This window comes from Anolis carolinensis, unplaced genomic scaffold, assembly GCF_035594765.1.
Source record: "Anolis carolinensis isolate JA03-04 unplaced genomic scaffold, rAnoCar3.1.pri scaffold_12, whole genome shotgun sequence".
NCBI classification, from domain to species: Eukaryota; Metazoa; Chordata; class Lepidosauria; order Squamata; family Dactyloidae; genus Anolis; species Anolis carolinensis.
In genome coordinates this window covers 14870237-15087217 of record NW_026943823.1, presented here as the reverse complement: position 1 = coordinate 15087217, position 216981 = coordinate 14870237, and the positions used below count along the sequence as shown (strand labels likewise).

At 45.5% G+C, this 216981-nt stretch overlaps 5 protein-coding genes across 9 annotated transcripts; 2 read left to right on the top strand and 3 right to left on the bottom strand.

The window, feature by feature from the left end:
- The first annotated feature begins 15806 nt into the window (after positions 1–15806).
- clcn5 (chloride voltage-gated channel 5) lies at positions 15807–51326 on the top strand. Of its 3 annotated transcripts, none has more exons than XM_008121642.3 (13): positions 15807–15956; positions 30397–30545; positions 33801–33952; positions 36577–36676; positions 36807–36997; positions 38136–38258; positions 39232–39438; positions 40539–40619; positions 42970–43512; positions 44794–44980; positions 45517–45915; positions 48242–48458; positions 50953–51326. In XM_008121642.3, the coding sequence occupies exons 2-13, from the start codon at positions 30410–30412 to the stop codon at positions 51041–51043; spliced, it is 2427 nt and encodes an 808-aa protein (XP_008119849.1). In that variant the 5' UTR covers positions 15807–15956; positions 30397–30409; the 3' UTR covers positions 51044–51326. The 3 variants fall into 3 exon arrangements, with proteins under 3 accessions (XP_008119849.1, XP_062820068.1, XP_008119850.1); XM_062963998.1 differs by lacking the exon at positions 15807–15956 and adding an exon at positions 28977–29318; XM_008121643.3 differs by lacking the exons at positions 15807–15956; positions 30397–30545 and adding an exon at positions 33147–33306.
- Positions 50560–66376, bottom strand: LOC100562710 (tumor necrosis factor ligand superfamily member 10). Its single transcript, XM_062963999.1, has 5 exons — positions 66080–66376; positions 59162–59308; positions 56507–56543; positions 55650–55754; positions 50560–54120 (listed from the first exon to the last, which is right to left on the bottom strand). Exons 1-5 carry the CDS (start codon positions 66287–66289, stop codon positions 53678–53680), a joined length of 942 nt encoding a protein of 313 aa, XP_062820069.1. The 5' UTR covers positions 66290–66376; the 3' UTR covers positions 50560–53677.
- An 8624-nt stretch (positions 66377–75000) lies between these two features.
- Positions 75001–91767, top strand: ccnb3 (cyclin B3). Its single transcript, XM_003228113.3, has 12 exons — positions 75001–75108; positions 78260–78393; positions 79353–79436; positions 79583–79707; positions 81662–81779; positions 82522–82620; positions 83190–83282; positions 84401–84538; positions 85177–85332; positions 88134–88283; positions 89579–89709; positions 91469–91767. The coding sequence occupies exons 2-12, from the start codon at positions 78304–78306 to the stop codon at positions 91536–91538; spliced, it is 1254 nt and encodes a 417-aa protein (XP_003228161.1). The 5' UTR covers positions 75001–75108; positions 78260–78303; the 3' UTR covers positions 91539–91767.
- A 4392-nt stretch (positions 91768–96159) lies between these two features.
- Positions 96160–161093, bottom strand: LOC100562316 (diacylglycerol kinase delta). The gene is made up of 29 exons (XM_062963997.1): positions 160761–161093; positions 134294–134404; positions 132770–132850; positions 131338–131442; positions 130991–131123; positions 129521–129627; positions 128904–129029; positions 128619–128721; positions 126509–126671; positions 126191–126299; positions 123815–123954; positions 121728–121809; positions 121498–121589; positions 120614–120713; positions 120191–120443; positions 119220–119321; positions 118169–118268; positions 115762–115869; positions 111948–112044; positions 111473–111580; positions 109997–110110; positions 108216–108350; positions 106552–106718; positions 105258–105378; positions 103477–103572; positions 103125–103244; positions 101097–101214; positions 100024–100154; positions 96160–96571 (listed from the first exon to the last, which is right to left on the bottom strand). The coding sequence occupies exons 1-29, from the start codon at positions 160950–160952 to the stop codon at positions 96497–96499; spliced, it is 3489 nt and encodes a 1162-aa protein (XP_062820067.1). The 5' UTR covers positions 160953–161093; the 3' UTR covers positions 96160–96496.
- A 7462-nt stretch (positions 161094–168555) lies between these two features.
- Positions 168556–213116, bottom strand: shroom4 (shroom family member 4). 3 transcript variants are annotated; one of them, XM_062963996.1, is made up of 11 exons: positions 212910–213116; positions 207662–207813; positions 197902–198033; positions 190723–192856; positions 189451–189512; positions 186529–187170; positions 184846–184967; positions 181080–181359; positions 177143–177311; positions 173673–173945; positions 168556–172139 (listed from the first exon to the last, which is right to left on the bottom strand). In XM_062963996.1, exons 2-11 carry the CDS (start codon positions 207775–207777, stop codon positions 171867–171869), a joined length of 4203 nt encoding a protein of 1400 aa, XP_062820066.1. In that variant the 5' UTR covers positions 207778–207813; positions 212910–213116; the 3' UTR covers positions 168556–171866. The 3 variants fall into 3 exon arrangements, with proteins under 3 accessions (XP_062820066.1, XP_062820064.1, XP_062820063.1); XM_062963994.1 differs by lacking the exon at positions 212910–213116 and adding an exon at positions 210593–210795; XM_062963993.1 differs by lacking the exons at positions 207662–207813; positions 212910–213116 and adding an exon at positions 201568–202015.
- Positions 213117–216981: the final 3865 nt, after the last annotated feature.

The following is a 216981-nucleotide window of genomic DNA, read 5'->3' as shown; positions in this document are numbered from 1 at the left end:
GAGGCCAAACCATTCCGTTTCTGGCTCAGGCTCAGCTCTGCAAATCCATTGAGGAAACCACACTCTCTCAGCCTCAAGAGAAAAGCTATGGGCAATCCCCTTTGAGTGACAAACACAGACAAGAAAACAATATTATTATTACGCTAATATTTAAAGTAAAGGTAAAGGGTTTCCCCTGACATTATGTCTAGACATGTCTGACTGTGGGGATTAGTACTCATCTCCATTTCTAAGACAAAGAGCCAGCGTTGTCCATAGACACCTCCAAGGTCATGTGGCTGGCATGACTGCATGGAGCGCTGTTACTTTGCCACCGGAGTGGTACCTATTGATCCACTCACATTTGCATGTTTTCGAACTGCTAGGTTGGCAGAAACTGGGGCTAACAGTGGGAGCTCACCCTGCTCCCCGGATTCAAACCACAGACCTCTCGGTCAGCAAGTTCAGCAGCTCAGCACTTTAATCTGCTGCACCACCAGGGCACCTAAATGTCTATTTTATAGTGGATCATTGCTCAAGGTAAAGGTAAAGGTTTTCCCCTGACGTTAAGTCCAGTCATGTCCGACTCTGGGGGTTGGTCCTCATCTCCGTTTCTAAGCCGAAGAGCCGGCGTTGTCCGTAGACACCTCCAAGGTCATGTGGCCACTGGCATGACTGCATGGAGCACCATTACTTTCCCGCCGGAGCGGTACCTATTGATCTACTCACATTGGCATGTTTTCGAACTGCTAGGTTGGCAGAAGCTGGGGCTAACAGCGGGAGCTCCCCCTGCTCCCCGGATTAGAACCACAGACCTTTCAGTCAGCAAGTTCAGCAGCTCAGTGCTTTAACCTGCTGCACCACCAGGGGCTCCTAAATGTTTATTTTATAGTGGATAATTGCCCAAAAACATTTGTTAACCCCAGAGAAGTTGGCTTCCCATTATTTGCTTCCCTTCCCTTAAATCTGCTGCCTCCAAATCCCTGCCCTTTTGGGTCTGAAAATAAATCCTCATTTTGGGCCCTAAGCCATTGTGGGCATGCCGGAAGCCATGGCTACTGAGAGGACAACATGTGCTGGTTGTTCCATATGGAACACCATGAAAGCCAACTCAACCATCATCATTATTCCCATCATAGCCTCTAAGCCTTTTGTGGTTTTGGGCTCCTTGCCTGAGTGTCTTTCTTTGCTGTCTGCTTCTCAGTTGCTGTTTTACTTTGCAACTCGTTGCATCAGGAAAGAATGTGCAAAATTTAAGAAAAATGAAGTTAAAATATTTTTTTTTAAAGCACAGCGACAAGATTAACAATTGCAAATATCTGGAAAGGAAAAAGACTCCCAACCCCCGAAGCATGGATAATAAGAATACTGGATATATAGTAGAGTCTCACTTATCCAAGCTAAACGGGCCGGCAGAAGCTTGGATAAACGAATATCTTGGATAATAAGGAGGGATTAAGAAAAAGGCTATTAAACATCAAATTGGGTTATGATTTTACAAATTAAGCACCAAAACATCATGTTAGACAACAAATTTGACAGAAAAAGTAGTTCGATACGCAGTAATGCTATGTAATAATTACTGTATTTACGAATTTAGCACCAAAATATCACAATATATTGAAAATATTGACTACAAAAATGGCTTGGATAATCCAGAAGCTTGGATAAGCGAGGCATGGATAAGTGAGACTCTACTGTAGTACAAATGGACAAATTAACACAAAAAAATAAGAGAAGGGAAAAATAAAACAGACTGGACAAACTTTACAAAATTTCTTACAAAAAGAAGAATGGATTTGATGATAGACCTGTCTAATATATAAAGCAGATTAAACGCAATACATAAAGACACAATTAACGAAAGAGACAACTTCGAAGCCAAGATGGGAAGTATAATCCGATTTTTTTCTATTTTTTTAAATCTCTGTTTCTATGTTTACTTTTCCTCTTGATACTTTCCCACTTTTCTATTGATATATTGTTCTACTACTTTCAATGTATCATACTTCACTATAAAAAGAAAATAAAAATTATTCACACCAAAAAAAGGTTGCTGGTAGTTTCTGTTTCTTTGTTTTTCTTCCCTTTCAAAGTCAGAGCAACAATGAGGACTGAAAGTGACAATGAGACATGATTTTGTCACATTTCCCCAGGAATTTACAGCTGATGAATCAACCATCACAGAAGTTCAAAGAGGGTGGCCCTTCTAAAAGCAGAAATCCGTGGCTAAAAGCATTCTAGACTGGTGGCTATTCGACACTCAAACACAAGATGCCTGTCTTCTGAACCTGTGCCTACACTGTGGAATTAATGCAGTTTGGTGCCACTTTAACGGCATGGAATTTGGAGACCTGCAGTTTGGAAGGTGCGAGCACTCTTTGGCCTGGTAAGACTACAGCTCCCATGATTCTATATCATTGAGCTATGGCAGTAAAAGTGGTACCAAACTGCATTGAAATCCACAAACTGCATTATAATCTACCCTCGGAGAGCCCATTCCAGCCTCTAACAACTCTTATCATATTATTATTAGTATTATTAGTATTGCAATATCTTTGTTGGAGATGAAAAGCAGCTCACAACACTGAAAAACAAGGCCGTTTAAAATCTTCAACATGTAAATATGGGAATAGAATTAAACGCACAAATTGGTTGTATGTATGGCTCCTGCCAACCTAGCAGTTCGAAAACATGCCAATGTGAGTAGATCAAAAGGTACCGCTCTGGCTGGAAGGTAACGGCACTCCATGCAGTCATGCTGACCACATGACCTTGGAGGTGTCTATGGACGATGCCGGCTATTCGGCTTAGAAATGGAGATGAGCACCAACCCCCAGAGTCAGTCATGACTGGACTTAACGTCAGGGGAAAACCTTTACCTTTATGGAGTTATGTCTTTTTAAAATAACTGGACATGAGAGAAGTCTCCCCGCGGTAGTCCCCTGAGCAACATCTTTGTAGACAGCTGATTCTCTCACACCAGAAGCGACTTGCAGCATGCAACCAAACAAACAAAACAACAGACCTTTTCAGAACCAACTATGACAATAATCTCAATCAACATCAAAGGCATGTCAACTGCCAAAGAACGGCTGTGCCGAGATAAGAAATGTGATGTGCTGTGTGTCCAAGAAACACACAGGGATAAACAACAGAAATGACCAAAAGTCCAAGGAATGATCTTAGTGGCGGAAAGACCACATGCTCAGTATGGAAGCACTGTCTTTGTCAAACCAGGCCTCCAAGTCAGCAGTGCTCATAATGTAGGGACAATAAGCCAGAAAAATAGTAAACTATTGTCTATGTAGCTTTGCCTCTACATATGCCCCTCCCTTCTTGGGGGCTGGTGCCTTTCTCCAGAAAGTTCCAAGACCAAAAGTTAGCTTGAAATCAACAAGTGAGGTCACAGGTATCACTTATGCCAAGTAGGTGTGGTAGGTGAGGAAGATCCTCAGCCATTGGTCAATTTTAGATGAGCCGGGATGTAAATTCTTTGTTTGCTACGCACATGTTGCGACGGCCATTTGCATAGTACGGACCCATTAGAGTGGGTGCCTACGGCTGTTTGCCTTATCATCAGCTATGATAACAATAAAAGGCTTGTTTTATTGCTCTCCTGGAATTTTCTCCTTTACTTTCCCTCCGGGCTAGTCTCCAACAATAACACTGAAGAAAATAATAGAGAGGTTATAACAGGAGAGCTTAATAACATCACAATTATCATTAGGTACAAATGAAGATTCCTGTTTCTCCTCTCCTAAGAACTTTGATAGGCACCGAAGGGTGGTAGTAATTGGTGACTTTAACAGCCATAGCCATGTATGGGGCTAGGCTCAGGAGAATAAAAATGGAGCAGCCATCCTCTCATGGGCTCAATTGCATAAACCATTGCTTATTCATGATAGTCAGCTCCCACCATGCTACAACAATGGGAGATGGCACCAAGGATATGACCCCAATCTCCTATTTGTGAGCGACAGCATTGTTCAGCAATGCACTAAATCACTGGGACCACCTATACCAAACACACAGCATTGGCTGGTAGTATGCCAACTGTTCTCAACTGTAAGGCCTTACTGAGGTAAGTTCAATTTTAGGGGCCCCTGATGGCACAGTGTGTTAAAGCGCTGAGCTGCTGAACTTGCGGACCAAAAGGTCCCAGGTTCAAATCCCGGGAGAAGGGTGGGATATAAATATTGTAATAAATAAATAAATAAATGAGCGCCCGCTGTTAGCCCCAGCTCCTGTCAACCTAGCAGTTCGAAAATATGCCAATGTGAGTAGATCAATAGGTACTGCTCCGGCGGGAAGGTAACAGTGCTCCATGCAGTCATGCCGGCCACATGACCTTGGAGGTGTCTACAGATAACGCCGGCTCTTAGGCTTAGAAATAAGATGAGCACCTATACTTATGCATGGGATTTAAAGGAAAATTGGCTAAAATCGTTCCACAGGTGGTATATTACACCAAAAAAGCTAGGGGAAATGTACAAGGGAACTCAAAGCACCTGTTGGAAATGTAAAAGTCATATCGGATTGTATTATCATGTCTGGTGGACATGTACTGAAACAAGAAAATATTGGCAGATGATACACGCAGAGTCTCAAAAAATGTTACGAAAAAACTTTCCGCTGAAACCAGAATACTATTTACTAAGATTGACAGATTCAGAAGCAAACCTTAATTTAAATGAAGATAAACTATTTATGTATATCAGCATGGCAGCAAGGATTATATATGTGAAACATTGGAAATTACAAGATATTCCGACTAAGGAAGAATGGCAAGAAAAAATTGAAGATATCAGAGACATGGATGAATTAACGTTTCTACTAAGAGCACACAAAGGACACTCAATAAATAAGACTGACCGGAATTTATTTAGAGAGTATATGGTCAATTAGTAAAAAGTAACCTTTGACAGTGTGAAATTAATCAGATGATATTAGCACAACCAGGACTAAAATAATTACAATTCAAATCAATAGGCCCCCATAATGGAATGGAATGGAAGAATGGAAGTACAAATTATGTTTTATGTTTCTAGTTGTTGTGATGTTTTTTTTCTTTTTTCTTCTACCCCTCCCCCCTTTCCTCTCAGATTTTATGTAAAATGTTTTGTTGTAATTTGTGTTGTCAGAAACCTTAATAAAAATTATTTTTTAAAAAAGAAAGAAATAAGATGAGCACCAACCCCAGAGTCGGTCACGACTGGACTTAACGTCAGGGGAAACCTTTACCTTTACTAAGTTCGATTTTAATGAAGATTCAACTTCAGAAAGGCAGATTGGTCTAATTTCTCAGACATGTTAGATGACAAGATCGTATCTGTCGCCCCAAACTCTGAGGAATAGAAGTGCTTTATCGAAAGGGTAAATAACTGGATTCCAATTGGAGCAGAGGAAAGCTAGCTTGTCTTGTCCTTTAGTGTCCCGTCCTTCAGAGGTCTCTGGGTGGGATGTCTACGTGACACTCCCTTCAAATGAAGATGGTTCCAAAACTCCTTCTTTTAGCCCACCAATGTCCTCCAAATGGCGCAACGGAGTGAGTCGCGTTGTTTGTGGAGGATGACTCTCTCTTCCGTGTCACTTGACTGAGTCACAGCTCAAAATAGCTCCGACGCTGGGGCTGATGCAAACTCCTCCAAAGGCAAAGGTTTATCTAGGAGGGGGGTTGGCAAGCCTTCCTTTGGGGCTGAGGTTACTCCTTCTTGCCCAAGGCCTCTTTGCCTTGACCTGACAGGGTTGTGTTATTGAGAAATCGGACCCCCAAACAATATGATTTATGGCAGGGGTCCTCAAACTTTTTAAGTGGAGGGCCGGTTCACAGTCCCTCAGACTGTTAGGGGGCCAGACTAGGATGAAATAGTCCAGAATTAGGATTGTTGTTGTTGTGTGCCTTCAAGTTGTTTCAGACTTAGGTCAACCCTAAGTCTAAAGTTTAGGACAGGGGTCAGGTCAAGGACCTTGGAGGGCCATAGTTTGGGGACCCCTGATCTAGATGATCTCATAAGACAATAGGTAAGCAAAGAGACCTCCAAAGACCATCTAGATGGTCTCATAAGACCATAAGTAAGGAAAGAGACCCTCAAAGGCCATCTAGATGATCTCATCAGGCCATCAGAAGACCATAGATAAGGAAAGAGACCCCCAAGAGCCATCTAGACGGTCTCATAAGGCCATATCTAAGCAAAGAGACTTTCAAAGACCATCTAGATGATCTCATAAGACCATAGGTAAGCAAAGACCAGAGAGACTTAGGTAACCCTAAGTCTAAAGTTTAGGACAGGGGCCAGGTAAATGGCCTTGGGGGGCCGCATCTGGCCCACGGGCCTTAGTTTATAGGGTTGTTGTATGTCTTTCAGGTTGTGTGGCCATGTTCCAGAAGTATTCTCCCCTGACGTTTCACCCACATCTATGGCAGGCATCCTCAGAGGTTGTGAGGTATGGATAAACTAAGTAAGGAAAGGAAAGAATATATATCTGTGTAGAGTCCAGGATGTGGCAAGAGTCCTTTGTCACTGGGAAGCCAGCATTAATGTTTCAGTTAATCACCCTAATTAGCATTGGAAAGGTTTTTGTCTCTTGCCTGGGGGCATCCTTTGTTCAGTCCTCAGCCCTCAGAGTGTTGGTTCCCATCTACTGTTTTGATTTTAGAGTTTTGTAATACTGGTAGCCAGATTTTGTTCATTTTCATGGTTTCCTCCTTTCTGTTGAAGTTGTCCACATGCTTGTGGATTTCAATGGCTTCTCTGTGTAGTCTGACATAATAGTTGTTGGAATGGTCCAGCATTTCTGTGTTCTCAAATAATATACTGTGTCCAGGCTGGTTCAGCCTTCGACAACACGATATGATTTATATCACATATAGGAATTGTAAGAAGTGGATCCACTGGAACATAGGTAAAGGTAACGGCACTCCATGCAGTCATGCCGGCCACATGACCTTGGAGGTGTCTACGGACAACGCCGGCTCTTTGACTTAGAAATGGAGATGAGCACCAACCCCCAGAGTCGGTCACGACTGGAATTAACATCAGGGGAAAACCTTTACCTTACTAATGTTGTCGACCGCGTTTTAGGGGATCGGGCCCTTAAAGAGAGACCCGACCCGGTCCTGAGGGAACGGACCTTGGCGAAGCCAAAAGGAGAATATAAGCCGCAATACAACCTGAAGCCTGAAATGAAGAAGGTTCGCCAAAGTTGAAGGAAAATCCGCCAAGGAGTCTTTATTGAGCAATTCAGCTGAAAAGGACGCTAATAGCGATCATTCAATCTACTAGCGTATCATATGTTTCAAATAAAGCCATATTTATACAATATTTCGGTCTGACAGCCCTTTGAATTTCCCGCCCCGCTCCCCCGCCCATCTGATCGCGGATAGGCTGGGAGGTTGAACGAGGCGGGCTTTCGTTTCCCGCCTCGCTCTGCTGGCCCAATGGGGAGCCGCTTTTTTGTCCCCACTCGGGCCAATCAGGGAGGAGGAGGCGGGAGCTATTGAAACAATGAAGTGACCGGACAGGAAATATCAGATTAATCCTGGCCCGGCCGATTTCTAAAGGAATTAATGGCACCCATCAAGGATGTCCGGGGTCCTGTCACGTTCACAGGTTTTAGATATGCCTTGGGGTGACAGGGGGAAGTAAAGAAGGGTGGTGATGAGCCGTCATTGACGGGCCCCACAGGGTGCCTTCCTGAGGCGTCCTGGCCTGGGATATGACAATGTTTACCTTGGGGTCGAATCACCTTTAGGAATTTGGTGACTCAAGCCCTATATTGTCCATGCGATCGGAATGAGATTGGATTAAACTGTGGCAGATTATCCTTTTGTTTTTGGGAAGGGAGGTCTGGATCATGGGGGCTAGAGTTCACGTTGGGGTCATAATATTTCCCATTTGATTTCATGATTTGACAATTATATGGGATAGAGTGAAAATTAAAATAAAGTTGGAACATAAACCCTGCTGGGAAAAATACATATTTTCCGGGGATCCCAAAGAGTACAAATACATATAGGCAGATAGATAGATTTCAAGGAAATAAAGGAGAATCCATAAAGGTGGGTGACATTGCATAAAGGGGAATCATGAATGATATAAACAATTGAAAACATTTGATAAGAACGAAGTTCACAACATCTGGGGAACCCAATATGGAAATTCATAAGAGTGGAGTTCTAGCAGCATGATTTCACACTTCATGAAGTTAGCCCAACGATTAGAAATTCATACAACAGTGGGTCATGAGGGTGTCCAGGTACATAAGAAGGGGCACATGTGGGTTATAGTCTTTGGGAGTATAAGATTTCATAAGTCCAGGGATAGGTCTGGGGAAGAGTGTTCTTCTCCTTCATAAAATTATGAAAGTATGAATGAAACGTGGAGGGCACCCGTCCAGGCGCCCCCTGGCAGCTGTAGAGAGGGTAAGAGTTCTTGGAGAACTATGTTTCCCCAGCGAGAGAGCGATCCCCCCATCCCCAGTTCACAGAAATGGGCTAGGGATCTCTTCCGCGGGGAGAGGAAAGTCCGGGATAAGGCAGCAGTTTGGCTTGAAAGGAGCAGTCGGTCCCGTTTGACAGTCAGCTGTTGAGGTGCCGAGAACTGGACCGATTCTGGTTCCGCTGGTTGTCTTCGAGTCAGGAGCCTTAGAAAGGGTTAGGACTAAAAGAGGAGCGTTCTAGGGGTAATTTTGATAGAGATATGAGCCAATTTGTATCGTCCGCCATATTAATCTATGGCGGAGAAACCTCAGCCGGAGTTAAAGGGACGAGAGAGAGAGAGAAATTGCATGCAAAGGAAGGAGTCTGAGAAAGATACAAAGTAACCAGATAGAGAGTGTTACTGTTAAAATGAATGCTACTTTTACTGGGGGATTTGTTACATAGTTCAGGGAAGGGGAAAGTGAAGAAAAAAAGATCTTTTTAATAATAGTCTGCTGCGGTCCCGTCCCGTTCCTTTGGCGAGTGATCTGCGGAACTCTCCGCTGCGCTTTCAATTCAACTTGAGAGCCGGGGTGACGGTCATCACTAAGAAGTGGCTCCACTGGAAATACAGCAGCCATAACCCTTCCTCAACCTGCTCCACCAAAGCCTCTTGTGTTTGGCCAGTAGGCCGAGTAATTGTTGCTTCTGGACTGGGCTCTAGTTCAGCCGCTGACCCTTCACCCACGGTATCCTTGACTGGGAGCTCCCAAGCCCCTGTTGACGAAACCTTCACATATCTCTATGTTAGCCATTCATGGATTTGCCACTGCCATTCTTATTCTTGTGCCTGCTTCTCATATCCCTTGCCTTAATTCATAAACTCCATGGGTTCATTCATGTACTTTAAGTACTAGCTTTTCCTGAGAATAAAGACCGCTGTTTTTGCCTTCACAGTCGCCTGTGCTTCTTTCGACCTTCTGGCTGCTTATCACTCCAGGTGTTTGAACCCTGCGATTTAGGGGAGCTGAAATCACACAATTGGATATGTCTTCATTGAAGAGTGAATGCACTTTGACACTATTTTATACCGCGATGGCTCAGTGCTGGGAATTGTAGTTTTGCAGGCTTCACTTGTGACTGCTACAATTTCCGTCGCTTGGGGCACAGCAGTTAAAATTAGTGCCAAACGTTTATCCGTTTGCCTTTTTGAGCAAGCAGCTTCCCCTCTCTGTCCCAGAAAGCAGAAGAGAAGTCATGGCTATTCAGGGAGTGTGCGTGTGTGTTGTGGCTGTTGCGCCTTCCCCACTTTTCTTCTTTCACTTTGGGTCAGTTGTCACATAGTGCCTTCGAAGGGAAAACCCACTCTGGAATCCCCAAACCTTCATTTTGCAACCGAAACAGAGCCCCGTGTCCATTTCCTTCTAAGAGATCTATTTCCAGACATCAAGAGCAGCTGCTGGGGACTTCCAAGTCAAAACAGAAGTCAGTGAATCCATTCCGGGTTTTAGTCCAACCTTACAAAGTACTGTCCAAGCTGGTTAACCTTGGAGTTATCAAAGGATGCTTCCCCTGACGTTGAGAGACAATCTATGCATTTCTGATTCTGTCCACCGGAGGGAGACAGCAGTGTGTGTGTGTGTGTGTGTGTGTGTGTGTATGTGTTTGTATATATCTATATATATAAAAGAGTGATGGAATCAGGGCACCAGACAAAGCAACAAAACTACAGACCCCCCAACCTCGAAATTTGACAACACAACCCATCATCCACAGCTCTAGGTTGATAAACAAAAAGAAAAGATAAATAAAGTCCTAATTAGAGGGAGAGGAATAATTGTTTTTCAGGAAACAATCAGGGCCAGCTAACACCTCCCAAGAAAGTATTCCCATCACCAAAGTCTGGCAAATCCTCTGTTTTCTGAGGGCCACAGACAGTAGAAGCACATAAAATATCACAAACAACACCACTCTGAAAACAAGGGAATTCCAGACAGAAAACAATCCGGGCCAGCTAACACCTCCCAACAAAAAATTCACTCAGAGAGGAAACAGCCAGGCTTTAAAGCTGCAAGGCCATTACATGCTAATCATTTTCCTTAATTGCAGCATTCATACTTGCCTCCAATAGACAAAAAAAAAAATCAGAAATATTGTATATTCACCACCTTTAGGAAATAATATCCCCTGATGGCGCAGCATGTTAAAATGCTGAGCTGCTGAACTTCTGGACCAAAAGGCCGCAGGTTTGAATTGGGGGACCGGAGAGAGCCTCCACTATTAGCCCCAGCTTCTGCCAACCCAGAAGTTCGAAAACATGCAAATGAGAGTAGATGTATAGGTACTGCTCCGTCGGGAAGGTAACGGCACTCCATGCAGTCATGCCACATGACCTTGGAGGAGTCTACGGACAATGCCAGTTCTTCGGCTTACAAATGGAGATGAGCACCAGCCACCAGAGTCAGACACGACTGGACTTAATGTCAGGGGAAAACCTTTACCCTTTACCTTAACTACCACCAATTCCTCAAGACTTTATTTCCCATACCACCATACTTCGCCACAGCAAAGCTAGTATATATATATATATATATATATATATATATATATATAGAGAGAGAGAGAGAGAGAGAGAGAGAGAGAGAGAGAGAGAGAGAAATGTATGAAAGGGTGCCCAATGCCAATTGCAGTTCTGATTCTTTCCACTGGAGGGAAACTAAGGTTTATTTCAGTGATTAAAGGGGTGTCATACCACATTAATTCTGTTGATTTAGAGAAAGATATAACACAGTAACACTTGGTCCTCTTGCAGCACATTTATTATCCTTTCCAAGGGGAAATGTTTGTATATATTGTTTTATAGCCTACTTAAAGCCAGTATAAACAGCAACACTTTCTTGTTTTGTTTTATGGCATTCCCAATTCAAGCTTGAGACTTTGCTTTTTGAGTAACTTTCCAACCAGGCCAACTAGTGATGATAAGACATGCAATGAATAAAAATAGAGACTAATAGATTGTAAAGAGGAGTATCTCAATGGGATGCAAAGCAAGCAGTTAATTATCTGAACAGCTCTTGAGGCGTTCTTTTGTGAGACTGTTGCAAATTTTACTCTTGAGATTAAGTAACTCTTAATGATGCTTTCCTTTTGATCTGTGACTTCCTCTTGTTGTATATGCCTGAGTTGCAATCAGAGCCTGCCCTAGGTAATTTTCAAGTGTAAGAGAACACAATTTTGCCGCCCCCCCCCAACCAATCACTGAAAAATAAAAGTGTTGGATAAGCGAAAATGTTGGATAATAAGGAGGGATTAAGGAAAAGCCTATTAAACATCAAATTACATTATGATTTTACAAATTAAGTACCAAAACATCATGTTTTACAACAAATCAACAGAAAAAGCAGTTCAATACATGGTAATATTATATAGGAATTACTATATTTGCGAATTTAGCCCCAACATTGAACTGGGATAAAGGGCAGTGTGGACTCAGATAACTCAGTTCAAAGCAGATATTGTGGGTTATTCTGCTTTGATATTCTGGGTTATATGGCTGTGTGGAAGAGTCCTGAGGGTCCTTCCACACAGCCATATAACCCAGAATATCAAGGCAGATAATCCACATTATCTGCTTTGAACTGGATTACAGTAGAGTCTCACTTATCCAAGCTCCGCTTATCCAAGGTTCTGTATTATCCAATGCAGTATGCCTTTTAATAGTCAGTTTTTGAAAATAGTCAATTTTTCAATAAATTGCGAAATTTTGGTGCTAAATTCATAAATACAGTAATTATTACATAACATTATCATGTACGGAACTGCTTTTTCTATCAATTTATTGTAAAGCATTATGTTTTGGTGCTTAATTTGTAAAATCATAACATAATTTGATGTTTAATAGGCTGTTTCTTAATCCCTCCTTATTATCCAACATTTTCGCTTATCCAATGTTCTGCCGGCCCGTTTATAATAATAATAATAATAATTTTATTTTTGTACCCCGCCACCATCTCCCCAGAGGGACTCGGGGCGGCTTACAGATATAAAACCAACATACAATAATATCAAATACAAAAACACACAAATAAATTTAAAAGGCATTAAAATCACAGTCACATAAAATAATCACAATCACATAAAACACTTTATGTTGGATAAGTGAGACTCTACTGTATATTGAAGTGTGGACTCAGATAACCCTGATCAAGGCAGATATTGTGGGTTATTCTGCTTTGATATTCTGGGTTATATTATAAAGAACACCACCCAGAAAACAGAAGAATTCCAGACAGGAAACAATCAGGGCCAGCTAACACCTCCCAACAAAGGATTTCCCCAGGCAGAAAACAAAACAAAAAAGAAGCTGCTCATAGAGCACTTGGAGGTGGCTCAACTGCGCCCCCAACAGGATGGCGCTTTCAACAGCTGCGTAGTTTGTCTACCGGTTGAACCACCCTGGTTGTAATTTTGTTGTTGTATGCCAATAAAGGTGGTATGAATAAGATCCATTGTTGGTGCTTTTATTAGATAGAGATAGATAGAGATTGTTGGGGCATTGCTGCTTCCCCATTGACTCAATGTCTGTCCCAACTCGAACTCAGTGCCCAGAGCCTCAGCCTCCTTCCTGACCCCTGAGTGTTTCACTTTCAGATGACCCTGCTCTGATTTCATAATATTCACTCTCAAAAAGCAGCCTGGAAGGTGACGACATTCTGCCATGATGAGAGCAAAGGCAGCCAGGAAGTTACAAAACATCCCAGACACAGGCGACTTGCTGGGAAGGGAAAGATCTGTCCCCCATCTGGAGGCAGTGGCAGAGAGTTCCACCGGTTAACGGGTTCGCCCCTGGGACACTGCATAGGTTAGGGTAGGCAGCCTCATCTGTCAGCCTCTAACAAGATGGTTTCATGCGCCCAGTTTCATTGCCATTGGGTGTAGATTTAATGCAGTTTGAAACCACTTTAACTACTGTCCTTCAGGGCAATGGCACCAGGGGAGTTGTAATTTTACAAGGTTTCTAGCCTTTGTCGCTAATAATAATAATAATAATAATAATAATAATAATAATAGCCCCCTTGAATCCTCTTGGGGACAAAGGCAGGTATAAATAAATAGTTATTATTTTTCTCATGTCCCTGTATGGAGATGGAGCTGATAGGAGCTCATACGCGCTCTCCCTGGGTTGGATTCGAACCGGCAACCTACAGGTCAGCAACTCAACCTTCAAGTCATCAGTCCTGCCAGCATAAGGATTGGGCAACATCCTTGCAGACGGCCAATTCTCTCACACCAGAAGTAATGTTTTGATATGTTATGGTCATTATAATTATTTTTAAAAATAGTGTCTGGAGCAACTTGAGAAACTGCAAGTAGCTTCTGATGTGAGAGAAATGGCCATCTGCAAGGATGTTGCCCAGCAGACGCCTGGATGTTTAGATGTTTTTACCATCCTTTTGGGAAGCGTCTCTCATGTCCCCACATGGGGAGCTAGAGCTGACAGAAGGAGCTCACCCACTCTCCACAGATTCGAACTGCTGACCTGTTGTGTCAGCAGTCCTGCGAGCATAAGGGTTTAACCCACTGCGCCACCTATCAATACATTTATTAACCTTAATGTATAATGCATATTGCATTGTATATGTTTATGTTTATTATGGCATTGAGTTATTGCCAATTTGGAAGCCGCTATGAGTCTCCTTCGGCGTTGAGACAGAGCGAGGTAAAAATACAGTAAATAATTAAATAAAATATATGAAAACCTATTTTTTTTGAAATACATATGTATTTTAAAAATACAGTAGAATCTCACTTATTATTTATTTATTTATTTATTTAATACATTTATATCCCGCCCTTCTCACCCCGAAAGATTCAGAGCGGCTTACAAATTAAATTTACATACATTTATATTATTAGCATAGCACAATACTGGCAATAAAGTAGTATATTGTACTATATAAATATATTATAATATTATTAGTAATATTACATTTAATATATAATATATAATTAATATTATTATATTGTATTATTAGTATTATATTGTATTATAAATGGGCCGGCAGAATGTTGGATAAGCGAATATGTTGGATAATAAGGAGGGATTAAGGAAATGCCTATTAAGCATCAAATTAGGTTATGATTTTACAAATTAAGCACCAAAACTTCATGTTATACAACACATTTGACAGAAAAAGTAGTTCAATACGCAGTAATGCTATGCAGTAATTACTGTATTTACGAATTTAGCACCAAAATATCATTATGTATTTTGAAAACATTGACTACAAAAATACATTGGATAATCCAGAACGTTGGATAAGCAAGTGTTGGATAACTTAGTGTTTTAACTTAGTGTTCATGTGGCCCGCCCTTGTTTTATTGTTCTCTTGATTCTACGTTGTAATGTATATTATTATTTATTGTATTGTTCAATGTGTTATGATGTGTTGTTCTTTTATATTCTGTTATATTGTATTGTTCTGGGCATGGCTCCATGTAAGCCTCCCGAGTCCCCATTGAGGAGATGGTGGCGGGGTATAAATAAAGTTTATTATTATTATTATTATTATTGACACAACGACGTTGTATGACACAGCAAACAAGATAGGTATGCTGGATTTCGTTTCACAAAATCACAAGTCGAACACTTCCCAAGTGTCTAGGACTGTGTGATGTATTTTCGGATGATGCGTGCAGATCCCAGTAAGGTGGCCTTTTGCAGTTGGCAGATCGTAATTTTGTCAATGTCTATTGTTTCCAAATGCTGGCTGAGATCTTTTGGCACGGCACCCAGTGTGCCCATCACCACCGGGATCACCTGCACTGGTTTCTGCCAGAGTCTTTGAAGTTCAATCTTGAGGTCCTCATAGCGGCTGATTTTATTATTATTATTATTATTATTATTATTATTATTATTATTATTATTATTATTATTATTATTATTATTATTATTATTATTATTGGATAAGTGAGACTCTACTGTATACACAGAACAAAGAAAAATACAGTAAACACAAGAATTTAAAATGCAGGTGGAATTCCCACTTCGACCACTAGAGGGAGCCGCAGTACTGCCAATGCTTGTAGTGGCGCTAGGGGCGCACGGTCCATTCCATATGCTGGTTGGTAGGGGGTGTTGGGAGTTGTAATACAGTACTACTAACCTTTTGGACTCCCCTTTAGTCTCTTTATGTAGTATTATTACACATATATATATTTCTATTGCCTCCGCTACAGACGGATCCCCCGCCCAACCCCGGTCTTAAAAGGCACAGAGGCAGGAAAACGCCAAGAGGAGGGAAAAGCACGTGGGCGTGCCCGAGAGAAAGATGGCGCCGCTTTGCCCTCAGTGGCGTACTGCGCCGGCGCAAGAACCGCACGCACGCGCAGAACGGCGGGCGAAGCCTCCGCCTCGCATTTCCTCCCGGCGGCGGCGGTTTCACGTGACGCGGGGACGTCTGCATGGCGCCGCCCTCGACTCGCAGGTGCCCTCCCTCCCGTTGAGGAAGAAGCGGAGAGGACCCCCCCCACCCCTTATTTATCCGCCTTGCAGGTAAGGCCAATTTGGATTCCTGGGCAGGGACTACAACTCCCATAATCCCCAGAAGTAGAAGGATAGGAAAGGGTCTCAGACTTTATTTGGTCCCTCCCTTGTCCAGCCCTCCAGTTGACAGCGACTCCTAAACTCTGTTTTTTTTGGACTACAACTCCCAGAATCCTCACCTGCCTTGGCCATAGAGGGCATTGGGAGTTGTAGTCCACACATGGTATTGTTTAGGACAGGTGTGGGCCAACTTAGGCCCTCCAGGTGTTTTGGACTTCAACTCCCACCATTCCTAACAGCCTCAGGCCCCTTCCTTTTCCCCCTCAGCCGCTTAAGCGGCTGAGGGGGAAAAGGAAGGGGCCTGAGGCTGTTAGGAATGGTGGGAGTTGAAGTCCAAAACACCTGGAGGGCCCAAGTTTGCCCATGTCTGGTTTAGGAGAAAGTGGGAAGCCTTGGCTTTTGAGTGCTATAACTGGAGGTCAGCTGTGACCAGCAGTGCTGTGGAATTTGAAGTGGCACAAATGGAGCCAATCCTGACCGGGACCGCCTTCCACCTGGAAACTGATATACTCACTATGGAAGAATATGGGGGTGTTATCGAGCCATGTGGATGTGATTCCTATTTTTCTGGACCTGGAAAAAAAAGAGCCCAAGGGATTCTGTAACTTCAGCTTTACGACTTGTCAAGTGTTTATTTTTTGCCGTGCTTTGTTTTGATGGGCCTCAAGATTTGTTTGCATAGCGGCCCAGAGTCAATACAAGGCTGCATCGTTCCTGCCTGAGCTTTATAAGTATCCGAAGGGTGCCATAAACGCCTTCGGTCGAGATCCGGAACCAGACAGAAGCGCAGCGCTTTCTTCAGCCGCCTTTGTGTTCCTCCAAAGGCAGAGTTGGAAGGGACCCCAAGGGCCATCCAGCCCAACCTGCTTCTTTCTACCAGGCGGGCGGGTAAAGGTTTCCCCTGACTTTAAGTCCAGTCGTATCCGACTCTGGGGGTTGGTGCTCATCTCCATTTCTAAGCCGGAGAGCCGGCGTTGTCCGTAGACACCTCCAAGGTCATGTGACTGGCATAACTGCATGGAGCGCTGTTACCTTTCTGCCGGAGCAGTACCTATTGATCTACTCACATTTGTATGTTTTCGAACTGCTAGGTTGGCAGAAGCTAGAGCTTTCAGTGGGTGCTCACTCCGCTCCCCAGAACTTTCGGTCTGCAATTTCAGCAGCTCAGCGCTTTAACACACTGCGCCACTGGGGGCGGGTGGGAGGACACTGTTAAAGCCTTCCTGACAGATGGTCATCCAGCCTCTATTTCAAACCTTCAGAGAAGGAGGAGACTCCACCAAAATCCTGTCTGCAGTCAGGTAGATTCCAGATGTTTTGGATTGTATCTCTCATCCATTTGGCTGTATGTCCAGGGAATGCCACCTAATACATCTGGAGGGCAGAAGGACCATTTATATGTAACAGACTACCCTCTTTGGGAGAGATAGTTGCATAGAGATAGTCTTTCTCTGGCTCCGCTGGTGCCTTCTGGATGAGCAAGGGTCTTCATTTGGAGAAGAGAAGGTTGAGAGGGCGTTTTTTGTTTGTTTGTTTGTTTCTGTGTCAGGAGCAACTTGAGTTGCTTCTGGAGTGAGAGAATTGGCCATCTGCAAGGATGTTGCCCAGGGGATGCCCAGATGTTTTGATGTTTTTACCATCCTTGTGGGAGCCTTCTCTCATGTCCCCACATGGAGCTGGAGCTGATAGAGGGAGCTCATCCGCACTCTCTCCATGTGGGATTCGAACCTGGCAGCTTTTAGGTCAGCAACCCAACCTTCAAGTCACAAGGCTTTAGTCCACTACGCCATTGGGGGCTCCGAGAGGGCATGAAAACCATGTTTAAATATCTGAAAGGATGTCCCATTGAGAAGGAGCTTATCTTCTGCTGCTGCAGAGACTGGGACACAATGGAGCCAGACGGCAGGAAAAAAAAGATTCCACTTCAATCTCCTGACAGCACTATGCAACATGATTTTTGATCCTGGGTTAAAAATGTAATTTCCTAGTTGGATCTATCATAAAAACATGGCAAAAGTTCATTAAACTGCAAAAACTTTATTTTTGTGGAACATCCTGCCTCGTTTGTGGCAGCTTCCAAAGAAGGGGCCTCCACCACAGTCTGGGGGAGAGAGTTCCACTGCCGAACAGCCCTCACAGTGAGGAAGTTCTTCCTGATGTTCAGGTGGAATCTCCTTTCCTGTAGTTTGAAGCCATTGTTCCATTGTGTCCTAGTCTGCAGGGCAGCAGAAAACAAGCTTGCTCCCTCCTCCCTATTACTTCCCTTCACGTATTTGTACATGGCTATCATGTCTCCTCTCAGCCTTCTCTTCTGCAGGCTAAACATGCCCAGCTCTTTAAGCCGCTCCTCATAGGGCTTGTTCTCCAGACCCTTAATCATTTTAGTCGCCCTCCTCTGGACGCTTTCCAGCTTGTCAACATCTCCCTTCATCTGCGGTGCCCAAAATTGGACACGGTATTCCAGGTGTGGTCTGACCAAGGCAGAATAGAGGAGCAGCATGACTTCCCTGGATCTAGACGCTATTCCCCTATTGATGCAAGCCAATGGGATTCTGGCCTGCATCAATAGGGGTATAGCATCTAGATCCAGGGAAGTCATGCTGCTCCTCTATAAGCCTAGTTTTGATTAAGGGTCTGGAGAACAAGCCCTATGAGGAGCGGCTTAAAGAGCTGGGCATGTTTAGCCTGCAGAAGAGAAGGCTGAGAGGAGACATGATAGCCATGTACAAATACATGAAGGGAAGTCATAGGGAGGAGGGAGCAAGCTTGTTTTCTGCTGCCCTGCAGACTAGGACACGGAACAATGGCTTCAAACTACAGGAAAGGAGATTCCACCTGAACATCAGGAAGAACTTCCTCACTGGGAGGGCTGTTCGGCAGTGGAACTCTCTCCCCAGACTGTGGTGGAGGCTCCTTCTTTGGAAGCTTTTAAGCAGAGGCTGGATGGCCATCTGTCGGGGGTGCTTTGAATGCGATTTCCTGCTTCTTAGCGGGGGGTTGGACTGGATGGCCCATGAGGTCTCTTCCAACTCTACTATTCTATGATTCTATGATTCTAGCCGCAAAAACGAAGTTTCTGGAGTAGAACAGCTAGTTTCTAAGTAAGGACCGCACAATTAAGCAGGAAATAACACTTTCAAGACAGGAACAGATTTTTTTTCAAATTTTGTTGCAATCAAAGAAGATGTTGCCTTGGAAGTCTTTTTCTCTGGAGGTTTTTAAGCAGAGTCTGGATGGCCGTTTGTCAAGAGGGCTTGGATTGTGCCTTCCTTTATTGCAGGAGGAGGTTGGACTGGATGGCCCTTGGGGGTCTCTTCCAACTCTGTGATTCTGACAACTGAAGGCATTTTGCCTATTTTTACAATGGGAGGAAATCCCCCCCCCCCCATCTAAACAGCTCCACCTCTATTGTGCCATCATCTTACCCAATATATGGGGCAATCTTTACCCAACAGAAGTGGGCAGCCTCCAGTAGGCCCATCCTTGTTTTGTTGGCAGTGTCCCCCACTGAGAGTCCCCCTTCCTTGCTTCCAGCAAATTTCCCTACTTCTTTTCCCTCCTGACACTGATTTCCTTGGCACCACTTCCCTTAAGATGCAGGGCATCTCAAAGGAGGAGGAACACGTTACGTGTCGCTTGTGCCAAGATGAAACCTGCCTGGGCTCCTTGGCATCTTGTTTACTGGCTTGGGATCTGGGCTGGGATCCCAAACCGACGTTCGGAACTCATGCGCCACGGCCTCCTTGGCTTCCAGAGGCAGTACACTTCGAGTTGGCCCACGAGGACATACCTTTCTTTGGAAGACAAGACTTCCCAGTTTATAGATTTGGGGAGAAGAGGGTCAGAGGTTTAAAAAATATTTTTACACCTTCTGTGACATTGTCGAAGGCTTTCATGGCCGGGATCACAGGGTTGTTGTATCTTTTCCAGGCTGTATGGCCATGTTCTAGAAGTATTCTCTCCTGACGTTTCGCCCACATCTATGGCAGGCATCCTCAGAGGCCATACAGCCCGGAAAACATACAACAACCCTTCTGTGACATGTTCGGATTTGGGAGCCTTATAGAAAAAAGTGACTATGTGGAAGCATGAGCTTTTTACCAGTCTCCATGTGTAAATGGAAAGCGGTATCAAGACTTCTATAGAGGCAGAAAGTGCTAATTATATGATTAACATTGCCCATTATCTAAAATGTTAGTAACGACACAAACAAGTTGGCACACGCATCATGATAAGCCACTGTGATCCAATTAGCATTTGGAATTCACTGCCATCGGATGCTGAAGTTGACTGACGACTGAAGGAAAAAAGGCCTCAGGTTGTCCATTGCTCACAGTGGCCGCATTATTGGCTAATGGTAGTCAAGCCCGGGAGAAGGAGCCATTACAGGTCGCCTGTGGACCTTGCTCCTGGCTACTGGGGAGGCATTAAATGGTGCAAAAGTGAATCTTTGGGGTCTTTCTGCATATCGTCAAGGGCCTTTTCAGCGTTAACAACCATTATGGTGCAGGTAGAGGGCAGTTTGGAGCCCGTGGTGGCGCAGTGGATTAAATCACGGAGTTGCTGAACTTGCTGACTGAAAGGCTAGCCGTTCGAATCTGGGAAGCGGCGTGAGCTCCCGCTGATAGCCCCAGCTTCTGCCAATCTAGCAGTTCAAAAACATACAAATGTGAGTAGATCAATAGGTACCACTCCATCAGGAAGGCAATGGCACTCCATGCAGTCATGCTGGCCACATGATCTTGGAGGTGTCTATGGACTACCCAGCTCTTCGTCTTAGAAATGGAGATAAGCACCAACCTCCAGAGTCGGACACAACTAGACTTGATGTCAGGGGAAAACCTTTACCTTTACCTAGAGGGCGTAGAGCCTTTTCGATCTATGCTCCAATTCTGTGGAACTCATTGCCTCCATATGTTAGAGCAGTGTCGGAGTTGCGACCTTTTGTAAAAGCGCTCAAGACTTGGCTGTTTGGTTGTGCATTTAAGTAAATCAGATCTAATTTGCCAAATAGTCACTGTTGAATGTTTTTAGGTTGAATGTTTTTATGTTGAATGTTTTTATATTGTGGAATGATATTTTAAATTTTAAGTCGCTCAGAGCACTCTGGTGGAGAGCGACTAATTAAGAAATAAAGTGAGGTGAAGTGAAGTGAAGTTCAGGAACATTTTGTTAAAAAAAACCCAACAAAGTTGTTTTTCTTCTTGCTCCCCTAATAGCAGATGACCCCAGGGCTTTAGCTTACTCAGCAGATCAGAAAGGAAGGAGCACAGAGTGACCACAGCAAATTTCAGAGGAAAACCAGCTGAAAAACATAGTCATTGGCCTCCCTCTTTCTGCTTCGTTTTTTTCAGCCATTTCTCTGGAAAAGAGCTCTTCCCAGCTGCTGAAACACTTTGGCCGTTCTTTGAGTCAGTGGGTTGCTGTGAGTTTTTTGGGCTGTATGGCCATGTTCCAGAAGCATTCTCTCCTGACGTTTCGTTGACGTCTATAGCAGGCATCCTCAGAGGTTGTGAGATCAGTTGGAAACTAGGCAAGTGGGGTTTATATATCTGTGGACTGTGTCCACAAAAGAACTCCTGTCTGCTTGAGGCATTGTGAATGTCACAATTGGTCACCTTGATTAGCATTGAAAAGCCTTGCAGCCTCAAGACCTGGCTGATTCCTGCCTGGGGGAATCTTTTGTTGGGAGGTGTTAAGCTGCCCTGATTCTTTCATGTCTGGAATTCCCCTGTTTTCTGAGTGCTGTTCTTTATTTGCTGTCCTGATTTTGGAGTTTTTTTTTAATACTGGTAGTCAGATTTTGTTCATTTTCATGGTTTCCTCCTTTCTGTTGAAATTGTCCACATGCTTGTGGATTTTAATGGCTCCTCTGTGTAGTCTGACATGGTGGCTCAGCATTTTTGTGTTCTCATATAATATGCTATGTCCAGATTAGACATAGCCTTCGACAACACATCTTTGAGTCTCCTTTTGGAGAGAAAAAGCAGGGTATAAATACACCTCGTAATAATAATGATAATCTGAAGACTCTCAGGATTTGTGCGAATGCTCACATTACATTACATCTGTGCCTTGGCGCTTTTGCATATGTCCCAAGCATTCCTTGCCCATATTACTTTTGCCATGATGTTTGTAATTTTTGCCCCAGAATACAGGCTGAGGTGGAAAGGGCTTGTCTGTGGCTAGGATGATGACTTGGGACCATTATTGCATTTCCTTCTTCCTCTCCTTAATTTTTTGGCAGTGTGGATTTAGTGGGACCTAAATAGAAGTGTTGTTGTGAGTTGAATTCCCATTGCAATAGCAGTGACAGCTGAGACTTTTTGGTGGCCTGGATGAGAGAAGGAAGGAAGTGGCCCTGTGACGTTCATGCGGATCTTTGCTCTCGGGAACACTTTCTTAGGACATCTCCCCACTTATGTTTTGGCCATGAGAGGAAAGGTTTGGTGGCCACAACATTTCATTTTGCATATTCCTTGATGGAGGGAGTCCCATTTGCCTATAACCATCCACTTAAGGGGAGGGAGATTCTGGAATTTTTGACTTTTCTCTTAGTTAGCATCCCTGGCTCATGCACCTTGCTCTGGAGGTGTTATACATACTACAATTTACAGCAGTTTGATACCTCTTCAACTTACATCGTATGGAAGCATGAAGTTTGTAGTTTGGCCGGGGATTTAGAACACTAACAAAATGTGACATTTTGTTCTGATCCTGGTTTGAAAGTGTTATTTCCTATTTAGTGGTGCGGTGCTGACTTTGAAAGTAGTTGTTCTACTCCAGAAACTTCTTCATTTATGTGGCTGCCACAAACTAGGTTGAATTGGTTGAGATTCTGTGAGATATTCATTGAAAAACTATAGCAAAATGTGCTATAGCCGAATGTCCCACAAAAACAAAGTTTTTGCAGTTTAATAAATCTTTCTCGTGTTTTTATGATAGAACCAATTAGGAAATGACACTTATAATCCAGGAACAAAAATCATGTTACATAGTGGAAATTATTGGGGTGCTAAAAGATAAAGGTAAAGGTTTCCCCTGACGTTAAGTCCAGTCATGTCTGACTCTGGGGGTTGGTGCTCATCTGCATTTCTAAGCCGAAGAGCCGGCGTTGTCCATAGACACCTCCAAGATCATGTGGCCGGCATGACTGCATGGAGCGCCGTTACCTTCCTGCCAGAGCGGTACCTATTGATCTACTCACATTGGCATGTTTTTGAACTGCTAGATTGGCAGAAGCTGGAGCAACAGCGGGTGCTCACTCCGCTCCCGGGATTTGAACCTGGGACCTTTCGGTCTGCAAGTTCAGCAGCTCAGTGCTTTAACACACTTCGCCACTGGGGCTACTAAGGGAGAAAACTGCCTCTGCCACAGAAGGAAAGAGCTTTTCCTTCCTCTACGCCAGCTTCCTGGCAGCTCTCTCAATTGGCTTTGGGTTTAAGCAGAAGTGTGGCTGGGCCTCTCAATCTCTGCATAATCCTGCTTAGAAGTTACAGTTGCCCTAGTATCTTGGGTTCTATGAAGTGCTTGCCACCGGGGTCTCACCCTCCCAGCTGAGGCTCTTCAGCAGTTGGGCCTTGTGACTCCCCACTTGTCTAGCTACAGATTTCTGGTGGCTTTGGGTCAATGTTTTGCTGCAAAAATTGAAGGGTCACCGGAAGGGAATGCCAAGAGTTTGGCACAAATGAGGCCGCTGTATTAATGCGACAGGAAAGCAGCCAGGACCAAGGCTCCGACACAAAACACCTTAAGCCCTTTGAGCCCTTTGTGTGGCATGCCCAGTGGCCCCTCCAAAGGGCTGCCTTCCAACTCCCCTCAGTTCCCCTTTTTCCTCTTGCCAGGGGTCCCAGAAATCAAAGTAACCTGTAGCCTCTCTAGATTTCATTCATCCTCTTTGAGAAACACGCACTCTCCTGCGTAAACGAACACACAGCCGGTACGTCTTATGAGCTGCCATAAAAGTCAGCTAACATGCTTCAAGATCTGGAGGAAAGAGCTCTGAAGGGAAAAAAAAAATGAGACAGGTGGAATGGGCTCTTCCCTTTTGGGAAACGAGTACAAGTACGTAGAATGGCGAAACGGTTTAACGGAATATTAGAAGGCTCTTTCTCAGTGTCAAATAGCAAGGTTGGTAATGGAGTAGGAAATGTTTTCCTTTGCACTGCCATCACAGGAGTCCATCACTAAGCACACTCTCTCAGCCTCAGAAGGAGGCAGACTCCCTCCAGGCCAGTCTTGCCAGGGTAGTTTTGCCTTGGGATCCCAGGTGTCAGAGACTTCTTGAAGGCACACAACACACAGATCCTAGGATAAAGTCAGCATACATTGGACTAGAAGTCCCACAACAACTATGAATATGAAGGGATGTTTGGTAGAGCTCAGCCCAGAAGTGAAGATGACTTTTTTTCGTGTCAGGAGAGACTTGAAAACTGCAAGTTGCTTCTGGTGAGAGAGAATTGGCCATCTGCAGAGACGTTGTCCAGGGGACTCCCAGATGTTTTACCATCCTGTGGGAGGTTTCTCTCATGTCCCCTCATGGGGAGCTGGAGATGACAGATGGGAGCTTACCCCACTCCCTGGATTCAAACCGGGAAGATGACTAAGCTGAGGCTATTGTACTTTGAACCTATCATGAGGTGATGCGACTCACTGGAACAGATGATAGCATTTGGAAAAGGAGGAAGATCACATTACAGATCGAGGAAGCAATGGATGCCTTTGCAAGACCTGAGCAGGACTGTTGATGAGAGAAGGGCTTGGGTGTCCCTCATAAGGTGGCCACAGGTCACAGATGACAGTTGACAACAAAGCAAAGTTGTTAGGCTGGGAATCAGCAGGAAACACGCTGAGGTTGGTAATTTCCATGGCTTCTGTGAAATATTTCCATTCTTGCACACATCCCTTAAGAATGCACCTGAGAAGCGTAGAGTGAGACATTCCAGTTTTTCTTGTTCGAAATTCTTCAAGAGAAGATTGCTTGGTCATTACGGCGTTCACTTCAAGTAAATACATCCAGAGTTCCTTCTCAAACATTTCCTCCCAGTTTTACTTAATAAACATGGAAGTCTCCAGTTTGGACTGACCTTAGACTTCAGAGAGGTCTCCTCCTTGTCCCAGGAAAGGCAGGAAATACCCCTCCCGCAAATGCTTGGGACATTTGGCAAACATCAACCTTGATGTACTTTGTTGGTCGTGTTTATTTTTGACCGTTGGGCCTTCCTGTTGAGAATTGCCCTGGATAGTGGATACGGTTCATGTGGGCTTTATCTTGTGCTTCCTACCTTTCAGAGTGCTTCCTACCTTCTTGTGCTTCCTATCTTTGTGCTCAGCAGTTCTGCCATGTAATTCTGGGTAGTTTGGATATGTGGACACACTTTTTTTGTCTCTTTCTTTACGTGGACCAAAAGTGATCAAAGTTTGGACTGGGATGTCCGATGGAAAGGAGGCTCTGCATGCCTTCTGATGAAGGATCCTTGGGTTTCGTGGTCTTGAAATGTCGGAGTGGGAGTCATGGGGCCTTGCCTTTGCTCCAGACAATGCTCCCATAGACAATGGAGAGTTCCGCCAGAAGCGTGCCTTGGCACAATGGTCGTGCGCAGAACAAAGTGTCCTTTAACCATGGATCGCAGCCGGTGTTGAGGAAGGCGAGCCAAAGAGAATCAGGCAGGCGGAAAGGGCAGTCATATAGCCGCGTCTGCTGTTATCTGTGCTCAGGAAGGGAACTACATGTAAGCCTTTCAGGTGTCTGTCCAAATTGGAAATGAATGTTGAGTCAAGTCTTGCAACCCGACTCGCAGCTTTGGAGGCCTGGCATTAGGAGAAACCCTTGGCGACGAAGTGGCAGAGCGAGAGTCAACAGAGATGGATTCATCCATTCATGGAAAAGATTTCTTTCCTTGCGTTCCATACTGGGTCTTACTTGACTTCCTCTGTCACCTCCCTGCGTTTAAAATAAAAGTCAGGTTTTTGGCTCATTTCCTTCCCCTCTAAGCTTTTCTTGTTTACTCCAGAGGCTGGAGATGTGTTTCTGTCTTATCCCGATTGAAATGCGCTCATTCCTGGAGAATTACAGGGCAGCCTTAATCTGTCAGTGTGTTGTGTTCTGTGTTATGCAGCAGGCAATAGTTCACCCCTGTTTTTTTCCTCTGTGGGATCATCATCATAGGCTATCACTTGTGGCCAAGTAAGGGAAGTGGATGAGGAACTACACAAAGGAACATTAGCTTCTTGCATAGGTAAAGGTAAAGGTTTCCCCTGACGTTAAGTACAGTTATGTCCAACTCTGGGAGTTGGTGCTCATCTCCATTTCTAAGCCGAAGAGCCAGCATTGTCCGTAGACACCTCCAAGGTCATGTGGCTGGCATGACTGCATGGAGCGCCGTTACCTTCCCGCTGGAGCGGTACCTATTGATCTACTCACATTTGCATGTTTTCGAACTACTAGGTTGGCAGAAGCTGGAGCTAACAGCGGGCGCTCACTCCGCTCCCCGGGTTTGAACCTGGGACCTTTCGGTCTGCAAGTTCAGAAGCTCAGCGCTTTAACACACTGAGCCAACGGAGGCTCCACCTTATTGCATGGGATGCCTAATAAGGAACATTAAGTGTGATTGATTTAGATCTACCACATCTATTTAATTACTCACCTTTTTGGCTAGTTATAATAAGTTTGTGTTGATGTGTTTATTTACTGTTTTGTTTTGTTTATTATGGTATTGAATGTTTGCCATCTTTTGTTGGAAACCACCCTGAGTCCCCTGGGGAGATAGGGTGGGTTATAAATAATTTATTATTATTATTATTATTATTATTATTATTATTGACACAACGACGTTGTATGACACAGCAAACAAGATAGATATGCTGGATTTCGTTTCACAAAACCACAAGTCGAACACTTCCCAAGTGTCTAGGACTGTGTGATGTATTTTCGGATGATGCGTGCAGATCCCAGCAGGGTGGCCTTTTGCAGTTGGCAGATCGTGATTTTGTCAATGTCTATTGTTTCCAAATGCCGGCTGAGATCTTTTGGCACGGCACCCAGTGTGCCCATCACTACCGGGACCACCTGCACTGGTTTCTGCCAGAGTCTTTGAAGTTCAATCTTGAGGTCCTGATAGCGGCTGAGTTTTTCCTGTTGTTTTTCGTCAATGCGACTGTCACCTGGGATGGCGACATCAATGATCCAAACCTTGTTCTTTTCCACAACTGTGATGTCTGGTGTGTTGTGTTCCAGAACTTTGTCAGTCTGGATTCGGAAGTCCCACAGTATCTTTGCGTGTTCATTTTCCACAACCTTTGCAGGTTTGTGATCCCACCAGTTCTTTACTGCAGGGAGGTGGTACTTGAGGCATAAGTTCCAATGAATCATTTGGGCCACAGAGTTGTGCCTCTGTTTGTAGTCTGTCTGTGCAATTTTCTTACAGCAGCTGAGGATATGATCAATTATTATTATTATTATTATTAATCATGCCGCTTCATGTGCACAGCACTGTGTGAGGGTGGCACATGGCATGTGGCAATAAATGTACTTTCAGAACACAGTTGTAAATTCAACAGAAATGCTAAAGAGAACTACTCAGTGTGCTTTCAGAACACAGTTGTAAATTCAACAGAAATGCTAAAGAGAACTACTCAGTGTGCTTTCAGAACACAGTTGTAAATTCAACAGCAATGCTAAAGAGAACTACTAAGTATCTGCAATATCCAGAATTGTGGGCCAGATTCCTGCATAGCATGATATCACTTCAGGGGCGAAATGAGGTTCCCGAAGGAGAAGGCTGTTGTCGTTCTTCAGCAGCCAAGTCATCATCCGGTGACATAGAAGCCAGTGTGAATCAGCCTCGTTTTTAAGAACCGCTTTACTGCTTTCTGGAATCTGGCTCAGCCACTTGCTTCAAGTCCAGTGGAAGAAGATAGAGAGTGACGCCTGGCGGCCATGAAAGAAAGAAAACCACATCCAAGGGCTCTTGACAGCAAGCTCTGGACGGAGCCTGTTTGGCCCCTCTGCTGTCAAAAAGCAGTGCCCTGAACACTATGAAAAGGCACATGTAGCCTATGGAAACATTTAGCTTCTCTTTGAAGTGGTTGCCTCTTTGTATGTGTTTAGAGTCACCTACTCACTGTGTTTGGAGAATGTGAGTCAGATGAGGGTTCACTCACTGCATTGCACAAACATGGAACAATACGTCTTCAAAATATAATGAAGCTGCAGATCCAACTCCTGCAGCTGAAGCCTTTTGCGTCTGCCTTGTTGCCATTGTAACGGCAGGAATGCAGCCTGTTCCTCACCTGGAATAAGTCAGTCTTGGAGGCATGCAGTGGTCATCCGGCTCCGGGCCGGTTTTAGCCCCGGCCTTGGGGCCCACCTGTTGTGACCAGAGAGGCTCGGCCAAAGCTGAGTGTTATGTCCAGCTACAATGGGACTGCTGAGTCAATGGGAATTTAGTAAATTAGTAATTGATGTCATTGATCCATTGGGCTCAATCTTGTGGCTGTGTTCCTTTCTGACTTAGGACAACCCTCAGGTTAATATATCACAGCAAGATGCATTTAAAGGGAGTTGTCATTGCCTTCTTATGAGGCTGTGAGAGTATGACCTGCCCTGGGGGGATGCATTTGCAGGCTCTTGAGTGCAATGGACATCTTCATGTTTTTTGTGAGCATAGAGAGAAACAGTTGCTGATTTGTTTTCCTCCTGATTCTGGACCTTTGCAGTTGCTACAGAGCCACTTTCCCTGTTTTCTTAAGGCTTCCTGACAGGAGAAAAATCCTGCCTGGTCCAAAGAAATGCTTGCCAAGTTCCCATGCCTCATTCTTTGTGACCTCACTTAAACTTCTCCTGGACTGTTTCAGAACTTCAGAGCTGTTTCCTGATCCTTGTGTGCATTGCGTCCATCACACTTTGAAAATCCTCCCATGTGGCCTTCCTCTCTGAGCTCATTTTAACTGCTTGGGAGAGGGGGATGGAATACTATTCTGTGATCTGTTATTTCAAGATGCTGACCAGTGACTCTTTAGAAAGCCCTCCTCCACCTTGGCTTTGGTTTAAATGGCTCTTATTCACAGAATTGTGAATAAACATGTCTATTTCTGTTGTAGATCAGGAACCAGAGGCTGATGGTTGAACTGATGATTTAGAGAGGATTGTGAGCTTTCCTGTGGATGATTTAGAGAGGATTGTGAGCTTTTCTGTGGTACAAAGTGATGGGCCCTCAAGTCCGGGAAATAATGGTTCTCTTTGTGAGAAAATCGGCTTGGAAAGTACAGGGCCTCAAGGGCATTCAGGAGAGTCAGAAGTCCCAACAGCAGGTAAGGAATTGTGTGAAGAGCTGAGTGATAAGGAGGGTTCCCCTGGAAACCCATCTGCAGCTATGGAGATCGAAAAAAGTATTTGTTTACAAATCAGAGCCGAAAATAGATTGCGTCATTCAGAGAGATTACGTGGGAAAGTTGGGAAAGAATTTCACGGGAAACAGAATTATTTCATGGGTGTCTATTAAGCAGCAAGTTGTTTATCTTAAGGTCAGTTCAGGCAACACTGTGTTAGAATGAGAAGCTAAGCCTGAGTCAAGTTTTGATTTTGGATTTAATATATTCTGAAAATTTTCTATGTTCCTGTTCATGTATTCCTGTTCAAGTCTTACTAGTTATATCTTCCTGATTGTGGACTTCAGTTGTATCTGTGATTCCTGGCTGTTCCTAGATTTTGCCACCTTTGGAACTTTATGAGACATTTGGATTATTGTTTAATTCTCACCTTTTGCTAAACCTTTTTGGATTATATATCTTCCTTTCTTATTCCTGATTTTTATATGCCTTTTATATGTTTGTTTTTTTACAATAAACTGTTTGCTTATATTCCTGGACTCTGGTACAGTAGTCATTGTTGTTTACAGGCCTGGAGTGCAGCAATTTCCCCCCAAAGCCGAGTCAGAACCTTCTGAGATTCTGGGATTAGGATCTTAAAACGAAATGGGAACAAAAGGGGCTGCTGTGGTTTTTAGTTTTGAATATGTTTAATGGATTTTAACTGATTTTTTAAAATACCAATGATATTTAATTCTGTTTTAATGTTTATATATTTGTAGATTTTTTTAAGTATTGAAATTCTTTTAATGTAAGCCTCTGAGTCTCCTTGTGGGGAGAAAAAGCAGGGTATAAATAAACATAATAAGAATAATAACAACAAACCCCCAAATTCTCCTGGTGCCCAGAGACAGGCTTTCATGTCTTTGTCTGGCTTTTTATTAAAGGGAGCCCTGGTTGGCTCTGCCCTCCCTCAATATTGACTTTGAAGGTCTAGGGTGGCCATGCATGTGTTGTTGTTGTTGTTGTTGCTGTTGTTGTTGTTGTTGCTTATTTCATTGCATCTGCCTATATTTTTCAGGTCTCTCCAGGCCATGGAAAGCAAGGGCTTCCGCCGCGGGAGTTTCCAGAGCAGCACCAGCGATGAAGACCTGGTGGAGGTCGGCGGAGGAACGCTGGACTTCTCCATCGCAGATGATGTCCCTCCTTTGGACCGGGAGATGGCCGAAGGTAAGGCTGACAGAGCCAGACAGGGAGCCTTGCTTTGCCCTGCAGGTGGAGTCCTTGTTCTGCCGCTTGGCTTATTATCAGGCAGAAGGAGCAGAGTGCACCTGAAAATTGACCCAAGATCCAGACGAAGTGAAAACATTAATATCAAGACTGCCGTTTATTTTCTGAGCCCAATTCAAGGTGCAGGTTATCACCTACAAAGCCCTTAACGGTTTGGGATCCACCTACCTTAGAGACCGCATCTCCCCCTATGAACCCACACGATCTCTTCGCTCGTCGGGGGAGGCCCTCCTCTCGCTTCCTTCACCCTCGCAGTCGCGGTGGGTGGGGACAAGGGAGAGGGCCTTCTCCGTCGTGGCCCCCCGGCTTTGGAACTTGCTCCCCAGGGAGATCAGGCAGGCCCCCATCCTCCTCTCCTTTCAGAGGAGCCTGAAAACCTGGCTCTTCCAAAAGGCCTTTGATGATTGACCTTTGTAGGTTCGACCTATTTGCCTACTTAGTATAGACCCATAGGTATGCCTTCTCAGTATTATACTTAGCACTTTAATGACTACGTCAGTTGGGCAACTACCCCTGCCTGATGACTGACATTTTTTGCACTTTGGCCCAGATCTGTGATTTTAACCCATGTTTTTAACACCTTATTTTGTATGTTGACCTTTTATGACCGTTTTTATCGATATTGTTGTTTTATTGTTGAGTGATTTGCTTTATTGTTTTGCTTGCTTTTATATTGTTGTGTTTGGGCATGGCCCCATGTAAGCCGCCCCGAGTCCCTTCGGGGAGATGGGGCGGGGTATAAGAATAAAGTTGTTGTTGTTGTTATTATTATTATTATTATTATTATTATTAAGACAGATTCTGCTGGATTTAGAGGAACTGAGCACAGTACTTTGCCCTAAGGCAGTGGTTCTCAACCTGTGGGTCCCCATATGTTTTGGCCTTCAACTCCCAGAAATCCTAACAGCTGGTAAACTGGCTGGGATTTCTAGGAGTTGTAGGCCAAAACACCTGAGGACCCATAGGTTGAGAACCACTGCCCTAAGGGGTCTTCTTGGTCCTGGCTTATTCCAGTCACTCTGCAACGTTAGGCATCAATTTACCATGCTGTGTGCCTTTAAGACTTAGAGGACTCTAAACAGGAGGAAGACTTGCTTTGGCCAGACAGGAAAAAGATTTCCTCTACCAATCATCATCATCATCATCATCATCATCATCATTTGTTACCCACCTATCCGTGTGGCTCAGGATGGGGTACAACATGGTGATAACAGTGAGATAAAAACATAACACGATTAAAATATCAAACATCAAAACATCCGGGCGTCCCCTGGGCAACGTCCTTGCAGACAGCCAATTCTCTCACTCCAGAAGCAACTCTGGTTGCTCCTGACACGAATATATATATATATATATATATATATATATATATATATATATATAACAAATATATACAGGTGCAATGCAGATTAAAATGCACCAATAAAATGCCTTTTAAAATCCACAAGTTTGAATGAATTGTGTTGGTGTGATGGAAGAGATGAGTCTTAAGTTGTGCCTTAAAAACTGACAGCCGATTTAGGCATCGCATTTCTCTTCCTTTGGCAGGCCGCTCCTGAGGCTGAAGGGCACTCAGGTTGGTGCCAGCAGTCAAAACCAGCACCTTGAATTGGGCCTGGAAAGGATTTGGCAGCCAGTGTAGGTGCTTTAGCAGGGGACGGTATGCTCCCTGGATCCAGCACCTGTTAATAACCTTGCTGCAGATCTCTGAACTAATTGAAGTTTCTGGACACTCTTCAGGGCCAGCCCCATGCAGAGCCCATTACAGTAGTCTAAGTGAGACCCCCCCCCCCCGAAAGTGCTACCCTGTTTCCCTGAAAATAAGACATCCCCAGAAAATAAGACCTAGTAGAGGTTTTGCTGAATTGCTAAATATAAGGCCTCCCCTGAAAGTAAGACCTAGCAAAGTTTTTGTTTGGAAGCATGCAGGATCGGTAAATGTACATACCATAGATGGTTGTACATGGAAATAAAGGTAGTAACAAGAAATAATAATAATAATATAATAATAACTTTATTCTTGTATCCCACCTCCATCTCCCAGAAGGGACTCAGGGCAGCTTACAGACAAGCCCAACAACAACATACATTTACATACAAATAGAAATTTAAAACAGTAATTTAAAAACAGTCTAGCAATAAAATATAATATAGAAATTCTTGAAAGGGTTCACAGTTTGGTTACACTGGTTTGTGATGACAACCACTGTACAGTAGATAATACATTTTCATTTTTTTAAAAATTCAACCATAAATTTGAATTCTTCTTTGTGGAAAAATAAGACATCCCCTGAAAAAAGACCTAGCGCATCTTTGTGAGCAAAAATTAATATGAGACACTGTCTTATTTTCGGGGAAACAGGGTAAGAAGCAACTCCACAGCCATTCGTCCCCCGGCTCACCTCTGCTCCTCCTCTCCCCTTGGCAGCTAGGGCTGCTAAAAATGATTAACCTGGCCCATTGTTGCTTTCCTGTGGAGAAAACGACTTTGCTCCCTCCTCTCCTCTCCTCTTTGGGAACTTTGCATTCCTTCCTTCTGGGGAGTTTCTCCAGGAGAGCCTCCTGTCCCTGGGCTGCTTCCGCCTGCCTTGTCTGCCTTGGAGGAAGGGGCAGGTGGGGTTTTGGGGGCTCCAAATGGAGAAGCAGGATCCCAGCCCCTCCTGTGGCCCCAAGGCTGCTGCGAACGGAGCGTCCCTCCCAGGTCTGTGACCCTCTGCCTTAGAACCGATTTGGATCAAGAGAGAGCAAGGTTCTTGCTCTTTGGCCCCTCTTGACCCAATCTGTTGCAGGAATTTGCTTGCAAATGGGGAGGAGGCTCTAAAAACCAGCACTTGGGAGCTGAGTGGTTTGTGTTGTCTGCTTTTTCCCGGCCACCCTTTTGGAGTGGGGCATTGCCTGGCAGCAAAGAAGAGCGGGGAATGGTCTTATTTGTGCCAGGCCCCCAGACCTTATCATCAGGAGAAAACAGGACGATTTACATCCTGAGGGGTCTAAGAAGGAAAAGCAGGCCAAGAGGGAAGAGGCGAAGCAACTGAACATCAAGCTAATGCTAACCCTGGGGAAAGGGAGCATGAATTCTCCCGTCGTGCCCTGCTTTTAGGGGTCTTCTGAGGTGGGAAGCCAGTCTAGTTCTTGAGGCCCTCACTTGAGATGCCCCACTGAAACCACCAATGCTTTTCTTTACCTTCCTTGCAGGTTTCTCTTCCTACAATGGAGGTGGGATGAACGGAGCTAGCAAGATGATGGATTTCCTAGAGGAGCCGGTCCCAGGCGTGGGGACCTATGAGGACTTCAACACCATCGACTGGGTGCGAGAGAAGTCTCGCGACCGAGACCGGCACCGAGAGGTGAGCCGGAGGGCAAGGCGGGCGGAGGCAGAAACATCTCAGGACCCCAACGTAGGAACCAGGGCCATTCTCGGTCATGGAATCATACGAGGGCTATCCAGAAAGTAGGTTACGTTTTGGATTTTAAAAAGGACAAAGTATAGGATAAATAATTTACCATATGCAGCTGAAAGGCACATTCCAATACTACAATCTCATGTAATCCCCACTGAAATCTAGGCACATTTCATATACATAAATGAGTTTGAAAAGGTCTGCCCCAGTAAATTTGCCGCCTCTCTCCTCCGTTTCCAACAATGGGGGCGTGGCTGGCAGCGCAGCGTTTTGGCTACTCTGCAGGAAGGGAGAAGGGGGAAGAGCTGAGGACACAATCAGGGAATTTACTGGAGCAGTACTTTTCAAACTCATTTATCTATATGAAACGTGCCTAAATTTCAACAGGGATTATATGAGATTGTAGTATTGGAATGTGTCTTTCAGCTGCATATGGTAAATGATTTATCCTATACTTCATCCTTTTAAAAATCCAAAACGTAACCTACTTTCTGGATAGCCCTCGTAGAATCCTAGAGTTGGAAGAGATCTTTAAAGGCCATCCAGTCCACCCCCCACTTCTGAGTCCCCTCGGGGAGATAGAGCAGAATATAAATAAAGTACCCGTATATACTCGAGTATAAGCTGATAATAATAATAATTATTATTATTTTATTTTTATACCCCGCCCCATCTCCCCGAAGGGACTCGGGGCGGCTTACATGGGGCCAAGCCCGGACATCAACAATATAAAAACAGAGCAATAAAACAGATCCATCAACAATAAAAACAAGTCATAAAAATCACATAGAATATATACTGATAAAATCTTGGATTAGATCCAAAGAAACTGGGCCGAAAGTGCAAGTTTCGACCCGAATATAAGCCGAGGCACCTAATTTTACCACAAAAAACTGGGAAAACATTGACTCCAGTATAAGCCGAGGGTGTTACATTTCAGAAATAAAAATAGATACCAGTAAAATTACATTAATTGAGGCATCAGTAGGTTAAATGTTTTTGAATATTTGCATCAAGCTCAAATTTAAGATAAGACTGTCCAACTCTGATCAAATCATTATTCTCATCTTCTTCAATGTAAATGTGCATATGTATCCTTTTAATAATAATAGAGTAAAATAATACATGTAAAAATAATAATGATAAATACAAGAAAATAATACATGTGATAATAGAGTAAAATAATAAATGCAATAATAATAATAATAAGATCAGAGCTGCAATAAATCACTCTGACCATGAGGTCATGAGTTCGAGGCCAGCCCGTGGCGGGGTGAGCACCTGTCAATTAAAAATAAAAAATAGCCCCTGCTCATTGCTGACCTAGCAACCCAAAAGATAGTTGCATCTATCAAGTAGGAAATAAGGTACCACTTATAAAATTGGGGAGGCAAGTTTAACTAATTAACAACGTTGGAATGAGGAAGTGCCATCAGAGTGGATGATGAAGCAGCTGCTCCCCCTGTGGCCAGAATCGAACATCCCCTCAGGAGAAGGTTAAATTGCCTCTGCGTCTATCTGTCTGTTGTCTCTGTCTCGGTTCGATGTGTTTATGGGCATTGAATGTTTGCCCTATATGTACATAATGTGATCTGCCCTGAGTCCCCTTCGGGGTGAGAAGGGCGGAATATAAATACTGTAAATTTAAATTTAAATTTAAGCCGAAGAGCCGGCGTTGTCCGTAGACACCTCCAAGGTAATGTGGCCGGCATGACTGCATGGAACGCTGTTACCTTCCCGCCGGAGCAGTACCTATTGATCTACTCACATTTGCATATTTTCGAACTGCTAGGTTGGCAGAAGCTGGAGCTAACAGCGGGTGCTCACTCCGCACCACGGATTTGAACCTGGGACCTTTCGGTCTGCAAGTTCAGCAGCTCAGTGCTTTAACACACTGAGCCACCGGAGGCTCCATTCTCAAGTATAAGCTGACCTAAATATAAGCCAACCAGGATCCTCACCCGAGTATAAGCCGAGGGGGGCTTTTTCAGTCTCAAAAAAAGGGCTGAAAAACTATAGAATCATAGAATAGTAGAGTTGGAAGAGACCTCATGGGCCATCAAGTCCAACCCCCCGCTAAGAAGCAGGAAATCGCATTCATAGCACCCCTGACAGATGGCAATCCAGCCTCTGCTTAAAAGCCTCCAAAGAAGGAGCCTCCACCACAGCCCGGGGGAGAGAGTTCCACTGCCGAACAGCCCTCACAGTGAGGAAGTTCTTCCTGATGTTCAGGTGGAATCTCCTTTCCTGTAGTTTGAAGCCATTGTTCCATGTCCTAGTAGTCTTCAGGGCAGCAGAAAACAAGCTTGCTCCCTCCTCCCTATGACTTCCCCTCACATATTTGTACATGGCTATCATGTCTCCTCTCAGCCTTCTCTTCTGCAAGCTAAACATGCCCAGCTCTTTAAGCCGCTCCTCATAGGGCTTGTTCTCCAGACCCTTAATCAAAACTAGGCTTATACTTGAGTATATACAGTATATTATTATTATTATTATTATTATTATTATTATTATTATTATTATTATTATTAACCCCATGAGCCTCCCTGCTTTCTTCCACTTGCACCCAGATCACCAGCAGAAGCAAGGAGTCCACCTGGGCCCTGATCCACAGCGTGAGCGACGCCTTCTCTGGCTGGCTGCTGATGCTGCTAATAGGACTGTCAGCAGGTGAGTAGGAAAAGAAGGGAAAGAGAGGAGAGGCCCTGTTTGGGCCCCAGCCCTGTTGGTGGGTCTGTTTGGGTTGGGTCGCAAAGGGATCCTGTCTCCCACTGCTGAGGGTCCCTCTTTGTCAGCGCAGGGGCCCTGGCCGGCCTGATTGACATCTCTGCCCACTGGATGACCGACCTGAAGGAAGGCGTGTGCCTGAACCGTTTCTGGTACAACCACGAACATTGCTGCTGGAACTCAACCAAGGTCACCTTCCAGAACCGGGACAAATGCCCTGAATGGAGGACCTGGGCCCAGCTCCTGACCGGCCGAGAAGAAGGGGTGAGTGCAGGATCCTTCTATCTTTGTATTCATGCGGCCCGCCCTTGTTATTACTGTTTCTTTGACTTGTGTTGTAATGTATATTATTACTTATTGTATTGTTTAATTGCTCTATGATATGTTGTTTTTATATTTTGTTATATTGTTTTGCTTTGGGCATGGCCCCATGTAAGCCGCCCCGAGTCCCCATTGGGGAGATGGTGGCGGGGTATAAATAAAGTTTTATTATTATTATTATTATTATTACATGTGGTGGAATTGCAAATGGGCAAAAGAATATTGGAAGAAAATGCATGAAAATATTCAACAGATTTTAGGTGTTAATTTTCAGAAACATCTGGAAATTTACTTATTGAATATCTTTAAACTGCCCCCCGGATCAAATGAAGAGAAGATTTTAACATTCTTATCAACAGCGGCCAGGATTGTCTACGCTAGATACTGGAAACAAGATAAGATACCTACGATAGAAGAATGGCTAGTCAAAATACTAGAAATAAAAAATATGGATAGATTAACTTTTTGATAGCCAAACACCAAGGAAGACCGAGGAAAGAAACCGATTGGAGAAAATTAGAAAAATATTTTAAAAATATTTAAAAATATTTAAAATCTAAAAAAATCAACTAAAAGAAAAGAAAATTAAGAAGATTGAAAGAAGAAGGGAAAACTAAGCCACTTCTCTCCAGCAATATATATTGAAGACTGAGAAGACTGATACAAATTACTGAGAAAAGAATGTGGAACTGTATTAAGGATTTGTACAGAATGTAAAGGAAAATGATATACAACCAATGGGAATGTCCTGGAAGTACCACCCCCGTAACCTTTTTCCAACCCTGAATCTCCCCTCCTTTACTCACCCCACCATCCCCCCCCCCTGTTTCCCTTCCTCAATCCTAACCCCTTTTACCCCCAAATGTTTTTATGTATACCAAAATTTAAATAAAGATTATTTTATAAAAAAAGAAGAAGGGGTGAGTGCAGACCCCGTGGGAGGTGGGAGGAGGAGGCACTTGGCACATGCAGCCCTCCCCTCCAACAGGCTGCAACGACTCTCGGCTCACCTTTGGGCGAATGGGCAGGCCTTCCGAGGCATCATCACAAGGACTGACATGTCCACTCTTTCTCCATTTAGGGAGCAGTGGCTTACATCCTCAACTACTTCCTCTACGTCCTCTGGGCGCTACTCTTCTCTCTCCTGGCCGTGCTGCTTGTCCGGGGCTTTGCACCTTACGCCTGTGGCTCGGGGATCCCAGAGGTAAGGCTATAAGAACAACAACAACACTATGTAACACAATTTTTGTTCCTGGGTTATAAATGTCATTCCCTAATTGGTTCTATCATAAAAACATGGGGAAAGTATATTAAATTGCAAAAAAGCTTTGTTTTCGCAGTAAATCCTGCTATAGTACATATAGAACAACTACTTTTAAAGGAAGGACCGCAGAATTAAACAAGAAATAACACTTTCAAACCTTGGACAGTCTAATTTTTTTCGTGTCAGGAACGATTTGAGAAACTGCAATTCGCTTCTGGAGTGAGAGAATTGGCCATCTGCAAGGACGTTGCCCAGGGGACGCGCAGATGTTTTGATGTTTTTACCATCCTTGTGGGAGGCTTCTCTCATGTCCCCGCATGGAGCTGGAGCTGATAGAGGGAGCTCATCCGCGCTCTCTCACATCTGTGGCAGGCATCCTTAGAAGTTGGGAGGTCTGTTGGAAACTAGGCAATCTATGGAATATCCAGGGTACAAAAAATAACTCTTGTCTGTTTGAACCAAGTGTAAATGTTGCAATTGGCCAGTTTGATTAGCATTGAATGGCCTTGCAGCTACAAAGCCTGGGGAATCATTTGTTGGGAGGTGCTAGCTGGCTCTGATTGTTTTCTGTCTGGGATTCCCATGTTTTTTAGTGTTTCTGGGATTCGAACCTAGCAGCTTGCAGATCAGCAGCCCAACCTTCAAATCACAAGGCTTTAACCCACTACTCCACTGGGGGCTCCATAATTAAAACATGTAAACATTGTAATCATTTTGTAAATATACATACATATTAAATGTAGTTCTTTAAAAGATTCATATCAAAATGTATTTCTAGAAAATACATTTTAAAATATACAGAACAGAGAATAAACACAAGACATGAGAAACGTGTCTGTGGGGCCTCCCATTCCTACTCCCTGCTTGTACCCGATTCCTGCCTTGACCTTCCTCTTTCTCCCCCTCCTTTTAGATCAAGACCATTCTGAGTGGTTTCATCATCCGGGGCTACCTGGGCAAGTGGACGCTGGTCATCAAGACGGTCACGCTGGTGCTGGCCGTCTCCTCGGGGCTGAGCCTGGGCAAGGAGGGGCCCTTGGTCCATGTTGCCTGCTGCTGCGGGAACATCCTCTGCCACCTCTTCACCAAGTACCGCAAGAATGAGGCCAAGCGCCGAGAGGTGAGACCCGGTGCCCTCCGAATGGCGGTGCCTTTGCCATCCTTGTGGTGCAGGTTCGAAGCGCTAGGAGCCATTTGCAAAGCACTTGGCCTTATTATTATTATTATTTATTACAATATTTATATCCCGCCCTTCTCACCCAACAGGGGACTCAGGGCGGCTTACAATAAAACACATATATAAAAATTGTATAATACACTATAAATCAGTTAAAAATTATTAAATTACATTGGACATTCATAAAACACATAAAATACAGATGGCCGTGTTCAAGTTTAAAAGACCGGGTCTGTCAATTGAGTTCCAGCGTACATAATAATAATTAGCACTGCTAATTGTTATTCGGAAGCCTGGCCCCAAAACCAAGTTTTAACTTTCCTACGGAAGGATAGGAGAGAGTGACCCTGCCTGACTTCACTGGGGAGGGCGTTCCATAGGCAGGGAGCCACTACTGAAAAGGCCCTGTTTCTCGTCCCCGCCAGCCGCACCTGTGAGGCTGACGGGACCGTGAGCAGGGCCTCATCTGATGATCTTAAGCTTCGAGGTGGGTCGTAGCGGGGGACACGTTCAGACAGATAAGCTGGGCTGGAACCATTTAGAGCTTTATAAATTAAAGCCAGCACCTTGAATTGTGCTTGGTAGCTCCAGTTATTAACCTGGCAGCCTCCTATTGGACTAATTGAAGCTTCCAAGCAGTCTTCAAAGGCAGCCCCATGTAGAGTGCATTGCAGTAGTCTAAACGGGATGTAACGAGAGCGTGGACCACTGTGGCCAAGTCTGGCTTCCCAAGGCTGGCACACAAGTTTTAATTGTGCGAAGGTTCCCCTAGCCACCGCTGAGACCTGGGGTTCCAGGCTCAACGATGAGTCTAGAATCACCCCCAGAATGTGAACCTGCGCCTTCAGGGGGAGTGTGACCCCATCCAGCACAGGCTGTAACCCTATTCCCTGTTCGGCCTTCTGACTGACCAGGAGGACCTCTGTCTTGTCTGGATTCAATTTCAATTTGTTGGCCCTCATCCAGTCCAACACAGCGGCCAAGCACCGGTTCAGGACCTGAACAGCCTGACCCCCAGGTGACCCCTCCCTTTATCCTTCCAGGTCTTATCGGCGGCGGCTGCTGCAGGGGTCTCTGTGGCCTTTGGGGCTCCCATTGGAGGGGTCCTCTTTAGCCTGGAAGAGGTAAGTAATGGTCACTCTGCTGGGTCCTTGCTTTGATCAGCCTGGCCTTCGTTGGGGCTGCTGCTTGGAGCATTGTTATGAAGACTCTCTGTTTACCAGAACCCAAGCAACCCATAGCTTTCAAGCAACCGACAAAAAATATCAAAAAAGGAATTCTGCATTCACAAAGCTGTTTTTATAATATAGTAAAACTGTGTGACATTAAGATACGTTTGTCTTTACTTGTCTCAATTTGCTTTTAATGACTGCATTTCAAAATTAATGTCAATATAGAAATTATCATATGGGGTATAGTATTAGTTAGGCCTATTTTTAATTGTCAGGAGTAGTAGCCATTTAAGCACCTGCCATTCCCCTGAGTTGCCTTGAGTTCACTGAGAGTCTCTGAAAGTCTTAAATGGCTACTACTCCTGGCAATTGAGGGGTGGGTAAGATAATGTTGTTATTGTTAGAATAGAATCATAGAATTGGAAGAGACTCCAAGGGCCGTCTAGTCCAACCTCTGACCATGCAGGAAAAACATAACACTATGTAACAAAATTTTCAAAATTTTCTGTTCCTGGTGTTATTCCTGTTTAATTGTGCAGTACTTACTTTAAAAGTAGTTGTTATGCTCCAGAAACATTGTTTTTCTGGCTATGCCATTTTTAACCATTTGTGCAGACTGCAAAAACAAAGTTTTATCCAGTTTAATAAACCTTTCCCATATTTTATGATAGAACCAATTAGGAAATGGCATTTATATGCGATTTCCTGCTTCTTAGCGGGGGGTTGGACTAGATGGCCCTTGAGGTCTCTTCCAACTCTACTATTCTATGATTCTATTCTATGATTCTATAAAACAGGAACAAAAATCCTGTCATTTAATGTAATCAAAGCCCTTCCTACAAATGGCCATCCAGCCTCTGTTTAAAAGGAAGGAGCTTCCACTGGACTCCGAGGCAGAGAGTTCCCCTATTGGACAGTTCTTACTGTCAGGAAGTTCTAAATTCAGTGAAATGTCCTTTCCTGGAATTTGAATTTATTGTTCTAAGTCCTAGTCTCCAGGGCCGCAAAAAACAAGCCTGCTTCCTCTTCCTTATGACATCCCTTCAGGTATTGAAACATGGCTCTCATGTCCCCTCTCAACCTTCTCTCCTGCCTTTTGAGTGATTTAATCTAATGCAAGAACCGGTTCTTGTTATTCAGTAACTTGGCAGCTGAGCCAAATCCAAATCCAAAGGGAAGCTTGCCTATACCCTGTGGAATAGAGGAGAGGGGTGTCATTACACTACGTAACATGATTTTTGTTCCTAGGTTATAAATGTAGTTTCCTAATTGGTTCTATCAGAAAAACATGGGAAAAGTTTATTAAACTGTTGTGGGAAGGACATCCTGCTATAACACATTTTGCTATAGTTTTTCAATGAATATCTCCAAGAGTCTCAACCTAGTTTGTGACAGCCACAAAAACGAAGTTTCTGGAGTAGAACAATTATTTACAAAGTAAGTGCCACACAATTAAACAGAAAATAACACTTTCATAGAATCATAGAATAGTAGAGTTGGAAGAGATTTCATGGGCCATCCAGTCCAACCCCATTCTGCCAAGAAGCAGGAAATCACATTCAAAGTACCCCCGACAGATGGCCATCCAGCCTCTACTTAAAAGCCTCCAAAGAAGGAGCCTCCACCACAGTCCGGGGCAGAGAGTTCCACTGCCGAACAACTCTCACAGTGAGAAAGTTCTTCCTGATGTTCAGGTGGAAACTCCTTTCCTGTAGTTTGAAGCCATTGTTTCATTGCGTCCTAGTCTGCAGGGCAGCAGAAAACAAGCTTGCTCCCTCCTCCCTATGACTTCCCCTCACATATTTGTACATGGCTATCACATCTCCTCTCAGCCTTCTCTTCTGCAGGCTAAACATGCCCAGTTCTTTAAGGCGCTCCTCATAGGGCTTGTTCTCCAGACCCTTGATCATTTTAGTTGTCTTCCTCTGGATGCTTTCCAGCTTGTCAACATCTCCCTTCAATTGTGGTGCCCAGAATTGGACACAGTATTCCAGGTGTGGTCTGACCAAGGCAGAATAGAGGGCGAGCATGACTTCCCTGGATCTAGACACTAGACTCCTATTTATGCAGGCCAGAATCCCATTGGCTTTTTTAGCAGCCGCATCACATTGTTGGCTCATGTCTAACTCGTTGTCCACGAGGACTCCAAGGTCTTTTTCGCACCAGTTCCTTCAAACCAGGAACAGAATTTTTTTCACCTTTTGTTACATAATATTATCCAGAGTTCTCTGATTTGGGTGCCCCGCATGACATGAGACTGAGCCATGCCCCATGTCTCCTCCTCCTCTCCTCCTTCTCCCAGGTGAGCTACTACTTCCCCCTGAAGACCCTGTGGCGCTCCTTCTTCGCTGCCTTGGTGGCTGCTTTCACCCTGCGCTCCATCAACCCCTTCGGCAACAGCCGCCTGGTGCTCTTCTACGTGGAGTTCCACACGCCGTGGCACCTCCTGGAGCTGGTACCCTTTGTGCTGCTCGGGATCTTTGGGGGCCTCTGGGGAGCCTTCTTCATACGCAGCAACATTGCCTGGTGCCGCCGGCGCAAGACCACGCGCCTGGGCCGCTTCCCTGTAACGGAGGTGATGGCGGTCACGGCCCTGACGGCCCTGCTGGCCTTCCCCAACGAATACACCCGCATGAGCACCAGTGAGCTCATCTCTGAGCTCTTCAATGACTGCAGCCTTCTGGATGCCTCCCAGCTCTGCGACTACAGCAACGACTACAACAGCACCAAGGGCGGCAGCCTGCCCAACCGGGCCGCTGGCAGTGGGGTCCGCACCGCCATGTGGAAGCTGGCCCTGGCCCTGCTCCTCAAGGCCTCCATCACCATCTTCACCTTTGGCATGAAGGTCAGTTGGAGGCACACCGAAAGGGATGGGCCTTTGGGGCCACCGTGGGGGCATGGAGGGGGGTAATGGTGAAAGTGCTGGGATAATGAGGAAAGTGCCAGTCCAGTTTTGTAAAATCTGTCTTCTGTGGCTGCTCCTCTTTTTTAATCTTCTTTTTTTATTTGTTTTTATTAATTTATCAATCCAAATGTACAAGCTCACATTTTCCTCATTCTACAATATCTCAAACACATCACATTGCATACAATCCGACAGCAAAAAAAAAAAAAAATCAAGGACATCCCCAAGCATATTTCCCATCAGTCTTTTAACTTTTCCATTACAACTTCACTATACATCTCTCCACTACACACCCTTCATCTACCTATACATATTTTATTTTCAAGATTATTATTATTAATTTATAATTCAAAATGTATAAGTATACATTCTTTCCTCATTTTACAGTATCCCATACATATCACATTGTATGCAATCCAACGATAAAGAAAAATCAGAATCCAACATCTTTATGCATATTTCTTATCAGTTTTAGACTTTTCCATTACAACTTTACTACATATCTCTCTACTACATCCTTTTATCTACTTATACATGTTTTATTTGTTGTTATTATTATCGTTATTATTGTTATACCTTTTCCCCCCTCTTCCCTTCCCCTTTTTAACCTTCAACTCCTTCCCTTTCCCCTTCCTCTTCCTTCTCCTCCTCTTCCTTCTCCTCCTCGTTCCCCCTTCCCTGCCTCCTCCTCCTCCTCCTCCTCCTCCTCTCTGTCCTACATTTTCTCTTTTTCCTCCTTGTCCTTCTTTTTCCTCCTCTTTCTCTCTCCTTCTCTTCCTCCTCCTATTTCTTGTTGGGCGAGTGTGCTTATTAAGAAAAGACCTTCCCCATAAATGCCCCAGAGTAACTTATTAGCAGCAGCGTGACCCAGCAGCAGTGGCCAAAAGTGATAAAAAGAGCAAAAACACACAAACCAATGTTATCTCTTCCTTTGGAAGCTTTTCTTTGTAGCAAAATAATATTGTTGGAAGGGATGGAAGGAGCTGGAAGGGATCATAGAACCATAGAGTTGGAAAAGACCCCAAAGGCCATCCAGTTCACCTCTTCTGCCAAGCAGGACATCACAATGAAAACATCCCCAACGGATAGCCATCCATCCTAAGGGTCATTTAGGCCAACTCCCTGGAGGCTAGGATTGCAGGCAGGGTTGCTGGCTGAGGTCCTTCTCTACCTTGCTTTTTGTGGAGCTTTTGTGTACTAGATGTGTGGGTTCCCTTCCAGGTGCCGTCGGGACTCTTCATTCCCAGCATGGCGGTGGGGGCCATTGCGGGGCGGCTCCTAGGGGTCGGCGTGGAGCAGCTGGCCTACTTCCACCACGACTGGGGCATCTTCAAGGGCTGGTGCAGCCCCGGCGCCGACTGCATCACCCCCGGCCTCTATGCCATGGTTGGGGCGGCTGCCTGTCTAGGTAAATGTAGGACTCTTGCTGCACGCGGATGTGTCTTGGGTGCCAGTGTGTCTCAGGCTTGAAAGCCAGGGCAGCCATAGAAAAGACCTCAAAGACGTGACTAGCATACAGGCTTTGGGAGAAGTATCAACCAGCCAAGGGTTTCTTCAACCTTTCCACTCATTACACTTTTATGTGACCCCAGGTATATAGATATATAAAATGGGTATAAAACCCAAACATTTACTGTTAGCGTTGTCAAGGCCTAAAGCAAGTACTAGCTGACATTCAGAAGCTTTTTAATGTTGCCAAAATTTTTGAGACCCCATTTGGTGTCAAAACTCCCAGTTTCAGAAGCCCTGATTCAGTTCATACACTGAGGTCTTCTGGGGGATGTCTGTTTCCATTGGCCCATGCCAGGCAACTGACTTCTTTACACCAAAGCAGGTGGTTTTCCCTTTTGCTGACCAGTTCCCTGGATCCTTTAATGAAGCAGGAGCTAAGTAATCCATAGGGAGTGCCCTGCAGCATCACATGTGTGTACCCGTGTCTTTCAGGTGGCGTGACTCGCATGACAGTCTCCCTGGTGGTCATCATGTTTGAGCTGACGGGGGGCCTGGAGTACATCGTGCCCCTGATGGCCGCTGCCATGACCAGCAAGTGGGTAGCAGATGCTATTGGCCGGGAGGGCATCTACGACGCCCACATCCGCTTGAACGGCTACCCGTTCCTGGAGGCCAAGGAGGAGTTTTCCCACAAGACGCTGGCCATGGACGTCATGCGCCCCCGCCGCAGCGACCCGCCCCTGACCGTCCTCACCCAGGACAGCATGGCTGTGGAGGACGCCGAAGCCCTGGTTGCAGAGACCACCTACAGCGGATACCCGGTGGTAGTCTCACGCGAGTCCCAGCGCCTGGTGGGCTTTGTCCTCCGCAGGGACCTCATCATCTCCATCGGTGAGTCTTGGAGAGAGAGGTGTCATCCCTTCCTCTGGATGTCACTTCAGAAAGATGGTGGGCTGTCCTCTTTCACCAGGGAGGTTCACTAGATTTTCTATATGGGAGGGGGATGGATAGGATGGAGAGGATTGGGATGGATCACTTTTGGAGGCCTCTTTGGTCCCAAGGAGGCTCTAGTGCGTTTCCTTGTGAAGATAAAAAGTGGGGTACCAAGAAACATAATAATAATAATAATAATAATAATAATAATAATAATAATAATAATAATAATAATTATTTTGACATCCATTGGGCTACGGAATCAAAATAATAATAATAATAATAATAATAATAATAATAATAATAATTATTATTATTATTATTATTATTATTATTATTATTATTATTATTATTATTATGTTTCTTGGTACCCCACTGAAAGTCTTTGACAATACATTATTATTATTAACATAACGACGTTGTATGGCACAGCAAACAAGATAGATATGCTGGATTTCGTTTCGCAAAACCACAAGTCGAACACTTCCCAAGTGTCTAGGACTGTGTGATGTATTTTCTGATGATGTGTGCAGATCCCAGTAGGGTGGCCTTTTGCAGTTGGCAGATGGTGATTTTGTCAATGTCTATTGTTTCCAAATGCCGGCTGAGATCTTTTGGCACAGCACCCAGTGTGCCCATCACCACCGGGACCACCTGTACTGGTTTCTGCCAGAGTCTTTGTTATTATTATTATTATTATTATTATTATTATTATTATTATTATTGACACAATGACATTGTATGGCACAGCAAACAAGATAGATATGCTGGATTTCGATTTTGTGATATGAAATCCAGCATATCTATCTTGTTTGCTGTGCCATACAATGTTGTATCAATAATAATAATAATGTATTGTCAAAGACTTTCACAGACGGAATCACTGGGGTGTTGTGTGGTTTCCAGGCTGTATGACCGTGTTCTAGCAGCATTTTCTTGTGACGTTTTGCCTGAATCTCTGGCTGTCACAGAGTACCCTCTGAAGATGCCAGCCACACAACATCCCAGACAACACCACCACCACCACTACATTACACAATTTTTGTTCCTGGGTTATAAATGTCATATAGCAGCAGATTTTGCTATAGTTTTTTTTAGTGAATATCTAATAAGAGTTCTCAACCAATTCAACATAGTTTGTAGCAGTTACAAAAATGAGGTTTCTGGAGTATAACAACTACTTTCAAAGTATGTACTGCACAATTTGCACTTTCAAATCAGGGAATCTTGTTACATAGTGTAATAATAGTGTACGTGTGTCAAACTCAAGGCCCACAGTCGGAATCCCACTCTCCATGCCACTTCATGTGGCCCTCCAGATGCTGGGCTCCAACTCCTGTATTCCTCATCATTAGACATCGTGACTAAAGCTGATGGGAGTTGGGATGCAGGCACACCTCGGGGACTGCTGTTTGTTCTGTTCAGTCAGGAGAGGGGTCTGGATCAAGATACGAGGTTTGCAAGTAGGATGCCTGCCTCCAAAATGCCCTTCCACCATTCCTTGGAGTCAGAGCCACAAGGGCTGTTGGGTTGCAGTTCCCATTATCTCCTGTGCACATGGTGCATAATCAAAAGTGATGGGGTTTCTCATTCAATGACATCTGGGGACCCAAACTGGGTAAAAACTAAAGTGCACCAACCACTAAGTAAAATAAATTATAGTTGGCTGTCTGTATTCATGGATTCTCCATCCACAGCCCTTGGAAGGCAACCATAAAGCTGACGTGGCCCTCAATGTAAATGAGCTTGATGCTCCTGTCCTAGTAGAGCATTTCTGAGGCATGGAAGGGTTCTTGTCATGTTTTGGGGGCTCTCCTTACCCACTTTTTCAGTGAGAGACTCTTTTATTTACAACAGGAAATGATCTGAAATCATTCCTTCTTTCCTTCCTTCCTTCCTGTTTTTTTTTTTTATAGTCCTCCTGGCCTTGGGGTCTGGGGCAGCTATTCAGCAGTTAGGATTGGCACAACAACTCATGGCCTTTCTTCAGCAGGGAATGATATGGGTCCAACGGCCAGTGTCCAATTGCTTCTCAATGGGTACATCAACGCTGTCGAAATAATGTGGTTTGACTTTGACTCTAGTGCAACTGCTATGGCTCAGTGCTAAGATTTCCCTGGAGTTGTAGCTTCTCCTCCTAGAGAGTCCTCATGTCTCACTAAATGATACCCCCCAGATGTCAAATTGCATTACTTGTATAGTTTAGATGCACCAAGGTCACACCCTTGGACGTCTCCTCTATCTCAAGGGCCATTACAGTCACTTCTCTCTCCATTTCCCCCAGAAACCGCCCGGAAGAAGCAGGACGGGATCGTGAGCACCTCCATCATTTACTTCACAGACCACTCCCCGCCGCTGCCCCCCAGCTCACCCTCCAGCCTCAAGCTCCGCAACATCCTGGACCTCAGCCCCTTCACAGTCACAGATCAGACGCCCATGGAGATCGTGGTGGACATCTTCCGGAAGCTGGGCCTGCGCCAGGTCCTGGTCACGCACAACGGGTGAGGAAGGGCCACCCTCCTATGCCACGCTTGCCCTGCAACAGCCAGGGATTAAGCTCTCTGCTTGCCCATTATGGAAGTCTTACTGTAAATCCCAGCTTCCTTACGGCTGTGGGAATGTGGCCTCCAGGTGGTGATCATGCTTCCTTCACCCTCCAAATAACACCTCTGCTAGTTTTGTTTTTTTCATGTCAAGAGTGACTTGAGAAACTGCAAGTCCCTTCTGGTGTGAGACAATTGGCCGCAAGGATGTTGCCCAGAGGATGCCCAGGTGTTTTTGATGTTTTACTATCCTTGTGTGAGGTTTCTCTCATGTCCCCGCATGTGGAGCTGGGGCTGACAGAGGGAGCTCACTCGCTCTCACTGGATTTGAAAGGCTGACCTGTCAGTCAGCAGACCTGCCGGCACAAGGGTTTAACCCACTGCGCCACCAGGGCTCCTTTTTGGATATAGTGATATATATTGATATCTATCTTCTATCTATTGAATATTTATTTATTTATTTTTCAAACGTATATGCCGCCACTCCCCTAGGGCTCGGGGCGGCTTACAAGAACCGGCTAAAATCAACAATTTAAAAACATCTTTAAAAACGTCTTAAAAACATCCTAAAAGCACCTTTTAAAACATCAATAACAGAACTCAAAAGCCGTAACAGGCTGTCCCCAAGTTACAAGCATGACTTACAAACACTCCTAGTTAGGAAGAGGACTGAGACAACAGGAAGTGAGAGAAGTGCCGTCCTCCCACCTCGGAAGGGAAATTCACTCCTGGAAGAGTTATTATGAGGGGAAAAGGGTCTCTACTGAAGCTATATCTCCAATACTTGTTTCCACAACAAGCCAACATTTTCAAAATCAAATTCTCACAGGGACAGAAAGTGAGGTGAAATCTTCTGAACTGGGGCATAGACAGCAAAGGAAACACCACAAGGGTATTCACCCTTCCCTATGTGATCCAAAACTTATATATATAACCATATGTGTGTGTGTGTGTTATATATATGTGTGTTACACTCAAAAAAATGTCCCTGATTTGACAAACAAAGTTGTTTTACATACAAATTCAACTTAAGAACAAACCTACAGGACCTTCCTAGTTCATAACCTGGGGACTGCCTATATATAGATATGTTGGTGGCCTAACAGCTACCAATTCAGAGTGGCATCCTCTACAACAGTGGTTCCCAACCTGTTGTCCATGGATCACCAGTGGACCCCAAGACCTAAAATATAGTCCATGGCCCCACTGTTACACCACTGCAACAAGAGTGACTGATCTTGTAAAACCCTCTTATAGTGCCGAGGCAACGGTGATGTTGGGAGAGGAGAGGCGGACTACCCACGAAAGGTCGCGACAAGCCTCCCGACTGCTGCTTCTCCTCTTCTCTCCCCGAGCAGAGCTGTTCCATGTGGCGCCTGGAAGTGGGGGGCGCCTTGGTGTCTTTGTTTTTAGTCCTGTTCCTGGGGTTATTTGGGGTGCCGATTCAGAAAATTACACTGGATAGACCACATCAGCTCTAGATGATTAAATATGGTTTTCTGTGGGCGAGCAGATTTTTTTTTCATGTCAGGAGCAACCGGAGTTGCTTCTGGAGTGAGAGAATTGGCCGTCTGCAAGGACATTGTCCAGGGGACGTCCGGATGTTTTGATGTTTTTATCATCCTTGTGGGAGGTTTCTCTCATGTCCCCGCATGGAGCTGGAGCTGATAGAGGGAGCTCATCCACACTCTCCCCAGGTGGGATTCGAACCTGGCAGCTTTCAGGTCAGCAACCCAACCTTCAAGTCACTTAGTCCACTATGCCATCTGGGGGCTCCGGCGAGCAGATGACGACTACTGGATGGCCTGTTCTGTATCAGAAGCTAGAGCTGATGTGGTCTATCTAATGCAGTTTTCTGCATCAGCACCCCAAATAACCAAATTGAATGTAAAGTTGACCAAAAATGGATTTGTAACCTTTTTGGTACTAATTTTGGAGTGGTCCCTGGTCAAAAAAAGGTTGGGAACCACTGCTCTACAACCTGCACTTTGGAGAGCAATAGTAAGCATTAACAGCATTCTGTTCTGGACAAAAGGACACAAAGAAACAGACAAAGCAATTAACAGGCAATAATGAAGAATACATTGTATTTACAAATGATACATAACAACATAGTGTTGCCAAATACAGCAGCTGATCACAGAATTACAGCTAAACTCGATTAGGATGTCTGGCGGCGACTGCGGTTTCTTCTGCCACTTCTTTTGATGGTTTTTAAATAGTTTAGTTATGATTCCTCCCTGCTGCACATTTAATTTCTTTTCTGGATCTCTTCTGTTGATGAGGCAAAAAATCTTGGGAGCCGTAGTTCTGAGGAAGGGTCTCATTTCACAAAGGGCACAAAATGCTGAACAATTATTCCTTCTGGCAAAAAGAAGGGAAGACATAGCTTGAAGTGGACTACATTTGGGGGAATGGATCTCCTGCATTAACTCCTTTTCTCTCTTTCTAGGAAGCTGCTGGGGATCATTACCAAAAAAGATGTCTTGAAGCACATTGCACAAATGGCCAACCAGGACCCAGACTCCATCCTCTTCAACTGAACGGGGCCACAAAGCACAGGCCTGGACTCCTCAAGGCTTGGACTCCAGAGACTTGTTTCTCTTGGCTGAGAATCCGGAGCGGCCTTTACAGCGTTTTCCATCTGGAGCTAATGATAATCATGTTTGTTTTTTTTCTACAAGATAACGGATTGCACTATATAATCTGTGGGAAATTAATCTTCTCTTTAGAAGAAAAAGACCTTTATTATATCGTTCTTTTGGAAGTTGGATTGGGAAAGAGTCCACGAAGGAGTAAAAGAAGTGGTATAAGTTGAATAATTTATTCATGTTGCTTTGCTGCCAATTCCTCAAAATCTTGAAGGAAGGGAAGGGGGCAGTTATCCTTCCCGGAAACTGCAGAAATCTCGGCAGGGCTTTCGACTGCATTCCTTTCTGCTGAAGCCGCTCCTCTCGCAACATGCAAATTGCTCACTGGGATGACCTTTGGGTTGTTGTTTTTTTAAAGATCACTATTTAAACGCTCTACAAGTGCATTTAAGATCTTGCTTTACTGCTTTGTGAATGAGAGGAGTCCTTTCCAAGACCATTTTGACTTCCGCTCCTAACCAGAATGACTTCTCTGTGCCAGCGGCTAGCAGATCCTTGGCAGATTAAGCCTACTTAGCTTTACCCAGAGGAACCGCAGCCGGCCGCATCCCTCCAGCATAGAACATATTCTAGATCTCTATAAAATAACCATTCTCCACCTGGGATCCAGAGAGAGCAAAATTCTTGCTTTTTGGTTCCTCTCAACCCAACCTGAGATTGCTTTTCATCGTCTTTTCCGATTTTCTGCAAGAATTCCCTTGCAAATGGGGAGGAGGCTGTGGAAATCAGCACTTGGGAGCTGAGTAGTCTGCACTGCTGTGAGTTTTCCAGGCTGTATGGCCATGTTTCAAAAGCATTCTCTCATGACATTTCGCCCACATCTATGGCAGGCATCCTCAGAGGTTATGAGGTCTGTTGGAAGTTAGGCAAGTGGGGTCTATCTATCTGTCTGTTTGTGGAATAATGTACAGGGTGGGAGAGAGAACTCTTGTTGGTTGGAGACAAGTGTGAATGTTGCAAATAGACAGCTTGATTAGTACTGAATAGCCTTGAAGCTTCAAAGCCTGGCTGCTTCCTGCCTGGGGGACATCCTTTGTTGGGAGGTGTTAGCTGGCTCTGATTGTTTCCTGTCTGGAATTTCTTTGTTTCTGAGTGTTGTTCTTTATTCACTGTCCTGATCCTAGAGTGTTTTAATACTGGTAGCCAGATTTAGTTCATTTTCATGGTTTCCTCCTTTCTGTTGAAGAAAAGACAAGGCAAGAGTTCTTTCTCCCACCCTGGACATTCCACAGATATATAGACCCCACTTGCCTAGTTTTCGATAGACTTGACAACCTCTGAAGGTGCCTCCTATAGAAGTGGGTGAAATATCAGGAGAGAATGCTTCTGGAACTTGGCCATACAGCCTGGAAAACTCACAGCAACCCAGTGTCTTTCCCTTTGCCAGAAGCCCCCAGCTGCTGTGGCTGCCTCATCTTCCCTGACTGACCATATTTACAAGGGAGCTTCTCTTTCCTCCTCCTTGGACTCCCTTCTGACCCTCCAAAACCCCAAAGAGAAAGGTGAAGGGAACCGTCCCCTGTGCTTCCGTCTCCCAGAGCTCTGGCAAGCCAAGGCGGTTTCACCCAAGATGATGTGCAAACCTGAAAGGCCGGTCAGAGCTGCACACAGCCGGGGGGGGGGGGGGGGAGGCAGAAAAAGGGCAGGTCCAGGCCCCCCTTCTCTTGCCTGCAGGCTGTACAAACAGGTGCCACACTGACCTACATTTCTGGCCAAGCCAACCTTTCTTGTCTCACCAATTCACCTGAACACAACACAGTCATACTGAAGGGAGGCTATTTTGCAAGACCTGGCTTTTTGTTTCCCCTAAGGTTATTAGCCGGCTCTTCAGCTTAGAAATGGAGATGAGCACCAATCCCCAGAGTCGAACATGACTGGACTTAACATCAGGGGAAACTTTTACCTTTACTTAAGGTTATTAGTGGTAAAAGCCTGTCGAAAAATAATAATTCCTGGCTTAGCAGAAGGGGTTATGTCTCTGGCAGATAACAAACACGGAATAGGGAGGGCAGGTGTCCTGATCTGTGTCCAAAAGCTTGAAGGGAAACTGGCCAGGAAAGGCTCAGCTTTGGTTTTCCATTGCACCACTTGGTCCCTGCCCTGCATTGCCGTCTTTTGCCTGCCTTTCTCTTAACTGGTTTTGGTGAGGGAGAGCTCCCTTCCCACTGGCAAATGATGGGCAGAAAACTAGCCTGAACCAGGCTGAGCATTGTATGGAATGGAGTCCACTGCAAGTCCCACCACATTGACAAGACGGTGCGGTGCTCCCTTCCCTCCTCAGCCTTTTCTTAAGGGAAAGGAGTTTGGATTTCTAGTCCTCAAGGGCCCCAATTCTGGAAGGAGCCCACATTGCGGCTGCTAACAAAAGGAGAAAGCTGAATTGCAGGGTCCCACACACAACTCCAGTGGCCTCAAGTGTCTCCTGCTGTTTCCAAGTAGGTCCATCTGGCCTAATGGTGATATCAAAAGACAAAAGCAGTGTCGATTTCCAAGAGGTCCTCCCGGTGGGAAAACACTCCACCAGTGTTACCCATCCAGCCGGAAGGCCCCAAAATAGCTGCCAGCCTCATCACCATCATTGATGTCCAGCGTTGAGACAGAGACGAAGAGCCTGTCCCCGGCCCGGAGGTCGAAGAGGCCACCCTGGTAGAGAGCGTGGAGGCCATAGGTGGCATCCTTGGCCCAGCACTTAGTGCCCACCCCTTTCAGCAGCAGCGCATTCTGCCTGGAGCTGTCCTGCAGGTGGACACACTGCACCAGCTGGTGGCCCAAGGCCTGAGCCCCGGAGCCCTCCGTCGGGTAGCGGAAGTAGACCTGTGTGTAGACGTAGTACTTGCCCGGCTGGCGGATGAGCAGCTGGCCACCCTGGTAGCTGACGTTCTGGAGGTGGGCATGCATGGTCTGGTCAGCCCAGTGGCCAATGGGGTGCCGGCAGGACTGCGGCAGCTGCCCAAACTTTGCCAGAGCCTCTGTAAGGGGGGGGGGGGAGAGAGAGAAACAGAAATTAGGGCTTCGACATGGAGCCAAGTTTGATGTAATTAATAACAACAACAACAACAACAACAACCTTATTTATATCCCACCACCATGTCCCCAAAGGGACTCGGTGAGACTTACAAAGGCACTCCAGGGTGAATATATAATATACAGCAAGTAAAAAACAGTACATATGTATAAAATAAGTCACATAAAGTTATAACAGTTCTTGTCAACACATACAACACAAAATCAAAATAATACAATTTAAAAACATCAGTAAATAAAACTAGCTGCCATCAACTCACAAAGTGCCAAGTGTCAACTTCATATGGGCCCATTCAGCCTACTCGAGGTCAAAAGCCTGTTTGAACATCCATGTTTCAGGCTGGAATGGAAGGACTGAAGGGTGGGGGCTAATCTAATCCCTTTTGGGAGGGTATTCCAGAGCCAGGGAGCCACCACAGAGAAGGCCCTCTCTCTTGTCCCCACCAACTGTGCTTGGAACGGTGGTGGGATTGAGAGAAGGGACTCTTCTGTTGATCTGAAATCCCACACTAGTTCGCAGGAGATGTGGTCACAAAGATAGGTTGGTCCCGAAGTGTATAGGCCTTGAATTGAACACGGAAACTTATCAGAAGCCAGTGGAGCTGCTTCAACAAAGGTGTGGTATGAACCCTGTAGCTAGCTGTAGTTAGTAATCTGGCAGCCGACCTTTGCACTAGCTGCAGTTTCTGAAGTGACTTCAAGGACAGCCCCACGTAGAGTGCACTACAATAGCCCATTCTGGATGTAACTAAGGTGTGGACCACTGGCCAAGTCCGGCTTTTCAAGGTACGGCCGTGCATCTCCATGTCATGGGTCAAAAATGCAGTGAAAGGCCTGCTCTGAGAAAAAGAGTGATAAATCTGGCATGGCTTTTGGGGAAGGGAAACCAAAAATCTCTAGGAGGAGCGGCTGTGGATATTCAGCCTGGAGAAAAGGAGGCCAAGAAAACGGGATCCCAGTGAGGAGGAAGGGATGAGGTTGGTTTTTGCTGCTTCAGTCAATAGGCCACAATGAAGTCATGGATTTAAACTGCAGAAGAGATCCTCCTGAATGGTTAGAGCCCTCCAAGTGTGAAATGTGCTGCTTCTGGAAAGAAACTTCTGGAGTTTCTTTCCATTTCTGCAGGCTGGCTGGTTGATTGAATCTCCCTGCCTGGTCAAAAGAGGTTGGATTAGATGGCCCTTGAGGGTCTCTTTCAACTCTGAATGTATGAGATCTAGAAGCGGGACTGGGAAGCAGCAAGATCCTGATGCTGTTGAACTAGCATTACACAGCAGACTTTTAGCCACTGATTCCCTCCCATTATATGGGGCACTGGTAATGGATCCTGGAAGGATATTTCCACTCAGCCAAAGGCCTGCTTTCCATGACAGGGGCAGACCCTCTGGATCGATCCCTTGGGCTTCCTGCTCCATCAGCTCCCTCTCTCCTGCTCCCAAGGAGCCCTTGCAGAGATCTCCTTCCTCTCGCCTACCTGGCTGGACGGGGCTCAGCCGTCGGAGCGTGAGGTGCGCTGAAGGCCTCCCTCCCAACGGTTGGCTGGTCAGCGGCTGGTCGGAGGAGAGCTTCTCTGTGGTTCCTGCAACCAGAAGGAAAGGTCAGCATTGCGCCAAGCCTTTGGGGAAGCCCTGTCTTTGGGGAAGGCTGCCAACCTTCTGCTTTTTGAGATCACGGTCTCTTCTGACCAGAGGGGACATTGCTGCCCACTTTTTAATACTTTGAAGAAACTGACCTGCATCGCTTATGATCTGCCCTGTGAATATGTTTTATGCCCACATCTATTCAACCCATAACATGGGATGCTCTCTTGCTCCCTGGTTTATTTATTTTATTTATTTATTTCCAACATTTATATCCCGCCCTTCTCACCCGAAGGGACTCAGGGCGGCGTACAAAATTGGCAACAATTCGATGCCTACGCATAATTGAAACAGCAATGAAAATCCAATTAAAACAATATAAAAATATAAAACATATGATTAAAATCCATTCATCCAAAATCCTCGTGCTGTAGCCATAAATCAGTCCGGGTCGTCTTTATCATTTAATCTTCAAAAGTCTGGGCACAAAGCCATGTTTTCAGGGCTTTTCTAAAACTCAAAAGGGTTGGGGCTTGCCGTATTTCTCTGGGGAGGGTGTGCCACAGCCGGGGAGCCACCACCGAGAAGGCCCTGTCCCTTGTACCCACCAGCCGCGCTTGTGAGAGCAGGGCCTCACCAGATGACCTTAGGGATCTTCCTGGCTCATAGGAGGAGATACGTTCGGACAAGTAGATTGGGCCAGAACTGTTTAGGGCTTTATAGGCTTTATAGGTTCCTGCCCCAGACTCACCTGCCTGAGCACTCTTCTGGATAACGTCCTCCGTCACCTGAAACAGGAGTTTGGGGGGAAAGCAATGAATACAGAGTGTGAGGCATTTTCCTGGGATATTAATATATCTACTGTTCCCCCTTCCTTGCCCTCCCCAAGGGTCCGGTTACAATTGGAAATGGGGGTGCTACCGTGTTTCCCTGAAAATAAGACAGTGTCTTATATTGATTTTTGCTCCCAAAGATGCTCTAGGTCTTATTTTCAGGGGATGTCTTATTTTTCCATGAAGAAGAATTCACATTTATTGTTGAACAAAAAAAGGAACATTTATTATATACTGTACAGTAGTTGTCATCACAAATCAGCATAACCAGACAAACTGTGAATCCTATCAAGAATTTCTTGTTACTACCATTATTTCCATGTACAACACTCTATGGTACGTACATCTACCAATCCTGCATGCTCTGGTGTTCTGTTCGGCAGGCATGCTTACAAACAAAAACTTTGCTAGGTCTTACTTTCGGGGGAGGCCTTATATTTAGCAATTCAGCAAAACCTCTACTAGATCTTATTTTCTGGGGACATCTTATTTTAGGGGAAACAGGGTATGCAGCTTTTAAAAATGCATTTGCCTCTGCTGCAACCAGGAAGACTTTGGAGGGCAGAAGCAGGGACCTGGGTAGAGGAAGAATAAATCCGCTTGCATTCGGGGCAAACCGGGTTCTTGCTCAGAAAGCTTCAGCACCAGATTTGTGGCATGGAGCACGATGCTTTGGGCCATCTTTCTGCTGGAGCCTCCTCCTTGCCCACTCCCTTAGTGGCTCATGTGTTGACTTCTTATCCCTGGTGTTCATGGGCTTCTCCTATTACATTTTGTTAAAAGTGAAGGAAGGGCCCTGCCTGAAACCCTGATGAATAGTGACCGCTGCCCATCAGAACTAGCAGTGTCAGAAATATTAAAAATTAACTAGGTATTTTTACTTACAAAAATGTGAATCGAGCACTGTAAGGGTTAAATAAGCTAGCATCACCCTGAGGAGAGTGAGTAGGGCAAAGCCTGTTAGAGTTAGTGGGCCAAAGCTAGCGTTGTCCTGAGGAGAGAGAGAACGCCTCAGTGTTAGTCAGCCTCTGTGAGAGAAGCCTCTGTATGAGGCAGGCCTCTGTGTGAGAGGGTCCCAGTGTGAGAAAGCCTGGTGTGATAACCCCCAGGTTGAAGGCCTCATGTATGAAGCCTGTGAGAGCAGGCTCTGTGAGAGCGAAGCTGTTTATCTACATGAGAAAGAAGCCCAGCATGGAAGCAAAGAAGGAAGTTAAAGAACTTTGTGTTATGGAAATTTAATTTTTGCAAATAGTTCAACCATATTATTTTGCTATAAAGAAAAGCCTCCTAAGGAAGATATAACATGGTCTGTGTCTTTTTGTTCTTTTTATCACTTTTGGCTACTGGTGCTGAGTCACGCTGCTGCTAATAAGTTACTCTGCTATACATTTATGGGGAGGGTCTTTTGTTAATAAGCCCGCTTGCCCAACAAACAGCACTATGGTGGGAGGGATGAGTCCTGTGTGCTAGCGTTGTGGTTTATGGTATGCTCATATGTGGTGTGAATGTCCAAAAGTAACAGCTTTTTGGCAAAACAATATTGAAGAAAATGAAAAAAAACTATTTACATTATCACTTCAAGTGAACATGGATTTGATGCTAATGGGATTTATAGGTAACAACAAGGTCAAAATAAAATTTCAGGAATTATTTAAAGCTATGATTTTAGCAGGGCAAGCAGTGCTAGCAAGGGGTTGGAAAGATGGGGAAAATGTACTATGGAAAACTGGAATAACTACTTTTACGATCAAGTACAATCCACATGACCTTGGAGGTGTCTACGGACAACGCCAACTCTTCGGCTTAGAAATGGAGATGAGCACCAACCCCCAGAGTCGGTCACGACTGGACTTAATGTCAGGGGAAAACCTTTACCTTTACCTACAATCTGATATTATACTTGTAGCATGTCTAACTCGGGATGCTACGCGTGAATGTAAAACAAACAGAACGAAAGATAAATGAATAGTTAGTATGGAATGGATAAAAAGCAGCAAAGCCCATTTGAAAATTGTACAGAAATTAAGGAAACTCTGCTCATGGATAAAGACATAGAAAAGGGATGTACAATCTGTTGTCGAAGGCTTTCATGGCCGGGATCACAGGGTTGTTGTATGTTTTTTGGGCTGTGTGGCCATGTTCTAGAAGCATTCTCTCCTGACGTTTCGCCCACATCTATGGCAGGCATCCTCAGAGGTTGTGAGGATGCCTGCCATAGATGTGGGCGAAACGTCAGGAGAGAATGCTTCTGGAACATGGCCACACAGCCCGAAAGACATACAACAAAAAAGGATGTAGTCTGGGTGATGGGTGGAGGGGGAAATAACAAAACAAAAAAGGACTGGCAGCACTATTCTATATGGGCATCAAGGCTTGCAGCTTAATGTATTGATATGCAAAGTCAGCATTTGGGAAAGGCACCCGTCTTCTGGACAGACAAAGAAGCTGCCAGTGCTGATGGCGAAATGCTTGTAAGGGGCAAAGGGGGTCCCTGGGTGGGAGTCTGCCCATCTCCCACAAAGCCCTCCCCTCTTGTGTCTGGGCAGCAGAGGAAGGGAGTGCCCAAGGCTCACCCCAGTAACATAATTCTTGATGCTGCTGGCCATCTTCAGGCAGGACTGGTTGCCCACCAGCTCCTCCCAGTTGGAGAGATCCTGGAGCCGGTTGAGCAACACAAGGCACCGCAACTCCTCCGAAGTGCCTTGGGCCTCGGCCTTGAGCTGTGGAAAGAAACAGAGAAGGGAGAATAAATCGCTGGGGAGCCAAACATCCTAACGGAGACTGAGGTTGCAAGCAATGCCTCTTGGAGGGCACCAGAGATAGCTTTATTACTTGCTTAAGGAAAGATTTAGGAAAGGCACTTACTGCTCCCCTCCCCAATGCAAAAGTGCCAAGATTCCTGAGTGCAAATTCTACACAAGGCCGTTCCCAGTGGGCATATAGGAATCTAACACTATGTAACTTCGCAAGGGGGTTGTGCAATCCCTTCCATAAAAACTCACTCCTGAGTCAAGAGTTTGGCAAGAGTTCGGTGTGTTGTCTCCACATTGAAAAAGGGTCTCTTGTTTATTGCGTACTTAAAGCAGCCCAGGCTAAATCCAGATGGGGTTTGCATGTATGTAAGCAAAAGGTCCCAGGTTCAAATCCCGGGAGCGGAATGAGCGCCCGCTGTTAGCCCCAGCTCCTGCCAATCTAGCAGTTCGAAAACATGCCAATGTGAGTAGATCAATAGGTACCACTCCGGCGGGAAGGTAACAGCGCTCCATGCAGTCATGCCGGCCACATGACCTTGGAGGTGTCTATGGGCAACACTGGCTCTTTGGCTTAGAAATGGAGATGAGCACCAACCCCCAGAGTCGGTCACGACTGGACTTAACGTTAGGGGAAACCTTTACCTAAGCAACTAAGCCCTTTCCCCAGACACGGCAACAGCTGCACAAGGCCGGCTGCCCAGCCTCCTTCCCAAAGGCCACCAAAGCTGGGAAGGGAGGAAGAAGAAGCCAAAAGGCAACCCAAGGGGAGCGGATCCGTCCCTTTCTGAGAGGCAGCAAAATGCCTCAAAGGCTGACTCACTCGCTCCAACCAGATGGCCTGTTGTTGCTTTTCAGCAGTCAGTCACCAAGGAACTGGGTCAGCTGTTGGGGAACGAGTGTAAACACACCAAACGATACACACAACGGGACACGCCAAGGGCAGCCACGCACTGGCCGGCTACTCTCCAGAGATGCTGATTCAGCATATTGTCTGCAAAGCCAAGGCAGCCTTCCTGCACAGTGTCGGCCCCCTCCCCACCATCCACCAGCAAAATAGTGGCCATCCACATGTCCACGGCATTTGGCACGTGGGCCAACCAGCCCCTCTTCCCACTTGTAGCTGATTATGTGAAAAATGCCTTAGAGGAGGCAAAAACTGATCTCTGGTTTCTGACGGCTGCTGAACCCCTCTGATTGTTTACCCCTCCAACCACCAGGCAAAGCTGTCTCATTGTGCTTCCACTGACGTGCATGACCTTAAATGATCTCCAATGTTATCTCCTGGCTGCTTTCTCCCAGTTTGACCTCCTGCCAAGGAAAGACAGGGATGTGTTTCCAAACTGGAGAAACAAAACAAACTGTGTTGCCTTCCCCCTTTTGCCAAAATGGGGACTGGAGCGAACATTCCTGAAGCCACAGGCCTTTGGGGTCCCATTTCTGAGAGGCCAGGCCTTTCCTCGCCTACGAGACCAATCCCATTTCTTCTCCTGGTGCCGAGGTCTCAGTACATTGATGCTTACATGCGGTTTTATGCCTTTTTAGTTGGACTTATCACCATGACATGGACTTTGCCTTTTTGCCTTCTGGCCAACATGGCTCTCTCTGCCTTTGAAAACAACACACACACACACACACATATAGAGAGCCCAGCATCCTGCTATCGACATACACAAATGTTAACTCCACTTTACACATGTCTGCACCTCTTTGTGGTCACTGTGGAAGTCAGTAATCCCTTCCAACCTTTATGACAACCCCAAAGCCTTCGGGGACTCAAATATTTTACTGCAACAGCTCTCCCGAAGCAGGTATTGTGGTGGGGAGAGAATGCAATGTATTGGATTCACAGGTTGCTGTGAGTTTTCCAGGCTGTATGGCCATGTTCCAGAAGCATTCTCTCCTGACATTTTGCCCACACCTATGGCAGACAACCTCAGAAGTTGTGAGGTCTATTGGAAACTAAGCAAGTGAGGTTTATATCTGCTTGAGGCAACGGTGAATGTTGCAACTGACCACCTTGATTAGCACTGAATGGCCTTGCAGCTTCAAAGCCTGGCTGCTTCCTGCCTGGGAGAATCCTTTGTTGAGAGGTGTTAGCTGGCCCTGATTGTTTCCTGTTTGGTATTCCCCTATTTTTGAGTGTTGTTCTTTATTTACTAGGATTTTTTTAAATACTGGTAGCCAGATTTTGTTCATTTTCATGGTTTCCTGTTGAAATTGTCCACATGCTTGTGGATTACAATGGCTTCTCTGTGTAGTCTAACATGGTGGTTGTTAGAGCGGTCCAGCATTTCTGGACCATGTTTGGTGCTACCTCATGGCTAGGTACAAAGTGCCAGCTTCTCTTGCTGAGATCCGTTAGAGATTGTTATTATTGTTGATTATTATATTTATTGTTAGCCTACTTTTCTCTCTTGACAAGGAACCAAAGTGGGTTGTCTGTCCAAAGGTGTCACCTGTCCGCATTGTGTTTTTTCCCCCTCCTCCCCATCAAGGAGAATGGCCCTTTGGGGAGCTGCCGCAGCAAAACTATAAACCCCGGGGCAGGGTGAAACTATGAGGAGCCAGAGGGGAGCTCCCAATTGTGGCATTCTCCAATTGCTCTGAGCAACACAGAATATCAGCTACAAGTGGTCTCCATAGTCAGGATGGGGGCCACTTGGGCTATAAAAAGAAGCCTTGATTCTGCAAGGAAAGCATTGAAGACCCCCCCTCCCCAGCGTTGACCATATCTGCTCTGGATGGCATGCACATTTCAGCTTTGGATTCAGGTTCTTGCAGCCCTAGAAACATGGGTCACTGCGTGAGAAACGAAACCCAAATGAGCTGGGAAGCTCTTTGGGAAGCAATACTACAATGCCCCACCCATCCTTCCTCAGACGCAAAACAAACACGCAAACACACAGCCAGACCTGTTGCCTTCTATCAAAACATGCCACTGGGTGATAAAGAGGCACGAACAGCCAGGAAAGACCTCAATGCAACCAAAACTTGGGAGTAGAGAAAATATCCTCCTCCTTCCCCAACTACAACTCTGATTGTTCCTCTGGACTGGCTCTGCGGAAAGAAGCTTGAGAAGGCTGCATTATGCTCATCGGCCTCCAAAGTGGTTCTGTTTTTGAAGTGACCTCCAAAAGATGAAACGGCACCTGGCCTTCAGGAGTTTGCCAGTCTTTACAAACAGAAGCCTGGCATTCTCAACATTACCGTAGCCAGAAAACAAACTTTCCAAACACGCACCTCCATGCTTTGCCTCTTGGTTTCGATTATCCCTGCAGTTGCAGAGAGACATTGACCCTTGTAGCCTTTAGAAAAAGGTGACCAAAAGGCGAAAACAGGAGGGGAGCGGCCCAGAAAACTCTGCCAGCTTTCTCTTTCTGGCGGCGAAATGGGCAAGAGCCGTGCTCATAAACAACGCATGGGGTGGTTTTATGAAGCCACCAGGAAACAGGCTTCCCAGAAGTGGTTACTTATTGCATAAAAAGGTGCAAAAGAGATACAGCGACCAACTGAGAGACTGCTGGGCAGTTTTTTCTACTTCTTGAAGGGGCTTTTTTTTTTTTTTTTGTAATCGGCGCACATCTGCTGCAAATGGAGAAAATTCCCTCCTCTCCAAATCCCTCTCCTATGCAAAGGGACTCTGATTTGGGCTGGCCTTGGATGGAAACAGAACTGGGCTTGGAAGAAAGGGACCCCACCCCACACACACACACACTTTTCCATACAAACCCAAACAGGCCCTGCTCCTTCCATCCACTAAATGGATGGGAGATCATGCTGGACATTTCTCGCCTGTATCTTCCCAATGAAGCTGGACAACCTGAAGTGCTGCTCTGTGGCAACACACCACATCACATACCCTGCAGGAAAAGCACATTCGAATCACCCCTGACAGGTGGCCTTCCAGCCTCCAAGGAAGGTGCCTCCACTGGACTCTGAGGCAGAGAGTTCCACTGCTGAACAGCTCTTCTTACAATCAGGAAGTTCTTCCTCATGTTCTGGTGGAATCTCCTTTCATGTAATTTCAACCCACTGTTTTGAGTCCTATTTTCCAGTGCAGCAGAAAACAAGCCTGCTCCCTCTTCTTTATGAGATCCTTTCACATATTTATACATGGCTCTTATGTCTCCTCTCAACCTTCTCTTCTGTAGGCTAACCATACCCAACTCTCTAAACCAGGGGGCCCCAAACTTTTAAAACAGTGGGCCAGTTCACGATCCTTCAGACCATTGGAGGGCCGGACTTTAGTCGGCCACCAAGCAATAATAATTAATAACAATTAATAATAATAATAACAACAATAATAATAACAAAGAGGGTTGGGAGAGACCCGTAGGGCCATTGAGTCCAATCCCCTTCTGCCTTTGTGCACTGAAAGCACAAGCAAAGCACCCCTGACAGATGGCCACCCAGTCTCAATGTTAATAATAATAATAATAATAATAAAGAGGGTTGGAAGAGACCCCTTGGGCCATTTAGTCCAACCCCCTTCTGCCTTTGTGGACCAAAAGCACAAGCAAAGCATCCCTGACAGATGGCCACCCAGCCTCAATGTTAATAATAATAATAAATAATAATAATAAATAATAATAAATAATAATAATAAGGGTTGTAAGAGAAGAAGAGACCCTTTGAGTCATTTAGCCCAACCCACTTCTGCCCTGGTGCCGTGAGGGTCGGATAAATAGCTTCGATGGGCTGCATCCGGCCCCCAGGCCTTAGTTTGGGGACCCCTGCTCTAAACTGTTCCTTATAGGGCATAATCTTCTTTGAGATGATTCTCATAGGGATTATTCATGGTCTCCAGAACTTTGACTGGTTTAGTTTCTCTCCTCTAGACACCTTTCAGATTAGAGTCAATATCTCTTTTAAGTTGTGGTGCACATATTTCTACACAGAAGAGTGAAGAGTTCAGACCAAAGCAGAATGAAGGGGCGCCATAACTTCCCTCAACCTAGACAGACTAATTCAACCAGAGAAGTCAGCCATAGCAAAGCACCTGATGAACCAACCTGGACACAGCGTATTATTTGAGAACACAGAAATGCTGGACCATTCAAACAACCACCAAGTCAGATTACACAGAGAAGCCATTGAAATCTACAAGCATGTGGACACAATTTCAACAAAAAGGAGGAAACAATGAAAATCAACAAAATCTGCTTACCAGTATTAAAAATACCCCTCTAAATCAGGACAGTAAATAAAGAACAACACTCAGAAAACAGGGGAATTCCAGAAGTGAAACTATCAGGGCCAGCTAACACCTCCCAACTAAGGATTCCACCAGACAGGAAGCATCCAGGCTTTGAAGCTGCAAGGCCATTCAATGCTAATCAAGATAGGCAATTGTAACATTCACACTTGCCTCCAACAGACAAGAGTTCTTCCTCTCACCCCGGGCGTTCCACAAATATTGTAAAAACCACTTGCCTAGTTTCCAATATACCTCACAACATCTGAGGATGCCTGCCATAGATGTGGCAAAACATCAGGAGATAATGCTTCTGGAGCATGGCTGGAAAGCCCGGAAAACTCAAGCAATCCGGTTCAGGTTTGTTCTTCTCCCATAGATGAAAGGGAGGCCCAAAGGTGTCAAAGGTTTGCCCCGAGGGGCCACTAGGCACACTTCCCTTCGGCCTGCCATCCATTTGTCCCTTATCTCTGCCAGCTTTGCTTCACTGCTGGCCTCACAATCTGATATTTGCAAGTCCTCCAAGACTTCAGGTGAGAGAAAGGCAGCATCCTGCTATCAGATCCTGGCCCTCCCTTGAGCTGCTTCTCAGCACGTCCTCCATGGATCCCTTCTCAAGGAAAAAGCAGTGGTTAAGAGGGCCAGCGGAGATTGTATTATCTTAGACTTTTAAGGAACAATTGATTAAAAACTGTGTTGTCCAAGGCTTTCATGGCCGGAATCACTGGGTTGTGGTGAGTTTTCCGGGCTTTATGGCCAAGTTCCAGAAGCATTGTCTCCTGACGTTTTGCCCACATCTTTAGCAGGCATCCTCAGAGGTTTTGAGGTCTGTTGAACACTAGGGAAGTGATGTTTATATATCTGTGGAATGTCCAGGGTGGAAGAAAGATCTCTTGTCTGTTGGAGGAAAGTGTTAATGTTTCAATTAATTACCTTGATTAGCATTGAAAAACCTTGCAGCTTCAAAGCCTGGCTGATTCCTGCCTGAGGAATCCTTTGTTGGAAGGCATTAGCCAGCCCTGATTGTTTCCTTTCTAGTATCCCCCCATTTTCCGAGTATTGTTCTTTATTTACTGTCCTGATTTTAGATTTTTTTTTAAAATACTAGTAGCCAGATTTTGTTCATTTTCATGGTTTTCTTCTCTCTGTTGAAATTGCCCACATGCTTCTTCTGGGTTTCAATGGCTTCTCTGTGTAGTCTGACGTGGCAGGGAGCAGGCAGACTGTGAAGCTGCAAGGCTATTCAATGCTAATCATGGTGGTCAACTGCAACATTCACACTTGCCTCAATCAGGCATATATAAACCCTACTTGCCTAGTTTCCAACAGACCTCACAACCTCTGAGGATGCCTGCCATAGATGTGATCAAAACGCCTGAAACCTCTTTTGTTTTCCCGGGAAAGGGCTCCGACGGTTAGGAAAACTCCGGGCCCGGTTTGCTTTCGCTTTGGGCGCCTTTCCTTGGGACCTTTGTGTGGGAGAGACAGAGCCCCCGCCCTTCTTGAGGAATTTAAAGGGGAAGCGACCCCTTTTTGGAGCTGACCTTTCCGAGGGCGACGGTGAAGTAGACGAAGAGGCCCGAGGCGGCGGCCACCTGGAGGGCCAGCAGGGCCAGCGCAGCCACCGCCAGCCAGCCTCCGCCGCCACGCCGCTTCGGCACGGGAGCCCCGCCCGGAAGCATCATCGCCGCCGCAGAGTCCGCCGAGTCCGAGCGGAAGTAGGGCTGGGGGCCCGGAGCCGAGGCGGGAGACATGGCCGAAGGGAGAAGGAACGGAGCGAGAACTGCGGAGGGACGGCGAGCCAGTGCTGCCTTGGGCTCTGCGGAGAGACACGCCCCCTTCGGAGGGACACGCCCACTAAGCGGGAAGGGGGCGTGGCCAAGGCAGGAGTCAACAAAGGCCCAGAGGCGCCACGTGGAGAGAGGGAGGGAGGGAGGAAGAGAGGGGCGTGGCCAAGAAGAGGAGGAGGGGGAGGGGGAGGAGAAGAGGAGCAGGGGAAAAACAATGGGATTCTGGCCTGCATCAATAGTGTTGTGTATTGTGGATGAGTGAGGAAGAGCTGAGGAGCCTTATTTTATACAAGCCTAGGAGAAATTCAGAACTGTTAGAAATATTTATGTTGAATTCAGTAATTTTTCCCTTTCATTGAATATACTGCGTAATTATTTCTTAGCCCCATTCTCCCAGTTTAGTCCATACAGTCAGCCCTCAGTATCCCTGTTGTTTTCAACCATGGATCCCATCTCAAAAATGTTTGGGAGAAGTGGGGTGGAGTTGCAAAAAGCAAACCTTGATTTGGCACATGCCAAGCACAGTGCCAATTTACAGGTATACCATGCTGTAGCCTCCCAACATTTTACAGGTGCACAGGTTCACTCCAGCATATGGTTTGAGTAGTTTGCCATTTTATGTAAGGGAACGATTTTACATTCTTAACTTGAGCATCCATGGATTTGGTATCTAATAATAATAATAATAATAATAACTTATTTTTATACCCCGCCCCATCTCCCCGAAGGGACTCGGGGCGGCTTACATGGGGCCTTGCCCGATAAAACAATCAAATATCGAAACACAGCAATTATAGTGTGATTTGTATTATGTTGCCTATGTTTTGTCCTATGTTGTTTGGGCCTCTGCCCCATGTAAGCCGCCCCGAGTCCCCATGGGGAGATGGTGGCGGGGTATAAATAAAATTTTATTATTATTATTATCACCAAAGTGAAAGAAGAAAGTGCAAAAGCCGGGTTGCAGTTAAACGTCAAGAAAACCAAGATCATGGCAACTACACCTATTGATAACTGGCAAATAGAGGGAGAAAATTTGGAGGCAGTGAAAGACTTTATATTTCTAGGCGTGAAGATCACTGCAGCCAGGAAATCAGAAGATGTTTCCTTCTTGGGAGGAGAGCAATGGCCAACCTTGACAAAATAGTGAAGAGCAGAGACATCACACTGGCAACCAAGGTCCCCATAGTCAAAGCAATGGTATTCCCTATAGTAACCTATGGATGCGAGAGCTGGACCATAAGGAAGGCTGAGCGAAGGAAGAGAAACACTTTTGAACTCTGGTGCTGGAGGAGAATCCTGAGAGTGCCTTGGACCTTGGCAAGAAGATCCAACCAGTCCATCCTCCAGGAAATAATGCCCAATGGCTGCTCCCTGGAGGGAAGGATATTAGAGGCAAAGCTGAAGTATTTTGGCCACATCATGAGGAGACAGGAAAGCTTGGAAAAGATCACGATGCTGGGGAAAATGGAAGGAAAACATAGAACAATAGACAAGACAAACATGGCTCCGAGTGGGCCTCGAACTCATGACCTCCTGGTCAGAGTGATTCATTGCAGTGATTCATTGCAGCTGCTCTCCAGCCTGCGCCACAGCCCTTGAATTTGAATTTCCAAAGCTGAATTAGTTCAAAATTTGTGAGAAAATACTGTTAATGCTTGAGAGGATGCCTGTCATAGATGTGGGTGAAACATCAGGAGAGAATGCTTCTGGAACATGGCCATACAGCTTGGAAAACTCACAGCAACCCAGTGAATCTGGCCATGAAAGCCTTTGAAAACACACTGTAATGCTTGGTAAGGTGAAAGGCAACAGGAGAAGAGGAGACTGCATTACAAGTGAATGGACTTCGTGGAGGAGGCCCTGGCTGATTCTGAAAGACCTGAGAAGGTGACCTGGATGCCTCTATCCATAGGGTCACCATAAGTCAAAGCCAGTTAACAACCACAAAGTCATTCTCATATTCAATACAGTCGAGATCCTGTCCCTTTCTCCTCATTCAGAAACTGCATGCTGCATGCATCGACCACTTTTGGGGACACTTTTCCAAGCTCAGACTAAATAACCAAGTATCATGAGTCCATTGCATGCTGGCCAAGATGCTGGCATGAATACCATGCCTGAAGAGACTCTCTGAAGAGAGCAACTGAGGTCCCGTTGGGGCTCTTCCCCCGAGTCACGCACCCTGCTTTTGTAAAGCCCGACCGCAAGGCCTTTCTGCTGATTCAGGCAAAGCTGGGCCTTCTTGTCTAGGAGACCAGGGCAGAGAGCCAAACATCTGGAGTGGGGCTCTTTTCCGGCTTGCAAAAGAAGGAGGAGCAATGTGGCTTCTGCGGCAACACATATCACTCTTTTTGGAGATGGGGTTGCAAGAAAGAAAGAGAACAGTGCATTCATTTGTCACTTAATGGGGCAGCAGCATTTTGATGGATCTCTGTTGTGATGGGTTTCCAGGTGTTCAGCATCAGAGGCGTAGCTATCAGAAGGTTGCGACTCCAATTAAAAATCTGCATGCCCTCATTTAATTTCCCTTTGGTACTCGCAAAGAGTACTCCCTGTGGCACAGTGCATTAAAGCTCTGAGCTGCTGAACTTGCAGACCGAAAGGTTCCAGGTTCAAATCCCAGGAGCAGAATGAGCGCCCGCTTTTAGCCCCAGCTCCTGCCAACCTAGCAGTTTGAAAACATGCAAATGTGAGTAGATCAATAGGTAAGCGGGAAGGTAACGGCGCTCCATGCAGTCATGCTGGCCACATGACCTTGGAGGTGTCTATGGACAACGCCGGTTTTTCGGCTTAGAAATAGAGATGAGCACCAACTCCCAGAGTCAGTCACGACTGGACTTAACGTCAGGGGAAACCTTTACCTTTACCTAACTCGCATGAGTGAGGGACTGCACCTTCACGTTGCTTGTTTGTTTACAGTGATGCCATTAATTTTGTATGGTTTTCTTAGGCTGGGAAGGTGTTTTTTTGTTTTTTTTTTGCAGTCCTTTCCTCTGAAATATCGCTTAATCCCCTGCCAGTCTCCCATCCAAGTCCTCACCTGGGCTGACCCTGCTTAGTAGTTTCATCACAGGCTGGATGGCCATCTGTCGGGCGGGGGGTGGGGGGCTTTGATTGTGCCTGGCAGAAGGAGGTTGGCTGGATGACCTCTGGAGTTTCTTCCAACTATGGTTTTCTATGTTTTTATGGTGGCTCAGTGCATTAAAGTGCTGAGCTGCTGAACTTGCGGACCGAAAGGTCCCAGGTTCAAATCCGGGGAGTAGAGTGAGCGCCCGCTGTTAGCTCCAGTTTCTGCCAACCTAGCAGTTCAAAAACATGCAAATGTGAGTAGACCAATAGATACCGCTCCAGCGGGAAGGTAATGGCGTTCCATGCAGTCATGCTGGCCACATGACCTTGGAGGTGTCTATGGACAATGCTGGCTCTTCGGCTTAGAAATGGAGATGAGCACCAACCCCCAGAGTCGGACACGACTGGACTTAATGTCAGGGGAAAACCTTTACCTTTACCTATGCATTGTTAGAAAATTTGGGGGGAAATTGGAGAGGGGGTTTTAATTAGAGAGAATACTTTTTGGAGACACACCTTGCTGCCAAAGCATAAAGGAATCCCTGGCAGAGAAACACACTTTGTGTTTGCTCGGCTTGTCTCGACTCGCTTCCGTCCCATTGATCTGAACATCCAGAAACTAAGAAATTTTTGTTGTTGTTGGGTTGTGGAGGGCTAAGATTTTCATTTTTTAAAACCCATTTTAGATTACAGCTCCCAGCCTGTTCACTGCTCATACTGGTTGGGAGATTCTGGGAGTAATAGTCCAAAAAAGTGTAGTATTCCTCAAATGAATGGTTATTTTTCTCCTATTGGGAACAATTCCATATCAAACTCCTCAAAGTCCTAGGAAACATGGAGGCGATTTTATAAAAAGAAACCCTCCTCATGCAGTTAATGGGAAGGTCCAGGGACTCAATGGGATCCTCTTCCGAGCTCTAAATGGCCCATAGAGAACCAGACTCCTAAATGTTGTTGTTGTTGTTGTTATTTGATACACAAGATTAGTACACAGCAAACAAGATCACAATGCTGGCTGTTGTATTGGATCACATGTTGGACACTTCCCAAGTGTCTAGAACTATGTGATGTATTAGCGAATAATGCATGCAGATCCGAGCGGAGTGGCCTTTTGCAGCTGACAGATGGTAATTTTGTCAGCGCCAATGGTTTTTAAGTGCAGGCCAAGGTCTATATTGTTGTATTTATTATTATTGTTGTATTTATTATTATTATTGACACAACAACATAATATGACACAGCAAACAAGATAGATATGCTGGATTTCATTTTACAAAATCACAAGTTGAACACTTCCCAAGCGTTTAGGACTGTGTGATGTATTTTTGGATGATGCATGCAGATCCCAGTAAGGTGGCCTTTTGCAGTTGACAGATTGTAATTTTGTCAATGTTTATTGTTTCCAAATGCCAGCTGAGATCTTTTGGCACGGCACTCAGTGTGCCGGTCACCACTGGGACCACCTTGACTGGCTTGTGCCAGAGTCTTTGCAGTTTGATCTTTAAATCCTCATTATTGTGTCAGCTTTTCCAGTTATTTCTCTTCAATCCTGCTATTGCCTGGAATTGCAACATTGACGATCCTTGTTGTTGTTGTTGTTTTCCTTTGTTGCATTTCTATGACATCTTTCTCCCAAGGCTGTGTTTGGCCTGCTGGGTTTAGGAGAAGCGATGTAAGCTTATTCTCTCCAAGATTCAGGTCTCTTTCACTTGGATATATCACTGTAGCAGGATCCATCCTGTGGAATCCTGGGATTTGGAGTTTTAGTGCAGCACAGTTTTCAGACATGGAAACCTAAGTTCTCTCAAACCAGACGCATTGGACCTGGCGCCTTCCTCCTTGCCAAGGAGACCTTCCAAGGCAACCTGGCCCAAGGTGCCTCTGATCGTTGGCTCCCAATCTATTCTAGCCTTGCTCTTGCCTCACAGGAATCTTATCAGGGTTTTATGACTGCCTTGGGTTTCAGTCCCATCTGAATGCCCAAACAAGTTGCTCTGCTTCAAGCTAGGATGGCTAGCAGATGGAGCTGGTAACCAGAAGGGGCAGACAGGGACCCGTTTGGGATTTTGACCTGCATAAATAGGAGTATATGCTCCCCCTCTATTCTGCCTTGGTCAGACTACACCTGGAATCACACTGTGTCCAATTCTGGGCATCGCAATTGAAGGGAGATGTTGACAAGCTGGAAAGCGTCCAGAGAAGGGCAACTAAAATGATCAAGGGTCTGAAGAACAAGCCCTATGAGGAGCGGCTTAAAGAACTAGGCATGTTTAGCCTGCAGAAGAGAAGGCTGAGAGGAGACATGATAACCATGTACAAATACATGAGGGAAAGTCATAGGGAGGAGGGAGCACGATTGTTTTCTGCTGCCCTGCAGACTAGGACACGGAGCAATGTCTTCAAACTACAGGAAAGGAGATTCCACCTGAACTTCAGGAAGAACTTCCTGACTGTGAGAGCTGTTCAGCAGTGGAACTCTCTGCCCCGGACTGTGGTGGAGGCTCCTCCTTTGGAGGCTTTTAAGCAGAGGCTGGATGGCCATCTGTCGGGGGTGCTTTGAATGCGATTTCCTGCTTCTTGGCAGAATGGGGTTGGACTGGATGGCCCATGAGGTCTCTTCCAACTCTACCATTCTATGATTCTATGATTCTACCTCCTGAGAACAATGGGATGCGGCTGAATATGGGGCCCTAGGAAAGGAAGGCAGAGGCCAAACACGTGGCAGTCTGGGTCTGGTTGCCCAATGTGGACAGCTGGACTTCCTCTCCGCAGGGCAGATGGGCAGGAAGAAGGGCTCTCTGGTGACTCAGACACCACACCGAAGGAGGCCGGTTTCTGCTGATCCAGCCAGAAGCAAAGCAATGCATTCCCATTACAGCTAAGGACCAGGGCTGGGTGGGAAAAGGAAGGAGCCTGAGGCTGTTAGGAATTGTGGGAGTTGAAATCCAAAACACCCGGAGAGCCGAAATTTGCCCATGCCTGGTCTACACTGCAGAACTGATGCAGTTTGACACCACTTTAACTTCCTATGGGCTCAATGCCATGGATCAAACTACAGGAAAGGAGATTCCACCTGAACATCAGGAAGAACTTCCTGACTGTGAGGGCTGTTCAGCAGTGGAACTCTCTCCCCCGGGCTGTGGTGGAGGCTCCTTCTTTGGAGGCTTTTAAACAGAGGCTGGATGGCCATCTGTCAAGGGTGCTTTGAATGCGATTTCCTGCTTCTTAGCGGGGGGGTTGGACTGGATGGCCCATGAGATCTCTTCCAACTCTACTATTCTATGATTCTATGAATGCCATGGAGTTGCAGTTCCGCAAGGCCTTTCGCCTTCAACAACAGACAGCAACTCCATAGCATTCTGTCGGATGGAGCAATAGGAAGCCACAGTGGTATCAAACTGCATTGGTTCTGCAGAGCCGGTCCAACAATGAGGCGAATTAAGCGGTCGCTTGGGGTGCAAAACATACGGGGGCGCAGTCAAGACTGCTTTTTCTGTTGATTTCTTGTAAAACATGATGTTTTGGTGCTTAATTTGTAAAATCTTAAAGTAATTTGATGTAATTTGATGCTTTTTCTTAATTACTCCTTATTATCCAACATTTTCGCTTTTATTTTTCAGTGATTGGGTTTTTTTGGGGGGGGCAAAATTCAGTTTGCCTATACAGTAGTCTCTCACTTATCCAACATTCTGGATTATCCAACACAGTTTTGTAGTCAATGTTTTCAATACATCGTGATATTTTGGTGCTAAATTCATAAATACAGTAATTACTACATAGCATTACTGCGTATTGAACTACTTTTTCTGTCAAATTTGTTGTATAACATGATGTTTTGATGCTTAATCATAACCTAATTTGATGTTTAATAGGCCTCTACTTAATCTCTCCTTATTATCCAACATATTCGCTTATCCAACATTCTGCCGGCCCGTTTATGTTGGATAAGTGAGACTCTACTGTACTTGAAAAATACCTAGGACCGGCTCTGAGTGTAAGTGGACTTTTGACCCAGAAAGCGAGGGCTGCCCTGCCTTTGCAAGACCTGAGCAAAGCCACTTGAACATCTCTTCATTAAAAGGGCTGCTATCATTCCAAGTTGAAGCAAGAACGTATTTGCTCATTTCCCTTCTGTTTTGCCGCATTTTCCGGGGCTTGTTTGGCCTCCGAAGGCTTGTGGCCCCAACCTGTCTGCACTTCCTTGGTTTGATTTGAAAACATTTCCATCCCAAGGGAAGGAAGACTCTCCAAACAAAGGGCGACCTCCCTATTTCTCTTCAAAAAGGCAATTCCTAATCTAGGAAATAAATCAGATTAAAAAAGAGGTCATTACGCCCCGTGTAAATCTATCAAAAAGGTGGAAGGAAGGGTGGCTTCTGGACTCAAAACATTATTTTTGTTTGACCTGAGGAATCTATCAGCAAAGGAAGCCAAGTGCCATTGTTTATAATAACAATTTAGAACTTTGTTTTGGAATGAATAGAACCGAAAGGCAGCAATGCCCTTTCCCCTTGTTTGGAAAATCTGAAGTATCTTTTATTTATTCAATTACAGTAGAGTCTCGCTTATCCAACGTAAATGGGCCGGCAGAACGTTGGATAAGCGAATATGTTGGATAACAAGGAGAAATTAAGGAAAAGCCTATTAAACATTAAATTAGGTTATGATTTTACAAATTAAGCACCAAAACATCATGTCATACAACAAATTTGATAGAATAAGTAGTTCAATACACAGTAATGCTATGTAGTAATTACTGTATTTATGAATTTAACACCAAAATATCACGATATATTGAAAACATTGACAACAAAAATGTGTCGGATAATCCAGAACATTGGATAAGTGAGACTCTACTGAATAATCTGGGTTGCTGTGAGTTTTCCATGCCCCAGAAGCATTTTCATTTCTAACTTACCTCACAACCTCTGAGGATGCCTGCCATAAATGTTGGAGAAACGTCAGGGGAGAATGCTTCTGGAACATGGACAGACAGCCTGGAAAACTCAGTGCAACCCAGTGATTTCAGCCATGAAAGCCTTTGACAACACAATTATATTCTATCCCTCTTTTGGATGCAATCAGTATGCTTTGGAAAGGGAAAAGCAGTAGCATTTCAGAATCATAGCATTGAAAGGGGCACCCAAAGGCCATCTAGTCCAACCCTATTATGGATGCCATAATGGAAAACATCCTGACAGATGGCCATCCTGCCAAAAGTTGGGGAGAAATCTCTTATTGTCAAAAAAAAAAAGAACTTGTTGCGTGTAAAAAGTGACTAGATCTCTAATACTGTGGCAAAAAAGGGCTACTTTTCTGACCTCTGTCGCTTTTGTTAGGAAGTCTCATGGGACTCAATGCTCTCTATGTTCAAAAACACGCCCTGAGCTGTCAGTCATGCAAGTACGCTGTCCCTTTAAGGCGTTACCACGCCCCGTTCTTCAGAAGGCCAATCAGGAGTGGCAGGCCAAAACATGAGCCCACCTACTCCTAACACAGCCGGTTGGCCACGCCCCTTCCCGGGCTACCTCCGCTCCCCATTGGCTGCAGGGACCGGTTTTTAAATAATCCCCACAACGGCCTCCTTTGCTGCTCTGTGATTGGCTGCCGCGGGGCCAATCCAAGGCCGTCCTCCGTCAAGGTTGCAATTTTCAAATCCGCACTTTGTGCTGCAGAGGAAGGAAGACAGGAAGGAAGAGATTCCTCCGATCCAGGTAGTTTTAGTTTCCCCAATGCCTTCCCCTGACTCCGAGCAGGTTGCCGCACGTGTGAATGCACCGTTGCGTGTTGATTTTCCAATCTGGGGATGAAGGGAGGGGGAGCTTTCTACGCTGCGGAATTCATGCAGCTTGACCATGCTTTAACTGCCGTGGCTCAGGCCTCAGGCATTGGCAGAGAAGACGGAAGACCTTGCAAAACTATAGTTTCCAAGATTCATTGAGCCCTGACAGTTAAAGTGGTGTCAAACCGCATTAATTCCATAGTGTAGATGTACCCAATGTCTCTGGATTTGGGGTACTGAGCATTTACAATGTTCTAACTACAATAATAATAATAATAATAGTCTTCTGGGCCTAATGGGGGTTCTTCTGCCTCACTCTGCTTAAACGCTTAATGTACTTTGAGGAATCTAAATAATTTTTCCCCATTTTAATTGAGCTGTTCGAAGCTTACATTGAGTTTCAGCTGTCTGCAAGGTCCCATGGTGTAAAGCAATATGCAGAAATCAATGATAATATTCCCACATGGTGTTTTAGCTTTTGTTTCATGTATTTTAACATGTGTGTGTTATAATGTGTTATTTTACGTGTGTATTTCAACTATGTTCTGCCTTGCCTCAAGCTGTAAGGAGAGGCGAGTACGGTAAAGGTAAAGATTTCCCCTGATGTTAAGTCCAGTCATGTCTGACTCTGGGGGTTGGGCTCATCTCCATTTCTAAGCCGAAGAGCCGGCATTGTCCGTAGACACCTCCAAGGTCATGTGGCCGGCATGACTGCATGAAGTGCCGTTGCCTTCCTGCCAGAGCAGTACCTATTGATCTACTCACATTGGCATGTTTTTGAACTGCTAGGTTGGCAGAAGCTGGAGCTAACAGCGGATGTTCACTCCGCTCCCGGGATTTGAACCTGGAACCTTTCGGTCTGCAAGTTCAGCAGCTCAGTGCTTTAACACACTTTGCCACCGGGCTCCCTAAATAATAATAATAATAATATTTCAACCCTTATAAATATTATATTATTGATTATATTCTATTACTAGTTTGGGTACCCAGCGGTGCCCGGGTTATTTGAAAAAGGCATTGTCTGTTTTGGGGTATTCGGAAATATCATTTAGTTAATTAGTAAAACTATTTATTAGGAAAAAGGCAGCCTTTGGTTTTGTTTTTTATGAATGCTCCCATTAGAAAATACATAACGATGTGGGTAAACTACAGTTCCCAGAATCATGGGTCAATCCTCCCCAAAACAGGCTTCTATGCACAGCTGGCCATGTTGGGTCGGCATGCCAAGTTTGGTCCAGATTCAGTGGTCTCTGGATAAGGGTGAACTACAACTCCCATATGCAATTTTGGGCATCCCAATTTTGGGCACCACAGTTGAAGGGAGATGTTGACAAGCTGGAAAGCGTCCAGAGGAGGGCGACTAAAATGATTAAGGGTCTGGAGAACAAGCCCTATGAGGAGCGGCTTAAAGAGCTGGGCATGTTTAGCCTGCAGAAGAGAAGGCTGAGAGGAGACATGATAGCCATGTACAAATACGTGAAGGGAAGTCATAGGGAGGAGGGAGCAAGCTTGTTTTCTGCTGCCCTGCAGACTAGGACATGGAACAATGGCTTCAAACTACAGGAAAGGAGATTCCACCTGAACATCAGGAAGAACTTCCTCACTGTGAGAGCTGTTCGACAGTGGAACTCTCTCCCCGGGGCCGTGGTGGAGGCTCCTTCTTTGGAGGCTTTTAAGCAGAGGCTGGATTGCCATCTGTCGGGGGTGCTTTGAATGCGATTTCCTGCTTCTTAGCAGGGGGTTGGACTGGATGGCCCATGTGGTCTCTTCCAACTCTACTATTCTATGATTCTATGCCAGGAACAACCACTTCCAAACCCTGCCTGTATGCAGAGTTGGCCATGTTGGGTCTGTGTGCCAAGTGTGGTCCAGATCCGTCTTCAGCTAGATTCAGTGCTCTCTGGGGTGAACCACAACTCACAGATTTCAAGGTCTATTACCCCAAAGTCAACCAGTATGCAAAGCTGTCAAGATAGATTATGTGTATAGATAGATAGAATATACATTATATATTATAAATATTATACTATATTGTTGTATTTATTATTATTATTCACACAACAACATAGTATGGCACAGCAAACAAGATAGATATGCTGGATTTCATTTTACAAAATCACAAGTTGAACACTTCCCAAGCGTTTAGGACTGTGTGATGTATTTTTGGATGATGCACGCAGATCCCAGTAAGGTGGCCTTTTGCAGTTGGCAGATCGTAATTTTGTCAATGTTTATTGTTTCCAAATGCTGGCTGAGATCTTTTGGCACGGCACACAGTGTGCCCATCACCACCGGGACCACCTGCACTGGTTTCTGCCAGAGTCTTTGCAGTTCGATCTTGAGGTCCTGATAGCGGCTGACTTTTTCTTGTTGTTTTTCATCAATGCGACTGTCACCTGGTATCGCGACAGCAATAATCCAAACCTTTTTCTTTTCCGCAACTGTGATGTCTGGTGTGTTGTGTTACAGAACTTTGTCAGTCTGGATTCGAAAGTCCCACAGTATCCAGTATCTTTGCATGCTCATTTTCCAATACTTTTGCAGGTTTGTGATCCCACCAGTTCTTTACTGCTGGGAGTGGTACTTGTGGCATAAATTCCAATGAATCATTTGGGCCACAATGTTGTGCCTCTGTTTGTAGTCTGTCTGTGTAATTTTCTTACAGCAACTGAGGGTATGATCAATGGTTTCGTCAGCTTCCTTGCACAGTCTGCATTTTGGGTCATCAGCTGATTTTTCGATCTTGGCCTTGATTGCCTTTGTCCTGATGGCTTGCTCCTGGGCTGCAAGGATCAGGCCTTCTGTCTCCTTCAGTGTCCCATTCGTGAGCCAGAGCCAGGTCTTCTCCTTATCAGCTTTTCCTTCAATTTTGTCAAGGAACTTTCCATGCAATGCTTTGTTGTGCCTGCTGTCAGCTCTAGTTTGTAGTGCAGTTTTCTTGTCCTGATTCTTTGTCTGTTGTGCTTTGAGGAGTTTCTGATTTTGGACTTCAATCAAAGCAGGTTCTTCACTTTGCATTATTATTATTATTATTATTATTATTATTATTATTATTATTATTATTATTATTATTATTATTTCAGCTCTTCCTGCATCTTTGCCAGTTTAGACGCAAGAGGCCCGGAGGATGCCCCTGCCTCCCAGCTCCAAAACTGTCGCCATCAGGCAACCCTGGCCAGGCAGATCCATGGCAGTGGAGGAGGCCCAGGCCGAGAAGGTGGGTCTCAGTATTTATCTTGCCCCAAATATTGCCAGCTAATATTGTCCAGGACACAAAGTCTGTGTCCTTTCAGGGGAACAGGGCACATCTACTCTAATGCAGCTTGACACCAGAGCATTGACCATGGTAATGTTCAGGGCAATGGAATCCTGGAAGCCTTTTGCTTTCTCTTGGTGCCCAAGCAAAGCCTTCAAACCAGGGGAAGAAAAAATGCCTTTTGAAGTTCCGTTGTTTCCCACCTGCGTTTCCTACCTGCGTGGGTAAATCTACACTGTGGAATGAATGCAGTTAGGCACCACTTTTAACAATGACATCTCCATGCTATGGAATCACAGTTGTCATTTGGGGAGGCTCCAAGATTATAAATCTCTTATTTATTTATGTCAGTTTATAATTTACTGAGTTGTTCTTGATTCGTTTATTGATTTGTTTACATATTACTGTTGGCATTGAATGTTTGCCATTGTGTATTTTGTTGTGAGCCGCCCCGAGTTCCTTCGGGGAGATAGGACCGGCTATAAATAAAGTTTCATTTCATTTCATAATGAGTCTCCTTTGCGGAGAGAAAAATAGGGCATAAATAAAAATAACAACAATAATAATAGGCAGAGAAGGGTTCTAAAACTGCAACTCCTAGGATCCCACTGCGTTGAGCCATGGTAGTTAAAATGGGGCCAAACTGCATTCATTCCACTGTGTGGATGCACCCCATGTCACCCTTTGCCCATGGGGTGGGCAACATGCAGCTGGCATGCAGCTCTCAACCTTTTCTGCACTGGGGGTTCCTGTTTTCTGCTCCACAGAGGAGAAGAAACGGACATTCAGTTTTGAAGGAATGCATCCCTCTCTGTTTCATGATAGGTCAGCCTCTGTGTGGATTCAGAGGAGGCCCTGTTTGGGGTCAAGAATCCCCTTCCCTATTGACTCTCCTTCTCCTGCATCCCTTTCTCTTTCAGGGAGAGGCTTTGCAGGTCAAGCGGTCCCCCTCTTCACCCCAAGGAGCCCCCAAGAAGCGCTCTGCCTTTGGGGATCTCACCAACGTAAGTATAGGCTCCTTTTTCATGGGCAAAATGGACTAAATATCCTCCTCTTCCTTGGGTCCAGTTTGTCTCACCCCTGAACCCACTGGCACCTCCAAGTGGAGTCTTTCCTACCTTCCCAAACCTTTGGGCCCTTTCCCTTGCAGGCCCACAAGACTCAGCACTTTGTCGGGAAGAAGGAGGAGGCGGTGGTCAAAGGGGCCACCAAGAAGGCGGCATCAAAAGGAAGCAGGGTGGCCCTCTCCAAGAACAAAGAGATCAACATTAAAAAGTAAGGAAAGGGCTGCATTTCTGGGGTCACTTATTAGTACAGCTTTTAAAGCAGGCTTGTGAAATAATGGTGCCAAGGGGAGAGGCCACCTGGGGATATTGGGAGGCAGGGGCTGGGCTTTGGGGGCATCAAGGTTCCAAATTGTTTTCCCTCAAGAGCAAAGAGCCGAAAAAACAGCCCTTGGGCAAGTTGGATTGGTGCCTGAAGCAGCTTTATTGATATACTAGCTGTGCCCGGCCACGCATTGCTGTGGCGAACTATGGTGGTATGGGAAATAAAGTATTGAGGAATTGATGGTAGTTAAGGTAAAGGGTAAAGGTTTTCCCCTGACATTAAGTCCATTATAAATGGGTTATATAGCTGTGTGGAAGGGCCCTGAGTCTACACTGCCATATTATCCAGTTAAAATCAGATAATCTGTATTGTATAGGCAGTGTGGAAGAGGCCTAAGTGAGGCCTAACTCTGCCTGTCCCCTGGGCTGAGTGGGTTGCTAGGAGACCAAGTGGGCAGAGCTTAGCCTTCTAACTGGCAGCAATTGGATAAAAACCTCTCCCTCTAATTAGGACTTTATTTTTCTTTTCTTTTTGTTGTATGAACGTAGAGGCATGGATGAGGGGTTGTGCTGCCAAATTTAGTGTTTCTGGAATGTGTAGTTTTGTTGTTTTGTCCTAGGCCGAAATTTCATTACCCTTTTATATATATAGATTTCTTGATTGGATTGGTATCTGACATTTTTCCCAAAGTGGCTTACAATATAAATTAGAACATCCGTCTAAGAAGAAGTTTAAAGAGCTGAGTCTGTTTAGTATCCAGAAAAAAAGGTTGAGAGGAGACATGATCAGCATGTTTAAATATCTGAAGGGATGTCATAAGGAAGAGGGAGCAGGCTTCCTTTCTGCAAAAAGCGCTGGCCATCCACGAGAAGATGGAAGCGGAGAGCTGTGATATTAATGCCAATAACAAAATCCAAATTTAAAATTTACTATGGACAAGCCACTAGTTTTACTTACCCTTGCCCCCGCTTAAACCTTACCTTAAGGGAATAATTAATTTTAATTTTAATCTTTTTATTCTGTATTTGCACAACTACCTAGGAGTGGGTTGGTAGGTTAGTAGGCCGGGATGCTTTGTATCTATACATGGTTTTACATGGTTTTACTGTATGTATGGGTAAGTGTGTACGTTTTGTATGTTTCACATGTTTTGATATGGTCAAAATTGACTAATCAATAAAGAGTTTTTTAAAATAATAATAATAATGTCTTTATATCCTGCTTTTCTCCCTCACGGGACCAAAAGCAGCCTACAACATATTAAAATCAAGTAAACAATAATCCAAATACATAAATAAAAAGTATAAAACATTATAAAATAAACAGTTTAAAATAACAATAATGTACATTCACATTCTTGTGGCATCATGTCAGATCATATTGCACTTTGTTTCAGTCCATAAACATTATGGTGCTTCTTATAATTTCAGCTTAGTTTCCTTCACTAAAGTCTTGTCTAAACAGGAAAGTTTTAAATTGCTTCTTGAAAGAAGGAAGAACTTCCTGACTGTAAGAAGTGTGGTTCCACAGTGGAACTCTTTGCCTCGGAGTCCAGTGGAGGCTCCTTTTGATGCTTTTAAACAGAGGCTGGATGGCCATCTGTCGGGGGGGGGGGGGGAGGCTTTGATGGTGTCTCCCTGTGTGGGTGGCCCCTGGGGTCCTTTCCAGCTCTATTATTTTAAAGTAATATGGAGTACAAAAGTTGTTAAAAGCATTATGTCAAATTAAAATGCTACATTTACAATATTAATGCAGGACAAAAACACTCAGAAAACATATTGCGTATCAAAACTTGAGACATTTTGATGCCTGGGAGAAGAAGCTAATAACGTGCCATTTACAGACACACGTGTCCTTCTTGTGTGTCCTCCATCCTCCAATCTGCTCTTTCTTCCTCCAGGTCCCAGAACAGAGTTCCTTCTGAAGAGGCACCAGCCGCTAAGTCAGATCCTGTGGCCAAGCAGGATCCAGTGGAGAAGGAGGATCCCTGTCGAACAGTGGAGGAGCCAGTGGAACCGGTATTATTATTATTATTATTATTATTATTATTATTATTATTATTATTATTTTATTATGACACAGCAAACAAGATAGATATGCTGGATTTCATATCACAAAATCACAAGTCGAACACTTCCCAAGTGTCTAGGACTGTGTGATGTATTTTCGGATGATGCACGCAGATCCCAGCAGGGTGGCCTTTTGCAGTTGGCAGATCGTAATTTTGTCAATGTCTATTGTTTCCAAATGCCGACTGAGATCTTTTGGCACGGCACCCAATGTGCCCATCACCACTGGGACCACCTGCACTGGTTTCTGCCAGAGTCTTTGAAGTTCAATCTTGAGGTCCTGGTAGTGGCTGAGTTTTTCCTGTTGTTTTTCATCAATGCGACTGTCACCTGGGATGGCAACAATGATCCAAACCTTTTTCTTTTCCACAACTGTGATGTCTGGTGTATTATTATTATTATTATTATTATTATTATTATTATTATTATTACATTTATTTATATTCTGCTTTTTTCCACAAGGAGACTCAAAGCAGTATGGAGGGATCTGCCCTCTTCTCTGCATAATGTGGTGGGGATGGTAGCCATGTTTGCCCTTTTCCTGTGGATCCTTGGTTGTCGGGTGTCCTATCAAGTCCGTGCCTTTGCTTTTGGCCTGGCACACCCTTCTTTGGGTTATCGTCTGTGGCCTTTTGCCGTCAGTCTCATCACTGAGGCCACTCCTTTCTCTAATTTCAACAATCTTTTGCAGGTGCCCCCTGTTGAGGACATCGACAAGGGACATCTGGATGACCCTTATGCCAACGCCGAATATGCCAAGGATATCTTTGTTCACATGCGGGAGCGGGAGGTAGCTTTGCTCACTCTGCCAGGGGGGGCCTAAGAAACACTGTTCTAAGTCCAGGGGAGCGCCTTGGGCAAACCATCAGCACAAGCCATGCTCAGAAAGGCTGCAGAGAGTTAGAAATCCCAGCCTTGAAGACCAACTGAGGTTTTCCTTTGATGCTGGAAGCCTGCGATTCTTGCCTCTTGACCTTCTGGATGTTGATGGGCCTCCCATTGCCAAAATCTATACTGGCTTAGGCTGAAATGCTCATTCTTCTAAAGGGAAATATTTCGTAATTGTTTCCAAGATTCACATTGAAAAGGAGGAGGGAGGGTGTTGTGTCTCCTGCTTCCCATTTCCCAGACTGTATTGCTAGCTCTGTTTCTTTTCCAAAACTCTGCCTTAGGGGGCAGATGAATTGCAAGGATGACTGGAATAACCTGGGTCCCCAAAGACATCCACCCCTTGCATGCCTTTTTTGCCGCCCCCCCCCCCCCCCCAAGGGGCTGAGTTGTTTCCCTCTTGGGTTCTGGATACTGCCATAAGGAGCAGCACTGCCTCATTGTGCCCCTTTTCGCCATCTTCTTTGTCAGGAGAAATTCCTGCTTCCGGACTACATGAAGGACCAGCCGGACATCAGCACCGACATGAGGGCCATCTTGGTGGACTGGATGGTGGAGGTGCAGGTGGGTCCCAGTCATCCTTTCTGGCAGTGTGTTGTCAAAGGCTTTCATAGCCGGAATCACTGGGTTGCTGTGGGTTTTCCGGACTGTATGGCCATCTTCCAGAAGCATTCTTTCCTAACGTTTTTTCCTGCATCTGTGGCAGGCATCCTCAGAGGTTGTGACTTGTAAGGTTTGTTGGAAGCTAGGCAAGTAGTGTTTATATACCTGTGAGATGATGTCAGGGTGGGAGAAAGAACTCTTGTCTGTTTGAGGCAAGTGTATGTTGCAGATGGCCACCTTGATTATAGAATCATAGAGTTTATATATCTGTATTTAATACCAGTATTTTAAAACTCTAAAATCAGGACAGGTAAATAGAGAACACCACTCAGAAAACAGAATTTCAGACATGACTCAATCAGGGCCAGCTAACACCTCCCAACAAAGAATTCCCCCAGCAGTAGGCAGCCAAACCTTGAAGCTGAAAGGATATTCAGTGTTAATCAAGGTGGCCAATTGCAACATTCACACTTGCCTCAAACAGACAAGAGTTCTTTCTCTCATTCTGAACATTTTCCCACAGGGATATAAACCCCATTTTTCTAGCTTCTGACAGACCTCACAACCTCTGAGGATGCCTGCTATAGATGTGGACGAAATGTCAGGAGAGAAAGCTTCTGGAACATGGCCATGCAGCCCGGAAAACTCACTGCTACCTTCCCAAAATTAGGGTGTGCATTAGATTCACATAATATAGCAATCTTAGTGCTGAGCCAAAGCAAAAGGGGAAGCTGAGTCAGGAGCATTTGGAGCTCCTTTTTTGAGAGATGCCATCTCTAATTTACTATGGCTCAAACCTACAGCAACCCACTTTCTGGCAGTGTTTGTGGACCCATAGCTATGCAAGCTGGCTTTTTTGGGGCCAAAGGTGCCCCTTCCCTTGCCCTCCTAGTCAAGATAGGAGCTTACACCGTTGCCCTTTGCTTCTGCTAGAACTAAAGTGCTCCAGCAGCTTGCCAGGGCCTTCCCGTCCTTTGGCTTTATGGAGGGTGCATTGTTGCATTATGATTCCAAATGACAGCCAAGGGGGCGACAACAACAACAACAAAAGTTCTTATTTGCCACGGTCCCTTCTGCAGGAGAACTTTGAGCTCACCCACGAGACGCTTTACCTGGCTGTCAAGCTGATGGATCACTATCTGGTGAAGGTACCTGTCATGCGGGACCGGCTGCAGCTCATTGGTTCCACCGCCATCCTCATCGCCTCCAAGTTCGAGGTGAGAGCCGGGCCCTCCTTCCCACCCTATGCCTTGCTCATGGGCCACGGTGGGAGAATCCGGAGCTTGCCATGTTTTCCTCCATTTCATTGGTGTGCTGTACCACGGATGCTCAACGTGACCTCACATGACCTGGTTCTTTTGGCCTCCAGAGCATAGACTTAATCTCTTAAGGTTTTTCTCTGTGTCCCCTTCAATTCCACGGATGGCATTTTTCTGCATTTGCGGATGGCGGTTTCAGGTTCCTAAGCTCTGAGGTTGAACTCTTTCCCACCCTTTGAGCAATCAAAACAAGGTTTTGACCGAGTGACATTCTGATTTCAGAGAGGTTCTTTTGCGGGGGAAGCACAAAAGGGCCAGGGACAAATTGCCACCACCATGTTTTAATTTTGAGTTCATGCTGTTCCTAACTAAACCTTGGGAGAGACACGGTGCTGGGAAGGCAGAGACACAACAAAACCCGGGGAACCGTCAAAGGACTGTGTCATGGGTGAGGTTGGGGCCAGTGGTTTGGAACCCCAAAGGGTCAGACAGTTTGGGGGCATCCTGGGACTCTGCCATTGGGTCTGCTGTTTCCTGCCTCTCGATGGCTGCTTGATAGAGCTGTGGCGGCTGACATCTTTTTACCCTCCTCACAGGAGCGCTGTCCTCCCTGCGTGGATGATTTCCTCTACATTTGCGACGACGCTTACAAGAGAGAGGAGCTTCTGACCACGGAGGTGAGCATCCTGCAGACGCTGCAGTTCGACATCAACATCCCCATCGCATACCGATTCCTCCGGCGCTTTGCCAAGGTGAGTTATGACGGCAGCAGAGGCCCAACCAAGAAGCGAGAAATTGGGGTGGTTGTGTCGCCTGGATTACACTGTGTGACAAAATTTGAAAACATTTCTGTTCCTGATTTGAAAGTGTTATTTCCTGGTTAATTGTGTGATCCTTACTTTGAAAGTTGTTATTATCCTCCAGAAACCTGATTTTTGTGGCTGCCACAAACTAGGTTGGACTCTATGAGAGATTCATTGAAAAACTTATAGCAAAATGTGCTGCAGGTTGTTCACTTCTTCACTTCACTTCATTTATTAATTAGTCGCTCTCCACCAGAGTGCTCCGAGCGACTTACAATTTAAGATATCATTCCACAATATAAAAACATTCAACATAAAAACATTCAACAGTGACTATTTGGCAAATTAGATCTGATTTACTTAAATGCACCACCAAACAGTCAAGTCTTGAGCGCTTTTACAAAAGGTCGCAACCCCCGACATTGCTCTAACATATGGAGGCAATGAGTTCCACAGAATTGGAGCATAGATCGAAAAGGCTCTACGCCTTGTGGCTTCCAGGTGTACCTTCCTAGGGCCCAGTACGTATAGGAGATTTTCCTGGGAGGATCGAGGTGACCACTGATGGAAAAAAAGGAATGGGGCGGGCCCTAAGATATAATGGTCCTTGGCCATTTCGAGCTTTAAATGTCAGGATCAGTATTTTGTAAGAGATCCGATGTTCTATTGGTATCCAATGTTCTATTGGTGGCCCGGGGCTGTGGCGCAGACGGGAGAGCAATGAGTCACTGACCAGGAGGTCATAAGTTCGAGGGCTGCTCGGAGCTATGTTTGTTTATCTTTGTCCTGTGTTAAAAAGGCATTGAATATTTGCCTAATATGTGTAATGTGATCCGCCCTGAGTCCCCTTCGGGGTGAGAAGGGCGGAATATAAATGATGTAAATAAATAAATAAATAAATGTGGTTGTTTATTTATTTATTTTATTTATTTACAGCATTTATATTCCGCCCTTCTCATCCCAAAGGGCGGATCACATTACACATATAGGCAAACATTCAATGCCTTTTAACATAGAACAAAGACAGGACAAACATAGGCTCCGAGCGGGCCTCGAACTCATGACCTCCTGGTCAGAGTGATTCATTGCAGTGATTCATTGCAGCTGCTCTCCAGCCTGCGCCACAGCCCGAGTTGTTTCAGAATCGGTGTAATATGGGATCTTATAGAAGATCCCGCTAGCAGCCTGGCCACCGCATTTTGGACCATTTGGATCTTCTGGGTTTTTGTCTTCGGAAGGCTGGCGTATAAAGCGTTACAATAATCCAATCTAGTGGTGACTGTTGCATGGATTACCGTTGCCAATGCTTCTGTTGAAAGGTAGGATGCCAATTTCCTTCAGAGCCGGCCCTAGGTATTTTTCAAGTGTAGGCAAAAAGAATTTTGGCGCCCCCCCCCCCCAAACCAATAACTGAAAAATAAAAGCGTTGGATAAGCGAAAATGTTGGATAATAAGGAAGGATTAAGGAAAAGCCTATTAAACATCAAATTACATTATGATTTTACAAATTAAGCACCAAAACATCATATTTTACAACAAATCAATAGAAAAAGCAGTTCAATACATGGTAATGTTATGTAAGAATTACTATACAGTAGAGTCTCATTTATCCAACACTCGCTTATCCAACGTTCTGGATTATCCAACACATTTTTGTAGTCAATGTTTTCAATATATCATGATATTTTGGTGCTAAATTCATAAATACAGTAATTACTACATAGCATTACTGCGTATTGAACAACTTTTCCTGCCAAATTTGTTGTCTAACATGATGTTTTGGTGCTTCATTTGTAAAATCATAACCTAATTTGATGTTTAATAGGCTTTTCCTTGATGCCTCCTTATTATCCAACATATTCACTTATCCAACATTCTGCCGGCCCGTTTATGTTGGATAAGTGAGACTCTACAGTATTTGCAAATTTAGCACTAAATATTGATCAGGGATATAGGGCAGTGTGGACTTAGATAACCCAGATAGCCCTCAGTATTAAAAAAAACTCTAAAATCAGGACAATAAATAAAGAACAACACTCTGAAAACAGAAGAAATCCAGACAGTAAACAATCAGGGACAGCTAACACCTCCTAAAAAAAGATTCTCCCAGGCAAAAAGAAGCCAGGCCTTGAAGCCACAGGGCCATTAAATGCTAATCAAGGTGATTAATTACAACATTCACACCTGCTTCAAAGAAGAGTTCTTTCTCCCACCCTGGACCTTCTACAGATATATAAACCCCACATACCTAGCTTCCAAGTTCCCACAGACCTCACAATCTCTGAAGGCCCCAAAGGTGGGCTCACGTGGTGCAAAGGTGGGTCTGTGCCAGCCGGAAGGCCCAGCGTGGGCACCGGGAGGTCCGAAGGAGAAGGAGGCGGAGAGTGGCGCCCTCCTCCCAGGACTATGGCGCCCCCGGGGTGATGGCGCCACAGGCAAGTGCCTAGTTTGCCTTATGGTTGGACCGCCTCTGATTTCCTTGCCTGGCGAAGATGAAAAAAGGCCTGCTTACTTATGGCAGTGATCTGGGCGTCCATCGTCAGGATGTTCCTTCAGCCAAAACAAGTTTTTGCAGTTTAATATACTTTTTTCATGTTTTTATGATAGAACCAATTAGGAAATGACATTTATAACCCAGGAACAAAAATCATGTGACATAGTGTTATGCAGCGAGTGCGAGGGAATGGCCGGGTGCCGCCGGAGCCTCTCCTGAGTCCGTCTCTGTGCCCCTTCCTTCCCTCCATCTGCAGTGCGCCCATGCCTCCATGGAGACGCTGACCCTGGCCCGCTTCCTCTGTGAGCTGACCCTGCAGGACTACAACTTTGTCAATGAGAGGGCATCCTGCTTGGCCGCCAGCTGCCTCCTGCTGGCCCTCAAGATGAAGAAGCTGGGCGGCTGGGTGAGTGCCTGGACTCTGAGTGCCCTGGGCCTTGTTTGGGTCAGGGATCAATGGGACAATGTGCCTCATTGGGTTATATCCTACAAACCTCTTGGAGCTGCATCCGATACCTCAAGTGGCAATCCCATGGGGGTCCCATTGTGGCCATGCAACGACTCTCCTCTCCCAGGGCAGTTCTCCAGGAAGCTCTTACCATCTAAGAGCCGACTGAATGGCCACCTCTAGTTGGGGCTGAAGAGATGTGGAGCCACCAAATGTAAAGAGCTAAGAACGACTGAGGTTCTTTCAGGCAGGGGGGAATCCTTTAGAATCCCACCGCTTATACCAATTGCGGAGATGTGGAGATGGATGATGGTTTTTTTATTAATTAATTATATATATTTTATATATATCTATATCCACTGCCACCAATATAAATATGTTTTATTTAAACGCTGCCACCTGAGGTAAAAATGTTTATAATGCGGCCACCAGATGACAAGGGGATCATCAGTTCTTGCCACCACTATAGGAATACGTAGCCACTGGCTACTTAGAGATGAGACTTTTATTTTTCTTTCTTCTTGTTGTTTATTCTTGATGTGTGTATGTATGACAGAGACTAAGATGTTTGAAGGAACAATAGCATTTATTTAGGCACAAGCTTAATAGTTACAATTTCTCACTTAGAGGCACTTTCCTTAACAATTGCAATAACAGAATGAGGTGTTTCAAACTTTTAAATTCCACTTCAGTCACAGAATATCTGTTCCTAGTCAGGAACAGCAAACTTATTTTAAACTGACTCAAATCCAACCTTTGAGCCACCCTGATTCTCCAACTGAGAATCAGTCTTCCCTGTAATTCATCCGATTACAGACTACCTTAAAATAAGTCACCAAACTTATTTTATCCCTGATCCCCTAACTTAGGATCAGCCTTTCCTGAGCTTCAACAGAGCCCACACTTCCCTGTGGTTCGCTGACCACAGACACACTGACTGACTCAAAATGACCAATTGAGTCTCCCTTGATCCCTTCAACCAGGATCAATCTTCTCTGTAATTCCCCCGATTACAGACTGACTGACTGACTAAGTGTCCCTCCAAATTCTACTCTCTTCAGCTAACCCAGTTGGCTCCGCCCCCTTCTCCATGACAACCAACTCATGGTGCAGAGTAACTGAAATATTAACCCTTTTTAAAACACAGTTAAACATGACTTTTAAAATGCAGTTAAACATGACATATGTAAATAAAAAAATCACACTTCATTACAGGGGCTAAAAGGTAGCCGCTTCTATCTCCTCTCTTGCAGAGCCCAACACTAGAATATTACAGTGGCTACAAAGTGGAGGAGCTGTGCTTACTGGTCAAGAAGTTGAATTTCCTGCTGACCTATAATCACGACCAAAGACTCAAGGCTGTCCGGAGCAAGTACTCTCACCGGTGAGGCCTGGCGTATGAGTGCGTGTAGCGAGCGATAGCATGTGTGCGCACTTTCCTTTTTTTGGGTTTTCTTGGGCATTACTGTGTCCTCAAATAATATGCTGCGTCCAGGTTGGTTCATCAAGTGCTCTACTATGGCTGACTTCTCTGGCTGAGTTAGTCTGCAGAGCCTTTCATGTTCCTTGATTTGTGTCTGGGCAATGCTGCTGCATTTGGTGGTCCCTATGTAGACTTGTCCACATCTGCATGATATACGGTAGACTCCTGCAGAGGTGAGAGGATCCCTCTTGCCCTTTGCTGAACCTAGCATTTGTTGGATTTTCTTAGTGGGTCTGTAGATAGTTTGTAGATTGTGTTTCTTCATCAGCTTCTTCCAGGAGAGAATGCTTCTGGAACATGGCCAGACAGCCCGGACAACTCACAGCAACCCAGTGTTTCCAGCCACGAAAGCTTTCGCAACACATTAAACTCTGGGTGCCTGGGAGTGTGCCAGAGCCCCTTCCCTTTCATCTTCCACCCTAGCCAGGAGCCTGCTTTGTTTGTGCCAACTTTTTTGCCTCCATATGATCTGACATGATGCGTATGAATGCATATTATTGTCGTTTCAAATTGTTTTTTTCTTATTCCTGATGTATTTGGATTGTTGCTTACATGATTTTAATATGTTGTAAGCTGCTTTGGGTCTCATAAGGGAGAAAAGTGGGACATAAACAAAGATATTATTATTATTATTAGGTAAAGAGGTAAAGGTTTTCCCCTGATGTTAAGTCCAGTCGTGTCCGACCCTGGAAGTTGGTGCTCATCTCCATTTCTAAGCCGAAGAGCCAGCATTGTCCATAGACACCTCCAAGGTCATGTGGCCGGCATGACTGTATGGAGCACCTTTACCATGTTGTTATTATTTCAATCATAACAAGATTAGTCCACAGCAGACACTCTGCTGGCTGTTGTATTGGATCACATGTCGGACACTTCCCAAGTGTCTAGGACTGTGTGATGTATCAGCGAATAATGCATGCAGATCCCAGTCAGGTGGCCTTCTGCAGCTGGCAGATGGTAATTTTGTCAGTGCCTATTGTGTTTAAGTGCAGGCCAAGGTCTTTAGGCACTGCACCCAGAGTGTCATTCACCACTGGGACCACCTCGATTGGCTTGTGCCAGAGTTTTGCAATACGATCTTTAAATCCTCATATCATGTCAGCTTTTCCAGTTGTTTCTCTTCAATCCTGCTGTCACTTGGGATTGCAACATCGACAATCCATACTTTGTTTTTTAACACAATCGTGTTAAAAAACACATTATTATTATTATATTGTATGACACAGCAAACAAGATAGATATGCTGGATTTCGTATCACAAAATCACAAGTCGAACACTTCCCAAGTGTCTAGGACTATGTGATTTATTTTCAGATGATACGTGCAGATCCCAGTAGGGTGGCCTTTTGCAGTTGACAGATTGTAATTTTGTCAATGTCTATTGGTTCCAAATGCCAGCTGAGATCTTTTGGCATGGCACCCAGTGTGCCCATCACCACCGGGACCACCTGCACTGGTTTCTGCCAGAGTCTTTGAAGTTCAATCTTGAGGTCCTGATAGTGGCTGAGTTTTTCCTGTTGTTTTTCGTCAATGCGACTGTCACCTGTGATGGCAACATCAATGATCCAAACCTTTTTCTTTTCCACAGCTGTGATGTCTGGTGTGTTGTGTTCCAGAACTTTGTTGTTATTATGATTATTATTATTGCCTTTCTTTATAGGGTCTTCTTTGAGGTGGCCAAGATGGCCCCCATGGACATGTTGGAGCTGGAGGAAGCACTGAAGAGCTAAGTCTGGCAAAGAAGAGGAGCCAGAGTGTACATACTCTTGTAAATAGACGCCTGCTCTTAGCCTCTGAGGCCTGTATATTATTTCTGTTGCTTTTTATATATATTTTTAAAAAGTTGCATTAGAGGGAGGGAGGGGAGAAGAAGATAAAAAGAAATGTAAACATTCAATGCTTTAAAGGGGAAATTGTTTGGAGTCATAGGAAAGCTGTCAATAAAATAAAATAAAAGTGCTCCTTGTTGTCATAAGTGGGGTGCAGGAGAGCAACAGGCCCTCCATGGGATCCTGGCCAACACAGACGGAGAAAAGAGGCAAAGAGACTCAGTTGTTTGGTGATCAGGTTTATTAATCCTTTGCAGCATTTGACTTCTGCAAGTTAAGGTTTCAGTGGGCCCCATTGTGGGCGAGACGTCGGCACCCCGTTTCCAGAATCGTGACAGACCTGCCCTCCACCCAGATCCCAATGGATTGCTCCTTGAATATCTTTGGAGTCAGACAGGTTTGGAGTCAGACAGAATGGGTTTAGCACAGGCATGGGTAAACTTTGGTCCTCCAGGTGTTTTGGACGTCAACTCCCGCAATTCCTAACAGCCTCAGGCCCTTTCCTTTTCCCCCTCAGCCGCTTAAGCGGCTGAGGGGGAAAAGGAAGGGGCCTGAGGCTGTTAGGAATTGCGGGAGTTGACGTCCAAAACACCTGGAGGGCCAAAGTTTGCCCATGCCTGATTTAGCATGTTCTATGGGTAGAAGGACTGTGTTTGCTGGCTAAACAGCTACTCAACGGGCCAGTAGTCCTTGCTTCCCATCCTCACACCTGCCTTTCATGCATCTGTTACATAAAAAGGGGGTCACGATTGCTAGAGGGGAAAAGAGTGGGTCCTTGGGGCCAACTGCAAAAAATTTGGGAAGAAGGGTCGGAGTAAAGCCTACTGGTAGCAGGAAAGGGTAGGATAAGCACAGAGATTGGGATCGTCCCTGAAACCGTAAGAAAAAAATATGTTCCCAAGGGTTTAACTGTCAAGCACCCACTATTGGAATAATAACAAAGTATTTAATATAATTAAACCATATATTACGTACACTAAATGACTGTAAATTCCAGATAAGCAGTTAGAAATCACCAACTGTTGCATTCACAGTATGATACAAAGTAGTACAACTGCAAATGGATTTACAGTAGAGTCTCACTTATGCAACATAAACGGGCCGACAGAACGTTGGATAAGCGAATATGTTGGATAATAAGGAAAAGCCTATTAAACATCAAATTAGGTTATGATTTTACAAATGAAGGATCAAAACATCATGTTTAACAACAAATTTGACAGAAAAAGTAGTTCAATACGCAGTAATGCTATGTAGTAATTACTGTATTTACAAATTTAGCATTAAAATATCATGATATATTGAAAACATTGACTACAAAAATGTGTTGGATAATCCAGAACGTTGGTTAAGCGAGTGTTGGATAAGTGAGACTCTACTGTATTTATTTTACGTAATACAGTAGAGTCTCACTTATCCAACACTCGCTTATCCAACGTTATGGATTATCCAATGCATTTTTGTAGTCAATGTTTTCAATATATCGTGATATTTTGGTGCTAAATTCGTAAATACAGTAATTACAACATGACATTACTGCGTATTGAACTACTTTTTCTGTCAAATTTGTTGTATAACATGATGTTTTGGGGCTTAATTTGTAAAATCATAACCTAATTTGATGTTTTATAGGCTTTTCCTTAATCCCTCCTTATTATCCAAGATATTTGCTTATCCAAGCTTTTGCTGGCGCGTTTAGCTTGGATAAGTGAGACTCTACTGTATATTGTTTAATGATATTGAATATAGTAGAGTCTCACTTATCCAACACTCGCTTATCTAACATTCTGGATTATTCAACACATTTTTGTAGTCAATGTTTTCAATAAACAATATTTTGGTGCTAAATTTGTAAATACAGTAATTACTACATAGCATTATTTCATATTGAACTACTTTTTCTGTCAATTTTTTTGTATAACATGATGTTTTGGTGCTTCATTTGTAAAATCATAACCTAATTTGATGTTTAATAGGCTTTTCCTTAATCCCTCCTTATTATCCAAGATATTCGCTTATCCAAGCTTTTGCTAGCCCGTTTAGCTTGGATAAGTGAGACTCTACTGTATATTGTTTAATGATATTGAATAACTTGTTGTTATTCCAATAGTGGATACTTGTCAGTGGAATCGTCTCTGAAATGCCGCTTTGCAGCCTGGCTCCCTACGTTGCTTTTTTACTTCTGGCGTTTGCAAAACCACATAAATGAAGGAGGAATCAGGCCAAATGAGGGGGACCAAGGTGCCAGGGCTACAGGGAATAATCTGGGGGAGTTGTAGTTCACCTACATCCAGAGAGCACTGTGACCCCAAACTCCAATGGATCGGGACCCAATTTGGCACACATACCTGATATGTCGAGATTTTATTACTGGAGGGGTTTGTGGGGAACTGACCTTCCTTTCTGGGAATTGTTCACCCACAACCAGAGAAACTGTGACCTCCGCCAATGATAGACCTGGTCCAAACTTGGCACACAGAACCCCCAGGACTAACTCCACCTACTGGAGGGGTTTGAGGGGATTGACTCACCATAGTGGGAGTTGTAGTTTACCCTATAGCCAGAGGGCATACTGAATCCCTCCGATGATGCATCTAGAGCAGACTCCCAACATCATAAACTTTAAGTTTCTCGGGGTTAACCTGGCATGATGTCAGTTGTAATTAATCCACAATGTTATACATTTTGTACAATATAAATTTGACTTTTTCAAATAACCCAGGCAACGCCGGGTACCCAAGCTAGTTCTAATATTTGATAGCATTAGTATACACCGGAATTGACAGTTTGTTTGTTTGTAGTAAACCTATAATTTTTTATGCATTTCCATTTTTACCACCCGAGGGCTCCTAGTCCTTTGGACCATCTGCCTCCAGAAACACGATTCTCTGGGTGGGGAGATTGGGAGGCCTATATACAAGTAGACAACCCCCCCCCATTACAATAAAAAGCCAACCACAGTAATAAGCACGTGGATACAATGGCATCGGCCCCAAAGAGCCTCCCCATGGGCAGTGGGCACAGGATGCAGATCAAGGGGGCCCAGGGCAGAGGGAGCGTGGCACGGACTCTTTGCGCCATTGTTCGGCTCGGCTGCATCTCCAGCTCCCCTTTTTTTGGGCACGATCCAAAAGAAGGAGCCCCATCCGGCTCTTGTTCTATAGAGTTCAAGGTGCAGAGATGGCTGGTTGCACCCTTCTAAGCTCCTTCTAAGCTTTCTTAACCTGGTTGCTCCAATATTTCAAAGGGTATGTATGAGGAAGCTCCTTGGCTTGGAGAAGACAATGCACCCTTGGGAAGAAGACGAAGACGTGCCACTTTGGAATAGCTGTTCCCAACCAAAACAAAAGTGATTGCCTTTCTCTTCTGCAACAAGTCCAATGAAAGTCCCTTCGGGAGCCACTGGGAATGCTCTGGCTGCCAACTTTTGTGCCGCTTCCGTGTCAAAGCCTGCATGCAACAAAGAGGCAGACGCTGCCCCACACAAAAGCAAAGCCAGATAGGGAAAAGCTAGTTGCAGGGAAGGCTCCCTTCCTTGCTCTGGTCCGGCCATCCGTCTTCTCCGTCCGGAGGGAGGTGGCCTGGTCGCCCCACGGGGAGTGTTTCAAAGTGCTCTCGCGCAACAGCGGTGAAAAATAAATTAAGCTTTCTTATGTATCAATCTATCTCTATTATATATTAAATCTTTAAATAAATATCTTCTCTTTCTCTCCAAACTATTTACATTCCCAAACAAGCACACAGGGAGAAAAAGCTGGCTAGAGAGTAGCCAAAAGGGGATGATGAGCAGCTGGAGCCTTTGGAGTTCTAGGAAGGCTCCATAAGAGAGAGAGAGAGATGGATAAGGAAGGATTAGAGAGCATTGTGAAAAAGAAAAACCAGTCTCAATGGAACGTGGCACTGATTCTATTTTTAAATTCTGAATCTGCATCTCTAGCCCCAATGGCTTATGTGGAAAAAAAATCCTATATTTGAGTTTTTTGTTTATTTGTTCTGAATGCAAAATGCCATTCCAGTAATTCCCTTGCAGTTCATAGAATCATAGAATAGTAGAGTTGGAAGAGACCTCATGGGCCATCCAGTCCAACCCCCTGCCAAGAAGCAGGAAATCGCATTCAAAGCACCCCCGACAGATGGCCATCCAGCCTCTGCTTTAAAAAAATTGACCAAATTGAAGCCAAAGAAGATGGGCCTGGGCTATCTTGGCAACTATCTTTTTCTCACCCTCATTCCTTCAGCATCCATTCCTATTTGTTTGCCTATTAGATATGGACATTTTATGGCCCAATAACCAACTGGTTTCCAATTCCCCTCATCCCTGGCTTATGCTGCGTGATGCAACTTGCAATACAATCCTACCTGCTCTTGCTTTTCCACCAAGTCAACAGAAGTTGATACTATTGCATTGGCACAGCATTTTGCACTTCCATGCTCATACATTTCCCTTTAAGCTCCTTTTCACAGCTTTCCTTTCCAGCTCCCTGGACTCAAAGCTTAAAAGACATTAAAAACAACAATGGACTCGAGTCAATGGGGTTTTAGAGATGGTGCAAACACTTCCCCATTCATCACCATGCAATATCACACAAGAGACTGGGACAGGGGATGGGCAGATGAATTGGGGCCCAAGGGGAGGGACAGGAGGACACTGCCAAGCCACCGTCTTTGGCAAAGATGGAGATGTAAACATTGGCAATGCTGGGGCGCATGGAAACTCCCCTCGTCTGAAGGCCCCATCTGCAGGCAACATATACATCATTCATCCCCACTCTCTTCCTGCTGATGGAAACGGATGGCATCAGCCGACAGGAAGGGGGTCTCCAGTGCCCTTGGGGTCTTTCCTTCGGAGGAGAGCTTCTCTATTGCTGGCTGGCGGCGTCCTTAATTCCCTGCAGGATCCTCTTCAGATGGCCCACTTTGGAGACCCCAAGGTCCTGTGAGGGAAAAGAGGCAGAATTGGTCTGGGAGTGGGCAGGAGAAGCCCATCCGCCCCAATGAAGCCCCCTCCCCGGCCAAGATAGATATGACATATCTCCTATGTCATCAGATGGGAGCGCCCCCCCCTCCCCCCCAAAGGACTAACTGCCATTCTGCGCCAGAGTGAAGAAGGGGGCTAAGAAGACAACATTCCACCATGTCTCCTGTGTCAATATAACAATATAATAATATAAAGGTCAAGATTTCCCCTGACGTTACGTCCAGTCATGTCTGACTCTGGGGGTTGGTGCTCATCTCCATTTCTAAGCCGAAGAGCCGGCGTTATCCGTAGACACCTCCAAGGTCATGTGGCTGGCATGACTGCATGGAGTGCCGTTACCTTCCCGCTAAGGAGCCCCCAGATGGCATAGTGGACTAAGTGACTTGAAGGTTGGGTTGCTGACCTGAAAGCTGCCAGGTTCGAATCCCACCCGGGGAGAGTGTGGATGAGCTCCCTCTATCAGATCCAGCTCCATGCGGGGACATGAGAGAAGCCTCCCACAAGGATGGTCAAAACATCAAAATCATCCGGGCGTCCCCTGGGCAACGTCCTTGCAGACGGCCAATTCTCTCACTCCAGAAGCAACTCCGGTTGCTCCTGACACGAAAAAAAAAAAAACCTTCCCGCTGGAGCGGTACCTATTGATCTACTCACATGTGCATGTTTTCAAACTGCTAGGTTGGCAGAAGCTGGAGCTAACAACGGGCGCTCACACAACTCCCAGGGTTTGAACCTGGGACCTTTTGGTCTACAAGTTCAGCAGCTCAGTGCTTTAACACCGCTACTGGGGCTCGGGCTGTGGCGCAGGCTGGAGAGCAGCTGCAATGAATCACTGCAATGAATCACTCTGACCAGGAGGTCATGAGTTCGAGGCCTGCTCGGAGCCTATGTTTGTCTTGCCTTTGTTCTATGTTAAAAGGCATTGAATGTTTGCCTATATGTATAATGTGATCCGCCCTGAGTCCCTTCGGGGTGAGAAGGGCGGAATATAAATGCTGTAAATAAATAAATAAACAAACCTGGGACCTTTCAGTTTGTAAGTTCAGCAGCTCAGTGCTTTAACACACTTCGCCACCGGGGCCCCTTATACCGTACATACTCAAGTATAAGCCGACCCGAATATAAGCCGAGGCACCTAATTTTACCACAAAAAAACCTGGGAAAACATTGACTCCAGTATAAGCCGAGGGTGGTAAATTTCAGAAATAAAAATAGATACCAATAAAATTACATTAATTGAGGCATCGTAGGTTAAATGTTTTGGAATATTTACATAAAGCTCAAATTTAAGATAAGACTGTCCAACTCTGATTAAATCATTATTCTCATCTTCTTCAATGTAAATGTGCTTATGTATCCTTTTTATAATAGAGTAAAATAATACATGTTGTAATAATAATAATAATAATAATAATAATAATAATAATAATAATAATAATAAATACAGGAAAATAATACAGTAGAGTCTCACTTATCCAACATAAATGGGCCGGCAGAATGTTGTATAAGCGAATATGTTGGATAATAAGGAGAGATTAAGGAGAAGCCTATTAAACATCAAATTAGGTTATGATTTTACAAATTAAGCACTAAAACATCATGTAATACAACAAATGTGACAGAAAAAGTAGTTGAATATGCAGTAATGCTACACAGTAATTACTGTATTTCTGAATTTAGCACCAAAATATCAAGATGTATTGAAAACATTGACTACAAAAATGCATTGGATAATCCAGAACGTTGGATAAGCGAATGTTGGATGAGTGAGACTCTACTGTAGTAATATATAATGCTTATATTGTACTAAACTAATAATATAAAATATTGTATGTATATATAACTTGTAAGCTGCCCTGTGTCCCCTTCGGGGTCAGAAGCGCAGGATATAAATGTCATAAATAAATAAATAAATATTTGAGAACACAGAAATGCTGGACCACTCTAACATCTACCATGTCAGACTACACAAAGAAGCCATTGAAATCCACAAGCATGTGGACAGTTTCAACAGAAAGGAGGAAACCGTGAAAATGAACAAAATCTGGCTACTAGTATTAAAAAAACCCCTCTAAAAACAGGACAGTAAATAAAAAACAACAGCTAACACCTCCCAACAAAGGTGTTGGGATTCCCCCGGCAGGAAGCAGCCAAGCTTTAAAGCTGCAAGGCTATTCAATGCTAATCAAGGTGATCAATTGCAACATTCACACCTGCCTCAGACAGACAAGAGTTCTTTCTCCCACCCTGGACATTATTCCACAGATATATAAATCCCACTTGTCTAGTTTCCAACAAACCTCACAACTTCTGAGGATGCCGGCCATAGATGTGGGTGAAACGTCAGGAGGGAATGCTTCTGGAACATGGCGATATAGCACAGAAAACTCAGATAGATAGATAAATAGATAGATAGACAGGGAATATTTGCCTCAAGGATGCTCTGGGGACTCTTCTGACCAGTCTGGCTATTGCCATGTACACCAGCAGGGGGCGCTCTTGCATTGCTGGATTTTGAAGGGAGTAATGGAATAAATAATAAGAGCCCTGGTTGCGAAGTGCGTTAAAGCACTGAGCTGGAGACCGAAAGGTCCCAGGTTCAAACCCCGGGAGTGGCGTGAGCGGCTGCTGTTAGTTCCAGCTCCTGCCAACCTAGCAATTCGAAAACAATCCAATGTGAGTAGATCAATAGGTACTGCTCCATGCAGTCATGCCGGCCACATGACCTTGGAGATGTCTATGGACAACGGCGGCTCTTCGGCTTAGAAATGGAAATGAGCACCAACCCCCAGAGTCGGTCACGACTGGACTTAATGTTAGGGGAAACCTTTACCTTTACCTAATGGAATAAAATGGGGCCCCTGGTGGCACAGTGTGTTAAAGTGCTGAGCTGCTGAACTTGCGGACCAAAAGGTCCCAGGTTCAAATCCCGGGAGCGGAATGAGCGCCCGCTGTTAGCCCCAGCTCCTGCCAACCGAGCAGTTCAAAAACATGCCAATGTGAATAGATCAATAGGTACCACTCCGGTGGGAAGGTAACAGCGCTCCATGCAGTCATGCCGGCCACATGACCTTGGAGGTGTCAATGGACAACACCAGCTCTTTGGCTTAGAGATGGAGATGAGCACCAACCCCCAGAGTCAGTCACGACTGGACTTAACGTCAGGGGAAATCTTTACCTTTAATGGAATAAAGGTAGAAGGACCGGACCCCTGTGTTTAGCTACAACCACGGCGTTTCCATCCTTTCCTGTTGAGATGGACACTCGCAGAAGCGGGGAAGGCTGCGGCAGCAAGCAGCAGGACTTGGGCAACGCCATATGCAATGTGCAAGCCCTCCATGCACCTTGGTGCCACACAAAGTGCCTGGGAAAGGGGCCGGCGGTGGTGGACCTACAGTGCAGTAGTACCTTCAAGTCCTTCCTCTCCAACAGGATCAGCTCCGCACCCTGAATGTCGTGGCGCAGGAAGGTCTCCTTGTATTCCCCCAAGTCGAGTGCCTCCAGCCAAGCCACCACTTCCTCTGGGCCCCAGTTCTCCACTGGCAAGGAAGGAAGAAGCAGCAAGAGTCAATTCAGCCAAAGTAGAGCCATGTCAGAGGCAGAGAGGTAGGCAAAACAATGGGGCCCTTTCCCACTATGCAGTTTATAGAACCCTAAGAGCCAGGAACAGGGATGGAGAGAATATCTGAAAGTACAGTAGAGTCTCACTTATCCAAGCCTCGCTTATCCAAGCTTCTGGATTATCCAAGCCATTTTTGTCATCAATGTTTTCAATATATCGTGATATTTTGGTGCTAAATTCGTAAATACAGTAATTACAACATAACATTACTGCGTATTGAACTACTTTTTCTGTCAAATTTGTTGTATAACATGATGTTTTGGTGCTTAATTTGTGAAATCATAACCTAATTTGATGTTTAATAGGCTTTTCCTTAATCCCTCCTTATTATCCAAGATATTCGCTTATCCAAGCTTCTGCTGGCCCGTTTAGCTTGGATAAGTGAGACTCTACTGTACTTGGAGGAATGGTCCAGAAACATTGTTTCCAATTGTCCAGAAACCTTGAGAAGAAAATCCTGATCCGACTATAATACTGGCAGTATGTGACTTGTTCTGCACACAATTTTTGTGTGGCTGTTTTGTGCAGGAAATCACCTTTTCTGTGCACAAACCTCCCCTCAATTGTTTACATTGAAATATTATTTTCTACTGATAAAAAGCTCTTTCATGTGCATAAAATGATACACAATGTGAAATCCAATGCCGTCTGCTATACAATACAGCCGCTCGTGAATTCTGTACAAAACATGGCCCAAAATGTGAATGGCCTTTCAATATGGTTTTCAAAGGCTTTCTTATAGCAAGAAGAAAATAAGTCATATGTGATGTTGCATCCCTTTGGGTCTTGTTGAAGAGAGGAAAGAGGGATGAGGATGATGATGATGATGATGATGATGCCCAGGAACCCCCACTTTTACCTGGAGCGACTCCGCTGGAGCGGTGCTTCTGCAGCTTCTCCTTCTTGGGCTTTGCCAGGTTGATCCGCAGCTTCAGGCTGCCCTTGTTGGCGGCGCCAGATGCTTCCTGACTGATGCCCTGCAGAGACCAAGGGGTAAAGTGTGGGAAAAGAGGGGGGCCAGGGCCATTTGCTCCCTTCTGCACACCCCAAAAATTGCCCAGAGTTTGAGAAGGATTTCCTTTTAGATTTTCAGCTCTGGAGCCAGGGGGAGCCTAGGGGCAACCTTGCATTTACAGGCCAAGAAAAAGATGGCCCTGCATGAGGATACTATGGTGCATTTCCCTTTAGTAAAGCCATCACAAGGTTTCCCCTCTCGGAGGGATTGTGGAAAGTTTCACAACATTTTTGCCTCTGGCCATTTTGGACCTACAAGAGGGCTAAGAATGCGGCTGAACCTTCCCGACAGCCTCCAGAGAGCGAAAAGGCATTACAGATATTTCTTGGCCTCCGGGGCCCACTTGTGCCCTTTCCCCGATGAAAAGGAAGCATGACTGAAGATGCCTCTGTTGTTAAAAATCTTGTTCTGCTCTGAAGTCTGCAGCCTGAAGTCATTTCCAGATCTTGAGGCTGAGAGAGTGTGACTCGCCAAAGGCCACCAGTGAGTTTTGGTGGCAAAGTGTGGATTTGAACCCTGGTCTCCAAAGCTGGAGCCCAGCACTCAAGCCCCTGGGCCGCACTGCCTTATATCCGTTATTACATGCCGGCCTAATTCTCAAAAGTAGATTCTAAGCCTGAGGGCAAATTAACATTTTGTAAATTGCTCTAGGTGTCTTTATAGCTGAAGAGCTCGGTAAAAAAACCCCCCACAAGTGTGAATGTTGCAATTGACCATCTTGATTAGCATTTAATGGCCTTGCAGATTCAAAGCCTGACTGGTTCCTGATTGAGGGAATCCTTTGTTGGGAGGTGTTAGCTGGCCCTGATTGTTTCATGTCTGGAATTCCCCTGATCAACTGAAACATTCACACTTGCCTCCAACAGAAAAAAATTCTTTCTCCTCTTATATACAGGGTGTTTGAAAAAGAACTCCCTATTCACTATTGAAATTCAGTGGTGAATAGGGAGTTCTTTTTCAAACACCCTGTATAAACCACACTTGCCTAGTTTCCAACAGACCTCACAACCTCTGAGGGTGCCTGCCATAGATGTGGGCAATATGTCAGGAGAGAATGTTTCTGGAACATGGCCATACAGCCTGGAAAACTCACAGCAACCCAATAATAATAATAATAATAATAATAATAATAATAATAATAATAATAATAACACCAACAACAACAACTGCAAAGGCTCTGGCATAAACCAGTGTAGGTGGGCCTGGTGGTAATTGGTGCATTGAGTGCCATGCCAAAAGATCTTAGCCAGCATTTAAAAACTATAAACATTGACAAAATTACAATCTGTCAGCTGCAAAAGGCCACCTTACTGTGTGGGCAATATGTCAGGAGATAATGTTTCTGGAACATGGCCATACAGCCTGGAAAACTCACTGCAATCCAATAATAATAATAATAATAACAACAACAACAACAACAACAACAACAACAACAATAACAGCAACAACTGCAAAGGCTCTGGCATAAACCAGTACAGGTGGGCCTGGTGATAATTGGTGCATTGAGTGCCATGCCAAAAGATCTTAGCCAGCATTTAAAAACTATAAACATTGACAAAATTACAATCTGTCAGCTGCAAAAGGCCACCTTACTGGGATCTGCGTGCATCATCCGAAAATACATCACAGTCCTAAATGCTTGGGAAGTGTTCGACTTGTGATTTTTGTGATACGAAATCCGGCATATATATATCTCGTTTGCTGTGTAATACTCTGTCTTTGTGTCAATAATAATCATCATCATCATCAACATCTCCTCCCTTCCGCCTTGGTTGAACATCTTGTAACCTTTCCTTTTGGACCCTTGTCATGGGGCCACAAGGGTAGTTGTTCTCTCAGGACCCGCCGGCCTCCCAATTTATTCAAGCTCACCTCTTCGGTGGAGCTGATGATGGGGGCCATCCAGTGTATTTCGGAGAGCCTTCGCAGCTCTTGACTGACGGAGCTCAGGGCATGGCGCAGGCCTTCCTCCTGCTGAGGGGAGTCCAGTTGCTGCAAAGAAAGAGACCAAGGAGGGTTTCACTTAAAACCTTCACTTAAAACCTGGGCCTTTGGAAGAGAAGTTGGGGAGCCACTGCTGTCCCATAGCACTTCTCCCCATTGGCATGCTCCCCATGAATGCATGGCCAATCTGTGTCTTCAAGGGAAGGGTTTCAGAAGCTTCCCAAACCACAGTCAGGACTGGTTTTGAAATTTCCTTCGGCGCCTGGCATCCTACACTCACCAGTTTCCCTTCCAGAAAAGCCCGGGTTTCGGTGTAAAGGGCTTTGACGCTGGCAGACAGCTCCACGGCGGAGCTCCGGCTCAGGAACAGAAGTGGCTGGGAAAGAACACAAAGTGAGAGAAAGGGCCTCATTAGCAGGGAAGAGGCAAAGCGGGTGTAAGGTGCAGCCAAGAGGATGGTGGCCGGCAGCCAGAGCCGGCCCTAGGTATTTTTAAAGTGTAGGCGAACAGAATTTTGGCGCCCCCCCCCCCCCCAAAACCAATCACTGAAAAATAAAAGCGTTGGATAAGCAAAAATGTTTGATAATAAGGAGGGATTAAGGAAAAGCCTATTAAACATCAAATTACATTAAGATTTTACAAATGAAGCACTAAAACATCATGTTTTTACAACAGAAAAAGCAGTTCAATACCTTGCAGAGGCAGGCTGCAGGAGACAGGAGTTGCCTCAATGGTGCCCCCAACAAGATGGCACCACAGGCAACTGCCTAGTTGGCCTGGTGGTTGAACCGCCTCTGCCGGCAGTAGAGAGAAGGGGCCCTGGAGTTGCCCATCTCAGAATGCAGCTATGGCAATGGAAGTGGGGTCAAAGCGCCTGCATTGTGCCCCATCATCCCAAAGACCCCCACTTTCAGCTCCAATGCATCCTGAGATTCACCCCTTACCCTAATAATAATAATAATAATAATAATAATAATAATAATTATTATTATTATTATTATTATTATTATTATTATTATTATTGTAAGAGGACTCTTAGAAGTAAAACAAACAGTCAGAGAAGAAGAACATGCCATGGCAGAATATGTAAAGCAAAGTGAAGAACCTGCTTTGATTGAAGTCAAAAAACAGAAACTCCTCAAAACACAGCAGACAAAGAATCAGTACAAGAAAACTGCACTACAAACTAGAGCTGATAGCTGGCACAACAAAACACTGCATGGAAAGTTCCTTGATAAAATTGAAGGAAAAGCTGATAAGGAGAAGACCTGGCTCTGGCTCACAAATGGGGCCCTGAAGAAGGAGACAGAAGGCCTGATCCTTGCAGCCCAGGAGCAAGCCATCAGTACAAATGCAATTAAGGCCAAGATAAAAAAAATCAGCTGATGACCCAAAATGCAGACTGTGCAAGGAAACTGATGAAACCATTGATCATATCCTCAGCTGCTGTAAGAAAATCGCACAGACAGACTACAAACAGAGGCACAACTATGTGGCCCAAATGATTCATTGGAATTTATGTCACAAGTACCACCTCCCAGCAGCAAAGAACTGGTGGGATCACAAACCTGCAAAAGTATTGGAAAATGAGCACGAAAAGATACTGTGGGATTTCCGAATCCAGACTGATAAAGTTCTGGAACACAACCCACCAGACATCACAGTTGTGGAAAAGAAAAAGGTTTGGATCATTGATGTCGCCATACCAGGTGACAGTCAGATTGATGAAAAACAACAGGAAAAACTCAGTCGCTATCAAGACCTCAAGATTGAATTTCAAAGACTGGCAGAAACCAGTGCAGGTGGTCCCGGTGGTGATCGGCACACTGGGTGCCGTGCCAAAAGACCTCAGCCGGCATTTGGAAACAATAAACATTGACAAAATTACAATCTGCCAACTGCAAAAGGCCACCCTACTGGGTGCGCATCATCCGAAAATACATCACACAGTCCTAACCACTTGGGAGGTGTTCGACTTGCGATTTTGTGATACGAAATCCAGCATATCTATCTTGTTTGCTGTGTCATACTGTGTCATTGTGTCAATAATAATAATAATACCTCGGTTCCACCGCTGCTGTTCTTGTTGGGAAGCGTTTCACTCAGCGCCAAGGAGCTGGCATTCACAGCATGCGCCAGCTCCTGCTCAATGGCGCGGTGGGTCTTGGCAGCCTCACGGATCCTGCAGAAGCCCAAAAGGGAAGCAGGGCTTGCATTCGTTTAAATAGCAATAAAAAGATCCCACTTAAACATTAGCAAGAACTTCCGGGCGGTAAGAGCTCTTCAACAGCGGAATCCGCTGCTGCCTGGGAGCCTGGCAGAGTCTCCTTCTCTGGAGGTTTTTAAGCAGAGGCTGGATGGCCATCTGCCAGGAGTGATCGGATTGTGTGTTCCTGTATAGCAAAGGGATTGGGCTGGATGGCCATCAGGGGTCTCTTCTAACTCTGTAATTCTGTGGTCATCCAAAGCCCATCCTCTGTGCCCGAAACAGACTCATGGGGAGAACAATATAGGGTTGAATTTGGCCCTCAAGAGTCCCAATCCAGCCATCAAGTCCCACATAAAGGTTACACCTAGCAGCCCCATCTTTCTCGTCCTGCATTTGAGAGAATGGAAGCCCAACAGGAGGCAAACCTTGTTGGGAATCACCCTGGACTACTCAAGTCTAAATGTAGTCAGATAGATGATAGAGTTAGATTGAGGGAATCCTTCCCCCGTTTCCAAAGCATGCCTAGATAGGCTTCACCATTGTTTGCTGCTTCCCATCCTATTTAGGTCAGCCCACCCTTTGATGTTTCTAGAAATGTGATCTCTCCTAGGGCTTTGACGTAACTTCCCCAATTTGGCCTTTGGAATGTTTATGGCCCTAGAGAAGAAGCAACCCACGAGGCTTGGTCGCCATTCCAGCTTCCTGCTTTGTTCCAGAGAGGATGCACCTCTGTCCTCTACTAGCCAAGATGTAGCCAAGATAGCCAAGAAAGGCTATCTATACCTTTGTTACTTTAATCCATCTATGTGTATTAGAACAGGATAGATTAGACAGTTAGCTCCAAACCTTTCTATCCATCAATGGATTTCTTTTTACCTCAATAAATGCTTTTAAACTTTAAAGCTAACTTTGCATCCCTTTGCCTACCTGATGACAAAGAGGCCTTCCAAAACTCACACTGCATAAGTCTCACCACTGCAATTTTTACTCTATTTTAATGGGAATTTACCTCATAAAGAGGGTGATTAGAGCTTAACGGCTCATTCATTCCCAACAAAGGGTTATGGGCCCAGCACGCTTCCACTGCGCACGGCTCGTTCATTCCCAACAAACCTGAACCGCCAAAGCTGCAGTGTTTGGAGGTACCTGTCAATGAGTGTCTCTGTGTCTTGGGCCAGCTGCTGCATCTGTGCCTGCTCCTCGTCCGTCAGATACTCCATGGACTGCTGGGAGCTGAGCCGGTGTCGGGAGGAGGAGCGGTAGCCCTCGCCCTTCTGCTTGTGCTCCCAGGACTTGAGGGTGCTCTCAAAGGCCTGCAAGGAGGAAAGGAGGCATTCAAGCGGGGCACCCATGGGCCCCGTTTCTCTAACATGTTTTCTCTGCCATGCTCTGGCCTTTGGAGGTTTATTCTAGGTAAGGCACTCCATTCAACCTCATCTTGTTCAAGTCAACAGCCCTCAGTGAGGAAAGAGATAGGCAGCAAACAGGATTAGGCAAGGGAAGCCCTTTCTCCATTATCCCTGCATGCCCATTATCTGTGTCTTTCTTTCATCCCTCTCTATTCCCTCCTCCCATCTCACTGATGACATAGAGTGTTTTTTTTTAATGTCAGGAGCGACTTGAAAGACTGCAAGTTGCTTCTGATGTGAGAGAATTGGCTGTCTGCAAGGACGTTGCCCAGGATGTTTGATGTTTTACCATTCTTTTGGGAGGCTTCTCTCATGTCCTCACAAGGAGAACTGGAGCTGATAGAGGGAGCTTGCCTGCTCTACCTGGATTTGAACTGCCAACCTGTTGGTCAGCAGTCCTGCCGGCACAAGGGTTTAACCCATTGCGCCACTGTGGGCTCCACATAGAGTGATAACACTGCGTAACATAATTTTAAAAGTGTTCTGTTCCTGGTTTGAAAGTGTTATTTGTGTTAAAGCACTGAGCTGCTGAACTTGTGAACCAAAAGTTCCCAGGTTCAAATCCCGGGAGCAGAATGAGCGCCCGCTGTTCGCTCCAGCTCCTGCCAACCTAGCAGTTCGAAAACATGCAACTGTGAGTAGATCAATAGGTACCGCTTCGGTGGGAAGGTAATGGTGTTCCATGCAGTCATGCCAGCCACATGACCTTGGAGGTGTCTATGGGCAACGCCGGCTCTTCGGCTTAGAAATGGAGATGAGCACCACACCCCAGAGTCAGACATGACTGGACTTAACGTCAGGGGAAAACCTTTACCTTTACTTACTTTGAAAGAAGGTGTTTTCCTCCAGAAGCTTCATTTTTGTGGCTGCCACAAGCTAGGTTGAATTGGTTGATACTCGAGAGATTCATTGAAAAACTACTAGAGCAAAATGTGCTATAGCAGGATGTCCCTGCTGCAAAAACAAAAGTTTTTGCAGCGTAATAAACTGTTTCCATGTTTTATGATAGAACCAATTAGAAAATAACACTTATAACCCAGGAACAAAAATTGTGTTCCGTAGGGTAATTCTCAAGGTTGCACACTCGTTGTTTGAAGTTCCCCTAAATGAGACCTCATACTCGATTTCTCTCTAGCCTTATTTGTGTGAGAGCTGAATACAGAATGTAGGTCTTTGAGTCTTTTCTTTTTGTTTGACCTTAGATTGTATGACATCTCTATTTAGACTTCTTATCAATCTAGAAATGGAGTTTGTTATGGTTTAATACACTTTTTGAAACATTTCAGGCAACTCATGTTTCTTGAAGCTGAAGAATCCTTTCCAGCCACACTGTGGCTTCCCATTGTGCAACTGGACCGTCTGTACCCCGTCCCCCATTTCTGGGCTGCACCTCCTCCTCACCCTGTCTCTGGTCAGCATCTGGGCCCGGTTCTTGTGCTGGATCTTGATCATTCCCGGGGGCTGGATCCACGCTTCCCCATCAACTTGAACTGGGACCCCCTCGTCACCCCGAATCGTGATCTTCACCATCCGGCACTGAAAAGGGGGGAGGCAGAAACAAAAGGAAGTGGGTGGGACGGGAGGCTGAATACATCATGGGGACCACTGACAACATAGGGAATCTGATGAAGAAACACAACCTACATAAGCAATCTACAGACCCACTAAGAAAATTCAACAAATGCTACGTTCAGCAAAGGATAAGAGGGATCCTCTAACTACCGCAGGAGTCTATTGCATACCATGCAGCTGTGGACAAGCCCATATAGGGACCACCAAACTCAACAGCATTGCCCAGACATGAATCAAAGAACACGAAAAGCACTGCAGACTAATTCAGCCAGAAAAATCAGCAATAGCAGAACACATCATCAACCAAGCTTGGCACAGAATATTATTTGAGAAGTTAGAAATTCTGGACCTCTCTGACAGCCACTATGTCAGACTACACAGAGAAGCCACTGAAATCCACAAGCATGTGGACAATTTCAACAGACAGGAGGAAACCATGAAAATGAACCAAAATTGGCATTTGAAAAACACTCAAATCAAGACAGTGACTAAGGAACACCATGCAGACACAGGAGGTCTCCAGGCAGCAAGCAATTCAAAGGGAACAAAAGCCTGGCTACTTCCAGGCAAATTGCACCCTTTACACTTGGTTAACAGTCAGACAATGGTTCTGTTAACTATGGACATTCCACAGGTATATGTATGTGTAATGAAGTATGAATTTTTGGTTTGCAGATGTTATGTTTAATTGTGTGTTTGAGTTTTAAAAGGGTAAGTATTGCAGTTATTGCTTCTCTGCACTCAGAGGCTGGTTGCCATGGAGAAGTAGGCAGAGCCAACTGCTGTTTTGTTGAAGAAGTGCAGAGTTTAAAAAAAGGAATTTAGTCTGTGCTCTGATGAGGCACAGGGAAGATTGATCCTAAGTTGAGGGGATCAAGGGAGACTCAATTGTTCATTTTGAGTCGGATTAAAATAAGCTTGGTGACTTATTTTAAGTATTCTGTGTCCTAGCAAGGAACAGAGAATCTGTGATTGTGTATCACAGGGGTGACTACGGGTTAAAAATGGCAGAAGTTGAAATTCTGACTACTTTAAGTTAAAGAAAGACACTTTAGGGAGTTTGACTCATCTTATTCTAATATTGTAACTGTTAATGAAAGTGCCTCTAAGTGAGAATTGTAACAACTAAGCTCTATGCCTGAATAAACTTGTTATTGTTCCTCCAACATCTAAGACTCTATCGCATATATAATAAACTAAGTTACGTTACCATCTTAAGTGAAGAAGAAGAAGTGAAAAAAAAGTAAAAGGTCTCCTCTCTGAGTCTTTGGTGGCTGCATTTTATAAATTGGTGGCAGCGGTAGTTAATAGCTCTTTACAAATTGGAGGCAGCGGTGGGATCAAAAATATTCCCCTCCCCTGCCTGAAAGAACCTTAGAAGTTATTAATAAGCTCCTCACAGTATGTACTCCACTTGCCTTACTACCATCAAATCCTCTGATGATGCCAGCCACAAATGCAGGCAAAACATCAGAAGAAAATCCTGCTTGAATACGGCCATTCAGACTGTAAACCACACAACATCCCAGGGAGGCCGAACTGTTTGCATGCAAGAAGGAAGCCAATGAATTCTGTGCCTTGAAAGCATGGCAAAGGTGTTTGGGTCGTACCTGAGCGATGCGGTGATGCTGCAAGTTGATGACCCGTGAGACAGCCATCTGGATGCTGCCAAAGACGGCCACCACCTCCAGCTTCTTGTCGTCAAACGAGGGGGCCCCAAAGTTCTGGAAGGGAAGAGGCACAGGCATAAACACACCTCAAAGATGAGAATGGCAAGAGCTTCCCTGTGTCTATTCTCCCTCTAGGCCAGAGCTTGCCAGACATTTCATATTGGTGACACACTTTTTATACATGCATCATTTCGCGACTCAATCATTCAGTTTTAATGGGAAACCGGAGGTTAAACCAACCACTGAAAAGTGTGACAGAGACATATATGTGTTGTCAAAGGCTTTCGTATCTGGAATCACTAGGTTGCTGAGTTTTCTGGGCTATACGGTCATGTTCCAGAAGCATTTTCTCCTGATGTTTTGCCCATATCTATGGCAGGCATCCTCAGAGGTTGTGAGGTCTGCTGGGAACTAGGCAAGTGGGGTTAATATATCTGTAGAATGTCCAGGTGGGAGAAAGAACTCTTGTCTTGTCGAAGGCTTTCATGGCTGGGATCACAGGGTGGTTGTATGTTTTCTGGGTTATGACCATACAACCCGGAAAACATACAACAACTCTTGTCTGTCTGGGGCAAGTGTGAATGTTGCCACTGACAATCTTGATTAGCATTGAATATCCTTGCCGCTTGAAGGCCTGGCTGCTTCCTGCCTGGGGAATCCTTTGCTGGGAGTTGATTAGCTGGCCCTGATTGTTTCTTGTCTGGAATTCCCCTGTATTTGAGTGTTGTTCTTTATTTGCTGTCCTGATTTTATAGTTTTTAAAATACTGATAGCCAGATTTTGTTCATTTTCATGGTTTCCTCCTTTCTGTTGAAATTGTCCGCAGATATATAAACTCCACTTGCCTATTTCCAACACACCTCACAACCTCTGAGGATGCCTGCCATAGATGTGGGCAAACCATCAGGAGAGAATGCTTCTGGAACATGGCTATACAGTCCGGAAAACTCACAGCAACTCGGAGACATATATAGGTCGGAATAACGGAGTGAAGTAGGGCACAATATATCTCATGAAAATCTTTCATATATGTCTTTAAAGATATATGATGTATGTATTGCTTATTTAACATTGACACAGATTTCTCATTATATTTGCACGACACACGTAGACAATGCAGCCGGCATGGTTATGTGTCATGACACAGTTTGTAAAGCTCTGCTCCAGGCTAAGCTGAAAAGCATCTGCTGTGGAAATCAGGGGAAATTGAGGGAAGCACCACACCACTCTCAACATTGCCAACTCTCTTCCGAATTTGGAAACAAAGCTGAATCCTGAGCGCAGAGCCTCATGGACTGGCTACCCGGGAGCTTTTGGAAGGGGCAGGAATCTCGAGGGCTGAAGGAAAGAAGGGAGGGAGAGAGAGATTCTTGGGCTAAACGGAACCCCACCACTTCCCAGGCGCCCCCAACTCACGCTGTCCTCTTTGGTGCCTCCCCAGAAGTTGATGCCTCCTGCATAGCTAGGGATGTTCAGCACAGCAATGCCTTGCAGGCTGGGCAAGGAAATGGGCACCCCGTCACACTGAGGAGGAGAAGGTGGAGGAAGAAGGTGAGTTAGGGACTCCCCAAAGCAAACCCCGGACCCTTTTTCTCTCCAAGAACTCCCAAAGGCTTGGGCTGCAGCATCAGAAGGTGCTTCAATTCAATGGCTTCAAGACACGAGGGCCAACTGGGAGCCCACTTTGCCAATCCCTGCTCTGGGGATAGATGTCTTTCTTGTGCAATGATCACCCCAGTCTTTCAGGGGTCATGCTCTGTTGGATTGACAGCCATTTGCAAGAGTTGCAGGATTGCATTCTGAAGAGGACCCTGCTGCAAAGCCTTTGAGACAGGAAGCCTTTCCCAACCATCCCTTTCCTTCCGGTCTGGAGAATTTAAGAGTGGGCTACCTCCAGCTGGACCCGCTGCTCCAGGTTCTTGTACGTCCTCTGGAGCAGCTCCTTTGTCCCCAGGACTCCGTACCACATCATGTTCTTTGTGCGGCTGCTGCATAGAGAAACAAAAGACGGAATGAGAGACTTAAAAAGAAAATGGGTTCCCTGGAACTACAAAGACAAGTATCCACTATTACAGTAAAACAGAAATCATTAAACCTAAATTTAGTTCAATACATCAATATGAAAACAGATACAAAAGGCATTGTTAAACAGTCAAACAAAGGACTGAATCATTAAACCTAAATTTAGTTCAATACATCAATATGAAAACAGATACAAAAGGCGTTGTTAAACAATCAAACAAAGTACTGTATTATAGTCCATATTATGGAACACAAAAGTAAGATCAGGAAACATTCTACTGATCCAATTTTTTATAAACATTTTGAAGATCTAAAACACAATCCTGAATCACTTTGGGTCCAGGTTCTAGAAGTTGTCACACCCTCCAAAGGCAAAGATTTCCAGACGAAGCTCCTACAGCGTGAATGTTTTTGGATTTTCACACTCCAAACGGAACATCCGAAGGGGTTGAACAATACCAACTCTTATGATTGTTTCTTGTAAAGATTGATAGTCTTCCTTTAAATGTGACTCTGGAGTAACAGCAATTACATTACTTTACAACCACCTGACCATTGTGCTCGCCATTTAAGAGTGAAATTAGTTACTCAGCTTCATACTCGCATTGGAATCAAACTGTTTGCAGAGTATGCGTGTTTAAAACTTAGATCTTTCTGTGAGTATAACTTTTACATTATCTTTGTTATGTATCTCGTATGTCTCATGTAACTATATGTATTGAAAATAACTGGTAGCCACTATATATGTTCCCTATAGGATCCACATTTTAAAAAACTCAAAAAAACAACCGAAAAAAAGGACTGTACAGTAGGCATGTCCGATCGATGAAAAAAATGTTTCAATTCTCGTTTCTAAAGTAGGGGGCGCTGGCGCTTCGATATAGAAAGTATTTCCGATTTTTTCACCCAAAAATTTCGGATATTTCCGAAAATTCATAATGATTCTAAATGTTTCTAAAATGGAGGACACGCATGCGCAATCACTACACACTGGGCTTGTATGGCAATCTTCCATGTGGACGCAGAGGATGTTAGCCCCCACCTTTGCGTCCATCGTGGAAGCTTCTGATTGGCTGGGGAGCGGCAGCCATGTTAGGCTGCGCTAAGCTCCCATTCAAGGTAGGTTGCAGAAACAAAAAAAATTAATTTTTTAAAAAATATATATATTTTAAAAAATTGGGGGGGGGGGAATTAATGAAACATTAAGAGACAATTAGAAAATGGGACAACAATGGTTCGAATTACATTGCTGGTTGCGCTGTGAGACAATGTCTCGGAATTCGTATCAAAAAGCGAGAACAATCCGAAATAATTCCGATATACGACTCAAAGTGATTTTTTGGACATGTCTACTGCACAGTCCTTCGATTGTTTAACAATGCCTTTTGTATCTGTTTTCATATTGATGTATTGAACTAAATTTAGGAATGAGAGACTTGTCATTCTGATCCCCTCTATTCACGCGTGCACTGAAGCCATGTGCAAAGTGGATGCGCCCTTTTGTGGTCACTTCATTTTGCACCTTGGACTAGATAGCTCTGTCTCTCAGGCTTAACTCATGACTGGCTGGCACTTTTGAGTCTCTGACACAACTGTGTTCCCTTTCAATCTCTGGGCACTAAATAGTCACCTCTCCTTGAGATGAAAACCATCAGCACTCTCCTTCATGCCTTATTAGGCCCTTCCAAGGGCAGGCAATTATGGATAATTAAGGAGCTTATGAGGCTGGCTCCCAGGGCTCCTGATGCCTCCGAAGAGAGGCCAGCCTCTTTATTTGTGGAGAGCACTTATTCTGGAGCAAAAGGAAGGCACATGCCCTTATAGGTTTATCAGGCTTCGGAGCCTCATTTCCTTGGCTCCCTGGAGCAAACTTCATATGGTTTTATTAAGGAACATTTGGAGAGCCCTTGAAGGAAAGGCTGCAAAGGCACAATACACTCCAGGAATAAGGGCAAGAAGATATGGCCCTTGAGCCTTTGTGCCTGGCAACTTGGCCCGAGGTCTGTCTCTGTGTCCCATCATGGAGGAAATGTTTTCTTTGCTGGGGTGCTCCATTTATAGAAGGTCCTCTCCCCTTGGAGGTGCAGGTATCGGTTTCATTCTGTCTCCAAAATCAACACAAGGTATTTGAATGATGCCTTTGGGGCAGGGGGGCCGGGCTGTGGCACAGGCTGGTGAGCAGCCTGCTGCAATAAATCACTCTGACCATGAGGTCATGAGTTCGAGGCCAGCCCATGGCTGGGTGAGCACCCGTCAATTTAAGAAAAATAGCCCCTGCTCATTGCTGACCTAGCAACCCGAAAGATAGTTGCATCTATCAAGTAGAAAATAAGGTACCACTTATAAAGTGGGGAGGCAAATTTAACTAATTTAACTAATTTACAACATTGGAACGAGGAAGTGCCATCACAGTGGATGATGAAGCAGTGCTCCCCCCTGTGGCCAGAATCGAACATCCCCTCAGGAGAAGGTTAATTTGCCTCTGCGTTTGTCTCTGTCTCAGTTCTATGTGTATATGGGCATGGAATGTTTGCCCTATATGTATATAATGTGATCCACCCTGAGTCCCCTTCGGGGTGAGAAGGGCAGAATATAAATACTGTAAATAAATAAATAAATAAATAAATAAAATGTACTATAGTAAAATAAAGCTAAAGGTTTCCCCTTGATAGTAAATCTAGTCATTCTGATTCTGGGGGTTGGTGCTCATCTCCATTTCTAAGCCGAAGAGCCGGCGTTGTCCATAGACACCTCCAAGGTCATGTGTCCAGTGTGAACGCATTGAGTGCCGTTACCTTCCCACTGGAGCGGTACCTACTGATCTATTCACATTTTGCATGTTTTCGGACTGCTAGGTTGGCAGAAGCTGGGGCTAATAGCAGGAGCTCACCCCGCTCCCCGGATTCGAACCACCAACCTTTTGGTCAGCAAGTTGAGCAGCTCAGCGGTTCAATCCGCTGCACCACCAGGGGCTCCTTGATGCACATGTACGTGGCTTTAATTATTCGTACCTTCCAAGCTATTTCAAATTGCTACTTTTAAGTATGTTTTATCTTGTCTTAAATGACAGTATTGTTTATATTGCTTTACATGTATGCCATAATGTAAGATGGAAGATCAACGTTTTAATGAGTACTAAAATATTATGGGGAGGGAAGCATTTGGTCCCCGAAATATCCAAGGGAATGTCAGTTTCTTGAGCCATTTGTCTATTTAAGGACTCTTAGAAGCTCTTCCTTGGCATGGCTTTTAATGCCAAGGAATTAGGGCCTTCTGTCTCCAAGTTTGTATGCATACAATGTCCAGAAATGCCCAAAACAGGGTGGAAAGAGCCGTTTTGGCAGCAGAAGTTTCATCAACCCAGAAACCCTCTGGCACTCAAAGTGAGTGGAAATGTTGCAGCATCACAAAGGAAATGGTTGCAAAGGGGAAAAGGTTTCTCAATTGTGTTGCAAAGTCAACTGCTTTGTGGGCCCACATGGGAGTGGATGGAGAGAGCAAACTAATTGGGTTGAATTTGGGTTTTTTGGAGCTTGTTCCCAAAGAATAATACAGCCAAGACATGGAGAAAAGAGCTGCGCTATTAACTGCCTGCTTAGGATGCTCCTCGTGTGTTTACGTCTCTCTGGGCGCATTTGCGTGACATATCCACGGCCCGCTCTTTTTGCACACTTCCCTCCTACCTGCATTTTTTTGGATGCTCGTCCCTCTTGTTGTTGAACTCCAGGGAGATCTTTGCGTCCAGGCCGATGCCAAAATAATTATTCATGACGCATCTTTCGGAGAATTGTCTGAAACCGGCAGACGGAGGGGAAGGAAAATCGCTCAGAAACAAGCACTGAAGCAGAACCAGCAAAATGCGCTCGGAATACAAAACACCCATTGCCTTCTGATTTCATCTTCCCTCTGCTCAGACGCCATAGAAACTACAAAAATGGATTTGAGGTAGAAAGAAGGCAGAGACAGGATGGGGGATTTGGGCTTCAGGACAGTGAAGCATCTATCTGGCTGCAAAGAATGCCATCCCGGCAATCCAAAGTCAAAGGACTGGCTCCTTACTCTTCCATGTCCTCAGCGACAGAGCCAAAGGGAAGATGCCAAGCGTCTCAAGGTTACTGGAAGGAGATCGCGACTATTTGGGATTATGCATCAGACCAGCAGGGACCAATTTGGTGAAGGGTCCTTCCCAATGCAGGGAAACCATGGCATATTAATCCTGACTATTACTTATTATTTTAATTATTTACTTTGTTTATACTCTGACTTCCTCCCTAAGGGGACTCAAGGCGGCTAACATTGTGTTCTGTAGTTCTGATGGGTTGGCATCATGTGAGTGACATGCATGGGCCTAAGTTGCACTACATATGAGGAATGGCCTAGAATCACAGAGTTGGAAGATATCACAAGGGCTATTAGTCCAACCCTTCTGCCCTGCAGGAAAATTCAATCGAATTTCTTTGAACGATGCTTAATGGTCATGTCTAACTGAGCGTGGAGTAAACACAGCCATGCATAAGGGACAGTTATATGTCTGATAATGCATTCAAAAACACAAAATAGCATGTGGATGTGCACTGGTTCTGTGGATTGACACTGTGCATTACACATGTCGAACTTCAGTACAGGATAACGTCTATGGATCAAGTCATGTGGTTGGCAATCCCTTGTGTGGGTTGCTGTGTATTTTCCGGGCTGTTTGGCTATGTTCCAGAAGCATTCTCTCCTGATGCTTTGTCCACATCTATGGCAGGCATCTTCAGAGGTTGTGCGGTGTTTTGGAAACTAGGCAAGTGGGATTTATATATCTGTGGAATGCCCAGGGTGAGAGAAAGTGTTGGAATGGACGAGCCGTTAAGCTCTAATCACCCTCTTTATGAGGTAAATTCCCATTAAAATAGAGTAAAAATTGCAGCAGTGAGACTTACACGGTGTGAGTTTGGAAGACCTCTGTGTCATCAGGAAGGCAAAGGGATGCAAAGTTAGCCTTAAAGTTTAAAAGCATTTATTGAGGTAAAAAGAAATCCATTGATGGATAGAAAAGGTTTGGAGCTAACTATCTAATCTAGCCTGTTCTAATACACATAGATGGATTAAAATAACAAAGCTCTAGACAGCTACATCTTGACTAATAGAGGACAGAAGTGCGTCCTCTCTGGAACAAAGCAGGAAGCTGGAATGGCGTCCAAGCTTCGTGGGTCACTTCTTCTCTAGGGCCATAAACATTCCGAAAGCCAAATTGGGGAAGTTACGTCAAAGCCCTAGGAGAGATCACATTTCTAGAAACATCAAAGGGTGGGCTGACCTAAATAGGACGGGAAGCAGGAAACAATGGTGAATCCTATCTAGGAAAGCTTTGGAAACAGGGAAAGGATTCCCTCAATCTAACTCTATCATCTATCTGACTACATTTAGACTTGAGTAGTCCAGGGTGATTCCCAACAGAAAAAACTCTTGTATGTTTTTGGCAGGGAGCAACCAGACCTTGAAGCCGTTAGGCCATTCAGTGCTAATCAAGGTGGCTAACTGCAACATTCACGCTTGCCTCAAACAGACAAGAGTTCTTTGTCCACCCTGGACATTATTCCACAGATATATAAACCCCACTTGTCCTAGTTTCCTACACACCTCACAACCTCTGAGGATGCTTGCCATAGATGTGGGCAAAACGTTAGGAGAAAATGCTTCTGGAACATAGCCATACAGCCCGGAAAACTCACAGCAACCCAGTGATTCCAGCCATGAAAGCCTTTGACAACACAACACCTTATGTGATTGCAGTGTACAATGGTAACTTACTGAATCAGTGTGCATCCATAGGCTATTCTGTGTACTTGTATTACCAGACATACAACTATCCTCATGCACAAATGTATGTACTTCACTGTCAGGTCTCTGGGAGCCATATATAGGCGACAAGCCACTCTCACCTTTCATCTAGGTTCGTCTGCCTATCTAAGAGAATGCCATCAATCTCTGTCTCTCTCTCCTGCCATTCCTGCCCTTGCACAAGCCAGCCTTAGGGAAGGAGAGCATCACAACCCCTCCTGGTTCCCAAACAGCTGAGGCAGAAGCAGCGGTTTGCTCACTCACATGGCACTGGGGTCCTCTGCAAAATGGACAGCGCTGAAGCTCTCTGGCCTGTCCAGGATGATGGAGGACGTGGTGGAGATGACTGTGTCCCGGCGGGACTCTGGAGCAAGGAGAGACAGAGTCATGCTGGATTTCAACCATAATCATTCATAATCATAGAATCATAGAGTTTGAGGAGTCCACAAAGGGCCATCCAGTCCAATTCCTTTCTACCAGATAGGAAAAGAGCAATCAAAGCACCCCAACAGATGGCCACCCAGCCTGTTTAAAAGCCTCCACAGGAGCCAAGCAAAAAATGCCCTCTCAATGGGAATTCTATATGCCAAACTGGAAGGCTATTAGCCATCCCTCTCAGGACCAGCAGCAACTGCTATATGCTACCATATTGCCCAAGAGGCAACAGATGATTGATGGAAAGACAGACAGAGAGACAGACAGGCGACCATTGTGGTCCATGTGGCTAGCTGTTCCCAATTCAGTTGGATGTAAATCTACTTCAGATCTGAGTTTAGATTTTGTCAGAGTTCTCCAAGGCACTGAACCTTAGCACCCAAATATTATAATAATAATAATAATAATAATAATAATAATAATAATAATAATAATAATAATAATATTTATTCTTATACCCTGCCTCCATATCCCTGGAGGGACTCGGGGCAGCTTACATGGGCCGACAGCCCAGGCAGATACAATATGAAACATAGGTAAAGGTAAAGGTTTTCCCCTGACGTTAAGTCCAGTGACCGACTCTGGGGGTTGGTGCTCATCTCCATTTCTAAGCCGAAAAGCTGGCGTTGTCTGTAGACACCTCCAAGGTCATGTGGTCGGCATGACTGCATGGAGCGCCGTTACCTTCCCGCCAGAGCAGTACCTATTGATCTACTCACATTATTATTATTATTAAGCACGTTGTTGAAGCCATCCAAAACAAGTCTCTCTACATTTGTCTAACTAAACCCCATTCAAAGCCGCTGGTCCTTCTCACAAAGGAAGTGATGGACACCTCTATCTGCTTCATCACAAAAAATATCAAGTCTGAGGATCTTACTGAGTTTCTCTGTCTCTTTGTTGAAATCCTCGTTGCTGTCCTTCTTGCCGGCTGCTGAGATGCTCCGATAAGCTTGGGTTTGCTTGTTCTGCTCATCCACAGCTATAGAGGAGAAGGAGGCCACAGGAGAAGGTGGGTTTAGTTTTTAAAGAAGCCCATGCCCTGCAATGCATTGCTGTAGTTCTCAGGGCAGGGATGGAACTCTCCCCAGACTAAAATTCTTAAGACTTATAATATAAAAACAAAGAATTATTAGTAGTCAAGTTGTTAAAGCCCCATAAACAGCTTACCAGTATTTTGATACAATTTTTTTGTGTGTGTCAGGAGCAACCTGAGTTGCTTCTGGCATGAGAGAATTGGCTGTCTGCAAGGACGTTGCCCAGGGTATGCCTGGATTTTTTTTGATGTTTTTACCATCCTTGTGGGAGGCTTCTCTCATGTCCCCGCAAGGAGCTGGAGCTGATAGAGGGAGCTCATCCGCGCTCTCCCCGGATGGGATTCGAACCCGGCAGCTTTCAGGTCAGCAACCCAACCTTCAAGTCACGAGGCTTTAGTCCACTACACCATCAGGGGCTCCTTGATACAAATAGGCCTGGCCAAATAGAAAAACTTTTGCAGAAAGAAACAAGGCGGGCACCAGGCGGGCCCCTCTTTGGCGTGCTTTAGCATTGGGGGTGACAGAGGAGAGTGCCACATCTGGGTTGCAGTCCCTGCCTGTCATCAGGACCACCCACATTTGCCCCTCTGAAGGCATTTTGAGGTGGAGTTCCTAAACCAGTGGCCTCCACCCCCTGTGTCATGACCAGCTTGTGTAGCCTGGTTTTCTGTCAAACTGAAGGCACATAGTTTTGCTAAATGGATTCATGGTTAAGCTTCTTTGGGACCACAGCTCCCAGAGTTGGCCATCCTGGAGAGTGGGGTTCTGGGAGTTGTAGTCCAGTCCGCCAGCTGCCCCATAACGTCCCTCTCACCTTTCTCCGTCTGTTCAATGATCTGCCGCAGGGCCTTCTTGAGGCTGTTGGCTCTGAGCATGAGCTGCTCCTTGGACTTGAAGATCCTGGGCACGGGGCTCGGATGGAAGGGGCCCTCCTTGCTGTCATTGTCCGTTGCGCCTGGGCTGGGCAGGGCGGAGGGCGGAGGGGTGCCTTCGGGAAGCACAGTGGCCTGGGACTCTTCGTTCAGCTCCCGAACCAGAGAGTCCAGTTTCTCATTGAGCATGGCACACTGAGAGAGGGGGGAAGGATACAGAAAAGACTTGGATGCAAGGGAATAAATCAAGGATTGCAACCCCCTTTCTCTCCCAGGGAAGGCTGTCCCAGTGGCTTTGACATCCAATCTGCAGACCCTGGCGGCACCCATCACGCAAACCCCAGCACTGATATGCCCAAACATACCTTCCGCGCCATGGTGTCCGCTTCCTGCTTGCTGTCGGTCGTCCGCTCGTATGCTTTGCCAACGTCAGCCACAAAGTCATTGACTGTCCCACAGAGGAACCTGTGAAAGGACAGTGACTGAAAGCGTACTTGGCAGACAACATCCCCGAGCCCCACAGAAACTGACCGCTCCCCCCAAATGAAGCCCACACTTCCAAGTATCCTGTGCTGGAATGACATGGAGATCCTCTCACACACAAAGCTATGGTGACACCTTTGCTCTCCGGTAAAGACCTTTGTACCTAAACCTAGGGAGCCCCAGTGGTGAAATGTGTTAAAGCACTGAGCTGCTGAACTTGCGGATCAAAAGGTCCCAGGTTCAAATCCCGGGAGCGTAATGAGCGCCCGCTGTTAGCCCCAGCTCCTGTCAATCTAGCAGTTTGAAAACATGCCAATGTGAGTAGATCAATACGTACTGCTCCAGCGGGAAGGTAACGGTGCTCCATGCAGTCATGCCATTGGCCACATGACCAGAGGTATCTACAGACAACGCCAGCTCTTCGGCTTAGAAATGGAGATGAGCACCTACCCCCAGAGTCAGACATGACTGGACTTAACGTCAGGGGAAACCTTTACCTTTACCTTACCTAAACCTAGCACTTGTCAAAAGGCTTTTTTAAAAAATCGGATATGTGTGCTGCCTTTTCATATTCATTGCTATACGCATACTGTTTTAAGTTATTCATGTTTTGAAACAATAACAAAATCAATTATTTGTTTTTTATATTATCAGATTTTGGGCTGCATCTTGTTTCCACCTGTTTTCTAGCTGCCCTGGGTCTCATCTTTGGAGAAAGGTGGGATAAAAGTTAAAGAATGAACTAAGTCAGAGCATTGCCTCTTACTTTGCAGAGGAAATCACCACTGAGTGTTTGTCCGACTCCAAGATCTTAGCCAAATGGAGGGCCACCGAATCGGCATACTGGGAAATGTGAGCCTAGAAGGAGAAGAAATTACAGCAATGCAGAATGAAGGGAAGGCAATCGAGAAGGGAAGAAGAGCTCTGCCTTAAGATCTTGGCTCTCCAAAAACCCCTCTCTCCCCAAATTAACTGGCTTTTGTGGGTGACTTGCACCTGCATGTTGGAGTCCTCGTTCTCCTCTTCTTTGATGGCTGGCGGGGACTGTTTGGGGGCTTCGTAGGTCAGGACACTCCACCTGTAGAGTGAAGGAGGGGGAGGTTTCAAGGATATGGGTCGCCCATGCCCTTCAACTTTCTCTCCCATAAAAGGCAGCCAGGCAGCCTTTGGGAAAGGGGTCCCCGGTGCCCCATCTTTAGTGCAAGGAGCCAGCTGAGGAGTGTCGTCACCCACACTGGGGCTGGGCCTGTATGGCTTAGCATCCCATAAAGTTCCTAACTGGGATCCTGTGGCACAAGGACAATGTTCCACAGAATAAGAATGTTCCCTTATACATTTCTATCATTGCACTAGCTTCAAACGTCGTTTGAGCCTTTAGGCATGGGCAAACTTCGGCCTTCCAGGTGTCTTGGATTTCAACTCCCACAATTCCTAACAGCCGGAGTTGAAGTCCAAAACACTTGGAGGGCTGAAGTTTGCCCATGCCTGCTTTAGAGAAAAAATGCGAAATGGATAGCTCTACAACAGCTATTCCAGATTAGATTAAAAATGTTTTTGAGATGGCCAAAATGGGCACATTAACTTTGGCTGTACACAAAGTAAAAACCCAAAAATTCCAGGAAGAATGGTTACAACAGGATTTGTTGACTAAAAACACTCATATATATATATATATATATATATATATATATATATATATATATATACACACACACAGTGTTCCCTTACTTATCATTGGGGTTAGGTTCCAGGACCACCCTCAATAAGTGAAAAACCACGAACTAGGGACACTATATTTATTTTAATATTTACACATTATTTTAGTAGTTATACACTATTTTAAGTCTTTATCAACCAATCTTGTGTTGATAAATCACCTCCTTCTCCTCCCGTTGCCGCTTGGGGTCCTTTTCTCTCCCTTTGACTTCTCCTTCCTCCCTTTTATTATTGATAAAAGTTTTTTAGAATTTATTGAAAAACCGCGAAACAGTGAATTGGCGAAAAGTTTTGCAGAGAAGGCTCAAGGCCTTGCAAAGCTTTTTTTTTCCATGTCAGGAGTGACTTGAGAAACTGCAAGTCGCTTCTGACATGAGAGAATTGGCCATCTGCAAGGACGTTGCCCAAGGATGTTTTCAACCATCCTTTTTGGGAGGCTTCTCTCATGTCCCCGCCAGGGGAGCTGGAGCTGACAGAGGGAGCTCATCTGCACTCTCGAACCAGCAATCATCAGAACAGCGAAGTAGTGAGGGAACACTGTAATTGGAGCCCTTGGTAGTGCAGCGGATTAAACCGCTGAGCTGCTTAACTTGATGACCAAAAGGCTGTGGTTCAAATCCAGAGAGCAGGGTGAGCTCCAGCTGTTAGCCCCAGCTTATGTCAAACCAGCAGTTCAAAAACATGCAAATGTGAGTTCAATAAGTACCAGGTAACAGGGCTCCATGCAGTCATGCCAGCCACATGACCTAGGAGGCATCTATGAACAACATCAGCTCTTCGGCTTAGAAATGGAAATGAGCACCACCACCCAGAGTCAGACACAACTAGACTTAATGTCAAGGGGAAACCGTTATCTTTATATATATCCCACATCCCCCATCATTGAAGAGACTTTGGTTATTTGAAATGGGTTTCCCCCTCCCCCACTTCCTTACTATTTTTGGATTTTTAAAATATAGACAAACTTTGTGTATTGCTTAAAAAAGGAAGAAATTGTGGTAGTGAAACACATAAAATTTTGCTTTATATAATACTAATACTAACATACTAACAAATTAAGTTATTTTTTAAGATTGGCCATATAATAACTAAAATTAGATAAAGGATTTAAAACAAGTAACTGGATAATAATAATGAAGATGAACTTTTAGTGGGGAAGAGCTGGGGGAGGAGACTGGAAGACGGTTGGAGAATACTTTAAGAAGATACGACTATTGGATTTAGGCACTGAACCCAGGTTTCAGAACTATAGAGAGTGCTTTGAAAGCCTGGGTTAACCCCTGGCATGCACTCCCTGCCCTCCTGATACGGGAACCGCTGGGGATCTCTCTTCTGTTTCCATCCAAAGCCTATGATTTGGAGCTCACCTGTCCAGCATTTTGGTGGTGGCTCGCTCCAGCTTCTCCAGGACCTGAAGCAGCTGTGTGTCGTCATCGCACAGGCTGCCCCATCCCAGGACCCGGGCCAAGTCGTTCCCCGTTCCCAAGGGCAACACACCAAGCTGGCACTGCCAGGGCAAAAGGGGGAAAGGAGAAGGAGAAAGTCAATTGGGCCAGCAGAAGAAGAGAAATGTGCTCACAAGGAAATCAGACAAGGTTAACAGATGCACTATTCTTTCCTGCTCGGATTTCTAGGCCCCCAGTTTCTCCCTCTCGCACACACATGCACACCTTTCCCAGACTCATGGCAGCAACAATATGGACTCTGGGTTGTTGTATGTCTTTCGGGCTGTGTGGCCATGTTCCAGAAGTATTCTCTCCTGACGTTTCGCCCACATCTATGGCAGGCATCCTCAGAGGTTGTGAGGTATGGATAAACTAAGTAAGGAAAGGAAAGAATATATATCTGTGGAGAGTCCAGGGTGTGGCAAGAGTCCTTTTTCACTGGGAAGCCTGCATTAATGTTTCAGTTAATCACCCTAATTAGCATTGGAAAGGTTTGTCTCTTGCCTGTGGGGCATCCTTTGTTCAGAGTCATTAGCCGTCCCTGGGGCTCCTCTGCGCTCAGAGTGTTGCTTCCCATCTACTATTTTGATTTTAGAGACAACCCTTTCAATGCTAATTAAGGTGATTAACTGAAAACAAGAGACAAACCTTTCCAATGCTAATTAGGGTGATTAACTGAAACATTAATGCTGGCTTCCCAGTGACAAAGGACTCTTGCCACACCCTGCACTCTCCACAGATATATATTCTTTCCTTTTCTTACTTAGTTTATCCATACCTAACAACATCTGAGGATGCCTGCCATAGATGTGGGCGAAACGTCAGGAGAGAATACTTCTGGAACATACAGCTCGAAAGACATACAACAACCCTGTGATCCCGGCCATGAAAGCCTTCGACAACACAATATGGACTCTTCCAGGAGCAAAGGAGGCAATTTAGAGGAACTTTGGGGCCCCTTGTGGCACAGAGTGTTAAAGCGCTGAGGTGCTGAACTTGCGGACCAAAAGGTCCCAGATTCAAATCCCGGGAGCGGAATGAGCGCCCACTGTTAGCCCCAGCTCCTGCCAACCTAGCAGTTCGAAAACATGCAAATGTGAGTAGATCAATAGGCTCTGGTGGGAAGGTAACGGCGCTCCATGCAGTCAAGCCGGCCACATGACCTTGGAGATGTCTATGGACAACGCCGGCTCTTCGGCTTAGAAATGGAAATGAGCACCAACCCCCAGAGTCGGTCACGACTGGACTTAATGTCAGGGGAAACCTTTACCTTTACCTTAAGGCTAACAGACTGATTAAGGATGAACCTTTCACAGAATAACAAATCTGACTGTCTGCTATTAGGGTCAACGTGTGTCAAGCATTGCAAGGCTTTCTCTTGTTGGGAATCACCCTGGACTACTCAAGTCTAAATGTAGTCAGATAGATGATAGAGTTAGATTGAGGGAATCCTTTCCCTGTTTCCAAAGCATGCCTAGACAGGCTTTACTGTGTTTCACTCTATCCTGTTTACGTCACATCCCTTACTTTGAAGTTAGTAGAAATGTGAATCTTTAGGAACACTAACTTCTCATTGGTCAGAAGTTCTTTTATGGACCCAATAAACTGGACCATGAGGTTAGAACCATTTTGGTTCACTCTTCTCCCTTTGTTCTTCTAGTTAACAAGCAGCATCTTGCTGTCTCTCCTGGCAAGATGTAACTATTTAGATGTTTGTTATTTTTCCTTTCTTATTTTTCCTTAGAAATCAGTCTAGAGAAGACTAGACAGCTCCCAAGCCTTTCTATCTACAATGGAATTCTTTTTACCTGAATAAATATTTTTTGAACTTTTATTGAGACTCTGCACTCCATTGCCATCCTAAGTTGAAAGGTTTTTCTCTTGCTCACCCCGTGTAAGTAACTGTTGCATTTGAAAGCTTTGCTTTTGCTACTCTGATGATTTTTGGTGGAATCTCCCCCAGAGAGGGTTAAATTGAGTCTAACTGCTCAGAGATTACCACAACAAGGGGAAACTTTTACCTTTACCTTAAGGCTAACAGACTGATTAAGGATGAACCTTTCACAGAGTAACAAATCTGACCGTCTGCTATTAGGGTCAACATATGTCAAGCATTGCGAGGCTTTCTCTAACTTGTTTCTTCTCATTCTGGTTGCAAATCAAGACATCACTTCAGCGCACATTTTGGGTTACAGGGCGCCTTATGGGTAGGCAGCCTGGCAACAGGATACAAGGGAACCCCCCAATCCCAATTTCCAAATAGGGCAAAGGCCTTGGGGAGGAAGAGCCAGCACAGACCTGCTTGTGGAGCCCCAGGGAATCAATTTCTGAGAGCACCCATCCAACGCTGCCATCACCTCCACAGACCAAGATGCGGAAAGTGGAGAACTTCTGAAAGAGACGCAGCCTGGAAGGAGAGAGGGGAAAGGGGGGTCCATCAGGGGAAGGAAGCAGGGCCTGGGGGGCAGGGCCCACAAGAGGAGCCTTCCAGGTTGGGGTGTATCACAACACAGCCATCTGGGACTAGAAGAGACCTGTAAGGACCAAGAGGAGGAGGGAGAGGAAGAGAAAGAAGAGGAGGAGAAAGAGGTTTTCAGCCCCCCTTTACTTACTCACCCCAAGTGTGGTCCCCCATTCATCAGGTCAAAGACTTGTGCTGGGTTGAGGAACTGCTTAAACTTGCGGAGGAATTTGACGCCCTGGTTGTCTCCACTCTTGGAGTTGACAAAGGCCAGCAGTGGACTGGAGCAGGAAGAGGGGCAGGTAGCCTTCCAGAACCCTGGGGTGGGGGAAGCAGGAACCATGAAGAGTGTGGGAGGCAAATACACCGCAACACACACATCAAGACTGTGCTCCAAAATCCTTCCCTCCCTTGAAACTGAGAGATGTTGCATCACTCATTCTAGTTTTTGGTGGGATGGTACTATGTAGCCCGCTGTGTATGTGGGGCTGGATAAAAAAAGGCCCCTGATGCAATCCCACCCTCTGCAACCGTAACTGCATCAACCCCTCAAGACCCACTTGCACCAATAGAAGTTTGATTTACTGTATATACTTGAGTATAAGCCTACTTTTTCAGCCCTTTTTAGGACTGAAAAAAACCTTCCTCAGTGTCATGATCTCCAATCTTTGAGAGCCCCTATATAAATGGGCTAAAGATAAGGTTCTAGTATTCTGTACAAATTGTCGGGTTCTCTTCTCCCAGTTGTGCTGTGGATCAGTCTTCCACCAGAAAAAGCACCAAGACACACGCTGGTAGATTCCGACAATTTGTACAGAATGTCAGAACCTTCTCTTTGGCCCATTTATATAGGGGCTCTCAAAGATTGGAGATCATGACACTCGGCTTATACTCGGGTGAGGGTCCTGGTGGGCTTATATTCAGGTTGGCTTATACTCAAGTATATATGGTATATTTATTATTTTTCTCTATTATTATTGGTATTGTTACATTTATTATTTTACTCTATTATTGTTGTTACTTTTACATTTATTTTACTCTTAATTATTATTAATACATTTATTATTTTACTCTATTACATTTATTATTTTACTGCATGTATTATTATTATTATATTTATTATTTCACTCTATTATTATTAAAAGGATACATAAGCACATTTACATTGAAGAAGATGAAAATAATGATTTAATCAGAGTTGAACAGTCATATCTTAAATTACAGTTAGATGTAAAGATTCAAAAACATTTAAACTACTGATGCCTCAATTAATGTAATTTTATTGGTATCTCGACTTATATTGGAGTCAATATTTTCCCAGTTTTTCTGTGGTAAAATTAGGTGCCTCGGCTTATATTCGGGTTGGCTGATACTCGAGTATATACTGTATTTGTATCGTGTCAGAAGCAGCTTGAGAACATACTGTGAGTCACTTCTGGTGAGAGAGAATTGGCCCAGGGATGCCTGGATGTATTATCATCCTGCTAGGAGCCTTCTCTCTTTACTGTGTTTCACTCTATCCTGTTTACATCACATCCCTTACTTTGAAGAAATGTGAATCTTTAGGGACACTAACTTCTCATTGGTCAGAATGTCTTTTATGGCCCCAATAAATTGGACCATGAGGTTGGAACCATTTTGGTTCTTTCTTCTCCCTTTGTTCTTCTAGCTAACAAGCAGCATCTTGCTGTCTCTCCTGGCAAGATGTAACTATTTAGATGTTTGTTATTTTTCCTTTCTTATTTTTCCTTAGAAACCAGTCTAGAGTAGACTAGACAGCTCCCAAGCCTTTCTATCTACAATGGAGTTCCTTTTACTTGAATAAATACTTTTTGAACTTTTATTGAGACTCTGCATTCCACTGCAATCCTAAATGGTCAAAGGCTGCTCTTTGCTCGCCCCGTGTAAGTAACTGTTGCATTTGAAAGCTTTTGCTTTTGCTACTCTGCTGCATTTTGGTAGAATCTCCCCCAGAGAGGGTTAAATTGAGTCTAACCGCTCAGAGATTCCCACAACAATACAATTGGGAGTAGGGTGGCCTGGAAGCTTCAACAACAGATGTAGGGTTTCCTAACAGGCATTTGATTCCACTCCCTGATATGGAGCATCATACCATGATCCTAAGAAATGGTGGGTAAGAAAGACAACATAAACCAAGAGCAATGTAAACAGGTGCCCCATCTAACATCTAACCCCCCTTCCCCCCCCCCCCCCCAACACACACACATTTGTTCCTTGGCAGTCTCACCTGCCTTTGCTGCTTACCGTCCGAGTCAATGCTATTGAGGGCAGTGGGGGGGATGATGGAGACCTTATACTGCCCCAAAGGGCACTTCTTCCCCAGCTGCTCCTTGCAAGCGCTGTGCACCTGTGCAATGGAGAGAGAGAGAAAAACAGGGTGAAGGAGAAAGCTCCACAACTCTTCCTCCTCCTCCATGTCCTCATACATCGAAATGGGGCTGGACTAGATGATCTTTGTGGCTCCCATCCCACTTTATGATCCTAGAAACGGCCACAGCAAGAGGTTCTGGAGACAGATGGGGCTCTTACAATGGCCTTGCACCAGAGGCAGCGCAGGTCCTGCAGCCTCCGCACGCTCCCGCAGGTCTTGTCGCAGACGGCACAGCGGGCGCTCACGGGCAGGTTCCCCTCCAGCCACTGGTGGGGCATGGCCACCTGCGGAGAGAATGGGGGCTCAGTGGGGCCACATGGAGGGGCCCATGTGCCAAGAGGGTCCATGGCACACCTGCCCAGCACCATGCCAGCAGATGGGCCTCCATCCCCAAAGGCAACCAGGGCTGCAACTCTGCTATTCTGGGATTTGTTCCACCCTCCAGGTGAGTAGATCAATAGGTACTGCTCCGGCGGGAAGGTAACGGCGCTCCATGCAGTCATGCTGGACACATGGCCTTGGAGGTGTCTATGGACAACGCCGGCTCTTCAGCTTAGAAATGGAGATGAGCATCAACCCCCAGAGTCAGACACGACTGGACTTAACATCAGGGGAAACCTTTACCTTTTACCAGGTGTTTCTGGATTACAAATTCCAGCACAGGAAGTAGTTAAAGAGTACTGGGGATTGGAATTCAACAACAGCAGTCATGGAGTCATATGATTCCCAACTCAAGCAAAAAAAAAAAGGGGGAGTAAGGGTTCAAAGGAGTTACCCCGTCTTCATCCTCAATGATGTCATTCCCAATGGAGGCCAGCGTGGTCCACTTGCAGTTGTTAGTGGCTCTGACTGCACAGCGCTTGTGGGCTTTGAATTTGCAGACTGATGAAGGGGGGAAACACACCAGAGCAGATGTTAGCAAAGAACGGCTGCACAGTTTATTTATTTTATTTATTTACAGTATTTATATTCATGCGCTCCATGCAGTCATGCCGGCCACCTGACCTTGGAGGTGTCTATGGACAACGCCGGCTCTTTGGCTTAGAAATGGAGATGAGCACCAACCCCCAGAGTCAGACATGACTGGACTTAATGTCAGGGGAAACCTTTACCTTTACCTATTTATATTCCGCCCTTCTCACCCCGAAGAGGACTCAGGGCAGATCACATTGCACACATATAAGGCAAACATTCAATGCCATAACATAACATAGAACAGAGACAGAGAGAGACGCAGGCACGGGCTGGCCTCGAACTCATGACCTCTTGGTCAGAGTGATTCGTTGCAGCTGGCTGCTAACCAGCCTGCGCCACAGCCCAGCCTCTTCCATTCTTTCAATCATTACAATATTTCAATCATGAAATCTCAAGGCAGCAAATGGTTAAACCAGGGGTCCCCAAACTTTTTAAACAGGGAGCCAGTTCACGATCCTTCGGACTATTGGAGGGCCGGACTATAGTTGGCCACTGAGCAATAATAATAATAATAATTAATAACAACAACAACAACAACAATAAAAAACAGGATTGGAAGAGATCCTTTGGGCCATTGAGTCCAATCCTTTTCTGCCTTTGTGCACCAAAAGCACAAGCAAAGCACCCCTGACAGATGGCCACCCAGCCTCAATGTTAATAATAATAATAATAATAATAATAATAATAATAATAATAATAATGGTTGGAAGAGACCCCTTGGGCCATTGAGTCCAATCCCTTTCTGCCTTTGTGCACCGAAAGCACAAGCAAAGCACCCCTGACAGATGTCCACCCAGCCTCAATGCTAATAATAATAATAATAATAATAATAATAATAATAATAATAATAATAATAATAATGGTTGTAAGAGAAGAAGAGACCCCTTGGGTCATTTAGCCCAACCCCCTTCTGCCCTTGTGCTGTGGGGGCCGGATAAATGGCTTCGATGGGCCGCATCCGGCCCCCGGGCCTTAGTTTGGGGACCCCTGGGTTAAACCAATACTGTCTAAAACAATAATAGATAAAAGCAACTGGATAACTTAGCTAGGACAAAACCACATTAATCACAAACTCAGTGTTTCCCAAATTCTGGTCTTTGAGTTGTTATTAATCTCAACTTTCAGAATTCTTCAACATTGGCCAAAGCAGCTAGGGGAGTTCTAGAATTTGGGAATCCCTGCATTCCAAGAATACAATCTGAAAAACTCTGCACATGTACAGAGGAGCAAGTCCCTCCCGCCTGCACTTCTGGAAGGATCTCCTGGTCACCTTCGCAGGAGAGGCCGTGGGACGTGACGCCGGAGAGGGCTTCACGGCAGACGTTGCAGAAGGTGGGGCGCGCATGGGAACAGGCATACCAGTTGTGCATGCCGGAAAAGTGCTCCATGTTGAACTGGGAGGCCTGGAAGAAATGGGAGAAGAACGCCAAGGTTGGCAGAACAGCGGACGGACAACAGGGAAGCTCAGGATCAGGGAAGGGCTCCTGGCCTTGGGCTGGATGCAGGCTGAGATGGTGGCCCTCCTCCATTGATTTAGGGCAAGGAGTATGGCCAAACGGACTTGCCTTTCTCTCTCACAAGAGCAGCCAAGTGCACCTACCCCCCACTCTCTCTCACCTCATTGACTTCCCATTTTTGGACAGACTTCAGGGCCCCGATCCAGTCTTCCATCTCCTTCCGGTTCTCTGCGCAGAGGATGAGTTTCCGGAAAGGCGTGATCACCTAACAAGAGAAGATCAGGAGAGTCAGCGTAAAGCAGGGGTCCTCAAACTTTTAAAGCAGAGGGCCGGTCCGCAATCCTTCAGACTGTTGAGGGGCCGAATTATCATTTGGAAAAAAGAAAAAAAACACGAACAAATTCCTACGCACACTGCACATATCTTATTTGTAGTGCAAAACAACAATTACAATGAAAGACCAATACAATATTTAAAAATGAAATTTTTTTTTAACCAACACAAACCTATCAGGATTTCAATAGGAAGTGTGGGCCTCCTTCTAGCCAATGAGATGGTCAGATTTATTAGGATTGTTGTTGTTGTTGTGTGTCTTCAAGTCATTTCAGACTTTGGGCAAGCCTAAGTCCAAAATTATTTATTTATTCATTTACTACATTTATTTACTACATTTATATCCCACCCTTCTCACCCCGAAGGGGACTCAGAGCAGCTGTATGTACATACAATATATTATATTATTAGCATAGCACAATATTAGCATTATATATTACTATATTGAACTATACCACTATACTGTAATATTATATGTAATATATAACATATAATTAATATTATTACAGTAGAGTTTCACTTATCCAACATAAACGGGCTGGCAGAACATTGGATAAGCGAATATGTTGGATAATAAGGAGGGATTAAGGAAAAGCCTATTAAACATCAAATTAGGTTATGATTTTACAAATTAAGCACCAAAACATAAAACATAAAAAAGTAGTTCAATACGCAGTAATGCTATGTAGTAATTACTTTACTTACGAATTTAGCACCAAAATATCACGATGTATTGAAAACATTAACTACAAAAATGCGTTGGATAATCCAGAACGTTGGATAAGTGAGACTCTACTGTATATGGTATCATTATTAGTATTATATTGTATAAAATGATAATATTATCAATATCATATGTATATACAATAAATTATTAAAACTGATATAAAAATATTATATTATAAATGAGGGTGGGGCCCAGGTAAATGACCTTGGAGGGCCGCATCCGGCCCCCGGGCCTTAGTTTGGGGACCCCTGGCGTAAAGGATGAGACTTAAAAGAGGGTCTCCAATATGGTCAACATCTGGTTTCAATTTCAGCTGACTTGGAAAAGCCACTTCATCTCTTCCCTGTTTCTAGACACGAAAACAGGTTCCTTTTACACCACGAGCACTGATTCGCTGCAATCTCTGTTCAGTTGTGGCTGATCCAGCAGAAATGGCTGCTCCAGGGGACGGAGGCCAAGGCAGACTCCTGGCCAAAGTCCATCTGCACGAGGCCAGCAAGGAAAGCGGCCTGTTCTCATGTTAAGGGCCTACCGTGAAGCTGTTGTTGATGTTCTTGATGCTGGTTTCTGCCACACTGGCATCGGACAGGTCCACTTCATCGAAGATCAGGGACTGGAAGAAGAAGGACAAGGGAGGGAGAGCGGTAAGAGACGGCAGATCGGACCAGCCTTTCTCTGCCAACCACCACGAGGGACTCCTGCCTTCTCCTCCTCTTTGAGAGAGATCTTAAAGTCTCATGAGTTTCAAATATTACACAGATTTAGAGGATTGGTGGAACCCAGCTACCTGTGTTTTCCCGAAAATATGACAGTGTCTTATATTAATTTTTGCTCCCAAAGATGTGCTAGGTCTTATTTTCAGGGGATGATTTATTTTTCAATGAAGAAGAATTCACATTTATTGTTGAACAAAAAAATGAACATCTATATAGCTATATAAAAGGGTAATGAAATTTCGGCCTAGGACAAAACAACAAAACTACACATCCCAGAAACATTAAACTTGGCAGCACAACCCCTCATCCACGCCTCTACGTTCATACAACAAAAAGAAAAGAAAAATAAAGTCCTAATTAGAGGGAGAGGAATAATGGTTTTTATCCAATTGCTGCCAGTTAGAAGGCTAAGTTCTGCCCACTTGGTCTCCTAGCAACCCACTCAGCCCAGGGGACAGGCAGAGTTAGGCCTCACTTAGGCCTCTTCCACACTGCCTATAAAATACAGATTATCTATTTTAACTGGATTATATGGCAGTGTAGACTCAAGGCTATATACACAGCTATATAACCCATTTATAATAGACTTAATGTCAGGGGAAAACCTTTACCCTTTACCTTAACTACCACCAATTCCTCAATACTTTATTTCCCATACCACCATACTTCGCCACAGCAACGTGTGACCGGGCACAGCTAGTTTATTATATACTATACAGTAGTTGTCATCACAAACCAGCATGACCAGACAAACTGTGAATCCTATCAATAATTTCTTGTTACTACCATTATTTACATGTACAACTGGTATGTACATTTACCAATTCTGCATGCTCTGGTGTTCTGTTTGGCAGGCGCCGGGCGTGCTTCCAAACAAAAACTTTGCTAGGTCTTACTTTTGGGGGAGGCCTTATATTTAGCAATTCAACAAAACCTCTACTAGGTCTTATTTTCTGGGGATGTCTTATTTTCGGGGAAACAGGGTACCTACATTTCTGCGGGAGGTTTTGTGGCATATTTATGGTCATTTTAGGACAGGTTTCAAAAAGATCCAAGATAACTTTTGGGATGTTTTGGTTTCTGAGAAATCCAGGTCATGTTTGAGTTGCTCAACTCTCCCCTTGGCCTAAATGTGAGCCTAGAAGGAGAATATTCCAATATCTGGATGTCCAACTTCACTGGCAGTGTGTTTATGGCCACAAAGAAAGAGCAAATCACAAAGAAAAGAATAACTTTAGCAGCAGTCGCTTCATCCCCGGCCTGCAGCCTTATAACATGGCATTGGGAATATATCCAAAGTCACAACCCCCAATCTCCCTCGGACCAGAAGCAAAGCTTGCCTTGGAGTCCTTGGCGTAGTAGAGAGTCCGTCCGCGCAGCTTGAAGTATCTCCGCTTCCACCTCTGGAAGGAGCTTGTCTGCTTCAACAGGAGACCTTCCTTCACACTTTTCTGCAGAGAAGTCCAGGGAGGAAAGCATTAGATTCCTTGGTATCTGCTTTCATATCTGGTTCCTGTGCATTCCTCAAAACTCAAGTAGGCTTAGTTTCCTCTGCCAATGTGTCAAGTATAGGATAGGACCAAACAGAGGTCTTATCACTTTTGGACCCTACGGTGGAATATATATCCTATCTTTTCCTAAGTGAGAGTGGCATAATTCTTAATTAATTTGGGTATTTTCAAGTTTGAAATAATTGAAAAGATGTGTTTTTAATGTAAAGTTAGATAAAACTGCTTTCACAAACTTTATGTAAGTAGAAATTGGGTTGGAAATAATGGAAAATGTAACATGTAATTACTGAATAAGTAAGGAGCTGTGGTGGCGCAATAAGCTAAACCTTTGTGAACTGCTGACCTGAAGGTTGCTGGTTCGAATCTGAGAGACGCGGTGAACTTCCATCAGCCAGCATTAGCTTGCGAGGACATGAGATAAGCCTCACAGCAGGATGGTAACACATCCGGCGTCTCCTGGGCACCGTCTCTGTAGACGGCCGATTCTCTCACACCAGAAGCGACTTGCAGTATGTTCTCAAGTCACTTCTGACATGATTAAAAAACCTGAATAAGTGGTGAATTATTGGAAGGAAGAGAGAAATCTCATTGTTTTGTAAAATCAATGCACAGACTGGGAATCTGGAAAGAACCGTTCCCCACTGGGTCTTTTGGAGGTTTCTCATTCATAAAGTTGTCATAAATTGAAGGTGGCTTTATGATATACCAGGGGGCCCCTGGTGGCACAGTGTGTTAAAGCGCTGAGTTGCTGAACTTGCGGACCAAAAGGTCCCAGGTTCAAATCCCAGGAGCGGAATGAGCGCCCGCTGTTAGCCCCAGCTCCTGCAAACCTAGCAATTCGAAAACATGCAAATGTGAGTAGATAAATAGGTACCACTCTGGCGGGAAGGTACCGGCGCTCCATGCAGTCATGCCGGCCACATGACTTGGAGATGTCTATGGACAACGCCGGCTCTTCGGCTTAGAAATGGAGATGAGCATCAACCCCCAGAGTCGGTTACGACTGGACTTAACATCAGGTGAAACCTTTATCTTTACCTTTACCTTTATGATATACAGCTACACCAACAACTGCAACAACAACTGAAGATCTTGTGACTGAAATAGTTTTAAAACCTTACTGAGAGATTTATCCAATGAAAGCTTAGGTCAGAGTAGGGGAATTGACTAGAAAGGAAGGATGGATGGATGGATGGATGGATGGATGGATGGATGGATAGATGGATGGATGGAAGGAAGGAAGGAAGGAAATCTTGGTTTGAAAAGGAGTGTAAACACTTCCAAGGATGATGAATCAGAGGAGGAACTGGAATTGTAAAAGGAGAAAAAGGGCGTAAGGGGGGGCAATTGGGACCCTTCACACTCAAGACATACACAAAGCCCCCCCACTCTGTTGTCCTTTACCTGAAACCTATAAAAGATTACCTGCATTATTGTATATTCTACCATGACGGCCTTGGACCCTTTCGCATCCCACAGCACTGGCTTTGTCTTCACCCTTCTTGATGCTGAGCAGCAGAACTGCTAAGGGCTTCCAAAACACCAAAAGGTCACCCCAAATCTGTGCCCCATAACTTAGCCTCTCCCAGCCCACCAACTGCAAAAGGCACTCAGGGCCACCTTAACACCGAGCAGGACTTTGGCCTCTAGACCTGGGGAAGGAGAACAAAGGTGGATTTCCTTTATGTGGAAGCAACCACGAGGGCAGGGGAAATTGCACCTTGGGCAGCAATAACCAGTCAAACCTGATCAGCCATAAGGTGGAAGGAAGTCGGACAGACAAACTTGGTGAGCTTTAGGAGGGAAAAGAGAACCATGTGGCTCCTAACAGGTAGCCTTTAGCCCCTGAGAGAGGGGACTCTGCCCCACTCTCTACATGAAGACCTAAACCAACTTTGGATTAAAGCTGAGCCCCTTTTGTGACACCAAACCTCTTCAGAGTATTTTACATAACTCTTGCTCCTGCCTTCAAAAACTCATCTCATCTGCAAGACAGAGATCACTCTCCTGGCCGACCTCCCCCCTCCCCACACACTGATATTCATATATAACCCCTTCTCTTTCAGTAAGATAATATAATCAAGAACCTGCAACTTTTTGGCAAGTCAATCCTTTGAGAGTCTCTTCAGAAGCAAGCCCTGCTGACCTCAATAGAATCACTTCCGTCTAAACCTTCCCACCATCATGTTCTCTGATTTTGTTCAAATATTAGCGCTAGCACCAGTCAGGTGTTAAACCAAGTTTCCCAAAATTTGAGGTCTCTAACTGCAATAGTTGCTAATCTAGAACCCCTTATCTGAAAAGCAGTCAGTTAGCATGAGCATGACATTTAACAAAATGCCATTTTTGGGGTCCAATACAATGGAAACTAAATGTATAAGAATGGCTAGTAAATTTGGAGTCTAGATCAGCAACTATTGCAGTTAGAGACCTCACATTTTGGGAAACTTAGTTTAACACCTGACTGGCACTACAACTAAAATTTGAACAACATTGGAGAACATGATGGTGGGAGCTTTTTAAATTTTAGACCACTTGGCATGGAATGACTCTATATAGAAAATTGCATGCTAGGAATCTGCTGCAAAAGTCGAGCAGGGAAGCAACTTCTTAATGCCTTCCTCAGATATTGAAAAGGCTAGTTTTGGACTGCAAAGCTCCACGAAACATGCGCACTAGGCCTAGTTTTCTGGGGGATTATGGCAGCTATAATCCATAAGGTGTACAGTAGAGTCTCCCTTATCCAACATAAACGGGCCGGCAGAACGTTGGATAAGCAAATATGTTGGATTTCTTTTTCGTGTCAGGAGCAACTTGAGTCGCTTCTGGAGTGAGAGAATTGGCTGTCTGCAAGGATATTGCCCAGGGGACACCCAGATGTTTTGATGTTTTTACCATCCTTGAGGGAGGCTTCTCTCATGTCCCCGCATGGAGCTGGAGCTGATAGAGGGAGCTCACCCACGCTCTCCCCAGGTGGGTTTCGAACCTGGAAGCTTTCAGGTCAGCAACCCAACCTTCAAGTCACGAGGCTTTAGTCCACTACACCATCGGGGGCTCCAATATGTTGGATAATAAGGAGAGATTAAGGAGAAGCCTATTAAACACCAAATTAGGTTATGATTTTACAAATTAAGCACCAAAGCATCATGTTATAAAACAAATTTGGCAGAAAAAGTAGTTCAATATGCAGTAATGCTACGTAGTACAGTAGAGTCTCACTTATCCAACATAAACTGGCCAGCAGATCGTTGGATAAGTGAATACGTTGGATAATGAGAGATTAAGGAAAAGCCTATTAAACATCAAATTAGGTTATGATTTTACAAATTATGCACCAAAACATCATGTTACACAACAAATTTGACAGAAAAAGTAGTTCAATATGCAGTAATGCTATGTAGTAATTACTGTATTTACGAATTTAGCACCAAAATATCACGATGTATTGAAAACATTGACTACAAAAATGTGTTGGATAATCCAGAATGTTGGATAAGCAAGTGTTGGATAAGTGAGACTCTACTGTAATTACTGTATTTATGAATTTAGCACCAAAATATCACGATGTATTGAAAACATTGACTACATAAATGCGTTGGATAATCCAGAACACTGAATAAACAAATGTTGGATAAGTGAGACTACTATATTAATGAACAGAATCCTAGAGCTGAAAAAGACCCAAAAGGTCATCCAGCCCAATTATAGAGGAACACACAATCAAAACACTCCCGGCAGATGGCCATCTAGCCTCTGCTTAAAAACCTCCAAAGAAGGAAGGAAACTCCACTTGGTGCCCAGGTAGCACCATATTGCACTGCCAAATAGCTCTTGCCGTCAGGAAGTTCTTCCTAATGTCTTTGTGCGATTATATCTGCTGAAATTTTCAGGACGCAGTACAAATGAAACTTGCGAAATTAGGCATGTTTCCATTGAGAAACCATCCCATTCTCCGACTCACGCCTCTCTCTCTGAGGAGACATACATACATGCAATGTGTCGTGCTAGGCCTGGCACCTGTTGTTCACCTGGGAGTGATTGCCTTCGTCCTCCTGCGCCCCATAAGAACACGGATCCCCCTTTGTGGCCGAGAGACACCACTGTACCCCTTCTGCCCCGGGGCCAAGAACTTTGGTCCCGGCCTCCTTCCTCGCCTTTGCTCAGCTCACGAAAGGGAGTGTTTGCAAAGGATTACGGCTTGTTTGCCCAACACGAGCTGCTCCTTGAACTCCCTGCCATCCCGCAAATAGCTGATTGCTATTTAAATAAGATGCAAATCGTAATTGGAGCCGTCTCCATCAATGAAGCGAGGACGTTGATGGCATCAAATACTGCATGACAACAGATGTGCTGCCGATTGGATCCTGCCTTTTGGAAAAGAGACTCCTGGATGGAGGTCGCAGGAAAGTGGGGTAAAGGTAAAGGTAAAGGTCTCCCCTGATGTTAAGTCCAGTCGTGACCAACTCTGGGGGTTGGTGCTCATCTCCATTTCTAAGCCGAAGAGCTGGCATTGTCCGTAGACACCTCCAAGGTCATGTGGCCGGCATGACTGCATGGAGTGCCGTTACCTTCCCGCAGGAGCGATACCTATTGATCTACTCACATTGACATGTTTTCGAACTGCTAGGTTGGCAGAAGCTGGAGCTAACAGCAGGCGCTCACTCTACTCCCAGGATTTGAACTTGTGACTTTTCGGTCTGCAAGTTCAGCAGCTCAGTGCTTTAACACACTTTGCCACCGGGGCTCCTTAGGTGGGGTCAAACTGCGTTAAAATTACAGTGTACACTGTAGATGGGGGAGCCCCCAGATGGCGTAGTGGACTAAGTGACTTGAAGGTTGGGTTGCTGACCTGAAAGCTGCCAGGTTCGAATCCCACCTGGGGAGAGCGTGGGTGAGCTCCCTCTATCAGCTCCAGCTCCATGCGGGGACATGAGAGAAGCCTCCCACAAGGATGGTAAAAACATCAAAACATCCGGGCGTCCCCTGGGCAATGTCCTTGCAGACGGCCAATTCTCTCACTCCAGAAGCAACTCCGGTTGCTCCTGGCACGAAAAAAAAAACTGTAGATGGGTGGACTCTCTTTCGTTAATCTGAGACTGGAGCGGCATTTTTCAAGGCTGCTTTAGTTATGTTTTCCTGCATGGCAGGGCTCTTGTGGTGGTTATACTGTTATAATTATTATTACACAACCCCTGCTCAGAGCTTAGGGGGCATGTCGTATATGTTTCCTCATCTGAGCTCTGCAGAGCAAAGGCTGCTTTGCCAATGCCTTTGGAGGGCAGCTGTGCTCCTTTCCAGTGTGACTCAGGCAACGTGGCCACAATTTCCATTTCTGCTCTACAACTTCTGCTCCCTCCTGCCCTCGACCCCATTGCAAAACCCAGTGGTGCTCCAGAGAGATTCCTTTTCTGCAGCAACAGGTCCTACGCATTGCTACTGCCTTCAGATGTGGTTGGACTGCAGGCTCCGTCATCCCTTGCCAGTGTCTCTGTGGCTTACGGCTATTGGGGTTGCCCAGCCCCAAGTGGGGGGCTCTCCCTCACTGCACATTTTGCACAGAGGCTGGGAAGCCACTTCCTTCAAGGTTTGAGAGGAGGACTCGGACTCTGGCTCTGACTCTATGGCTCGGTCAAAGAGCAGCAAGAGGTTGAGCCCATGAAGGAGGCCCTCCCCTTGCAGATCCCTGGCCGATTCATTTGCAACCGTTTCCGGCCAAAAGGAAGAAGAGGGGTTGGAGGGGTGTGTGATCTTATCATTGGGCGGAAAGAGCTAAAAATAACCCCTGGGGCTGGTTGAGAGGGAAGGAAGTGGGTTCAGAGATTTGGGGCTGGGAGGGACCCTGCTCTGGTTTCAGAGAGCGTCAACATCCGAGGCTGCCATGCCCGTTTGGAAGGCAACCGGTCCACACAACCCTTTCCCCTTGTCTTGCACCGCTTCTCCCATTATGCCTTTGACAGAGTCCCACAACATTGTCTTCACTCGTTGGCCAATCAGCATCCCATCATCCCCTGTCAAATGATGGGAGTTAAAGTCCAAATCTGCATGTGGCAGATTAGGGATTGCTACTTTGCAAGCATTATGGAGACTTGATCACACAAGGGCCCCGTCATCCTCACCCAACATGATAGGAGTTGCAGTCCAACATATTTAGGCTGTGCGTGCCACATGGGGGAGTTTGTAACAAAGCCACATTCGTCAACTTCCCTCTTCCCTTCTCTCCCACTTTGCTCTATTGTTTGTCCCATTTATTTACAACTAGCTTGAGTAGTTGTCCGGGTTATTTGAAAAGGGCATTGTTTATTTTTTGATGTTAGGTAATATGTTACACTATTTCTTAGGGAAATAGTGTGAAGCCTCCGATGGCCTAGGGGATAAAAGCCTTGTGACTTGAAGGTTGGGTTGCTGACCTGAAGGCTGCCAGGTTCGAGTCCCACCCGGGGAGAGCGCGGATGAGCTCCCTCTATCAGCTCCAGCTCCATGCGGGGACATGAGAGAAGCCTCCCACAAGGATGGTAAAAACATCAAACCATCCGGGCGTCCCCTGGGCAACGTCCTTGCAGACGGCCAATTCTCTCACTCCAGAAGCAACTCCGGTTGCTCCTGACACACAAAAAGGGAAAAACTCAGTCTTTCCTGTTGTTTTTAATGAATGTTCCCATTAGAAAATGCATAAGGATGTGGGTGAACTACAATTCCCAAAAATCTTGGGTCAATCCTCCCCAAAGTCTGCCAGAAATCACAGTTGGCCATTTTGGGTTTGTGTGCCAAATTTGGTCCGGATCCATCATCTGTTGGGTTCAGTGTCTTCTGAATACACATGAACTATAACTTCCTGATGCCAATTTCAATCACCCCCAATCCCAACAGTATTCACAGTTGGCCATGTTGGGTCTGTGTGCCAAGTTAGTTCCACATCCATCGTTGGTGGAGTTCAAAGTGCTCTTAGATTGCAGGTGAACTATACTTCCCAGTACCTACAACTTTATAAATCACTAGCTGTGCCCAGCCACGCGTTGCTGTGGCGAAGTATGAGGCCCCTTCTTCACAGCTGGATAAAATGCACACTGAAGTGGATTATATGGCAGTGTGGAGTCAAGATAATCCAGTTCAAAGCAGATAATATAAGATTCTAAATGGGTTATATAGCTGTGTGGAAGGGCCTTGAGTCTACACTGCCATATAATCCAGTTCAAATCAGATAATCTGTATTTTATAGGCAGTGTGGAAGAGGCCTAAGTGAGGCCTAACTCTGAGTGGGTTGCTAGGAGACCAAGTGGGCAGAACTTAGCCTTCTAACTGGCAGCAATTGGATAAAAACAATTATTCCTCTCCCTCTAATTAGGACTTTATTTTTCTTTTCTTTTTGTTGTATGAACGTAGAGGCATGGATGAGGGGTTGTGCTGCCAAGTTTAGTGTTTCTGGGATGTGTAGTTTGGTTGTTTTGTCCTAGGCCGAAATTTCATTACCCTTTTATATATATAGATGGTGAATTCTTCCCAAACCTTTCTCTCTAGTATGTTGAGTTGCTGTGTGCCAGAGAAAAGAATAGGAAAGGGTGAAGGGAGAGGCAGTGGGTGGGGTCATGCAAATTCCACACCAATGGAGAGAGGAAGGAACACTGGGATGTGGCGCTCACTGTAACCTGCAATGTCAGTGGACGGAGGACTTTGGTGGCTCCTCAGCACTGTGGGTTAAAGTTCTTTGTGGAGGTCAGAGGCTGTCTGTGTAAGCGGACACCCCTGCCACATACACACATACACACTTTCACTTTTATTATGTGTATAGATAGATTGTAAGTTTCCAGGGGCACAGACCTATATCTCTGTCCAATGGAGGCGAGTCCTTTCCTGGAATCCAGAGCAGGACTAAACTGAAGGCACACAGAAGGGAGATGTCAACATCATCATTATTAAAAATAATTACTGTATTCCAGTTTCAATATCCTGCCTGGACCCAAGGACCAGCTCAAACAACTGAAAATGGAAAGCAGGAGGTGGGAGGGGAAAATCAATCTAAAAACCTATTAACCTATATAACAATTCTAAGTATGGTATGTTTTAAATGTTAAATTGATGGATAAATTGTACAAAACCCAAAGGCTTTAAGGAAAAGCTGTGTCTGAAAGGAGGCCAATGCGGGTGCCAATGAGGCAACAAGGGAGGACCTCAGTTTCTGGATCCCATTGAGAGAGACCTCCTTTTTCATAGAGGCTCACTGCATGAAAAGCCACCAAGGAGGGCCCTTGCAGTCTCTTCCCATTCCATGGGTCTATGGATTTTTTCTTCTTCTTCGTGTCAGGAGCAACCTGAGTCTATGGCTGATTCTGCAACTTCCCCTTGATGCATCTGGAATGAGAGACTGGGCAGAACTGGGGGCACCAGTCAACACCAGTTGCCTTTCTACCCATTCCCTGGTGCCAGGGCAGATGGAGGGTGCCTTTTCCCTCCCCAACTTTCCTCAGAAACTGAACTTCCAGGCCTGCTTCCTAGGATACGGTTGGGAATCCTCCTGTAAACATTCTGGGCAGAAGGCCAGGGAAAAAGTCAATCCAGACATGGATGGAAGCCTTTGAAATATATATTATTCAATAACTCATATAGGGTTTGGGTGTAAATGGCAATGCCTTTGTGGAGGGCACTTCAACACATCTCTATGGATGCAGCATATGAACCATCTACATCAAGTATTTCCAACTCTGGTTTTCTGGCATTTCAGGCAATTTCTGAAGCGAAAACATTTTTATAGGAACATGGAAGCAGCCCTGATCATTAGCTGGTTTGCAAAGGGAGCCTTCCTTAGTCCTAATGGGAGATGCGAAGGATTTGTTTCATCTCCTTCCCCCGTCCTGCTTCCAACTCCCATGCGCTCAGTGAGCATCAAGCCAGCTTTCTGATTAATTCACTGCTGGCGGTTCTCTGTTGCAAACGCCTTCCAAGCCCTCCGCTTCCCAAGCTGTTCATCTCCTTGAAGTCTACAAAAACTGTTCGCTTTTGGGGAGGAGGGAAGGGGATTATGGATTTGGACAAAAAAATAAATCTATGGAGAGGGAAGGAGAGGGAGAAACGGGGCACATTTCGGTTCTTTGGCGGTAACATCGGGAGCTCTGCTGGGCAGCCTGGACCCATTTGGAATGGGATATGTGTGGTGTCTCTTGAAGCTATACCTGTGTGCCATTATGTGTGAATTGCCCTTCTGTTTTCTTTTAAGAACCTCTAGAGAAAGATACTGAAATATTTCTTGGGTTAATATAGAGAACATAGGTAAGGTAAAGGTTTCCCCTGACATTAAGTCCAGTCGTGACCGACTCTGGGGGGTTGGTGCTCATCTCCATTTCTAAGGCCTTACATGGTCCAGGGCCGATGTACCTGAGGGACCGCCTCACCCCCTACAAACCCCAGAGATCCCTCCGTTCTGAGGACCAAGACCTGCTGGAAGACCCCAGTTTTAAGACCTTGCATCTAACAGCAACTAGACGCAGAGCCTTTTCAGTAGTGGCGCCATCTCTGTGGAACACCTTGCCACCTGAAGTTCGTGCCTTGCGGGACTTGTTGGCCTTCCGCAGGGCATGTAAGACACACCTGTTTCGACAGGCTTTTGAGTTCTGTTGCTGATGTTTTAAAAGGTGCTTTCAGGATGTTTTAAAGATTTTTTTAAAAAAAGATGTTTTTAAAATGTTTTTTAAATTGTTGATTTTAGCCGGTTCTTGTAAGCCACTCCGAGTCCTAGGGGAGTGGCGGCATATAAGTTTGAAAAATAAATAAATAAATAAATAAATAAATAAAAATAAATAAAATAAGCCGAAGAGCCGGCATTGTCCATAGACACCTCCAAGGTCATGTGGCTGGCATGACTGCATGGAGCGCTGTTACCTTCCCACTGGAGCGGTACCTATTGATCTACTCATATTGGCATGTTTTTGAACTGCTAGGTTGGCAGGAGCTGGGGCTAACAGCGGGCGCTCATTCCGCTCCCGGGATTTGAACCTGGGACCTTTTGGTCTGCAAGTTCAGCAGCTCAGCACTTTAACACACTGTGCCACCGGGGGACCCATAGAGAACATAGCATTTAGGGAAAACATACTGAAACTCAGCCTCTCTTGAACCATATAACATTAAACTTGTTGGCCAATGATTGCCAGCCCAAGCCATCCGCATCTCTACAATGCTCTGCCAGAGCCACTTCCGCACCAAACGCCAGTCTCTGTAAACACATCCCAAACTTGTGAACTGAAGCCCCAAACAGCAGCATCAGATTTGGGAAAGGGGGCTCATCTGGGCCAGGAAAAAGAGATGTCCTGAGAGTCAGGCCAGAAGAGCCACCTGCAACTACCCTCCTGCAGAGATGGCATCCGTTTGCCATCCCCAGGCCCTTATTAATCATGACATCTGCTGGGAAAACAAGAAGTCTCCCTCCAATGGAGCTCCAGCAGCAACCCACAGCTCAGAATGAGTAAAGCGCAAGATGGAGCCTCTCTTTTCCAAATGGCATGGCTCCTGGCTCCCTCCCACCCAACCTGTCACTTTCCCCTTCATCACAAGGCACAAAATATGTTGTTGCTGTTCCGTGACTGGCATCCGGTGGGCACAGTATCCCCACGGACCCCGCCAGAGAGTAGGGGGGCATTGAGAAACTGCCAAAAACAGTCTCCACACCTCCATCCTGAGGGAGGGGATAGCATTCCTGGGAGGCTGATGAAGCATTTGCATTGGTATTCTAAGTGCGGGAAAAGACATTCCATCGAAACATTAGGAAGAACTTCCTGGCAGTAAGAGCTCTTCAGCAGTGGAATACGGGGTCCAGTGGGGTCTTTTTCTCTGGAGGTTTTAAAGCAGAGGCTGGATGGCCATCTGCCAGGAGGGCTCAGATTGTGTCTTCCTTTATGGATAAAAGGGGTTGGGCTGGAGGGCTCTTGGAAGTCCCTCCCAAGTCCATGATTCTATAGCAGGCATGGGCAAACTTTGGCCCTCCAGGTGTTTTGGACTTCAACTCCCACAATTCCTAACAGTTGGTAGACTATTACGAATTATGGGAATTGAAGTCCAAAACACTTGGAGGGCCAAAGTTTGCCCATGCCTGTTCTATAGGCATATATATGAACCATCCTTTGTCCTGACAGGTTCCAGGACAGAATATAAGAAGCTACACTATTCATTATTATCATCATCAAAACTAGTTGTGCAAAATTGGATTCATAATGATAAAAAAGGCAGTTCGAGATAAAACGGACTGGCCACTCAAGTTAACTATTCCTCCCTCCCTCAAGGTCAAAAAAATTTGAGGAGATATTCTCATTATTTTGAACTCAGAAGTGTCTGACTGCAAATTCATTAAATGTTTTTAAAGTAAACACAATGGTTCCATCTCTAGTTTGCAGCCTGGAAGTACTCATCCAAAGGCCTTGTGTGGGTTATTATTCTGGCTTTTCCTTTTTAATAATTTTTACTTGGAAAGGAAAAAAAGGGAAAGTACAGAATGGGGGACGATGCCTGGCTTGACAGCAGTACGTGTGAAAAAGATCTTGGAGTCCTCGTGAACAACAAGTTAAACATGAGCCAGCAATGTGATGTGGCTGCTTAAAAAGCCAACAGGATTCTGGCCTGCATCAACAGGGGAATAGCATCTAGATCCAGGGAAGTCATGCTACCTCTCTATTCTGCCTTGGTCAGACCACACCTGGAATACTGTGTCCAATTCTGGGCACCACAATTGAAGGGAGATGTTGACAAGCTGGAAAGCGTCCAGAGGAGGGAAACTAAAATGATCAAGAGTCTGGAGAACAAGCCCTATGAGGAGCGGCTTAAAGAGCTGGGCATGTTTAGCCTGCAGAAGAGAAGGCTGAGAGGAGACATGATAGCCATGTACAAATACGTGAAGGGAAGTCATAGGAAGGAGGGAGCAAGCTTGTTTTCTGCTGCCCTGCAGACTAGGACGCAATGGAACAATGGCTTCAAACTACAGGAAAGGAGATTCCACCTGAACATCAGGAAGAACTTCCTCACTGTGAGAGCTGTTCAGCAGTGGAACTCTCTTCCTCGGACTGTGGTGGAGGCTCCTTCTTTGGAGGCTTTTAAGCAGAGGCTGGATGGCCATCTGTGCTTTGAATGAGATTTTCCTTCTTCTTGGCAAAATGGGGTTGGACTGGATGGCCCATGAGGTCTCTTCCAACTCTACGATTCTATGAGGTAGAAGATGCAAAGGAGAATGCATGAAGGAGGGAGACAAATGTGGAGCCCTGTCAAATTCTGCAAAGAAGTCTCCCAACCCATGAGCTGCCCCTAATCCCAAATGGTTCTACATGAGAAAAAGTAGCTTCATATCGATGGAAGCTCATGCAAAAGTAAAAACCGGACATTCTTAAGGGTCTGCCACATCCCTCCCCTCCTTTGCCCTGAAACTGCCATGAGCCAGAGGGGACTGACGTGGCACCCATAGCCTTCCGCATCAATCGGGGGCCAACCAAAAGGAGCTGATTCCTGAAAGAAGCAAGAAGAGAAAGGCAGGCCAGGGAACAGGCGGTGGGCGGTTGCGCATTTGCGCCCGTCACACAGCCGCCAAGTGCCTCATAAACCATATTTATCGCCTGCCTGGCGCACTCCTTCCATCTGCATAATGAACCGCTTCCCACATCCCTTTCCAGAAGCACAATAAAGCCCATGACACAGAGGAGAAGGAAGAAGAGGAGGACCTCCGTTGCTGGCTAAGCACAATGGGCTCAAGGGTGGGCAGAACTGCAGGAGCAGGAAGGGAGGAAGGAAGGAAGAAGGGCGAGGGAGCTGCCTCCAAAAATGCTGCAGGGGAGAGAAAGGGACCCTTCTGGACCAGGGATGGGCCCAAATGTCACCAAGGCAGAAATATTGCCCCAGATTAGGGCACCACAACCAGAACCAAAGCAGACTGCTCTGCTATGGGGCTCCAGTAATGTGGGCCTGTTCTGGGTTTGGAAAAGTGGCTCTACTTCCCGTGGTTGAAGCAGAGCAAGTCAGGTCCCATTCAAGAGGCAGTGAGCACACATTGGGTCTTAATCTAGGCTTTGAAGGGCCAGCTTCTCAGTCTTGGAATTTATTTATTTATTTATTTATTTACAATATTTATATTCCGGCCTTCTCACCTCGAAGGGGACTCAGGGCGGATCACATTATATACATATAGGGCAAACATTCAATGCCCATATACACATAGAACCGAGACAGAGACAGACGCAGAGGCAATTTAACCTTCTCCTGAGGGGATGTTCGATTCTGGCCACAGGGGGGAGCAGCTGCTTCATCATCCACTGTGACGACACTTCCTCATTCCAACATTGTAAATTAGTTAAATTTGCCTCCCCACTTTATAAGTGGTACCTTATTTCCTACTTGATAGATGCAACTATCTTTCAGGTTGCTAGGTCAGCAACGAGCAGGGGCTATTTTTTAAAAATTGACGGGTGCTCACCCCGCCATGGGCTGGCCTCGAATTCATGACCTCATGGTCAGAGTGATTTATTGCAGCAGGTTGCTTACCAGCCTGTGCCACAGCCCGGCCCCAATTCAACCTCATACTGTTCAAGTCTGTAGTCGTCAATGAGAAGCAGAGAGAATCAAGTAAGACTGAGGGAATTTATTCTTTCCCCCTCATTCCTGAATGCCTGTTGTTGCAGTTTGTTTTCTCTCCCTCTCCGTCCTTTCTCCTTCTATTCTAACTGATAAGAAGATGAACTTCTTCAGGATGCAAGTTCATCTTTCACTCACCTTCCTTCTCTTTGAGTTTCTCCCTCTAGTTGTGTGAATGGGAAAACGTAGTCTTTCAAGATTTTTCCTTTTGTTTGAACATAGAAGTCATGGAAGTAGAGACAAAGCTTAGACCGAATCCTATTTTATCAAGAAATGTAGTTATGTTAATAAATCTTATTGAAACTTTTAAGATTGAACTCTGCATCTCACTTCCTTAAGCTCAAGGATTCTTTACAGCCACACTATATTGCTTTCGCTTGCTGTGAGATGAATGCTCTGAGTATTCTTTTTGTACTGTTAAATAAATATACTTTGCTGTTTGGGGGGAATTTCCCTAACAAACAGGTCCAGCACCTTGGATAGCTCCTATAAAATCAGCCTGATCCTGATACGGCTTTGCTAATACGGCAGGCACCTGTGTCCATGGAAAGCCAGTGGTCTCTCCTTCTGCCTTAGCCTTATGAAAACAGATATTCCCTTTGCAACATTTGAAAACAGCTTCACAATGAGGAGGGCTGGAGGGCAGGGCTGTAGGTCATAGACCTTTGTCTCGGACCAAGGTGTACCAAAGTGGGAAAAGGCGGTCATGCGTGGCCACTTTATCCAACAAAATGCCCAAAAAAACAAAATGAAAAACAGAATTATAAACAATATAAATGAAGAAATTAAAACAAATAAAAAAATTAGAACCAAATAACAAAAAAATTAAACAAGAATTGGAAATGTTGAGAAAACCAAAAACTCATGTAGAACTGGAAGAGACAGCGAAAAAATTAAGGTTTATAAAACAGCAACAATTCCAAAATGTTAACAAACCAGGCAAATGGTTAGCCTGGAAAATCAGGAAGAAAAAACAAGCCCATACTATCACAGAAATCACTTCAGAAGGGGTAAGTTACACGACAGAACAAGGAATAATGGCTCAATTTAAAAACTTTTATAACAAACTATACTCAAAAGATCAGATTAGAAAAGAAAAGGTATCTCAATTTATTAGCAATCAAAAATTGGCAAAAAATATCAGAGAAACAAAGAGAGCTACTAAACAAGGATATAACAGAGAAGGAAATTAAAGTTGCAATAAACAAGATAGTGGCATATACAGTAGAGTCTCACTTATCCAACATAAATAGGCCGGCAGAACGTTGGATAAGCAAATATGTTGGATAATAAGGAGAGATTAAGGAGAAGCCTATTAAACATCAAATTAGGTTATGATTTTACAAATTAAGCACCAAAACATCACGTCATACAACAAATTTGACAGAAAAAGTAGTTCAATAGGCAGTAATGCTACGTAGTAATTACTGTATTTACGAACTTAGCACCAAAATATCATGATGTATTGAAAACATTGACTACAAAAATGCGTTGGATCATCCAGAACATTGGATAAGCGAGTGTTGGATAAGTGAGACTCTACTGTACAATAAAGTCTTTATGGAGGAAACAACACCATATCTCAAAAAAATCATGAACGAAATTTTAGAAAATCTTTCACCTATTTCCCTCACCCTCCTTTCCTAAAAACCCTATTGTTCTCACACTTCCACTGTAAATTTTATTTGAAACTTCAATAAAACCTATTTTAAACAAAGTGGGAAAAGGTATTACTTCTACAAAGCCAGGCATTGGTCCTGAATGCTTTGGCCTGGAAAGCCTTGGTGGAGGGAGAGTTGCAATATGAGCCTGGAATGAAATGTCGTCTCTCTCTGCCACCATCCTCCTCACTCTGCCTCCTTAATTTGGGGCATTGCTAATTGGGTCACCACTTTCCTTTGCAAAATCCTCCTCAGAGGTTCAGATTCATTAAGGGACGGAAGTGGACAGTGTGCTCCGGGGGCCTGTTCTGAGCCTGCTTTGCATTCCCCTGGCAACAGCGCAAGGAGCCAAGCAAAGTCAACCCCATCTTCTCCTCTGCACATGCGTTGTCCTCCTTGGAGGATTTTAAACAGAGGCTGGATGGCCATCTGTCAGGACTGCTTTGACTGTGCTTTTCCTGGCAGAAGGGGATGGACTAGATGGCCCATGTAGTCTTTTCCAATTCTATGACTCTATGCTCTAAAACACTATATATAGCGTTCCCTCAGTACTTCACAGTTCACTTATTGCGGATTCACTGTTTCGCAGTTTTTCAATAAATTCTAAAGGTAAAAAGGTAAAGGTTTCCCCTGACGTTAAGTCCAGTCGTGACCAACTCTGGGGGTTGGTGCTCATCTCCATTTCTAAGCCAAAGAGCCGGCATTGTCCATAGACACCTCCAGGTCATGTGGCCAGCATGACTGCATGGAGCGCCGTTACCTTTCTGCAGGAGCGGTACCTATTGATCTACTCACATTTGCATGTTTTCAAACTGCTAGGTTGGCAGGAGCTGGGGCTAACAGCGGGTGCTCATTCCGCTCCCGGGATTTGAACCTGGGACCTTTTGGTCTAAAAGTTCAGCAGCTCAGCAGGGAGGAAGGAGAAGCCAAAGGGAGAGAAAAGGAGCCCAAGCGGCAACAGGAGGAGAAGGAGGCGATTTATCAACACAAGATTGGTTGATAAAGACTTAAAATAGTGTATAACTACTAAAATAATGGTCCTGTTAGGTTCCAGGATCACTTATTGCGAGCGGACCAGGAACCTAACCTTGGTGATAAGTGAGGGAACGCTGTAACACGATTTTTCTTCCTGGACTATAAATGCCATTATTTCCTAATTGGTTCTATTATTAAAACATGCAGAAAGATTATTAAATTGCAAACACTTTTGTTTTCGCCTGAGGGACATCCTGCAGCACCTTTTGCTCTAGTTTTTTAATTAATCTCTCATAGAGTCTCAACTGATTCAACCTAGTTTTTGGCAGCCACGAAAATGAAGTTTCTGGAGTCGAACAACTACTTTCAAAATAAGGAGTGCATAAATAAACAGGAAATATCATTTTCAAAACAGGAAGAGGACATTTTTCAAATTTTGTTACATAGTGTAATGGCCAGATAGACAAAGGGAGGCCTCCCAAGGATGCGGTGATGCCCCTTAGCATCTCTAGAATCTCCCTCTGGACTTCTTTCTGGCCATAAATTACCAGGCCTTCCTTGACTGATGTATTTGATATGTATGCCGACTTATGAGAACCAGAATGAGAGGCCAGAAAGGACCCCAAATGGCCCCTTCTTGGCTTTGAGACTCGAGAAGGTACTGTATAATGTAGCCGCTGCTGCCTCCTCCTCCTCCATGGGTTCTCCCTCTGCTTCCAGAGGCGCTCTCCAGGGTCCTGGGAACTGCCAAATGCTGGAATCCCGTTCTATAGCGCAGAGAATTATTGGTTGCCCTCTTCCCTCTTTGGAATAATTCCCGCTGCCTTCAGAAAGCTCAAAATATTCTCAAGGATCCATCCCACCCCGGATATTTCTTTTTAAAAATGTTTACCATCTGGCAGACAGTACAGGGTGATAACAACAAGGACAAATAGGCTAAGATAGTTTTTATCCTAGTGCTGTGATTATGGTTTCACACTAATGTGGCATTCGCAGCTGTGCAATAGTGATCAAAATGTGGAAGGATGGGTGTTTTGTTTTTGTAATTCTACATACATAATATGTATTGGGGATGGCATTTAGAATCATAGAATGATAGAATAGTAGAGCTGGAAGAGACCTCATGGGCCATCCAGTCCAACCCCATTCTGCCAAGAAGCAGGAAATCTCATTCAAAGAACCCCCGACAGATGGCCATCCAGCCTCTGCTTAAAAGCCTCCAAAGAAGTCTGGGGCAGAGAGTTTCACTGCTGAACAGCTCTGACAGCGAGGAAGTTCTTCCTCATGTTCAGGTGGAATCTCCTTTCCTGTAGTTTGAAACCATTGTTCCGCGTCCTAGTCTGCAGGGCAGCAGAAAACAAGCTTGCTCCCTCCTCCCTATGACTTCCCCTCATGTATTTGTACATGGCTATCATGTCTCCTCTCAGCCTTCTCTTCTACAGGCTAAACATGCCCACCTCTTTAAGCTGCTCCTCATAGGGCTTGTTCTCCAGACTCTTGATCATTTTAGTTGCCTTCTCTGGACACTTTCCAGCTTGCCAACATCTCCCTTCAACTGCGGTGCCCAGAATTGGACACAGTATTCCAGGTGTCGTCTGACCAAGGCAGAATAGAGGGGAGCAGGACTTCCCTGGATCTAGACGCTCTTCCCCTATTTATGTAGGCCAAAATCCCGTTGGCTTTCTTAGCGGCTGCATCACATTGTTGGCTCATATTTAATGTTGTTGTTTGGTGTACAATGACAATAGAGTTATTCTATTCTATTTATTCTATTCTAAGTGCTCCCCTTCCCTCCTGCTTGGATGGGGTTGGCGCAGAAGGAAGAGGCTTTTGGATGGGAAGTACCACCATCTTTGGGGCATCTTTGGCACACCCTCCACATGGCTCTTCGGCACTCCTTGACCCTGGTGCCTCTAGAACTCAAGCCCCACCATGAAGCCTATGGCAGCCCCAGTGGAGTGCTGTGCCAGGCGAAAGCATCACTCCATCGCTCCCTCGCTGCTTCACCGGCTGCCAGGGACTGCAGTGGTGACTCATCCAGAGCCATGCGTGGAGGAGGGAGAGATGTGCGGCGCCAAGCCCTTGGCCCCAGGAGGGCTCCCTGGGCCCCCATCCGGCCCTGGCTTGAGGCACTCACCCTGCAGCAGGAGCCAGCCCCTTCCCCTTTCCTGGAGGACCCCCAAACATACAGGAGTCTGATGGAGGAGGAACATTCAAGTCCTGAAGCCCTTTAATCACACTTCATGCTCCCTTCTGCCCCCGGAGCAGTTTATATAACAGTAAGACCTTAGCAAAAAAGGAAAAGGCACTGTTCACTTATTTGAGCAAATCTAGGTAGGAAGACAGAGACACCTAAAGGTTCCCTGATGCCCAAAGGAATTAGACCTACAACCTCTATTTTGCTTCTCCAAAGCAAAATAGGGCTCATTTTCTTCCACCTGTCTATTGACTGGCAAAAAGGGTCTGCGTTTCTGCATTTTTTGTGATTCTCAGCCAAGTGTGGGCAAACCTGAGGCTGCAAAAATGTCTCTTTATTTATGTTTTGGAAGACTCATTAGAACTGGAAGAAAGAATGCATTTGGTGTTCAGAAGTTGGGCAAGGAGGATGCATTTTATTTCTTTCCATCAGCCCTTTGCTATATAGGTAAAGGTAAGGGTTTTCCCTGACGTTACGTCCAGTCATGTCTGACTCTGGGGGTTGGTGCTCATCTCCATCTCTAAGCCAAATAGCCGGCGTTGTCCATAGACACCTCCAAGGTCATGTGGCCGGCATGACTGCATGCAGCACCGTTACCTTCCCGCCAGAGTGGTACCTATAGATCTACTCACATGTTTTCAAACTGCTAGGCTGGCAGAAGCTGGAGCAACAGCGGGCGCTCACTCAGCTCCCGGGATTTGAACCTGGGACCTTTTGGTCCGCAAGTTCAGCAGCTCAGTGTTTTAACACACTTTGCCACCGGGGCTCCATCTTTATATAGCTGAACCAAAAAAAAAAGAACCAAAAACAAAGTTCCTGGTGTGCTTGGTGTTGAAACACCAACTACCCCGAAAACTTTGCTTTGGGGGAATCCACCTGATTATTCACAGGGTGAGGGAAAATGATTTGATTTTTCAGCTATATGTCCAATTATAGCATCAGCAGAGCTAGGTGGCTTTTATTTGGACTCTTAAAACACATGCATCCAATTGCTGGAAAATAACTCCCTGCATTCCACACTATTAGCACTGCAGGCAGGAAATGCTGAGGATTGCAATCCCACAATTCCCAATTCTGTGTGGAATGAGGTAGAAGGAGAAGAACCTTACATGTGCTTATAGAATCATAGAATCATAGAATTACTTATAGCGTCTTTCATAAGGTCTATTACTTATAGGGTCATTCATAGGGTCTATTACTTATAGGGTCATTCATAGGGTCTACTGCTTATAGGGTCATTCATGGTGTCTATCATTCATAGGGTCTATTACTTATTGAATCATTCATAGGGTTTATTATTCCTAAGGTGTATTACTTATAGGGTGTATTATTCATAGGGTCTATTACTTATAGAGTAATAGTGCTGGCTAGATCTCATGGTAGGAAAGGGCTGGACTGAATGGCCCTTGGAGTCTCTTCTATGACCTTTCCAGATGGACTAGATGGTGGTCCTTAAACAGGTATTAGAGATTATGAATATGGACAGGTTGACTTACTGGTTATCCCCAAACCAAGGATTACCAAAAAAGAAACCAACTGGGACCTACTCAAAGACTATTTAAAACAGGTAAAATTAGATCTCATCTGCTGAAGTTTAATATTTCCAAGACTAGAAGAGGACAGAGGGGACATTGTATCATTATAATGGAATACTAACTACGAAGGCTTAAGGAATAGCAAGAGCAGGATGGAAATCTGGAACTTTTTTTTCTTAATTTTTTTCTTCTTCACTATTTTGTCTTTTTATCTCTTTCTCTCATTTTTCCTACTTTTCTCTAATAAAAATATTGTTCTCCCACTTTCAATGTATACTAAATTTTCCTTATTTTCTCTTATGGTATATGAAATTCCAATAAATATATATTGAAACAGGGGCTGGATGGCCATTCACTGGGCGGGCTTTGGTTATAACTCATAATAGGAGAGCGTTGGACTGGATGGCCCTTGGGATCCCTTCTATGACCTTTCAAGGTGGACTAGATGGTGGTTCTTAAACAGGGGCTGGATGGACATCCATTGGGAGGGCTTTGGTTAGCTCATTGATGGCAGGAGGGGGCTTGACTGGGTTGGTAGGGCTTTGGTTAGAGAGGGCTGGACTGGGTGGCCCTGAGGTCCCCTTCTAGCTCTATGGACTTTCAAGATGGATGAGATAGTGGTCATTAAGGACTGAATGGCTATCTGTTGGGAAAGATTTGGGTAGATCTCCAATCATGGCAGAACGGGGCTGGACTGGATGGCCCTTGGGATCCCTTGAATGACTATTCAAGATGGACTAGATCGGGTATGGGCAAACTTACCAAGGAAAGCAACGTGAGGATGAGAGTGAAACAAATATCACTGAAAAGGGCTGCAAAGAGTGCCATGAATCTCATGGCATTTTCCTTAGAAAGGGGACCAAAAATAAAACTGCGGCTGCCAGGAGGCCTTTCTGTCAATCTTTGGCGCAGTCACATCTGGAAGGCTGTGTGCAATTGAGACAGCATCCTTTCATTCTCTCACATACAGATATGCATAAAAGATTCCTTAAAGCCGGAAGACATGAAGAAGAGTCCTGGGGTTGGAACTCCTCAGCGAAAGGCATTTGGGAGTATTTTTCTGATTAGGATAATACAATGGGGGTTTATAGAATTATGCCCATATAAAGAGGGACTGCCCCTTTAGATGTAACAGACATTGCTTTCTTACCAAGGAAAGGTGTTGCATTGCTAATCTGATCAGCAAACTTGGGAGACTGGACACAATGTATTGCCTATTAGCTTCTGGCAGGAAAATATAGGTCTCGGGTTGGCTAAGAGTGTTGCCGCAACAGCTCCTTGCCAGCTCTATGCAATTCATTGAGTTTAAGCTGAGATGGACTGAGGCAATGTTCAAGCCTCTGCCTCTCAAGGCTTTGCCAGCAAAAGTGGTGCCCACAATTGAACTGTTGCCAACAAGCCTCCGAAAGTCTGGCCAAAAGAAAAAGCAAAGCCAATGCTGCAGAATCATCGGGGCCTTTTATTACACCTGACAGTCTTCCTTGGAAAGAAGACTTACGGAGACAGAGCATTTCTTATGAGCACCTTTAAGTCTTATGAGGGACAACTGAGGGACCTGGCTACTCTCAGCTTCAAGAAGAGGATATGATACTACCCCAAAAGAGATGACGTGATGCAGACAATCTCTAAATATAGGAAGGGATGGCATGAAGGGCATGGCTTCTTCAATGACGTGACATGGGAAATTGGCACTTCTTGCCTCTCCAAGTACCAGGGATTGGCATCACCTTTGTGCCTGTTGACTACAACTGTTCCTTTCTTTCCTGGAAACTCAATGAAGCTGTAGATCCAGACCAAGTGAAAGGAAATATATACGTTTGCATGACAGATAGATAAAATATATAGCACTCACTATGAAAGAATGAGCTACTGTTATAGGTAACCTTATAGGAAAGCTCTGGATTTGAGAAATCCTGGTGGGTCCAGGCAAAGTAATTACTTAATTACTTATAGGGTCATTCATAAGGTCTATTACTTATAGGGTCATTCATAAGGTCCATCATTCATAGGGTCTACTGCTTATAGGGTCATTCATGGTGTCTATCATTCATAGGGTCTATTACTTATTGAATCATTCATAGGGTTTATTATTCCTAAGGTGTATTACTTATAGGGTGTATTATTCATAGGGTCTATTATAGAATCATTCATAGGGTTTATTATTCCTAAGGTGTATTACTTATAGGGTGTATTATTCATAGGGTCTATTACTTATAGAGTCATTCATGGTGTCTATAATTCATAGGGTCTATTACTTATAGGGTCATTCATAGGGTGTATCATTCATAGGGTCTATTGCTTATAGGATCATTCATAGGGTTTATTATTCCTAAGGTGTATTACTTATAGGGTATATTATTCATAGGGTCTATTACTTATAGAGTCATTCATGGCATCTATAATTCATAGGGTCTATTACTTATAGGGCCATTCATAGGGTGTATCGTTCATAGGGTCTATTGCTTATAGGATCATTCATAGGGTTTATTATTCCTAAGGTGTATTACTTATAGGGTATATTATTCATAGGGTCTATTACTTATAGAGTCATTCATGGCATCTATAATTCATAGGGTCTATTACTTATAGGGTCATTCATAGGGTGTATCATTCATAGGGGCTATTGCTTATAGAATCTTTCATAGGTTTATCATTCATAAGGTGTATTACTTATAGGATCATTCATAGGGTCTACTGCTTATAGGGTCATTCATAGCGTCTATCATTTATAAGGTCTATTGCTTTTAGTGTCATTCAAAGGGTCTATCCTTTTCAGCTCAGAGGGTTATGGAACCAAATTGGACATTTTAGGGGAGAGGATGTTAAAGCTGGGCTAGTGGCACAAGCAGCTCTAATGCGTGCCGTGTTCCTTCCCTTCAGAGTTAATAGGATGAGTCACTTATAGCGATTCCCACAGATTTGCACTCTTGGACCAGAATGCTAGATGGTCGACTTCTTACCAAATGAATGAATTAGCTGAGTAGCAAACATTCTGTGCATTTATCCCAGAAAACCACAAAAAGAAGGTGGGGTGGAGTGAGGGCAAAGAGCTATTGAAGGTTCCAGGACGGAAGGCTTTCTCGGGTGAGGCAGCCGCCCTTACCAACCACAACTCAACACACCGGTGTAATGGGTTTTTGCTTTGGCAGAAGGGGACTGGTAGATTTGGAGTGTATCTGCACTACAGAGTTAAAGCAGACCGGACCCACTTTCACTTCCACCCTGGGATCTGTAGTTCCTGTGCCTCTTGTGAACTCCTGCTCCAAGGGGCCCTTGAGAGGAAGGACAGGGAATTGAAATAGAGGAGGGTTGGTTTGAGTGATCTAACTCAGCACTTGGAGCACTGACCCAAACTACAAATGCCTTCGCTGCAATAGGATGGAACAATGGGAATTGAAGTGGAACCAAACCACGCTAACAGTGCAATGCAGATGCATTCAAATTCAAAATAGCTCCTTTCCCTCACTGTCTCTGTCAAGCAGGCAACAGGACCTGCATGGAATAGTTGCTTTGCACAGATATCTCAGCTTTAATCATCACAGCTCCATCCTGGGATTGGTACTTTGATGAGATCCTTGGGCATCTCTGCCCGGGATCTCTAGTCCCTTCCCAGAACTACAATTCCCAAGGTAAAAGGAGAAGAGGGAACCAGATGACAAACATCCTTTGGAGACTTGTTGTTGTCCCCAATCCTGCGCCAGGATTTTTGGCACACAGTGGCCCCACTGTATCCTACAGGGAGCTGAAGAGAGGCCACCGTTAATCCTGTCAAGCGGGAGATGGTTTGCCAGGCGACTCATTGGCTTGGCCCTGGTGCCAAGGAGTCTGGAAGCCCTGCAAGGAAACGGAGAGAGGAGAGAGGCGCATCCCCATCCCTGGCGTGTCCCCTTGGCTGGCTCTTCTGGTTGCCTTCACGGCCACCTCTTTGCTACCCTCTGCAGGGCCCACTGGTTCTTAGGGGGCACAACAAGGGCACCAGAGGGAGTAGCATTCATGCCAAGCTTGTGGTGTTGGTGCCAGTCCGTCAGGCAGAGATCCAGATGTGGCTTGTGCACCCAACACAGACTCTTCATCAGCAGCCCCCACTGTCCTCAGCCAAGGAAGGGTCGCACAAAATGCTTCTCAGCCATTTTTTTATTTGATTGATTTTCCCTTTTATTGTCTCCCAGGAAGAATCAACCCACTCTGCTCTCTCTCGCTCTTTCTCTGTTGCAGCTCTTTTTCCCTCTCCCTCCATTCTGTCCCCCACAAACCGCTCTGGTTTCTTCTCTGAGCCAGAACCAATCTCTCCCAAAAACACATAAACCCTGTGGTTTGAAACAATCCACACCATGCTCTGCAACACGGACCTGCAAGGAGGAAGCATCTCCACTTTCTTGCATAAACCTTTTCCTGTGCTTATAAAGCCCACTCTCAATTTACCAATTCACAGGTGGAAGAAGAGGGTTTGATGCAAACCAGTTCTTGGAGCCAATTCAAAGGGCCTGAATCCTGCCAGAGCTCAGAACCCAAGTGCATCTATATATGTATATATGCGTGTTTCGGTTGGCAGCAAGATTTACACAGCTGAAGCCATTTCCCATCAAGGGCCACAAGTAAGGCCTTTCGTAGCTGATTTGCCTTAGGCCCAAACTGTTTGAGAGACATGGGGTACAAAGCCCCCAAGAAACTCTGGGAACAAGGGCAGCCCCATTAACTCTCCTTCTCCCTCCCCAGATCTGGGCCTTTCCCGGTCACCTGTGGGCTGCCTTCCCAAGTGTGCCTCTCCCTTCTGGGGACTCAGCACATGTGGGGACTGGATGCTCGGAAGGGGAGGCCCAACGGGGTTGAAGCCCTGGACCAAGGGCCTTGTCCGGCTTCAGAGCTGGGCCTGTGTCGCTTTCCATTATGGCATGGGAGGGCTGTACTGGATGGCCCTGGGGGTCCCATCTATGACATTTCAAGATGGACTAGATCAGGCATGGGCAAACTGGCCCTCCAGGTGTTTTGGACTTCAACTTCCAAAAATCCCAGCCAGTTTGCTGGCTGTTAGGAGTTGAAGTCAAAAACACCTGGAGGGCTGAAATTTGCCATACCTAGACTAGATGGTGGTCCTTAAACAGGGGCTGGATGGCTGTCTGTTGGAAGGGCTTTGGTTAGATCTCCCTTCATGGCAGGAGAGGGTCGTACTAGATGCCTCTTGGGGTCCCTTCTATGACCTTTCAAGATGGACTAGATGGTGGTCGTTAAACAGGGGCTGGATGGCTGCCCAATGGGAGGGCTTTGGTTAGATCTCATGGCAGGAAAGGGCTGGGTTGGATGGTCCTGGGGGTCCTTTCTGCCTCTATGAATTTCAAGATAGACTAGATGGTGGACCTTATGGACTGGATGGCCATATGTTGGGAGGGCTTTGCTGATATCTCCCTCCATAGCAGAAGGGGGCTGGATTGGATGGCCCTGAAGGTCCCTTCTATGACCTTTCAAGATGGGCTAGATGGTGGTCCTTAAACAGGGGCTGGGTGGATATTCATTGGGAGGGCTTGGGTGATATCTCCCACCATGGTAGAATGGGGCTGGACTGGATGGTCCTTGGGTTCCCTTGAACAAAAGTCCTTATGGACTGGACGGTCATCTGTTGGGAGGGCATGGGTGATATCTTCCTCCATGGCAGAAGAGAGCTGGACTGGATGGCTCTTAGGGTCCCTTGAATGACCATCCAAGATGGACTGGATGGTGGCCCTTAAGGACCTTCTGCCTCTATGACCTTTCAAGATGGACTAGGAATGATGGTCCTTAATGACTGGATGGCTGTCTGTTGGGAGAGCTTGGGTGATATCTCCCTCCATGGCAGAAGAGAGCTGGCCTGGATGGGCCTTTGGGGTCCCTTGAATGACCATCCAAGATGGACTGGATGGTGAACCTTAAGGACCTTCCACTTCTATGACCTTTCAAGATGGACTAGAGATGGTAGTCCTTAAGGACTGGACGGCCATGGGTAATATTTCCCTCCATGGCAGAAGAGGGCTGGACTGGATGCTCTTGGGGTCCTTTGAATGATTGTTCAAGATGGACTAGATGGTGGTCCTTAATGACTGGATGGCTGTCTGTTGGGAGGACTTGGGTGATATCTCCCTCCATGGCAGAAGAGAGCTGGACTAGATGGCCTTTGGGGCCCCTTGAATGACCATCCAAGGTGGACTAGATGGTGGTCCTTAAGGACTGGATGGGAGGGCTTTGATCATTCATGGCAAGAGGGTGGTGGACTGGATGTCCCCGGAGACCCCTAATGGCTAGAGGACCCCTCCAGAAGCCCCCCCCCCTTTGGGGCTCCGTCCAGCTGCAGCTCCGTCTCTTACCTTGGTGCGCATCTGCCCGGAGGTGGAGACCTTGCGGATGAGCTTGTGCGAGGAGGCGCCCCCTCCGCCGCCCTCCTGCTCCCCTTCGCTGTCCGAGGACTCCTCGCCCGCCGCCTCCAGCCCGCCTCCCGCCGCCGAAGCCGGGGACAAGCGGTCCATGGCGGGCGGCTCCGGGGCCAGCCTCTCAGCCATCCTTGCTCTGCGGCGCCCTCCGGCAGGGAAGAGCAGCGGAGCCGGACTGGGGAGCTAGCTCTCCGTCTCTCTCCTCCCTCTCTCTTTCTGCGCATGCGCGCTCAGCTGCAAACAGGTGGGTGTCCGGAGGAGGAGGAGGGAGGCGGCAATGGCTCCCCCGGCATTGTCCTTGCTGCCTTAACCTCCTGTGAGGCCGAGAGAGTGTGACTCCTTCGGGAGGGGCCTCCGTTTGCCTGCTCCATGGTGAGCGACAAAGGGGGACGGGGGGGGGGGGTGCGATCCCGCTTCCCAGTTCCCATGGAAACTGTTGCCAACAGAGAGCAGGTGCCTCGCGGGCGGGGGCGCCGGACTGTCAATCAAACCCCTGGTGGGGCTTCTTATTATATCCCTGGTGGGCGGTGGGTTGGGAGGAGGAGGAGGAGGAGGATGAGAATTATTTATTTAATGTGTTGTCGAAGGCTTTCATGGCCGGATGACAGGGTTGTTGTATGTATTCCGGGCTGTATGGCCATGTTCCAGAAGTATTCTCTCCTGACGTTTCGCCCACATCTATGGCAGGCATCCTCAGAGGTTGGGAGGTATATGGAGAAACTAGGCAAGGAAGGTTTATATATATATCTGTGGAAAGTCCAGGGTGAGAGAAGAACTCTTTGTCAGTTGGAAGCCAGCTTGAATGCTACAGTTAATCACCTTAATTAGCATTGGAAAGGTTCCTCTCCTGCTTGGGAGCATCCTTTGTTCAGAGTCATTAGCCGTCCCTGGAACTCTTCTGTTATCAGAGTGTTGCTTCTTATTTACTGTTCTGATTTTTGAGTTTTTAAATACTGGTAGCCAGATTTTGTTCATTTTCATGGTTTCCTCCTTTCTGTTGAAGTTGTCCACATGCTTGTGGATTTCAATGGCTTCTCTGTGTAGTCTGACATGATAGTTGTTGGAGTGGTCAAGCATTTCTGTGTTCTCAAATAATATACTGTGTCCAGGTTGGTTCATCAGGTGCTCTGCTATGGCTGATTTCTCTGGTTGAGTTAGTCTGCAGTGCCTTTCATGTGTTTGGGCAATGCTGCGTTTGGTGGTCCCTATGTAAACTTGTCCACAGCTGCCGCACAACCTCTGAGGATGCCTGCCATAGATGTGGGCGAAACATCAGGAAAGAATACTTCTGGAACATGGCCATACAGCCCGAAATACATACAACAACCCATTTGTTTATTTATTTATTTATTTCCGGCAGACATTTATACCCCACCCTTCTTATCCGGGGGGACTCAGGGCAGCTTACAACAGTTGGCAACATTTAATGCCAAGAACATAATAATAAAAACAAAAACAGTACATATCATCAATTAAAACTATAAAAAATACATCATTTAAATACATTATAACATCTAAAACATATGTAAATTAGATCCATTTGTCTAAAAACCTCATGCTTCAGCCTTCAATCAGACCATGTCGACGTTATCATATTACTCATTAAAAGCTTGTGCACACAGCCATGTTTTCACGGCCTTTCTGAAACCCAGAAGGGTTTGGGCTTGTCGGATATTTGTGGGGAGGGTGTTCCACAGCCGGGGAGCCACCACCGAGAAGGCCCTGTCCCTCGTTCCCACTAGCTGCGCCTGCGAGGCAGGTGGGACCGAGAGCAGATGATCTTAGGGATCTAGCTGGCTCATATGAGGAAATACGTTTGGATAAGGCTCGTATGAGGGGATACGTTTGGAGAAGGAGAGGTGGTCCATTTCTGAGGATCAGGCTCCTTACAAGGAGAGTGTGGCCCCTAAAGAAGGCTACAAAGAGGCCCCATCTACATGAGGTCATCCAGAGTTTTGGAGTTGGGTGCTATCTCTACACACAACTCTGCTACTTGTTTCCACCTAAACCCAAGGAAGCTCCCCCATCCTAAACCAGTTCCTGGCAACTGTGATGGATTGGATGAGGCTCAACAAGCTGAGGCTTAATCCAGACAAGACAGAGATCCTCCTGGTCAGTCTCCAAGCTGATTGGATTATAGGGTGGCAACCTGTGCTCAATGGGGTCACATTCTTCCAGGGAAGTCATGCTCCCCCTCTATTCTGCCTTGGTCAGAGCACACCTGGAATACTGTGTCCAATTCTGGGCACCACAATTGAAGGGAGATGTTGACAAGCTGGAGGGCAACTAAAATGATTAAGGGTCTTGAGAACAAGCCCTAGGAGGAGCGGCTTAAAGAACTGGGCATGTTTAGCCTGTAGAAGAGAAGGCTAAGAGGAGACATGATAGCCATGTACAAATATGTGAGGGAAAGTCATAGGGAGGAGGGAGCACGCTTATTTTCTGCTGCCCTGCAGACTAGGACATGGAACAATGGCTTCAAACTACAGGAAAGGAGATTCCACCTGAACATCAGGAAGAACTTCCTCACTGTGAGGGCTGTTCGACAGTGGAACTCTCTCCCCCGGACTGTGGTGGAGGCTCCTTCTTTGGAGGCTTTTAAGCAGAGGCTGGATGGCCATCTGTCGGGGGTGCTTTGAATGCAATTTCCTGCTTCTTGGCAGGGGGTTGGACTGGATGGCCCAGGAGGTCTCTTCCAACAGTACGATTCTATGATTCTATAGGACACAGGTCCACAGTTTGGGGTCCACGGCTGACACCTCCGCTGTCAGTGGTAGCTGGGAGGGCCTTCGCAGAGTTAAAATTTGTGTGCTCACTGTGACTGTACCTCAAAAAACGTGACTACAGTGGTCCACACCTTAGTTACATCTAAAATGGACTACTGTAATGCACTCTATGTGGGGCTGCCTTTGAAGACGACTCGGAAGCTGGAGTTTGTGCAAAGGTTGGCAGCCAGGTTGCTAACTGGGGTGAGCCTTAAGGAGAACACCATGCCCCTCCTAAAGCAGCTCCACTGGCTCCCGACGAGTTTCTGGGCCCAATTCAAAGTGATTATAGTGATTACCTATAAAGCCCTATAAGCTTCGGGTCCAATCTATCTTTGAGATTGCATCTCCTTCTATGGACTGGCAGGGGCATTGAGATCTGCTGGGGAAGTCCTTGTCTCAGTCCCATCACCGTCTCAAATACGGTTGGTGGGGACAAGAGAGAGAGAGAGAGAGAGAGAGACTTCTCCGTGGTGTCACCCTGGTTCTGGAATGCCCTCTCTAAAGAAATTAGATTAGTCCCCCTCTATTCAAGACTTTCAGGTGAGTTTAAAAACTCTTCATACAGGCCTTTGACCCTGTGTAATCTATGGGTAGCTCAATGATCCACCGTTTATGTCACTTCGCACTTTGATTGTTACTGCAGATAGCCAGCTTTTGCTTAATGTGTCTCCTCCTTCCTGGTCTGTGATTCATGTCCATTCTTCCCACAAGACATGTGTTCAATCACTCATTAGAATGAGGCCTGTTCTTGCTGTCCCTTTTTAAATGGCTCAGCCTAGCAACACTGAAAGGCATCTCCTGGAAAAACAGGTCCCCTTGGTTTGCTGGGAGATTTCCGGGCTGTTTGGCCATGTTCCAGAAGCATTTTCTCCTGATGTTTCACCCACATCTATGGCAGGCATCCTCAGAGGCTGTGAGGTGTTGGAAACCAGGCAAGTGGGGTTTCTCTATCTGTGGAAGGTCCAGGGTGGGAGAAAGAACTCTTGTCTGCCTGAGGCAAGTGTGAATGTTTCAACTGGCCAGCTTGATTAGCATTGAATAGCCTGGCAGCTTCAAAGCCTGGCTGTTTCCTGCCTAGGGGAATAATAATAATAAACAATAACTTTATTTTTATATCCCGCTCCCATCTCCCCAGAGGGGACTCAGGGCAGCTCACATGGGGACAAGCCCAGTTTCAACATACAAAGAAATACAGCATAATTAAACCAATGTAAAACAGGTAAAATAGTATAAACATACAAACCAGCATAAAACATCAACATCGAAACATTAGAACATTAGAGTCTGAACATTATATATTTATTTATTTACAGTATTTATATTCCGCCCTTCTCACTCAGGGCGGATTACAATGAACACATATATGGCAAACATTCAATGCCAACAGACAAACAACATATATAGACAGACACAGAGGCATTTAACATTTTTTTCCAGCTTCACGATTCCGGCGAACTGTAAGATAAAATTCAGCAGACTGTACAAGAGGGAATTAAGGAATCCTTTGTTGGGAGGTGTTAACTGGCCCTGATTGTTTCTTGTCTGGAATTCCCCTTGTCTGGAAAACTCCCAGTGATTCTGGCCATGAATGCCTTCGACAACACACATGTTCCCTTGATCCCAGGTCTGTGGCGCTTGTGTTGGGAATGTAGCTGTGGCTGCAGGAGTTCTCCTTGCCCTTTGTGCTGTTTTATCTCCTTGTATATGTGATGGAGCGCCTTATCCTCCTGGGAACAATCCACAGGAGGCTCTTCCATTGTGCAAAGGAGCTCCATGGGTCCCCTGCAGCGCTCACTGCTGTCTGTGGCAAAGGAGCCACAGGGATCCCGAATGCAAGGGACGTCATTTCCCAGGCAGCTCCTCAAATTCCATAGGCTCCCACTGTCAAAGCAGAATTAACTTCCCCACCTTGCTTTGATGTAATCTGGACTATAATTAAACACTCCCTAATGTGTTAGTATTACATCCGAGGATGATTGACAGTGGAATATACTGCTTTGGCGTGAGATGGAGTCTCTCTGGAGGTTTCAAAGCAGAGGCCGGATGACCATCTGTCATGAGGACTTTTATTGGTGGGTTGCTGTGAGTTTTCTGGGCTATATGGCCATGTTCCAGAAGCATTCTCTCCTGACATTTCGCTTGCATCTATGGCAGGCATCCTCAGAGGTTGTGAGGTCTGCTGGAAACTATGCAAGTGGGGTTTATATATCTGTGGGATGGGAGAAAGAACTCTTGTCTGTTGGAGGTAGATGTGAATGTTTCAATTGGCCACCTTGGTTAGCAAGGAGCCTCTGGTGGCCTAGGGAATAAAAGCCTCATGACTTGAAGGTTGGGTTGCTGACCTGAAACCTGCCAGGTTCGAATCCCACCCGGGGAGAGTGTGGATGAGCTCCCTCTATCAGCTCCAGCTCCATGCGGGGACATGAGAGAAGCCTCCCACAAGGATGGTAAAACATCAAAACATCCGGGCGTCCCCTGGGCAATTCTCTCTCCAGAGAGAATTCTCTCTCCTGGTTGCTCCTGACACGGAAAAAAAAATTGGCTAGAATTGAATAGCCTTTCAGATTCAAGGTCTGGCTATTTATTCCCTGGGGAATCATTTGTTGGGAGGTGTTAGCTGTCCCTGATTGTTTAATGTCTGGAATTCTCATGTTTTCTGAGTGTTGTTCCTTATTTACTGTCCTAACTTTAGAGTTAATACTGGTAGTCAGATAGTTTCCTCCTTTCTGTTGAAATTGTCCACATGCTTGTGGATTTCAAGGGCTTCTCTGTGTAGTCTGATATGCAGCATTTCTCTGTTCTCAAATAATATGCTGTGTCCAGGTTGGTCCATCAAGTGCTCTGCTCTGGCTGACTTCTCTGGTTCAGTTAGTTTTTAGTGCCTTTTATGTTCCTTGATTTGTGTCTGGGCAATGCTGCGTTTGGTGGTCCCTATGTAGACTTGTCCACAGCTGCATAGTATACAGTAGACTCCTGCAGAGATGAGAGGATCCCTCTTGTCCTTCACTGAACGTAACATTTGTTGGATTTCTTAGTGGGTCTGTAGATAGTTTGTAGGTTGTGTTTCTTCATCAGCTTTCCTATGCGGTCAGTGGTTCCTTGATGTATGGTTCCCTCGATGGATTGTCACCTTGACGTGGTGACCCTAAGACCTCAACGGCTGTGAAGGCGGAAGAAGGCTGAAACAGACTGAGAAGCCACTCTCGTTATGTTAATCACAACACTGCTGGGACCTCATTCTGTGAAGACTGTGTGTTGACCGGCCGTGCACCGACCTCCACACATTAAAAAAAAATCACGCACAGGCATCTTCCAAGAAAAATTACTGGAAGACCATCATCCTCGAACTACGAGAGATCGCATAAGTAAGGTAAGAACACTTTTTCTCTGGGTGGATCTTTGTCTTCACCCTCGTGGCTTGTTCTTGGTCTTGCAGATCTTCTGATGTCTGTGGTGGAGTATCCATTGGCCTATATAGCCCATGTGGAAACCATGGAAGTGAATAAATTTTGGCTACCAGTATTTAAAAAAACTCTAAAAGGATTTTGAAACTGCAAAGCCAGAGAGGATCTTTACAAGGAGAGATTGCAAGGGCAGGAAACCACAGGCCCCTCTTTCCCAGAACCTGCAGTATTCTTGCTGAAAACATTTTCCATAAGGTTTTGCATGCTTTCTCCCCCATCTCCAGACAGGACTAAGAGAGAGTTCTTTCTTCAGTCCTAAGGAGACTTTTGTCACTGTGAGTCATCGCATAATCGGCCCCATCCTGCCAGGAAGAACAAGGAGGAACAGGACATCTGCCTCATCCTGCGAGTGAATTCTGGCTTCTGGCCCCCTTCGTGGTCCTTGAGGGCCCTCTGCTGGCCCAAAGGCCAACTCGAGCAGAGCTGAGGCACATGGCTTGCCTGGCAGGAAGCAGTAGGCGGAGGCCCTTCTTTGCTCATGGGCTACCAACCTAAGCTGCAATGCCAGGAATACAGCTTAATGGTGTAACATTAGAAAACGTTGACCATTTCCGCTACCTTGGCAGCCACCTCTCCACAAAATTCAACATCGACACTGAAATACAACACCACCTGAATTCTGCGAGTGCAGCATTTTTCCAAATGAAGCAGAGAGTGTTTGATGATCAGGACATCCGTAGAGATACCAAGGTGCCTGTTTATAAAGCCATTGTCCTCCCAACCCTGCTCTACGCCTGCAAAACCTGGACGGTCTACAGACATCACACTCAACTCCTGGAGCATTTCCATCAGCGTTGCCTCAGAAAATCCTGCACATCTCTTGGGAAGACAGGCGGACAAATGTGGTGGAAGAAGCAAAGATCACCAGCATTGAAGCGATGCTCCTACGCCATCAACTCCGCTGGACTGGCCACGTTGTCCGAATGCCCGATCACCGTCTCTCAAAGCAGCTACTCTACTCCGAACTCAAGAACGGGAAACAGAATATTGATGGGCAGGAAAAGAGATTTAAATATGGGCTTAAAGCCAACCTTAAAAACTGTGGCATAGACACTGACAACTGGGAAGCCCTGGCCCTTGAGCACTCTAATTGGAGGTCAGCTGTGACCAGCAGTGCTGCGGAGTTCAAAGAGGTACGAACAGAGGGCTTAAGGGAGAAATATGCCAAGAGGAAGGCCTGTCAAACCAACTCTGACCGGGACCACCTTCCACCTGGAAACCGATGTCCTCACTGCGGGAGAACATGCAGATCAAGAATAGGTCTCTTCAGCCACCTAAGAATTCACCCACAAGACAAAAGAGATGAAAAACCATCCTCAAACTACGAGGGATCGCCTAAGTAAGTAAGTACCAACCTAAGGCAGCATCCCTCCCCTCCTCCTTGTGTGGGTCACAGCAACAGCTTGCCCCTGTGAGGAGCCCTAGACCCACAGAAGGCCCACTGCTTCCTATTTTCTTGCTCTCCTTTCTCATAAGAAACACACAAAGCAGCCAGGAAAGTTGTGAGCACCACTTTTAATGCCACCTGTTGTGATTGTGTGCCCTTCCTCCCCACTGCAGGCCCAGAGAAAAGGCAACGCCTCCAGAAACACCACAAAAGGGCCACCTCGCTGCGAGGAAAACACTGGATGGCAACCACCATGGATTTCTTTCTTTTTTCTTTCATGTGTAGGAAGCACAGAATTACAACCTAGCAGCACAGTCTCCTAATAACATAGCAACAAAAAGGCATCGGCAGTTTGGGGTCTACCTCCAGCTTGGGCAAGGAGGCGGTTGCTCTGCTGAGCCAAGGATGGCAAAGTGGGCAAGGCAAGAGAGGGGCCAAAACACAGGGGCCCCTGAGCATGGAAAGAGTGCAGGTGTGAGCCACCTCTTCCTGGCAGAGCCTAGAAAGGAGGTGGGCCAAAGGCAAAAAGGTGTGCAGGAGATGGGGTGGGCTTGGAGGATGCCTCTTTCCAATGTACGCTGGAAGAGAAGGGGCAAAGGGAGTTCAGCTTCATGTTGCTGCCAACCGTATATGTGCCCATTGGAAGCTTTAGCAAAAGGAGGCCTATTAGCATGTGCAAGGATCCACCCACACAATATGTATTCAAAAGGGGAGGGCGGAGAGATTATCCTTGCTGCATTTCTTTCTTTCTGTTACATTCAGCATTTTGCAATTTTGGCACTTTCCTTCTTGAAAATAGTTTTGCATTCAGGGAGAAGGCCCAAGTGGAGCCAGAGAGAGAGTTCCCCTAATACAAGCCTAACATACTTCTCCTTCCCCATGACTTTGGTCTGCATTAAGAAGAGGGCTTCCGTGCCTAATGTTTTGGGAAGGCCTGTGCAAATGGTCAGAGGAAAGCCCTTCCTTTCACTAAAAACAGAGCAGATATGCAGCCTTTGGTTTTGGGGACAAAGAGGAGATGCTGGCCACATGCCTCCTTCCTCCTAATCTACTCATCTTTGGAAGAGATAAAGAAAGGGATTGGAGCAGAAATGGCAGCCCAACCTCAAAAGAATTATAGGTCTCAGATGGAGCAGGGATGGAAGTGCTGTGCCTACCGGAAGTCAAGAAGTACATACTGCAATGGGCACCTGAGATAGGATTGGTTTCCAAGAGCAAAGTGTGGCAGAGCTACCAGACCCAAACGTTACAAGGCGGCCAGGCCAGGAAGAGCCCTGCAAACAACAACAAAACAGAGGCACATGCAGAGCCAAATCTGTAGACTGTTTGGGGGGAATGCACTGGATGAGAAAGTAAACGGGGCTGATGGGGCGATGGCCAAGGCACCACAGAGGAAGGCTGGGCGTTGGCAGCTGGAATGCGGCTGCGGCTGCAGGAAAACAATAGCAAGCAGCTCCCACTGGAGTTCCTTCTCTTTCAGATGTGGATTCCAGGAATGCTTCCCCATTTGGACTGGAAGGGAGTCCAAAACCCAGCCTCTCCATGGAGGCTGTGGAGAGCCTTTCCTGCCTGAACTGGGAAAGGAGTTTTACTTAGGGGGTTGCTTGCACTCTCTTCCTCCTTTGGGCCAAAGGAGAGTCTTTTGCCTGCAGCCCATTGGCAAACTAGGCTCTGTAGTTTCTCCCTCTCTTCCTGCTCTCGTTGGGGATGCTTTTGTCTGGGTTGAGGGACCCTGAGGGAAGGAGCAGGGAGGAGTGGGTGGAAAAGGGCAACAGGCTTACATCTGGATCTCCATGAGAAGTGAGGTTTCAAAGGGAAGCCCCTCCAGATATGAGTACTTGGGAAGGAGAAGCCCATCCTGGTGCCATGAGCAAAGGCCAGGAGAAGGTAAGCAACAAAACAGTCCTTTGGGGCAGAGGGAGGAAATGAGGGGCTCACTGCAGGACCTCAGCACCGAATCCCATTTGGGGAGCTCCATTTCCGCTCCATCAGCCAACCATTCTATCTGCAGTGAAGGGTTAAAGGGAGGAGGAGCCCGGCCTCTCCAACATTGTTCCAAACAACAATGGAGAGGAAAAGGATGTGTGGGTCTGTGGCAGGATACCAGCACATTCCTTTGGCCCTGAATGGGGGAGGAATGTCCCAGGCTGGAAAAATGAGAGAGGAGCCATGAACCCATCTCCTTCCTTGGCAAAAGAAGCCTCAGGCCACATGAGAGCCAGTAAGGGACCTGTGAGGCCAGGAAAGATGGAACACAGCACCCAGATTGTGGTTATAAAAGGCCCAGGCAAGTCAACAAAGGCAGGGTCCTTTCTGCCCCGAGGGTACGGGCATTTTGGGTGCTGGGGAAGCCTCCAAAGGAGCTGCAGCTGATGTGTAAAAGGGGCCAATAGTCCATCTGCCATGGCTTCCTCCAAGGCACGTGACAGTCAGCACAAAGTCCCTCTAATGTTTCCTCTACATGGTGTGAAGGGAAATGCATCACAACCAAAGCAGCCTTAAGTGCAACTCAGACAGGAGAAAGCTTTCCTGTTGACCTGAGTTTGGGGGAAGAGCGACTTTGGATCAAGGCACTGAAAGGAGCCTCCTGGGAAAAAGGGTGATTGGGGTCTGGGGCAGAGACGTGTTGTGTCTACACTGGAGACCCCTGTCCGATAGGCAGGGTCTCTCTCCACATACATTGGCACTTAAGGCTTGGGCACCTGAAAGGAGGCACTTGCAGGAAAGGGGAGCAATCCAGCCCTCTCCACTGGCCAGCACAACCCCTCACTTTAAAGCTGGAATGCAAAATCACTGCAAAGCTGGGACAAGAAAATAAATAAGGCAAAAGCAGGGATGCTCCAAAGACTGCAGGCACAGAAGGCAAAGAGTGAGGTTAGGCTGCTCTGCTACTGCTCAGAGAAGAGCCGTTGGTCCTTTGCTGGTGGGTTTGCCAGCCAAAAGGCAGAAAAGGCAGCAGACTATGCCCAGTAGTCAGTTGCATCGTAGTTGGCATAATTCCAGTGAAGCTCCAGGAATCCCAGTGCTGCCGTCCTTCTTCCTGATTGGCTTGAGGAGCCCTCAGCCAGGCTGGGAAGGTCCCCAGAGGAGCCGCAGTCGATGTGCAAAAGGCGCCACTGCTTCATCTCCCAAGGCTTCCCCCAAGGCACACTCAAGGGGGTCATGTGGTGACAGTCAGCACAGAGTCCCTCCAATGCTTCCTCTGCATGGCATGAAGGGAAATGCATCACAAGCAAGTGGGCACCGTCTACTTATTGGCAAAAGAGCACTTTGGTGATACCCCTATGGCAAGGTGGGGGCAAAGGTCAGCACGGCAGTCCTTTTGGCAACAGGCACAATCCCAGGGATAGGAAGATAAGTGCAAAGGAGCCATGGTTCAAGGAGTGCAAGGCCCCTTCCTCCTGGGTGGCTAGGACCCAGACGGCTAGGAGTCCCGGGGTCCCGTCCGGCGGAGGCTCTCCCGCAGGCAGCGCAACTGCTCCTCGCCCAGCTTGATCTTGTCATCCAGCTGGCGCTGCTGGATAGCCAGGGCCGACTTCATGCGCACAAAGTGCTGGTAGTCCTGCAACTGCTCACTCGGCAGGCAGCGTGAGACGCAGGCAAAGACCAGCCGCTCCCGTTGCGCCACGTGCTCCTGCAGCTCCCGGGCATCCTCCAGTTGCGCCGACAGCTGGCGCTTCTTCTCCAGGAGGGTCAGCTGTGTTTCATGCACGGGGGGAAAGAGGAACAAAGTCAAGGTCTGGAGCCACAGAGGCAGAGGGTGGCGCAAGCGGGTCAGCTAAAGTGTGGCCCAGATTAGCTCAGGATGGCCCCTTCTATGCCCCTACTATCCAACCACAAAGGGAAAAGGGTTTATCTCCAATACCTCACATTTTAAAGAGGTTGCAAGTCCCTCCTGTCTCACATTGCTTTTTAAATTAATTTTTATTCAGAAATAATAAAGGAGGTAATAGAAAAAACCCAGCAGATTTTCATAATACAGCACAATGAAACTACAGTAGAGTCTCACTTATCTAACATAAACAGACTGGCAGAATGTTGGATAAGCGAATATGTTGGATAATAAGGAGAGATTAAGAAAAAGCCTATTAGGGCTCGGGCTATGGCGCAAGCTGGAGAGCAGCTGCAATGAATCACTGCAATGAATCACTCTGACCAGGAGGTCATGAGTTCGAGGCCCGCTTGGAGCCTATGTTTGTTTGTCTTTGTTCTATGTTAAAAGGCATTGAATGTTTGCCTATATGTGTAATGTGATCCGCCCTGAGTCCCCTTCGGGGTGAGAAGGGCGGAATATAAATGCTGTAAATAAATAAATAAATAAATAAATATTAAACATCAAAATAGGTTATGATTTTACAAATTAAGCACCAAAACTTCATGTTATACAACAAATTTGACAGAAAAAGTTGTTCATTACACATTACTGCTATGTAGTAATTCATGAATTTATGAATTTAGCACCAAAATATCACGATATATTGAAAACATTGACTACAAAAATGCGTTGGATAATCCAGAACGTTGGATAAGTGAATGTTGGATAAGTCAGACTCTACTGTATTAGTAAAGGTAAAGGTTTCCCCTCAACTTTAAGTCTAGTCATGTCTGACTCTGGGGATTGGTGTTCATCTCCATTTCTAAGCCAAAGAGCTGACATTGTCTGTAGACAACTCCAAGGTCATGTGGTCGGCATGATTGCATGGAGCGCCGTTACATTGTGATATTTTGGTGCTAAATTCGTAAATACAGTAATTGCTACATAGCATTACTGCGTATTTAACTACTTTTTCTGTCAAATTTGTTGTATAACATGATGTTTTGGTGCTTAATTTGTAAAATCATGACCTAATTTGAGGTTTAATAGGCTTTTCCTTAATCCCTCCTTATTATCCAACATATTCGCTTATCCAACATGCTGCCAGCCCGTTTATGTCGGATAAGTGAGACTCTACTGTAGTTGAAATTTGACCCCATCCTTACTGCAAAAAGTTGATAAACAAGTCCCCATATTTCTTGAAATCGGCCAAAGGTTTCTCCTTGATAAGCAGCATCACAGACCTTGCCCGCTCGCATGGCTTAACATTAAAAGGTACTTTGGTTTCTATTCTGGATTTCTTTCCCCATTTTTGCCTAAGGAAGCTCAGGGTGTTGGCAAAGAGGAGCCTATCCAGCCAAGGCTTTGGAGCAGTCTTTGGCATAAAGAGATGTTTTTGGACACCGGCTTGCTCACCTTCTCTGCTTCGGCCGTGTCCGGATCCAAGCTGCTGAGGGTGTTCTCCACTCTGGCCAACCTCCCCGAGAGTGAGAGCAGCAGGTTGACCACTTTGTCTAGGTCCCCGATGAAGAGGCGGAACTTCTCAAACTCGTGGGCCTTGCACACCCCCTTGACCTGGCCCTCCACCTCTTTGCCCAGAGCCAGGTTGGCGCTCAGATCATCCTGCAGCCCACGCTGGGCCTCCTGCAGAACCAGCAGCTTCCGGCTGATGCTCTCAATCAGCTGCACCTGGAAAGGCAGGGAGAAGCACCGTTGGCACAGCCTTGTGGCCCCCAAAGCCCCACACTTCCCTTTCTCCTAGAATGAATATCCCACCCAGCCACAATAAACAGTCACATTCTCCAGTTAGAGCAGAGCAAGGAGCATTTGGTTTTGTGGAAACCCATCATCCTTGGGCTGAGATCTGAAGGGAGGTACCAATGGGAGGATATCCTTGGACTATCTCAATATCTTGAGTGTGGAAGTTGGGGGTAAAAACCAGGAAAGGCGTCTAGGGATGCAGCATCTGGTGTCTTTCATTAATTAATTAATTACAGTATTTATATTCCGCCCTTCTCACCCCGAAGGGGACTCAGGGCGGATCACATTATGTACATATAGGGCAAACATAAACACATCAAACCGAGGCAGAGATAACAGACAGACAGACAGACGCAGAGGCAATTTAACTCCTGAGGGGATGTTTGATTCTGGCCACAGGGGAGAGCAGCTGATTCATCATCCACTCTGATGGTACTTCCTCACTTCCTCATTCCAACGTTGTAAATTAGTTAAATTTGCCTCCCCACTTTTATAAGTGGTACCTTATTTCCTACTTGATAGATGCAACTATCTTTTGGGTTGCTAGGTCAGCAACGAGCAGGGGCTATATTTTATTTTTAATTGACGGGTGCTCACCCCGCCACGGGCTGGCCTCGAACTCATGACCTTATGGTCAGAGTGATTTATTGCAGCAGCTGTTTACCAGCCTGCGCCACAGCCTGGCCCCATAACAGTTTGAATCCCTACCCTGTTTTCCTTCCAAACTCAAACATGAAATTGCGTGTGGGCAGCGAACTGCGTTAAGTCCTTGCCTTCTTGTGCCCACTTGTGCCACTCTGGCCTCTTCAGGGCGAAAGTGGCATCTTTTGTACACAATATTGGGGCAGATGTGGGTGTTTCGCACCCAACTGGGTTGCAAACCCTTTTCTTTCTCAGAAAAACATTCAAGAGTTGCAAAAAGACAAAGAAGAATGACGATTACAAATTGAAAACACAGGAGGAAATAGCTCAAAAATACAAGAATATGTCATGGTTCCAATACTTCCAATTAAAAGAACTATATAATATAGACAAGAAGATCGGGTTTAATGAAAAGGAGACTTTATGGGGAAAAGTGATGAATTCAGAAAAGAAAATAGTTACAAGGATCTACAATAAATTATTGGAGTGGGCCACAGAGACAGAGTTAGTCAAAAATTGCATGACGAAGTGGGCATCCAATATTGGTAGGGCAATAAATCTGAAAAACTGGGAACTTATGTGGAACGTAAAACTAAAATACACCTATGCAACAGACCTAAAGGAAAATTGGTACAAAATGATGTACCGGTGGTACATAATGCCACAAAAATTAGGGATAATGTATAAAAGCTCACAAACTAAATGTTGGAAGTGTGAGGAACGTGAAGGGACGTTCTATCATGCACGGTGGACTTGCAAAAAAGCGGTAAATTATTGGAAAATGGTCCACGCAACTTGTTAGCAAATTATCAAAGTCAAAATACAACTAAAATCTGAATATTTTTTTATTAAGTATGATTGAGGAAGAAGAGCAATGGGATAGAAACCAAGATATTCTATTTGTCTATTTAACTACGGCGGCGAGAATGGTATTTCCCAAAATATGGAAACAAGGAGAAATCCCAACTAAAGAGGACTGGTTAGATAAAGTAACTGAAATTATGGATATGGATAGGTTAACATATTTATTGGGGAAAAAACAGGAAGATTTATAAAAATGACGGACTGGAGACCTTTTATAGAATACTAGCTGTGCCTGGCCACGCATTGCTGTGGCGAAGTATGGAGGTATGGGAAATAAAGTATTGAGGAATTGGTGGTAGTTAAGGTCAAGGGTAAAGGTTTTCCTCCAACATTAAGTCCATTATAAATGGGTTATATAGCTGTGTGGAAGGGCCTAGAGTCTACACTGCCATATAATCCAGTTAAAATCAGATAATCTGTATTTTATAGACAGTGTGGAAGAAGCCTAAGTGAAGCCTAACTCTGCCTATCCCCTGGGCTGAGTGGGTTGCTAGGAGACCAAGTGGGCGGAGCTTAGCCTTCTAACTGGCACCATTTGGATAAAAACAATTATTCCTCTCTCTCTAATTAGGACTTTATTTATCTTTTCTTTTTGTTGTATGAACGTTGAGGCATGGATGAGGGGTTGTGCTGCCAAGTTTAGTGTTTCTGGGATGTGTAGTTTTGTTGTTTTGTCCTAGGCCGAAATTTCATTACCCTTATATATATATAGATATCCAAAGATAAAGATTAAGGAAGGAAATAAACTAGGAATAAGCAGGAAGGAAAAGAAAAGCAAGTCCTAGACTAAAGGATAAAGAAGGGGAAAGAAGGAACAGACAAGAATAGTATAAAAAATAGATTCGATCAACTCTTAATGGACTGCAAAGACGAAGATTGGAAGTACAATTTCCCTCCCCCACTTTCCTGGGATCATTCCTCCTCCCCTTGAATCTTATTAGGTTTTTTTAGGGGTTTTTTTTCTTCCTCTATCTCCCTATTTCTTTCCCTGACACATATTATCCTCTCCCTTTCCCTTGGATTTTATCCTTCACTGTTAAACTTTAATAAAAAATATTTTTTTTTAAAAAAAGGGTTACAAAAAGACTGACAGCAATTGAGAAGAACATTAGCAGCTCCAAAGGGAGTTTCACATTTCAAACTAAGAGTTTTCAAGAGAGTGTATGTCTTTTGGGCAACTACAACTGCAATTTCAACTTTAAAAAAACAACCATCCTCTGCTAACCAGATATATTTTTGTAGTGGCATGTCTTTGTCCTTGGCAGTTCAAAGACATGGTTCTTCAGTTTAACAGCTGAGTTACCTATGTGCCATTACATGAATGCTTACGGATATCACTTGTTCAAAGGGTTGACTCTGGCAAAGTCATGCTTTTCTTGACTAGTGATTTCCAAAAGGTGGTCTCCACGTGTTTCACATTTGCCAAACAGATATGACACCATTTTTCCTTTTCAATAAGGTTATGATTGCCATTTATTTCCAAAAGGATATGTGCCCAGAGACTGGGTGCAGTTATTTCCAATACAGCAAAATTGTGGGGAACTGGGAAAGGGGGGGGGGGGGAGTCTGACAAAAGCTCAGCAGAAAGGCCCTGTCCCTTACTTTCGCCCTGCCTTTACCTTCTTCTGCGCCAGGTCACAATCCAGCTCCTCCTCTTCGTCCTCTGAACTGAGGGCAGCACCTTTGGGGGGCACCTCGGCTTTTCCCACAGATGTATTGTAATAGGCTGAGCAGGAGGGGCTGCTGGGGGTCCCCCTAAAATCCAGGGGGGCAGGTTGAGGCAGCTGTCTGTAGCAAGAAAGAAGAAAAGGGGAGAGAATGGCATGGGGCCTTCCAGATCCACAGGCCACAGATACACAATTTCAGCCATCAAGCCCTTTGTTATTACCGTATATACTCAAAGATAAGCCAAGTTTTTCAGCCCTTATTTATGAGCTGAAAAAGCGTCCCTGTGATCTATTTCTCTCTCCTCCCTTATCAGTGTGTTTACTTTTGCAAAGCCTCCCTCGCTCTTAATCAAGGGAATGTTTTGAAAAGAGAAAGACACCCTTGCAAGTCAGGAAGAAGAAAAATATATATTCATTAATCTTATGAAAAGATTTCCCCCTGAAATATTTGTTAAACTCTCCTACATATATATAGATATTAACCCCTTGCAAGCTTTTGTCATCTCTATGTACCTTTATATGTGTGTCTATCTATCTATCTATCTATCTATCTATCTATCTATCTATCTATCTATCTATCTATCTATCTATCTACATTAACTTTATATATGAATTTCCCCTCATATGTTTGCAGGTCTTTGCAAATCCTTTATACATATAGATCCATGTACCTGTGTATCTGTAGCCATACATATACATTATTTTTAGATATGAATTTACCCTCATATGTTTGCAAGTCTCTGCAAATATCTATATAAAGAGAGATGTCTGGATAGATACAGTAGAGTCTCGCTTATCCAACACTCACTTATCCAACGTTCTGGATTATTCAACACATTTTGTAGTCAATGTTTTCAATACATTGTGATATTTTGGTGCTAAATTTGTAAATAGAGTAATTACTACATAGCATTATTGCGTATTGAACTACTTTTTCTGTCAAATTTGTTGTATAGCATGATGTTTTGGTGCTTAATTTGTAAAATCATAACCTAATTTGATGTTTAATAGGCTTTTCCTTAATCCCTCCTTATTATCCAACATATTCGCTTATCCAACGTTCTGCCAGCCCGTTTATGTTGGATAAGTGAGACTCTACTGTATGAATATATTCTTACCTATCTATATATAGGGCTTGCAAATATTACAGGGGGGAAATTAACACACAAATATATATAGACATGTCTAGATATATATATATATATATATATATATATATATATATATATATATATAGGGCTTGCAATTATTGTAGGGGAAGAGGGGATTTGCAAACGTTTCAGGGGAAAATGCATATGTGAAATTAGTATCTATAATTATAGATCTATATCTAGCTCTGCATTGTTTATATAGGCATTGAATGTTTGCCTATTACTATGTTGGCAGCTGTCCTGAGTCCCTATGGGGAGATAGGGTGGGATCCAAATGAAGTTTTTATTATTATTATTATTATTATTATTAGGTTATTGTTAATACCATATTGTTTTTATTGCCCCTACTTTTTCACTTATAGAGCTAGTTTATTGTTTTTCTTTGAAATACGGTAAATATTCAAAAACATTTAACCTACTGATGCCTCGATTAATGAAATTTTATTGGTATCTATTTTTATTTTGAAATTTACCCATAGCTGCTGCATTTCCCACCCTCGGCTTATACTCGAGTCAATAAATTATCCCAGTTTTGTGTGGTAAAATTAGCTGCCTTGGCTTATATTCGGGTCAGCTTATATTCGAGTATATACGGTATATGGACACAATGACCAAATGTGTGCACAATCCCTACCCCCTCCCCCTCAAAGTCTGGCTCAGAAATCTCCTTATGTTTTTGTACTTCGAAAGCGTAAATGTTTGAAAGCAGAGGACAAGTGGACGGCATGTTTTCCTTTGTGAGCTACAGCCTTGTTGCATAAAAGATTCACGGCAAAAAGATGTTTCTTGTGTTTGACACGGATGCAGCTGATAAATATTAAAATACATGTGTTGCATGGAGTGCACCCAATAAATGTGTAACAACCTTTTAGAAGGAAAACATCCAGAGAGCATCATGGGAATCTTTTCTGCTCACGACAGAAAGGACTGAATCAGAGTCAGCGCTTGGGAAGAGAATGGCTTTCTCGGCTTGCAATGGTCATGGCAGTTGGGGCTTTTGGGAGTTGCAGCCCATCAAGATCTGGAAACTACTGTGCCAGAGGACATGTCTTGTGTTTAAAGTGATTCTAATTTAGTGTGATATCTATCTATCTATCTATCTATCTATCTATCTATCTATCTATCTATCTATCTATCTATCATTATATACATTTATATAAATAAAATTTATATAATTTTAATATATATTAAATAAATACATAAAATAAATTTATAAATTAAATTAATGTTTAGGTTGCTGTGAGTTTTCCGGGTGGCATGGCTATGTTCCAGAAGCATTCTCTCCTGATGTTTCGCCCACATCTATGGCAGGCATCCTCAGAGGTTGTGAGGTCTGTTAGAAACAAGTGGGGTTTATTTATCTGTGGAATAATGTCCTGGGTGGGAGAAAGAACTATTGTCTGCCTGAGGCAGGTGTGAATGTTGCAATTGGCCACCTTGATTCGCACTGAATAGCCTTGCAGCTTCAAAGCCTGGCTGCTTCCTGCTTGGGAGAATCCTTTGTTTTATTCATCTGTTTCATTAACTAATAATTTAATAATCATCTTGATAGTAATAATAATAATAATAATAATAATAATAATAATAATACAGTAGAGTCTCACTTATCCAAGCCTCGCTTATCCAAGCTTCTGGATAATCCAAGCCATTTTTGTAGTCAATGTTTTCAATATATCATGATATTTTGGTGCTAAATTCGTAAATACAGTAATTACTACATAGCATTAATGTGTAATGAACAACTTTTTCTGTCAATTTTGTTGTATAACATGATGTTTTGGTGCTTAATTTGTAAAATCATAACCTATTTTGATGTTTAATAGGCTTTTTCTTAATCTCTCCTTATTATCCAAGATGTTTGCTTATCCAAGCTTCTGCTTGGATAAGTGAGACTCTACTGTAATAATAAAATAATAATAATACCCCTTTTCCTCATTATTTACAACACAGCTCCAGAAATTTATTTATTAGCTAGTCTCTCTTTCCAAAGCGGCTACATATTTTCGCCAACTACACACATGTATTTTAAATAGGGTTCATTTTTAAATAATGTTTGGTTTAATAATTCTATTTTAATGTTTGTGTTGTATACTGCATTGTTTTTAGCAAAGTTCGTGGCTTGGAGTCTCTGTTAAGACAAAAAGTGGCATATACTATATATCCTCAAGCATAAGTTGAGTTTTTCAGCCTCTTTTAAGGGCTGAAAAAGCCCCCCTTGGTTTATACTCGAGTGAGGGTCCTGGCTGGCTTATATTCGAGTCGGCTTATACTCGAGTATATATGGTAAATGTAATAAAACTAATAACACTATGTAACAAAATTTGAAAAATAAAACCTGCTCCTGGTTTGGAAGTATTATTCCCTGTTTAATTGTGTGGTCCTTATTTTGAAAGTAGTTGTTCTACTCCAGTAACTTTGTTTTTACGGCTGCCACAAACTAGGTTGGATGGGTTGAGACTCTATGAGAGACTCATTGAAAAACTAGAGCAAAATGTGCTGCAGGATGTCCCTCCCACAGAAACAAAGTTTTTGCAATTTAATAAACTTTTCCCATGTTTTTATGATAGAACCAATTAGGAAATAACATTTTTAACCCAGGAACCAAAGAAGTGTTACATAGTGTAATCCTCCCAACAGTCCTGCAAGATAGGCCCAAACAATAGACAGAGAAGGCCTAATTGTCCCACTCATTTACCAACAGAATAGCAGCATCACCACTGCCCAGAGCACTTGCCTACCTCTCAGTGGGGGCTTGGCCCCTGTCCTGGGCTGACCAGTCTCTCCTGGTCCAGGCGGAGCCATCTCCAGCGGAGAATAGGTCCTCCATGACTTCAGCTGCCGTCATTTTGCCCAAGGAGGGGCCCAGCACCCCGGCCAAGGAGCGGTCCCTCCCGGCTACGTCCCGCATCAGCTCCTGCGAATCCAGGCGAGACGTGGTAGGCCCCGGACCCCTGACTGTGCCGCAGGGGAGGGCCCCTATTGCGGCCCCTGACTGCGCCGGATGGTGCTCCTTGGGGGCTGCAGGAAAAAGGGAGGAGGGAGGGACCACAAGGTAGAGCACTCAATAATAATAATAATAATAATAATAATAATAATAATAATAATAATAATAATAAATCAGCTGATGACCCAAACTGCAGACTGTGCAAGGAAACCGACGAAACCATTGATCATATCATCAGCTGCTGTAAGAAAATTGCACAGACAGACTACAAACTGAGTCACAACTATGTGGCCCAAATGATTCATTGGAACTTATGCCTCAAGTACCACCTCCCAGCAGCAAAGAACTGGTGGGATCACAAACCTGCAAAAGTATTGGAAAATGAGCACACAAAGATACTGTGGGACTTCCGAATCCAGACTGACAAAGTTCTGGAACACAACACACCAGACATCACAGTTGTGGAAAAGAAAAAGGTTTGGATCATTGATGTCACCATCCCAGGTGACAGTCGCATTGACGAAAAACAACAGGAAAAACTCAGCCGCTATCAGGACCTCAAGATTGAACTTCAAAGACTCTGGCAGAAACCAGTGCAGGTGGTCCCGGTGGTGATTGGCACATTGGGTGCCAAAACATCTCAGCCGGCATTTGGAAACAATAGACATTGACAAAATTACGATCTGCCAACTGCAAAAGGCCACCCGGCTGGGATCTGCATGCATCATTCGAAAATACATCACACAGTCTTAGACACTTGGGAAGTATTTGACTTGTGATTCTGTGATATGAAATCCAGCCTATCTATCTTGTTTGCTGTGTCATACAAAAAATAATAACTTTATTTTTATATCTCTCTCCCATCTCCCCAGGGGTGACTCGGGGCGGCTCACATGGGGACAAGCGCAGTTTCAATATACAAAAAATACAGCATAATTAAACCAATGTAAAACAGGTAAAATAGTAGAAACATACAAACCAGCATAAAACTTCAACAACAAAACATTAGAACAGGGGTCCCCAAACTAAGGCCCGGGGGCCGGATGCGGCCCATCGAAGCCATTTATCCGGCCCCCACAGCAGAAGGGCAGAAGCGGGTTGGGCTGAATGACCCAAGGGGTCTCTTCTTCTCTTACAACCATTATTATTATTATTATTATTATTATTATTATTATTATTATTATTATTATTATTATTATCATTGAGGCTGGGTGGCCATCTGTCAGAGATGGCTGGGTGGCCATCTGTCAGAGGCTGGGCTGTGGTGCAGGCTGGTTAGCAGCCAACTGCAACAAATCACTCTGACCAAGAGGTCATGAGTTCGAGGCCCGCCTGTGCCTGCGTCTCTGTTCTATGTAATGGCATTGAATGTTTGCCTTTATGTATGCAATGTGATCCGCCGCGAGTCCCCTTCAAGGTGAGAAGGGCAGAATATAAATGCTGTAAAATAAATAAATAAATAATACTTTACTTGTGCTTTTGGTGCACAGAGGCAGAAGGGGGTTGGACTAAATGGCCCCAGGGGTCTCTTCCAACCCTCTTTATTGTTGTTGTTGTTGTTGTTGTTCTTGTTGTTATTAACATTGAGGCTGGGTGGCCATCTGTCAGGGGTGCTTTGCTTGTGCTTTCGGTGCACAAAGGCAGAAGGGAATTGGACTCAATGGCCCAAAGGGTCTCTTCCAACCCTCTTTTTATTATTGTTGTTGTTATTATTATTGTTATTATTATTATTAATGATTATTGCTTGGTGGCCAACTATAGTCCGGCCCTCCAACGGTCCAAAGGATTGTGAACTGGCCCCCTGTTTAAAAAGTTTGGGGACCCCTGCATTAGAACATTAGAGTCTGAACATAATATACAAACTGTAAGACAAAATTCAGCAGACTCTACAAGAGGGAATTAAGGATCTCATTACAGAGTTTATATATATTATATTTAAGTTTGCCATATTTGATTAAATGATCGTCACACACACGCCCCTTTTTGGGAAGGGAAGGAAAAGAAATTAGGGAACGGAAGGGAAAGAAAGTGAAGTAGGTTAGGGAAAGGGCAAGGAGGGAAGGGAAGGGGAAGGGCATGGGCTCAAGTGAAGTGAGCCTTGAAGCTAAAGGGCAGGCATGGGAAAACTTCGGCCCTCCAGGTGTTTTGGACTTCAACTCCCACAATTCCTAACAGCCGGTAGGCTGTTAGGAATTGTGAGAGTTGGAGTCCAAAACACCTGGAGGGCCGAAGTTTGCCCATGCCTGCTATAGGGGCTTCATTTGGCTACCGGCTGTTTTTCCCTGCACAATAGTCGCAACTCCCTTTTTTGACAAAAAAGGGGTGTGAAATAAGTGTGTCTATTTCACAGTATGTGTTATTAAAATACAGTATGATCCCCGAACCCACAGGTCAGGAACCGTAGCTGTGGTTTCACTGAACCCCTGCTGACAAAATACACCCTCTCTAGCAAATGTGAGTAGATCAATAGGTCTGGTGGGAAGGTAACGGCGCTCCATGCAGTCATGCCGGCCACATGACCTTGGAGGTGTCTATGGTCAACGCCAGCTCTTCAGCTCTTCCAACCCCAAGAGTCGGTCACGGCTGGACTTAACATCAGGGGAAAACCTTTACCTTTACCTAGGAACTTTCTAGGTCCTCCAGAAAATTCTACAGCATGCTTCCACAGATACATGTTGGAGGACCTAGAACAGGGGTCCCCAAACTAAGGCCCGGGGGCCAGATGCGGCCCATCAAAGCCATTTATCCGGCCCCTACAGCACAAGGGCAGAAAGGGGTTGGGCTAAATGACCCAAGGGGTCTCTTCTTCTCTTACAACCATTATTATTATTATTATTATTATTATTATTATTATTATTATTATTATTATTATTAACATTGAGGCTGGGTGGCCATCTGTCAGGGATGCTTTGCTTGTGCTTTTGGTGCACAAAGGCAAAAGGGGGTTGGGCTAAATGGCACAAAGGGTCTCTTCTAACCCTCTTTATTATTATTATTATTATTATTATTAACATTGATTATGGGTAGCCATCTGTCAGGGGTGCTTTGTTTGTGCTTTCGGTGCACAAAGGCAGAGGGGGATTGGACTCAATGGCCCAAAGGGTCTCTTCCAACCCTCTTTTTATTATTATTATTGTTGTTGTTGTTGTTATTATTATTATATATTACTCGGTGGCCACCTATAGTTCGGCCCTCCAACGGTCCGAAGGATCGTGAACTGGCCCCCCGTTTAAAAAGTTTGGGGACCACTGACCTAGAATATTCCTGCAGAGGATAATGTTTTATGTCTACCAGAGCAACTAATTGGAAAGTTCCAGCATAGGTCATGCCTTTTAATTAAATTTGCTATCATATGGGGCTCATACTGTATTTCAACAGCAATTGTTTGATGGCTTTTAAGCGTTTGTGGCATTAATTGTTACTTTCACATTGAGAGTTGCTTTAGAAAACAATAGGATGGATAGGTGGATGGATGGACAGATAAATAGTCGAACAGACAGAGAGAGAGAGAGGCAAAGAGATGGAGGCTCCAGGCCTCGCAAGGAGACAGCCAAACTCACAGGGAATCCTGGGGAGGCTGCCTGGGGAAGCTGGCTCCATGGTTCTATGGACAATGAGTCCGCTCTGCCCGTTTTCCCAGGCTGACTCTGGGGTGGCTTCTTCCTCCAAGGAGCTAGATGGCCTTTGAAGCAGAAAAATAACAAGGCTCAGGTACAGGTAGAAACATCATTTTTTTTCAAAAGGTGAGTCTTTCCCACCCTTTTTCCAGATGTTTCTAAAAAGCCCCGACTTATCTCACTTTCTCCTTTGCCCTCAGCTTACTTCCACTGCTGTCAATTGAATTCAAGATGCAAAAGTACCTTGTGCTCAATGAACTCAACTAAGGATACAATAATACAGTAGAGTCTCACTTATCCAACACTCGCTTATCCAACGTTCTGGATTATCCAAGGCATTTTTGTAGTCAATGTTTTCAATACATCATGATATTTTGGTGCTAAATTCGTAAATACAGTAATTACTACATAGCATTACTGTGTATTGAACTACTTTTTCTGTCAAATTTGTTGTATAACATGATGTTTTGGTGCTTAATTTGTAAAATCATAACTTAGTTTGATGTTTAATAGGCTTTTCCTTAATCTCTCCTTATTATCCAACATATTTGCTTATCCAACATTCTGCCGGCCCATTTACGTTGGATAAGCGAGACTCTACTGTAATTATTAAATAAAATAATAATAATAATAATAATAACTTCAAAGACTCTGGCAGAAACCAGTACAGGTGGCCCCAGTGGTGATGGGCACATTGGGTGCCGTGGCAAAAGATCTCAGCCAGCATTTGGAAACAATAGGCATTGACAAAATTACAATCTGCCAACTGCAAAAGGCCACCCTACTGGGATATGCGCGCATCATCCGAAAATACATCACACAGTCCTAAACGCTTGGGAAGTGTTCGACTTGTGATTTTGTGATACGAAATCCAGCATATCTATCTTGTTTGCTGTGTCATAAAATAATAATAATAATAATAATAATAATAATAATAATAATAATAATAATACAGTAGAGTCTCACTTATCCAACATAAACGGGCTGGCAGAATGTTGGATAAGCGAATATGTTGGATAATAAGGAGGGATTAAGGAAAAGCCTATTAAACCTCAAATTAGGTCATGATTTTACAAATTAAGCACCAAAACATGATGTTTAACAACAAATTTGACAGAAAACGTAGTTCAATGCTCAGTAATGCTATGTAGTAATAACTGTATTTACTAATTTAGCACCAAAATATCACGATGTATTGAAAACATTGACTACAAAAATACGTTGGATAACCCAGAATGTTGGATAAGCGAGTGTTGGATAAGTGAGACTCTACTGTAACAATATAATCTTGCCCATCTTGTGGGATTCAGGAAGCATCTACACTGCAAGAGTAATGCAGTTTGACTCCACTTCAACTGCCTTGGCTCAATGCTATGGAACCTGGGAGAGGTAGTTTGGTGAGACACCAGCACTCTTGGCTGGAGAAGGTGAAAGACCGTGCAACTCTTCACTAGTAGATTTAGCCACGGCAATGAAAGTGGTGGTAAATGACAGTGCAGATGCAGCCACAAGCCAACGCAAATGGTGGCAGTCTCTCCTCGCTTCCGTGTTCTGCATCAGTGATGCCATTTGCCAACTCAGATGTGTTCGTTTCCCATATTGAACAGATGGGCAAAGGCTCCTTACCGGGAGGATGTGCTCCTGTCACTGGGGTCCGGTGTGGGCCACTCGGGGCTCTGGCACGGAGAGCGGTGGCAGTAGTAGCGGAGGCTGCCTGGCTCCGTGGGGGTCCTGGGGGGCGAGGAGGAGGAGGCGGCTTGATGGGAGGGGCTGGCACAGGAGGAGGAGGGGCTCTGCCCCCGGGGCCCTTCGTCCCTGAGCTGTTCCAAGGGAAGGCTCTGCGACCGTTTCCGGGCCAACTCCAGGGGGGATTCGGTGCCAACTCTGGTGGGTTGCAGCTGGCATCGAGTGCGGTACTTCTCCCAGTTGGGTGGCGGGGGCCGCGGAGGGGGTGGGCCCCTCCTTTGGGCCCCGCAAGGCGGTTCCAGAGGGGCCTCCTCTACCTTGGCCAGGTGGGCTTCCCGGCCATCCCTGCCACTGGGCAGCTCCACACCAAGGTGGCTCTCCGAGTAGGCCCTTCCGCGGACCGGGCCCCGGTGGGGCTCCTCCAGGCCCATGGCCTCTCGCCCTGGCCCTTCACGGTCCCAGGAGGAAGAGGAAGAGGAGGAAGTGCGGCAGAAGGAGGGCGGATGTTCGGGCTCAGGCTCCTCGAAGCAGGTCCAGAAGGGGCTGGTCCTGGCAAAGCCCATCTGGTGCTGGGGTAGCTCACTGGAAAAGACAGAACCACAAAATCCTAGAGTTGGAAAAGACCCAGAGGGACCATCCAGTCAATGCCCTTTCGGACAAGCAGGAGGACACAATCAAAGCCCTTTTGACAGACAGTCATCCAGCCTCTCCTTAAAATCCTCCAGAGAAGAAAAAAAGAATCACAGAATCCTAGAGTTAGAAAGGACCTCAAGGAGCCATCCAGTCCAAGCCATGTAGGAAGACACAATCAAAGATCTCCCGACAGATGGCCACCCAGCCTCTGCTTAGAATCCTCCAGAGAAGAAAGGAAGAAGCACAGAATCCTAGAATTAGAAAGGATCTCAAGGAGCCATCTAGTCCAAACCATGTAGGAAGACACAATCAAAGATCTCCCGACAGATGGCCACCCAGCCTCTGCTTAGAATCCTCCAGAGAAGAAAGGAAGAAGCACAGAATCCTAGAATTAGAAAGGACCTCAAGAAGCATTCCAGTCCAAGCCATGTAGAAAGACACAATCAAAGATCTCCTGACAGATGGCCATCCAGCCTCTGCTTAAAATCCTCCAGAGAAGAAAGGAAGAAGCACAGAATCCTCAAATTAGAAAGGACCTCAAGGAGCCATCCAGTCCAAGCCATGTAGGAAGACACAATCAAAGATCTCCCAATAGATGGCCATCCAGCCTCTGCTTAAAATCCTCCACAAATACATAGATAATTTCCTAGAATTAGAAGGGACCACAGAAGGCCAAGCTCCTTCTGCCAGGTAGGAAGACATCACCCAAGCCTTCCTGACAGATGGATATCCAGTCTTTGCTTATAAACCTCTAGAAAATTAGTCTGGACAAAGGAGAGGCACAAAGGCCAAAAAGATGCCAACAGGAGAGGCATAAATGAGGCTCTACACCAGACCCTCTAGCTCCCTTGCCAAAACCCATTGCCATCACCATAGACTCCTTGCCAGGGAGAAAGGAGCATTGAGCCTGACTCAGAGTATGTGGGCATTGAAGCAAGGGCTGCCAAGTCAGATGTTGGCTCCTTCACGCAGAAATTTCATTCTCTCTCTTGCTGCCTTTTCTCTCTTTCCTCCAAGAAAGAGGCTGTTTAAAAGGGCAACGAACAGCTCAGCCACTATATTTATCCCCTTTGCTAAAGGGAAGGGGCCAGTTGACAACCCACTTGGGCAGTGCCACGGAGAGACTGTGGGCAGGTGTCTGGGGAGAAGAATCCGGAGGCCTGGACTTCCTGGCGTGGGAGGCCATGATGCAGCGCTTCCGTCTCCGGAGCGTCCGTCCAACAAGGGCACCTTAAAAGGTCAAATGCACAGCATTGTGGGCGCTCTGGACTACAGGCCTCACCTGCAGCACAATGTGCAGGAGGAAGAAGCCAGAAAAGGAATACAATTGCCCTCTGGAGTCCCTTTGTTCAAAATAATGAGTGAATAATAAGTGGACCACAAGGTAAACATGAGCCAACAATGTGATGCAGCTAAAAAAGCCAATGGGATTCTGTCCTGCATCAATAGGGGAATAGCGTCTAGATCCAGGGAAGTCATGCTCCCCCTCTATTCTGCCTTGGTCAGACCACACCTGGAATACTGCGTCCAATTCTGGGCACCGCAGTTGAAGGGAGATGTTGACAAGCTGGAAAGCGTCCAAAGGAGGGCAACTAAAATGATTAAGGGTCTGGAGAACAAGCCCTATGAGGAGCGGCTTAAAGAGCTGGGCATTTTTAGCCTGCAGAAGAGAAGGCTGAGAGGAGACATGATGAGAGCCATGTACAAATACGTGAAGGGAAGTCATAAGGAGGAGGGAGAAAGCTTGTTTTCTGCTGCCCTGCAGACTAGGACGCGGAACAATGGCTTCAAACTACAGGAAAGGAGATTCCACCTGAACATCAGGAAGAACTTCCTCACAGTGAGGGCTGTTCGACAGTGGAACTCTCTCCCCCAGACTGTGGTGGAGGCTCCTTCTTTGGAGGCTTTTAAGCAGAGGCTGGATGGCCATCTGTCGGGGGTGCTTTGAATGCGATTTCCTGCTTCTTAGCAGGGGGTTGGACTGGATGGCCCATGAGGTCTCTTCCAACTCGACTATTCTATGATTCTATGATTCTATAATGAATTGCCTTCATGCTGAGAGAGGATTGTCTGCCTGCCCATGCAGTCAAAGAAGTGGCCAAAGATTGGGAAAGGTGCACTTTTTGGACCACAGCTCCCAGAATCCCCCATCTTGTGGCCTTCCCTCCTGATGCCCCAAAGGACCCACGTCCAGCATTTCCTCCCTTTCCTCCATTCTGCTGCTTTTACCTCATTGACTGGCTGGTCTTCCTGTTTATCGCAGGGGGCTCCCACTCGTCTGCAGGAAATTCCTGGCAAAAAGAATCAGAGAGTGAGAACTGGGGACCGACACAAACATCAGAAGGGCTCTGGCAGAGGATGAAAGGAGCCCATCCAGGACGCTTTTCCATCCAAAGGGAAATTGCCCCCAAAAGTCATCTTCCCAAGCTCCGATTGTGCTGCGCTTTCGGTTTCCTTCCCCACTTTGCTGCCATTTCTCAGGATTTGTTTTTATCCACAAAATCCTGTTTTGTATCAAGTCAATAGCTTTGTTGACAGTGCTGGACAGACTGCTATATTGTACATGTACATATAACACTCTTAGAGGAATACTACTGTGTGGGCAAAATTTCCAGAAAAATATAAATACGGCAGGACATTGTTATCTAAACAATCTCCCAATAAAAACAGCATCCAGTATAGACTCATAACAACAACATCATCACCAGCAACAAAGCTCAGCACATAGAGGACTCAACCAAAGAGGACCCAAGGTTACAAAGCAGGTGTCTCCACCCCACAAAAGCCTTTGGACTGCAATTCCCACCATATCAAAGCCGACTGTGGCTGATGGGATGCAGCCCAGCAAGATCCAGAAGGCCTCAGGGTCTGCTGTAAATAATCCAAGCCTTGCTTTGTGTTATGTTATATCTGCAATTCAGCTAACCTATGCTTAGAAGCATCCCAAGGGCATGCTTAAAAAGCATAAAAGCATGAATTGGTCTGGCATCATTCAGGTCTATTACTTTTTTCTGGCACGGAGAGAGAATGCCACTCCATAGACATGTCCTTTATATCCTTTCATAGCCAGTTCACTATGGAATGTGCCTAGCACCCCTTTTGCAGGCCCGAAGCTTTCCAGGAGCATAAAAAGGTAAAGGTTTCCCCTGATGTTAAGTCCAGTCATGTCTGGGGGTTGGTGCTCATCTCCATTTCTAAGCCGAAGAGCCGGCATTGTCCATAGACACCTCCAAGGTCATGTGGCCTGCATGACTGCATGGAGCACTGTTACCTTCCCGCCAGAGCAGTACCTATTGATATACTCACATTGGCATGTTTTCGAACTGCTAGGTTGGCAGAAGCTGGAGCAACAGCGGGCGCTCACTCCGCTCCCGGGATTTGAACCTGGGACTTTTTGGTCTGCAAGTTCAGCAGCTCAGTGGTTTAACACACTTCGCCACCGGGGCTCCAGGAGCATACTGCTCATTTAATTCCCATTTAATTTCTCACCCATCCACTCACCATGGGAAAAGCCTTCCTCCCGAGCCAGAGACCCCCTCTTTCTTCCAGGCGCTGGTGCGGAGTCGGGCAGCAGCAGTCTGGGCAACGAGTCCAGGCGAGGGGGTGGCAGCGGTGAGCGCAGTGGCCGGGGGGTGCCGGCGGGTTCCTGTGGTGCATTGGGGGGCACCGCTGATCCCCGTAGCAGAAGGGGCAGGCCTCCCGGGGGGCGCATGCAAAAGGCAGCGGCTGCCAGCACTCCCAGTCTGGCCGGCGTCGGGGCAGAGGCTGGTAGAACTCCTGGTAGGTGGGCTCTGATGGGTAGGAATGGTCCATGGAGTGGCGTCGCCGCTGCTGCTGCTGCCCAATATGGTCACAGCTCACTGGTTGGAAGGCACTGCTCCGTTCCTCCTCCCGCCTGGAGGGAGGCACTCCCCCAAACCTGGAATAGGTGGGAGAGAGGGGCTTGCTGCTTTCCTCAAAGAACCTCCTCCGGTCGGCAAATGGCAAGAGGCCTGACTCTTCTGAGTGCCGGGATGGAGACTCTGGCTCAGGCGGCTGCGGACTACCATTGTGCGGCTGTAGTTTGTGCTCCGGGGACCAGCGCCAGCGCCCCCCGCGCCCAGGAACTGGAGGCAGAGGGGATTTGGGAGGCCTCTCAGGCCCTGGGGCTCTCAACCTGGACTCTGGGCCAGGGCTGCGGTAAGCCCCATCTCCTCCGAAGACGCTCAGCTCTGAGCTCCAGCGCTTGATGCTTGGTCCTGAGCGGTGAGGCCTGCTCTCTGCCAAGGAGGGAGGGGGCGGAGGAGGCAGAGGCGAAGGGGCCGCAGGGGGAGGGGAAGGAGGAGACCAGGAGGGGGGCTCCAAGCCAGAGGGGCTCTTTGGGGGCTCCTCAGCCTCCTCCACTGCCTCTTCCCCAAACAAGAGGGCGGCTGAGCCCTTGGACTTTTGCAGCTGGGCCTTCCGCCACTGGATCTCATTCCGCAGGTTGGTAGCAAAGCGGTCGCTCCGCCGGCGCATCTGGGCAGAGCGGTGTGGGGCTGAGCCCCCCTTCTTGGCAGCTGGATGGCTCCTTCCTGCATCTCGGACACCTTCGGTCAATGCATTCATGCCAACGGGGGCAACAGAGGGGTCCCCACTTCCTGGCAGTTGCTGGTGCTGCACAGACAAGGAGGGGGGCAACTCAACAGAGGCACTCCTGGGTCTTTCAAGGGGACTCTTGGTGCCTCCCTTTGTGCCCAAGCGAGGGGCTGGCTCTTCTGCCTGCTCTGGGGACCTCTGCCTGTTCTGGATCTGGTTTTGCCAAGCCTTGGGACCCTTTTGTTCCATGTGGAGCGGAGACACAGTCCATTGGGGCCCCTCCTGGACATGGGACACATTCATCATCTGCAACTGGGCAGCCAGTAAATGCTCTGGGGCACTATGACGGTGGCCTGGAGGCCCCGGCCAGGAGACATCAGGACAGCGGTCCTGTCTGGCCCCATCATTCTTCCTTTCCAGATGTCGGTCTTCTGTGGGGTGGTCCCCCTCGTCCCCATCATTCAAGAGGGACTCGGCATTCGGTACTCCCTTCTCCATCACTTGATCAGTGTGGGAGCTCAGTAAGTAGTACTGTTCAGTGGCCAGAGAGTCCTTGCTGTGCCCTGTGGAGCCTGGGATCTCTTGGCCACGGACACAGAGGGAAGTGTCCGAGGTCCAGCGCCCCTTGAGGTTTGGGGGGCCTTCTGGGAGCGGGTTGCAGGCCCTCAGGCTGTCCTGCCTGATGGGGGGCTGCGGGGCGGAGGGGGCGGCTTGGGCAGAGGTCTGAGCACAGGTTACAAGACGGGGCTGGCCACCTCTGCTTCCTGCTGCCAGGTCCCCCCCTTCAACACCTGTCTGCAGGTACCGGGGGTCCGTTGGTGGTGGCTGCTTCTGCGTGGCACTCTCAGTAGAGAGTCCCTCCTCAGGGCGCAGGGCGGAGTCAGAGGCGTTGGAGCTGGCAGAGAAGGAGCTGTAGGCTGAGTCGCGCTTGTCTTGGTACATGGCCTGGTCAATGGGAGAGAGGCTGCCCTCCAAGTAGCTCTGGCCGGCCGGGCCAAGGCTTTCCATGCTCCCCAGGGAGCTGCTCCGGTCGGTGCTGCAGTGCCGGGATAGTGGGCTCCAAGGCAGAGAGAGGTCACTAAGGAACGAGGATAGACAGAGAGAGAGAGAAAAAGAAAGAGAGAAGGGGTGGCACTCAGTGAGTTGGCATCTGACATTGCATAATGTGCTGAAGCTCACTGTGTTTCTCCTATTCTAAGATGCTATCAATTGTAAGACGCACAGTAATTTCAGTGCTACCACCAACAAAAAAATACCTAAGCCATATCCATGACTCTAAAATGCACCTCATTTTTAGAAAAAAAGTGCATCTTAGAATCATAGAAATAGGGCAAACACATTATTCCCCACTTCTTACAGTTTTCCAATGGCTTGCCAAGTGCCAGTGTTTGGGAGTCACCACAGAGAAGACTCAATTCCCTTTAGTACTGTTATCGTTACCATCATCATCACCATCATTATTTGTATCCCATCAGGACTCAGGATGGCTCAATGCTGAAAAAACCCCAATGCTGTTAAATCTGAACCAAAAAATGAACATTGAATGGCCTGGACAACTGTAGCTCTTCTCACAGCTTTAAGGTGAGAATTGGGCCTTTGGAAAATCCCAGCCCACTTTCAGAAATGCCTCATACAGTAGAACTGGGCAAGCCTGGCAGGTTCAGGGGTTACTATCCTGCCTTGGGAGCCCTTCCACCCTGTTTTCCCGAAAATAAGTCATTCTCAGAAAATAAGACTTAGTGTAGGTTTTGCTGAATTGCTAAATATAAAGCCTCCCCTGAAAGTAAGCCCTAGCAAAGTTTTTGTTTGGAAGCATGCCCGCCAAACAGAACACCAGAGCATGCAGGATTGGTAAATGTATGTACCATAGATTGTTGTACATGGAAATAATGGTAGTAACAAGAAATTCTTGATAGGATTCACAATTTGGTTATGCTGGTTTGTGATAACAACTACTGTACAGTATATAATAAATGTTGGATTTTTTTGTTCAACAATAAATGTGAATTCTTCTTCATGGAAGAATAAGACATCCCCTGAAAATAAGACCTGAAAATAAGTGCATATTTGGAAGCAAAAATTAATATAAGACACTGTCTTATTTTCGGGGAAACAGGGTAGGCGATGTGCAGACAACAAGGGCCAAAAAAACTAGAAAATGAATGGCATTCCATGTAAAGTGGGACAACGAGGATGGTATATTTTAATGAGTGCTTTTGTACTCAGGGAGGGGCCAAGGAAAGATTAGTCCATGGGCCCGTGGACGCATCAAGGGCCACAAATCCGTCTTACTGTGTCCGTCTTAAAACTGTGTCCAATTTTGAAGGGAGATGTTGACAAGCTGGAAAGCGTCCAGAGGAGGGCGACTAAAATGATTAAGGGTCTGGAGAACAAGCCCTATGAGGAGCGGCTTAAAGAGCTGGGCATGTTTAGCCTGCAAAAGAGAAGGCTGAGAGGAGACATGATAGCCAAGTACAAATATGTGAGGGGAAGTCATAGGGAGGAGGGAGGGAGCTTGTTTTCTGCTGCCCTGCAGACTAGGACGCAACGGAACAGCGGCTTCAAACTACAGGAAAGGAGATTCTACCTGAACATCAGGAAGAACTTCCTCACTGTGAGAGCTGTTAGACAGTGGAACTCCCCCAGACTGTGGTGGAGGCTCCTTCTTTGGAAGCTTTTAAACAGAGGCTGGATGGCCATCTGTCGGGGGTGCTTTGAATGCGATTTCCTGCTTCTTAGCGGGGGGTTGGACTGGATGGTCCATGAGGTCTCTTCCAAATCTACTATTCTATGATTCTATGATTCTATTCCCATTTGCTGAATAATGGATTAATGGGTGGCAGGGATCACGGGAGTGGACGTCATGCCTCCTCTTCTTCTCAATTGCCCTTTTGTTCCGCAGATCACTGCTTTGCCAAGTTTTAGAGCAATTTCACTGCTGCCTGGAGCAGAAGTGGCATTGAAAGGATGGTGGATGAAGGCTTTAGCGCCAGTCCTGACGGTCTCCAAAGTAGCCCACTTTGGGTGGTGTTGAGAAGGGGGTGGATAGGGTCCCGGGCCCTGCATGCCCATTGGGCCCCTTCTGCAGCCCCGCAAGGAAAGGGCTGGCTGCTCCGGCTGCTCTGTGAGTTGGCAAAGGAGTCTGGAATCTATTAGCTCCTTTCTCCAGAGCCGCCTCCCTTCCGGAATGAGCGGACAGGAGGAGGAGGAGGAGGGAAGGCACGACCCAAACAGCAGCCAAGGAGAAAGAGCCATATTGGGGAGGGAAGGGCGGGGGAATGCCTGCCCCATGAGGCTGACCCACCTCTAAGAACTCAAGGAAGGGGAAAGGGAAGGGGGCTATGAGCAGCTAGCGGGGAGAAGCCCACAAAAGATTCAAGCGCTTGAAGAGCAACTTCATTCAAAGCAATTGAAAAGGAACCTGACAAGGAGGCTGAGAAAGTTACAGTGTTCCTCACTTATCACAGGGGTTAGGTTCCAGGACCACCCGCAATAAGTGAAAATCCACGAAGTAGGGACCCTATATTTATTTTAATATTTATACATTATTTTAGTAGTTATACACTATTTTAAGTCTCTATCAACCAATGACGATAAATTATTTACATACTGCTGCAAGAATAACTATTGCAAAAAGATGGAAAACAGAACAGATCCCGCAGTTGGAACTGGTTGGAGAAATTGGAAGAAATAAAGGACATGGACAAATTAACGTTTTATTTGAAAGCAATTAGAGGAGAATCGATCAAGAGTACAAAGTGGGAAAAATTAGACTTATACATTAAGAAAAGGACCATAATAGTAAAATGAACCGGGACATGGACATAAATATATATTATAGAAATTGTTTCCAAGTAGGGGATAGAATGGAAGTTTTCAATGTACCCCTAACCCTTCCCTGATTATTCCTGTGTGTTTTGTCCTTCCCCAATTCCCCCACTTCCCCATTTCCTTTCCCAGTTATCCCCCACTGTTAGCCTATTTGTTACTCCTGTTTTTAAATTGTGTGTATGTATGTATCATTGGATATCACTTACCCCTTTCAAAATAAAATAAAATACAATAGTCTCTATCAACCAATCGTGTGTTGATAAATTGCCTCCTTCTCCTCCCATTGCTGCTTGGGCTCCTTTTCTCTCCCTTTAGCTTCTCCTTCCTCCCTTCCTTAGGCTGTAAATTGTAATTTTTTATGATTTTATAATAGTTTTTTAGAGTTTATTGAAAAACCGCAAAACAGCGAATCCATGAAAAGTAAACTGCGAAGTAGTGAGGGAACACTGTATTTCTCTCCTATTCATTTTTCCTTTTTAAAACTTTTTTTAGTCAATTCTTGGGGCAGGGTGGGGTGGGGGGAGCTGTGAGTCTCCTTTGGCAGAGAAAAAAGCCGGTTATCAATATTAATCCCACTAAAATTAATGTGACTCCCCACAAGCTCTGTCCACGTTGGTTGACGGATTCTGTAAAATAACTCCCCAAACTTTGTAACATGTCGGCTGGGGATTCTGGAACTTGTAGTCCAAAAAAGACACTTCCCCAAGTTCTGTAACATGATGGTTGGGGGATTATGAGAGCTGGAGCTCAGAAACAGGAATTTCCCCAAAATCTGGTAGAATGCCAGGGGAGAGCTAGGGAGGCAGTTCCATCTTGTCTCCTGTGCCATAGCAACATGCTATGCTAATTTTATATACATATATAATATACAATAATTTATAAATATACAATATATTGTATGTACTTACAATATTGATAATAATATTATAATGTAACTAGCTGTGCCAGGCCATGCATTGCTGTGGCGAAGTATGGTGGTATGAGAAATAAAGTATTGAGGAGCTGGTGGTAGTTAAGGTAAAGGGTAAAGGTTTTCCCCTGACATTAAGCCCCTTTCTATGAGCCCACTTCTACACAACTGGATAAAATGCACACTGAAGTGGATTATATGGCAGTGTGGAGTCAAGATAATCCAGTTGAAATCAGATAATATAAAATTATAAATGGGTTATATAGCTGTGTGGAAGAGCCTTGAGTCTACACTGCCATATAATCCAGTTAAAATCAGATAATCTGTATTTTATAAGCAATGTGGAAGAGGCCTAAGTGAGGCCTAACTCTGCTTGTCCCCTGGCGTGAGACCAAGTGGGCGGAGCTTAGCCTTCTAACTGGCAGCAATTGGATGAAAGCAATTATTCCTCTCCCTCTAATTAGGACTTTATTTTTCTTTTCTTTTTGTTGTATGAACGTAGAGGCATGGATGAGGGGTTGTGCTGCCAAGTTTAGTGTTTCTGGGATGTGTAGTTTTGTTGTTTTGTCCTAGGCCGAAATTTCATTACTCTTTTATATACAGTAGAGTCTCACTTATCCAACACTCACTTATCCAACGTTCTGGATTATCCAACACATTTTTGTAGTCAATGTTTTCAATACATCGTGATATTTTGGTGCTAAATTCGTAAATACAGTAATTATTACATAGCATTACTGCGTATTGAACTACTTTTTCTGTCAAATTTGTTGTATAACATGATGTTTTGGTGCTTCATTTGTAAAATAATAACTTAATTTGATGTTTAATAGGCTTTTTTCTTAATCTCTCCTTATTATCCAACATATTTGCTTATCCAACATTCTGCCAGCCCGTTTATGTTGGATAAGTGAGACTCTACTGTATATAGATACAATATTATACATAATACAATATAATATTAATTATATATTATATATTAAATGTAATATTACTAATAATATTACCATAAAATTATGTAGTACAATATAGTAATTTAATTGCTTATATTGTGTTATGATAATAATATATTGTATGTACATTTGATGTGTAAGCCGCTCTGGGTCCCCTTCGGGGTGAGAAGAGCGGCATATAAATGTAGTAAATAAATAAATAAATAAATGCTGACTGGAAATGTCAGGTATTATAACGCCAAAATATGAGTCTGTCTGATCTCTGCAAGGTTCTGGGAATTACCTTTCAACATTTTTCTGCCCCTTGAGCATTTTGGAGGAGAATCCTAGGTTCAGTCCCAGGGAAATGGACCCAAGGAGATACATCTGCAGTCCATGTCCCCCTCCCCCTGCCTCATCGTCCCCCCATAGACATAAAGAGGCACTCACCTGGCGTCGCAGCCGGAGTGCCAGGAGAGGCTGAAGGCGTCGGGTGGACAGGGCATGGTGGGCGCCTCAGTCCGGCCCTCGGACAGCTTGGCCAGGTGCCATGAGTGCGGCCGGATGACGGGCACGTTCCTCCTGCAAAGGGGACATTGGGGAAACAATGGAGGGAGGGAGGAAGCCACACACCGACCTCCCACCCACTCAAGCACCCGCCACCCACAGCTCTCAGGCAGGAGTCACACAGGATGTTACTCGGTGTAACACAATTTTTGTTCCTGGGTTAGAAATGTCATTATTTCCTAATTGGTTCTTTTACACAAGAGGAGGATAACACTATGTAACAAAATTTGATTTTTTTTTTACACAGGAGCCTCCGATGGCCTAGGGGATAAAAGCCTTGTGACTTGAAGGTTGGGTTGCTGACCTGAAGGCTGCCAGGTTCGAATCCCACCTGGGGAGAGCGCGGATGAGCTCCCTCTATCAGCTCCAGCTCCATGCGGGGACATGAGAGAAGCCTCCCACAAGGATGGTAAAACATCAAAACATCCAGGTGTCCCCTGGGCAACGTCCTTGCAGACGGCCAGTTCTCTCACTCCAGAAGTAACTCCGGTTGCTCCTGACACGAAAAAAAATCCTTTTACACAGACAGCAGTGGCAACCCTGCTGGTCATCGCAAAGTCAAATGAAATCTCCTCAAGTGACCAGACTGTCAACGGCTCTCTATTGGCACCAGGAAGCAATCTGGTCCTTTGGATGGAGAAGAGGGAGAGCTCTGCCCCTCCACCCATCTTGTCAGGAGGTTCCAAAAATAGGGAAACAGATTAGACCTCTCAGTACTTCACAATCAATCCCTCTTCTCTTTCTCTCTCTGGATTCTGGGAGATGTAATATCGGAGCTCTGGCAAGGAGAAGGTGCTACGGTTCTGCCACTTTGTGGGCTGCTTCACGTCACCCCTTGGGTCTGGAGATGACCGTGACCCTTTGCCCCATAGCCATGAAGTCACCCCAGCCCCAAAGCTCAAACCATCCTGATGGAGGATTCCTCCACCCCTAGAGTTCCCTGTCAGCGTGGAGATCTTCTATGAACAAAGCTTTGAAACTCTGTGACACGGCTCCACACCACTGGCATAAACACGGGAACCATCACAGCCCCTGACCCACATGCCAAGCAGGTGAATCTTCCCCCAAATAGCGAAAACAGCCAAGGAGGGCATGGCGTGGGCATCAGGGGCCCCTTTTTCTGTCCTATGGCGCCACATTGACTAATGCCACCCCAAAAGCAAAAGCAGATTCAGGAATAGAAGGAAGGTGTGCGATGGGATTCCCTAAGAAAACTCCCTGGCAGCATCAGAGGGGCAGCAAGGAAGGCTTGACTATGGCACCGTTCGGCTGAAGGCACACACTTTTGAACAGCCCCCAAAGCACTTGGATTCAGTCAGGATTCCTCTTTGAAAAAGGAGGCAATGGTGAGGGTAAGGGAGATGGGAAATTCTGGAAATGCGGAAAACATAACTGAGATTTTATACACATGTGGTGGGGATGTAGGAAAATAAAAAGGCTTTGGCAGGAAATCAACAAAGAAATGGAGAAAATACTCCAAATTAAATTTGATTTAAAACCAGAATACTTCCTTCTAGGTATTGTAGATTTTCAGATTGATTCCAATACAGAAAAACTCTTCATATATATATGGTAACAGCTGCCAGGATATGTATAGCCAAAGTATGGAAAATGCAAGAAATCCCCACAATAGAAAAATGGATGCTGAAACTAATAGACATTAAAAATATGGATTTATTAACACAAAAAGTATCACAGAACATTTCATCAAGACAATGGACCGACTGGAACAAACTGAGACAACATTTGTCAAAGAGAAACATTGAGCTTATATGATTTATGCTCATAGGAAATCCTACGCTTCAGGTCATATAGTGCTAGTAGACTGAAGGTGAACCCGGCGAAGACTGAGATTCTGTGGCATGGCCGCTTGACTGGTCTGACCCACTTGCTACCCACCTTCGATGGTGCTGCCCTATCTCCTTCGCCCACCGTTAAGAGCCTGGGTGTCGTTTTAGATTCGCAGCTGACAATTGAAGCTCAAGTCGCTGCTGCCAGCAAACAGGCCTTTTTCCATCTACGACAAGCGAGGCAACTGGCACCCTATCTATCTGATGAGGCTCTGGCAACAGTCATCCATGCCACAGTCACATCTAGGCTGGACTATTGCAACACCCTGTATGTTGGGCTTCCGATGTCCACGACCCGAAAGCTCCGTATTGTTCAGAATGCAGCAGCCAGGCTACTCACAAGAACACCCATGAAATGCCACATAACACCAGTGCTGCAGCATCTGCATTGGCTTCCAACTGATTACCGTGGTCTATATAAGATGATAGTTCTGACCTTTAAAATTCTTTACGGCCAGGGCCCATCGTACCTTAGGGACCGTCTCTCCTTCTCTCATCATCGGAGGTCGCAACGACCATCCCAACGAGACTTACTTTATGTACCAGGTCCTAGAGAAGTGCACTTGGAAAGGACCAGGCGCAGAGCTTTTTCTATTTCTGCCCCTGCCTTATGGAATGCCTTGCCGCCCCATATGAGAGCCATGCATGAGTCAGGGCCTTTTACCCTAGCACTCAAGACCTGGCTCTTTACTAGAGCTTTTAATCTATGTTAATTTTATCAATATTTGTATGTATATATTTTTATCCTTTACAATTTTATCTTGTAAATCACCTACAGCAGGGGTCCCCAAACTAAGGCCCGGGGGCCGGATGCGGCCCATCGAAGCCATTTATCCGGCCCCCACGGCACAAGGGCAGAATGGGGTTGGGCTAAATGACCCAAGAGGTCCCTTCTTCTCTTACAACCCTTATTGTTGTTGTTGTTATTATTATTATTATTATTATTATTATTATTATTATTATTAACATTGATTCTGGGTGGCTATCTGTCAGGGATGCTTTGCTTGTGCTTATGGTGCACAGAGGCAGAAGGGGGTTGGACTAAATGGCCCAAGAGGTCTCTTCCAACCCTCTTTATTATTATTATTATTATTATTATTATTATTATTAACATTGATTCTGGGTGGTCATCTGTCAGGGGTGCTTTGCTTGTGCTTTCGGTGCACAAAGGCAAAGCGGGATTGGACTCAATGGCCCAAAGGGTCTCTTCCAACCCTCTTATTTATTATTATTATTATTATTATTATTATTATTATTATTATTATTATTATTATTATTATTATTGCTCGGTAGCCAACTATAGTCCGGCCCTCCAATGGTCCGAAGGATCGTGAACTGGCCCCCTGTTTAAAAAGTTTGGGGACCCCTGACCTAGAGCATCGTGGATGGAGGGCGATTAATAAGTAATTAAATGATGATGATGATAATGATATACGGATGCTTGCCGAAAAATATTTGATGATGGAAAGAAAGATATACAATGCAATGCAGAGGATCTGGAAGTGGAACAATGTCCATGTGGGGCTTTCTTCTTCTTTATTTCTCTATTTCCTATCCCCATCACCTCTTTCTTTTCTATCCCTCTTTACATGTTCTCCCACTTTTTATGTATACACTTAAATCATAAATAAAAGAAAGGAAAAAGGAGGCAATGGGGGCCAGCAAGGGGTCAATGGGCCTCGCAGGTTCCCCAACTCACCTGGGAGATGCCTTGGAGACAGAGAAGGGTCCAGCCCAGCAGAGCGGAGCTGCCGAGAAGAGGCAGCCCAGAGGGTCTGGGTATGACTGCAAGTCAAGATTAGGAGGGAGGCAGAGAGGGAAGGGCTCCTTGCTGGACAGAGGCTTCCTGCCCCCCCAACAATAACACCCCCCTAAGCCAGACGCCATCCTCATCCCCTCCCAGCCAGGAAGCAGTGAGGAAGTGATGGCCGGAGAGATAGTGGCCGTATCAGGACTGGGACGCCCCAAGGGAAGAGGGCTTCCTGGCTCTTGGAGAAGCAGCAGAGGCAGCACAGCCACGGCCCCCTCCTCTTTCGTCCCAGGCAGGGAGACAAAGGGCACCCCACGTTAATGGTGAGGAGGGAGCCAATTGAGGGGAAGGGGGCTCATAAGAGGGGAGACACCTCCCCCCCCCCCAAAAAAAAAAAAAAACAAGGAGCAAGAAGAAACTCCAGGCCAGAAAGGGGAATTCCTCTGCCGGAGTCTGCCTCATGCCTCCCCCAGTCCAAACACACTCACAGGAAGTGGCTGGGACAGAGCGCAGGAAGAGTGAGATCATGGCCCTCTTTCTCTGCGGTGGGGGCCACTGGATTGGGGTGAAAGGAGGAACATTGGGTGCGTGGGTGGACCAGGTAGGGGGCAAAGGCAGGCAGGAGACCCCCAGGAAAGGGGGAAATACCCAGACACACTTGTAAAAAAGCAAAGGGGCCAGATGTGTAACTCTTCTACGTCCCAGAATTATCCTTGAGGAGCTTTCTTCCTTACACTTTCTTCGGCCCAGTTCTTTTTTGGAGCCAACCCAGGATTTTATCATAGTATATTTACTGTATGTGACCTCATTTGTTTTATGGCTTGTTTTGTTGTTGATTGATTTATCTCATTGTTGTGTTTTTATATTGTCTGTCATCTGGGCTTGGCCCCATGTAAGCCACCCCAAGTCCCTTCAGAGAGATGGGGCGGGGTATAAAAATAAAATTATTATTATTATTATTATTATTATTATTATTATTATTATTATTATTATTATTATTATAGAGGCTGGGAAATGGGGGTCTCAATGCATGAGCGTTAAGTGACTGTGGACGGCAAATGAGCTGCCCCCGCCTGGTTTCCACCAAAATGTGGCCCTTGCATCAATCAGACTGGCATTTCACATTAGGATGGTTGAGCCTATATCATGGAAAGCCTGGGGGACACCTCATCCCATCTTACTTCCTATGGAATACCTGGCCCCATTTCACCCCAATATTTTTTGGCAGTTGGTGGACGCTTTCCTGCCTCAGCAAGGCCAAACGTTTCTTTATGATTTCCTCATACTTTCCTTCCAAACATCTATCCATCTCTCTCTCCATTCATTCATTCATTCATTCATTCATTCATCCGTCCATCTATCCATCCATCCATCCATCCATCCATCCATCCATCCATCCATCCATCCATCTATCTCCTAAGTCTGTCTATCTGTCTGTCTTGTTGAAGGCTTTCATGGCCGGAATCACTGGGTTGCTGTAGGTTTTCTGGGCTGTATGGCCCTGTTCCAGAAGCATTCTCTCCTGACATTTCACCCACATTTATGGCAGGCATCCTCAGAGGTTGTGAGGTCTGCTGGAAACTAGGAAAGTCAGTTTTATATAACTGTGGAATGATGTCCAGGATGGGAGAAAGAACTCTTGTCTGTTGAAGGCAGGTGTGACTGTTGCAATTAATCGCCTTGATTAGCATTAATGGCCTTGAAGCTTCAAGGCCTGACTGATTCCTGCCATGGGGAATCCTTTGTTGGGAGGTGTTAGCTGGCCCTGATTGTTTCATGTCTGGAATGTCCCTGTTTTCAGAGTGCTTTTTATATACTAGGTGAACCGAACCACCTAAACTGGGCTCTACAAGCCAATGGATACTCCACCTCAGACTTCAAAAGAACTGCAAGACCACGAACGAGCCACGAGAGTAAAGACAAGGATTCACCCAGAGGAAAAGTGTTCTTACCATACATCAAGGGAACCACTGACCACATAGGAAAGGTGATGAAGAAACACAGCCTACAAACTATCTACAGACCTACTAAGAAAATCCAACAAATGCTATGTTCAGCGAAGGACAAGACGGATATTTTCACCTCTGCAGGAGTCTACCGTATACCATGCAGCTGTGAACATGTCTACACAGAGATCACCAAATGCAGCATTGCCCAAACCCGAATCAAGGAACATGAAAGGCACTGCAGACTCACTCAACCAGAGAAGTCAGCCAGAGCAGAGCCCTTGATGAACCTACCGGGACACAGCATATTATTGGAGCACACAGAAAGGCTGGACCACTCTAGCAACCATTATGTCAGACTACACAGAGAAGCCCCTGAAATCCACAAGCATGTGGACGATTTCAACAGAAAGGAGGAAACCATGAAAATGAACAAAATATGGCTACCAGTATTAAAAAACTCTAAAATCAGGACAGTAAATAAATAACAGCACTCCATGCAGTCATGCCGGCCACATGACCTTGGAGGTGTCTACGGACAACGCTGGCTCTTTGGCTTAGAAATGGAGATGAGCACCAACCCCCAGAGTCAGACATGACTGGACTTAACGTCAGGGGAAACCTTTACCTTTACCTTAAATAAAGAACAACATTCGGAAGACAGAGGAATTCCAGACAGAAAACAACCCAGCCCAGCTAACACTTCCAAACAAAGGATTTCCCCAGGTGGGAATCAACTAGACCTTGAAGATGCAAGGCTTTTCAATTCTAATCAAGATGATTAATTGCAATACTTACACTTGCCTCCAACAGACAAGAGTTCTTTCTCCCACGCTGGACCTTCCACAGATATATAAACCTCCCTTGTCTAGTTTCCAACAGACCTCACAACCTCTGAGGATGCCTGCCATAGATGTGGGTGAAACCTCAGGAGAGAATGCTTCTGGAACATGGCCATACAGCCCGGAAAACTCACCGCAACCCACTGTCTGTGTGTTCTTGCTTTACTCATTCCCCTTCTAAGAAAGCTTTGCTTTTAACTATTAAGGGGATACAAGGCATTGCAGGGGAAGGACGCAAACACAACACTTCCACACACCTGTGGCATCACCGTCTCAGCACAAAGGGCCTGGCATTCCATGCCTCCCAGTCAGGCAAATGCAAGGCTTTGGGTGCATTCCTCAACCCGTCTGCCGGGCAGAAGGCAGACACTGCTCTCCTGGCAGCGGAGGGAGGCCTGAAGGGAAACGGAGATCCCCGTGCCAAGAGGGAAAGCCCCATGGCAACCATTGGCCACACCCAAGTTCCTGGAGCAGAGAGGGAGAGGGCAGAGGATCCGCTTGTCTGTGCCATCCTCCAGGAGGAAGGCAGGGCAGGGATATATATTCCTTCCCTTACGCCAAAGAGGCTATATTTACACATTACTCATCTGCCCAGGAAAATGCTGGATCTCTACAGCACAAAATGAGTTCCTCGTTCCAATCAGAAGAGTTCTGCCTGACCCCAAAGACGGCCGACATAAAAGACATCAGTGCCCCCCGCTTTGCAGTTTGCTGGCTGTTTGAACAGTTCTTGCTTTTCAGGATCAAACGTTCTTCCAAACAACTCAAACATTTTGTCAAATGTGTGATTTGTGGAAGGGTGGTGAGAAAAGGAAGGGTGTGACAGAGTGAAATACAAGCTGGTCCTGAGCAAAGCCAGTTTGCTTGGTTGGCAGCCAAAGTGGAGAATGGGGTGGGGGCTTCCTTTGGAAAGGGGCCTCCCCCCATTTCCCATCTGATTATTTGTCTTGGCTTCTTGCAAGCGGAGAGGCTGGCCCTGATTCCTGACACAAGGGGGCAGCAGACCCTCAAATTAGGAGCCCTGGGAAGGGATCTGGAGGAAGCGGAGGGCCCCCAAACCCCACTGAGAGGAACCCAAAAATCCTGCAGTCAGCCCAGAAGCCAAAGTGTTGAAAGGCTACAGTTGCACCTTCAGAGATGCCCCACTTCTCATGCAAACTGAGAGAAGAAAGAATAGAAGGGAAGGAGGAATCTCTTCTCATGTCGTGTTCATCTTGGAAAGAAGTCACGAGTGGAGTGCCACAAGCAGGGTTTTGTCCTGGGCCTGGTTCTGTTTAACATCTTTATTAACGATTTAGACGAAGGGTTAGAAGGCACGATCATCAAGTTTGCAGACGACACCAAACTGGGAGGGATAGCCAACACTCCAGAAGACAGGAGCAGAATTCAAAACGATCTTGACAAACTAGAGAGATGGGCCGAAACTAACAAATGAAATTCAACAGGGACAAATGCAATATACTTCACTTCGGCAGAAAAAATGGAATGCAAAGATACAGAATGGGGGACGATGCCTGGCTTGACAGCAGTACGTGTGAAAAAGACCTTGGAGTCCTCGTGGACAACAAGTTAAACATGAGCCAACAATGTGATGTGGCAGCTAAAAAAGCCAACGGGATTTTGGCCTGCATCAATAGGGGTCTAGTGTCTAGATCCAGGGAAGTCCTGCTCCCCCTCTATTCTGCCTTGGTCAGACCACAACTGGAATCACACTGTGTCCAATTCTGGGCACCGCAGTTGAAAGGAGATGTTGACAAGCTGGAAAGCGTCCAGAGGAAGGCAACTAAAATGATCAAAGGTCTGGAGAACAAGCCCTATGAGGAGCGGCTTAAAGAACTGGGCATGTTTAGCCTGCAGAAGAGAAGGCTGAGGGGAGACATGATAGCCATGTACAAATACGTGAGGGGAAGTCATAGGGAGGAGGGAGCAAGCTTGTTTTCTGCTGCCCTGCAGACTAGGACGCGGAACAATGGCTTCAAACTACAGGAAAATAGATTCCACCTGAACATCAGGAAGAACTTCCTCATGTGAGGGCTGTTCGGCAGTGGAACTCTCTCCCCCGGACTGTGGTGGAGGCTCCTTCTTTGGAGGCTTTTAAGCAGAGGCTGGATGGCCATCTGTCGGGGGTGCTTTGAATGCGATTTCCTGCTTCTTGGCAGGGGGTTGGACTGGATGGTCCATGAGGTCTCTTCCAACTCTACTATTCTATGATTCTATGTTTACTTTTGACTTTCTTCAGCTCATTCTCTGTGATCCTGTGCTGCATTGACCAGGGACCTGGATGTTTTTGCCCATTCCTGTTTCTTATCCTGATTTTTATGTACCTCCTACGCTGATAAAGAGCTTCATGGGACTCAAAGACTCACCCATTTTTTTGGTCTTGTCTTTTAGAAAGCATATTATCCAAGAGGCTGGATGGCCATCTGTTGGGAATGTTGGAAATAGCAACCTCACAAGCCTTTCACTATTTGTTGTCGAAGGCTTTCATGGCCGGGATCACAGGGTTGTTGTATGTCTTTCGGGCTGTGTGGCCATGTTCCAGAAGTATTCTCTCCTGACGTTTCGCCCACATCTATGGCAGGCATCCTCAGAGGTTGTGAGGTATGGTACCTCACAACCTCTGAGGATGCCTGCCATAGATGTGGGCAAAACGTCAGGAGAGAATACTTCTGGAACATGGCCACACAGCCCAAAAGACATACAACAACTCTTTCACTATTTGTTTGTTAACGTATATATTTGCTAAGGGGCCCCTGGTTGCACAGTGTGTTAAAGCGCTGAGCTGCTGAACTTGCAGACCAAAAGGTCCCAGGTTCAAATCCTGTGAACGGAATGAGCACCCGCTCTTAGCCGCAGCTCCTGCCAACCTAGCAGTTCGAAAACATGCCAATGTGAGTAGATCAATAGGTACCGTTCCGGTGGGAAGGTAACGACGTTCCATGCAGTCATGCTGGCCACATGACCTTGGAGGAGTCTACGGACAACACCGGCTCTTCGGCTTAGAAATGGAGATGAGCACCAACCCCCAGAGTCGGTCACAACTGGACTTAACATCAGGGGAAAACCTTTACCTTTTACTTATATTTGCTAACCTGTATTCTATGTGTATGTTGATTTGCCAGTTTGATTGTATCTCTTTGGTGTGGGAGGGGTTATAGATACATGATTGTACTGAGTAAGTTCAGACTCCAAACTCCATTTTATAGTCAGTCTGCTTTACACCTCAGTGGAGATGGATGCCTGTTTAGGCCTCACCTGCGGAGGATCATCTTGAGGGTGCGGTAGGAGCCCTTGATGAGGATCAGAGCCTCTTGCCGAGAGCCGTAGAGCGGCGTCCCGTTGATGTTCACCAGCTCGTCCCCGGAGCGCATCTTCTGAGACAGGGCTGCCTTCCCTCCATCTTCCACCTGGAGAGAAAGGAACCGCAAAGTCAGGAGTAAGTGGTTGTATCAAAGAAACCTGAGAAAAACTTATTAAACTGCAAAAAAAGTTTTTACAGGAGGTACATCCTGCAGCACATTTTGCTATACTCTTTCAATGAATATCTCATAGACTCACAGCTTTTTTTATCGTGTTAGAAGCAACCTGAGAACATACTGCAAGTCACTTCTGGTGTGAGAGAATAGCCATCTACAGAGATGTTGCCAAGGTGACACCCGAATGTGTCAGCTGGGAGGCTTCTCTCATGTACCCACAGGCTAGAGCTGACATACACCTCACCTTGTCTCGCGGATTCAAACTGGCAACCTTCAGATCAGCAACCCAACCTTTAGGTCAGCAGTCCAGCCAGCACAAGGGTTTAATCCATTGCGCCACCACGGCTCCTATGAGTTGCAACTACAGTAGGGTCTCACTTATCCAACGTTCTGGATTATCCAATGCATTTTTGTAGTCAATGTTTTCAATGCATTGTGATATTTTGGTGCTAAATTCGTAAATACAGTAATTACTACATAGCATTAATGTGTAATGAACTACTTTTTCTGTCAAATTTGTCGTATAACATGATGTTTTGGTGCTTAATTTGTAAAATCATAACCTATTTTGATGTTTAATAGGCTTTTTCTTAATCTCTCCTTATTATCCAACATATTCGCTTATCCAACGTTCTGCCAGCCCGTTTATGTTGGATAAGTGAGACTCTACTGTAATCCAACATAGCTTGTGGCAGCTATAAAAATGTAGTTTCTGGAGTAAGATAACTACTTTCAAAGTAAAGACCGCACAATTAAGTAACACTTTACAACACTTTCAAACACAAACAACACAAATAACACTTTCAAACTAGGAACATACCATATATACTCGAGTATAAGCCGACCCGAATATAAGCCGAGGCACCTAATTTTACCACAAAAACTGGGAAAACTTATTGACTCGAGTATAAGATGAGGGTGGGAAATGCGGCAGCTACGGGTCAATTTCAAAAATAAAATAGATATTAATAAAATTGCATTATTTGAGGCAAATAATGTTTTTTGATGTAAAGGTAAAGGTTTCCCCTAATGTTAAGTCCAGTCGTGTCTGACTCTGGGGGTTGGTGCTCATCTCCATTTCTAAGCCAAAGAGCCGGCGTTGTCCATAGACACCTCCAAGGTCATGTGGCCGGCATGACTGCATGGAGCGCCGTTACCTTCCCGCTGGAGCGGTACCTATTGATCTACTCACATTTGCATGTTTTTGAACTGCTAGGTTGGCAGATGCTGGAGCTAACAGTGGGCGCTCACTCCGCTCCCGGGATTTGAACCTGGGACCTTTTGGTCCGCAAGTTCAGCAGCTCAGTACTTTAACACACTGTGCCACCAGGGGCCCCAATATTTTTGAATATTTATATAAAACTGTAATTTAAGATAATAATAAGACTTAAATAAGAGAAGACTGTCCAACTCTGAATACCTATATACTCAAGTATAAGCTGACCTGAATAGAAGCCAGCCAGGACCCTCACTCGAGTATAAACCGAGGGGAGCTTTTTCAGCCCTAAAAAGGGCTGAAAAACTAGGATTATACTCGAGTATATACAATAATTCATTTTCACATTTTGTTACATAGTGTAATAGTTCTAAAGCAAACAGAAATTAAAATGCAATGCACATTCCCCAACAAAAAGGGTCCTTGCCAGCAATCACATCTTGGAAGCCTTCTTGTGCCAAAAGGTCTTCTTGACTATTTGGGGAAAGGAAAGTGTGGAAGGGAACTCCGGAGGGTTGCAGCCACAAGGAGGGTCTCTTGCAGACCCCATCAAATGGGCTTGGGATGGCGGTGGGACTGGGAGAGTGTTCTGGGATCTCATCCACACACAGGTTCTCCAAAAGAATTCCCATTCCACCCCCTCCTCCAGTGTGTGTTACTTGCACTTGGTGATTAAAACTCTGTGGGCTTTCCAAAGCTGTCAAGTCCACAGATTCCACCTGGCAAGTGCAAAGAAAGCCCAGGGAGATCTAAATGTGGCAAAATCATGCAAAAAGTTTGATGGTTGGTTTTCAGAATGCATCAATCTAATGAAGAAGGAAGAGAGTGGCAGCTAAGTTTCTTCTGCAAACTCACACCCACATGCTCTTCTCTGGCTCCGTTTTAGGAGACCACAGACAAATTGTATTCAAGACAATCCTTTAAAAAGAGCAGACAGCCACATGCCAAAAGCAAAACGACAACCTGCGATCTCTCAAGAACAACTAAATCAACCTTCACCCCAACTGCAGTGCCCACAGTTTCAGTTGGGTATTTTGCTCCATCTGGGGCCAGAAATGTTTGGAGAGAAAAGGATAAACGCAGCCTTCCCTCAAAACCCCCTTCCTTCCGCTGCAGTCTTCAAAAGTTCAAGGACCGGCTGGAAAAACAGATGTGGAACACAGGGCAACAATACCGCAAACATCACATCTCTCCCACCCACTTTCTTTCATCCTGCTGTTAAATCCTGGGCCCCCTCCTCACTGCTCCAAGTTTGCAACTGGGAACTAAAGCCTGTTTGGCAGGAGGACTTGCGTAACACACTTTTAATCCTCTCTTTCCATTAAAAGCGAAGCAGAAAAAGCACCCCAACCACCTCCTGGTTCCTCCTAAGTTGCTTTTCTGCACACACAAAGCGCCTTTCCTCTCCCGGAATAGCTGCTTTGAGTCTCCGTTGAGAGAGGAAAGTGGGATAACAACAACAACACACCTAGACAGACCCATTAATCAGCCTACCTCGCAGGGGCAATTGGGCTATTTCCTCTCCTTTCCACTGCCTTTCTGGGCCGAAGTGCCTCCTGTGCCTCTTTGGCTTGGTCTAAGAGAAGGGTGCCACTTTCTCCTTAGAGGTGCAAGATGTAGCACCAAGGGAGACTGACTCTTCTTCCTCCCATAAAAGGCCTGGCTACTGGATCCAAACAAGCAACACTGAGTCCCTGCTTTGTCTGTTCAGGAGAAGGTCTGGGATCCAGTGGAGAGTGAAGTTCTGGGTAGGGCAAGGCAACCCTTTTCTCCCTGCTTCCACCCCAAGAGTCACATGAAAGAAAAAGGAGTCAGCGCATGGTTCGCCCCCAGGCTGCTTCCCTCGTGGCCAAGACAAGGGCCCATTGTGCGCCCAAATGCCAGCGCTGCCGTCTGGAGCCCACGGATGGCTGCCATGTTGATGCCAGGCCCCCATAGTCTGCACCATAGTCTGCACCATGCCTCACAGGTGGGTCTGGGGAAAGCATTGGATCACCAGGCTTTCATCAACCCAGAATAATCATTTCATGCCACACAGCTACAGTGTTGTGGTTCTGAAATGGTTGTCATTGATCCCTCCTAGGCAATCTCGGGATTTGCAGTTTAGGAATTCTCAGGTGGAGTTTTAAAACACAGATTCCAGGACTGGATCCCATAGCAGTTCACTCACAGAAACACACTCCCTCTTGATACAGTCTCTCCCACAAGTCCATGGCTCTCCTTGCTGAACCTTGGCCCTTGGCTACAGACGGTCAAAAGGCCAGCGCCCCGCCAATCTGCTGGTTAGAGCATTCATATAACCAGTAACAAAGAAAAACATTAGCTGGAAACTAAAACACTCCAGCCCTAAGGGCAGAGATGGAAGAGATTGTGGAATTAATGTATCTGGGACACATTTCACCATTCAAAATTAATTCAAATTCAAACCAGCTTGTTCTCAAACTATCATAACAGCAGCAAGCTCTTTCAGTCAGTTGGAGACTGGAATCCTTAGTTCCTTTTTAAAAGTATCTAAATTTCTGTTCATGGCATACAAAGACAGAAAGGCGAGCACTGGTGACCAAACTGTGTTCCAGTGGCACAGAACCAAAGAGGCTCTTCAACAAGGACCTTCTGTGTCTCCTAAGACTGTCATGACGTTTGCTGGCATGTCTTTGTCTTGGGTCCAACATATAGGCACTTAGCTGTAGCCACCCAAATCCTGACTCTGCAAGAAGCCCCCATAGTTACGGTGGGGGGGGGGGATGTCAGCAGGGAAAACAAGACCACAATTTACTAGCCCAGGAAAATGTGTGTATCTCTCTTGCCTTTCCAGTTCAATCTCAGTTCCCCAGTTTTGCCCAACAATGAGATGGTGAACCAAGAAACTCATGGAGACTGATTTAAATCTTGTTTTTTTTTCATGTCAAGAGCAACTTGAGAAACTGCAAGACGCTTCTTGTGTGAGAAAATTGGCAGTCTGCAAGGACGTTGCCCAGGTCAATTCAGCAGTTGCCGGCACAAGGGTCTAACCACTGCACCACTGCGAGACTTCTCAGGAATGCAAAAAGCTCCCTTTCCAAAAAGCAGAACATGCAGGAAAGAATTTTTTTCTGGATTTAGAACAGTCTTGGTTAAGTTTATTGGGAAACCATCTCAAGTTGGCATCTCCAACAGAGTGAAGGCCAGGGGATTGGTAGGAATGGAACCGCCCCAAATTTGACCAAGAGGTCCTCATCTGTTCTGCTTTCTCCCATGCAGAGTGAAACAACAGGTCTCTTTTTAATGTGGGGAAGGAAGAGATGTTCTTCCAGACCCCAATCCATGTGCTCCAAGTGCCCCACTCAATCCAGCCTGGCCAGTCTCCCCCAGAGCTGCCCCACACAAAGAGGGAGAAGGTGGAGGACAACTATGCCCCAAACCAGCACATTTTTTCTTCCAGAGCCATCAGACTTTTTGTGAGGCTGAACTTGGAAGAGAAAGAAAACAAAGAGAGCTTTCGTCCTCTCCTCTTCCTCCATTTTCACTATGTAATGTGATTTTTGTTCCTAGATTATAAATGCCATTTCTTAATTGGTTCTTTCACAAAACATGGAAAACATTTATTAAACCGCAAAAACTTCGTCTTTGCAGGAAAGACATCCGGCAGCACATTTTATTCTAGTTTTTCAATGAACATCTCATAGAGTCTAAACCAATTCAACATAGTCTGTGGCAGCCACAAAAACAAAGTTTCTGGAGTAGAGCAACTACTTTCAAAGAAAGGACTGCACAATTAAACAGGAAACTACACTTTCAAACCAGAAACAGAAAATTTTTCAAATGTTGTTACATAGTGTTTGAGTCCGCAATCCTCTGCTCTTGTTGGTTGCTGCAGCAGCCTTTCGGAAATGGAGTCCAGATGGGGAAGGGAAGGGCAGCGGGTGGGCAGGCCTTGGGCCCTGGAACGCCAAGGAGAGCCAGTGAGCAGCCAGTGAGTGAGAGAGGGGCACTTTCCTTTTTCAAACTCAGCTGGAGCAGCAACAGGGAGCCTGGAGCCGGTTGGCTGAGCTGGAGGGAGGAGGAGAGCAGTTGGCTCTGGACAGGAGGAAATGGCCCGCTTTTGAGGCTTTCAAAGCCTGGCTGGTGTGACTCCCCAAAATCCAAGAGGATTTCTCTAGTGCAGAGCCAGCACAATTCACCCTGAGGCAGAGAGGAGGACCTACGGGGCCCTGAAGTGATGCCTTGTGCCTCCACCCTTCTTCCTTCCCCAGCTTCAGAGGGAATCTGCTGAACCAGATGGATCTGCACTCAGAATTACAACTCCCAGCAGCCCTAGAGCCCTGGGTGTTCTTGAACATCCGGAAAGCTCCAGGCCTCCAACATCAGAGAGTTTCTTTGCCTAGTTTAACACCTGTATGCTCAGCTTACTTGTCCAATCCACAGAATTCCTCTCAAGCCAACAATTGGTTAGGAAACAACTCTGGACCAGTTTCTGCTTTAAAGCCTGAGAAATACACAGCCCAACAAAGAAAAAAAAACTCTTCTCTGTGTCTTGGCATTTATGCCTGCTCCTGGGTTTATTTAAGGGGCTGATTCAGAAAATGGCTAGGCTCCATCGCTGTAAGGTAACGGTAAAGGTTTCCCCTGACTTTAAGTCCAGTCGTGACCAACTCTGGGGGTTGGTGCTCATCTCCACTTCTAAGCTGAAGAGCCGGCATTGTCCATAGACATCTCCAAGGTCATGTGGCCGGCATGACTGCATGGAGCGCCGTTAGCCTCCGGTGGCCTAAGGGATAAAAGTCTTGTGACTTGAAGGTTGGGTTGCTGACCTGAAGGCTGCCAGGTTCAAATCCCAACTGGGGAGAGCGCGGATGAGCTCCCTCTATCAGCTCCAGCTCCATGCGGGGACATGAGAGAAGCCTCCCACAAGGATGGTAAAACATCAAAAAACATCTGGGCGTCCCCTGGGCAACGTCCTTGCAGACGGCCAATTCTCTCACTCCAGAAGCAACTCCGGTTGCTCCTGACATGAAAAAAAAAACCTTCCCACCGAAGCGGTACCTATTAATCTACTCACATTTGCATGTTTTCGAACTGCTAGGTTGGCAGGAGCTGGGGCGCTCATTCCGCTCCCTGGATTTGAACCTAGGACCTTTTGGTCCATAAGTTCAGCAGCTCAGTGCTTTAACACACTGCGCCATTGGGGGCTGTAGTTTCTTAGATATTGTTATCATAGTTTTCTATGGGAGAGCAGATGACGACTGGAAGATGGCATATTTTCTGTATCTCAAAAACTAGAGCTGATGGGGGGAATGGGTGTCATTTTTGGAATGAGCAGGTCAAATACACCCAAAAACAGGGCCAACCCTTGAGGCACCAAAATGTGTTGGCCAGTGATGTCAAAGCAGAGGAGTCTGAAGTTCCCTGGAAACCAAGCAATGCGTGTGTCACCTATGTATCCACCGCCAAGACACTATACTTGGAAGGCCATCATAATCAGACAATGAGGAATCACCTAAGTTAGTAAGATGGGTGGGAGCCCTGACGCAAGGAAAGGGGGCTGCCGGGAAGGAGGCCCTGCCAGGGAAGGAAGACTCCACCTCCACTCTGTGGCACCAAGCCATTGCCAGGAGCTGCAGTGTCTAGACACCTCGCCCTCCTCCGGAGCCTGGGAAACACGCCTCGCCATCTTAATCCAGGAGGGCCCGGGCCCTGAGAAGCTGAAGCGCAAGGCGGTAAGAGCCAGGAGAAGCAAAGAGCCTTCTGTTTGGATGCAGAAGAGGCTAAGCGAAAAGGCTTGTCCTGAATCATTCTCTCACATCCAAGTGGGAAAGGTACACCTAATGCTATTAGTGCTGCAAAGGGCAAAACAGAGGTAAAGCAGCCATACAAACAACTGCCCAGCAGGTCCCATAACCATTTTACTTTTTTTCACTTATGGAAAGCCCAGAAGGGGAATTTATTTATTTATTTACAGTATTTATATTCTGCCCTTCTCACCCCGAAGGGGACTCAGGGCGGATCACATTACACATATAAGGCAAACATTCAATGCCTTAACATAGAACAAAGACAGAGACAAACACACCAAGCTGGCCTCGAACTCATGACCTCTTGGTGAGAGTGATTTGTTGCAGCTGGCTGCTCACCAGCCTGCGCCACAGCCCGGGCCTGTGTCCATATGTGGATTTTGGAGTGCTACAAATTCGGCCCCAGCCTTTCTGCCCTGCAGTTCAAGGAGGGAAAATGTACACAGACACCTTTCCTTCAATTCCACAGCTCAGCCTGCGATAAATGCAAGAGAAATTTAGGGGGTGCAAGGAACTTCCTGCCCAAAGCGGAGGGCACGAGGCCTGCAACAGCCAGTCATTGTTCCTCAGGATTTCCCCTGAACAGAATTTGGGGGTGCCTCAAGCTCTGCTGGGACTCTGGGGAAGGAAGGAAGAAGGGAGGAAGGAAGGGAAAGGAAAGGGCCAGCCCAAAGCTTATGGGAGAAGGGCGCTCTCCTTGGCTGACAGCTAATTAGGGCACAAAGGAGCCCTTGTTTCCACACTCAGAGTGAGTGCTGCTGGAGACTTTGCCAGGGAGCGGGAGAGGAAAGGAAAGGGCCTGCCTGAGACTTAGCTGCCTATCAGCACAAGGAGGGGATCCCAGGAGATCCCAAGGAGGCACCCAAACCCTGGCCTGGTGCCCTACTAGTTCAACCCCCTCCCTCCAAATGCAATAAAAACAATTGTGGGACCAAGACTGGGGCTCTTTCTCATTCACAGTTTGAAGAGAACTATTAATCTGCATTGCTGTGAGTTTTCCAGGCTGTATGGCCGTGTTCCAGAAGCATTATCTCCTGACATTTTGCCCACATCTATGGCAAGCATCCTCAGAGGTTGTGAGGTCTATTGGAAGCTTCAAAGCCTGGCTGCGTCTTGCCTGGGGAAATCCTTTGTTGGGAGGTGCTAGCTGGCCCTGATCGTTTCTTGTCTGGAATTCCCCTGTCTTCTGAGTGTTGTTCTTTATTTACTCTCCTAATTTTATTTATTATTTATTTATTATTTAAACTTATATGCCGCCACTCCCCTAGGGCTCGGGGCAGCTTACAAGAAAGGCTAAAATCTAACAATTTAAAAACATCTTTAAAATATCTTTTTAAAAATCTTAAAAACACTCCCCCAGGGCTCGGAGTGGCTTACAAGAACAGCTAAAATCTAAGCAATTTAAAAACAGCAATTTTAGAGTTTTTTAAATACTGGTAGCCAGATTTTGTTCATTTTCATTGTTTCCTCCTTTCTGTTGAAATTGTCCACATGCTTGTGGATTTCAGTGGCTTCTCTGTGCAGTCTGACAACATTCAGAAGACAGGGGAATTCTGACAAGAAACAATCACAGCCAGTTAACACCTCTAAACAAAGGATTCGCCCAGGCAGGAAGTAGCCAGGCTTTGAAGCTGCAAGGCTATTCAATGCTAATTAAGCTGACCAATTGAAACATTCACACTTGCCTCAGGCAGACAAGAATTCTTTCCCCCACCCTGGACATTCCACTGATATATAAACTCCACTTGCTTAGTTTCCAACAGACCTCACAACCTCTCAGGATGCCTGCCATTGATGTGGGTTTTATTTATTTTATTTAGTGTCAAAAAACATTGCATAATAAATAAGTTTAAGAGTGATAAAATAAAGGAAATCACAAGCAGCTAAATAGTCTTAGACCAAAAGTGGGCAAAAGCGACCGCATTGTCCATGGCTTTGAACAACTCCTCCTTCGTGCATGTGGCAGGGCATTGTGGGCAAGAAGATATGCGGAATTGATTGTTGATGGTGAAGGTGGAGGATTCCTCCAGGTAATGCCACCTTGCCAAGTTGTCTTTTGATCTGCCCACTCCGCTTCTCATTAAAAGCATTGCATTGCTTTTAAACATTGAT

Coding starts and splice junctions, on each gene's coding strand:
- clcn5 (XM_008121642.3), top strand. CDS start 30,410: ATGGAAAGCAAGGGCTTCCGCCGCGGGAGTTTCCAGAGCAGCACCAGC. Junction 39,439..40,538: donor ATGAGGCCAAGCGCCGAGAG/GTGAGACCCGGT, acceptor TTATCCTTCCAG/GTCTTATCGGCGGCGGCTGC. Junction 44,981..45,516: donor TGGGGCGGCTGCCTGTCTAG/GTAAATGTAGGA, acceptor CGTGTCTTTCAG/GTGGCGTGACTCGCATGACA.
- LOC100562710 (XM_062963999.1), bottom strand. CDS start 66,289: ATGTCTCCCGCCTCGGCTCCGGGCCCCCAGCCCTACTTCCGCTCGGAC. Junction 56,544..59,161: donor TCAAGAATTATGTTACTGGG/GTGAGCCTTGGG, acceptor CTCCTGTTTCAG/GTGACGGAGGACGTTATCCA. Junction 54,121..55,649: donor GCTGAGCCCCGTCCAGCCAG/GTAGGCGAGAGG, acceptor CCCCCCTTACAG/AGGCTCTGGCAAAGTTTGGG.
- ccnb3 (XM_003228113.3), top strand. CDS start 78,304: ATGCCCCTGCCTCCCAGCTCCAAAACTGTCGCCATCAGGCAACCCTGG. Junction 81,780..82,521: donor TGGAGGAGCCAGTGGAACCG/GTATTATTATTA, acceptor AATCTTTTGCAG/GTGCCCCCTGTTGAGGACAT. Junction 89,710..91,468: donor CGGAGCAAGTACTCTCACCG/GTGAGGCCTGGC, acceptor CTTTCTTTATAG/GGTCTTCTTTGAGGTGGCCA.
- LOC100562316 (XM_062963997.1), bottom strand. CDS start 160,952: ATGGCTGAGAGGCTGGCCCCGGAGCCGCCCGCCATGGACCGCTTGTCC. Junction 112,045..115,761: donor GAGCATCCAAAAAAATGCAG/GTAGGAGGGAAG, acceptor TTCTCTATGCAG/CAGCCGCACAAAGAACATGA. Junction 96,572..100,023: donor TGGAGAGGAAGGACTTGAAG/GTACTACTGCAC, acceptor TTTCCCTCACAG/GACCTTGGGGTCTCCAAAGT.
- shroom4 (XM_062963993.1), bottom strand. CDS start 201,761: ATGAGGATGGCGTCTGGCTTAGGGGGGTGTTATTGTTGGGGGGGCAGG. Junction 184,968..186,528: donor GACAGGAGCACATCCTCCCG/GTAAGGAGCCTT, acceptor TCTGCTTCAAAG/GCCATCTAGCTCCTTGGAGG. Junction 181,360..184,845: donor CAGCCTCCCCAGGATTCCCT/GTGAGTTTGGCT, acceptor TTTTTCCTGCAG/CCCCCAAGGAGCACCATCCG.